The sequence below is a fragment of the Pelodiscus sinensis genome, chromosome 15 (assembly GCF_052426305.1).
Source record: "Pelodiscus sinensis isolate ZL-2025 chromosome 15, ASM5242630v1, whole genome shotgun sequence".
Taxonomy (NCBI): domain Eukaryota; kingdom Metazoa; phylum Chordata; order Testudines; family Trionychidae; genus Pelodiscus; species Pelodiscus sinensis.
In genome coordinates, this window is record NC_143066.1 from 27,046,276 (window position 1) to 27,299,599 (window position 253,324).

General features: G+C 43.5%; 1 long non-coding RNA gene across 1 annotated transcript; it reads right to left on the minus strand.

Moving 5' to 3' along the window:
- Positions 1-13,720: 13,720 nt before the first annotated feature.
- On the minus strand, positions 13,721-236,238 carry LOC112543752 (uncharacterized). Its single transcript, XR_003086973.3, has 4 exons — positions 236,005-236,238; positions 19,842-19,902; positions 16,788-17,056; positions 13,721-14,261 (listed from the first exon to the last, which is right to left on the minus strand). It is a non-coding gene; the product is annotated as an uncharacterized LOC112543752 (long non-coding RNA).
- Positions 236,239-253,324: the final 17,086 nt, after the last annotated feature.

The following is a 253,324-nucleotide window of genomic DNA, read 5'->3' on the forward strand; positions in this document are numbered from 1 at the left end:
GTCTACACCACTAGTTGAGCTCCTGTACTTTATTGTCCTTTCTTTCGGCCTCCCTACAGATTTGATCTAATGCCCGTGGAAGTCAAAAGGAATTTTTCCATTTTTCCAGTTGGCCGGACTGACTTGTCTGTCTCAGTGTCTGAGTTATTCATTTACATATGCTAAAATGCAGGGTTCTTTTTAACAGACTGCTAGACATGACTTGGCATGCTGAGGAGTCTGGGTGATGGGCAGCCTGCATAACTATAAATTTATTTTTTAAATCAAAGGAGCAAAGTGTCACATGAACTTCCACATAGCCTTGAGGACAGCAGGATAAATACTACATCTCGGCTCACTAACCAGCATGCTGAGACTATAACATCAGTTGGAGTCCTGAGGGTGGTTTGAGAATAGTGAGTAGCCCACAGAATTCTTCTGAAATGAAAAAAACAAAAACAAAACAACCTACTGCCCTTCCTCCCCCAAAACCCCATGTTTAAATTCTTTCGTTGTTGTTTTTAAGTTTCCAGCTTTGGCTTCATCTATAACTGGAGAACACACAAAACCTTATTAAAAAGTACTAAGCTGTATTATATGCAAATTAGAATTTCATTGTCTTTCATCTCATAAAGGCTAATAACGTTACAGATGACAACCTTCTTATCAAAAATAGTTTCTAATACAAATTGCCTTTGACTATATTTACAGTGTCACTTTTAATCAACCAAACTGTCAGGCTAATGCACTTTTACAAACTACGTTGTACAAAAAATACACAGAGTGAAGGGGAAAGTGAATGCAAGTGCTTTCAGCTTTAACTTGACTGCCCATTTCATGGCAATTGTTACCGATTTAGTAGCGTTAGCTTCCTATTTCCTTTGGAAAATGCTAAATATAAGCACACTGTATTTCAAAGGAAGTAATATCTACTCAGGGTCTAACATTTGTCTTTGTAATTTACCCTTTTGAGGAATTAATAAAGATAAGTTAACTATAACCATCTGAGTGCAAAAGCTTCAGAGGGTTAGGTGAGTTAGTCTGTAACTGGAAAAACAATGCATAGTCTAGCAGCATCTTAAAAACTAACAAAGCATATAGATGATATCCTTCCTAGTTGTTGTTCTGTCATTGTGTCACATATAGCTATGCTTAATGAAAAGGGCCTTTAGGAACCCTGCTAGACATTTTTGACTTCTACTTCATCCTTTTGTCACTGTTCCTACCTCCTTTCTGTAAAGGGAGCCCAGCATTGGATACACTATTCCAGATATAGCCTCACCCGTGCCAAATCACTTCCCTGGATCTGCTGACAATGTTCCTACTAATGCAGCCTAATATACCATTAGCCTTCTTGGCTACAAGGGCACACTGACTCATACCCAGCCTCTCATCCATTGTATTCCCCAGGTCCTTTTCTGCAAATACAGGTCCGGACATTTCCCTTTTTTAAAAAAAGGCTTATGAAGCAGTGAGAGTTTAAAAGGAGGGTATGTGGTATTGAGGCAGCTTACTCTGTTCTAAAATTTGATTTGTCAATTTCACATGTGTTCATTTTTTTTTATTGTATCACTTTGGTATATATGGTTGTGCCAATTTTTTTCCACATATTGATCTGAGGAAGTGGGTCTGGCCCATGAAAGCTCATCACCTAATAAACCATCTTCTTAGTCTTTAAAGTGCTACATAGTTCTGTCTTTTGTTTCATCTAGACAGGAATGGATTTGTCTTCCAGAAAGGTGCAGTGTGTTAACGAATGCCTCTTGAAATATTTTTAAAAGCACAAGCTGTCCAAATTATTTTCCCCAGGTGCTGATGCTGAACATCTGGGCAGAGAGTCAAGGAAATGTTGGATCTTGACAAAGCCATAATGAAGGGAATCTCAGTCCTTGCTGAAGGAGGAAGTGCTAATGCGAAAGGTCATTCCGAAATCCAAATTGTTCTCTAGCTGTGCAATCTGTAAATAAGTAGAGGCTTGGAATGCTTGTCTGTGGTATATCACTGCTACGGGACAAAATGTGTAACAGCAAGTGAAACATTATGATATTTTGAGGGCCAGTGTGAAGCTAAACTGATTTTCACCAGCTGACGATCTGGTGTTCCAGCCCTTTCTGTGGCCTCTTTACGCCAGTAGTGTTCAGTGCAAACAACTACTCTCTGTTCAATATTTTTTGCCCTGTTCTCAATCTACAGAGCCTATTGCTTTGAACTGAATGATGTGAACAGACAACACAGATACTTAAAGTGAAGCTTGTGACTAATTGCTTTGTTGGATTGGAGCCAGAGCGTTCAGCACTTTGTGGAACTGAGCCCAATATGAACTTAAAGATCCAAGAGGGGAATTTTGGCCTTTAATTAAATCAATGGAAAAACTCCTATTGATGTAAATAGAGCCAAGATTTCACCCTAGGTGTCTGAAGAGTGGATCTGATTTTCAGAAGCACACACTGAGAGCTGCAGTTACCTGGCACCTCTGAAAACTGCTTCTGTCAGGCCAGTTAGACATGACAACTGGATTGCACTGTTTAGGGCCACAATACCGTTGAGGGCGAAGAACATTATTATCTGTTTGCAAGTTATAATTGATGTAAAGCTAAATTGTTATTGGCTTAGGTTCTGTAAATTCCCCTTAGGGTTCCCCCTTCCTAATGAATGCATGGTGTGTACGGAAAACAAACATGCAGTGAGTGATGAACTTTTACTCACCTGAACCTGAGTGTATATGGCCCCCTGCAGTGCACATGGTCCAGAGAGGACATTGAGGAGACCTATGGACCAAGAAGCTGCACATGGCTTGTAACATCGTCAATCCAATGAAGAGAGAGAGAACATTCTAGAGTAGAGTCATTCTGTCGCTCTACTCTGCACTAGTTAGGCCTCAGCTGGAGTACTGTGTCCAGTTCTGGGCGCCACATTTCAAGAAAGATGTGGAGAAATTAGAAAGGGTACAGAGAAGAGCAACAAGAATGATTAAAGGTCTAGAGAACATGACCTATGAAACCAGGCTTCATGAACTGGGCTTGTTTAGTTTGGAAAAAAGAAGATTAAAGGGGGACATGTTAGCGGTTTTCAAATATCTAAAAGGGTGTCACAAGGAGGAAGGAGAAAATTTGTTCCTCTTGGTTTCTGAGGACAGGACAAGGAGTAATGGGCTTAAAGTGCAGCAGGGGAGGTTTAGATTGGACATTAGGAAAAAATTCCTGTCAGGGTGGTCAAATATTGGAATAAATTGCCAAGGGAGGTGATGGAATCTCCCTCTCTGGAGATATTTAAGAACAGGTTAGATAGACATCTGTCAGGGATGGTGTAGACGGAGCTTGGTCCTGCCTTGAGGGATGGACTCGATGACCTCTCGAGGTCCCTTCCAGTCCTATGATTCTATGATTCTATGAACCTGAAAGGTGATCACCACCCTCCCGAGCTTGCCCTCTTCTCGGATCGCCTGGCCAGTGAACCGGTTCTGGGGTCATCACGGAAAAATACCAACAGCATGAACCTCAGCATGAACTCCTGGGCTATGTCTACACTGCAGGTTTGTTGTGCAAGAACTTCTTGCACAAGAGTTCTTGCACAAAAGTTCTTGCACAAAAGCACGTCTACACTGCCATGTGCTTTTGCGCAAGAGCGTCCATAGCAGTGTGGATGCTCTCTTGTGCAATAAAGCTCTGAGGGCCATTTTAGCCATAGGGGTTTCTTGTGCAAGAAACCCTGTTCCCATCCACACTAGCCTTTTTGCACAAGAGCTCTTGTGCAAAAAGGCTTATTCCTCGTGGGGAGAGGAATAACTCTTGTGCAAAAAGCCTTCTCTTCTTATGATCTACTATAAACTTACTTGCGTAAGAACGGGTTTGTAGTATGGACGCGCTGCAAGTTTTTGCATAAGAACGGCCATTCTTGTGCAAGAAGCCTGCAGTGTAGACATAGCCTTGGTGCCTGGCACTCAGTGGCTATGTCTACACTCGCAGCTTCTTGTGCAAGTATGGCCATTCTTGAGCAAGAATCTGCAGAGCATCCACACTGCCCGTCCGCTCTTGCGCAAGGAAATTTACAGAATGGCATGGTAAGAAAGGGCTTCTTGCGCAAGAGCTATGCTCTTTTTTAACATGTTTAAGCCCTCTTGCATAGAGCTCTTGTGCAAGAGGGCAGTGTGGACGCTCGGCAGGGATTTCTTGCGCAAGAAAGCCCTATGGCTAAAAAGGCCATCAGAGCTTTCTTGAGCAAGAGAGCGTCCACACTGCCATGGGCGCTCTTGCACAAAAGCACAGCTCGCACATGGCAGTGTGGACATTTTCTTGTGCAAGACTTCTTGTACAAGAACCCTTGCGCAAGATATTCTTGCGCAAGAAGCTGCCAGTGTAGACATAGCCAGCCTGAATTTCATCAGACTGTAAGTGTGATTGAGGATAGTGAGAGTGAGTTTCCCCTTTCCCCTCCTTCCAGAGTTGGTTAAAGCAATTAAAGCCATTTGCACTCATTACCTCATGGTCCCAATCCTTGTTAGGCCAAGGTTAGTTGCAAGTAAACTCGAATCTCCCAGGGTTCCTTATTCCCTCCCACTCCCCCACTTGCAACAAATACCACTTGGATACAGATATTCCTTTTCATAATGGAAGTCATGGGAACCTAAAGCCTGTCAGGACACTTTGCAGCACTCCTGAAAATACAAAAACAAAGGCAGAAAAGACTCTGTGTTAACCATTTATCAGAGGCATCAATGTGGTTCTGGAAAGAGCCGTGGTTTATGATCATTTAATGTTTGTTTGAAATACTTTGGATTTTATCAAATATGAGTCTTTTTGCATGTGGGTGACTGAAACTGAGCATTAACCGCTAAAACAGTTTCAATGGGTGCTTGAACGCTACCAAGTAAGGCTGTGTCCAGATTCAGGGTTTTTTTTGAAAAAAGTAGCCTTTTTTGGGGAAAACTTCACCTGCGTCTAGACTGCAGCCGCGTTCTTTCGAAATTAAATCGAAAGAACGTGGCTTTTCTTTCAATGGCAGTAAACCTCATTGCACGAGGAAGAATGCCTTTTTTCGAAAGTGCTCTTTCGAAAAAAGGCGTTCTTGAAAGCAAACAGGGCTTTTTAGAAAGAGAGCATCCAGACTCACTCACTGCTTTTTTCGAAAAAGCGGCTTGCTTTTTCGAAAGTTCCGCGTGCAGTCTAGACGCTCTATTTCGAAAGAGGCTTTTTCGAAAGTATCTTTCGAAAAAGCCTCTTTCGAAAGAGGCTTGCAGTCTAGACATAGCCTAAAACTAAGGGCTGGGTGGTAGGCTAATAGGAAGGAATAACAATCCTGCAGCAAAACAATGGATCAGTGAAGTGTTAGCGAGATTGTTAAGTCATCTGAGGAATGAGATGTAGAAAGCACATTTCTCCCACCCCCTTTTAAAAATACATGCATAAAACATGAGTACATTATGTTGGCTTTGCAAACGTGATTTCCATCACATCAAATCTTATCACACTTACCCAGTGTAGAGACAACATCTGGGCTCTAAATCTTGAAATGAGGAAGTAAGAGTTATTGGGCACACAAAACAGTTCTAAGGCGTGATTTCATTTACTGCATTGCCATTATTTTTGGACTATTCCCCGTGACCACCATGCGATATTTCCCCCAAAACTGCCTTAATAAAACAGCAGCCTTGACTATTATATGCAGGGCTGCACCCAAGTAGAATGTGGTTCAGAGTACAGTATATCAATACTAGTTCTTTAATGTGAATATCGAGGCTGTTTTCCCAGTCATATTCAGTGGGAGAATCCTTGCTTGAAGAATATTTACCAACCTGACAAAATAATTAAGTGAAGGATCAGAGAAGGCTTTTACATATAAATGTAATTCAAACCATAATGGATTAAAATGGTGGCATTTAAGTGACAGCAGCTGGCTAAGTGCTGGAGAGTCATATGCCCAATAAAAATTTGCATGTGAATTTACTTTGAGTGAGGTAAACACTTTCTAGCAAGATGTATGCTCCCCTTTCCAAATGCCAAATCCCCACACCCTAGGGTATGCTCCTGGTAGAGCTGGCTGTGCTGTCACCTCTGGACTACCAGGTGACTCTGGGCCAGGGGAAAAGGTTGCCACCTGGAGACAAGTAGGAGATGAGAACTAAGTGAAAGACCTTGATGCCATTGAGTTCTTCCCTCAGCAGCAGTAATGTAGAGGACATCTGCAAATAAAAGCATCCTTTCCTTGAGGAGAGGAAGAAATTACCATGGTAGGCACACCAGCCACAGTAGGAGCTGCTGTAACCTGCCTCTAGCCTAAAAATGTGAGTCTTGCTGGCTGCTGCTTACTCAGCATCCTGATGTTGCCTACTTTCTAGTCTCAGCAAAGGTCTCTGTCCCCAAAGGAAGCAGTTGTCCTGCTCCAGGTGACACTCTCCTTTAATATCCTACTGCACATAGCAGATTGACCAACCCAAAAGGATGCCTGTTTCCAGCAGGCCAAGCCCTTCACCAGCCACTCCAAAAGCTAAACCAAAACAAAAGAAAAAAGAGAAGCACATCAGGTCCCCCTGTAGCCATTGGGTAAAGGAGAGTTCTTCAACAGTACTCAGATGAGGAAGAGAGTAGAAGCAAGATGGTTCCTCCATGCACATAGAAGACAGAATTAATGCTCCCTTGTAGACATTATTACATTGCATCAAGAGGAAGGAAGGTCTTGTGATAGCATTACAAGTTTACATCTCAAGTGATCTGAGTTTTAAATCCCAGTTTAGCCACACATTTCCATTAGGCAAATCCTTGGGTTAATCCTTGGTGTGATGGTTTGGGATGCCAGCTGAGCCTGCCTTCACAGTCAGCCTGGGTCCTCTTTTGCTGAGTCTTCTGAGACAGGCTCTAAAGCCTCCTTCAGCAAAACACACAGACAGGGCCACAGCCAGTTGCTAAGACAGACACTGAGATCTGCTCTGGGAGGACTCAGTTTAAGGGACTTACTCCAGCACGCAGATGTTCAACCCCTCCCCTTGGGGTACCAACCCAAAGTTGTATGAAATTCACCTCCTTCCCCAATGTGCAGAAACGTATGCATAGGCTCTCACCTATCCCCTGCAGTTAGAAACTAAATAAAGTGAGTTATATTATAAATTATAAGTCTATTAACTATGAAAAGGTGTATTTTAATGTTCAAAAAGGTTAAAAAACAGAAGAAAGCAGATTGTCATGAAAATAACACAAAGCATACAATCTAAGCTAGATTCACTGAAAAACTGCTTTAAAATAATAATAATAGTTATTGTTTCTGTCTGACTCTTTCACGGGACAGATATCCTTTTACTCTTTTTACACTTTTCCATTGTTGTCCCTGAAGTGTCAGCTGTGGAGTGTCCCAAAGCAACAGATATGAAATACTCATACACCAGTAAATATTCCTGTCTTCAAATACAAAAATGATACAGGTATACGGATGGGAGAATTATATTCATTAAATCATAACCTTTCCAGTGATCCATCACGAGAGCCATCTTGCATAAAGTATATCTCAGGTATGTCATATTAATATCATTCATATTTTCATAAAGCATATGGAATGACATATCACATCTGGTGTCTCAGTACCCCAGCTATAAAAGAGAATAATATTTATTTTTTCTGCTTTTGGTCTATCTTATCTAGTTAGATTGTGAGCACTTGCAGACAGAGACTGTTTTACTATGCATCTGTTTCATGTCTTTTACAATTGGGCTCCAAATTTGGTAGGACCCTGAAGGTATTACACTAATAAAGTCCTACATCTTTTATGAAGTACATAATTTTTAATAAATATTAAAAACAATAGTGCTCTTAATTAAAAAAAATAATAACACGAGAAAACACATGCACTCTCTTGTATCAGAGTAACAATAATTTTAAAGTGTCACTCCCCATTGTGAACTGAAGAACCAAGTACTTATATAACTATGTCTCAGCCATTTCCTCCCTCCCATGCTTAATTTTCAATCTCTATTATCTAATTGTATTTTGCAAAAATGTACATACAGATATTAAATACTGGCTTAATTCAGAATACAAAAACATTCTTCCCACAATGGGTTTAAACTGTATGGCTACATCTACACTGGCATGATTTTCCGAAAATGCTTTTAACGGAAAAGTTTTCCGTTAAAAGTATTTTTGGAAAAGCACGTCTAGATTGGCAGGATGCTTTTCCGCAAAAGCACTTTTTGCGGAAAAGCATCCGTGGCCAATCTAGATGCGGTTTTCAGCAAAAAAGCCCCGATCGCCATTTCGGAAAAAGACTTTTGCCTGAACGGGAGCAGCATAGTATTTCCGCAAGAACACTGACGATCTTACGTGAGATCGTCAGTGTTCTTGCGGAAATTCAAGTGGCCAGTGTAGACAGCTGGCAAAATCAGATGATTTTGTGGAAAAACTTGCCAGTCTAGACACAGCCTATATGTGTGTATATATATTAGGGTATGGCTACACTAGCCACCCTAGTTCGAACTAGGGTGGCTAATGTAGTCATTCGAACTTGCAGATGAAGCCCGGGATTTAAATTAACACTCTTAATTAGAACTACCGTTACCCGTCATTGCTGGAGGAGTAATGGTAGTTTGAATTAAGAGTGTTAATTTGAACGACCTAGCCCGTGCTACGTGTAGACGCGGGCAGGTAGTTTGAGCTACTGGGCATTTAAAAATGGCAGCATCTGGGAACATGCAAATGAAGCCTGGGATATTTAAATCCTGGGCTTCATTTGCAAGTTCGAATGACTACATTAGCCACCCTAGTTCGAACTAGGGTGGCTAGTGTAGCCATACCCTTAATTATTCACTCAAGGTAACAATGTATTGTACTTCTGTTTCTTCTAACAGCACTCATTTTTAACTTTTTACCTTTGGGGTGCCTGCTTTTCTTGCTGAGCAAAAAATATTCAGGAGAACAAAACAATTCAAAAACATTATTAAAAGATAAACACTGCATTACTTTAAGAGTTAGGTAGCAAATAATTTTATTTTAAACAAAAAAAGCTAAGAATGTCAGAGAAAAAAGGACAAAAGAATTAAGTTAATAAATCTAACTAATATCCCTTTTTTGAAGGAGAGATATATTGTGGCACTAATTTTCTCAAATCCCAAGAGTGGTCTCTTTTTTTCCCTTCTTTTCCTTTCAAAATGCAATTTTCATTCTTTTGATAAATTAGAAGGATTTTAATTTCCTTTTTCATTACTGCTTGAATTATAAACACAGGCCTAAGAAGGGCTTCAGAGGATTAAGTGTTAACAGAAAGGCACACAAATCATACATGTTAATTCTAAACAGTTTGTTGAAACTCAGAGTCAGAAGGACAGTTGACACTGTTATTGAAAACAGTCAGCAAGAGCAAAATGTTAAACTGTCCCATCACCATTCTACTTAGATAACTGAAGGCTACAAATACAAATATATTTGTTATATATTTATATATATAGGTTACTTGCTTCTTTCCTTCCCAATACTGCTTGTTGTTGTGCTTTCCCTGAGCTCTGCATGTATAAATTATATAACTCAAGAGCCAATGTCTGGAATATCAGTATCAGAATATTGCCAGTCAAACGATGAACGGCTTCTGTTCATTATTACTGCAGTCAGAGGTCTGCTGGTGTGGCAATTAGATGTTGAGCTTTAAATCTGGCATGAGCCCTTCAGAATATAGGCCGGAGGGGTGGAGCGGTGGTTTTGCAGAATTATAGCTACTTTTACATGATGAACCTTGATCCTGCACCCACTCAAGTCAATGTCAAAGCTCCAATTGACTTCAGTGCTACGCTGCTAGGATTTATCTGAGAACCTGTAGGCACGTACAGGTATCAGATATTAGCATGCATTTTTGTTGCAAATCCATGGCTCCACAGCAATGTAAATAGCTTGTTTGGGTGGGGGGGGGGGGAAGCAGGTGGTTTGATTAAGGTGAAAAAAGAAAATAATCCTCTCCCTGCAAAATGACAGCAGCACTGCTCAAGGCAGGTTACTCCAGCCTACAACCCACATAAGGAAATGTATCTTCTGTGCAGTTATCCAGATCTTGCCTTCCTCATACTTATTCCATTGTCTAGCACATCCAGCCTCTAAGGGAAAGGTGTTACACCATAATGAGTGCATGAAAACAGCACTTTTTTCAGGCCCTTGAAACTCAAATTACTTCTTGGATGAGACTTATCCAGTATGTAAAAAGGAAACATTTAAAATGAACAAAATATTTAAAATTATAAGAATGGCCATATTGGGTAAGATCAATGGTCCTAGCCCATCTAGTCCAATTTCCTGTTTTCCAGCAGCGTCCAGCGTCAAATGCTTTAGGCCGAATGAACAGAACGGGAGAATTTATTGAATGATCCACATCCTGTTGTCCAGTCCCAGTTTCTGTCAGTCAGAGGTTTAGGGACATCTAGAGCAGTGTTTCTCAAGTAGTGGTACGAGTACTGTTAGGGGTACTCATGAGAATTCTGGGGGGTACATCAATACAACTGAAATTTGGAGAAAACTGAATTTTTGTGTTAAGTTTTACAGCACTTTATTATTTTTGTACTTTTTACACCCAAAAATTTCATCGCCCGCCCAGCTACAATTATGTTGTTTAAATGGTAGAAAAAAATTGTGTGTCTGAAAACTGTAGGTACTTATAATTTTTTTTGAAAGGGGTACTTATATATTTTTTAAAGGGATACTTTATTTAAAAAGGTTAATAAACACTAATCTAGAGCATAGGGTTATATCCCTGACCATCTTGGTTAATAGCCAGTGATGGGCTAATCCTCCATGAACTCATCTAATTCTTTTTTGAACCCAGTTATACTTTTGGCTTTCACAACATCCCCTGCAACAAATTCCATAGATTGACTGTTGTGTGAAGAAATACTTCTTTATACTTGTGTCAACCCTGATGCTTATTAGTTTCATTGGGTACCCCCTAAAAAAAGAGTGCTAAAAGAGGAAGCTTACCCAGGGATCATGGCAGTCCTGTTGAAATCAGTGGTACTTACTCTCAAAGCAAGGTATTACACAGACTGAGGAAGGGCCTGTGATATCTATGTGCAGGCATCACCAATGTCATAGGAGGTAGAATGTTGCCGAATAAATCACAAAAGGAAAAATTATGTAGCACTTTAAAGACTAACAAGATGGTTTAATAGGTGATGAGCTTTCATGGGCCAGACCCACTTCTTCAGATCATATTCTGGAAGAGAACTGGCATGACCATATATACCAAAGGAATACAATGAAAAAAATGAACACATTATTAAACTGAAAAATCAGATTTAGTACAGAAAGTGGGGTGAGGGGGAGGGAGGGAGGGAACAGCTATTTGAGTCAATAAATGGCTAATCAGGGATGATAAGTGGGTCATGTCAATTCTCTTCCAGAATATGATCTGAGGAAGTGGGTCTGTCCCACGAAAGCTCATCATCTATTAAACCATCTTGTTAGTCTTTAAAGTGCTACATAGTTTTTCCTTTTGTTTTAGCAAGATCAGACTAACACAGCTACCTCTCTATTGCTGAATACATCAAGGAGCTCCTGGTACTGATTTACCTTAAGTCTCTTAGTTCCAGTTCTTAGTAGTTGACTCATGGGCCCAATCAGGCAGATATAAAAATGCACTAAGCTGAGTATATCACTACAAAGCTCTGCCATATTATTCAGCAAAGCCAAGGAAGCTGACAGGACCATGTCCCTTCAAGGGTGCAGCATGCCAGGCCACCTCCAAGGGCAGGCAGGGAGACACGTGGTGGCCCGGGCCTTGTCACTTCCTCATCCCCATTGGAGAGGACGGAGGGAACCATTCCAGCACTTCACAAAGCACAAGGACTGCAATGGTGGCTGCTTGCTGCTTAGGATACGGTTACCAGTGCAGCAGCCACTTCATTGAATCCCACCAGACGGTTGCCCCAGGATCCAGCGATTCAAAAGGGCCACAAGCTCCCATGCTTCATTGCTGCTACTGCATCAGTGGTGGCAGCCAGAGCCTTGGGGCCCTTTAAATTGCCGCCAGAGTGCTGCCGGTGGCCCTGAAGGGCTGGCATGGAGAGGCTATCCCCACACCTCATCCCCTCCGCCCAAGGCCCCAACCCTTACAGGAGCACAGAGCCACCTCCTCCTCCTTGCCCAGGTGCCTGGCAATTTTGTTGGTCCTATTGCATCCCACACATGAGTTTCACTAGCAACCTCAAGGTGCAAAAATAGGGAGTAGATGTTCATAATCTGGTCATTCTCCCCTCCCCCAATGTGCTTGTATATTACCCATTTGTAAAACAGTGACAACAATGCTAGTCTCAGAGACTCACATCACCTCCCTCCTCCCGCCAGGTAATTCCACTGATGTCTGGAAAGCACATTTAGATCCTTGGATGAAAGAACAATTAAAAAAAAAAAACTCTATGGACTATTCTGAGAACAGAAATGGATTTGGGCAGTTCTGAGCTTTATTCTTTTAGCAAAAACAAGAAAGAGGACAACCCCAGTGCCCATTAATACCCAAGCTCTTCTGTCAAAGAACAAGCATACCAAGTATTATTCTGCACATCGTATGCAGCACTACCCTTAGTATTGACGCAACAGCTTTGAGTCTGTCAAAGAAAGCATCTGTTTCATCATAGCCATAACTATTATTTACATTATGGCGATGTTGAGACTTGGGGCCCCAGTTTGTGAGAGGTGCTATACAAATGTGGAAAGACCCTCCATAAACCGAAGAGCTTTCATGCTAAATAGAAAAACCGTGTGAGAAGAAACAGAGGCACAGAAAGTGATGTGATTTGCCTAAAATCACATAGCAATTCGGTGATAGAACTAGGAACAGAATTCAGGTCTCTTTTGGCCCAGTCTAGTGCCTTATTCACCGGCCCATTAGATCTCTGACCTAAACTTGCTCTTATAAGGGGCCCACTGTAGCTCAGGGGTGGGCAATAATTTTTGAGGGGGGACCATTTCAAACATTTTTGAAGTGGTTGCGGGCCACCCTGGAAGGAACAGGGCCTCGGATGGAAGGGGTGGAGCCTCAGATGGAAGGGGTGGAGCCTTTAAATAGCAGGAGTTGAAAGGACTTGTGCCTTCCCCACAACTCCCAGGCATTGCATTAGCTGGAGACGGGAGTTGCGAGACTTTTCACTTCCTGCTATTTAAAGGGCTCGCTGCTCCTGGCCTCACTGGTAGCATGTTGCCTGGGAGCCGGGGACACGCGAGCCCTTTCAACTGTTTCTATTTAAAGGGCTTACACCTTTCCCGGGGCTTTTGCCTGCCAGCCACACGGAAGGTGCAAGTCCTTTAAATAGAAGCAGTTGAAAGGGCTTGCACTGCTCCAGCTCCCAGGTAACATGTTAGGGGACAGGGCCTGGAACAGCCACGTGGACCGGATTAAAGCCTTAGGGTACGTCTAGACTACCGCGTTTTGTCGACGGAAGTTTTGTCGACAGATACTGTCGTCAAAACTTCCGTCAACAAAGAGCGTCCAGACACATTGAGTTCTGTCGACAAAGCAAGCTGCTTTGTCGACAGAACTCCGTAGTCTGGACGCAATGTTACAGGCAATAACACCTTCTGTCGACAGAAGGTGTTATGCCTCGTAAAATGAGGTATACCAGCGTCGACAAAACTGCTGAGTTCTGTCGACGTTATGTCGACAGAACTCAGCGGTAGTGTAGACGCTGGTATAGTTTTGTCGACAAAAGTCCACTTTTGTCGACAAAACTAGGTAGTCTAGACACACCCTTAGGCGGGCTGGATCTGGCCCCCTGCTGTAACTCCTTTGAAATCAATGGCAAAACTCTTCTGGATTCCAGTGAGCACACAAAGTTTAGTCCTGCAAAGTAAATTCTTTATTGCATATAAGCACACCTATAGCACTGAAATTGCAGTGTATGCTATAGTCTCCTAAGTCCACGTCAACTATTGGGACTTCAGTAGCCCACAGACCCACAATGCCTGGGGACAGAGAGCAGTTTCAGGTTAGTGCACATCACAGAATGTTCCGGATTGTCCTCATGTTCTGTGTAGTAGTCAGACAGCAGGCCTTCTGACACCCATTCATAGCACAGTAGATCACTTCTTTTTTGTATGACCTCAAGCATGGTGCCGTACAGATTTGCCACAACACCAGGTAAACAACCATTGTCTGCCTTAATGGTATGCCAGTGTCTTCGGCCTTCTGAACACCCAGAGAACGGTGATAAAATGCTGTTTGCTGGGTTTTTTTTTAAAACACAATGGATTTTCTATCATTCTCTGTTCAAATACTGAAATCAAGCCAGTCATGTCCAGGTTTGCAAGTCTCCTCCCCTTTTCATAAACCTGTCAGAGAAAAGTGTGCACCAAACATTAGTGGCCATGACTGAAAGAATCATAGTTACACCATTATTTCAATGTCCATCAGCCAATCACATGATTGCCCCACTTGGGCCTTTTAATTTATGGAAATCTCGTTAGTAATGACTCAATGTGTAATGTACATATGAGAAAGTTGAAGCCTCAACTTATAAAAAAAATATTCTCAGTGCCATTCTCTTCATGCTTCATTAATAAAGAACAAAATGCCTCTAGACTTTCTATAACATATGCACTGAGTGATTTCAAACCAGCCTGAAATTCCTCTCAAATGAGGGTTATAATGTACTTCAGCAATAAAAATGCATTTTTTATTGCTTAGCTTGTAAAGTTGTTACCATGTTTCACTAGCACAAAATTATTTGTCATTTTTGCAAAGCATAGCTTGTTACTTTGATGGTTTTTAGGAATTTTCTGTTTTAATTTTCTAGTCATGTATAAATGTATTCCACTCTAGGATTATGAGCTTGGAGAATTAAAGCTGGGGAAGAGGAGTCTTACATTTGCTATATGAAAGCAATTTTTTTTACCCAGTTAAAAGGAAATTAGAGATGTGGAGAGGAAAAATGACCTACTGTTCTGAGACACATTAAATTTGGATGCATTGTCCTTTCATATGCAATACCTCTATTACTAATGCTTATCTTGGTCAGATCACAAGACTGGTGAATGGACCTGGAGAAAAGGGATCTTCAGGTGATAAAATGTTTCTCAACATTTGCTTACCATCATGATTTAGGTCTGCACGATTTCCTTCCAAATCAACGGTGCTTTCAGCTCCCTCCTGTGATGAATGTACATGACTCTCACGTTTGCATTCTTCATGAGTCCTACTGTCCCAGGAAGTCTTTAAGGGTATGTCTACACTACCCTCCTAGTTCGAACTAGGAGGGTAATGTAGGCATACCGCACTTGCAAATGAAGCCCGGGATTTGAATTTCCCGGGCTTCATTTGCATAAGCAGGGAGCTGCCATTTTTAAAACCCCGCTGGTTTGAACCCCGTGCAGCGCGGCTCGAACTAGGTAGTTTGGAATAGGACTCCTAGTCATGAGAGCTGCAGTTTGCAGCCACTGCATCACATGGGCTTACAAAGTAGAAGCAAAAGAGCAAGAGGTCCAGTCTGTTGCCTACAACCAAAATGTCCAGCTGCACCATGCAGATCTGTGTAGGACAGAGGTTCTTTCATGGTAAAAGATCTGCTTCGATGTTCTACACTGCATCTTCTCTAAAGTCTGCCCTTCACTTTTTTCATTACAGCAGATGTAACAGTGAGTCTCTTCCCCCCTCTCCTGGCTCCTCTAGCTCTTCAGCACTGACAGATCAGAAGGTGAAAAAACGGTTCTCAGAATGACATGTTTCATGAGCAAATGCGATCCGCCCGCACTGACAGGGCGCAATTAAATGCATGGAGGAGAACGACACAGCAGGTGCCACGAACAAAGCATGAGGAGAGGACAGTGTGCAGGGAACATGAATCCAAGACCCAGGATGAGATTTTGAGGCTTGTGGGGCAGCAAATTGAGCTGCTGAGGCACCAGGTAGAGGCACAGAGTCCCCCTGCACCATACGCGGAACCATCTGCCCTCCTCACCAGGTTCCATTGCCTCCCTTCTCAGGAGTCCTAGAATGAGGAGGGCAGGGGAAAGAGGGGGTCAAGAGCAACCTTGCACTCATGTCCCAGGGATGTCTCGTGGAACAGAAGGCTGCCATTCCCACCGTTGTGGTTGCTGAATAGGGGGATCTTAGGAAAAGCCCCTTGTACCCTCCACCCCTCCGTGCTCACACCCCAACCTCCTTTTCTGTCTCTGCTCCCTGCATTTCCTAAATAAAAACACATGATTTCTGAACAAGAGGATCTTTATTGTTGTGTCATACATGGAGGGAGGGGGCCTACAAGCCAGTACATTTAATGCAGGGATCACTTTGTTAAGAGCAACATACATGGCTGTCATATTACTGTCTGGTCATTCACAAAGCCTCTCTGATTTGCAGTGCCTCATCTATTGCCCCACCACAGATAGGGAACCCCATCATGGCAAAGTTACCCACCATGTCCTGCATGTTTCCCGGAGTCGCCATCCTTCCTAGCAGCAGGGTATTGATTGCCCTGGCTACTTGGGTCACAGCAGGTCCCAATATAGATTTACTCATTCCAAATTGATTCCCAGCTGACTGGTAATTGTCTGGTATTGCAAGCTTCTGCAGAGCTATTGCCACTCTCTTCTGAACTGACAGAGCAGGTCTCATTCTAGTATTGCAGTGTTTCAGGGTGAGGGAAAGCAACTTAAATCTGAGCTAAATTCATGGCTTATCTATGCTGGGAAGCTAATTTGGATAGCTGTGAATTTGAAGTGGAACTCCTGATTAATGGCCTGTATGGTTGCTCTTATTCTGGAGTAAGATTCTTTTTTTTTTTTAAATTAGCTTAATCCCTTCCATGAAAGAAGCCTTACGCATGCAAAGGTTTTGCTCACTGTCCCATAGTTACATACCTATGAGGTCCCACCAGTCTGTGCTTGTCTCACAGGACCAGAATCAGCATTCCATTGCATCAACCAGACCGACTGCTGCAAGCATATGCCAATTGCTTCACACAGTAGTTTCATGCACGTCTGTGTATGTGGCCTCCTCACATTCTTCCTCACTCTGGCAGTTCCTGGCTAGGCTCTGGACTTAACACAGCGTAATGCATGAGGTGTTAGCAATACTTGTCCCAGCAGGTTGAAGCAGAATGAGTTTCATGCTTGTCTTGCTATGGCATCTGCACAGATAACCAGGGGAAAAAAGACATGAAAAAATTATTTTCTATTGCTTTCAAGTGGGGGGAAAGGGGAGCAGATAAGTGCATTACGGGATACTGACAACATGCACCCAGAACCACCCGCTGGAATGTTTTTGTCCCATCAGGCATTGAAAGCCTAATCCAGATGCAAAGGAACAGCAGGAACTGTGGGACAGCTACCCACAGTGCATTGCTGTCCGAGTCACAGACACCCATCGTAATGGGGATGCACTCCATCGACCTCATGCATGCAATGAGGACATTCACCTTTGACTTTACAAAATCAGATGCTAAAAATCAACCTTAATACATTCGACCTAATCTCATAGTATAGACATACCCTGATATGTGAATTTTAAAAATAACCTATAGGCCCCAGTTCAGCAAGCATTTAAGAACATGCTTCACTTTCATGAAATCAGGAGCCATTCGGATTGTGTCCATACTTAAAGTTCAGCATGAGCTGGGATAGAAAAAATGTCCATCTACCGTTTTTCAATGAAAAATTAGATTTTTAAGTAAACAAAATTTTCATGGAAATTTGTATGCTCTTCTTGACAATTTTTTATTTTTCACCAATTTTTTTGAAATTTTGACAGTTTTAGGCACAATTTTTAGGATTTTGGAAGTTTGGGGGTTTCAAAATTCTCATTTTTTCAAGTAAAAGTCTGACTTCTACAGAACGCCCTCCCCCCTGCAAAAAAATGTCTTATCATATCTAATGAGAGCATTGAATATCTCCTATTACTGTCTGTGGAATTACACCACAGAAATCTTAACTACCAGGATTTATCAGCACCCATAATTTATATAGAAGAAGAAAGTGAACATTTGATATTAGTCCATTTGTACATTTTTTTTGTATATTGTTAGGTATTTATTGCTGGATCATGACCAGAACTTGCTATCTGATATTCATTGAATTTGATAAGTAAATGTGAGTTAACTTAAATTTTTTATGGTAGGATATTTTGCTGTATTCAGCCAATGAAACAAAGACTTCCTGGAGCGAGAATGTTATTAAAATGCTAATAGAGCTTATTCTAAAAAAGATGTTTGCTCAGACCTCAGCCGAGAATGTATCCATTTTGCAAAGTTTTAATGTGTATATTTTTTAACTTAAAAGGTTTCTCCTTTTCAGAGGATCTAAAGAATCCTTTGAAATGGGCCAATATCATTTGATATGCCCCATGCAAATTAAAACAGAGAACTGTTATACAGTTAGAAAGGATAATGAACTTAATTAAATATGTTACAATAGAGATGCAATTGTAAGTATGGGCTATGTATGCGTAATGAGATAAGACATTGAACCTTGAGAAAGATGCCAGAAATGATACAGGCATTGAACTGTTAGTAAGAAAATAATAGACCTTGTGCCATGCAAGGTTTTTAATAGATTTTAACCTAAAGGTCTTTTCTAAGTAATTAAGGGCTAGTCTACACAGGAAGTTATTTCTGATTAACTATTCCCAATCCACTCTGGAAGGGAGTAAGCTCATTCAGAGGGGAAAAAAAGACTCTTACTCCAGAATAAGAGCATCCATACAGGCCATTAATGAGGAGTTCCACTCCAAATTCACACCCATCCAAATTAGCTTCCCAGCATAGATAAGCCATGAATTTAGCTCAGAGTTAGACTTTCCTACACAGTATTTTCTGAACATCTACTGAAATGATTTCAGCTTCCCCAACAATCACAGATCTGGAGGGTTGCTGAGGAATTATCTCAACCCCCATGTACTATCATGGCAGAAAATGACTAATATGCTTATGTTAAAAAGCGTAAGTACAAAACATACTATTTGTTCATAACTGCTTAATTAGTGACATTCAACTCAATTTCTATACTCTGGGTTCAAATCTTAGCACCTGCTAAGGCAATGGAAAGCAACTGGATATCTATCTGCCGTGGGGGAAGGAAGAGCTGCTAGGGTAGAGAAGGAAGAGCTCTATGACAGGTGAAATACACATGCTGGGTGTCATTGCTGGCTGCAGCCAGCATATCATACAGTATTGGGGTATGTCTAGACTACATGGCTCTGTCGCCAGAGCCATGTAGATTAGTTTACTAGACATACCCAAATGAAGCGGCAATTTAAATAATCGCCGCTTCATTTAAATTTAAATGGCTGCCGCGCTGAGCCGATCAGCTGTTTGTCGGCTCAGCACGCTAGTCCGGACACTCTGTGGTCAACATCAAAGGCATCTGTCAACCGCCCCGGTAAACCTCATCCCACGAGGCAAAACGGAGCGGTCGACAAATGCCTTTGATGTCGACCACGGAGCGTCCTGAATAGTGTGCTGAGCCAACAAACAGCTGATCAGCTCAGCGCGGCAGCCATTTGAATTTAAATGAAGCGGCGATTATTTAAATCGCTGCTTCATTTGGGTATGTCTAGTAAACTAATCTACATGGCTCTGGCAACAGAGCCATGTAGTCTAGACATACCCTTGGAATGTTGATGCTGCTAGAGATCAGGGGTGCAGAAATGTGGTTCAAGTTGTCACTCTTCCACCCCGCATTAGCTGCAGAGTATAAACAAGGAAATGCAGCTCATAATTTCAAAGCAGCTGAGATATGACCCCCTGAGGCCCCAATGTTTGCATTCTACATAAATATATTGGATATAAAGATTAGCATCACTTTCAAGAAACCAATGCAGACCTTTAAGAGTCATTTCAAGAAGAGTCAAAAAAAAGAAATCCCATTTATAGGACTCAGTTCTATGCCTGGCAAAATCAAAAGCAAAACTCCACTAACCTCTGTGGTGCAGCATGGGAACCTAAACTCACCACTCCATGAAGGAGAACTGAAGATTTGTCTGTCAAAGGAAGATGAGAATCAAGAGAGCTGTATTAATAGAGGTCAACTTTGATGGACAATTGTAACCTCACAGAATCTTGATTAAGCAAATAGGCACCGTTGTTTGGCGCTGAAATCACTGTTTAAACATCCCTCAGTTACTGTATTTGTATGTCATAGGGTAGAAAAAAAGGCACATGTTGAAAGAAACTAAAGTATCCCTGTGGAGGTCCCTCCCATTCTGCATGCTGAGTAAACCCAGTGACAAGGTGATCTGGGTTGAATCTGAAGGGGCACTGGCAGAACACGATTCAAAACCTTGTATTCAGAAACAAATTCTTCACACATGGCCATATTCTGGCATCCTAAAGGTACATCTACACTGCAACACTATTTCAAAGTGACTAGTGCTATTCTGAAATAACTTAGACTATGTCTAGACTGCAGGCTTCTTTCAGAAGAACCTTTTTTCAGAAGAGATCTTCCGAAAAAACTTCTTCCAAAAGAGAGCATCCACACTGCCAAAGTGTATTGAAAAAACTATCTGCTTTTTTGAATAATAGCATCCACACTGAATGGATGCTCTCTCACATTTAAGCTGTGATTACTATGGATGGAGTGGCCACCAGGGCACTTGTGCTTTTACCTCTTTCCTCTTCTTTAGAAAGAACTCCCTCTTCCCCGTCCACACATGCCTTTTTCCGAAAGAGCTGTTTCGGAAAAAGGCTACTTCCTCGTAGAAAGAGGATTACCAATGCCAGAAAATCCCCTCTGTACTTTCAATTTACTTTCAGAAGAACGTGATTGCTGTGTGGATGTAACTCAGGTTTTCTTGAAAAAACAGCCGTTTTTCCGACAAAACTCTGTAGTGTAGACCTATCCTTGGTCTGCGTCTACACAGCAGGCAGTTATTTCAAAATAGTATCAAAATATTGTCAAGCTGGAGGACTTCTTACTCTGACTCCTGTAACCCTCATTGTATGAGGAATAAGGGAAGTTTGAGGAAGAATGCTCCACTTCAAAATAAGTGCTGTGTAGACACTCCCTATTTTAAAATAAGCTATTTCAAAATAAGATATGCAATTGACATAGCTCAATTTGCATAGCTTATTTCAGGTTAAGTCCTGCTGTGTAGACGCACCCTTACAGTCCCATTCAACCTGAGTAAAAGGATCAGAATTTAGCCCATAGTAGTATGTATACACCATGACTAAGATTTTCCAAGACTTAAGTTCCAAATCCCACCAGAATCTAGTGGATGTTTTTCCCCTAATTCCTTTAGGCTGGTTTGAAAATCCCACCCTGCATCTTGGAACACACATCATAATTTTGCATTCATCTAGCTATTTTCATGTGTTTCACATAGAATTTAATCTTGCGAATCTTTGCATGGGGCTCAAAAGTTACTTGCATTCTAACACGGCTGAGTGAAATTCATCTTTGCTAATGGACCAGTAAAGATTCAATACAGGAGTAAAGTAGTGAAATTATCTAGCACATGGCGGTTGTGCTCTCCTGAAATACAATCAGTCTGGATTCTGCTCACTAATGAATAAAGGAATTACTTGTAGAAAAGCCTACTGCACCATGGATGCTTAAATCAAAAACATGTAAGCGGGTCGTGGATTTATTCTGCATCTCATGAAAGCACTAATCTTAACCATATTGTTGGATTCTAACAAAGTTCTTTTCAGAAAAAGCAAATTGTCCAAAATCAGCAAGCTCTGAATGTAACAAATCACAGATATGCCAAAGCTTGACGAAGGAAGAAACAGTTTACTTCATTTATTTTGGAAAAAAAAAAAGATGTGGAGATCTAGAATGTGTCTGCCTGAAAAATTACCTGAGAGCAAACTGGGCTGTGACCCTGCTACGCACTGTTTGCACCTTGCTGACCCATATTAACTGGACTAGCTCAATGCACAAAATTGAACTGTTAATGCTCATCAGAAGGGTCCACAGGGATAGTAAGATTGCAACAGGCTAATGAGGGGTAGATTCATACCTTAGCTTGCCACAGTCTATTTGTTCAGATAGGTAAACACAAAGCCAGAAATTTTCAAACTGTGGAGTGTATCTCACTGAGGGCAGGGAGGCAGAAGAATATTCTGGGGATAGCAGCAATGCCAGGTAGTTCAGGCTAGCCCTGAGTCATCTCCACCACCTGACTCACCTCAGCAGGCCACCCATTGTGTGGGTCAGTGTTGATATCGATTGTAGTCATACCAATTTATACTCCCAGCAGCCTTCCTGCACAGTCCTGGCCCCCTCCCCAGAGACGGTTGCATGTGCCTTCCCCCACCTTGAATGCAAGGGGAGAACGGTAGATATTGTGCCTATTTTTATCTGTCTTGGGGGACACAACCAAAAATTATAACTCAAAAGAGTGGCTTACCTCAAAAAGTTTGAAAATCCCTGCATTAAGTGACAGATGAACTAATTTAAGCTTCCTCCCGCACAACGTTGTAACTAGATATTTTTGCACCCAGGGCAAAATATTAATTATGCATCCCCTCTGCTTAGTTTAGCACATATCGTGCTCTTTACTTTTGCAGCTTATTATTTTTACTTACTGCATCTTTGTGCCCCTAATTATGATGTTCCTGGAGTGAGTGCCCTTCTTGTTCCACCCTTGTTATGGCCCTGCTCCCTCATTTCAAACCATTTCTAGAATCAACCCCTAATCACATATTTTGAATGTTCTGAATGTCATTAATTCTCTTTCCTTTACAATTTTTTCCACTGAAAATTATACCAAAAAAAAAAAAAAATTAGCTATTGTGGTGTCAGGTCAGATTTCACAGATGTATTCAAATCAAAACCTACACATAGAGCAGTACAGTCAGTCCCCTCCCCAAGAAGTCTCTGAAGTTTAGAATGTCACCTCCACAATATCCATATAAACTAATTGTGACAGGTCAGGACCTCTGGGATGTAACCTGAGGTGCTTAGATACCACTAAGCCCTCCTTCTCTGACAGCCTGGACCCCCTGTTACCTGGTTTTACTAAGCCAGGTTCTCCAGCCTCTTCTAACAAAACCCACAGGTAAGTGCACATATTACCTCTGGAAAGACTCATTTTAGGATTTACTCCAGCACCCCAATGTTCATCCCCCTCCTTGGGGTACACACCCAAAATTAAATGAAGTTTGCCTCCTTCCTCAAAGTGAAGGAAGGTATGCACCACTTCTTACTCCATCCAGTCAGAATTTGCATAAACAGGGCTGTAAAGAAGAAAAGTTAATTACTGAGAGGTTGAAGGTAGTTTATAAGTGGTTATAAGTGGTAACCGAGGGTATGTCTAGAATAATGTCTCCATCGACGGAGCCATGTAGATGAGTTTACTAGACATAGGAAAATGAAGCAGCGATTTAAATAATTGCCATTTCATTTACATCAAAATGGCCACCGTGCTGTTTGATGGCACAGTGGGTCAATCTGGACACGCCGCGGTCAACAAAGGAAGTCTTTGTCGACTGCTCTAGTAAACCTGATTTCATGAGGCATACTGGAGCAGTCGACAAAGGCTTCCCTTGTCGACCACGGTGCGTCCAGATTACCCTGCTGTGCCACCAAACAGCTGATCGGCACAGCGCGGTGGCCATTTTGATGTAAATGAAATGGCAATTATTTAAATCGCCGCTTCATTTTCCTATGTCTAGTAAACTCATCTACATGGCTCCGTCGATGGAGCCATGTAGTCTAGACATACCCCAACAACAGAACAAAGAAAGTCACTGCAGTAAATAAAGAAAACATGCTTATTATCCTTAGTACATTACAGAAATGGGCCACAGCTAATATTTCTCACCCTAAATATTGTTCTAGGAATATTCTTTGATAAGCCAAAATAATTGTTCCATCCTGGGAGAGCTGCTCTTCCCTCCCCCAGTTCAGTCTTTTGTTCTCAAGTTTTTTCAAGTATCCATTTGGGGTATGGAGGCAGAGGTGAAAGCCAGCTGAAGGCAATCATTGCTTTCTTCCCCGCCTTCTATAGGATTTCTATAAGGCAAGAAATCTTTGATTCCCGAACCCCCTCATGCAAAAATACAGAATTCAAGATGGGTTCCAGCATTAGGTGACAAAGTCATGTGTTTGTGTAGAGCCCCTGTATAGCCATTCTTCACAGGCTGTCCCACATGCTCACAGGAAGACTAAACTCTTTTACAGTTGTCTTTTGCTAATGGGCCATCAGTGCTGGCTTTTTCATCATAGTCCCTGAAGCAATGGGTGTAACCCAAAGCAGCAAATGTATCATACAGATACACAGGTCAATATTCTTAACTTCCTCTACAAAAATTATACATGCATACAACCAGGATGATCCAGCGGGGTCAACAGCCTCACCAGGCTCCCAGGCAAGGCGGAGGACAGGAGGGAGGGCTGCTCTGTACCCCAGAAGGGGTGGAGCTGGGGATAGGCTGCCTTCAGTGCTGCCTGGAGCGTGCCCCATGGCCCTCCAGCAGTGATTTAAAGGAACTGTAATGGTACTGTAGTTCTGAATACAGGGCGACTCTGAGAATTAAAAAAAAAAATCATTCAGGACATGACAAGTCAGATTAAAAACCAAATCACCATAACATTCATCTATGTTCATCATGTTACTCGGAGTTAATGATGAAACCTCAGATGAGAAGATTGCCTGGCACTTTGCCCAGTGTGGTTTATAGCATTTTTTGCAAATACTCTGTATGGGGGGGTGCATTGGCAAGCTTACAAACTATTTAAAGGGATATTACTAGATCCTATAAACTACACCTTTCAGGTAATGAAATCCATTTATAGTCACTCTGGGTTATTGGAAGATGAGTACTTTGAATGTAGGGGACAGGATTAGACTCAGGTCCCTTCCAGTCCTGCTCTTCTTTGATGGTATAACAATATAAGGACGTACCTGCTATAGGGAAATGTACAACTTGGAAAAATAGCAAATGTGCAAAATGTAATGACCTAGAATTATTTTTAATCTACTAATTCCAGCCATCCTAATGTTCTAACAATCTCGACTGTTAAAATTCCACAGTATTGTGTTGACCGTAACCAGGTCCACTGACAGGCAGAAGCATGGGGGGCAGTTGCCCCAGGGCCCAACGATTCAAAAGGACCTATAGATCCCAGCCTCCACCACCATTACCAGAAGCAGCAGTGAGTGGAACCATAGGTCCTTTAAATTGCCACCAGAGCACTGCACAGCACACTCTTGGTGGAGCTGAGGACCAGCTGCTTCCAGCCTCTCCCCTTCTATCCAATGCCTTGCCCCTTCTAGGAGCATGGAGCCACCTCCACCCCATACCTTGCATAGGGTCCTGGCAAGTATATTGGCCTCCTTGACCATTTGTTATTGTACTGGCATTAATTATTCTAATGGCTGTAAGTGCATGCCCATATCAGGGACATGATTTTTATTTTCTTTCATATTATCTGTTTAATAATAATGAATAATAATAAGCAAGACACTAAATAACAGTTGCACCCTATTAAATAGAAGAGTGGTGATAGAAAACCTGGCATTTCTTTCAGTTTGGTAAACTATTTAAGAAAAGAGTCAATAATTGTGTTCCCTAATATATCAGCACTGTCCGTCCTGTATGCACAGCAAATGAGAAGATGCCTTTCCTTATCCTTTCTAGGCTTTTTGAAATATGGAGAATTGTAGAAATGAACTGCTGCTGCTTAAAGAAAATGTGAAAAACTATTTGGATCAATTAGCATGGTGGTTGTGAGTTAAATATGCAGAAGAGAACGCGTAGTCAATGGCAGTTATAGCTGACGTAAATAACAAAAGGTTAAAGATTTGCAATCTTTTTGAACACTGACGGGTGGATTATTGAGTCACATAACAGATGGCACAGGAAAAGAGAAAACCTGTACCTGCTAAAACAGGACATGATCAATGCAGAGCTGACAACAGAAAAATAAGAGAGGGCTTTTCAAATATAATGTACCCTATTAATTGCATAAAAGACTAGAGCTGGGTGAAATTTTTCAACCAAAAAATTTTAAATGGTCAATATTCACTGAAGTATTCCTTGAAAGCACAACAATTTTGCTGAATTATTTTGGTTATAAATAAATAAAATTCTGAAAATGAAATATTTTTTTACATTTAATTTTTAAAATGATCAAAGTCTAAAGGAAACATTTAGTTCCAGGTCAAACAAAACTTTCAAGTTCAATTGAAATAATGTCTGTTTATCACTTTACTATTTTCCAAATGTTTTGAGTAGTTTCATTTTTTTTGTTTGACTTACCTCAAGTGATTTTTTTCTGACTTGCTAGAGAACCCAAAAATCCATAATTCACCTAGCTCAAAGGGAACCCAGTTAATTCAAATATTTTCTGATGGCAGCAAAGCCTGTTTTGTGCCTAAAAGATCTTGGGGGTGGGATACAGACCCTTTCAGGGGATGCTAAAGTTATAAGTAGTATAAACCTACTATCTCATTACTGGGTCTGGTGATAACCCACAGGTCAGCCTCCAGATGGCAGAGGATTGATAACCTCCAGAGAACAGGAATGGGATGTATAACCTGATGTCCCACAGGATCAGGGCCAGGAAGGAGAAAAAAGCTGTGTGAGTGGTGCAATAAGATGGAGTTGGCTATGGAGGGTAGACCAGAGAGCAGGGCACTGGGATGTTAAACCTGAGAGCCAGACAGAGTGGCACACTTTTGCTGGCAGTGAGATCTTGTGGTGACTGCAGCAGAACGAGAAAGAACCACAGAACGTAGATGGGTCAGAAGGGTTCCAACAAGACTTTTATTTCCCTGGTAGTGGACTGCTCCCAGGGGCTGAGTTGGGGTTGTGTGGAATGAGACAAGGTGGGTGAGCTAATAGCTCTTATTGGATTGATGTCTGTTGGTGAGAGAGACAAACCTTTGAGCTGCCACAGAACTGCTCTTCACATGCTGGCTACCACCGATCAGGACAGGACAAGCGTAGCACAGAATTCACTGAGCCGATTGCATTATATTGGACTGTGGTCATACATCCCATACCCGAGTAGTAGTCAAAAGGCCACCATTACTTCCCTCTGATTATGTTTGGTGGGTGAAATGAATCCAAGATCAGAGGGCTCTTCCAAAGCATTCCCAGGTCTTGCAGCAGCAGGATGTAAGGTGTGGCAGGGGTGGGGGTGAAGGGAGGAGGCCCAGGCGTGCTCTGAAGCTGCGTCCTACATAACAGGATTCTGTGCTGGCCTCTGGTAAGGTGGTACAGAGGCAGGGACCACAGGCTCTGTGGTTATGGAGCTCCACTGCGAGAGCATGTCTACACTGCAGAGTTTTTCTGGAAAACGGCTGTTTTTCCAGAAAAACAATACTTATGTCCACACTGCTACTGAGTTCTTTCAACAGAAAGTTGAAAGAACAGTGGGTTTTTTTGGGTGGTGGTTAAACCTCATTCTTCAAGGAAGAAGCTTTTTTTGGAAAAAGGAATTTGTGGACACAGAAGAGAGTGTTTCTTTGAAAGAAGAGGCCTCCAGGAAAAAGCACAGGTCCCCTGGTGGCCACTCCATCCACAGTAATCACAACTGAAATGCGAGAAAACATCCAAGCAATGTGGACACTATCTTTCGAAAAAGCACGTCACTTTTTCCTTACACTTTTGCTATGCACAAATCTCTTCCAGAAAAGCTTCTTCTGAAAGAAGCCTGCAGTCTACACGTAGCCCCACAGTGCTTTTTGTCAATTCTGCAAAGGATTTATCCCATACTTGCCTCTCATGCTTCCCTCTTTTGCCCACAGCATCATCACCCCTTTGCTGGGAGATTGGCCTGATACTCAGAGAAGTGGGTTGGCAGAAGCCTACAGGCTGTTGGGTCCCAGTTCTCTCTCTCTTGGCTTTACTGTGAACCCAAACTAGGAAGAAGACTGCCTAAAAATCAGCAGCCTTCAAATGCATATTTCTTCACTGGTTTCAACACTGTGAGTAGCATGGAATAAATATGGTCATTATTCCAGCCCATACACTAGCCCTGGTGGGTCTCAACCGTCATCATATTCCCCACCTTCCCACACTTATTTTGGATAACTGATTTTCATCTACTGAAAAAGAATTGCAGCTTCAGGATGTGTAGCATGGGAAGGATTTCTCCTTTACACCTTCTTTCATTGCGGACGCTATCTGGTCCACAGTTTCAGCAGATTCAACAATACTGAGCACATCTATTCTATCCAGCAGAGGTTCTTATGCTGCCTCATTTTCAGCAGATTTGAGCACCTTCCAGTAGTAACACCAAGCACTATGATTAATGTTTTTCAGGTGTGGTTCATTCTCTCTCTTTCTCTGCCGAGGGGCAGAACTATGCATGAATAAAGGAAGGATTTGTTAACTGATCAATGCTGATAACCTCTGTATGTGTGATAGGTATTGCAAAGTATTATAATTCTTATCTCATAAAATGAGAGAAAGGTTCAGTGGGTTGCTCTAATCCCCACAACAGATCAATGATGTTGCTGAGATGAGGAATCTCCGATGCCAGAGCATAGAAATGGCACAATAGGTCAGAACAATGGTCTCTCCAACTCAGTAAGCTGTTTTTGGACAGTGACCAATGCCAGGTGCTTCAGAGGGAATGACCAGAACAGGCAATCCTGGAGTGATACCTCCCATCATCCATTCCTGGCTTCTAGAAATCAGTGGCTTAATCGAAACTACCTCTGGTAAGTTCTGTGTAGCATAAGTGTGTTCAGTATTTTGACTAGAGGAACTAAAAATCTACAGAAGAGAAGAGTGAGGGGGTATTTGATAGCAGCCTTTAACCGTCTGAAGATGGGGTCCCAAAGGGATTGGGGAGAGGCTGTTCTGTGTAGTGACAGATGATAGAACAAGGAGCAATGGTCTCAAGTTGCAGTGGGGGAGGTTTAGGTTGGATATTAGGAAAATCTATTTTAATAGGAGGGTGGTGAAGCACTGGAATGGGTTACCTAGGGAGGTGGTGGAGTGTCTATCCCTAAAGGTTTTTAAGTCCCGGCTTAACAAAGCTCTGGCTGGGATGATTTAGTTGGGATTGATCCTGCTTTGGGTAGGGGCTCAAACTTGATGACCTGTTGCGGTCTCTTCCAACCCTATGATTCTATGATTTAATGAAAACAAAGCCCAGTGATTTCAACAGAATGAATCTTGAAGGGTATGTCTACACTACCCTCCTAGTTCGCACTAGCGGGGTAATGTAGGCATACCGCACTTGCAAATGAAGCCCGGGATTTGAATTTCCCGGGCTTCATTTGCATAAGCGGGGCTCCGCCATTTTTAAATCCCCGCTCGTTCGAACCCTGTGCCGCGCGGCTACACGCGGCACGAACTAGGTAGTTCGAACTAGGCTTCCTAGTTCGAACTACCGTTACTCCTCGTGGAATGAGGAAATTCAAATCCCGGGCTTCATTTGCAAGTGCGGTATGCCTACATTACCCCGCTAGTTCGAACTAGCGGGGTAGTGTAGACATACCCGAACATACCCAGGCGACTCACTACACTGCCACACCTCCTACTGAATGGCACAACAATGTTCCTAGATGGGACAATGGGTAATCTCATAGGCTATAACAGGATCGAGTGGGAGTAACATGTTTCAGCAGACCAAACCAGCTGAGATTAATTTTTAAAAACTGGCTTCTACACAAACCCAGCAATGGAAACTATTGCAAAGAAAGTTTAAATTATTAATGTTTTTTAACATGCTCACCGATATCAGTGGCTGATGTAGGAAATTGCAACACCCACTAGTCACTAGCAACTAGGTTATGCTCACAAAGAGTAAAGGCTGTGTAGTAAGTTCCAATTTCTGGACTGCAGTGTTTACAAAGTTTATAATATGTTGATAAGTGTATGACTCTAATGAACCAAATGTTGAAAATCCAAGATAGCAGCTGATGCTTACATTTGGCCTTGACCATTTCCTTGTTTATCATGTTTAGAATTCCCCAGATAAGAGATGATGTGAAAAATCCAGTGAACACAAGAAAATCATGGACATACAATATATTATTGCCTTAGCAGAGTTCCATCTGACTGGATACTCCCTGGGTATTGTCTTTGGTGCCCACCTTCCTGAGGTCCGTGTGCTTTGAGGGCATCGCTACTTCTAGGGGCCCAGGTAGAGCTGAGCTCCCAGGCTCCATCACTTCACCAATGTTCACACTGAAGCCTCTTGTCTTGAGTCTGAGGAGAATCCAGGTACTGCCCCCAGGCTTGGGATCTCTAGGCACACAATTGGCATGCAGATATTCTCTCTAGCTACCTTCTTGAGACATGTCTCCTAACAGACCCCACCCCTGGCAGAAATATTGACCCATCAGATCCCTTGTAGCTTAAGCAGGAGGCATAAGGGATCTGTCGAAAAAGGCTTTCTTTCTCGACAGATCCCCCTCTAGACTGCCTCTTTTTGCTGACAAAGTGCTGAGTTGGCAAAACGCGGTGTCCATTTTTATGCATATTAGGCACGGGTTATTTAAATCCCTGCCTCATTTGCAATGTCGACCTGCCTAATCTGCATCCCTCAGCTGACAAAGGGATGCAGTCTAGACATACCCTCTGGGTGTATAGCTTACCTTTTCAGGGGCAAGTGACAATGAAAGTGAACAGACAGACTTAGCACAGAATTCTAAACACAATTTACTCAGCGACAAGAAAGATTCCAAGATCTCGTTACAATAATAAAATACACATTTGTACACTTTTTCCTGCGTCAGTTTCCTTCTCCCCCTCCCCCCCCCCCCCGGCAGGCTCCCTTAATGTGAACACGCTGCCTTGACTTAGAGCCCAAGGAAGCACTTTGAATGACTCTGGGGAGTAGTTATTTCAAAATAGCAGCAGTGGAGCATCACACTAATGCTATTTTGAAGTAACTATTTCGAAATAGGTATTATTCCTCATGGCAAGCAGGAGTTATTATTTCAAAATAACCAGCCCATTATTTCGAAAGAACGGGCTTGGTAGTTTGGATGCACCACTTGTTATTTTGAATTAAGAAGAGTTATTTTGAAACAACTCCCTAGTGTAGATCAGGGCCTAGTGAACTCTTTGATCTTGTCAGAATCCTCTAAGGTATCAAGGATCCTTCTCCTGAAGTCCACTGGCTTCCTTTCAGTATGGTGGCACCTTGGCTGGTTATGCAGTTAAACAGGACCAGAGCTGGTCCTAACCAATTGGTGATCCCAGGCGACCATCCCCCCACCCCAAAAAAAACACCCGGGGGAAAAAAAACAGGGAGGGAGTGACCATAGAAACCTGAGGATTAGGGAGGTCAGGCCGAAATGCGGTCACGGCCTGCCCCAAGACTTGCTCTGTCAGTGGCCCCTTGAAAATGGTGGTCCCAGGTAATCGCCTGGCTTGCCCACATCTGACACCAGCTCTGAACAGGACACCCCCTCTACAAAAGCACGGCCACCTCTTCTACATAAAACTTCCTGTCTGGGTCCTTGGCAGAGGCTGTGCTGCTTAGTCCTTCTCCCATCGTGTTCATCTGGGTGTTTTATAATTCTCTGTTGTTTCATCATATTTATCTGATACTGAAATAAGCCATGTGGCCCGGAATTGCCCAAATCAACCCGACTGCTGTAAAATGATCCTGCACTTGTCAAAGTCATATAGTTGCTTAGTCAACTATCTCACCCTGTTCCCGCTCAGCCAGTGCTCTAGTGTTAGCTGGTTCCTGGCTATGCTCAGTAGCAAGGGTGTACAGTTGCTTCCTACTGCACCACGCCATGAACTCCCTTCCATCACAAGTTGGCCTTGTCACAACTCTTCAGCAGCCTCGCACAGATGTTTGGGAGCCCTAGGCATGGTCTGAAGGTAGAACCACATCATCATCCGTCTGCATTATACTCAACTGGTATTTCATTATCATTATTATTTATTTGTATTGCATTAGCACCTATAAACTCTAGTCAGGAATTGTGACTCCACTGTGTTAGGCACTGTACATACTTGTTATAATGAAAAAAAGTCTCCCTAACTCATTTTACTTACCGTGTCAGTAACCTGTTCCAAGCACAGTTTATAATCATGTATATTACTTTGTCCCCCATGTTACAGCATTAAGCCTTGCATCCTCTTCTCAATTCCTCCCGGGTACGTCTACACTACAGCGCTAATTCGAACTAACTTAGTTCGAATTAGTTAATTCGATCTAAGCTAATTCGAACTAACGCATCTAGAACTAAAAACTAGTTCGAATTAGCGTTTTGCTAATTCGAACTAGCGCGTCCACACTGATTGGATGCAGGGGCGCATTTAAGGACAGCTGAAACTGGTTCTGGCAGGGCATCAGGGCAGTAGTTGCGTTGTGTGGCTGCTGTCTGAGGCTATCTGAGGCTCGTGCTTAAAGGGACCCCACTGGACAGCCGGTTCTCAGCTTTTCCTGCTTGCTTGCCAACCTCGCCGAGGGACAGCAAAGCGTTGGTCTCTGTGCCCGTCTGTGTCGGTGCTTCCCTTCGGGGACGCCGCCGCAAGTGGCAACATGGAGCCAGAGCTTGCCCTGCACCTTCTGGTGCACTTTCTGGATTTGCTGCTGCAAGCCTGCCAGCAATGGCTCGAGGCTGCCTGGCACCACCTGGTGCACGTCAGCCCCCTGCCTCTCCGCCTGTCTGCCCTGGGGGCCGTGGAGGAGCCGCGGCAGCGCCCCGGCACCGGTGTGCCCCGCCGCATCTGGCGTCTGGACACCAGTAGCGACTGGTGGGACCGCATCATCCTGGAGCGCTGGGAAGACCGACAGTGGACCCAGAACTTCAGGATGAGGAGGGACACCTTCCTGGAGCTCTGCGAGTGGCTCGCCCCTGCTCTGCGCAGAAGGGACACTCGCATGAGGCCCACCATCCCCCTCCAGAAGCGTGTGGCCATCGCCCTCTGGAAGCTCTCCACGCCGGACAGCTACCGATCCGTCGGGAACCAGTTCGGCGTGGGGAGATCCACCGTCGGAGCGGTGCTCATGCAGGTATGGCATTCGTCGGCCACTGCGCCGGGGGGGGGAGGGAGGCTGCAGGGAGGGGATGGGCCGCCCCAGGGACAAAGGGGGGGCGGGAGGAGGCGAAAGCGCCCCGCGCCGGAGGGGTCGGTCTGTCCCGGCCGTACTACACACCGCCAGGGGGGTTGCTTCCGGGAGTGGGGCGCGGGGCACTACCAGGACACGAATGCTCCCAGCCACCCGGGCGCCCCACTGATTGGCGCTTTGCTGTGTCTCTCTCCGCAGGTGGTCAAGGCCATCAACCGGGTGCTGCTCCGCAGGGTGGTCCGCCTCGCCGAACCGGACGCCGTCATCCGGGGATTCGGCGCCCTCGGCTTCCCCAACTGCGGGGGGGCCATCGACGGGACGCACATCCCCATCCGTGCCCCGGAACACCAAGCGTCCCGGTACGTCAACCGCAAGGGGTACTTCTCCATCCTCCTGCAGGCCGTGTGTGACCACCGGGAACAGTTCACAGACATTAATGTGGGCTGGTCTGGCAAAGCACATGACGCCCGGGTGTACCGCAACTCCTCCGTGTGCCAGCGGCTGCAGGACGGGACCTTCTTCCCCGACCGCCACATCATGGTCGGGGACGTGGACATGCCCGTGTGCCTGGTGGGGGATGCCGCCTACCCACTGCAGCCGTGGCTCATGAAGCCCTACATGGGGCACCTCAATCCCTCCCGCCAGGCCTTCAATGCCAGGCTGACCAGGGCCCGCATCATGGTGGAGGGGACTTCGGGCGACTGAAAGCCCGCTTTCGATGCCTCCTCACCCGTCTGGACCTGGCCAAGCACAACATCCCTCCCGTGGTGGCAGCATGTTGTGTGCTCCACAATTTATGTGAGAGAAAGGGGGAGGCTTTCCTGACAGCCTGGATGGCTGAGGCTGGACACTACGGTCAGCCCCGCACCGCCGCCATCCGGGAAGCCCAGCGGGGGGCCATCCGGATCCGGGAAGCCCTGCGGGAGAGCTTCCTGGTGAAAAAGGAGGACTGACCTCTCCCTGCATACCCCACTGGGGCCTTCTTCCACCCTACCCCCTTCCCCTTTCCCCTCCCTACCTACTGTCAAATAAAGACACCTGTTTTTCAAACAAAAACGTCTTTTTATTTTACATAACTGGGGAGGGGGGAGGGAGGGAGGAAGGAGGTGGGAGAGGGGAGGGGGAAACCTGGGACGAGGGAGCTGGAAGAGGAGGGAAGGGAGGGAAGGGAGGAAGGGAAAGGAAAGCTCAGGTGTGGGGGTCCGGCTGCCTCTCCTGTCTCGCAACACTGCGGGTCCGGGGGCGTTGGTGGGGAATGGTTGTGGAGGGTGGGGCAGGAGGGACGGGGGGTGTGGAGGAAGCAGGAGCGGGAGCAGGAGGGGAAGCAGGGGTGGTTCCTTGCTCTCCTGCTTGCCCGGGCGCGGGCGGCTGCTGCAGGCGGGGTGGTGCGCCCTGCAGTCCCAGGTGCTGTGGCTGTGGTGAAACAAGAACAGCGGTCAATTACCCCAGGGGCCCAGGTGTGTGAAACCCAGCTCCCCTCTGCAAGGCCAGGGCCCCTGCAGGATCCCCGGCTGCTGCTCCGTGGTGGGCAAGGCCCAGGCGCACAGTCCCGGGGCTCCCTCTCACCCCAGCCCCCTGTACACATAAGGGGAGCATGATGGTACTTACAGGTGGATGCCTCCCTGGCCTCTGACGACACAGGTGAGCGGCTCTGTGGGGTGACTCGGGGGTCCCGGGTCCTGGGCAGGCTGCTGGCAGGCTCCTGGCTCTCGGAGCCCTCCTCCTCCTCCTCCTCCTCCTCCTCCGTCTCTTGGAGCGGTCCCTCTGCCCCGGGGTCTATCACGTCCCGGGGGGCAGGGACGGCATGAGCCCCCAGGAGGCGGTCCAGAGCCTGAAAGTGGGGGCACGCCTCCGGGTCGGCCCCTGGCAGGCAGGCCCGGGAGTAGGACTGCCGCAGGTCCTTTATTTTCCAGCGCACCTGCTCCCAGCTGCGCTGGTGGCCCCTGGAGGCCAGGCTGGCAGACATGCGGCCATAGACTGCCGTGTTCCTGTGGCTAGTGTGGAGATCGTGGACATTGGAGGCTTCCCCCCAAACCTCGATGAGGTCCACGATCTCCGCACTAGACCACGCGGGCGCCCGCCTCTTGCGGCCCCAGGCAGGGTCCTGGGAGCCGCCAGGCTGGTCCCGGGAAGAGGGGGAGGGCTGGGTGTCATCGGGTGGCTGGCTCATGGGTGTCAGCTGCTGGGTGTGCTGGCACGGGTACTGGCAGCCTTGCAACTGGCACAAACTGTGTAGCCAGCCCGTGGCCCTTTAAGGGCTCCAGGGCCGGGAGGGGGGCAGTAGAGTTTGCCTGGTGTTGGCCAGAGTGGCCAACAGGGCAAGCTGGGAAGGGCTAGCCTCCCACTAGTTCGAATTACCTAGTTCGAACTACCTAGTTCGTGCCCCGTGTAGCCACGCTGCACGGGATTCGAACAAGCGGGGTTTTAAAAATGGCGGCGCCCTGATTATGCAAATGAAGCCCGGGAAATTCAAATCCCGGGCTTCATTTGCAAGTGCGGTATGCCTACATTACCCGCTAGTTCGAACTAGCGGGGTAGTGTAGACATACCCAAAAAGAGTTTTGGGAGGAACATTAGTCATCATGTTTAAGGATAGAAACAACTTCTGACTAGTGCATCTTAGAAAGGAACTACTTTGGAGCAAGTTAGCCCATAATTCCCTACTGCATGATTTAATGTACCTCCTCTGAAACATTGTGTACAGGCCATTGTTAGTGATAGGTTAGACCAGAATAACTGGGTCACTAATCTGTACCACAGGGAAAGTCCTTTCTTTTGTTGTCTGTCTTGTTCCTTAGTACTGCATACATTTTGTATTCCCTACAATGTCTGCAGCTGGATAGCAATCTATATATAGGTGAACAAGATGTGTGAAAAGGTTTATATTCAACTGCTGTGACATTATAATTATCTCCAATATAATAGGGGAACAGCTGCCTCAAATATTCTTTTACCTGGAAAGTGAGTGTTTTGATCAGTGTAGTTAGACATTACAGTCTGCTTCTCGGATAAACTCCCAATACAGCTTATGATTCTGCTGGCAGATAACATCTAATTTTGTGAATGACAGACAGGTGGGGTTTGTGACTTGGTTTATTGACAACAAAACTCAATGCACAAAAAATACTTGTGTGACCTCCCAGGAAATACAGAAGATACCAAAAAACAGTGTCTTCTTTCACTTTAAGGCTCTTATATATTTTTAATTATTTTAAGTTGTCCATATTAGTCCCTGGTAATCCTAAAGCTTTGAATTGATGTTATTTCTTTAAATGAATCCTCAGAAAAGAACAATCGCTTTACAAGTAATTGAAGCCAATGGAAATGTAGTCCAGATTTTGGAGCTGAGTATGTTAGCAGGAGATTTGTATGCCATTGTCGACTTCATCTCTTTCTTTCCCCCTTCTCCTCCCCAAACAATCATCTAATTGGATTTTCATGTCCAAATCCTGTTCTCTTAATCAAAAGGCAAACAAAATCAATCTTTTGAGTTCCCAGAATCTGAGCAAAGCATTTAGTCCTAAAGCACTGAAAGACTTATTCTGAAAAGCTGTGTCAGACCCAGCTTACTAAATTGGTTAACCCTTATCACTGAAAGACAGAGTAATCAGCATCCAGATCTGCTACAATAACGTTTCCTTTTGTTCCATCCAGAAAGGATTTATTTTTCCAAGCCTCTGCAAATCAGTACAATCGGCGCAAATGGCAAGAGGTTTTTTTTTAACCGATTGCTATCAACACTGATGTTCCTAGTGCTTGAAGACGTGTTGCAAGCTGGAGAAACAAATGGGTTAAACATGTGTTTATGGGACTGCTGACTATTCTTTCCTGTGACCTAGTTTCAAGGAAATTTTAAGCCAGTCTTTGACCTTTGTACCCTTACTCTTTCTACCACTGCAACACTTCCCATCATATAACATGAAAGTACAAGGTGCAGACCAATGTTCCCTGTAATCTTCTCCATCCATGTGTGGATTTTTGCCATCCACATGTGGAATACATGTTTATGTGCACTGAGGCATATGTGAATGTGCACCACCACTAGAAATACAAAACCTAGCTGTGGCCACTGCGCTCATCAGCTGGGCAGCACTTGAATCTTTCCTGAGTAGCTGCACAAGTGCACAGCTTACAGGGACCACTGGTGCAGATGGGGCTCTTTTACATCACATTGGTTGCACAAAAGGACCATGATATCAGTTTTAATAGACATCTGGCAATTGCCCCCCAAATCAGGTGGAACACAACCAACATTCTGTATGCAATCAGCAGAGCACCTCTCTACTTCTGCTATTCCCAGCTGCCAAAGAGCTTCTTGTGGTCATAGTCAGATGTAACTTAGGGCAGCTTGAGGAACTGTCCTAATGTACACCAGGAGTTCAGGAGCTAAGACACCCCTCCCAGCCACAAAGATGCCACTTTGCCTCCCCACATCTTTGATCCTGACCTAAATGTTACTAGGATAAATCAGGCTTAAATCTGCATTAGTAGAATTAATAGAATAATGTGATAAGGGCAGAAGTGAAGTGAAGAACACTACAAAAACGGTGATATTAGAAGCTATAAATACCCACAGTGTAACAGTGAATATTTAAATTAGCTTAACTGACACACCCAGTGTAGTCAAATAAGTGAAACAGCACCCACATGAGAAATATATTTTATTATTGGTTGACATAACACTGCAAAGCTTCCCAGTGTAACCCAAAGCTGTTTGGCACAGGTATTTAATGGTGATTTATTGGAAAAATTCACAGCCTTCAATGACACACAAATTCACAATTTTCTCTGTATATAATGATGGTTTCCTGTTGTGTTGGTACATTGGCCTACAATGTTAATTCTGGTTGGCTTGCAAGCTGTGTGTGTTTGTTTGTACTATTGGTGCCCTTCTTTTTCCCTCATTGTGATTCTTCACTGCTTAAAGTAAACATTATTTTACAGACAAATTATTTTTAAATGGCTGCCTTTGAGTCTCAAGCCTCCTATGTTATAAACAAATGAAGTGCCAATATATTGCATAAATGGAAACTATTATGAAAGACAATGACAGTTTTGAGCACACAATGAATTTAAATCATGGCACAATTGTCCAACTATTAAGATGTCTATTAGCACATCTGTCCTTGGTCTTAACAGTGAAAAAGTTAACCACAGTCCAAGTGGAATCATAGAAATGTAGAACTGGAAGTGATCCATCAATCTAGTGTAATACCCTGCTGAGAAGCAGGACTAAGTATTATCTAGGCCATCCCTGACAGGTGTTTATCTAACCAGTTCTTAAAAAACCTCCAAACACTGCTCTACACCATTATCCAAATCATTTAGGAAAATATTGAATGGAATTAGACCCAGGACAGATCGCTGAGGGCATGTCTACACTTGCACGCTCTTGCGAGAGAGGGATGCAAATGAAGGTATTCGAAATTGCAAAAGATGATGGGATTTAAATATCTCGTGCTTCATTTCCATATTCGCATTATGGCGCTATTTCAAAATAGCGCTATTTTGAAATAACATACGCTGTTAAGATGCAGTTATTTCGAGAGAAAACCTTTCTCTCAAAATAACTGGTAAATCTTATTGTATGAGGAATAAGTGTTATTTCGAGAGAAGGGTTTTCTCTCAAAATAACTGCGTCTTAGCGTCTTTTATTTCAAAATAGCGCTATTTCGAAATAACACCGTAATGCGAATATGCAAATGAAGCACCAGATAGTTAAATCCCGGCTTCATTTGCAATTTCAAATGCCTTCATTTGCAGGGCTCGCCGAACCGCGGCGAGCCCCGCTCGCCAGCCGCGCTGTCCAGCAATCTGCGCATGCACAGATCGTTCTGCGTATGCGCAGATCGCCCAAACCTGGCTCTTCCGGGTTGCAATCTACTCGCCATGGGTGGGTAGTTTGCCTTATTTGTCGAGCCCCGTTCATTTGCATCCCTCTCTTGAAAGTGTAAACATACACTGAGAGATCCTGATATACCCTTCCAGATTGACTGAGAATCATTGAAAGCAGAGCTGCTAACGGAGGAGGGAAGTGGCAAAAGGGGCAGCTGCCCCATGGCTCAGTGATTCAAAAGGGCCCAGGGCTCACAGCAGTCGCAGTGGTCAGAACCCCAGCTGTCACAGGCTGAGCAGAACTGAAGGACTCCCTGGGAGAGGCTAGCCCTTAGCCTTGCCCTTCTACCTGAGGCCCCTCCCCTTTGCGGGGCCCAGAGACAGTCCCCCCCACCTTCCTCAGGGACCTGGAAATTCTGTTGGCAGCCCTGACTGATAGACACACCTACTATAAGATGGGTATACATAAGCTATATGTCCTTGGTTGTTTATGAAAAGTTCAGTTGAGAGAGCATCAAAAGCCTTGCTAAGCTAGCCATGTAGTGTCTTGAATATATCATGAGGAACTCTCATCGAGATGATTAGGGGAGCGTGTTCTAGCAGGTACCATGTATAAATGTTGACTCTCCATCACTGTATGCTTTTAAGAACGGATTATACAAACACCTGCAGGAATGGTCTAGTTATTACATCATCCTGACTTGAATGCAGGGCACTGGACTAGAGGACTTCTCCAGGTCCCTTCCAGCCCGATACTTCTATGGTTCTATGGCTGACATGTCAAATGACAGCAAAAGTCTTTTTCTCTCCACTGTTCTCCCCCATCCTTTCACCCCAAATATTATGGCTGAATTAGGTTAGATCTTTTGGTCATTCACAATCTGCAATATTTCCAGGCTTGGATACTTTGGAGAAGATTTTCAGCTGTGGCCAATTGAATGCAGCAGTGTGTGAGGTCTGTCAGGGAGTCAGTTACAAATCCCTGATTTTGTAACTCCATCTGATGCAGGCGAGGGCAGCCCAGAGGCTACTCTAAGTTGTGCCGAGTTGCCTCTGGTCCTCCACGGGTTATTCACTGGCTGAAGTGCATCACACTTTGGACACTGTCCCACGCTGCCCACTGCACTAGAGCAGTGATTTTCAGAGTACAGGTCACAACCCATTACTGGGTCAGGGAAAGACAGGCACTAGGTCGCCTTGCTGTGGGGCAGTCTTTCTTAAACTGTAGGGCAGTTGGAGGTGTGCCGCAGAGAACAACAGAGTTCAAAATGGCCACCTTTAAAGGGAAGGCAACCTTTTATTTTTTTTTCTCAGTAACTCCCCTCCCCCCCTTTTTTTTGCTCAACAAAAAAATCTTTGGTGTTCCTCATAAAAAAAAATTATTGTTTGGTGTTCCTTGGTCTTAAAAAGTTTAAGAAACACTGCTGTAGGGTGACAAGGTGAGCAGCCGGGGTGCTAAGGCCAGGATCCTGCCTGTCCTGGCACTGCGGACTGCATTGTGCCTTGGAAGTGTCCAGCAGCAGGTCCAGCTCCTAGCTGGAGGTTAGTAGCTGACTCTCACAAGATAAAAAAGTCAAACAAGCCCAAAAATGAAGCCAATCACATTTCAAAAGAAGCCCAAAATGAGCTGTGTCCATTTTTGCTTGGCATTGCCTGGCGACAAACCAGGACCAGCCAATAGCCTATGGAGCTGGTCCTGCTGCTGGCCACTTCCAGGATGCAGTGTTCTACACTGTGCCAGGACAGGCAAGAAGCCTGCCTTACCATCCCACTGCATCACTGACTGGGAGCCGCCAGAGGTAAGCCTGTGCCATGACAATCCCCTGTGCCAGCCCTGAGGCCCCAACCCAGAAACCCCTCCTGTACCCCAAATACCTTATCCCCATCCCATAGCTTTACCCCTAGATAGAGCCTGCACCCCCTGCACCTTACCCCCAGGCTCCAGTCCAGAGTCTCCTCCCACATACTGAACCCCTCTGCTCCACCCCACTCTGCAATCTGAACCCTTCATCTCTGGCCTCACCCCAGAGCCTCCACTTCCAGGCAAAGCATTCACCCTCTCCCCTTTCCCCTCCCTCACCCCATTCCCCTCATCCACACAGCTCCACGAAGGAGCCTGCATTCTAGTAAAAAAGATATAATTCTACTGGGTCATGGGCATCAACAATTTTCTTCACCTGGGCTATGTCTAGACTGCAGGCTTCTTTCGAAAGAGGCTCTTTCGAAAGCATCTTTCGAAAGAGCCTCTTTCGAAAGATCGCGTCTAGACTGCAGGCGGATCTTTCGAAAGAGCAAGCTGCTTTTTCGAAAGAGAGCACCCAGCGAGTCTGGATGCTCTCTTTCGAGGAAGCCCTATTTACATTGTAGAATGCCTTCTTTCGAAAGAGGAACTTTTGAAAGAAGGCGTTCTTCCTCGTGAAACGAGGTTTACCGCCATCGAAAGAAAAGCCGCGTTCTTTCGAAATAATTTCGAAAGAACGCGGCTTGAGTCTGGACGCAGGGGAAGTTTTTTCGGGAAAAGGCTACTTTTCCCGATAAAATCCCTGAGTCTGGACACAGCCCTGGGTTGCAAGAAAAAAAAAGTTTGAAAACCACTGAGCTAGAGCACAGCCGCTCCCTGAGTTACGAACAAGTTACCGACCAACACTTGGTCCGTAACTCTAAGTGTTCATAACTCAGATCCCATAGAGTTGCATAGTGACTGCACTGTTTGTAACCATGGATCACCGTTTGTAACTCGGATCTGCATTTACGACCAGTTTGGTCATAAGTGCAGATGGTTGTAAGTGGAGGTGGTCGTAACTCGGGGAGCAGCTGTACTTGCAGGTGGTTTTCATTCCCTTTGTGCTGCCCAAGTGGTGCTCATGCAGCAGAACCATGCAGAGTATCTGCCTCTCCATATGACATTGCTTTCCAGGTGAGCTATTTAAAGCAAAGTTATAAAGCATTGAACAGAGAAAAGGTTTCACTACAGCTCTACATGTTGCTTGGTACAAGATATCACAGATGACACTAGACATTTTAAAAAAGTTTTAGACTATATGAACATAAAAAAGATTTCAAGACATAGTGGTTAGGCACCAGGGACTAGCATAAAAACCAATGCTTTGATTCTATTTACTGTTTTGGAAATAAGAGTTATTGGGCTATCCCCATCTCTGAGCATTGCTTAATCCAAATAGTAGATTGAATTGATATGGAATTTACCCCAATTACCCTTTTCTTGAAATATACTTGACATGTGTTTCACCTTTTTAATTGTAAAACTGATAGGCACTTTGTGATGCCTTTGTGCTCAGCCAAGTCTTTGAATACTCAAACTGTTTAGCATATTCAAACCATGCTGAAATATGTCCTGAAAATGGTAAAGTATCAGTTTGTAACCATATTAAAGATCATTTCCTCTCAAAAGCACATGAGGCTGAGTTTGCTGAGTTTTCAATGTACCAGGATACATGTGTAGCATTTGGGGGTGAAAGCAACTTAAGTTTCTTACAGGTACTGTCATGTTGCACCCCTTTTGGAGGTGAGGAAGAGGGGCTCATGGTAGGGGTATAGGGGTGTGTGATACAACAATAACTATATGAGATTTAAATGTGGGGTGGAATGGGGAGGCTCTGGGCAGGAGGGAGGATTTTTTTGGGGGGGGTAGCTGTGGTCAGGGCAGAAGCTTAGGGTGAGGAGGTGCTCAGGGCAAGGGGCGAGGGGGGTACAGAAATTAGGGTTGGGAGATGTGGGTGGTTCAGGAGTCAAGGCAGGGAGCTGGGGGTGTGTGAGGGATGCAGGAGTCAGGTCTGGGGGTGCAGGAGACAGGACAAGGAGTGTAGGTGGCTCAGAACAGGGGAGGCAAGGTGTGTACAGGAGTCAGAGCTAGGAGTATGGAGGGTGCAGGAATCATAATTGGGGGGGCATGAAGAGGTGCTCACAGCAGGGGGATGGGAGTATGGGGGTATAGAAATCAGTGTTGGGGCCATGAGGAGGAGCTCAGGGCAGGGGGCTTGGGGTGTGTAGAAGGGTACGTCTACATTACAACGTTAATTCGAACTAACTTAGTTCGAATTAGCTAATTCGAACTAAGCTAATTCGAACTAACGGATCTAGACTAAAAAACTAGTTCGAATTAGCGTTTTGCTAATTCGAACTAGCATGTCCACATTAAGTGGCCCCTGAACCGGGCTTAAGGATGTCCGGAAGCAGTGCCGGCAGGGCATCAGAAGAGGACTTAGAGCGTGGAGATGCTGTCTCAGGCTAGCCGAGGGCTGTGCTTAAAGGGTCCGGACCCCCACCCCGGACAGACAGTTCTCAGGGTGCCCCACTTGCAAAGCAGTCCTGGCTTGGAGTGTCCAGAGTACCCACACTGGGCACATCACAGCACTCGGCCATCAGACCGGCTGCACTTGCCGCAGGCTGCCATCTGGGGAGAGGGGGCAATTGGGGGGCTGCAGGAGAGCTTCCACCCCAAAAGCCCGCAGAGCCAGCCCAGTCCTCCCCATCAGGGGCGTGTACCCCATTCCTCCCTCACCTCCTTCCACTTACCCTTCCCTAGCCCCTTTTCTTGATGTACAAAATAAAGAACAATCGTGTTCAAAAATGGAATCTGTCTTTATTGAACGAAACTGGGGGAGACTGGGAAAAGGAGGTGGGAGAGGGGAAGAGAGAGGCTGGGAGAGGGGAGGGCAACTAAAATGATCAGGGGTTGGGAACAGGTCCCATATGAAGAGAGGCTAAAGAGACTGGGACTTCTCAGCTTAGAAAAGAGGAGACGGAGGGGGGACAGGATAGAGGTCTCTAAAAGCATGAGTTGGGTGGAGAGGGTGCATACAGAAAAGTTCTTCATTAGTTCCCATAAAGAAGGACTAGAGGACACCAAAGGAAAGGAATGGGTAACAGGCTTCAAACTAGTAACAGAAAGTTGTTCTTCACAAAGCACAGAGTCAACCTGTGGAACTCCTTGCTGCAGGAGGCTGTGAAGGCTACAACTAGAACAGAGTTTAAAGGGAAGTGAGATCAAGTCATGGAGGTTGGGTCCATGGAGTGCTATTAACCAGGGGGTAGGAGTGGTGTCCCTGCCCAAGGTTTGTGGAAGGCTGGAGAGGGATGGCACGAGACAAATGGCTTGGTCACTGTCTTCGGTCCATCCCCTCCAGGGTCCCTAGTGTTGGCCGCTGTCGGCAGACAGGCTACTGGGCTAGATGGACCTTTGGTCTGACCCAGTACGGCCATTGTAAGCTCAGGGCTCAGGGTCGGGGGTCTTAGTGAACCACCTTGATTTTCATGCACTCCTGCTCCTGGGTGGCCAGGCTGGCAGCTCTCCTGCCCTAGCCGGCCACATTCCTGTGCCTAGTGCGGAGATCGTGGACGAGGTCCACGATGTCCGCACTAGCCCAGGCGGGCGCCCACCTCTTGCGGTCCCGGGCAAGCTCCCGGGAGCCGCCAGCCTGGTCTCAGGAAGAGGGGGAGGGCTGGGGGGCATCGGGTGGGTGGCTCGATCCGTGCCAGGTGCAGGGTCTGCTGGCTGGGTGCTGGCAGGCTTGCACCTGGCACCGTAGCCAGCCCGTGCCCCTTAAAGGAGTCCGGGGCCGGGAGGGGGGCATACGAGTTTCCCTGGTGTTGGCCAGAGTGGCCACCAGGGAAACCTGGGGAGGGCTAGCCTCCCACTAGTTTGAATTAAGGGTCTACACACCCCTTACTTCGAACTAGTAAGTTCGAACTAGGCTTAATCCTCGTGGAATGAGGATTACCTAATTCGAACTAAGCGCTCCGTTAGTTCGAATTAAATTCGAACTAACGGAGCGCTAGTGTAGCGCCTATGAAAGTTAGTTCGAACTAACGTCCATTAGTTCGAACTAACTTTGTAGTGTAGACATACCCGAAGGGAGTGTAGGGGGGCAAGGGTGCCATGTTAGAACGTGTGTGCAGGAGATGCAGCCACACATACTGGGTCCCTGTTGCTTTTCTTCTCCTTCCTCTATGAGGGAATGAGGGGAAAGTGCAGAACCAGCTGCATTCCTCCTGCTCCTGGCTGCCTAGCAGAGGGGCAGAGGAGGAATGCAGCAGGGTTTGCACTTTCCACTTGCTCCCTGTCAGAGGAAGGGGGAAGGAGAGCTGGTATGTGGGCCCTGCAGCCTCTCTCCCCCCCCCCCGCACTGCCCAAAATGGATGCAGAGAGGGAGGAGCTCAGGGCCTTCAGCTAGCTCCTTTCACCTGCCTGGCTGCATGCTACTTAGTGTGGCAGCCTTCAGGAAGCTTCAGGAGCCCAGCTGGGAGTGTGCTGGCCCTCCCACTGTATTTAAGTGCCCCAGTCAGCCAGCTTCTAGGCAGAGCACTGAACAGGGGCACAGCAGCTTACTTCTAGTAGCATCTCTTCTATAGTTTTTTTATATCAGTAGTGGGCAACTTGCAGCCTATGGGCTGTATGTGGCCTATAGGGTTCTATGGGAGACCAACAACAAGGTAGGCCCATTGCTCAGTGAAGAGGGAGAAACAATAACAGGAAACCTGGGAGAGGCAGAGATGCTTAATGACTTCTTTGTTTCAGTTTTTGTCAAGAAGCTGCATGGTGACGAGATGCCAGACAGAGTGAATGCTAATGGAAACGGGGTAGGGTTAGAAGTTAAAATAAAAAAAGAAGAAGTTAAAAATGACTTAGAAAAGTTAGTTGTCTGCAAGTCACCAGGGCCTGATGAAATGCATCCTAGAATACTCAAGGAGCTGATAGAGGAGGTATCTGAGCCCTTAGCAATCAACTTTGGAAAATCATGGAAGTTTGGAGAGATTCCAGAAGACGGAAAAGGGGCAAATCTAGTGCCCATCTATAAAAAGGGAAATAAGAACAACCCAGGAAACTGCAAACCAGTCAGTTTAACTTCTGTGCCAGGAAAGTTAATGGAGTAATGATGGAATTCATCAGCAAATATCAGAAGATAATAAGGTGATAGGTGACAGTTCAGTGGTTCTAGCTTTTAATAAATGGAAATACCAAAGGCTACATGGCCTAGTACAAGGGTCAATGTACCCTGAAGGGGATACTCTATGAACTACTGGCCCATTTTTTTTCTGCTATTGGTCCACCCACCTGAGCTCAGCCTGTTGCCTAGAAAATGAAGGAGGCTTTGCCCAGCCTGTGAATCCCTTCTGAGCTATCTGACCTTGTTCCAGAACTGGTATCAAGCCCAAACCTTAGACCAATGTGGAGTGAGAGCCTCAGTGGCACTGTGAGTTTTCCAGCCTGCATCCTTGTCGCCCCAGTGTTCAGTAGCTTTGCCCAACTTGGAACTCTGATGACTTTATCGGAGGGAGAAGGGCATGGACAACAGAAATGCCACCCCTGTAGTCCAGAGATTACTGCAGCTACCCTAGCAATAGCATGGAATCTCTGAAGACCACTCATCCTACGAATAAACTTGTTTTCTTAACTATTTTACAGAAATATCAGAGGTCCTTGCTTGTCCAATCCAGATGCCCTGAGACCCCCATTTTTCCAAGGAATTAGAAAGGGGACTGCCCACTGATACTGCCCCCCACAGCAGACACTGGCTACGTCTAGACTACAAGCCTCTTTCGAAAAAGAGCATCTAGACTACAACGAATACTTTCGAAAAAGCAAGCCGCTTTTTCAAGAGAGAGCACCCAGGCAGTCTGGATGCTCTCTTTTGAAAAAGCACAGTTTGCATTATATAGCGCCTTTTTTCAAAAGAGCACTTTCGAAAAAAGGCGTTCTTCCTCGTAAAACGAGGTTTTCCACGGTCAAAAAAACTGCCGCGTTCTTTTGATTTACTTTCGAAAGAACGCGGCAACAGTCTAGATGCAGGGGAAGTTTTTTCAAAAAAAGGCCACTTTTTTCGAAAAAAAACCCCCTGTAGTCTAGACACGCCTACTGTGACCAATCTGTAGGTCTCCACCAAAGAGCAGCCAAGATCTGCCTTAGATTGTCCTCCCAGTGGTTGCAGCTGCTGCTCCCCCATGAATCCTTTGTAGCCTTTACTCTCTGAATTTCTGGGTGCCTACTTCTAACTCTGGCTGAAGCTGCCTCTCTGCTTTCCTTGCTGCTGCTAAAACTGGGACTTGTTCAGGCAGTAAATTGTACCACCCTCCCCCCCCCCCCCAGTACAACCTAACGGGAGCCCATCACATGGCCCAGACACTGCTTCCTCTGTCCATTTGCAGCAGGTGTAACATGTGATCTAGAGCCCAGGTGCAACATGTGAGCCTTCTTTCCCTGCCATTTCCTGCAGTGCCACAGGGTGAGGGAAAGAGAAGAAACAGCCTCACAAGCTGAAAGCAAAGGGGATTCGGGGTGGGAAAGGAGATGAGGAATATGGAACACTGTCTCAGCTCATCTCCACTGAAATCTCCTTTCTCAGCCTCTAAAGTCCAGAAGGAATCTCCTTTGCTCCCATATTACTTACCTCCTCCAAGTCTACTCTCTCCGCTTTTTGACAAAACACTAGCATGTGAGCTACACACAGATATTGACTGGATTATAGACACTCCCCATCCGATCACATATCACACAACTATAAATTAGACAAAAGTTTATCCTTTCCCTTCCTGACTTTGCTAAGATTCAAGAGTACTAACAAGCCATACTCTCCAAACAGCTCCATCTCAGCAGCTTACATTCCTACATAGATATGTATACATGTTAAGTGTACTTTCCTGTATATTTATACATGTTAAGTGGGTTCACGTCCCACCAGCCCCGGGAGCTGACGGTCACCCACTGACAGCTGAAGGCCGATGCCAGGCCAAAGGGGAGCAGGATAAAGCACCCAAGGAATGGGGGTGGGTGGGTTGAGCTCTCTGGTGGCCTGACAGATAAGGTGCCATCCTCTGGAACAGGATAAAGCATCAGACAAAGGTCAGGTGATGGTCTGGGTCCTTCAGTGGCCTGACAGATAAGGTGCTACCCTCTGGAGCTGGGAGCTTGAGTCCTATCAGCCCTGGGGAGCTGCCAGTCACCCATTGTCAGCTGGCAAGAGCAGGAGCTGCCACCAGGTCAAAGGAGGGTAGGATAAAGCATCTGGAGAAGGTGGGGTGGTGGGCTCAGTGAAAAGCCAAATGAGCTATAGACTAGTGATATTCTATGGAGTGTCCATCTGAGCCTAATAAGCCAAAAGTTTCCCCGTTAACTTTTCCTTGCCTGACCCCAACACAAACTTGTTTCCAAACCCTAGTCTCTTGAAAATTCAGTAATTCACCAGGTAACTGTATAAATGTGTTCATATCCCCTTCCCCTCATGCCTTTTATGATATGTTTGCATCGAGCTATAGCTGACCCCACACATCTGTCTTTACTGACCTGTGCCAGTAGCTTTCAGTGTTGCTGAGTTTCCGCTGTCAGAATTTATGTAGGCATTTCTCTAAAAAAACATTTTGAAATCTGAATTTACATAATGGATGTGGTACAAAATGTGTCCTTTATAAATGAAAGATCAGGAGGTTTGTCACAAGCTTCGGCTATTGCACAACTTAAAAAGCTATAAAGCTGCTAAGAATATGATGAATGATGGAAGAAACACTCATTTCTTTACAGTTCAAGGGAGACTCCCCTTTGGGGAGCTTTTATAGACTTCCCAAAGCTATGCAATGGCTTCCCAGCAAAGATTACTTTGAAGTGTTTGCATTGGAATCATACTGTGTTACTTCATCTGGATATAGATCTTGTGACAATGGAACAAAAGCAGTAGCTAACACTAACACTAAATGTAAGTGCTGTATGTGGCTACCATAAGTCATAAGCTGCTCAGAAGTTATTTAATCCTGCTTGGATGCATGAGAAGAGAAATGCATTTTTAAATGCATAATCTACTTTTATTTTATAATATGAATTTATTAAGAACCACAGGCTGCAAAGGTCAATATAATGTTAGTTACGAGAAGAAATAATTTCCTGTAGATGGGAATGCGTTGGATTATATTTAACACAGCTACAGTATTTTAGCATGGACTGGTGAATGTGAGGTATGCATCCACTCCCAGGAAAATAAGATTCTGGTTCTCCTTGAAGCTCGGGTTAGACTTTACCCCTCTCTTACTGAATGCCTTCTGGAATTCCTGGGAACCCAGCCACTGTATCATGCCAATCTTAACACACACCTTTTTAAGGACTCACACAATACTTGGGAAATAACGTAAAGTGACCCGTCCTCATTCCCTGAGCCCCTGCCCCCCCCCCCCCAGGGCCAGTAGAGTGAATGATATATATTCACTGGTGTAAGTGACAACAGGACCTTACATTTTTGAACACTAATCTGAACCGATATAACTTCAGCCCTTTAACAACTCAGAAATGCTCTTTAACTAAGTCTCCCACTCCCTCCTTGCTTTCAGCCATGCTGCCCATTACACTTCAAACTCTTGCCCCATCCCTCTGTACCAAAACCCCTTTCCTGTGAACAAATCTCTTCCATGAAATCCTTCAGAAAGAATCTAAAAAGGGAACAAGAGTGTATTAAATTAAACTTCCCCCACTTTGTGGCTGGACTGTTGTGCTGCTGATTCAAACTGTACTGTCCATGTGATAGACGGTAAGCACCTCGGGCAGGACCTATCATTGCCTCTTTAATTGGTCTCAGCGGGGTATCTGTGTTAGGTTATAATTTTAAAAACAACGAGTAGTCCTGTGGCACCTTAGAGATTTTTGTCAGTCTCTAAGGTGCCACAGGACTACTTGTGTCTTTAATTGGTGTGCATTGCCAAACACAATGATGCATCTCAAGCCTATAAAGCAGCCATTAGTATTACAATTGTCATTGTAGTCCTGCAGCCCAAGAAACTGAGATCTCTTGCATTGTCTTTGTTGTGGGTACGATTGGAAGGCAAATTCCTTTAAGTAGTCTTCCCTGGGCCCCCTTTGGCCCAATGAGAACACTCTGATGTATAGTAATAAAACCCAAATTCAAGGGAAAATGGCTTATTGCGGGCACCTACTCACTTTACCCTACATGTACCAGCTGTGATGGGGTGCATTCTGACAAGTCTCCTTTCCCTTCCCAGTATGTTCACAGGATGGGTGGCTGCCCCATCAGTAGGGTCGTCCTGAATGGGCTGTACTGTACACTACTAGCCGCATGGCTTTTCACACATGGGTGAAGTCCTTCTGTGTAAAGGACTCCACTTTGTTAAAAAAAAAAAACAGGCATCCTTCATGCAGCATAAGCTCATCTGTATGGTGAGTCTGAGGCCACGCTGTGCAGAGGACTCCATTTGGAAACCAAAATGGAATCTTCCATGTGGCAAAAGTGCGAGAATGGTACCACTAACCCTGTGTGGCCCACAGTGTTCAGTCAGAGGGGAGCACTGGATTGGCTCTAAAGCTATGGTTCTCAACTGGTGGTCCATGGTGACTTTTTTGGTGGTCTACAGGAACATTGTTCAAAGTCAGATGGCGTGACTACCATAGAGAAATTTTGGGCCAGCGTGACCAGGAGTTACCCAAATCTGTCAACACACGCAGTCTCAAAGAGGAGGTGGCCCACAAAATTTTTTTGATTGGCCTGGTGGTCCATGGACTGAAATGAATTGAGAACCACTGCAAGGAGACCTGACTTTAATTCTGGACTTTGCCACAGACTTCCTGACTTACTTGGGGCAAGTCACTTGAATCTTGATGTGCCTCAGTTCATCTGTAAAATGAGAATAATAATGATTTTTCCCCTGCCATTTATATGTCTTGTCTAGTTGTATTGAACTCATTAGAGTAGGTATGATTATCTTTCATTATATGTGTGTACAGCACCTCGCACAATCAGTCCCTGATCTTCATTGAGACCTCTAGAAGGTACTGCAGAATAAATAAATAATAATAATCTCCAGCTTGTTTACTTGGAAATTAGAATAATATCACAATATTTTTGCCAATAGGGCTTAATAAGGAGAACTTTGTTTAGATTTTTCATTAAAATCTCCATTAAATGAACGTTTTGTTCCCTATTTTGATTTCACTAAAATTTTGCAAGGACTTCATCAACCCTAAAATTGATAAATTTCATCCAAAACCAGTGCTGTTATTACCCAGTCCTTTAATCTGCCTAAATATGTAAGCACAACAGAAACAAATTATCTTTATAATTTGTCATCAAAAGTTGCAAATAGATGATTTCACTGAGACATCAACTTGCTCCTTTTCTATTTGTCTTGTACAAATATATTTATGATCTGAAAAAACTGCATATTTCTAAATGCTTCTCATTAAAATGGAATGTCTGTGTGTATTCTTTCATTCATTCTTTGTTGCCTGTATAATTTATGGATCACAAAAGTTTCCAAACAATAGTATGAAGAATGTCCCTCTAGCCAGCGCTACAGACATTTTTGTGCACTTTTATCTATTGTCAGCCACAAAAGCTTTAAAGGTGAATGTCCACTGAAACTGTTCCATTTTTACCACTACCTAAATCTAAGGTGGGTTTTTTCAGATTTATACTCCTGTAAAATGGAGCAAACGTGAAGAGAAACAAAACCAATATTTCATTTCCTACATGTGCAAACACTAAGGAATATACTTTGAAATGTACCTTAGCACCAAGCATGGGTGAGGTTGCTCGTATAAAATAGGAATCAAGGCAAATGTTCAAGCTAAACATGAATAGAATTAAATCTAGTATTTCTGAGATCTAGCAACATTTGGTAATTGTTTTTAAAATTTTAAAATTGGAAGTCTCAGACTGTAGAATGAAAGCCTGATCCCATAAGATTTTCCAACTGGATTTACTGACCTAAGAGGCTTTAATAAGTTGAAAATAAAAGAAAAAAGATTCATGATTATGGTCTCGCTCGTGTCTCGTTTATAGTGATGTAACTTCAATTGAATGATTCCTAGGAGAGCAAAAGGCTGAGTGAGCAGAGAACAGGGAGATAAGCAGGGTCAGAACTGTTAGGACAGTGAAGATCAATACAAGAAACACATCTGAGAGGGAGGGTGATCAGAAGCCGATGGTACGATTCAAATCTGGGAGTGAGATGGTGAAAAATATGGCAAGGATTTTAGTAACAACTTTGTAGAAACTGGGAATGAGAGGTATTGTGATAACTGTTGGTGGAAATTGAAGCATATGCTTAGATGGTAAGCTCTTTGAAATGGGGACCATATTTTTGTTCTGTTTTTGTAGCACAATGGAGTCTTCATCCATGTATGGCTAATAAATAAATAAAATGACAATGCTTTACTCACTTCAATTAGTCTTTAATGTATAACTAAATTGTAAAAAACAAACAGAAAAACAAACCTGAATCCAATTCTAAAGCCCAATCCTGTGTGTACAATGCCTTTTCATCAGTGGGATAAAAAGATACTACTGCTTTCATATATTTTTCATATGTTTTCCAAGTCTTTTGTTTAACCCTTTCATCCACTACCTTTTGGTGTGATTAAAATAAACAAAGATTAATAATGGTAACATTCCTCATAATGAGGGAGACAAACCTAATTGCTATTGAAACTTCACAAAGAGAAAAAAGAAAGAGCTAAAACTTTTTAATCCTTTTAATCGATTGTGATTATTAGTAAAATCAATACTTAGAGCTGTTGTCTAGGTTACAGGATTTATTGTCCCTTTTCAGCACTCTTGCACATTACTTAACCATTGGATTGATTGTATGTGGGACAAATAATCTGCCACTTCATTTTAAGGCTCATTAAGCAAGCATAGCAGATAACTATTACTGCTTTTTGGCATAGGAAGATTTCAAAACTTATGCACTGTTAATGATTCTGGAATTAGCTAAGGCAAATAACTGGCATGCAAAGGTCAGAGTAAGCATTAATGGAATACTTATCTGCATAAAAGTAAATGAACTCAACTTCCTGAGCCTTGGACTAGGTACAGAGTACTATTAAAGTTGACACAGGGCCCCACACAATTAAACAACTGAAGTCCACTGGCTTAGGTGACATCCAAGGCTGCTCTAATGTGCAGTGTAACTAACTCACTCATGATGGCTGTGAAGGTGACTCATGGCTGAATGGGGAGAACTTAAAATTAAGAGAGGAAGACAATCATTGATGCCAGCTAGAAGTGTGCCTACCCTATGGTAAATGAATATCTCATGAAAGAACTGAGTTCTTGCCAAAGAAGACATACACATGTTTTCGGGAGGTTTTATGTCAGAACTAGAGTTGGAGGACTTGTTGGCACTGAGATATCACATAGAGTTCCCACAAAAGGAACTAACAAATGTATATGTAATGGCGCATACCTGAAGATCTCTCTGCTATCAATTGTGGGTTTTCTCTGGACCACAATGCCTTCTTTGTATTCTCTTACGGCTACGTCTAGACTGAAAGCCTCTTTCAAAAGAGGCTTTTTCGAAAGATACTTTCAAAAAAGCCTCTTTTGAAAAAGAGCGTCTAGACTACAACCAGTACTTTTGAAAAAGCACAGTTTGCATTACATAGCGCCTTTTTTAGAAAGAGCACTCCTGTAGTCTAGACACACCCTTAAAGTGTAACAACTAGTTTAGATTGTTAGCTCCTTGGTGCAGAGACATGCCTTTTTATTTGTCTGCAAAGCAGCATGCACTTTTTTGTGACCGCATGCAATAAATTATTTTTTGTGAAGGCAAAGAATGGAGGTGATTACAGGAGATGAAGTAAAAAGTTAATCCTGCTTTTTTATGAACTCTGAGTAATGGAAGAGACTAAAGAGAAATAAATGCATAATAAGAACACCCCTTTTCTCATTTCTGCTTGGATTTCTAATTGTGTTCTTTAAAGTGGGGGAAGGGGCGCAAAACATATCTTAAAAGTCCTCTGCTATTTGTATGCAGTTCTCTTTTAGGGAGCCTAGAAAATCAATGAAAATTGGGCACATAACCTATTTGTGCCTTTTAAAAATATCTCTCCTGCCCTAGAACCTACATTTTATGTTCAGTGGTGATCTACTCCCTTAAAACTATGAATAAGACCAAAATGACTACATTTAATGTTATTAATTTTATCTCAAAAATGTATTTACTGCTTATACTTAAACATCTTGCTTTTTAGTAAGTCCCCACAAGCTAGCAGTTTCTTAAAGCTCTCAAGTTTTGTAGCTAGCTTGGGTTTTACCTAGGCTGTTCTGCTGTGCATCCACTGTAGAGAAGGTTTCTAGGGCCTGGTACCAGGCAGGTTGGCTTAAGGAATGCCATCCAGCTATGCAAAATGCTCCCACCAGCTTTCTTTACTCCCACCAGAATGAGGAATACAGGACGCCAGTAGGGGCTGCCCTCAGTTTTCAATTTAGGGGTCTACACTAGACCCACTAAATCAAATGCTAGAAGATCAACCTCTGGATCTTCTCCATAGTGTAGATATGGCCTAGCAGAGCTAGAGAAAAGGCATATCATGAAACTTGGCAGAAGTCAATCTTGATCCACACTGTGTAGTCTGGCATTCACTCACAGGATGAGAACCAAAAAATAGGAGGAAAGACTTCACTAAGAGATGCAACTAGAAGCAGGAAAAAACTGCCATGAAGCAGCATGGACAGGCAACCTACTGCTGTGCGCTCCATATTCCAATGCTAAACAATGATTTAGGGTGGTTGAATAGGGCTCATTTGGTTGAGCAGAAGGTGAATGTACCTGTCTTCAGTCTTTTAGCTCCCTTGAAAATAAATATAGTCCATATGTCCAATTTCCCTGCTTGACTCAAGATTCAATTGTTGGCCACGATATGGGACACAGTAGTGGCTACGAAGTTAGAATAATAGAATTGGAAGGAACCACAAGAGGTCATCAAGTCCAGTCCCCTACATTCATTGCATAACCAAGCACCATCTAGACCAGGGCCACTCAACATGTGGCCCATGGGCTGCATGTGGCTTGTGGCCACTTTGTTTGCGGCCCGCAGTGCGGTTTGTGTTTACATGGGGCTCAACATACAGCCCGCAGGTGGGATCCTTTCAACATGGCCTCCACTGGGAACACGTTCCACAATGGCGAGTCAATATAATGGTCTTCTGTTGATATGAGTTTTAGTAGTTAAATTCCTGGACTGTCATTGCTCATTAAAAGTGATGTCATATGGGTGGAAATCGGATAAATATTGCATTTTATTAATATCAGCAGAACTGACTTAAATGGGACCTGAGTGTTGTATTGTCTTACCCTAATCTTTGTATTCATGCCTTTCAGTGTGAAAGAAGCTATTTGCATATACCTGCATATATATATGCAGGTATATGCAACCCACTTAAGTTACGGCCCTCAGCATGTGTTGTGGGTATCATTCTGGCCCCTAATGCTTCCAAAGTTGAGTAGCCCTGACCTAGACCATCTCTGAGAGGTGTATGTCTGACCCAGGGCTACTCAACTTTGGAAGCCTTGGGGGCACAATGAAACTCAGCACATGCCAAGGGCTGCAACTTAAGTGTGGTTGCATATACTTGCAAATATATATGAAAATACCTACTTTCATACTGACAGGCATGAATACAAATTAAGGTATGGCTACACAACACAGAGGCCCCATTTTGGTCAGTTCTGCTGATATTAATAAAATGCAATATTTACTTGATTTCCATCCATATGACAGCACTTTCAGTCAGCAATGACAGTCCAGGAATTTAACTACTAAAATGCATATCAACAGAAGACCATTATATTGTCTACTTTTTTGTTTTGGCTCCCACCCACAGGCTGCATGTTAAGTAGCTCTGGTTCTTACCTGATTTTAAAAATCTCCAATAATGAAGATTCCACAACCTTCTTAGGCAATTTATTCCAATGCTTAACTACCCTGACAATTAGAAAGATTTTCCTAATGTCTAACCTAAACCTTACTTGCTGCAATTTAAGCCCGTTGCTTCATGTCCTATCATCAGAGGTTAAGAAGAATAGAATTCTTTCTATCTCCCCTCATGGGTCATATTTTCTACATCTTTAATCATTTTTGTTGCTCTTCTCTGGAACTTCTCCAGTTTGTCCACATCTTTCCTGAAAAGTGGCACCCAGAACTAGACCCACTGCTCCAACTGAGGCCTAATCAGCACAGAGTAGAATGGAAGAATTACTTCTAGTGTCTTGCTTACAACATTCCTGCTAATACATCCTAGAATGATATTTGCTGTTTTTGCAACAGTGTCACACACTCATATTTAGATAGTGGTTCACTGTTACGCTTAGATCTCTTTCCACAATAATCCTTCCTAGACAGTCATTAACTTTGCATTCATTATTAACACGCAAATGTTAAAATGCTGTGGGATTCCTTCCTTTCATGAAAATACATATTTTCTACAACCTCCATTTCATTATTCTTTAAAAGGTAGAGTTGAGTCATAAAGTATCCTCTAATTATATTAATGTCCACTAGTCCTTTTGCTTAATTTTAATTGGGTGAGCTTTCAAATATCCATGCCAAAAATCTTTCATCTATCCTTTTATCTTTTTTAATGTCTATTGTACAGTTTATATGGACTCAAGGCTTTGTAAACCCTTCATAGTTCTATTTGCCTGATTTGCACTAATATCCTAGTTAGAGTGAAGGTTAAGCTTTTTAACACACCATTGTTCTCCAGCTTCACTCATTCCCATGGTAGGAATGAAGTCATCTCAGTCTTCACTGATGATAACCACATCTGGATTCTAAGTGAGAGGATTGCTTTGCTGTGATTACACACTTAAAAATCCCCCAATTGTTTTGTTGGCAACTTGACAAGGCACCATGCTTTGAAGTCAGAGCATACTTTTGGGCTATCATCTTTGTGCATTGGGTACGTGGTCCCTTCTATTTCAATGGAAGGCAAGCAATCTAAAAGCAGCACTTTGGGACTGGAAGCAAAGGGTTATCCCTCCTCCCCCTTGCATATCTTTCTATAATCTACCAGCCTTGATTAATCAGTTAATGTTTACAAAGTGCTCTGAAGATAAAAAGCACTAGATGTGCTAAGTACCTATTATTATATTGATTTTGTATTTGTTCAGAAATCTGCCTCATTTTCCTTAATCACACCAAGAAACTCATTCATCACAGCAGATCACTTCACTCTTCCTTTGTTTCAGACTAAACGAGGTGCACTAAGTGTTCCCTTTGAACATCTTCTCTACTTGCATGTCCCCGGATCTCATCCCACCTAATGTACCTTCTACATCCCATGGCTGCAAAAAGAGTGATGTACACTACCATCTGAATGTAATGAAACCCATTTTATGCTGCTTTAACTTTTAATTTCTAGAGCTTGGGATGCAATTTGGAGCAGCATTTCTCTTAACAACAGGGTATCATTATTAAGCAAATAACAGTTAATGACCATATCATATTGCTTCAAGCACTCCTAAACTCCACTGAAATATCATATAAGCCCATTATAAAATGAAAGCACCATGCTAGGTAAGGTGTTTTGATTATGCTGCCAAATATTATCCTTCACTTTGAGAAATCAAACTGCTGAAGTATTTCATTTGTAGTAAAATCCATTATTTTAGATACTTTTTTTATTAAGAGCAGTCAAAGGTAGCTTAATATCTTATGCACATGTTAAAACCTTCTGTTAACTCATCTCACAGTGCAGGCCAATTTAATTGATCAAGCGAACATCACAAATTTCCAGTGTTCCATCCATTCTTGGAGTTGTAGCATCATAAAGATTTGACTATTCAGTACCAGCTGAAATAGATTAGAATAAAAGGAAAGGATCTGCAATAATAAGAACTGGCTGATGAGTTTGTGTATCACTTCTATGGGAGTCTGAAGTCTGAGTGTGTATGCCATATGCTCTAATACTGTTAATGAAGATTCACATGGTGGAGGGGTAGAGATTTGTTTTTCGGCAGCAGGAGGATGATTTCTATCCCCTTGACACACCATGAAGTTCTGTGTTGCCATCTGGGACAGCACAGTGTCACCTGTGAAGTCCATAAATGGCCACAGATTTATCATAAATATTTGAAAATCCACAAGTATCTGGGAGAGGTTTTTGCGGAAAAAAACATAGTGTTGACGGGGCAAAAAACTCTTTTGCTCAAAATCCCGTGTACCTGATTTTTTGAAGAATAAGGGTTCTTGTGCAAAAGGGGTTTTTTTTGTGTGTGTATGTGCAAAATGGCCCCGTCTACACTGCATTTTTTGGTGCAAAAACCTCTTTTGCAAAAACGGATTGGAAGAGACTATGCAAATGAGAGCACAAGAAATGCTAATGAGTGCTTCATTTGCATTGCCTCTGCCAACAGATTCCTGGAGTGTAGACGTAGCCCTTTGGAGCAGAGTCCCTGAGAGGCTGACTTATCTATGTTACTGTATCTATGTCATTGTTTGGCTTTTCTTGGGTTCAGTAACAGCGCCGATGATTGACCTATTTGCATACCAAGCTGAAGGAGTTACACAGATATTAATAAAAGACAATACAAACATCTTCCCAAATTGTCACACTCGGTATCTCATTAAATGAGTTAAGCAAGGATTAGATGACATTCAAACTTAGGAACCTTTGAAGCATCTGCGCAGGGGAATTATAGTGCAACACGTTAGTGCACATTGCTATTCTCATCCCCACAGTTCAAACTATGGAGCTGTGCACTCACAGCCTAAATCTCTTATCAGGGAGGGGCAGCAAAAAGTCATATTTTCTTTTTTTTATCAGGCACAGAAGGGGACATGCAGTGGTTTTCTGTTCACGTGATGCAATAAAATGAATAGGAAAGATTTACACCCAACCAAAAAATTTCAGTCACTTAATTTTCATAAGAATGATGCAGTGGGCAATACCTGTGTGATCCAGAAATATAAGTGTTTAAAAATGTCTATAATTCCTTAAATCTGTTGGTCTCCCCTTTCTCCATAAACCCTCTCTGAAGAGAGGCAAAATTCTCTAGCGCTTCTTCAAAACTTCCTCCTAATTACTGAGAGTTACATTCATCCAATCAGAAAACAGAAGTAATGCTAACAACCTACATGACCAATCACTATAACCAATGCTGCTCAAAGGTCAATAAAAAAGTGCTGAATTACTTGCAGAAACTGAACCCAAACAGACCCTAGAGTGAAAAACAGAAAAAGCCGAAGTAATTCTTCAAATACATCCCAACAATGAATAAATTGGACGGAACTGTGACCCTCTTTTGGACATTCCATCAGCAGAAAGAGAAACTAAATTTATCAAGTAAATTAAGTGCTGTCTATTGTTTACTTTGCTTAGACAAGAACAAATAAATCACACATTGAGGGCCAGACCTTGCATTCATTTTTGTCTACAGAAAAACTCCCAGTGATGTAATTGGGTCTAGGTCAGGATTAGGCTCTGTGTTGTTAAGGCATTTTGTTTATGTATGATTTAATTGTTCCGCCTTGTTAAAATCTAATGTTATGATGGCATTTAAGTTAATAACTTGGGCAACCAAGAAGAAGTCTGTGACCCTTCACTTAGGAATCCGTGTTGGATCTCCTCTGGCACTAACCGCTCAGAGACCAGCCTAAACTGGATTTTCCCACCAAGAGGTCACAAGGGTTCTATTCTCCTCAGACTTTTCCCATCCTGGTGGTTATAAAAGGAGTGTGTTGCCTCAGCCTCAGTGCTGTCCACCAGAGTGGCAGAGGTGCATGTGTCCACCTGCTCTACCATCTGACAACAAGGGACAACACCAAACGTGCCTGCAGGGGCAGATGACCATTTTGCGGGGCCCAGGGCAGCAAAATTTTGCGGGGCCCCCCTTTGCCAAGGAACATGCATGGGGTTTCTTGAAGCACAGGGCCCGGGGCGGCCGCCCCGCTCGCCCTGCCCTATATCCGCCCCTGCGTTCCTGCAGTGGAGGAAGTAGAGGATTATCATCCTGACCAACACACTACCTGCTTGTACTATCACCAACCTGCGACTCTTCTTCACCCAGGACAGACTATTGTGGGACTCCTCAGTGGTCCTCCCCACAGGCCCTAAACCAGCCTGAGAGTAGAAGGCCCTGGCCACCTCCACCATCGCCACTACCAAATCCTCAGGAAAGAAAAGGCACTGTACTTAGGGATTCTCTTACCATTTTAATCATTGAGCCAAAGGGTTTGATTTAGTGGGTCTGGGCTTGAAGCCCCCTGTTGGTTGCTGTCACTATCACCAGTTTTGTTTTATGTTCTCATATCTTCATCGGGTTATCTTCCCCACTTCTCTCTCTTTCATAATCAATCCCTAAATAACGTCTTATCTTTTTTGTACCTAAACATCACCTCCTCCTTCTTTATTTCACCTACACTGGAGAGAGGAGAAAGCACTTGATTAATTCACAGATGATAGACCTGATGGGGGGCCAATTCTGTACTTCTGGCAAGGGCACTGTGTGGCATATGACCTGCGGGTATTGAGACAGGGAGAAAAGGAGCTGTGGAAAACAGAGCAGAGATGTTACTAGGGCAGACACTGTATGGGGTCTTGGAGCTACAGACATGTGTCAGATAGCTGAGTGGTGAAACACAATTTTAGAAACTCTTCTTGTAAAACTTGTCTGTTGTTAAAAACTGACCTTAGGTTACTCTCCCATCCAGCTCTCACACTATTTTGTTTTGTTTTTTAATTTAACCCTTTCTATATTTTCTTGCATATCCCTTAGCAATGAAGCTTAGAAGATCCCATATAGGTTTCCAGTGGTTGAGATATAGCTTTTGTATTTTGAGATATAGCTTTTGTTTGCAATCAGCATTTAACTGTAATATTTCCAAAGTTTGTAATATAAGTACACTTTTTAAATCACTTTCAATGTCATCCAGAGCATTTTAATGCTGGATGACCAGATACGAAGATGTAAAATAAGGTGTCCAGTAGAAGGAAGGGCAAAAGGCATGACATGGTTTACCTCATAATATTTTGAGCTAATGCTTTCTGAACTACATTCTGCTTTTGACGCACACATATCTCCAGTTAATATTAATGGGAGTTATGTGAACATCCAGAACAGCAATATACCCCTTAAATGGCTGGTAGAACAACCCTCATTGTCTGCTTCTCTAAATTGGCATAAGCAATTAACATCTTATTAATTTCTCATTAGAAACATTGCAGGATGGGGGAAAAAATCAGTTGCCTCAGTAGCAGCTGAGGTCAATAATGAAAATTAATTGGATGGTTTCATCTTTGTTGTTATTTGTACAAATAATAATAAACACCCACACAGTTTGACACACTTCAACATTTCTGGCAGCCTCTACACAAGAGATATGAGACGGTGAGGTAATATCTTCTATTGGCCCAGTGTCTATTGATGGGAGAGACAAGCTTTTGAGCTTACTCAGAGTTCTTCTTCAGGTCTGGAGGACAGCTCGGTGTAAGCATTAAAACTTCTGTCTCTCACCAGCAGAAACTGGTCCAATAAAAGATACTACCTCACCTACCATGTCTCTAATATCCTGGGACCAACACAGATACAACAACTCCACACAACAGAGGCATAGGCCTGTAAAAACAGGGAACATTGCTAGTTAAGAATGTGGTAAGTTGACAGATATATTTTGAAAGAAGCTTGCCTAGCACGTGCTGGTGATGTAGCATACTCAAATCACAGGCTTTACTTTTTGCTGTCAGAAAATCGCATGCTTAACTTTAAGCACTCAAGCTGTCTATATGAAGTCAATTGAAGTACAATATTCAGTCAGATTTTTGTTTAATTGACAGCATGAGCCATGTGACTAAAATGAATCCAATATTCTGTTGTTGGGTTGGATTTTTTTTCATATATTTTTATTCTTCCCTCATCACCATTGTATCTGAGCACATTCCAGCAGTGCTTTAAGTGAGATTAACATCTGACATGTGTGATTCATTGCCTTTCTCATCATCTCCCTTGGAAGTGGGTGTGAGGAGGGAGGACTTGAGGGAGTGTAGTGTAGTGTTTTGGTAGGGTTTTATTTTGTTTTGGGTTTTTCAGGTAGTTTTATCAGAAAATGCAGCTTCAAAATGTGCAACTTGCAATTGGAGCAGAATGTGGCTAGGTTTAAGATGGTCCTTAGTTTCTAGGGAGGAGTTAATTTCACTGCCTTAAACCAGCCTCTGAGATCTCCCCCAGTGCAAAGGGAAAAGCTTTAATCTTGTTAATTTGCAGAATATGTGGTGTCTAATTTGAGTTTCATTTTCTAACCTGGACATAAGAGTTACTAATTAAATGAGAGAAAAAAAACTCATGAACTGGTATTCTTGGGTTGAAGATAGGGGATTTGGGTTTGCTGTTCTGTTTCTTCACCAAATCTTGGAAAGTAACAAATTAAAAGAGATAAACCCAAAAGAAACTTAACTCTATATGTTGTTTTTAAGGCAAACTCTCATTTTCAATAATTTTAAAACCTAAGTCAACATTAAATTATTTGGACAGAGCAAGACAAAATGTTGAGGATGGAGAATCATGGATGGAAGGCTTGTTCAGGGCAGAGGTCAGGAATGGAGAGTCCAGGGACTTCTTCAGGGTACAGATTAGGAAGGAAAGATCATGGTTAGACATCAAGTTTGTGTGAGGGTCACAGGTAGAGAGCTAGGAAGGGAAGGTCCTGGGTAGAGGCTTGGGAATGGATTATGGATAGAGGGCTAGGAATGAAGGACCATGGGTAGATAGCTAGAAAATGGAGGATCATAGGTAGATGACTAGGAATGGAAGCTCATTGGTAGACAGCTGGAGAATGGAGGCTCACGGGAAGATAGCTGTAGTTTGAGAAAGAATTTTGTTATTAACAAATTAACCCTTGGTTGAACTTGTTCCCCACCCAATGCTGGGGCCTTTGGGATGAGCCCACAGGCTGGCAGAGCAATGGGTGGTTTGACAGGAGACCCATAAGGCACCAGCTTCAGCACAGGTGGGAGCTGATGGCCCAAGCACTGATGGTAGGAAGTCCCATTGAGCCTAAGGAGAGCTGTCAACTGTGGTTTGTACTCCAGCAGCAATCTCTAGGTAATCTTGATCCCAGACTGTCAGGGGCTACACCCCTGATGTGGGTTGCGGCCCCCTTCTACTGGCCCTGGTCTCAGTCCAGGCCATTCTCTCCAGGCATTTACAGTACCCCAAAGTCCCCAACAGTCTCGGCCCCTCTCTCAGGGCAAATATGGTACCTGCGGCCTAGCTCCGGCAAAAGCCTCTCCTGGCCGGCATGTTTGCCCTGGTTGCAGAAAGGGCTGGTAGGGGGACCCGGGCCCTCCCTCTCCACCGGGTCCCAGCCCAGGGCCCTGTAGGCAGGGGTTCTTGCTCCTGCCTGCTCGGTGGGGAATCCAGCCGATACACACCAAGAGGAGTTTGTAAGTCCTTGCCCTGGGCTGCTTCCTACCGCTCTGGCTTCAGCTGTCACAGGAACACCAGGGCTGCAGCCTGGGCCTTCCTACTCTCAGGCAGCCTCCCCCCTTGCTGTGCTCCCTCAGTCTTTATATACTGGCTCTGCTGGGAGCATGCCCAGCAGGGCCGGAAGGGCGGGGCCCTGTCAGCCAGCTGGGCCTGGGCTACTCCCAGCCCGGCAGTGCGGGGCCTGCTCGCCCCGTCACACAGACCATCAAGCACCTTGAAAAAACAGGGCAGAGACCTTGAATTGGAACCGATATCCTATAGAAAGCCAATCTAGAGAATGAAGGACATGTTTGACGTGCTCATAGTAATCCATGTATCCCAGATCTGGTAGCACTCCCCCGATGGGCATTCAGACAGCTAGGACAGGAATCCTAGAATCATAGAATACTAGGATTGGAAGGGACCTTGAGAGGTCATCGAGTCCAGTCCCCTGCCCTCATGGCAGGACCAAATACTGTCTAGACCATCCCTGATTGACAGTTATCTAACCTACTCTTAAATATGTCCACAGATGGAGCTTCCACAACTTCCCTGGGCAATTATTCCAGTGTTTGACTACCTTGACAGTTAGGAACTTTTTCCTAATGTCCAACCTAAATCTCCCTTGCTGCAGCTTAAGTCCATTGCTTTTTGTTCTATCTTCAGAGGAACAAAATGCTGACTCCCATATCCCCTTAGCTTGCTGGGCCTGGAAAAAGATTAGACACTATCTCTGGCTTTAAGCCTCCAGGGATACAATCCACTTGCAGATTTGTGTCTGTCATCCTTTCTGACTGTCAGGACGGACTCTGTGGTTCAAATGCCAGTGTCCTGAAGGAAGGATCATTTTTTCCAAGGCTATATCTACACTACAAAGAAAAGTCAGAAAAAGATACGCAAATCACAAATCACAATTTGCGTATCTTTTTTCGCTTTTCTTCCAAAAGAGGCTTTTCCAACATTTGGTCTGTCTACACAGGGCCAAATGTCAGAAAAAAAAACCTTGTTTGGAACATCCCTTCTTCCTCGTAGAACGAGGTTTACAGGGATGCTGAAAAAATGTGTCAGCTTTTCCGAATTTTTTTTTCGGAAATGCAGATGCATTCCTTGTACAGAGTAGAGCTTTCCCAGGATACCTATGGTATCCTGGAAAAACTCTGTAGTGTAGACATAGCCAAAATCTTGCCAGTAGCTCTTGCACATTCTCCAGAATCCTTCCAAAGGTTTGAGCCTTTGGTTTACCTCTGCAAGGGTGCATGTAAGTGTAAGAAGCTAGACATAAGGTTAGCAAAACTTTTCTTACTATTTAGATGTTAAAGCCTAAACAAAAGCAGGTCATGAAAGAAAAACATACACCCTACATTTAACATCCCTTTAGCCTGAGCTAGTGCAAATGGCCCAGGAGACTAGAGCAGCACCTACCCATTTATAACCCTCTTGTCTCATAGACTACTTAACCTGCTAATCAGCATCAACAGGGATCAATGGCATTGATCCACAGCAGATAATTCCATTGCCTAGGTAACTTTGCCCTGACAAATACATTCTTCCATGTAGGAGCCAACCTACTAGAGAAGGAGGTTCCACTTGAAGAGGAGAGTACTTAAATTTAATGGTCCTCTAATATTATCCTTGTGTTTCTACCCTTTGTAATACCAGTCCACCTTGGAGGTAAAAGACATCAGAGAAGTCAAACAAGGCTCATATTCAAAATGAAATCTTCAGTCTGACACAGATACACATAAAGTGTGCCCAGTATCAAAGAGCTGTACGTAGATTCCTTACATTGTCTCACCATGTCACTGAAAGACACACTGCAATTTTCTGTGCTTGTCTGAGTTAATTATGGGTGGATGACTTCAGAATCAGTATACTGTGTTGCTGTAGTTAAGATGAGAGGTGGCGAAGGCATGTTTATCCAAGAATGGGATAGAATCACCTTCCGCCACTTCTTTCACAATCTAACACAACTCAAATTTACAGGTTGGAAAACAGACTGATTATTATTAGGAAAATGCAGCTATACATTTTTAAAGGTGTATGAAATAAAAGTGTGCATTTGCAGCACTCTCCCACTTGTTTTTTCTCTTATTCTTTCTTTCTGCAACTCTTTTTTTCTCCTGCAGGAACAGCTGTTAACCTTAACACTACTGCTCTATAGACTCCCAAGAGGTTTGAACAAGTTATAAATTCACTTGCCAATGTCTATTATTTCATTATACAAATCATAAGATGCAGTCTTGTTATTTATAACCATGCTAAGTTTCATACACATGTTCTTCTAGCACCTTTTTTTTTTTTTACATTACTCAAATTCTTCCTAATTTATTTGGGGTCTCAGTGCAATTTCAATTCAAGAGAGAAAAAAGCTTAGTTATTGGGTTTGTAACAAATTTATAAGGGCTCAGGAGTTAGGAGGTGAACCCCCCCAGTAGAAATTTAAAGGACAGATTTCTCTATGCCTGGGGAGTGAATCCTCAAGATAGGAATTGCATGATGGAATGGTGGCCAGACCAGATCTCAGTGGCATTTGACCCTGTGTATCCAGTTGCAATGACTCTCAAATTTGATTTTGCCACTATCCTTCTAGCATGATCCGGTTGTAGCTTGGCAAGTAACCTGGGCCCCCTTCTTAGCAAAATTCTGGTTGATCCTGTGGTTCAAACATTGCTTGGGCTTGGCCCACTTTCCAGACTATTGTGGGACACAGATCCCATGGGCCCATAAAGCCAGGCATCTATCGTCAGTTTCAGAGCAGGGTTTCTGCTGGCACAACTATACAGTCTTAGAGATGGAAGTCCAGAAGGGATACAGGAAGTGACCTATTTTCCAGGAAGAAAAGGGGGGATAATTAAAGGGCCAGCCAGCTGCAAAAATGGAAAACATTAGGTAGAGGGTAAGGATGTTAAGGAATGGGTATTTTGCTAATTGTGTAGTCGATACAATTTGTATTGACTACACTATTAGTCGATAAGGAGAGGCTCGCTCCAGGACCACTGCACCTCTGCATTTTAATATAATAAGAGCCCAGTGGCTACATTTAAAATGCAGAGGCACAGTGGTCCCAGACTGGTGTGAGCCGGGACTGCTTGGTCATGGCTCATGCCGGTTCCAGCAGCCACTCTTGTGGCAGCCTGGGAAGACCACGGGCAGGGGCTGCTTTGCTTTGCTGCTGCTGGAGAAGCCTCCCATACTCCTCCCCTGCTGCCTCAGATAGAAGCAGGAGCAGGGGAAGGGGACAGATGGCAGTGTGGAGACGGTGCTGTGGGCCAGCTTCCCCTAGCACTAGCTCCTGTGCCCCCTGCCCCTTGATGCCTGTCATACAGAGGCAGCAAGGGGAGGGAGGAAGCAAGTGGTTGAGTACTCCACTCGACTACCTGTTAAGCTTACACTTATCGGGTAGTCGAGTACTTGCTTACATCCCTAGTAGAGGGAGAGGGGTGACATTTGACATTGCACATGTTAACTGAGCACTGTATCATTGCTCTTTTTGGACCCAAGAGGCTTATCAAACTTCAGAGCTCTGGGGATATTCCAGACACACATAGATATTGATGGAATCTAGTATTTTATTTGATGCAAGAGGAGCCAAGAATAAGACGCAGTTTCTTAGCATACACCCTCTTTCACCAACACCAGACTCAAATCTCTCAAGTTTTTCCCAGGGTCACAATGGCTACCGCTTGGCTTTCTTGGCATTTTTTTTTTGTTTTTGCCTCTGCCTCTCTCTTGTTTTCAATTTTTGCATGTTCTGCCTCCATACACCCATCCCTTCCCTCCCCCTACCCCCGATGTCAGCAAAAGCCCTTTGCCCATTCAGCCCAAACTCCTGGGCAGGTTGATAACTCCATTTTGTCATAGGTGGGAGTATCTAATGAACTCATCCTAACAGTAGGTTGCACTCCCATCCAGTCTCAGTAGGGTTTGAACTCCACCCATCACATTTCCACCCAGCTCAAATAGAGTCTTGAGCAGATCCTGTGTTTGCCAAATGCACACACTGAGCTAATTCACAACTTGCGGAGTGAGTTGTCAGAATTGATTTAATCAGGCTCAAGGGATTCAGGATTCCCTGAAAAGACAGTGAGGGAGACTGAGGCAGAATGTGTTGGAGAAGACACTCTGACACCTGGAGTGTCCCCAGAGTTTTGGGGGTATGGGATCAGCTTGGCCTACCTCTAACTATAGGGAAGATAGTCATTATATAGAGACCTGTTAAAATCCTCCCTCTCCGCACCTCCATGCTCTGCTTTGCTCCTGCTCTTAAGACTAAATAAATATGTGTTTGGAGAAAGCAGTTTTGGCTTGCTGCTGGTTACTACTGGTGAGAGCGCCTACAGAGAAGACTTGTAGGTGCTAAACTGCAGCTACATCTACACCGTGATCTGAGGGGTGACTCTCATAGACATATTTCTTCTAGCTTTTATCTGACTGGCACACTAACAATAGCCCCAGTAGCACAGACAGTGGCAGCAAACCTTCCTGAATCCCATGCAAACACATGGACCTAACTTAATACCTGCAAGCCCTCTGAAATCTACTGGATTACTTACATGCCTACAGTTAAGCACATGCATTAGCCTTTGCAGGCTTAGGACCAAAAGCTGCCCACAGCCCAAAGCAAAACCTCAAGGGAGGATGGTGGTCACTGTTAACTTGTGCCTTGGCACAGTTTAATCACTTGAGTTCCCAGGTGGATTGACTGGCGCTGAGAGAGGAACATTGGTCAACCTGTCCTTCGGAGTTGTCCTTTCATTATAACAAAAGTTTTCTCCCCAGCTGTCAAAACTACAGCAAGCAAGTTTATCATGTGATTATCAGTAGTGCAGAAAGTTTTGCAGAGTGACAGTCTGTGGGCTTGCAGTCATTTGACTACTCTTTGGCTCTGTAATTTCTAAGCACTCATTTCTGCATCTCGATATGACTCAGAAATCTGTGAAAGATTGGCAGCTACAGCAGACTTCAAATACCCACACGTACTGATCAGAAATATGTCTTTAGAAATTGCTTTATTATTATAATTTAATTTATCATTTTTAACTTTTAGAATTAATTAACACATTGTGGATAACAAGAACCATTTCAAACTTGCTTGTCTATCAGGATGTCTTATGAGCCAGGTAGAGAAATTAATACATTACAGTAATTTATTGCTTTATTTTATTTTAATAATAAGGACCTGATTTGGATCTGACTTGTACCAGCTTCACGTAAGAGAAGCTTCACTGAGGTGGCAGGAGGCTAAACCATGCTCAGCAGAAATGGAGACCATCTGGAGAGGAGATAACACACACCTGTCCCAGAGGAGAATTCAGGAATAGCAGATATCAACAATGAAGTCTTTTTAAGATAGGGCTGGGAACTGTGTGAGGGAAAGTCTGCTTGCCAAATGTGATGAGATGACATTTTGGCTGGATCCAACTGTTTAGAGGAACACGTTAGTATTTGCAGTACTACACTGATACATGATAGGAGCTGATCTCGTTTTTATGCACACCAAAGAAGATGTAATGATTGTCGTCACTGCTGCATTTTTAAGGCATAATGAGCCATACTGATTCAGGACATAGACCAGCTGAAGTCAAGAGAATTACATGGATTTGGCCCATTATATTTCAATTGCTAAGTGGAACAAGAGGCACTAAGTTTGCTGCAGATGGATTTAAAGACTGGTTCTGTCACTTGACATAAAAAGACTCATAGACTCATAGATTTTAAGGTCAGAAGGGACCATTATGATCATCTAGTCTGACTCCCTGCACAGTGCAGGCTACAGAATCTCACCCACCCCTCCTAGAATAATCCTCTCACCTATATCTCAGATATTGAAGCCTTCAAATACTTTGAAGATCCCAAGATGCAGAGAATCCTCCAGCTGTGATCTGTACCCCATGCTACAGAGGAAGGCGGAAAACCTCCAGGGCCTCTGCCAATCTACCCTGGAGGAAAATTCCTTCCCGACCCCAAATATGGCGATCAGCTAAACCCTGAGCATGTGGGCAAGACTCACCAGCCAGACACCCAGAAAGTTCTCTATAGCAACTCCTATCATCCCTCCATTGACCTATTTCCCACTGATAATGAATGGTCAATTAGTTTTACATAAAAAGACAACAAGTCTTCACTTGAGAACAGTGGTTGTTTTCACAAGAGTTCATCTCTATTTCTTTGACATCACAGACATCGTCTTCTTTTGCTGTATGCATCTGCATTTCTGACTGAGTCTTAGCAAGTCATGCACTTACTGTAATATTCCCATGGAAAATGAATTTAATTATGGAAGTGAGCAAAATCTCTCTCAAGAAGATGCATCCCACATGCTATTGTAAAAGAATTGTCTAGTGGAAGAAATACTGTAGAGTGCTGTGACCAACCGATATAGGGCACACCCTTCTTTGGACAGCAGAATTCAGCTGATATATTTCTTTCATCTGGTATTTAGTATCAGAGATAGGATAGCAATATATTTAGTCCTGTGTATATCTTTAAATATATAGCAAGGCTAAGAGAAAACAGTAATATTATGCAAGATTGTTAACATGTAGTTCTCTGAATTTTGGGTCGGTACATGCATTGATTTCAGGATTTCAGCAGGGCTACTCACAAATGTAAAGCTATATGTGTGTGTAAATATTTTCAGGGTAGAGACCACCATTTGACCAAGGAAGTTTGCATTATGCGTAGTTTTTGCACATTCAAGACAGCAATTAAATAAGCTTTGCATTTTTATTCCACAGAAACCAATGCACTGATCAATATTACTAGTGACTTTTACATACAGTGACACTCTTTTTACTGAAATACTTGTATTTCAAATATTTTATTTTAGAAAGAATTGTAATTTAAGTAATGTTAAGAACAGCCCACTACTTTTGATAGAAATGTGTATGATTTATTTCATTCTATTTAAACTTTGCAAGTAACTTTGTCATTTTTAATTACAAGACCCTCCTCTTTAAGAGACCAACTTTTCTAGAGCCTTTGTGAGATAGATTTGACTGAAATATACTCTAAATAAGACAACCCAAGCTTTCTATAAGGCTGGCAAAATGTTCCAGCTCATTATTTTTATTAGACCTGCTCAGAGGTGCCCCAAATCTGAAAAAAAACCCACTGATTTTTTGCCCTCTGATGCATCTGGCACTGGCCACCATTGTAGTACAGGATAGTGGGCTAGGTGGACAATTTGTCTGACCCAGCATGGCCCTACTTATGTTCTCATGTAACTTTATTCAGGCAAGTAGCCCCATATGTACTTAGAAATGTTCACTTCACTGGGACTACTCATGAGTGTGTTTGTAGAATACAGGCCAGTGATGTATTACTTAGGCCTGATCTATCCCTAAAATTTAGGTTGACCTAGCTACATCATTCAGCGCAGGGGTGTGAATTTTTCACCCCCTGAACAAACATGCAGTTAAGCTGACATAAACGCCATTGTAGACAGGGCTAGATCAGTGGAAGAATCCTTCCATCAGTCTAGCTACTGCCCTTCAGAGGGATGGATTTACTACAGAGATTAAGAAAAAATCACTTCTGGCACTGTAGTGTCTAGAATATGTAGGGCAGCTGCAGCTGTACCCTGTATCACTGCGAGCATGGACATACTCTTAGAGAAATAGGAAGTTCATTTTAAAAGGAGTTCAAACCGTTCAGAGAAGTTCCAGAATATGCAGGTGTCAAGCGTCTTCCCCAATCACCCGACATTGATGTCCATGAAGCAGCCCTTGTGTTCCACCAGGGCCTGCAGCACCATCAAAAATTACCCCTACCTGTTTATATAGTCCAAGGCATGGTGGTCAGAGCCTGGGATGAGAATATGAGTGTCTCTGTGACCCCCTCCCCAGCAGTTGGGGGAAGCCCATGGAAGCAAAGCCATTGACGATGGTGTCAGTGTTACCCAGAGTGACAATTCTCCACAGCAGGAGGTTGTTGATGGTGTTGTCTACCTGCAGGAACATAGTCCTAACTATTGATTTCCCCATGCCGGATTGGTTCCCAACAGAGCAGTGGCTATCTAGTGTGGCAAGCTTCCAGAGAACGATGGTGATGCACTTCTGAATGGGGATGGTGAGTCGCAGTTGGGTGTCCTGTCACTTGTGGGCCTGGGCAAGCCACTCATAGCTCCAGGAAGGTGGCCTTCTGCATGCAGAAATTCTGGAGCCACTCCTCGGCATCTCATTGCTGCTGGTCATCTCATTGCTGTTGGTCATTTCATTGCTGGAGGATGATGCAGTCCCACCAGTCAGAACTGGTCTCCTTCCATCAAAAGCGGCGTTTGACACTGTCCACTAGGTTTAGGGGCATTTGCAGCAGCAGAAATGCCAGGACCTGGGTGAGGGGGTCCTCTGGTTGGGGCTGGTACTTATGCTGCATGCAGGCAGAGTGGATGAACTGCACCATGAGGTGCAGAATGAAGCCTGTGAGCATGGCTTTGCAGCAGCTCCAACTCCATGTTGTGAGTACTGTGGTGTCCACAAGGGCAAGCAGAACCCACTGCATCCCTTTTGTGTCCCACAAGGGGGTAGGCAGTGGCGGAGCAGCACGTGAGTCATGGCCTGAAAGCAAGTGTCTCAGCTTGTCTGACCAAGCAGCCACAGGAAATGTCCACCTTCCTGGTGCCCTTCCTGAAGTGCTTCTGGGTGCTCTAAGTGCGAGGCAGGCTCCAATCAGTGTGGACACACTATCTTGAAATAATTCTGAGCTATTTCGATGCTGCCTGGTAGTGTGGAAGCGCTATTTCCATTTTGTTATTTGGGGGGTTATTATTTCATTTTTACTTATTTCCAAATTATTTCCTTTTGTAGACATACCCTGAGGTGCCAGAGGACTACTCATTGTTTTTAAAGTTGCAGACTCACACAGCTACTCCTCCAAGACTTTTTATCTTAATTTTCAGATACTTCAATACCAAATAAAATAGTAAAGTGGGGGGGAGAGAGAGCACGCATGTCTTCATATCTCAGCGAGATAAAGTCGTTCATTAAAATGGTACAAACCTTTAACATCCAGTTTGTTTTCCTCAGTGGTACAGAAATTTCTTGGTGTTGTGTGTTCTTGATGCCTGGTTAGCAACAACTATGGCTCTCAGGAGGGTCTAACTCTGTAGTCTAATATAAACTCTCTGTATGGAGTAATTCTTAAGAGGATTCCATTTTTGATAGCACAAACTATCAACATAAAAAGAACCAGAGATGCTTTGGGTTTATAAGTTGCAACGCATTTACTTTCAGAGAGGTGTTGTTAATGCATTTACTGTGCAGCCAGATATATGAACCCTTTCATCTGTAGTCATAATTCCAAACTACTTTTGTCCATAAGGTTTAACTACCATGTTTGAAGCAACACACTGTAATTTCTTTTTCTCCTCCCTCCCAGTCTGATAAACATAAATTTAGGCTTTTACACCTTACCTCCCAAGTGACTATAAAATGCCTTTGTTTTTGTCCTGCTGTGCTTCAAAAACAATGTGGCATGATTCAGTAGCCATGGGAAATAGTTCTTTATTTGGATGCAATTAAATGTAAAAGGTTTGTTCTGAGTTTTATCAAAAGCATCTATGAAATATGTATAAAGGCAGCAATCTTTGCCTACTCATTTATTCACTTGGAATAAACTATGCAGAATTGAACTCTCTTTTTTCCTACTCCTGATTAGGTGGAAAAAATAGTGAATTCTCAGGACATGTTATTTGCTGTATTAGTCTGTGTTTCTTTAATTTGTCCGCAGAGAAGAGGTCCTGGATTCTTAATGGTAAATCCTCTATAATAGTTAATTTAGCAAGAGGTCCTGGATTGCTAATGGTTCAATTGCCAGTACTTTCTGCTAATAAATTTGCAACTTTGTGGGATACAGATTAAAACCCATCAGTTTTGTCACTTGGCCAATCCAGATCCTATGAAGCCAATGGGAATTTTGCCATTGATTCAAGGGGAGTAGATTAGGGTCTAGCGTCTCTATTTGACCAACATGCTGTGAATCCATGCTGTGTTGGTAATCACAATCTAATCTAAGATGTGAACATCCCTAGGAGTACAGGCCACCATCAGTTTCCTGAAGCCATGCATGTGCGGAAAGAATAAGTTGCCTGCAAAACACATTTTTGATGTCTCAGTCAGCAAACCTGCCTTGGGGCTTCAACTTGGTTTTTCTCCATCAGAGAAATACAATTGCAATAGAATGACAGAAGGAAACAACAGGAATACACTGCTACTGGAAAGTGTTAAAAATGTACCCAAACTATCATAAAAAGAAAATGTATTCCATATTTCTGCAAGAAACTAAAAGCCGGATTTGCAAGAATGTTATTGTGAAGTTACTGTAGCCTGGGCACAATGTTCCGTCTAATTTTTGCCCACGCTCATGGACACTGCACACATGAATTATGTTTGCATGTACAAAAAGCAAGTTATACATTTCATTGATGAACCCCTTTTTCCTCATCATGTTCAAAATCCATTGCTGAGCCCCCATACATTAGCTATAATGGTTTATTTAGCAGGTCCTTTAAATTTATATTTTTTACAATAATATGTATTTCAGTGTCTGCACACAGTAAATATATGTTGCAATGAACATTTGTTGAGATCTTCCAAATGGCCATAAGGGATTTTTTTTTGGTTGTATCTGTTTATTTAATTTAAACTGATATTAAAAAGAAGTGAAACAAAAGACAAAATCTCACACACAATTAGTTACAATGTTCTCGGGTAATTTTTAGTGTCATTTCTCCTTTGGGAAAGCAGTAATGTATGTTCAACATTTCTTTTGTTCAAGATTCAAATAGACTTTGTGGGATGGTTTTTATTTTTTGATACAAAGCAAACAGCTCATCAGCGGCAGGGAGAGTTAATGGGCAGAAACCATGTTTTAGAGCAGGGCTACTCAACACATGGCCCGTGGGCCACATGCAGCCCGCAGCCTGTTTGTTTTGCAGCCTATGGTGCGGTTTGGGTTTACACCGGGCTCAACACGCAGCCCGTGGATGGATCCTTTGAATATGGCCTCCACTGGGAACATGCTCCACAATGGAGAGGTGTCTCCCAGGCAGAGTGAGCACTAAAAGACGCAAGCGGATGGGCTGGCTGGAACAGACGGGTACAGGGTATTGACGTTTCTAGCCCCCAGAGAGGAGGTGCCAGAATGCTGGGGCATTGCCGGAAATGCTGGATACTTACCCTAGTGGTCAGAGCCTGAGAGGTGCTGACTGGCTCACACTGGCCACGTTTGGGTCCAGCACCATGGCTTAAGGCTTAATCTTTGTATTCATGCTCACCAGTGTGAAATAAGCTATTTGCATATATTTGCATATATATTTGCATGCATATACAACAGCATTTAAGTTGCAGCCCTCTGCATGTGCTGTGAGTATCACTGTGATCCCCAGGGGCTTCCAAAGTTGAGTAGCCCTGATCTAGAGAGTGTCAAGCTGCTGTTGCTTGTAGAGATCATTGCTGGTGATCTCAGTGATAGTGAAACTTATCAACATGCAATAAACTAAATGTATATTCCTTCTGGAAATCGCATTTTTGGCTGTGTCGCATGGAGTCTGCCACATTAATATACACATCTGAAGCTTTTTCTGGATACTTTCTTATGATAGCAGATAAATGTTTGCTTCTCATTAAGCCTCACAAGGTTGGCACTTGAGATATCGGGCACCTGATTTCTTACAAAATGCAATTTCAGCCTCACTTTTTATAAGTCAAGAGGGTGCTCTTCTTCATAACTGTTCAAGGTGTTTTGTCCATTTTCTTCCCTTTCTTGCATTCAAGAAAATAGTCTCAATGGAAGTAGAGATAAGAATGCAGCAGGCAGCTTTGATTGAATCACAACGAACTATTTTCTGACTCTCCGAACAGATTATTTAATGAAATTGGAAGATGGCAGGAAGAGAACTCAGGAGCTAAGGAGACTGAGCCCTGCCTGGTCTACACTGGGGAGTTACTTTGAAATAACTCCCCTTATTTTGTAATAACATGCCGCACGTCCACACTATCAAGCCCGTTATTTTGAAATAATGGCTGGTTATTTCAGAATAATAACTCCTGCTGTCCATGAGGAATAACGCTTATGTTGAAAGTCATTCTGAAATAGCAATAGTGTGGATACTCCACTGCTGCTGTTTCAGAATAAGTACTCCCCAGTACTTCCTCGGGCTCTAAGCCGAGGTAGTGCGTCCACATTAAAGAAGCCTGCCTCAGACTAATTTCAAGGCTCCTTTGTAGTGTGGACATGCTATTTTGAAATGGTTATTTCCGGAGTTATTATTTCAAATCAAGCCGCTTGTTATTTCAAAATATTTTTCGAAATAATGGGTGTGCTATTTTGCCATCCAGGTACACCTTGTGGCATGAGAGTTAAGGGATGGCTCGAAATAGCACATTATTTTGAAATTTGGCACTGTGTAGATGTGTCACCTTTCAAAATTTGCTATTTCAAAATATATTAGAGATAAGATATGCAATTTGCATAGCACAAATTGTGTATCTTATTTCAAGTTTAGGGTGCTGTGTAGACGCACTCTTAGCCTTTATGTACATTTCACCAGTTTAGACATACTTACTATCTCTGTAGGAAGCTTCTGATATCTCTTTGAAAATACAAACTTGCACTTCTTAGGCTCTGTCTATGTGGTAACCCAGATGGGTGATTCCACTACAAATTACACCAGCAAAGGGTAATAAAAGGAGTCTATGTTGTAAAATACAGGCCGCAACCCTCAATCCGGGAGTTTAAAGCTAAAGAGCTTCAGCATCTGTGTGTATCCAATATCCCAAATGAAGAACTCTTTTGTATCCACTTACTTCTCTATAAGTGGCTCATAACATGACTTATAAGCCTTTACCTATAATCTTAGATTTTGGCTTACAGACATTAGGAGCTCAAGCCATATTTCAGATGCTAATGACATGCCAAGAACTAATGAGAAAGGGAGGTTTCCTTAGCAACTGTTGCTATAAGAAACCCTCTCGGGTTGTTTTTCCTGACTATTGTAATTTTATTTCCCACCACCACCACCTTTCCCCAGTGATTAATACAGGTGAATCAGATACAAAGTTTTGATATTAACTTAAAAATAAAAGGATCAGGAACATAGATGCATTAAAGCTGAATGCAAATCATTATCTCTGACTATCTGGGCATATCTCAGGTGCAAATAACATTATGCAAAGCAACCTTCATGAACCTAAGGATGATTTTAGAGAAATGGCATTAAAATAATGCTGAGAAGTACTAAGAAGGTTTTTTTCTGGTGATAACCCCTTGATAGGAACAAGCCTGGTTATAGTTATTTATTTATCTGTCACATTAAGATAATTAAACAGCTGGTTTATGAATCATTAAACTAGTGTGTGTTGGTTGATGATACTGTAGGTTTAGCTGAATTCATGCCTCGTCCATTTTTCATAATAATCTCATAATGAAGCATCAATTATCACAGATCTGAAAGGGTAGCATGGAAAATGTCATAGTCTTGGTAATGTCTCCAGTAATATTTTATTTTCTCTCTAATTACAGACAGAAAGCAAGCCCAACTAATATATCTGCAGGAGAGACTTGTAATTTATAGCTGGAGGTATAATAGATGATGGAACAAATCATTAATCAATAGACTTCCTGCAATAAGGCATTCCTTCCAATCCTAAGCAAAAACAATTGGTTTTTTTTTCAGGGGAAGGCATGATAATAAAATATCCTCTACCAATATTTAAGGCAAAGATTTCCTTTTACCTGTGTACCTGCTATGATGGAATATCACTGAAATAGGCTGTTTTCATGAATAATGTTTTAAGCATCTGCAAACCAGCAACCTGGGGGCAAAAATGCCAGTTTTTAAAGAACCCGTTTCAAAGAGGTGACACTCCTGGAAAAAAAAATGCTTGGCATGAAAAATATGCACAGCAAGATATTGCCCATTTTGGAATAGCTGTTTCCCATCATGAAGAATTATGCCAGACAGAAAAAAAATACCCAGTAGACTTGGGTGAAAGGTGGCCCTATGGAGCAGAAGGTCTGGCATCTCCTTCAAGGATTTATCGATGCCAGATGCTCCATCCCTGTTCTCCCCTCACCTCTTTAAAATATATACAAAACCTTTCCATTGCAGTAGATTATAATTTATTTTAACTGATGCAATTGATGGCTGGTGCTCTCTGCTAGCACTGCCGTCTGTTTCCCAGTGACTATTGCAGTATTTAAGTTTCCTTTGAAAAAACTTTTCTTAATGTTGTCTTGCTAACCATCTCCATTCTGAATGTGATTCGGTGCAGTGCTAAATCTGCAAAGAGAGAGAATTAGGCAATGGATCTAGGGCCAAAACAGAGCCCCTAGGACGGGGACAGAACATCATAAGCACAGCAGAATTGCCATGTTTCTGCTGGCTTCTCAGAAGGATTCCTCCTGATGGACTTTGGGGGTGCACCCGGGAGAGGATGAGGATACTGTATTCTTTCACCACATAGGACCCCCACTCAACTCCACTACTGCTGTGCAGTTCCCCAGCTCAGCACCTGCAAGATTTAAATAAATCTCTGGACAGAAAACTGCAGTTTCAGGAGAAGAATCAGGTCTTTACATGGAGTACTTATGTTCTTCAGAACATGTCTTTGTTGTGGTTAAGTTTCACTATCTATGTTGACTAAGGTAGGCTTTTTTCTGCATAAGTAGACAGTGTAACCCCTGAATTAAACCTGTCCATGGCACACGAGGCTTTACAAAATGACCAGGTCTTTGTTTGGTGTTTACACTAGTCTCTTTGAAGCAGACTTCTCAAGAGGTACCAGTCGATTAGAGATCCACTTTTTCAAGTGCCTGGAATTAAAGTCTGAGAGTTTGGAAAGGTCAGTCATGATTATCGACTGCTTCATAATAGCACTAAAAGCCTTTTCATAGCAAAAACACTTGATCACTGAAAAATATTGATTCAGACACCAGAAAATACCACTATGTAGGGCATGAAGAAAATTGCATAAAGCAAGGTAAGTTAAGAAACACAGAGGACAATTTATAAAAGTTAGTTACAATTGGTTATATAATAAAGGGATATCTAGGTGTTAAAAATTGCTTGCTGCACAAACATCTGCTACCTTCTGTCGGCTTTTTAAATATAAATATGTTTTCATTTTCCCCTCATGGGGTTTTTCCTCCTTATCTGTTCCTACTGAAAGAGTCTATTTCCTGACTTGTGGTATCTGTGGTTTTAGTGCCCAGACAGTACAGTTCTCTTGATACCCATCTCTAAACAAACCCCTAAACTTTTATATCACTCTCAGTGCTGGGCACATAATGGTAGAGATTCAAATAACATGCCAGCATTTTTGTTCGGTCATTTGCTACTGAGGCTATGTCTAGACTGCAGGCTTCTTTCAGAAGAAGCTTTTCTGAAAGAGATGTTCCAGAAACACTTCCAAAAGAGAGCATCCACACTGCAAAAGGCGACCTGCTTTTTTGAAAGATAGCGTCCACACTGAATAGACACTCTCTCGCATTTAAGTTGTGATTACTATGGACGGAGTGGCCTCCAGGGCACCTGTGCTTTTTCCTCTTTCCCGTTCTCCTCTTTTCTCCCTCCTCCCCATCCACACATGCCTTTTTCCGAAAGAAAAGGCATAGAATGAGGATTACCAATGTTAGAAAACCCCATCTGTTCTTTCGATTTTGTTTCAGAAGAATGCAATTGCAGTGTGGATGTAATTGAAGTTTTTTCAGAAAAACGTCCATTAAAAAAAAAACAAAACCTCTGTAGTGTAGACATACCCTGAGACAGGCTGTCGTGTTTCTGTTGTGAATTCAGAGTTCACTGTAAGCTGAGCACTTGGGCAGTCACCCTGGAGAGATTCAAATGCTTCCAACAGAGTGCTCACAGCACTCAGAGCTGGCAGCATCTGTTGTAGTGGTGCACATCTGCACATACCTCGGTGCACACACCAAAATGTATTTCTCACATGGATGGAAAAATTAGAGGGCACATTGGTTATGATGTGTATTTTCTTTACTTTAAATCTATGCAAATATTATTTAGATTGAATGGATGATATTCTGTGCAAGGCTATTGTTTCAAGTCAAAACCAAGAGGAAATTGAAGAGAATTTAGTGAATCCACAAATCTCAAATCACTACTGCCTTTCAGATTTTCATTTTGGCTGATGGAACTCAGTTCTCTGTTTCAAGAAGGGGGCCATTTAAATATGATTTTGGATGGCAGCATTGATAGACAATATGCCAAGCTATCCTCCAAGAAGCAAAATTTACCGTAATTATTGTTAACCTGAGATGAGGAAGTTGCTTAATCCAAAATTATGAGATTACAATCTCTAATGTTCCTAACATGTATTGAAGTAAAGATATGCATCTGAAACCCTTGATAGCTTGCAAGGAGCAATTTAAGAGATGCATTCTTTGACTCATGCCATGATCAAAGTGTGGATAATACTTATGCCTGTGTCACATTGCATTTTTCAAGGGGTTATCTTGCTGTATGAACAGAGAGTGAGTTCAAACATTTTGTAAAACAGACAAAGCTCCAGCTTGACAGTCTGGGAAAAAAGAAATGCTCTGTAGCATATATATTTTCCTACAATTGTTTATTCTAAGAGATAGATTATTCCTTACTCCAGAGGAAAGGAAAATATAGGAAGATCCACTGAAACAGGCTTGAAATCTACCAGGCTAAAAGTTTAAATGCCATTTTTGCCACCACTTAGTGATTGAGTAGAAGACACCTCAGTTACATGTGTCTGGAACTCTGTGGCTATCTCTACACTGGCATGATTTTCCGGATATGCTTTTAACGAAAAAGTTTTCCGTTAAAAGCATTTTCGGAAAAGCGCGTCTAGATTGGCAGGACACTTTTCCGGAAAAGCACTTTTTGCGGAATAGCGTCCGTGGCAAATCTAGACGCGCTTTTCTGCAAAAAAAGCCCCAATCGCCATTTTCGCGATCGGGGCTTTTTTGCGGAAAACAATACTATGCTGTCTACACTGACCCTTTTGCGCAGAAGTCTTTCAGAAAAAGACTTTTGCCTGAACGGGAGCAGCATAGTATTTCCGGAAAAGCGCTGATGATTTTACAGTAGATCGTCAGTGCTTTTCCAGAAATTCAAGCGGCCAGTGTAGACAGCTGACAAGTTTTTCCGGAAAAGCAGCTGATTTTCTGGAAAAACTTGCCAGTCTAGACACAGCCTGTAGGTGTAGAGTGGGCAAGGTGAAAGGAAAAAGAGAAGGTGTAGGTCTGGGGAGACATTTTATATAGCAGTATCTCTCGGAAAACCAAATTCCCATGAGTTCCCACTCAGTTCTGTCTCCTTCGTACCACAGCATAAAGACATTTTGGCGGTGTCCCTCTACAGAGAGTTGTGCTGCTAGCAAGGATGGGGTTGCATCAGCATAGAGCAGACTCTTACATAAATCTTCCAACTGTCTTCATCTCCTCCCCAGGCACTGTGATCTAATGAATTACCCTGGGAAGGATGCAGGCAGAAGGGAAGGGATATATTTTAGGGTGGATGTCACTGCAGATAACCAAGAGGAACAGCAAAGATTCAGTGGATGAAGATCATCATGTCAGGGTACAGAATGGATACCCAGGAGGAGCAGTGAGAGTGTACAGAGTAATGTTTCAGATGACCAGGGAAGAACTTCATGAGGACACTGGAATCCTGCAAGTGAATAGAAACGACCCAATTTTGAAAAATACAACTAGCACCTTGAATAGTTGTAGGCCAAGCCTCAACATGAGGCAACCATGGACCAATCTAGAGATATTGTGACAGACACTGCCCCTCATGCTTTATGAAATGGACTTATGGACACAAATGCACATTACTCCAAAGTGCTTTGGACAAATTGCTTCATGTAACCCATCAATCTTCATGTCGTAATCTGCTAGATCTGTTTATCTTATTTTGGTGTATGTATCTTTTTTGTGTGTAAAAATAGACATATGGAGTGTGGAATGCTTTATGGTTTTTAAATGTGTGAATGAAAGCCATCACGGGTGTCACCCGCAATGTCTTGATGACCAACTATTAAACATTCTCTTTTGTCCTTTAAGTCTTAGCAGTGGTTGGTCTAGGGAGGTCACATGTCCACCCCAAAGGGTCACGTGACTTTCCATGCAAAAAGGGACTCTTTAAAAACAATAGGAAAGTAGGAGTGTTTTGTTTTTTGGCTGTCTGGAGATTTCCCTGGTTTTGGAAGGTTTGGCTGAGAAAGAAACAGTTTTAGGGTGAGTTTGTAGTAAATTTGTAATAAAGTTTTAGTGTAAAAGTGCAAGATGCTGCACACAGGCGTTTGAGGAGTGATACTTGCCTCCATGACTAGCAACCCAAAAATATATAGGGCCTTGGAGAATTTGAGAACTCCATGTTGGCCCATTACAGCTTCCCAGGATAAGGTTTGATGGTTAGAAACAGCTTCTTAATTGAAAAGAAAAAGAAAAAGAAAAAGAAAAAGGGCTAAGCTAAAACGGATCTATTTTCCATTTTTTTTTTTTTTTGGACAAAGTTTTCCGTGAACCCATTAATACATATAAACACTTTTCTTAATCAAGAAGTCAGCTGGCAAATTAGCGTAAATGCAGGAATGGAAAGGCATTAAAGGCATATTGCTGCCCATATGCAGATCAATGCCTGAAGAATAGATTATCTAGCAGCTGTGTCGTTGATAAGTAATTCTGTAATTCTAGTGTTTCTTCGGCAGCTCCAGTGGTAAACAACACCAGGAAACCGTATTACAGCCTTTTTTGTACTGTCTAGGGGTATGTCTAGACTACACACTTCTTTCAAAAGAAGCTTTTTCGAAAGAATCTTTCAAAAAAGCTTCTTTCAAAAGAGATCGTCTAGACAGACACAACTTTTTTCGAAAAAGTGATCCAGTTTTTTGAAAGAGAGGACTCAGGCAATCTGGATGCTCTCTTTCGAAAAAGCCCTGTTTGCACTCAAGAACACCTTTTTTCAAAAGAGCTCTTTTGAAGAAAGGTGCTCTTCCTCGTAAAATCAGGTTTACAGCTGTCAAAAAAACTGCTGAGTTCTTTTGATTTAATTTTGAAAGAACATGACAGCAGTCTAGATGCAGGTGAAGTTTTTTCGAAAAAAGGCCCCTTTTTGGAAAAATCCCTGTAGTCTAGACATAGCCTAGGTTATGTTAAGACATTCAACATGAGGTTTACCTAGGTTCCCTGTGCACCTTGTATAACACTTTACCCCTCACTCAATTCTTTTTTAATGAAAGACACTATTAGTTTCAGAGGAATCAAAACAGGAGCTCTTCCATATTGTCCTTCGCTTGCTTCATGCACTGAGATACTTGCTTTTTCAACAGATGTATTGTGTACTGAGGACCTAATGCAATGACCTTCTATTCATTGGACCTTTTATTAAGGTTCAGAAATGAACTGAATGTATGTGGGGGAGGGGGTAATTTTCAGGACTATTCATTTGAAATTCACAAGTGATTTTCAGTGCAGCTGTTTTTATGGCCCATTTGTGCCTGCTTTTCACAAACATTAGTGAGCTAATCTGGAGATTCCTGAGGGGCCTAATCCTAATCAATGAAGAGCCCTTGCTTAGAAATTATGTGCATCCTTAGGCCTCTCCAGAATCAATGGAAGTTGGGTGGGGTGGTCAGCACCCCACCGGAGATGGTTGCCCCAAAAGACAATTTAACTCAAAGACAATTTAAAAATGTATAGTTTGTTTTATAACTTGCTGTGCGGTAACATATAGTGATACCACTTTTAAAAATGCTATTGCTTGGACTTGTTGCCAGTTCTATGGGTATTGCCCATTTTAAATAAAAGGACTCTTTATCAAATCATTCAAAATGGAATGAGGTGACTGCAATTAAACTGAGGAAGCTCTCTGGCCTCTGTTACAAAGAAGGCCAGGTTTGATGTTCACAACAGTTTCTTCAGTCTTTGTAATCTACTAGAAGACATACCCAGTGTTAGTCAGGACCAGCCAAAGGTGGTCCGGACAAGCCTGGGGTGGTGGGGGCCATGCAGCCTGCCCAGAACCTTTTCCCCAGGCCTGGCCAGGTGTGGCAGGGGGAGCGATGCCTTCCTGGTGGCTTATCCCCAGTCCTGGCCCGAGGGAGGGGAGCTGCTCAAGTCTCTCGCTGGCTTTTTCCCAGGGCTGGCCCAGGTCAGAGGTGGGCTTTGCAGCCTAGTCAGCAGCTGCTCCCTGGCTACAGTAGTTTGTGGGGGCTGCACACCATTGTGACCAGGAGATGGCCCAAGAGTAGCAGGCCATGCTGCAGCTGGCAACTGCTCCCCAGGACAAGCCGGAGTGGCAAGGGCTGTGCTACCAACTAAAGGCCCCGGGATTAGGGTGCTTACTTCCCCCCAACGTCATTCATAAATATAACAGTTCCCCCATGCTTGCTGCCTCCTTGTGGTCATTTGTGAGTGTAACTAACCCTGCTCTCACACTCCTCCCTTTCCATTTGATGACAAACAATTGCATTCCAGGCACATCCCATTGCCCTAGCATAACCAAACCCAGACCTTGCTTTAAGTTATGATAAGAGGAAGCTGCATACCAAATTTGGTGTTCCTAACTCATTCTATTTATGAAGAGTTCTTAAACAAACAGACTCACAGACAGACAGACATAAAATCTCTCTAAAATATATTGTAAATGTTGAGTCATCTCATTACTATGGCTTTTCATAGCAAACCAACATACATGATCCACAGAATGAACTGAGAAAAGCAGATTTGCCAAATGAACATGCAATTTTAAATTTGCATTACTTTTGCAAAATATACAGTGATTACAACATTCATTTTAGAATGAATTTTGGATCAAAATGTTCAAAATTCATAGTCCAAATTCCGCAGATCAAGAATTACTCACCAAACAAATTCATGATCATTTTGAATAAGGAATAAAGTTGAAAAGTTCACAAACAGACCCCTTTACCCCACCTCCCTACCACCTCCTGCCCCTCCCCCCCAAAAAAGGAAAATTCCTCCAATACATGCTTTGTTGTAAACGAAAATCAGCGCTGCTCAAGGAGAAGCCCCAGAAATTCCTGAAATATATAAAAAGTTGCAAATAGATAGACTGGTGAGTGCTATATGTCAGCAAGGATAAATTTTAAATTCCTGTGTAATTGTAAGAACTTGATCGTTCATTTGATTGTCCTCATGCAGTCGTGTGTGAAAAGCCAATGGAAGTTAAGTATTTTAAGATAGATACAGTCCATTGTTTCTGTAATCATGATAGCTGCATTTAGCCTTGCTATGCTTTATGCATGTTTTATTTTTTCAAGGGAAAATCCAATATATCAAATACTGAGACACTGAGTGAGATCCTGTTTTTCAGTTGTGTGTCAACAAAATGTATCCAAAATACTACACAAGTATAAGGGGGAGAGAAAGTCTATCTTCCTATTTGAATATTGCAACATCATTTTAGTCTGTCATCCAGATGCAAGCCAATCACACACATGCCTAAATGAGAGAACTCTTACTCTGAGTCAGCCTTTGAGCAGCTTCATGCTGCTTCAAGAAAAGACATGCTGAGAATAAGAGTGAAAACATGACCTCATTGAAAGCCAGAGCAAAACTCCCATTGACTTTATTGAGGCCAGGATTTTACCCACAGTCAAGCCCATCAACTGGGGGTGGAGGTGCATGTAAAAAGGGGGCAACTGCCCGGTGGCCTGGGGGTTCAAAAGAGCCCGAGGCTCCTGGCCTTTGCTACTGTGGCAACAGCAGCAGACGGATCACTGGGCCCTTTAAATTGCCACTAGAGTTCCAGTCAGCACACTCAGAGGGTATGTCTACACTACAATGTTAGTTTGAACTAACGGACGTTAGTTCGAACTAACATTCATAGCCGCTACACTAGCGCTCCGCTAGTTCGAATTTGAATCGAACTAGCGGAGCGCTTAGTTCGAACTAGGAAAACCTCATTTTACGAGGATTAAGCCTAGTTCGAACTTACTAGTTCGAATTAAGGGGTGTGTAGCCCCTTAATTCGAACTAGTTGGAGGCTAGCCCTCCCCAGGTTTCCCTGGTGGCCACTCTGGCCAACACCAGGGAAACTCGTCTGCCCCCCTCCCGGCCCCGGACTCCTTAAAGGGGCACGGGCTGGCTACGGTGCCCGTGCCAGGTGCAAGCCTGCCAGCACCCAGCCAGCAGACCCTGCACCTGGCACGGCACAGAGCCACCCACCCGATGTCCCCCAGCCCACCCCCTCTTCCCGGGACCAGGCTGGCGGCTCCCGGGAGCTTGCCCTGGACCGCAAGAGGCAGGCACCTTCCTGGGCTAGTGCGGACATCGCGGACCTCGTCCACGATCTCCGCACTAGGCACAGGAAAGTGGCCGTCTAGGGCAGGAGAGCTGCCAGCCTGGCCACCCAGGAGCAGGTGTGCATGAAAATCAAGGGGGTCCACTGAGACCCCCGACCCTGAGCCCTGAGCTTACAATGGCCGTCCTGGGTCAGACCAAAGGTCCATCTAGCCCAGTAGCCTGTCTGCCGACAGCGGCCAACCCTAGGGACCCTGGAGGGGATGGACCGAAGACAGTGACCAAGCCATTTGTCTCGTGCCATCCCTCTCCAGCCTTCCACAAACTTTGGGCAGGGACACCACTCCTACCCCCTGGCTAAGACTACTCCATGGACCCAACCTCCATGACTTGATCTCACTTCCCTTTCAACTCTGTTCTAGTTGTAGCCTTCACAGCCTCCTGCAGCAAGGAGTTCCACAGGTTAACTATTGGCTTTGTCAAGAAGAACAACTTTCTCTTACTAGTTTCAAGCCTGCTACCCATTCCTTTCCTTTGGTGTCCTCTAGTCCTTCTTTATGGGAACTCAGGAAGAACTTTTCTGTGTGCACCCTCTCCACCCAACCCCTGCTTTTAGAGACTTCTATCCTGTCCCCGCTCCATCTCCTCTTTTCTAAGCTGAACAGTCCCAGTCTCTGTAGCCTCTCTTCATCTGGGACCTGTTCCCAACCCCTGATCATGTTAGTTGCCCTCCCCTCTCCCAACCTTTCTCTTCCCCTCTCCCACCTCTTTTTCCCAGTCTCCCCCAGTTTTGTTCAATAAAGACAGAGTCAATGTTGGAAGAAACGTTATCTTTATTTTGTACATCAATAAGAAGGGGGGATAGGGAAGGGTAAGTGGAAGGAGGTGAGGGAGGAATGGGGTACGAGCCCCCGATGGGGAGGACTGGGCTGGCTCTGCGGGCTTCTGGGGGTGGAAGCTCTCCTGCAGCCCCCCGATTGTCCCCTCTCCCCAGATGGCAGCCTGCGGCAAGTGCAGCCGGGCTGATGGCCGAGTGGTGTGATGTGCCCAGTGTGGGTACTCCGGGCAATCCAAGCCAGGACTGCTTTGCAAGCGGGGCACCCCTTAGAACTGTCTGTCCGGGGTGGGGGTCCGGACCCTTTAAGCGCAGCCCTTGGCTAGCCTGAGACAGCATCTCCACGCTCTAAGTCCTCCTCTGATGCCCTGCCGGCACTGCTTCCGGCCATCCTTAAGCCCTGTTCAGGGTCCACTCAATGTGGACTTGCTAGTTCAAATTAGCAAAACGCTAATTCGAACTAGTTTTTAGTTCTTGACGCGTTAGTTCGAATTAGCTTAGTTCGAATTAAGTAATTCGAACTAAGTTAGTTCGAATTAACGTTGTAGTGTAGACGTACCCAGGGTGGCTCAGAAGGGTTGGCGGTGGGAGGCTAACCCGCCCCTTCTGCTCAAGACTCCACCCCTTCCTGAAGCATGGAGCTGCATGCCCCCACCTAGCCCAGGGGCCCAACAAGTCTTTTGGATGACCTACCCACAGTAAACACTAAAGCAACAATGGTGGCAGCATCTAAACAGGTTTTGTCCCACTGAAGAAGATGGGCGATCTCTGAACTTTTCCACAGGTAGATAGCTTAGGGACTGAGGGCTTCTGCAAAAGTCATGTTTACATGAGATAATAAATGTGATCTTTTAAAAGTAAAATAATATTTGAATGCTATTATTTGTCATGCATTGATTAGTAAAACATTAATCATCTAGAGCTTGCTTTTGAAAGTGAGCCATTCTGCTCTTGGTTTGCACACTGCTGCACTGAGAATGTTTTCTGCTAGGCTACGTCTACACTGGCCCCTTTTCCGGAAGGGGCATGTAAATTTCACTAGTCGTCGTAGGGAAATCCGCGGGGGATTTAAATATCCCCCGCGGCATTTAAATAAAAATGTCCACCGCTTTTTTCCGGCTTTTAAAAAAGCCGGAAAAGAGCGTCTACACTGGCCCCGATCCTCCGGAAAAAGTGCCCTTCAAAGTAGGAATAAGACCCTCCGGAAAAGGGCACTTTTTCCGGAGGATCGGGGCCAGTGTAGACGCTCTTTTCCGGCTTTTTTAAAAGCCGGAAAAAAGCGGCGGACATTTTTATTTAAATGCCGCGGGGGATATTTAAATCCCCCGCGGATTTCCCTACGACGACTAGTGAAATTTACATGCCCCTTCCGGAAAAGGGGCCAGTGTAGACGTAGCCCTAGAGTAGACAGGTGGTACTGTTCTTTATTGACAATTATTAATATAAGGGTCAAAATGGTTGAATGTTTCCTTTTCTTTTTCCTTTTCCTTTTCCTGTTGTGAAGGACAACTAATTAAAAATCATAGGCAAGTGCTTGCTTTTTGTATTTTATATATATTTTAAAAAATAGTGATTTACTGGCATTGTCCAGGACTATTTATGGACTGTTTATAAGATGAATCCATAGAATGCATACAATGTGAAGGCTTTTTTTGCATCTGATATGGAACACACATGATGCTTTTTCTAGGGATCATTTGTAGAATAATCATGATTAGGTTCTGTAACACAGACAGAAAGAATTTTCTGAAAAACGTGTGGTCCAATGTTAAGAGCTGTGAGCCTAAGACCCTAGTAGGTCAACTTGTGTATTGGGAGAAATGCTCTTTACCTGTCCCTTTATGAATCCACATACCTGAAAATAAGGGGAACAGAAGTATTTTTTTTAATCCATCAATACGTAAGGTCTAAAGAGCAGATTTTCAGTTGGTTTTCTAAGTTCTATGGACACTTTGGAAAATTTTCCCAGCACATTTTGAAAAGCAACTAGTGGTTTCGGATACCTTGTCCTTTGTGTAACCAATCTGAGATACTTTAAATGGGCTTGAGGAATAACAGTTAATTTGAGGGAAGGGTTTTGGATTGGACTACCGCGTCTACACGAGGCGAGTTAATTCGGGCAACGAGCATTTTAAATGGCAACTGGCTGCAAATATGCTAATCAAGCGTGCGATATTTAAATCCTGCGCTTCATTAGCAACTTCGGAATGCTTCATTTGCCTCCCTAGTTTGAACTAGGGGGCAAGTGTTGACATACCCAGAAAGAGCTGAGCACCCATCCTCTGAAAATCGGTCCTTTTAAGGTGTCTCAAAATGGGCATCTTAGTTGTTTTTGAAAATTTAGGCTCCTAACTTGCTAATGTGTTTTGAAATTCCCTTATGCACCAACATACGTCAAAAATATGGCCTTTAGGGCTCATGTTTGCATGGAACAAAGAAATTAGCTGTTGCATAAAAATCATTTTCCAAAAACAAAAGAAAAATCTGGGTACTCAAAGCAAAATTTATTCTCTGTATCTCAGATTGTACCTCCTTTAACCAAAATAAAACTTTCCTTCCTGCGGTCAACAAGGACACACCCAAAGAGCCAAAAAATAAATATAATTTTGCATCATGCTATGATAAGGAAGCAAACAAACAAACAAATTGTGATAATGAGTAAAAAGGACAATAATAAAGGAACATTACAACCTAGGTTTGTATTTAAAGGAGTTTTATATTTATTGCTTTACAAAAACTTTAATGACAAAGTGGAAAGTAACCAAGATGCCCGGTTAATTATAGATGATCTTGCAATCGAAAACACATTGAGATATTTTGCAGGCAGAATTGAAATAGTATTTTCTGTATGCTCACGACTTTTAGTGCAGACAGAAATGAGATTAATATCCCAATCCAGTGAATGAACATTAGATTAACTCATGATTATTTACTTAGAAAAACATGAAAAACCCATGCAGCCAAATACAAAGAAATCAATAAGGTGAAATTGATCAGATGGATAAACCTTTAATAGGAGCCATTTTAAAAGCATCCTGACTGGGATTATTATCACTCTAAATGGTGTGATAATTTATATTTTGGACAGCCTGAAGCAAGATTCAGGCTGATACCTTCATAAAATAAATTGTTAAAGGTGACAGAAACCAAACATCAGTATAATGTACAACATGATACTGATATTAAAGCAGTCACTAAAACAATTAATTATTTCCATGCCTCTGTAGTTTTTCAACTGACTTCTTTAAAAACGTGTTATTAGTGCCACCATGCTTAAGATTTATTTCCCATTATAAAGTCTAATTTTAGGGTTTCGTTTCAAGCTATTTAAAACTCAGCACATAAACTGTCACTCCAGAAAGCAGTTTTATTAAATTATAAAAATGACTTAAATTGTTCAATAATTTTCAGTTAGAAAGGCTTCAAAATCAACTTCATTTTCATTCAATTACTTTTTTTCCTCTTGCTAAACCTGGGATTTTATTTAATAAAAACATACACTTTTTAAAAATAAAAAGTCTCCTGCTGTTATTGAAGGAGATAAAACCCAGCGTTATTTATCTCATTTAAATGACTGTTATTCAGCTTTGGCTACTATGGGCCAGAGGCTACAGTCAACAAGCCAAATCCTGAAGTCCTTGCTCAGTTTTAAATCACTGTAGCACTTCAACTGACTTCAGTAGATCTGGTGCTTTTAGTTCTGAGGGCACTGGATGGGTCTAAGGCTTCATCCCCACTTTAGAGAGATTGGTGCTACGGATGTCAATCTCCCTGGGGTTGATTTAGCAAGTCTAGGAAAGACCTGCTAAATCAACCACTGACTGCACTCCTGTCAACTCTGGTACTCCACCGAATGAAGTAAGGGGAGTTGACAGGAGAGTTTCTCTCATCAATGCCCCTGCTGAAGAGATGCCGCAGTAACTTTAATTAAGGTATGCTGATCATTGCTACGCTATTCACATAGCTGGAGTTGCATACCCTAATTCAACATTGTTCCCTCCTGTAGACCTGGCCTAAGAATACTCAGGGGGAGTCTGACAGTCTAGGAGTCTAGGCTTGCCACAAGATATCCTCTCTCCTGCTCTTCTTGGAGGTATAGGGTCATTAATTACTTTCTCCCCAAACCAGGGATTCTCTGCTACAGGTCCTTGCTCACATAGAACATTAGCGCACACCCCATTCCCGCCTGAGTATTTCTGTGCATGAGGCATAAAGCAAAACCAAGCCCATCACTGGGAGTAACACATATGTCATTCTTACAACCAAGAGAGAACGAGATCCCCCCCTTCCCATTTAAGGTCCTCTGCGGGTGGAGAGAAACTAGTGGCACTAGAGTATTAAGATGATGAGCTTGGTTGTGGCTTCAGTAAGGGTTGTGAGTGTCCAACAGTTCAAGAACCAGCCACACATAAGCTTGTTTTCAGCCTCCCCTTCCCAGAGATGCTAACATACACTCATGGGCTACGTCTACACTGGCACCCTTTTCCGGAAATGCTTAAAACAGAACAGTTTTCCGTTATAAGTATTTCCGGAAAAAGAGCGTCTACATTGGCAGGATGCTTTTCCAGAAAAGCTCTTTTTGCGGAAAAGCGTCCGTGGCCAATGTAGACGCACTTTTCCGGAAAATAGCCCCGATTGTCATTTTCACTATCAGGGCTTTTTTCCGGAAAAGACTACTGGGCTGTCTACACTGGCCCTTTTCCGGAACAGTTTTCCGGAAAAAGGACTTTTGCCCGAGCGGGAGCAACATAATTTTTCCGGAAAAGCAGCTGATTTCTTACAGTAGATCGTCAATGCTTTTCCTGAAATTCAAGGGGCCAGTGTAGACAGCTCGCAGCTTATTCCGGAATAAGGGTGTGTCTAGACTCCATGCCTCCGTCGACGGAGGCATGTAGATTAGCCAGATCGGAAGAGGGAAATGAAGCCGCGATTAAAATAATCGCGGCTTCATTTAAATTTAAATGGCTGCCCCGATCTGCCGATCAGCTGTTTGTCGGCAGATCGGGAGAGTCTGGACGCGATGCCCCGACAAAGAAGCCTTTCTTCATCGACACAGGTAAGCCTCGTGAAACCAGGTTTACCTGTGTCGATGAAGAAAGGCTTCTTTGTCGGGGCATCGCGTCCAGACTCTCCCGATCTGCCGACAAACAGCTGATCGGCAGATCGGGGCAGCCATTTAAATTTAAATGAAGCCGCGATTATTTTAATCGCGGCTTCATTTCCCTCTTCCGATCTGGCTAATCTACATGCCTCCGTCGACGGAGGCATGGAGTCTAGACACACCCTAAGTGGCCCAGTGTAGATACAGCCATGTGGTTTGAAGCATCTTTTTCTGCAGGATGTCCTCCAGTGAATTAAGCTGCAGCACAGATCACTGAGATGAAAGGGACTAGAAAGGAATCCTGACAAAATTGGTTTTGCCATTTATTTGATCTTATTCATTATCTTTTGACAAAAATGAGCCTGTATCCTCTGTTGGGAAAGTTTTTATTTCCTGCATTGCGATTTCAGTATAAATAATAAATGAAGACACTAAAAAGTACAAACATCTTGCAGGCCTCATGTGATGAACTTGGCCCAAAGCCAGATTTTTCATTAGGTGGTAAGATTAGGTTTACATTTCAGAAGGAAAAAGCTTTCTATCCTATTGAAATGCCCTGCACGGTATTCAATGCCAGAGCCCCTAACACTAATGCATTGCTGTACTCCTGAGCATGTTCTGCTCTAATGTGGAGATCTCAAGAAGAGTTCTTATTAGTCACTTAGTACTGTACTTGCAGAATGTCTGATTCATTGCTTTCCAATGCCAGCATGGTCTGCAAGTCCCCAAAAGAGTTTAAAACTGCCAATATAGTATGAAATGACTAGGGATGTGCCAGTCCTGGATGCTTTGTACTTATCCCCACACAGGGCCATTCCTACGGAGCTGTGGGGTCTACGCAAGGCAGCAGCAGGAGTTGCCTCCACCAGGGATGGCCCTGTGTGGGGATAAGCACAAATGGCCTAGGACTGGCACAACCTTCCCATCTCAGGACCTGCCCCACCTCTACCCCACTCTAGCTCCACCCTTTCCCTCAAGTCTTACCCTTGCTCGCCTCTGCCCCACCCTCTTGCACCCTCTCTGAGTGAAGCAAACTGGGAGATTACCAGACAGGCTACTGGGCTAGATGGACTTTTGGTCTGACCCAGTACGGCCGTTCTTATGTTCTTACCAGGGACCCTGGCACAAGGCAGTAGCAGGGGTCGCTCCCTGCACCCCCTACACTCACTGCAGCAGTGGGAGTTAGACCAAACCTGCAGCCTGCTCCCCTACTGGCCTGCGGTGCTTCACGTCCCCGTGGTGGCGGGAATCATAGTGCTTTGGGGCTGGGGTGCACTGCATCCAGCAACTGCAGAGAAGCAGAGCGCAGCAGGCCAGGCGACGGTGGTGCGGTGGAGCAGAGAAGCTTCCAGGCCTTTCTGGATCACACCTCTCCAGTTGAGTGCAGGGGGTCACCCCAGCCGCTGTCCTGCCCCGAGACACGCAGGCAATCTCCTGCCCCACCCATAGGATAGTTAAGGCAGCATGGGGCTCCCCAAAGCATGGGGCCTGGGTGGCTACCCCAAAGTATCCGATAGATGGGAGAGACAGTTTTATTCCTGAATGAAAAGCCACCAGAAAATGTTGTTAGGGCAACAGACTAAACATTTTCAGGACAAATATTTTCTCCCTCGACCGAGCCATGAACATTCGAATAGGTATGGGGAGCTGTTCTCTTTGAGATGCCTCCCAAAGATAGCACCATTTGCTCTCTCTTGCCTATCGCCGTCACTTAATTACAGACTGACAGATTTATTGGAGCATAAGCTTTCGTGGGCAAAGACCCACTTCGTCAGATGCAATGCATCTGTTAGTCTATAAGGTGCCACCGGACTTCTCGTTGTTTATGCAAATTCAGACTAACATGGCTACCTCTCTGACACTTAATTACAATAATTTGCTGGGAGGTTTCAAGTAGCTGATGTGACAACTAGGGACAGGCAAAAAAAGGCTTGCCTGATGTGGCCCATGATTCAATTTTAGGAACAATAAAGGGATTGCTGCATCAGTATGTGGCAGGTGAAAAGGCTGACTCATTAAGGAAGGCCCAAAGAGAGGAAATCAAAGCTCCTGGTAAATGAATTTCAGCCCTTCCTAAGGGAGGAGAATTCTTTGATTTGAAGCTCCCTGACTCCCACATTCCACAATTGGCTAAGCTGTGTCCATCCCATGTGCCTGGTGGGAGTAATGCTTGGCTGCCACAAAGTGGGGGTGAATAGGCTTTTAGTTTGGAGCCCAACTTAAAATCACATGGGCCCAAACCTCTTAGCCCACTGGAACCAATGCTAAAATATAAAAACAAAACCTATAGCAGCACCACAGTCCCATCCTGTAACTGAAATTCTTCCCCCATAGCAGGCTGACCTGCAAGGGGAGGGATAGCTCAATGATTTGATGATTGGTCTGCTAAACCCAGGGTTGTGAGCTCAATCCTTGAGGGGGCAAATCTGTCAGGGATGGTACTTGGCCCTACCATGGGAGCAACAGACTCGACTCAATGACTTCTCAAGGTCCCTTCTAGCTCTATGAAATAGGTATAACATCTCAGATTGAAATGAAGTAAAGATATGAGAGGCCCAAAAAAGAATACTGAGAATCCAATTGCACCATTTAATTAAAAAAAAAAAACCACAACGGGGTAATTGTGACTAACAGACCATTAAAATGCTCTAAGGCACAGAACCCTTTTATACATTAATGGATTTAAAGGTTGAAAAGAATCAATAGCTCACCTCTGACCTCCTGTATATCACATGCCACAGAATTTTACCCAATTGTCCCTGTTCTGGGCCCAATAACTTGTGTTTGCCCATAGCTTTCAGAAAGGTGTGCAGGCTTCAGATGAAGACTTCAGGAGATGGAGACTCCACTGTTTCATTTGGGCCAGTGGTTCATCACTCTGATTTTTACAAACACAAGTCTTATTTCTAATTTGAACTTGTTTGGCTTTAACTTCCACTTATTGATTCTTCTCCTGACTTTCTGTCTCATTCCACTGCAGCATTTAGTTACAGGGCTACATTCAAATGGAAGCACTGCCCAGCTCATGTTTCTAGTAAGACCAATATAAACATGCTTATTAAACAAGAAATGCCTCATTTGCATTTGTTTGTCAAGACTCCCAAGTAAAGGGATAGCATGACAAGATTTTGAATACAGTCATACCTCTTTGTCCACATGAAAATATGGCAAATGTTCCTTTTAATCTATTCTTTAACATGAAATACACCCCAGTACTCTCCTGGGTGAAGTCAGCTAGTGGTATTACAACAATTGTCAACTCCCATCTTACGCAGTTTAAAAATGACCCGTGTACCAGGTCAAAAAGAAAGTGCACAGGATAGAGTCACTTTCACACGAAGCCTGTGGTCCTCCTAGCTGGAGCAAATGGTTCAGGGACTCAGTTGCTATTCCAGCTGATTAAAATAGGGGAGTGGGATTGGGTGAAAGCCCAGCACACTAGACCTAGATTTGAGGAAATTGAATGTTGGACAATTGAGATGCTAAAGGAACATTCAAAGATGCTTCAATCTTCATGGCTAAGGATATTGGGGAGATTCCCAAACCTGAGCCATTGTTTTTAGGTGACAAATCTGAGGAATTGTCCTAGAGTGAGGTGTCAGAGGAGGTTTTGGAACAAATTGATAAACTTAACAGTAACAAGTCACCAGGACCAGGTGGAGGAACTCAAATGTGAAATTGCAGAACTATTAACTGTTGTTTGTAACCAATCCTTTAAATCGGCTTCCATGATAGCTGATAGCTAAAGTAATGCCAATATTTGAAAAAGGCTGAAGAGGTGATCCTGGCAATTACAGACCAGTAAATCTAAATTCAGTACTGGACAAACTAGTTGAAACTGTAGTAAGGCATAACATTGTCAGCCACATAAATGAACATATATTGTTGGGGGAAAGTCAACATGGGTTCTGTAAAGCAAATCACGCCTTACTAATCTACTAGAATTCTTTGAGGGGATCAACAAACATGTGGACAAGGGGGATCCAGTGGATATAGCGTACTTGGATTTCAGAAAGCTTTTGACAAGGTCCCTCACCAAAAGCTCTTAAGTTGTCAAGGAATAAGAGGGAAGACGATTTTATGGATTGATAACCAGTTAAAAGATAGGAAACAAAGGGTAGGTATAAATGATAAGTTTTCAGAGTGGAGAGAGGGAAGTAGTGGGATCCCCCAAGGGTCTGTCCTGGGACCAATCTTATTCAACTTATTTATAAATGATCTAGAGAAAGGGGTAAACAGTGAGGTTGCAAAATTTGCAGATGACACCAAACTGCTCAAGATAGTTAAGACAAAAACAGAGTTATTAACTCCGGTCATCTGAAGAAGTGGGCTGTGCCCACGAAAGCTCATGATAACATCTACATGTTTTGTTAGTCTATAAAGTGCTACCAGACCATTTGTTGTTTTTTTCTGTAACAGACTAACTCGGCTACCCCCTGAAGCTCCAAAACAAAAACAGACTATGAAGAGCTTCAGAAAGATCCCACCAAACTAAGTGATTGGGCAACAAAATAGCAAATGAAATTTAATGTTGATAAATGTAAAGTATACACATTGGAAAAATAATTCCAAATATGTATCCAATATGATGGGGACTAATTTGCTACAACTACTTAAGAGATTGATCTTGGAGTCATTTTGAATAGTTCTCTGAAAACATCCACTCAGTGTGCAGCAGTAGTAAAAAAAAAAAAAAAAACAAAAACAAAAAACAAATAGAATGCTAGGAATCATTAAAGAAGGGATAGAGAATAAGACAGAGAATATCTTATTGCCTCTATATAAAACCATGGTACACGCACATCTTGAATATTGTATACAGATGTGGTCACCTCATCTCAAAAAAGATATATTGTCGTTGGAAAGGTTCAGAAAAAGGCAACAAAGTTATTAGGGGTTTGGAAAGGGTCCCATATGAAGAGAGATTAAAAAGACTTGGACTTTTCATTTTAGAAAATAGGAGACTAAGGGGGGATATGCTAGAGGTCTATAAGATCATGACTGGTGTGGAAAAAGTGAAAAAGGAAAAGGTATTTACATATTCCCACAATATAAGAACTAGGGCTCACCAAATGAAATTAATAGGCAGCAGGTTAAAAACAAGCAAAAGAAAGTTTTTCTTCACTCAGGGCAGAGTCAACTTATGGAACTCCTTGCCAGAGGATATGGTGAAGACTAGGACTTTAACAGGATTCAAAAAAGAGCTAGATAGATTCATGGAGGTTAGGTCCATCAATGGCTATTAACCAGGATGGGTAGGAATTGTGTCCCTAGCCTCTGTTTGTCTGGAAATGTGAGATGGGAGAGGAATCACAGAAGGATTACCTGTTGCGCTCCCTCCCTCTGGGGCATCTGGTTTTGGCCACTGTTGGCGGAGAGGATACTGGGCTAAATGGATCTTTGGCCTGACCCAGTATGGCTATCCTTATCTTCTCACAGGGTACGTCTAGACTACCGCGTTTTGTCGACGGAAGTTTTGTCGACAGATACTGTCGACAAAACTTCCGTCGACAATTTGCGTCCAGACACATGGAGTTCTGTTGACAAAGCAAGCCACTTTGTCGACAGAACTCCGTAGTCTGGACGCAACGTTACAGGCAATAACACCTTCTGTCAACAGAACTCTGTCGACAGAAGGTGTTTTGCCTCGTAAAATGAGGTATACCAGCGTCGACAAAACCACGTTATGTCGACAGAACTCCGCGGTAGTGTAGACGCTGGTATTGTTTTGTCGACAAAAGTCCACTTTTGTCGACAAAACTAGGTAGTCTAGACACACCCACAGTCTCCCTGCACTGTCTGCTATATAGAACCAGAAACTCAGAAATTTTCATAGCATAAAAAAGATGATTTCCTTTGTGGCCATGCACTAACTTCCTTACACAGAGACCAATTCCAATTTGTGCAACGATACCACCCACCATTGCCTGTCACCTTTGAAAACTCCCACTAACCTGCCTAGACTGCCATCCTTGCAGTGAAAAGATGCCTATTTCCCTCAAATGTGAATGAGCTTTTTTTTGCCTTTTTCTTCCCAACAACCTCTCTTCTGTTTCCAGGAGCTCTAGGTTTCAACTGCAAATAAAAAACTCAGAAAAAAAATTAAACACTTATTCAAACACCTCACATGAAATGTGCTCTTTGGCCCAAGGGTATTGCAAATCAATACATTGCATCTGTGCTGAATATCAAGCGTTCCCTGCAGGCTGTCGCAATGTAAAGTTGTAAGGCTGTTTTGTCACCATTTATTAGGTTGATTGTATATTTATTCCTCCAAGCAGGATTCTGCTTAATGTTCTGTGCTTTGAAGAAGGCCTGGCAGCTGGTGTAAATGAGTTATACACCCATTTGCCACCAAATCAAAGCTCTGCGCCAGATTTTAAAAAATCATTTTTTCTGTCAGACTGGATGGCTTCTTCCTGGCACTGTAAATAAAACTGATATTATTTCATCCAACTCCTATTTTCTCCTGATCAAAATATGATTATGTCTAATACAGGCCTGTCCAGTGCACTGAAGCTGTATGAGATATGAAAGCTTATTGATGTATTCAATTACTGGATCCTGCTCTATTGTCTGCTCACCAGAGAAGCTCAGTTATCAGTTCTTTAGAGCTGTGCATTTCTGCCTAACAAAGTCATAACTCCCGCAATTACCTGCCTGATGGATAGAAAACAGAAATATCTCATGAGTCCAATGCTGTTATCAGTTCTTCTCCATTCCTGAAATTGCTTCATATTAATGAGATTAGGGTGATGAGGAAGGTTACACAAGATTTAAGTTATTATGTTTTTTATATTATGCTTTGTATGCAGGCCCATTGTTCTGGATCTGCATAAAGATTTGTCTGGGATCAAGATTCTCCTGAAATAAGCATTAAAAGTGCAAATATACAAAGAAACCGAGGAGAACCTTTCTAGGGGCTTTAAAAGCTGCCTAACCAATATGTTTACCTTTCTATATTGTGCATTTCTAACACACGCACCAATGAAATAATTCTACAGGAATAGATCATGTGTATCCTGTTTTAGAATATACTTTAGAATTTTACTTAACCGTATTGAAACAGACATGCATTAAGTTCTTAAGTAAGCGATCTGAGCTTGAATCAAGCAGGTGTCTCAAGTATTTATAAATATCTGGACTATCAGTAACATTTTCTTTAACTCCCCAATAGCAATCCCAATGAGATAATGGTGCAGAGTAATGTGTTGTCATAGACAGAGCTATGCACGCCAATTGACAATGTGCTCAACTGTATTCCCTTCCCAGAAGTTCTTTCTAGGAGGGTGGGTTTTTGTTGTTGTTTTTAAGTGTCAGACTCCTATTTTTTCTTGCTCCCTGAAAAAGAATTGACATCCCCTCCAATAACTTCTGACATTGCACTTGGCTTCAATGAAACAGGTAGCAAGTGCTGCTTGGAGGACAAAGAGACAGCTGGGGTAACTGACCTTACCACTGAAAGGCAAGTGGTAGTAAATGTGAACTTTTTAAAGGTAATCTGACCAAGCCACATGATGATGGAGAGGCTGAATTAAGGATTGGTGCCATTTCTAGTGTATGTATTTTTAAAAAATTCAGGAAGGCTTGTGACCTAATGATTAGCTCCCCTTGATTGTTATTGCATAAACAAGTTTCAATTTCTAAATGGCCATTATTAGCATAGTAGAAACACTGCATTAAAAAAAAAAAAACCCACAAGAGGCATTTATTTTTTTGAAAGGCCTAAAATTCTTGTTAGGACTTAGACTGTTCATCATTGATGAGAACAAGCAAATATTTAACCAACCAAAAGATTAAATGTCCTCTTCCTAACTATTGAAAATAGGTGAACTCGGCTTGGTTCAGTGAATGGTATACAGTACTTTGAAGTTGAGATGCCTTAGGCCTGCTGGGAATGATGAGATCATTTAGCAAGTTTGTTGGTAAGTATCACACAGCAATTTTGTAACACACCCAGCAAGTTTGTTGCTGTGTATCACATAGGTAAAGTCTACACTGCCTTTTTTTTCCCTGCAGAAGATCTGCAAATTCCACACTCATTTGCAGATCCTTTTCGTGGAAGAGGTTTTGCCGATAAAAAGCCCCATGTAGATGGGACCATTTGTCGGAAAAAAAAAACCTTTCACAAGCTCCCTTATTCCTCAAAAAACGAGGTTTACGGAATCTTGCAAAAAAGTGTTTTTTGTCCCAACAAATGGCCCCATCTACACAGGGCTTTTTATTGTCAAAATCCTCTTCCACAAAAAAGGATCTGCAGAGGATATGCAAATGAGCACACAATTTTCATATCTTCTCCTGAAAAAAACAGCAGTGTAGACATAGCCATACAATTGGTGACATGTAATTAATCAAACTTGACTCTCGGGTGACAGAATTATGGGGCTCTGCAGAAGTCAGTGTGGGGCCCTATGTTTTCTCTCCCTATCCCGCCTCCCCCCGCAACTGCCTGCTTTGCTGGGTTTCTGATTGGCACTTTTCACCAGAAAGAATTCAAATGTCAGCGACATGCCGATGATTTTTTCTATATGTTTCTCTGTCTCCAGATCACTCTGGAGCAGTCTGACCACCATGATTATAGTAAATGATAGGAGTCATTTTGCTCAGAGATGGCACAATCTATTTTATAAAATGCACATGGCTAAAGTTGGATATATTACTGGGGAGTTTAAAATGGACAAACCAGTAATGGATACAATTCTGCATTTCTTGTGGACACTGAATTTGTTTCTATTAATGCAACACCACTACCAGTGCACAGTTTTAGTAACTTTTTGCTGACAAATCCAAACTAGAGCAGGAGGGCAGAATCAACTCATCACTTGTTGGGATGCTACAGAGCTGTGTAAACTGTCTGGGGTACAGGAGAAGCTGTCCGAGACACAGCTACATCTTCTGAAGAGTGTGCATAGTTGTATGTTTTATTGGCTGGGGAAAAGGGCCAGCTTTTGACAGGTGACCCCTATGCATTGTCCTGCTCAACCATATAGCACATCTTTCCTGGTGGTAACCTGCAGCTGTCTCAGCACCTTTGTGGAGTCCTTCTGTACCATGGGACCCGATTAAGTGGGATGAGGAAGCCTGATGAGTATAGTTCCATGTGAGTCATGCCCACAGAGAGCTGAAGGAAGAGGCACAGGAGACCAAAAAGCAGATGGGAGCCATGGGTTAAGTTCTATGGATCCATAGGATCCCCCAAATTGCCCACAGATTTTGGAGACCCTGCAGGGCCCAAGGACTAAGACTTTCAATTTCTCTTGTAGTATAAATGGGGATCCCCGCGCTTCCCAAGAGAAGAATATAGTTACAATTTTCTAAGAGGCACCTTACCTCATGTGGTTTTCCTCCTCAATTGTTCTTTCTTCCATTGTTTGACATGATGGAAGATATGGGCCCCAATCTTTGGATCTGGACATGTTGCTCTCAGTGCAGAGCCAGAAAGGGAAGCCTTGTTTAGCCCTCTGGTGCACTTTACAGTAGCCTTGAGGTTACATTAATTTGCACTGGCACTAACAGATCCATAGGGCTATAAAGTGGACCAGGACAGAGCACACTCTGGCCCTGCTCTGGTTCTATGTGCCACCAAGATAGGAGATACACAAGGGCTGGTTAGGCTCGTTTCATATCAGGAAATATCCCATGCCAAGGAGTCATCAGCTTCGCTACTAGGAGAGGATTCTAGGCCCTTTGTGTTGCCATAATGGCATAAATTATCTGGACAAACTAGAGAAATAGTCTGAGGTAAACAGGATGAAGTTTAATAAGGACAACTACAGTAAAACTCCAATAGTCCGGCATCCAATAGTCCAGCACTCCTGATAGTCCGGCATCAAAATGGCAAGAGCCTAGTGAGTGAGTTTCAGCAAAAAACGAGTCACAAGGTAATAGCGGCAGCAGCTGAACTGAGCAAAAAGGGTAAAAAAGGCCTAAAAAACCTAAAATATTACAGTATACTGTATACAGTATGTACAATAAAAAGGGTTCAGAACACTTTATATACAGTATATAATGTATACAGTATACATATATATATATATATAACCATCTTATAGTACCTCCTGATAGTCCAGCATATCTGATAATCCGGCATCACCTAGGTCCCATAGGTTCCGGATTATCGGAAGTCTACTGTACAAAGTACTCTACATAGGAAGGAACAATCAGTTTCTCACATACAGAATGGGAAGTGACTGTCTAGGAAGGATACTGCAGAAAGGGACCTAGGGGTTATAGTGGACCACAAGCTAAATATGAGTCAATAGTGTGACACTTGCAAAAAAAGCAAACATGATTCTGGGATGCATTAACAGGAGTGTTGTGAGAAGTCATTCGTCCGCTCTACTCTGCACTGATTAGGCCTCAATTGGAGTATTGTCTCCATTTCTGGGCACCAAATTTCAAAAAAGATGTGGAGAAAAACTGGAAAAGGTCCACAGAAAAGCAACAAAAATGATTAAAGGTCTAGAAAACATGAGCTATGAGGGAAGGCTGAAAGAATTGGGCTTGTTTAGTTTATGTAAGCCGGGGCTGAATTATGGCTTGCTATCAGCCAGCAAAAAGGAGAGAGCTGCCCTGGGGGTGGGGGTGCTCACTCAATTGTTTAGCTCTGCAAGATAATTAACTGTTAACTGTTGATATGTAAATACAGCTCATGCCAGGAGGGGGAAGGAATCCGAGGTGTGGCTATGTAAATCCAATTCAGCCAGGGCTGATGGAGGTTCAGTGTTGGAATGGAATGTGGTGTATTGTAACTAATTTGGGGCACTAGTGGGGGGTCCCAAATCATGCTACCCCTAAATGTGGGAACTGTAAAATATGACACCAGTGCTTGTGTAGACATACCCTAAGAGCTGAACTCACTGGTTTGGCTGGAAGCCAGACCAGTTGCAGCCAGTGGAGCGGCTGGTGGGAATGACTGGCAGGCGGCCAGTAGGAGTGGTGGCAGGTGGCCTGCGGATCGGCTGGTGGGAGCGATCAGCAGGGGGCCAGTAGGAGTGGTGGCAGGCGGCCAGTAGGAGCAGCACAAAAATGGCATAGCCTCGGGATCAAGGAGTAGAGTCATCAGGGTGATGTGTCAGGGTCTGCACTGCCTGGACAGAGCTGTAAGTGGGACGTTTGACGTGGGGTACGGCGAAAGTTTGGGTAAGTGAACGGAACCCTTACCTTGTTGGACTGGTGAGCCTGAGAGGCAAAAGACATTGCTCAATCCATTTGAGCTGGGACAGTTACTCGTGGGGGAGGGGGCTACCAACTCTGTTTGTGGTATTTTCCCAAGATAATGCCATGTGACTTCTCTCTCTCTTTCATTAAAAGTTTATTTTCGACACTCAGACTCTGTGCTTGCGAGTGGGGAAGCATGGCCTCTCAGAGGCGCCCAGGGGTGTGTGAATTTCCCAGGCTACTGGGTGGGTGCTTGAGCCGGTTCTGTGAGAGGTGGACCCCTAGATATTGAACCTGACCCTGGTTGCTACCTGGCCTACCCGGCGGAAGGGTTACATTTAGAAAAGAGAAGACGGAGAGGGGACATGATAGTGGCTTTCAAGTATCCAAAAGGGTGTTACAAAGAGGAGGGAGAAAAATTGTTCTCTTTGGCCTCTGAGGATAGGACAAGAAGCAATGGGCTTAAATTGCAGGAAGGGAGGTTTAGTTTGGGAATTAGAGAAAACTTGCTAACTCTCAGGGTGGGTAAACAGGGTGGGTAAACACTAGGAGGGTTGTGGGATCTCCATCACTGGAGATATTTAAGAGCAGGTTAGATAGACACCTGTCAGGGATGATCTAGAGTCTAGATTCTAGACCGTGCTTGGTCCGCTCATGAGGTCAGGGGACTGGACTCAATGACTCTCAAGGTCCCTTCCAGTTGCATGATTTTATGTTTCTATGAAATGCACTGTATCAGCACCAAGAATCTGGCTCCTAGACATGGCATTTCAGTAGTATTGCATTTATGCTGCAGAAGTATGCTCACATAAATTCATAAACAGGGAGATATGTTATCCTATTGTGTATTGTATTTGCCATATAAGGAAGTCAAACAACAAAGCAAGCACTTTAAGATCAGCATAGTTAAAGAATTGTCGTAAATCCCTGGATAACAACTTTGAAGCCTCTACGTCTGCTTTTTTAAATTTGATTAATTATTAATCTTCCTTGACCTATACTTATTTTCACTTCTCAAAAGAGGCTTTCCTTTTACTCAGAAGCCTGTAACATTACATTTAGGAATTGAGAATCAAAACTGTTCATCAGTATTTCTTTGGTAAGCACATACTATCATGTGAAGTGGAACTATTTGTGACATTTTCAGAAGCTAAGAATAATTATACATCATTAAAATTGTTGACTGAAATTCTGCCTTGCCATGACATTTCAATCTATGGAACAAATAAATGCAAATCTCTCCCTCTGGGGGAGAAAAACACTTCCAAGCCATTGACATATGACAGGTAAAATCTGGGCATCACTGAATTCAACAGCAAAACTCCCATTGACTGCAAGGGCATCATGATTTCACTCATAGACCTTTAACTTTCTCCCAATATCCAACTTCACGGTCCCTTTTTCAGATGTCATTTGGGGAAAGTGTTTTGAAGAGACTCTACTTACTCATTGACATAAGATTTAGATTTAGTGTCTATTGAGCAAAGAACATTTCAGGAGCAATAAAGCACTTGACATGGTCTGGCAAGACCTTCTTATTGATAAACTAGGGAAGTGCAAGCCAGATGGGACCACTATAAGGTGGGTGCATAACTGGCTGGATAATGATTCTCAGAGAGTAATTATTAATGGTTCACAGTCATGCCGGAAGGGCATAACAAGTGGGGTTCCACTGGGGTCTGTTTTGGGGCTGGTTCTGTTCAATATCTTCATCAAGTGTTTAAATTTTGGCATAGAGTGTATACGTATTAGGTTTGCAGATGATACCAAGCTGGGAGGGGTTGCAAATGCTCTGTAGGATAGAGTCATAGTTCAAAATGATCTGTACAAACTGGACAAATGGTCTGAGGTAAATAGTACTTCACTTAGGAATGAACAATAAGTTTCACACGTAGGGTACATCTAGACTACATGCCTCTGGCGACAGAGGCATGTAGATTAGGGTACCGGACATAGTAAAATGAAGCGGCGATTATTTAAATCGCCGCTTCATTTTACTATGTCCGGTACCCTAATCTACATGCCTCTGTCACCAGAGGCATGTAGTCTAGACGTACCCATAGAGAATGGGAAGCGACTGTCTAGGAAGGAGTACTACAGAAAGGGATCTAGTGGTCATAGTGGACCACAAGCTAAATATGGATCAACAGTGTGACACTTGCAAAAAAAGCAAACATGATTCTGGGATGCATTGACAGGAGTGTTGTGAGCAAGACACAAGAAGTAATTCTTTTGTTCTACTCTGCACTGATTAGGCCTCAGTTGAAGTATTGTGTCCAGTTCTGGGCACCACAATTCAAGAGAGAATGTGGAGAAATTGGAGACGGTCCAGAGAAGAGCAACAGAAATTATTAAAGGTCGAGAAAACAGGAGCTATTAAGGTAGACAGAAAGAATTGGGCTTGTTTATTTTAGAAAAAAGAAGACTGAGAAGGGACATAATAGCAGTTTTCAAGTATCTAAAAGGATATTACAAGAAGGAGGGAGAAATATTGTTCTCATTGGCCTCTGAGGATTGCACAAGAAGCAATGGGCTTAAATTGCATCAAGGGAAGTTTCTGTTGGGCATTAGGGAAAACTTCCTAACTGTCAGGGTGGGTAAACACTGGAATAAATTGCATAGGAGGGTTGTGGAATCTCCATCACTGGAGATATTTAAGAGCAGGTTAGACAGACACCTGTCAGGGATGATGTAGACAGTGCTTGGTCTTGCTGTGAGAGCAAGGGATTGGATTTGATGGCCTCTCGAGATCCCGTCCAGTTCTAGTGTTCTATGAGTCTATTATTCTATTAATACATTTTAAAAAGCTGGTTTAATGTAAAATCAGATTGAAGCGCAACATGAAGAAGGAGTAAATTATGGCAAATGGAAGATGAGAGAAATAGGCAAAGTTATAAGTCACACAAAGAATTCGAGCAAATAGAAAAATGTGTGTACCTAGGAGGGTTAGTATTGAAGAATGGAAGTGGTGAAGATCACACACACACACACACACACTAAAAAAGGCTACTACGGGGCATTTAGTAAACTCAGCTAGATCTGGAAGGCTAACAACATATATGGTCTATGACATCTGTCCTTCTGATACTGCTGTACAGGTTGTAATGCTGGAGCATGAGGAAAGCTGATGAATGAAAGATTTTTGACTGCAGAAATGAAGTGGCAGAGGGGAATGAGAGTTTCAAAATTTTCAGAAAATGAGAAATGAAGACATAAGGAAATCACTAGGGCAAAAAATAATGCTATTACAGAAGATTAAAAAAAAGATGACTATGATGGTTTGAACACATATCAAGAATGGACCCAGAAAGGATAAAATAGAAGATGTGTTACAGACTACGGGTGCATCTACACTGCACCCATAGCTTGAAATAAGCTATTCAATTTGAACTATACAAATTGCATAGCTTATTTTGAGTGTATTTTGAAATAGCTTATTTTGTAATTTGGCGCTGTATAGACAGCGCCAAATTTCTAAATAAACCACTATTCCAGAATGTCCATTATTCCTCGTTTAATGAGGTTTACAGGGACGTTGGAACAGTGTGCCCATTATTTCAAAAGATATTTCGAAATGACAGGCATGCTGTTAAGATGCGGAATAGCTATTTCGGGATACAGAAAATATCCCTAAATAGTGCCACAGTGTAGACATACCCACAGTGAATAATGAGAGGAAACAAAAAGGGTTAAAAATGAATGAAGCTGTAAAGCTGGTACATAACAGAAAATGGTGCGGACAGGTGACATTTGGCTCCATCATTGCATGAGCTGACAGACGAGAACCAAAGGATCAAACCTATTTTAGACAGATGGGGAGAAATGGTATGTGTTAAAAGGAAGCAGTCACTTTCCAGATTGGATTGTCAGGATATAGGAGAAAATTTGTTGTGAAAGAAGCCTAATTATAGGTATCTTCAGTTTTCTCTGCAAGTAGTTTTGACTCTGAAACTTCAGGGAAGGCCTTGAAAAGAAATTGGATATTTCATACGCTATGTGCTGCACAATAGCATGAGAAGACACTGTGCTTGTAAAACTAAACTGGGTGTTTATAAAGAAAGCTGTTTACAGAGATGGTAAACTCCAGCTGGCATAGAGGCTGACTTATGGGTTCCACCTCCAGCTCTTCCTCTCCCTCCAAGTTCCATGCTGATTACTATAGATAATATGTAATAAAGGGCTTGATTCAGTTCCCCAGATAAAACTTTCAACTGGGTTCAGATTTCAAAGGCTTAAAACTTGGCCCAATTTCAGTGGCCTTTTCTGGGGACAGCAAAAACCACATTTGATGCAAAGGGCAAACCCATTTCCATGGGCACATTAGAGCTTCTCTAAGAAATAGTTGCCAGAATTTAACACGGGCCAAATGTATTTTCTTTACCTTAGTTCTTTGAAATAGCAGAAGTGTTTTGGCCCAAAATTCTCAAAACATTTCAGCCTGAAGCAAATACCCAGCATGGAAACTTTCAGCCCAAATGCTTAAAAATTGACACAATTATAAGCAACAGAAAAAAAAAGTCTTGTAATGGAAAGTGTTGGTCAATCTTAATAATGGGCAATACCATCAGTCCTGCCTATTTACATTATTTTGTAAATATATATATGATTTACTGCAAGTTCTTTCCGTGTGTTGCTGACACATTATTTCTGAAAGACAGTCATGTAGGTAGCTGTATTTACCTCCTATCAGTAAGTAGGTGCTATCTGTCACCACTGCTCTAGATAAATGTTAGGGTGAGAAGAGCATATCTTTGAATAAAACATGTGAAAACGAAAGCTCTCACTTACTTTTGCATGTCATGTATTTGGGCTTGATCCAAAGTCCACTGAAGTTAAGAATCATATTCACTTCACTGAGGTTTAGTTAAAGCCATTATTCAGGTTAATATATGTGCAAAGTACACAGGAATTACATGGTTAGATTAAATACAGGTAAGAACACAGCCTCACGTTGCACATAGTGAATGGCGAGGGGAAGTTTGTAGTGTAAAATTTCTTTGCAATAACTATTCAGTGGAAGGCTCTCCATAAATAAATAATGTATTGACTTCAGGGTCGTGTCACAAATGACTTAGAGAGAAAAAGGGAGCCATATTCTGCAGTTAATTCATTCTCATTGAATAATTTGACCATCAGTGACCTATTTGTGCAGATACTGAGTGTGTTTTGAGTACATTTTGTTTGTGATTTCTTCTTCAGACTTCATAAAGCTAATGGCTATTAGAGTCTCAGCTTTCATTAATGACAATTTTCATGCTTGTTTTCCACAGGAAGTAGCTTTAAAAGCAGCAACCCATGTTAACCAGTTACTAAGGCTGAAAGGGACAATCATCTGAGCTCCACTCCTTCCACAGGAAGTTGTGGCGTAGTAAAATCTATATAAACACACTCTTTTTAGATCCAATGTGTTTGCCTGGGATACATTCCAGGGAACCATCTAGCAAGCCTCCCCAAAATTCTTAGACTGCCTTTGTGCCTTGTGGTGTAATGATGGTGGACAAACAGGTGGTTATGTCTGGAAGTGGGCAGTACAACATTCCACCAGACTGCTCTGCTCACAGGCTTGTATCATGCACATTCCTTTGGAATAGTGTCCAGCATGCTATGGAGACGGTGGCATGTTATTCTACCCCCAAAGCCATCATCTATATAATCCCCTGTAATTGTGCCACCCATTGTTTACCCTCTATGAAAACTGTTCTACTCAGAGCTGGCAATTCATACTTTACATCTGCAGCCCTTTCTGCAGATGTAAAGTCCAGCAATTCATTTCAAAGCATGGACATGAGTGGCTGTGTGTATCTGCCACACAAGTCTGGTGTGGAGGTGGAGTCATTGCTGGAGAGGTTCAGGAAAATCTGCCCTTTGATGGGGGCACAGTGTCGGGTGAATGGTTAAAACAATTTCAAGTCTGAACCTAAGGGTGTGTCTAGACTACATGCCTCCGTCGACGGAGGCATGTAGATTAGCCAGATCCGCAGAGGGAAATGAAGCCGTGATTAAAATAATCGCGGCTTCATTTAAATTTAAATGGCTGCCCCGCTCTGCCGATCAGCTGTTTGTCGGCAGATCGGGGCAGTCTGGACGCGACGCGCCGACAAAGAAGCCTTTCTTGATCGGCACAGGTATGCCTCGTGAAACCAGGTTTACCTGTGCCGATCAAGAAAGGCTTCTTTGTCGGCACGTCGCGTCCAGACTGCCCCGATCTGCCGACAAACAGCTGATCATTTAAATTTAAATGAAGCCGCGATAAATCGCGGCTTCATTTCCCTCTGCCGATCTGGCTAATCTACATGCCTCCGTCGACGGAGGCATGTAGTTTAGACGTACCCTAAGAGTCCACAGTATAGACGTGAGGCATTTTATTCTGTTCCCATTTACATTCGTTGTAGACTTGTGACTGAAGCAGGGGAGACAACAGCCTCCATGGGACCCTGGTGTGTGTGGGGCCTGGCTCTGCACTCTGGGAAGGGGCAGGACCTTGAGGGGACAGGGTGTGGCTGGGGGGTACTAGTCCTCAGCACCCCTTGGACCATAGCACCCTGCCTGCAAACCTCAGAGCCACCCAGAGTGCATGGTGTGGGGGTTTGGTGGCAATTTTAAGGGTCCAGGGCTCTAGCTGCTGCTGTCATCACAGTAGAAACAGCAACAGTCAGGAGCCCATAACCCCTTTGAATTACCGGGCCCCAGGAAATTATCCCTTTCCCTGCTCCCATCAGGCCTGGTCTGAAGCCGGGAGTGAAGTCTGTGATGCTGGAAATGTTTACTAGGGATCAGGGAAAATCTGAGACTTAGTTTCTTTTGTATTTGTTTCCAAATGGTTCCTTGACCTGATAAGATGGCAGACTTGCAGCTCATTTCTAAATTCAGTTGGCAGGAAGTGAGACTCATACACAAGCAATATGACTGTGCTCAGATTAGTAGGACAGTAGATTTGGGCCTTTATTACTTATTCCTTTGAAAAGGGGTAAATTAATAATGCTGTTAAGAGACGTGCAATCTAATTTAGCACTGCTGTTAGAGAGAAAAGCACAGGACTTGGAGCAGTAAATGCATAATGCAGTAGGGTAAACTAACAGCAACCCTGATCTGTTCTACAAGGGGAGATATTGCCTTGTAATTAAGTACCTTTTTCCAAAATCAAATGATTTTAGCAAATATGAATGGGATTAAGGAGACAGAAGCTCCTAACACACACGCAGTGTAAAGCGCAGAAATGGCTAAGTAATAAAACATGACAGGAATTGCATTTGAAAGGCAATTACTTTGCATCTGGGGCATTTTGGAGGCCTGAAGTCACAGGTACAGAGCCTTTAGCTGAGAAGTGGTTGAAGTGTGTTTTGCTATTATAAAATGGAAATTATGTTAAAAATATAATTTGAGTAAGCGCAAGGAGCTGATGTATTAGCTTCCTGACAAGTCTGCTAATGTATCTTTAGATGCAAATCCCTGGCGACTGAATTCCTAGCCCTTGCCAGCAAAGAGCAATAACTGTCCATGTAGCCATTTTTTTTTTTTTTTGTGATAGAGGCCTGCATTCACTAAAGGCTAGTGTGAAACCTTTATACTAGTTTTTTAATCCATGATCTAAGCAAAATCAGAACTGACAGCTCATGCTTATACCACCAAAAGCCTTGTCCTAGCTCAAACATTTAAAAAACACCATAAGAGAGGCTCAGATTAGATGTATACACCAAAATTAAAAAGAATAATAAGAGGACCAAAAAAAAAAAAATGCCGCCATGGTTAGAGGCTAATGGCTAGAGGTAAAAAGGCACCTTCTAAAACTGGAAGTCAAAGTCTACTGCAGAAAATAGAAAGGAGCATAAACTCACAGTCAACACTGGGGGCAGCAAGCACAGGGGGCAGCTACCCTGCAAAGTAACCACTGGAGGCAGCCACACCATCAATGGAGTGGCCAGCTTGGGACAAGGCTCACTATCTTGCCTACCATCAGCAGAGGTAAGAGGTCCGCCTGCTCCAAAACCCTCCCTCTTGCCATGGGCCCCAGCATCAGACCGGGGACAGGGGCAGAGGAAGTCCCACTGGCCTTACCACCATGGTTGCACGTGGCCTGGGAGCAACACCGGGATTGGGCAGCACAGCCCCAGTTACCCCCCACAGGACCCACTGGCAGCCCTCCCACCAGCACCACCAGGCTGCCCAACATGGCCAGAGCTGGCCCTGGCCCAAACGGTACCAGCAGCCTGTACCCTTTCCTTTCCTCATGCCCCCAGGCCTGGTCTGGGCCCAGGGAGTGCTGCATGGCCACAACCCTGGCCCTGGGTCCCCCTCCAGCCCTGGGCCTTCTCCTTCTGCTCCAGGCCCACCCACAGAGCACTAGTAGGAGGTCTGCGTGGCTTCCAATCTCCTGCCCCCAGGCTGGACCCTGGCAACACTTAGTAAATCTTCCAGTAGGATGTGTCCACAGTAGGAGGTCATTTCAAATGTACTAAGTTCAACTTCTGGGCATGCGATTTTACACATTTGAAGTTCCGTGTCATCACTACAGGTAAGAACCAAATGTAGTTGGAGTCAGGCTCTGTCAACGTGGACACCCTACCTCAGATTCAGAGCCCCAGGAAGCACCCTGAGGAGTTGTGAGAGGCCTCCTGGAGGCCAATTAGTTCAAATTCACAGGCCCACAGTATTCGCACTAACACCATTTCTGATTTACAAGTTCAGGAATAGTATTATTCCTCATTAAAAGCAGGACTACGGAGTTTGAATTCCAGGTCCCCTTATTCCAGAATAATAGCTTTAGTAGTGTGGACGCATTGCTTACAAAATCGACCTTTGGGGGCTTATTTCAGACTAAGGTCCTAGTGTACACCAGGCCATAGAGATTATAAAAAAGCTACACACGTTATTGAAATTGAAGTGCCTTAATAGTATATTAACCACAGACTGATTTAATCCTTCAGCTGAAAGCAGATACTCTCCGTTTTCTTGTTTCATTTTCCATCGTCAGAAACTTGCTCTCTACATTACTAACAGAAAGGGAGTTAGAAGGTAACAATATAATAAAGTATCTGTAGCTTCATACTTAGTTTAGGCTTGAGGTTTAACACCTTCAGAGAGTTTTCTTATGAATCCTAATTAATCCCCTCCATGCCATGCAGATAGCACTCACTGGCTGCGTCTAGACTGGCATGATTTTGTGCAAATAATTTTAAAGGAAAAGTTTTTCTGTTAAAAGTATTTGCGCAAGAGAGCGTCTATACTGGCATGTGCCTTTGCGCAAAAGATTTGCTTTTGCGCAAAAGCATCAGTGGCAGTGTAAACGCTTTCTTGCGCAAGAAATTAACTTGGCTGTCTACATTGGCCCTCTTGCGCAAGAATACTTGCGCAAGAGGGCTTATCCCTGAGCGGGAATGTTGGAATATTTGCTCAAGAACCACTGATTTTGTACAGTACAAAGTCAGTGTTCTTGCGCAAATACTCGCCGCCAGTGTAGACGCACCCACTACATCTAGACTGCATTCCTCTTTCAAAAGAGGAATGTAAATGAAGCAAATCGAAAGTGAAAATGAAGCACAAATGTAAATACCCCACGCTTCATTTGCATATTCACGTCCAAGCGCTTTTTTGAAAAAGGGTTTTTCGAAAGTGAAAGCAGTCTAGATAGGGTTCTTTCGAAAAAAAATCCCTTTTTTGAAAGAACCTATACTCCTGAAAAAATGAGTTTGGAAAAAGGTTTTTTTTTTTTTTTTTTTTTCCAAAAGAACCTCATCTAGACTGCTTTCAATTTTGAAAAACCCTTTTTCGAAAAAGTGCTCAGACAGGAATATGCAAATGAAGAGCAGGATATTTAAATCAACGCTTCATTTGCACTTCCGATTTGCTTCATTTACATTCCTCTTTCGAAAAAGAGGAATGTAGTTTAGAGGTGCTTGTGGGTCTGTGTCATGACCCTTTGGACTCCTCTGTTTTCCCAAAGCAATTGAAAAAGAGGGTCTGGATCACCATTGTGAATCTGAAGAACACAAGACTTTGGATTCACTGAATGCAGGCCTGATCCCACTATCGTAAATGGCAAGATTTTCTCTGATTTAGATTGTAGGTTCCTCAGAGCAGGGACCACTTATTTGTTGTATATCTGTATGTTGCCTATTACATTAGGGCCCTGTTCAATGACTGGTGTTGCTAGGTACGACAGTGGACTTTGAATCTGATTCCATATGAGGAAATTTCATGGGCATGCAAAAGGTTAAAATTATCAGATTGAGAGCAGTGGGAGGTCCCCACCAGCCCAACCACCATGTCTCTTCCCCCTTGGAGTACCACTGGGTCTGAGTGGTGCAGCCTTGTCCAACCCTCACAGAATCTACTAGCAGCTTCTCATTTTGTAACTGTCTGGATGTTAACCTGCACAAAAATAATCAATTCAAGGGAACTGGGCAGAGGATGAGTTTTGAAGAACTAGAAAGCTGCTTTTACAGTAACATGCAGTCATTTGGGGAAGCCCTCAACTGTGCTCAGAAATTGGAGCCTTGTGGATTAATTCGCTCATTACACAATACATGCAAATAAATTGCACATGAATGAAATAGGGGATTTTCAAAGGAATTAATGCACATCAAAATATACAGAAACTGAGTGATAAATAGAAAGGATGAATTTGTACATGAATTTAATTTACAATGTGGCTAGTTCAAACATAATTACACATGAATCACTGAAATATATTTTAAATATTCAGTAAGAAAAAAATAAGCATCCTTTCCTATGCAAATATTAGTTTTACAGCATACCCCTGAACGGATCCAGGTAAAGTTATTAATTTTGCTACAGTTCACCTCTTTGATGATCTAGCTATTAAATAAAACTCTATGCAGTTAGTGTTTCAGATGGTTGCTTTTCTCAGTTGGCATTATATTCTCTTGTAAACTCACAACTTACAATGCAAAGCTAACACAAGTTCAATTATCGTAATTAATGAGATCAATAACAATTTAACAATAATGTATATTTCCTCCTAGAATATTAAACTGCGCTTGCTGTATTTATGTGGCCTTAATCTGAAAGTGAAAAAGATCTACAGCTGAACACAGCAATATTAACATGCTGCAATTCAAGGCATCATGGCAAAGGATAAGGCAAAAGACCTTTCTTTTCTAGTACACAAACAAACGTTCTCTCCCTAGCCCATAACGTTTGGTATATTTCATGTCTGCCTTAATGGGACATTCTACAACATAAAAAGTTATCGGCCTGATTCTCAACGGCCTTGCACATCATGTTGCCGTTTATACCTGTACACGCAGGATTTGAAGTGATATAATTCTGTTTGGGTGTACAAGATAGAGGGAAATGAGGTCACATTTGTATTCTTTTAAAATCACCTTTACTGCATCATTAACACCTGATGGCTCAGATCCAGAGCTGGAATAGAGTGGCATTATTCCACTGAAGTCAATGAGACTAACCATGTGCATAAATGTTAGCACAGTGTGTGTTTTGTTGGCTCAGGGCCAGGTTTCTCAGTGCATTGTAGGATTAAGACACTAGAAATAGAGTATAAAAGGCCTAGTTCAATTCCCCGTGAATTCAAAGGGAGTCTGCCTATTGGCTTCAATGGGAAAATGGATCAGAATTTAAGACAGGCACAGTTAAAACATTGGAACCAACAAATCTTGAATGGAAGTCTGCTTGCTGTACTTAGGGTAACCAGACAGTGTGTGTGAAAATTGTGTAAAGTAATAGGTACCTATATAAGACAAAACTCCAAACATCAGGACTGTCCTCATGAAATCGGAACAACTGGTCCCCCTAGCTGTACTCACCTATGCAGTTACATTAAGATCTGTGAGAGACAATGCATGTGGGTAAAGTAATCAGGATTTCATCAAGGTAGCTGCTCCTAAATCTGACAGGAAGCTGTGCAGTCAGCCTACATGTGCTTTTGTATGAAACTCACATGTTATATTTTGGAGATTTTGTTTTTGCCAAGAGTTGCTGAACTGATATGAAATTCTGAATGAATCTGCGGTACTGGTGGTAATGCTGGAAATCAGCAGCAACATGCTCGGAGCAGACTAAGAATTCCAGGCCAGAGAAAACCCTGCAGAAATGCTTCAGCATCAACAAGCTCTTCTAAAACCCTACAGAACTGCTGCAAGAAAGTCTGACACTAACTGACCTTCATGGTAGCTGTTTTGCAGCCAGGGGCTGGCAGGTCACCTAATGGGCAAGGACATTGAAAGGTAAAAGGAGGAAAAAACCATCATTTCGGAAACATTGCCTACCATACCTCTGAGACATTCTGCTGTAAAGAAATGCAACAGAATATTGCTGGGCTTTATATAAAACTGGAGCTACATACTCAGTGTTTTAGGCCTTGTCTACATGACTGCAGGCTGTTTACCTACTGTACGCAATGTCAGCTACGTGAAAACATAGCTGAAGTTGACACACTTAGGTCTGTATCTTAGGGAAGTATATCGTCAGGTGACTGTCTCCGGTCAACTCCGTATCTTCTTCACATTCTGGTGGAGAACTGGAGTCGGTGAGAGAACTCTCACTAGTTGGTTTATCATGTCACAATAAATCGAACCCCAATGGATTGGCCACTGCCCATCAGTCCAGCCTGTAGTGATGATATGCCCTTTGTTCCCGAAGTTCACAGCTTAGGGTCTGTTTCCATATAATTTCACATTGCGTGACCTTGATGTTCCATCTATTACAGAGGCACAGATCCATGTATCAGTGATCTGGTGGGCTGTACTCCATTGCAGTTTTTCTCATTCCACAAAACCCCTCAGTATGTATATTGAAGCTCCATTCCCTAGTAATAATCAAATTTAAATTAAGGGTGTTTCTTAAGAAATCCTCCATGATCTCCAGTGAAAAGCATTAAGCATTCCCTCCCACAGAGTAAGCAGAACCCTGGGGCAAGTTCCTGCTCCTCTTACCACAACCCTGGCAAGCCTGTCAGATACTTCATGCCAAATGAGTCAGTACTAGAAAAGTATTACAAAACAGAAACTCTCCAAATCTACCTTGAAGTATATCTGTGATCCTATACCAGGAAGGGAGAATCACCTTTATTTGATTCTCCTCCTAACTGCACCGGGTTCATTTTTTAGCTTCAAAGGGAGCCTAAAGTCTGCTTGCATGGCCCTGATCCATCCTTCCATTCCATGTTGCTAGAGTTTATTGTGGATTTAAGGTTTTGTACTGCAAAACTCAGAGACTCTCTCAATCTAGTAACCCCATGACCATGGTGTGAGTGTACAGTTAAAGGTTTTGTTGAATATAGAGAGGCAAACCCTACAGACCTTTTTCAGTTGTGTCACAAAAATCCCTCCCTGGGACATCTGTGAGTATTTCACCTGAGTAGGAATTGCAAGATTTAGTCCAGAAGGCTTATTATACATAGCTGACTGGTTTAATTCAATTGAACACGGACTGAAGTGGAGGTGGGGGAGAGAGTACTAAAAAGGTTTTGCTCTGAATCTCCTATGCACATTGCTATGCTGCAGAAACTAGGGATACGATGTTCAGTTTCATGCTTAAACTTCAGCGCAATGGCAAAACGTACAGTTTACACAGTACAACAGTAGAGGTGCTTATTAGCTGGGTGTACCTGGAACTGCCCCAAAGAAGGGAATAACTTCCAAAGACCAGTGCCATTTGCAGATCGCTGCATGCACATTCTGAATCTTCCTGAACTTGCCTTCTTATTTAGACCAGCACTTGACTGATGAGGCCTGTTCAGTTCTTCTGTAAGCCATAAATGTTTGCTGAATTGGATCCTAATTCAGTTGCAAAGTTCTTATTTGGGAGAGTAGTTCTACCGACTTGACACACAACTATTCACATGTGTAATAATGCCAGCCATGTATTGAATCAGGGTGTTGCCTCTTTTGTTAGATTTTATTTTAAAAATATGCAGGAGGCTGAAATATGGCATAATTCTTCCCCATCTCCTGTGGTAGCTTCTCTATAGTTATGAGCCCAGTCAAGATACTAATTTGTTGGGTAAAGCAAGACACTTTGCTTTTGGTTCTACTCAGGTATTTCAGGTGCTGCATACAACTCTCATTCAGCGTATCTGCACGCAAGCGAAAGGTAGAGTACAATAAGCATACATATCCCTTTACAATGTACACTGTCCATATCTAATGTTCATCTCATGTAGCTTTGTGTGAAGAGGGTGGATTTGTGTATATCTAATTGGAACATGAATTTGTTTTGGCTGTGAGCTCTGAGAACCAAGTGTCCTGAGAGTTTGCTTTATTTGCTCTTCTTGGAAAAACCTATCTGGTGTGCCAAACACTTACTACTTAAATAAATCTATTTAAAAATCCACACACCCTAGAAACTTTTAGCTCCTTACTGTAAAATGTAGTTAGCCACTTAGTATTTTACAAAGAAACCTTGACCTTCCTGCATGTATTTTCCTGCAGGCTGAGGTAAAAAGGTATGAAATTTTATCAAAGCTCTTTACATGTGGTACATAGCTGGATCTTGTCATCAGATACAGAAAAAAACATACAACCTCCAGGTCCTTTTTTGATCCTTATACTAGTGGCACTTCGGATGCTGTATTGCTCTTTTCAGAGATTACCTAAGCCTTTCCCCCTGCCTCTTAGAATTATTCCACGTGATACAAAAAACCACAGAGAAGATGATTCATGCCTTTGTCTGATTGTTCACAAATGAACGAAGCTTCATAGGATATTTTTTAAGCTCCTTTGAAAAGGGGATAGCCCAACTCAAATTCGGTTGCACTGCCACATGGGGACTCTAGTCACATCTGCTATAATACATGCAAATGAGCATTATATATCCCAAACTGCAAAGGTAGTAAAAGTTGCAAACAGGAAAAGATAATTGCTTAGTTACTTCTATGACCTGACCCCATAATTGGTCATAATTGTTGAGTTACTTCTATGACCCATCTCCATTTCAGAGTTTCTCAATGCCATTTAAGAAAAAAAATGTCAAATTGAAGCTATGCTGCCTGTGCACTCAGACCTCCAGTCTGGCCACAAGTCCTAAAATTCTGGAGGCATCAGGATGATATGAGATATCCCCTACATGCCTAAAGAATGTGGGCCTCTGATCTGGCCATGCTACATTCAGTACAGGGCCTCCAGGACACAGGGAGCAAATGCCCATAATCCTTGGGCCACTTGGAAGCTAATTGTGCCCCAGTGCAGTTTAGAGCAGCAAATTAGAGATGCTGCAATTTCCATTTGGCTCCAATAGCCCCGAAGTATCCATTCCAGCAGCGGGGGTGCTGGAGACACAAGCTCTTTACGCTGGCTACACCATTACACCACTCTGGACAATGACACACACTTCTCAGCTAGCCTGGAAAGCCACAGCTTTGCATCTGCTTTTCACTGGTGTAACAGAGATGTCACAGTAGAAACCAGGATCTGGGCCTGAAAAAGACTCAAGGTTCTGCAGATCAGACCTCCTTAAACCCTTTGCTTTGGTTTCCCTTGCTTTTTTAGATCCCCAATTGCTACTGGTTCACCCTCACCATGGCACTTTGTCACCCCACAAAGGGTGTCCCAGACCACAAAGGAAAATTAGTGCTTTTTAACAGCATTGCTTCTATGACACTTTTTACTGGGGACCTTTCATAGCTCTTGGAGCAGGACATACTAATTAGTGTAGCTCATCCTGCTGCTTAGTGAGGCTCTGGAGAAGAGCGGTGTGAACCAGCAGCTAAAACACCACAGGCTATACTCTGTAGAGGGGAGACTTCACTGAATGGGGAGCAACCTTCCCTCTCTAGTCAGTCACAGTTCTTCCTATCTGCTCAGCAGGGGGGGCATAGGTGCCACTTAAATTACGGGAATAAATCTATATTATGACATCAGGTGTTTCATATTTTACTGTTTAATTCCCCTGAGTGATAAGGACACATTTGCAGAAAAAACAAACAAAGAAACAAAAAAAACCCACCCACCACCACCAAACAACAAAACCAACAGTGACGCGTGACCTTGGTGTAAGTCTTGGAAAGCAAGAGAGTGCTGTGGTTAGGGGACTGAGTTGGAAATCAGGACATCAGGATCCCAGCTCTGCCACAGAATTATTGCATGACCATGGACAGGTCATTTAATTTCTCTGAGCCTCAAGTCCTCCTATGCAAAATGAAGTTAATACTATTTCTCTGCCACACAAGAGGGCTATGAGGCTCAAGTAATTAAAGTATGTGAGGTACTCCATTTTTGCAACGATGGGAAGCGTACAAGTAAAGATCTGGGGACTCAAGAGTGTTCATCTGGCAGAAAATAAATTGGTGTTATAAGACTAATGGGACATTGATTTTAAAACAAAAGAATAGTTTTAAACACATTTTTGGCCACTACATACCTCTTCATCTTTAGCCAACATTTTCCATTTTCTCAAAGTGATTTTTGCAGTGATCACTTAGAACTTTTCCTTTCACGGGATCTACAGTGAGCCAGACAATTTCAAGACTAAATCATTTTCATTACAGCTTTATCATTTTCACTCATAAGAACAGCTATTTAATTCTGATCAGGATCTACCCCTCAGCTATGTGAATTTAAAATAAAGATTAGCCAAACAGTTCATAAAGCGTGCTTACTTCTAGAGAGAAGGGATTTGGGCTGCCCCTAAGGAGAGGTATGTGAGTACTTTCCCTACTAAGAATTCAGGTTAGGCACTTAGTATTGGAAACAAAACTGCCATTGGAATGAACTGTAGGATTTATCTCAGTGGGAATGTGAAGAATATAAATGATCAGATTAATTAATAAATATTGATTCCTACAATGTTCCCTATCTGGTCCCTTCCAAAATGCTCCCAACGATGAAGTGATATGCCTCCCACGCTGCTCTTTTTTTCACTCAATATTTCCCTTCTGTGCCACCATCCTTTTTATACATGCAACTTGAGAAGAATGCATCAAAGACACAACATTGTCAGGAATCTTAAATATATGTCTACTTATCCATATGGTGTGCAGATGTGGCACTCAGTTAATGTTGCCATGGACCACAGTGGCTCCACTTAGACACTTATTCAAAGCTAGCTGTGTATCTTTCTTTCATTTTTTCCCACATTCTAAAGTACACTCAATGACATTTTTATTTCGTGCACTGACTTTTTATTGAAGTGACAAGGTTAAAAACAAGAAGTCAGCACATCTTTCCATACCCCCACACACCCTCCAAATCAAACAAATAAGAATATAGGGCCTCTTAAATTACCTAGAACCAGCACTTCATTCTCTGGACTTTTAAAATTTGAATCAATGATATATCCCTTATCAGGTGCCTTTCTGAAAGGGGATATTTTGACTTTGTTTGATCTGACTTTGAAGTTGCTGGGATAAAGCTGAGTAATAGACATGTGCATGTAAGAATTTCCAAATATCTAGAAGGTTGGCTTCTGCTCTCATTTGCAGCTTCCCACTAATATAATTCCTTTACCTTCTGTGGAGTTACTTGCAGGGCACCACAGTGGTAAGTGAGAACATAATCAGACCTTATATGGATTTTCCTTTTTTTCCCTTCTTGTACACTTTAAATTGAGCGAACAGCGTCTGCACATATTCCTGGAGTGAAACCCTGACCTCCACGAAGTCATTCACTAGCAGCATTGCTATTGAATTTAATGGAGTCAAGACCTCATCCTTGAGATGCAGGGCCAGATTCTCTGCTATGACAAGTTTCTATTTAGTGTAACCAAGATGAACGCAGACAAGCTTCTTTATTCTCTGCCTGGCGGGCAGGTCCAAACCCAGCTCGGCTTAGAGAGAGCCAGTGGGTAGCTCTAATCTGTACCTGCTGTCACTGACACACGCATCAAGGATTCCTCACCAGAGTTGATTCTTCTAGTGAACAGTGCCAGCCAGCTGTCCCTCCTCCTCAGCCCTGAGACAGCCTCTCTGCACTGCAGAATGACCCAAAGGAGATGATGGAAAGCTGCAGAGCAGTCCCATGATGTTTGCTCAGCAACATTGCATGACTACATCAGCTTGCCTTTACTTTGAGAGCTTCACAGCTCTCAAACACTAAATAATAAACAAAGCAAAGTGCCACCAGAAAACATTTAAGCAACATTAATAATCACAGATCTAATGCTCTGAAATCCTTGGATGACTCTCCAAGCAACTTGATAAATAGGGTTGGACCTCCCTCATCCGGCACCCTGAGGAACTTGAGTGGTCCTGAACCAGGGAGTTTGCTGGACCAGGGGAGGTCAATGCTTCCCTGCTAGTCACTGACCCCACTCCCAGCTGCCGACCCCACAGGCTCTTCTTCCATCAGTCAGGACTCCCAACTGCTGGCCCCTGCCACTGCGGTTGTACATTTCAGCCTGGCCCAGACTCTTGGCTATAACTCCCCGACCACCACTGACTCCTCTGCAGCCAGCCCAACTGAGACTCTCCAAGGGTATGTCTGCACTAGCCCCCTAGTTCGAACTAGGGAAGCTAATGTAGGCATTCGAAGTTGCAAATGAAGCCTGGGATTTAAATATCCTGGGCTTTATTTGCATCTTCCCATCTGGTCACCATTTTGAAATTTCACTAGTCTGGACTAACTGCCCATGGCTACATGCGGCAGGGAGCCGGTAGTTCGAATTAAAGCCCCTAATTCGAACTATCGTTAAACCTCTTTGCAGGAGGAATAACAGGTAGTTCGAATTAGGGCTTTAATTCAAACTACTGGCTCCCTGCTGCATGTAGCAGCGGGCAGTTAGTCCGGACTAGGGAAATTTCAAAATGGCGACCAGACGGGAAGATGCAAATAAAGCCCAGGATATTTAAATCCCAGGCTTCGTTTGCCACTTCAAATGCCTACATTAGCCACCCTAGTTCAAACTAGGGGGCTAGTGTAGACATACCCTAACTGCTTCTGGCCCCTCTGCAGCCAACCCAGCTGCAGCTTCCCAGCTAATGCCAGCCCCTGCTGCAGCCAGTCCGACTGGGGCTTTCTGGCTGCCACCACCAGCCCCCTCTGTAGCCAGACCCCCTGCCACTGGACTCCCAACAGGCTCCCATTCCCAGCCAATGGGGCTCTTTGGTCCAACAACATCTGTGGTCCTGCTTTTTTACACACAAAGCGAGGCATGCTGAAGCTACGTGACCTCCCCCGCAAATGCAAAACACTGGAGTAGCCAGAAAGAGTCCAGAGAGCAGATTATCCTCTGCCACTGCTGCCAATCAGAAGTGATACCACTAAAAGCAGCAGAGTCACCTCAGCGTGTATCTAATGAAGAGTGAGAGGACACCCTGAGGCTTGAGTGTCATGTAGCCTAACCTCTACCCCTGGTGCATACATCTGATAAGAGATCATGAGTTACATTACTCAGTAGGGAGGAAAGGTCAGTTCTACCTTCCCTGAGTTACAGTGACTGTATTGCCCATGACAGGCAGGGCAATGTGGGCCCAGGGGCCAGTGACCAGGTCATGCTAACTGGTATTTGACCAAAAGCTGCTAGCTGATGTGTTTTAATGATTTCCTGTTTTCTTCTTTGGGTTCTGCCTTTTTTAGTGTGATGTTTCTTTCTATTGCATGACATGATACTTGTGCTTCAATATGCTTCCACATACTGTTTTTTGGAGTGGAAACAGGCATATATTGATTAACAGACTTTATGATGCCCATAGTATTGTTCATTATTTCCAGTAGCATCCTGTGGCCTCAGCCGATATAAGAACCCAGTGTGCTCAGCACCAGGCATTAATTTAGATCTCCCTAGTCTCAGTACAGCATCTAATCCTCAAAACTCCTACAGAAGATCCATGTAACTCATAGACTGTGGCTACATCTACACTGCAGGGTTCTTGCACAAGAACTGTTTTGCTCAAGACTTCTTGTGCAAAAGCACGTTCACACTGCCATGTGTTTTTGCACAAGAGATGTGCTTTTGCACAAGAGCGTCCATAGCAGTGTGGATGCTCTCTTGCACAAGACAGCTCTGATGGCCATTTTAGTGATAGGGATTTCTTGAGCAAGAAATTCCTGTTGCCTGTCCACACTGCCCTCTTGCGCAAAAGGGCTTATTCCTCATGGGGAGATGAATATCTCTTGCGTAAGAAGTCCTCTTTTCTGATGCTTTACTGTAAATTTACTTGTGCAAGAACGCATGTGCAGTGTAACTGCCCTGCAAGTTTTTGTGCAAGAACAACTGTTCTCGGGCAAAAGGCCTGCGGTGTAGATGTAGCCATATATGTTTAGTACAGCTGATAGAGAATTTTTTAAACAAGATGTTTTTCCCTCAGAAAATGCTGATTTGCAGAAATAAACTTTTCATGGGAAAAGGCCAGTTTTGATAAGTGTGCTCTTCAAAACATGCGTAAGTTTTGAGACTCCCCCCCCCCCCCTTTTGGAAATTTTGGAAAGAAAATATCCCAGTTTAAAAATAAATTTTAATTTAGAGATAGAAACTTGTCATTAGCTTTTTCCAATTTCACAATTAGACAGGGCTGAGAAAACCTAAGGATAGCAATTATCAGGGGGGAAAAATCCCTAAATGATCAAAATAAAACATTACACATCCACAAAAATGTTTGAGATTTTGTTTTGTTCTGATCCAGGACATTTTTTCAATACCTTAAACATTTTTGTGGGATGGGAAAACCATTTCTTAAGCAGCTCTGGTGCTCAGAATTCTAAGCCCCCTGACTGAATAATTTTCTCTAATCACTTGGTATGCACATATCCAGAAAAAAATAGCACATATGAGTACCTATGATCATGTCACATACACCACGATATAGTACAGAGGATGCTTTCCTGCATCTCTATCTGATCATATTTTACAAAAATTAGAAGTCAATGAAACATCATTTAAACTCAATCATATAAACAATGGCTATCTGCAGAGACAAACATACTCTCTAACTTGACTTACATGCTTACACTGTTTGTGATTTACAAACTCCAATTAACAACTAATGCTATAAGCAAGTAACATATTCTTAGATACACACACTAAGGCTGTGTCTACATTGGCATGATTTTGCGCAAAAGCACTTGCTTTTGCACAAAAACATGCTGCCTGTCTACACTGGCAGGGAATTCTTGTGCAAGAACACTGACATTCTAATGTAGGAAATCAGTGCTTCTTGCACAAGAACTATGATGCTCCCACTCAGGGATAAGCCCTCTTGTGCAACTGTTCTTGCACAAGTGGCCAGTGTAGACAGGCAACGTGAATTTCTTGCGCAAGAAAGCCCAATGGTTAAAATGGCCATCAGAATTTTCTTGCGCAAGAGAGCGTCTACACTGGCATGGATGCTTTTGCGCAAAAGCACATCTCTTGCGCACAGGCACATACCAGTGTAGACGCTTTCTTGCGCAAATACTTTAATGCAAAAACTCTTGCGTTAAAAGTATTTGCACAAAATCTTGCCAGTGTAGACATAGCCTTAGTGAGTGTTTGGCATGACTGCTAAACAAAGACCCTATAGTCTTCTTGGCAGATTTTGCCCTTTGTCCAGTGACAAGTTAAGTAAATTTGTCACAGGCTCCACCCAGGCCTATCAACTTCATCCAGGTCACCTTCTTTGGGTTCTGGCTCAGGGACCCCCAATCAGCAGGTCTGTACTATCTTATACTTTGCAGCCTTTTCCATTCCTCTAGCTCCCTCCTCTTCTCTGGTTTGCCAGCCACACAACTACCTCCTGACAGGGAGCAGCTGTAGGCCACTTGCTTTTATAATCCTAACCAGACCACCTTTCCCCCATCCCTCAGAACTAATTATAACAAGTACTTTATTTCAACCCCCTAGCTGCTCTCAGCTCCTGGGCTTTATACAGACCCCTCCTATCTGCACCCAGCTGAGCCTCATCTAATTAATACCTGCTCCTTACCTCCTCTTCCAGGTGCAGCCTATGCAGATAATTGACCTACCTAGCCACCTTCAGCCCTTGAAGTCTCGTGTGGGTGGGTACCCTACCACAGAACTCTTTAAAATAAACAACCCAAAAAACCTGGCACTGCCATGCTTCAGAAAGTTTACAAAGATCACAACATAAAGAGTCTGTCTGCTACTTTTCTGATAACCAAAGTAGTGAATCCTGGGCTTGAGTAATACTTTTATTCTCTGGAAACCACATTCATCAAATGATGTGCATTTGAGGATTATTCAGGCAAACAAAGAGCAAGTTATAGGAATCCACTTTCACAGAACTAAAAGCAATGAAAAGGTATCTGAAGATTAGGAGTTGGACAATCGCAAAGGACCAGACCCTAGCAATGTTTCATATATGAGAGAAATGCTGGGTGATTTAATGATAGAGCATCTGCTTCTTCAAAAGGAGGAGCAGACTCCAACCTGAAGCCCAGAACCTGTTGAGAGGAAGCAAGAGGAAAAAGAAGGAAGAATTTAAAAATACAAAAAAAATGGTAGTGGTAGAAATTGCTTTAATTTCAAATGGGCCCAGTGGCATGAAGGGTAAATTATGACTTCCCAAACCCGCCCTTTGCTCTCTAAGAGCAGTGTTTGCTTTAGGACAGTTTTGTCTTTGCAAATCAGCAGTTTACCTCTCACATCCTTGTACTTTAGTTCATTTCCAGTGCTCATCACTAGGGATGATTCCCCTCACAAGACAGACTTTACAAGTGACCAGTGCAAATTATTTCATTATATACCATTCAGCTGAGTTTTAAATGACCTTAACTTCCCAAATCACAAGCAGTGGCTTCTACCTTCAGAAGTGAAGGGTTTAATGAGTCAATCAAGCACCTAAGTCCAGAATCAGTGCATTGTAGATATTGTGTAATTGAACAGTCATGTAACCACATGAAATCTTAGTGGTTAAATGATTATTCAATAGTCCCCAGGTGTGGGGCTGGCAGCCAGTGAGGTCCTGATCCCACTCCTGGGCTATGTCTACACTGGCATAATCTTGTGCAAAAACTCTTTAGTGCAAGAGTTCTTGCGTTAAAGTAGTTGTGCAAGAGAATGTCTACACTGGCATGTGCTTTTGTGCAAGAGCATCCGTGCCAGTGTAGACATTCTCTTGCACAAGAAAGCTCTGATGGCCATTTTAACCATAGGGTTTTCTTGCTCAAGAAATTCATGTTGCCTGTCTGCACTGGCCTCGTGCGCTAGAACAGTAGCGCAAAAGGGCTTATTCCTGAGCGGGAGGATCAAAGTTCTTGTGCAAGAAGCCCTGATTTCATACAGTAGAACATGAGTTTACTTGCGCAAGAACACACAGCCAGCGTAGACAGGCAGCAAGTTTTTGTACAAGAGCGGCTGCTTTGGTGCAAGATTGCGCCAGCGCAGACACAGCCCTGGAGAATCCCCTGCTACTCCATGCTGCTGCTTCTTTATCAGAGGCAGCAGTATAGGGTGGCAGGTGGGAGCCACTCCATGAGGCGAGCCAGTGTAAAAACCAGCTCCCTGTGCAGACCAGGTGTGTGGTTAAGCCAGGAGCAAAGCATGGAATTTCCAGCAATATCCATGTCTTGGGAAGGACTAACTCTTGGAACAACAAATATCTGAGTAGAACAGGGAATGTTTAGACAGACACAATCAGGTTATTTTCTTTATTTTGGGGTTTGTCAGTCTCCTCTGTGTTGAGACCATATACTACCTCCCACGTACACTGTAACTTTTTAACTCAATCTCAGGAAAGTAATTTTCTGTGTCTTTAATCCTGCCTTTTTCAGTTGCTCTATAACACCTAAGTAATGCTTTACCAAGTGTGTCTTCTTTGCTTTGTTAATACAATCATCTTTTGCAGATTACAATCTGATTCATGGGTCCTAAATGTCAGGAGGCTATGTGTGTACATGCCTAAAACTGCCAAGACAGCTAATAGGAATTACAGTTTATTTCTGAAATTTCTCCTGAGTGAGCATTAAAGAGATTTAGGTACCTCACAGGAAGAAATTCCCAAGTGCATCTTCCTAGATTCTCAAAGAGGCTTCACATTTGAGGAGTGACAGTGTACCATCCAAGGTCAGGGAATCTGTGATCTTGGAGTTTTTATTAAGCATGAGCCTTTAGTGGGAGAGTAGTTTAAAGTCTCTTGGGGTACATCTACATAGCAGGGCTAAAGCTAAAATAAGCTACACACCCTGAGCTACGTCAATTGCGTAGCTTAAGTCAAAATAGCATAATTTGGCTTTTGGCACTGTCTACGCAGCAGGAAGTCCAAGAAAAGGAACTCTTCCTTTGACTTCCCTTACTCCTCTTGAAATGAGGGTAACAGGAGTTAGAGTAAGGAGTCCTCCAGATGAACATTATTTGACATTATGTTGAAATAAGTACTTGTAATGTAGACATGGACTATGTTATTTCAGAATAACGTCAGTTATTCCACAATAACACTGCTATGTAGACATACCCTTGCAGACCTCTAACCTCTGCACTCAGCATGCCAGAGTGTGGAACAACCTTGACAACAGGTCTCTTCCCACATCAGTGATCTCTCTTATCTGAACACCAAATGTATCAGAATGGAGTGCTTAGAAAACTAGAACAGGCCACTAAACAATCTAAAATGTTGTAACTTTTCTGGAGACCAGAGGATTAAAACAGCTATGAAGGGTCCTTCTATATAAACATATTTTTGAGGGCAGATTTTTCTTTTCTGTTAGGGTACATCTAGACTACATGGCTCCGTTGACAGAGCCATGTAGATTTGTTGACACAGCAAAGGGAAATGAAGTGGCGATTTAAATAATCGCCGCTTCATTTAAATTAAAATGGCTGCTGTGCTGTGCCAATCAGCTGTTTGGCGGCACAGCGCTATAGTCTGGATGCTCTGATGTCTAAATCAAAGGCATTTGTCGACCTCCCCAGTAAACCTCATCCCATGAGGCATAACAGGGAGGTCGACAAATGCCTTTGATGTCGTCCATGGAGCATCCCAGACTACAACGCTGTGTCGCCAAACAGCTGATTGGCACAGCGTGGCAGCCATTTTAATTTAAATGAAGCGGCAATTATTTAAATCGCTGCTTCATTTCCCTTTGCCTACAACCCTAATCTACATGGCTCCATCGATGGATCCATGTAGTCTAGATGTGCCCTTAGTTAAAACTAGAGTTGTAATAAGAATGAACATGTTTTGATCAAAAGTTGAATTGCTTATTTTCAAGAAGAGGTCTACTAAATTAGGATAATGTTTTGCCCTTTAAATTTACTTTCATGGCAGTCAGAATACCTTCTTAAATGCCCTCTGAATTAAACTATCTGGTCTTACAGTGTGTAGTTTTAAAAAGGCTGAAAACAAGCATGAAGGCAAAGTAAAACATGTCTTAGGATACGTCTGCACTGCACAGCTATTTTGGGATACCAGAGATATCCCAAAATAGCTACCCGACATCTACACAAGCCACCTGTTATTTCAAAATATTTTTCAAAATAACGGACGTGCTATTTCACCATCCCTGTAAACCTTGTTACACAAGGGATAAGGAAATAGTGTGTTATTTTGAAATTTGGCGCTGTGTTGAAGCGCCAAATGTCAAAATGAGCTATTTTGAAATAGATTTGAAATAAGATATGCAATTTGCATAGTGCAAATTGCGTATCTTTTTTTGAGTTTAGGGTGCTGTGTACACACACATTACAGAGCCTGATCCAAAGCCCACTGAGAATGCCAAAATCATGACAAACTGTAGGAAACACAGTAGGCAGCCCCCAAAACTGGTGGTTTATGCTATCATTGGAGCGAGTAATAAATAAGAGCCAAATAGCCTTAGGGTATCTCTACACTACCCTCCTAATTCGAAGAAGGAGGGTAATGTAGGCATACCGCACTTGGAAATGAAGCCCGGGATGTGAGTTTCCCGGGCTTCATTTGCATAAGCGGGGAGCCGCCATTTTTAAAATTCCGCTGGTTCGAACCCCGGGCAGCGCGGCTTCACGGGGCACGAACTAGGTAGTGCAAACTAGGCTTCCTAGTTCGAACTACCATTACTCCTCATTTCACGAGTATCGAATATTCAAAACACCATTGTGTCTCCAGTTCTATTTTTCCTCAAACTAATTCATCTATGGAAAACTTCCTCACTTATCCTTCCAAGTTTCCCCAGCACAATACTTCAGTCTATGAACAGCAGGAAGGGCTCCATGGTCCTCCATTTGAGAACTGCTTATCAAGTTCTGTCCCAAGTCCATAGCAATGGAGGTCACACATGCAGTGTATATGGTTCAGTTTTCCTACACTGACAGGAAGAGGTTTAGAAGAGAGTGAAACACACAGCCCTGTGCTACATGAATGGCTCTCCTCTGTATTTTGAAAAGGAAGGACTGTCACCGTGCCTGGTTTGGGTCATAGCTGAGACTAGTTTGTCCTGAATTTGGCAGGGAAACAGAATAGGCAGCCCCCCCAAATGGGTGGTTCGTTCTATCATTAGGTCACCAACACAGTAATAAAAGTGTGCTCCTCTAAAACTATTCTAGTTAACAAGAAGCCAAATAGCCATCACCACAATGCCCGGATCCCTGGAATTCAAGTAGTGAAGCACATGCAGGGAGGCCATGCCTATATCAGATGGTCACTCCTCATGCATACATTGTCTTGGTAAGCAATATATTCCCACCAGGGGCTCACACTGTAACAACATGACAGCCCGGACCAGATACTACAGAGAACTTTGTCCCTAGTCCATCCTCTGGAAGAAGTCTCTCAAGCCTAGCATGGAGGATGAGAGCTAAAGACAACGTTCACCTGACATGGCAACAAAGAGGCATCCATTTCCAGCAAGGACTCTCATAAGAAGAGTACTTCACCAGTCAGGTCTTTACCCCCTCTGCCTACTTCTTCAAAAGTCAGCACCAGTGATAAGCCCGTTACCTCTAGCTCCTCATTGTCATGCCAGTCCTCAGAGCTGAAAAAGGTCCTCTCAGAGTCAACATGGAAACTGCCTACAATGGCACCGAAGACCATTGCACTATGTCATACACCTCATGGTCCCTGGTACCAAAAACTACCCAGGCCAACATGACACCTCCTCCAGCACTGCCATTGGCACCAACCCAAAGGAAGGTAAATGTCTGTGAGCTAATGATATTAGAGGACACTTTCGGCACATGATAGCATAAATTATATTTCTGGATGCGCAGGAACCTAACCAAGTGAGTTATAAGATCAAGAACACATATTCCTGCGCATCCAGAAATATAATTTATGCTATCATGTGCCGAAAGTGTCCGTCTGCTAGGTACATTGGACAGATGTCTCAGACACTTCGCCAAAGGATCAATGCCCACAAAACAGATATTAGACAGGATCACAAAGAAAAACCAGTGTCTTGCCATTTCAACCAGAAAGGACATTGTCTCAATGACTTAATTACCTGCATCCTGCTTCAAAGACCTTTTCAGACCACACTTCAAAGAGAATCCTCTGAACTTTCATTCATGCTTAAATTCAACACTTTACGCTTAGGGTTAAACAAAGACATTAATTATCTTACCCATTACAAAGACAGCTTCCCCAATTATCACCTCTAATATCATTAGCTCACAGACATTTACCTTCCCCCGCCATCCCCCTTCTGTTCTGAAATTTGATTTGTCCTTTTCACATGTGTTCATTTTTTTAAATTGTATCCTTTGGTATATATGGTTGTGACAATTTTCTTCCACTATTTGATCTGAGGAAGTGGGTCTGGCCCACGAAAGCTTATCACCTAATAAACCATCTTGTTAGTCTTTAAAGTGCTACATAGTCCTTTTTTTTGTTCCCACTGAAGAGTTTGTTCTTCTTCATGGCCCATTAGCCATGGCTGACTGGTCTTCATGCAAATCTGACTGTGGTCTGTTCTAAACCAGCCTAGGACCAGTCAGGGCAGGTGCGGTTATCTACCGCATAAGTGGAATTTGTTGCCATCTCCAAACTAAGCACCACACTGTTGCGGAATGCCCAACATGAAAATATATTGGCTCACTGGAGGATATCCACACTCTAACCAGCGACGCTGTTTGCCAGCTGGAGAGTTTGGATGTCCAACTTTGACGAAGAATACAGCGTTGAACATGACATTCAAAAGAAGAAAATGCAAATCTGTCTTTTGAGTATAACCCATGAATCCCTGTTTGAGATACAAACTTATAGCAAAGATTCATAACTTCATACAAAATGATAATACACAAATATAAAGGGGATAACCATGTACAATAGATTAGAACTTTTTGGAGTGATACCTCACAAGGCTTACATTGCATAGGATTTATCACAGTTGTGCAGCAATGGTGATACAGCAGTGGTGATGCCTTAATGTGCACACAGTCATCTGTTTTTCTATACAGCATCACAAGGAAAAATATTAGGGGGTGGAGCCAGTGGGTCCAGTGCTATGCAAATGCTCCATTCCTTTTACCCCCTTTATTCATCCCAGTAGTGAATGGTGTGTGGGGGGAGGTAAGGCAGGAGTAGGGGAATGTTAGGGCCACAAAACCTACAGCAGGCCTTAGATTAAAATAGTGGCTTTTGAGTGACTCTGCTTATATGTAGCAGCTCAGAGAGGCAAAGATTCCTCTCTCTAGGGACCCTGCAGATCCAATATCCATCCCCACTCCCCAGGCTGAGCATTGGAATGACGATTTTGTCCATGGCATTGCAATAGGTTGCTCATAATCTTAATTTACATAACAGTGGTTACAGTAAGATGTTACCTGTGCAATTGTCTAACATTATACACCATGCTCTATGGAAAAAATGTGACTTTAAAAACGCAACTCTCTCTTTATTTATTCTTGAAAGGGGGAATTGTATTTGAAAACGATTTGGTATGCAGCACCTGATATCAAGAATCAGTCTGAGATGTGGATTTCATAATTCAGAACTGTTCCACATGGCTGCCCACTCAATACATATAATTCATTACTGGAATCCCATGCCTGCTTGCTCATTGTCATGTACCAGCAATGGATTGGATTTAATTTAAAATGGCATTTAAATGGCCACTGGCAGCATTTAAAATGAATCTTTATTTAAAAAATGGCAATGTAAAGTCCAATTAATAGTACATACGTCTGCTTAATTTAAAGACCCAATTCCTTTCTAACACCTGCTTTTCATTTAGCACTAGGTCGTACCTTTAAAAGTTGATGGAATATTGTAATGAAACTGAAATAATAGAATCCCAGGTGAATATTCTTCCCCCTGTGCACTAATATTAGATGAACTAATAGTCCCCATGACAAAATTAAGAGGGCACTTGTACCATTTTAATAAAAAATATTCATTGCTTTGCATTCATCATCTGCTTTATCTTCAACATTTTATTGCTATGTAATGTGGCTATTTGGTAGCCAAGTTAACTAAATCTGATGCATGTTTATTCCAGCCATCCATCCCTTTGAAGCTCAGAGCAAATAGCACATGCATTTATTGTGAATAAAAAGTGCAATAAAATTAATTTTCAGTAGAATGTTGAGAAATCTCTGATAGGTGGAAACTAATAAAGATGAAGGGAGTTGTGGGGAGGCAGGGGAAAACATATAGGTTATAATAAGACTTGTGTTTCCTTGTTTGTCTTCTGTATTCTGTCCAATTTTTAGGTCAATATTGATCTCTAAGTAGATCTACTCAGGACTTATATCTGAAGTGATGGTTCCTCTCCACCCTCATACTGTATGAAAATTGGCTTATAAACATAAATATGCATAATTCAGAGATGCTTTGGACAAAATACCTCATGTAACCTATCAATTTTAATGTTACAATCGGCTAGATCTGTACCTCCTATTTTGGTGCATGTATTGTTCTTGTATAAGAAGTTTGAAATATGAGACTGCTTACAGTTTTAAATTATGAGAGCCGTTACTGATGCCCCCTCATGGAAGCCTTAATGACTTGATGATCAACTTAATGACTTGTAAACAACTTTGTTTGTCCTGTAAGTCCAAAGGTAATTGCATTAGTAAGACGCGTGGCCATACCACCTGATATTGGAATTCCATTTTGACTCAGGTATTTTTCCATTGAAACAGAGGGGGCGGTGAAGAACCAAAGATTCCTACCCTGGTAGAAAAGACTATTGAGGGGAAGTTATCAGCCCTTAGACTTCAGCTGGCATGGCAACCTGCAAAGAGGGCTGAAGACCCAGGTCAGGGTAAAAGAGTCTCTGACTTGAAGATTATGCCTAGAACAAGAACAGCTTTTGGGTAAGAATCTTCTTGCAATAAGTTTTTTAGTGAATTAGAAACAGCTATGTGTTTTCTTTTCATTTTAACTTAGTAACTTTGATTTGTTTTCACTTGTAACCACTTAAATCCTACAGTTTGTACTTAATAAAAACACTTTTGTTTACTATCAGCCCAACTGCGAGTAATTGTTACCGGAGGAGAACAACTAGTGTACATATCTCTTTTTCGTTGATAAAAGGGGCAAATATCCTAATGAGCTTTCTTTCTATAAATCTTTTACACAGAGAAAGAGGGGTTTCTTTGGGATTTTGATCCCTTTCGAGGGTTGGTTTCCTGGGTGCTATGCCCTAGAAATGAATTCTCCCCAAGCTGAAGTGGTTCAGTGTCTGCATTGCTCTTCAGGGTGCCAGTAACCCCTTCTCTGTGCAATGTCTGAAGAAAAGCAGAGAATTTGGCCAAGCAGGACAGGATGGTGGAGAGCCCCAGTGAGCAAGAAGGCTGGTGTCAGTGGCATCATCAGCACATCAAGGAACAGACCCATCGGGACATCTGTGACCATACCCCATCACACCCGACTTCTCAAAAGCTTGTGGACTGGATTTTTCTAGAATGCCCTATTATCCTGGAAAGCCAGGGAGATCAAAGCCCCCCACCTTGCTTCATGTCCATTTAGGACCTATGTAGTTAAATGGACACTATCATTGTAGTCTCTGATTACCTCACAAACATCAACATATTTATCTTCATAACACCCTGCAACACAGGCAAGGATCATAATGCTCATTTTACAGATGGGGAACTGAGGCACAGAGACAAATTCTTAGCATTACCATAACTCCTAGGCAATGTTCCCTCTAATCTTTTCCATCCATGCATGGACTTTTTCATTCATGTGTAGAATAAATTTTGCTATGTGCACCAAGACATGTGAGAATGTGCACCACCAGGAGAAACACAACTCTAGTAATGGGAGCTCTGTTAATCAGCTGGGTGGCACTAAAATCTTTCCTGAGTGGCTGCACAAGTATATAACTTGGAAGGAACGCTGCTCCTAGGGAACCTAGTCATAGACTAGTGCCTCATTGTGCCAGGTGCTACACAAACAGAGAATACAGACAGTCCCTGCACCCTGGGGTTTACTATCAAAATATAAGATGAGGCAACAGGTGGATACACACAGATGAGGAAGTACAAGTAAACAATGAGACAATACTGATCAGCACTATAGTCAGTAGTTTTGATCAAGGTCTCCCAAGAACCTTAAATTATCAAAACCAAAGAAAATGAATGGGAATTAGACTTCCCAGGCATCTTCTGAAAATCTTAGTTACAATTGTAGAACTGACAGATTCTGGTTATTAGAAGGGGGAATGAGCCCATGACCTTAAGGGGTGACAGCCATGTGCCACCTGAGCTAAAAACCTACTGCCTCTTAGCTAAGGCTGCAGAGTTCTCCCTTGTCAGTCGTCTGCGTCCCAAGCTTCTGAGACCTCCCAGCAATTCATTCAGAAGAAGTGCCCACTTGTAAAGCCAACATACCTTGGTTATCAGCAGTAGAGATTGAACTTGTAACCTTAGGGGCTAAAGCCATGTGCCTCTACCACATGAGCTTAAATTCAACTGGCTCTTAGCTAAGATTGTAGAGCAGACTTCACTCTCCCTCTCCCAGTGGCCTCAGTGCTTCTGGGATACCTGCCAAAGGGGATATTGTGTATCTTCTTTTTTTAAAAATCTGCAATCTAATGACTTTTGCCTGGGAATTCAGAGGCTGAACTTCACCAGTTAGACAGTTTTACAAGCATGTCTTTTTTTCTGACCAGAAATGATTCCCCTCCCACTCCCCAAAGGCTTTCCAACTTGAAGACTATTTCATTTCTGACCTTTCACTGATGTGTTAATAGAATGGAAAGTGCTGAGACCAAGCAGCTCAGACCAGACCTGTGCTATATTAGGTCCACTCCTTTAAATATCTGCAAGCTGGTCAGATCACTTAGGTCAATTTACAACTGTCCAGTATTTTGCAACTGTGTTTATTTTACAACATTAGGCAGATGTTCAACTTACTGCAGTGTGTCAAATAAGAATGTGCCAGGTCTCATGGCTGGCATTTAGTGGTGAAACCCTGACCTCCTTCCTCACTTTTGTTGTGATACAAAGTGTAGTCCACGTGAACCTTCTCCATGGCTACACTGAGCCTTTACGCTCCGCATAATACCAACAGAGATGCCCTTCTGAAGCACACTTCCTCAATAGCTAGGTGAAGAGAATACTTTGCATTGGCTCGTTATGAAATGCCCAGATCCCCACTTTGCATCTAGCTAGCTCCTACCCTCTCTTCTTAGCTAGTTACAAGGAGAGGTATTGGGAGCACATCTGCTTCTTTCCCCACTGTGCTAGGTCCAAAGGATAAGGTAGATGAAAAGAGAGTCACCTGGTTAAATCACAGAATCACAGGACTGGACAGGATCGGCACTCATGGCAGGACAAAGTATTATCTAGACTGGAGCTGGAATCAGGACATGTGGTTTTAGTTTTTAGGAGGCTACAATAGTAGAACTATGTCTAGAAGAGGACTGGGCAATAAGTGGCCCACGGACCAGAAACATTTTGCCAGAGTTAGCTCCTAGAGGGCCACCAGAAGCTTTGTTTACCCGAGCCTCAACAGGTATGGCTGCTTGCAGCTCCCATTGGCCGCAGTTCACTGTTCCCAGCCAATTGAAGCTGTGGGAAGCACTGCAGTAGGCAACCATTTCCCATGCCTCCCACTGGCCAGGAATGACCCACTGTAGCCAATGGGAGTGGCTGTACCTAGGGATGCTGAGGTAAACAAAGATCCTGTGGCCCACTGGGGGCTATGTCTGGTGAACCACATCCAGCCTGTAGGCCGCTTATTGCTCAAGCCTGGTCTAGAAGTTCAAAGTGAGGCTCGCTATTTTATAAAGAGTGTTTCTGACTTCTGCTTCCACCAGGAATGAGTTACTATGAACCCCCACCCCTCCAAAAAAACCCTTTCATCCCTAGTATTTGGTGCTCTCCCAACATGCCCTCTGGGTTCTGCATACTTGAGCCATGCAGACATTGCAAGTTCCATAAGGGAAGTTTGTAATCTCCTTTCATCCCATAATGTATGCTGAAATGGCTTTGAGTAGCATAAATAATTCAACCAAACACCAAACCAAAACTAAGCAAAAGGCACAAATCCTCACCACGAACAAAATTTTAAATTAAGTTTGGAGTATCTAAGGTAAGCTATTTTGGATTATAACGAGTCAAGCAACACATATATTATGGAAATATTTAAGCAGTGAGATAACATTTTTAACTATCGTAGTTTCCAAATACCTTGTCCAATTTACTTCAAAATTGGAAGAAACAATTCTCCCCTGACATAAAATAATGACTGCAGTAATACTTGTGGAAGAATGTCTCAAAAATAAAATCCATTGGTATTCACTCAAATTAAAAACTTCAAGCATTTTGCCTGAGTTTTATGCCTCTTAGTGTTATATACACTGCACTCTTAAATTCTTTGTAAATAAATATAATAATGACATATGGTGCACACATAGGTAGAGCCAAACCAATATTTCATACAAATGAATTTCTGTGAGCACTAGTGTGAGAAGGGCAGGCAAATTCTTACCCATTTTGTGGAAGAGTTATGCTATTTATCTCTGGAATTCAATCAACTGCAGAATTCCTGAGAATCATTTTCTTTGCATGTGAACAGCTGTGCAAAAATCTTTACCCAAATCTCTTCTAGTGTTGTGCAGCATGGTTGACTATAGGACACTCAGTTCTATGGCAATTTAGAGACTGACAAAATATATCAGTTCATGAACTTTTGTGGGTAAAATCCACTTTATCAGATGAGTTGGAGTGTAAATTACAGAATTTGGAGTATATATGATAGAAAAAGAAATTATCTGTCAATTGTAGGACGAGTACCAACAAAGCTAATTAAGTCAGGGTGGATGAGTCTCAATACTATCAACTTAAGCTTGAATAAAAATCTTAACTGGTTAATGCACTACAAAGGCAATTTCCTCACTTTTGATATGCACATCTCCACATCAAATGCTATGAATGAGACACGAAAACTCATGACCTAATACATTAGTTAATCTCTAAGGGTATGTCTACACTACAACGTTAATTCGAACTAAGCTAATTCGAACTAACGGATCCAGACTAAAAAACTAGTTCGAATTAGCGTTTTGCTAATTCGAACTAGCATGTCCACATTAAGTGGACCCTGAACCGGGGTTAAGGATGGCCGGAAGCAGTGCCGGCAGGGCATCAGAGGAGGACTTAGAGCGTGGAGCTGCTGTCTCAGGCTAGCTGAGGGCTGTGCTTAAAGGGTCCCGACCCCCACCCCCACCCCGGACAGACAGTTCTCACGGTTCCCCACTTGCAAAGCAGTCCTGGCTTGGAGTGCCCTGAGTGCCCACACTGGGCACATCACAGCACTCAGCCATCACCCCGGCTGCACTTGCCACAGGCTGCCATCTGGGGGGAAGGGGGCAATTGGGGGGCTGCAGGAGAGCGTCCACCCCCAGAAGCCCGCAGAGCCAGCCCAGTCCTCCCCATCGGGGGCTCGTACCCCATTCCTCCCTCACCTCCTTCCACTTACCCTTCTCTAGCCCCCCTTCCTGATGTACAAAATAAAGATAACGTGTGTTCAAAAATAGAATCTTTCTTTATTGAACAAAACTGGGGGAGACTGGGAAAAAGAGGTGGGAGAGGGGAAGAGAGAGGCTGGGAGAGGGGAGGGCAACTACAATGATCAGGGGTTGGGAACAGGTCCCATATGAAGAGAGGCTAAAGAGACTGGGACTTTTCAGCTTAGAAAAGAGGAGATGGAGGGGGGACAGGATAGAGGTCTCTAAAAGCAGGAGTTGGGTGCAGAGGGTGCATACAGAAAAGTTCTTCATTAGTTCCCATAAAGAAGGACTAGAGGACACCAAAGGAAAGGAATGGGTAGCAGGCTTCAAACTAGTAACAGAAAGTTCTTCTTCACAAAGCAAAGAGTCAACTTGTGGAACTCCTTGCTGCAGGAGGCTGTGAAGGCTACAACTAGAACAGAGTTTAAAGGGAAGTGAGATCAAGTCATGGAGGTTGGGTTCATAGAGTTGTATTAGCCAGGGGGTAGGAGTGGTGTCCCTGCCCAAGGTTTGTGGAAAGCTGGAGAGGGATGGCACAAGACAAATGGCTTGGTCACTGTCTTCGGTCCATCCCCTCCATGGTCCCTAGGGTTGGCCACTGTCGGCAGACAGGCTACTGGGCTAGATGGACCTTTGGTCTGACCCAGGATGGCCATTGTAAGCTCGGGGCTCAGGGTCGGGGGGTCTCAGTGGACCCCCTTGATTCTCTTGCATACCTGCTCCTGGGTGGCCAGGCTGGCAGCTCTCCTGCCCTAGCCGGCCACTTTCCAGTGCCTAGTGCAGAGATCATGGACAAGGTCCATGATGTCCGCACTAGCCCAGGCGGGTGCCTGCCTCTTGCGGTCCCGGGCAAGCTCCCAGGAGCCGCCAGCCTGCTCCCGGGAAGAGGGGGAAGGCTGGGGGGCATCGGGTGGCTGGCTTGATCCGTGCCAGGTGCAGGGTCTGCTGGCTGGGTGCTGGCAGGCTTGCACCTGGCATGGGCACCGTAGCCAGCCTGTGCCCCTTTAAGGGGTCCGGGACCGGGAGGGGGGCATACGAGTTTCCCTGGTGTTGGCCAGAGTGGCCACCAGGGAAACCTGGGGAGGGCTAGCCTCCCACTAGTTCGAATTAAGGGGCTACACACCCCATAATTCGAACTAGCTAGTTCGAACTAGGCTTAATCCTCGTAAAATGAGGTTTTCCTAGTTCGAACTAAGCGCTCCGTTAGTTCAAATTAAATTCGAACTAACGGAGCGCTAGTGTAGCGCCTATGAAAGTTAGTTCGAACTAACATCCATTAGTTCGAACTAACTTTGTAGTGTAGACATACCCTAAGGTGCCACAGGACTGCTTGTAGGACACTCAGTCAAATTCAGCTTAGAGTGTAGATCTCTTCCTTGTGTTAGAGATGGTACAAGTACAGCAGCAACTTCAAGGCGTAGAAAAAGATAGAAAAATTCCAACTCTTAGAACAAGGTGGAACTACCTGATCTTCTACAATCAGACATTTTGGGCTGCAATTGAAAAAGGGAACAGGAAGGAACAACCGCTTTGGAGCCACAAGGCAACCAAATAGCAGAAACAAACTGGAATGATTCTGATATTTGGAAAAGCTATTTCTGAGACAAGGGAGCTTGGAAGCATTTTTTGTAGATTTATTTTCTATAAGGGCATGTCTACACTACAGAGAAGATCAAAACTGCCACTGTTGATCTTCCAGGGTTCAAATTAGTGGGTCTAGTGAAGACACTTTAATTTGAACTGAGAGGGGCACGTCAGTCAATGCCAGAGATCTGGCTTCCATGAGAACTAAGGGAAGTCAAAGGGAGAGTGTTCTTCTTTCAACTTCCTGCTGTGTGGACAGCACCAAAAATCAAGTTAAGGTACTTTGACTTCAGCTACGCAATTAACAAAGCTGAAATTGCCTATCTCAATTTAACCTTACCCTGTAGTGTAGACATACCCAAAGTGAAAGACTTTTTTAGCTAAGCAAGAAAATGTCAGAAATATATACCAAGAAAAAAAAGAAATACAAATTGGTCACCAAATAAAGAAATCTTGAAATCTTAATATCTATGCTCACTGTAAGTGTTGCACTCTTTTTTCTTTCAGACATGTTACTAATTCATTGTGATTGATTATTACTATAGTTTCATTTATTTCAAAATAGTTAGAAAAAGGGGAGGTATCAGTTTTTTTGCAAGAAATCATTTTGAAAGCAGCAAAGATATTAGAATGTATCTTTGTATTTGGACAGAAAGGTAACCAAGGTAGAATACAGTATAAATTATTCTCTCTACAGCCCAAAGTTTAAGGTAAAAATGTAGACCTCAATCTCACATAGCCTCTTATACACAGAAGCAGCTATATATGTGACAAGTATCAGAGGGGCATCTATATTAGTCTGCATGTGAAAACCAAAGAAGACTCCTGTCGCACCTTAAAGGCTAAATGATTTATTTGGGCATAGGCTTTTATGAACAAAAACCCACTTCATCAGATGCCTGCATGGCTGGGTGCCTCTAGCCCCATCTCTTCACCTGGGACTCTGCCTCTTCCAGGGGCCTCAGAACCAAGCCCTCCTCCACAAATTGCCCAGAGCCAGTGAAGTCTGTCACCAGTTCTGTTCTTAGCACACTTTTGAGCATTCTAAGGTAATAACTGATTTCTATTTTTGTGGAAATGTTTTTATTTTTTAAACTAATTAACACGCTTATTTCTAGAGTTTGTAAATGGTGTCCACAACAAATTGGATGTTCCAGTGGCATATGTGACCGACAAGAGGTAAGGAGCCACAACTGTAACACAGAGATGAAAAGGGTATTCCAGAGAAAGAAAAAGTGATATATTACGTTGATTATCTGGTGATTAAATGTTCAGGTCCTGGGGATGGTTTTAGAAAGTGTGAGAAAATTTTCTTCATATTAAAAATCTAACAGGGGCTTAAAGGGAAAACTGAGAGCAAAATTACATGGGTTAATTTGACAATTTGTAGGGGCTGCCACAGAAGCATTCCCTCATTACCAATTTTCTTTCTAGCTAGTGTTGCCTTTTAGAGTTTCACATCCAAAATGCTCATTCCTGCCAACAAATTTTAAAATCCCTTCATGTCTGAAATACGTAGCATTTGCTGACCCTTTTTAGATCAACCTTTAGGGCACGTCTAGACTTGCTTTCACAGTCAAAAGAAGATATGCAAATTTGGCATGAATTTGCATATCTTTTTCCGATCGCTTTTTCAAAAGAGGTTCTTTCAAAAAAGAAAGTAGTCTAGACACTGTTCTTTTGAGAGAAACCCCTTTCTCGAAAGAACCGTGTCTAGACTACTTTCTTTTTCTAAAAAAGATCTTTCAAAAAAGCAATCGGAAGAAGATATGCAAATTTGCACCAAATTTGCATATCTTCTTTCAAAAGTGAAAGTAAATCTAGACATGCCTTTATTCACAAACATAAGTTAGATAGAAAAAAAACCTACTCAATCCACTCAACAGACTGTAGGTATTTCCAAGAACTAGTACAAATAATAGCAAGAAGGTGCCTCCAAGAATTCTACAAAATGTTGATTTGTGTTGGAAAGGGTCTACAATATTCCTAAGTGACTGCTGGACGTACTGTCTTAAGAAGGTACATAGTATGGCTGTATAACCAGTCTTTCCACTATAGTAGAGTGGGATGGTGTGAACTCTATCAGACCTGAAGCTGATAAATTATACTAATGCAGTGTGATTTCAAGGTGTCTTCTCATTTGCAGCACGTGCAAATTTCTCAGATAAAATCCGATGTTTACTAATATACTACGATAAGAGTTAATAAGTTCAAATTATCTCTGATCATACTACATTAGTAAATGTCACATCAAATTAGTCATTTTAGAATCATCATGAGGCACAGAAAGCAACTAAAAATAACTTTTCTATCACAAATAAGCAATAACAAAACTGGAAATTTTGGGATACATATCAAGCTACTCCTCAAGTCTCTGAACTCAAGGGATAGACACACTTTCTCCAAAATCTGTTCATTTCACTGCTAATTTCTACCTGATGCACTCCACAGATTAATAGAATTGAGTTATAAAGTGTCTTGCGAAGGTCACACCATGTGTGTCAGACAAGACGTTGGTGAAATCTCTTCTGTAAAATTATTTGTGGAAAAATTCTGATCAACTTGTTTCACAGATTCTTAGAGCAGAAGATATTAGTGTGATCCTGGTTGTGTACACAAAAATATATTTATAATGCAGCATGTGAAAATTCGCTATGCTTTGCCTGTCAAAAGTCCTGGAAGAGCTGCAGCACAAAGAGGATCACTCTAAAACATCACCTAATCCGTGCAGGGCTTCTCCACTAGTGAGGTTTCCCTTATTTTTTTTTCTGACCAATTGTTTTAATTTTTAGCCCCTCTTGTAGCTGGCCAATATTCCAAGCCTTTTGTTGTTGTTTCCATTAGAAGGAGAAATCTACCATGTGAGTCAAATGCATTCTTGGTGTCATCTTGTTTATTTATAACAACAACAACAACAAAGTCCACAGAACTATTTCCTTGATCAAACATACAGTTTCCTAGCTCAGAAATCCCTCCAGTAAGTAGTGCCCAGTGTAATAGGAAGAGAACCTGAGACATAAGTTGTTATATCAGAAGCCTAGTATGAGACGGGAATATGCTCACAGAAGCTGGCAAAAACAGAGCTGATACTGTAGAAATACACATTCCACAGAGTACTCTTGCAAACACAGCCTGAATCAAATGGGACTTGATCATCCCCATATCAAGGATGGTATAAAAGCATTCCTGAAGGATAAAAGGCACACACTGACCCCTCCTAAAAGTTAAGGTCAGGAAAACAACGCATAATAGAGATGTTTTGAGTGAACCAATATGTACAAGATGATGTCAGGGGATAGTAACTATGTCAGAGGGGCATTATTACCTTTTTTGTATCAGGGTATAAAAATGTGTCTTTGTTTAGCTGAGAGAGGAATAGAAAATCCTGCTATTCACTGAGCTGCATCCATTATCATGAACATACTTGTCTTAGTATCCTGCCAGATTCTCTCACCGTGCTTTGTTGACAATAAACTTGAATAGGTCCCATTATCCCTTAACGGATCTTGTGGTCATTGGTTTATTTGAGGTCTGCTGTGCCGGCTGCCTGCGCAAGGCTGGGGTGACCCAGGGGGACTGCGTGCATGTGCACACACACACACACACACACACACACACACACACACATACACAGCGCCAAGTACCTTTCAACATCTCGCTACCCAGACCCTCTGATTCTTCTCAGAAGTCCCACTTCCATACACCTTCTTCTCATGGTTTTCTACATCCAACACAAAAAACTGCAGCAGATTTCCTAGCCCCTTGCATTTGCAACTGGGAAAAAATTCTCAATTTACATAATTTAGCTCAGGCCTTCCATGAAGCCTAATGCCTCAGGGAGTAGCCCCACTATTCCCAGAGCATTTTATGACATATAATCATACAACACTAGAACTGGAATGGCCCTCGAAAGGTCATCGAGTCCAATCCCCTGTCCTCACAGCAGGACCAAGCACTATCTAGATCATCCCTGACAGGTGTCTATCTAACCTGCTCTTAAATATCTCCAGTGATGGAGGTTCTACATCCTTTCTTTGGCAATTTATTCCAGTGTTTAACCACCCTGACAGGTAGGAAGTTTTTCCTAATGTCCAACCTAAACCTCCCTTGTTGCAGTTTAAGCCCATTGCTTCTTGTCCTATCCTCAGAGGCCAATGAGAACAAGTTTCCTCCCTCCTCCTTATAACATCCTTTTAGATACTTGAAAACTGCTATTATGTCCCCTTTCAGGCTTCCTTTTTCTAAACTAAACAAGCCCAGTTCTTTCAGCCTTCCTTCACAGTTCATGTTTTCTAGACCTTTAATCATTTTTGTTGCTCCTTGTGACGGACCGGGCCGTGTCTGGGCACAGCTGAGGGCGTCCGCTCAGGGCGAATTGCTCAAATCCGGGGCTCCTTACAGTCCCCCTGACTGGCGACCTCTCCAAACAGGCCACAAACCAGTCTCAGGCTATGTCTAGACTGCAGGCTTCTTTCGAAAGAGGCTCTTTCGAAAGCATCTTTCGAAAGAGCCTCTTTCGAAAGATCGCGTCTAGACTGCAGGCGGATCTTTCGAAAGAGAAATCCGCTTTTTCGAAAGAGAGCACCCAGCGAGTCTGGATGCTCTCTTTCGAAGACGCCTCTTTACATTGAAGAACGCCTTCTTTCGAAAGAGGAGCTTTTGAAAGAAGGCGTTCTTCCTCGTGAAATGAGGTTTACCGCCATCGAAAGAAAAGCCTTCTTTCGAAATAATTTCAAAAGAACGCGGCTTGAGTCTGGACGCAGGGGAAGTTTTTTCGGGAAGGCTACTTTTCCCGAAAAAAACCCTGAGTCTGGACACGGCCTCACAGAGCGCTTCAGCAGCCTGCCTGAAGCCTGCCGAGCAAAACCCCTCCGACACCCCAGCAATATCCGTGCCCCAGATGGCCCCGGGCCTATACACAGGTGGGGGGTCCTAGCACCCAATCCCACCTACCCCGAACAAGTTCTGTCCGGTTCCAAGAAACCAGCCACAGATCCCTGGTCAATTTACCCTCTGGACCTTACCACAAATCATGCTGGGCCAATCCTTTAGAATCTATATCTAAAGGTTTATTATTACAAGAAAGAAAAGCCTGAGAGTAAGGTTATTAAAGTACAGTACGTTACATGCTGCAGTTCTCGATGCAGGCTCCAGCAGAGATGTTGCAGCTGCTGGTTTAAAAGCACTTATTGCACATCCTACGATCAGGATGGGTTCACAGGTCTTCCGGGCTCTTCAATCCCTGCAGTGCTGCCTCTGGGATGAAGTGCTGAGCTGAGAACAAAATGGCATCGACCACATGGCCTCTTTATACCGCCTTCCTGGCCTCTTCTGGTCTCAGCCGGTCACCTGGTCCTCAGCCTCTCTCTGCTGGCAGCTCTTGAGTCTCCGCCCTCCTGCTATAGGTGTGTCTTTGGCCCATCAAGTGCCATTGTTCTACAGGGCTTCACTACAGGGCCTGTCCATAGCAATGCTTAACCACATTCCAAGAAATATTCAGCTTCCACACAGATTCCTATCTACACACACAGACATTATATACTCACATAAACAGTGTACACAGGATCAGCAAACAACAAGCTCCCATTCAGTACCCCACATGGCCCCCTTCTATATCATTGTTGGGGCCAGCACCCCCACCTATGGGTGCAGCAGCAATCTGGCTGCTTCCCTCCAATTCAGTAATGTGACACTCTTCTCTGGACCTTCTCCAATTTCTCCACATCTTTCTTGAATTGTGCCCAGAACTGGATACAATACTCCAACTGAGACCTAATCAGTGCAGAGTAGAGCGGAAGAATGACTTCTCATGTCTTATGTTCTTATGTCTTGCTCACAACATTCCTATTAATGCACCCTAGAATCATTTTTGCTTTTTTTGCAACACTGTCACACTGTTGACTCATGTTTAAATTGTCTATTATGACCCCAAGTTTCCTTTCAGCAGTACTCCTTCCTAGACAATTACTTCCCGTTCTGTATGTGTGAAACTGATTATTCCTTCCTAAGTAGGGTACTTTGCATTTGTCCTTATTAAATTTCATCCTTCTTACCTCAGACCATTTCTCTAGTTTGTCCAGATCATTTTGAATTTTGACCCTATCCTCCAAAGCACTTGCAACCCCTCCCAGCTTGGTATCATCTGCAAACTTAATAAGCATATTTTCTATGCCAATATCTAAATTGTTGATAAAGATATTGAATAGAACCGGTGCCAAAATAGACCCCCTGTGGAACCCCACTTGTTATGTCCTTCCAGCATGACTGTGAACCATTAATAACTACTCTCTGAGAATGGTTATCCAGCCAGTTATGCACCCACCTTAGAGTAGCTCCATCTAGGTTGCATTTCCTTAGTTCATTGATAAGAAAGTCATGTGAAACCGTGACAAATGTCTTACTAACGTCTAGCTATACCACATCCACCGCTTCTCCCTTATCCACAAGACTTGTTATCCTATCAAATCTATCAGATTGGTTTGACATGATTTGATCTTTACAAATCCATGCTGGCTGTAAACTATCACCTTATTTCTTCCAGGTGTTTGCAGATGAATTCCGTAATTATTTGCTCCATTATCTTCCCTGGCACAGAAGTTAAACTGACTGGTTTGTAGTTTCCTGGGTTGTTATTACTTTCCTTTTTCATAGATGGGCACTATATTTGCCTTTTTCCAATCTTCTGAAATCTCTCCCAACTTCTATGACTTTTCAAAGAAGATAGCTAAAGGCTCAGATACCTCCTCTATCAGCTCCTTGAGTATTCTAGGATGCATTTCATCAGACCTTGGTGACTTGCAGACATCTAACTTTTTGAAGTAATTTTAACTTGTTCTTTTTTTTTATTTTAAGTTCTAAACCTACCCCATTTCCACTAGCATTCTCTATGTTAGGCATCCTGTCACCAACCATCTTCTTAAAAAAAACACGAACAAAGAAGTCAGTAAGCACTTCTGCCATTTCCAAGTTTCCTGTCATTGTTTCTCCCTCCTCACTAAGCAATGGACCTACCCTGTCTTTGGACTTCCTCTTGCTCCTAATATACTTGTAGAACATCTTCTTGTTACCCTTTATGCTTCTAACAAGATTTAGCTCTTTTTGTGCCTTTGCCTTTCTAATCTTGCCCCTGAATACCTGTGTTGTTTGCTTATATTCATCCTTTGTAGTTGGACCTAGTTTCCACTTTTTATACGACTCCATTTTGATTTTTAGATCATGTAAGATCATCTGGTTGATCCAAGGTGGTCCCCTGCCATATTCTTTATCTTTCTTACCCAGTGGAATAATTTGCTTTTGGGCCCTTAATAATGTCCCTTTAAAAAACTGCCAACTCTCTTCAGTTTTTTTTCTCCTCCTAGTTTTGCTTCCCATGGGACCTTACCTATCAGTTCTCTGAGTTTACTAAAATCTGCCTTCCTGAAATCCACTGTCTCTATTTTGCTGTTCTCCCTTCTACCATTCCTTAGAATCACGATTTCATGGTCACTTTCTCCCAAGCTGCCTTCCACTTTCAAATTTTCAACCAGTTCTTCCCTATTTGTTAAAAACAAATCTAGAATAGCTTCCCTCCTAGTAGCTTTCTCAACCTTCTGAAATAAAAAAATGTCTCCAATGCAGTCCAAGAACTTGTTGGATAATCTGTGTCCTGCTGTGTTAATTTCCCAACATATGTCTGGATAGTTGAAGTCCCCCAGAAGTTGTTTTTAAAAAGCCTCATCGACCTCTTCTGCCTGGGCTTGATATGTAGGCTTGATTACACCTTCTGTTGAGGCTGAAAAGCACTTGGCATACCTACCAGCTTTAATGAAGTCTGATTGTCTTTGTCCCCAACACTCACCTTTTGCAGCCATTAATATCTTAGAGCATAACTTTAGTCATTCTGGCTACCTTGAGCTCACCACTAAAAAAAGTCTATTCAGGTTTGCCTGAAAGAAGGGCAGATGTCTCTTTTCAAAAAACAGCAGCCAAGTGCCACTGACTTCCGCACTTCAAAACTAATGTCTAGTATTAAGTCTGTTGAATCTCATCATTAGCAGCATCCCCATATCATTTCTGCTGTCCGAAAAGTCCTAGGATGCATTTACTGAAACAAAAGCAGACGACAGCAGATGACCTCTAGGAATCTCTTTTCACAGCTAGGTACGATGGATAGCCATAATCAAGGCGAGTTAAGGAAGTTGTGTCAAAAATACCAAATCTGTTGACGAGCCAGAAAAATGGAGATCCCACTGCTTTTATTTAGACTAATGAGCTGATTTATCTAGTTAACTTAATTTAATCCTCCAATTCAAAGATTATCTTTGGTAAAAGTCTGGTTTCACCTTCGCAATTTGTATTGTAGATAAGAAGGCAAAAGAGAGAAAGAATTGGCATTCACCTATGATTTGATCCAGCTCCTATTAGGATCCCTGAGATCTGGATCAGTGTCCTAGACCAAACATTAATAACTTCTATTATAAGAGAAAGAGTTCCATGGAAATTCCTCTATTGAAATGGTCCCTCTGTATTTTATGTGGCATGTGAATTTTTGAACAAAACTAGTTTCTTTCAAAAATGTATGGAAGATAAAAAGGCTCCAAAGGACAGTATAATACACTACGTCTACACTGCACCATTAACCTAGCTAATTCAGATGCTCAGTCTGAGCATCCAGGTTAGCTTAGCCACTGCAAAACCCTATTTGGCTTATTGTGTCCTTGTCATTTCTGCTCTTACCCATGCATGACTGGGGTACAGCCTATCCCTCTTTGTGTTGCGAGTCTCAAGGATTCTTTCCCACTCCGTTGTGCCAGTTGCGAGAGAACCTGTCTGTCCTTCAGGGGAGCTGTGGAAAGCCCTGGTGAACTACAAGCACTTGAGTGATTTTGCTTACATCCTCCCAGCAAACTTTCAAGCCTGAGTAAAAGCAGGGCTCAAGCTCTCTCGCACACAGTCCTCCAGTTAAGCTAGCCCAAAGCACTTCCAAAGTAAGCAGAGAGGTCTGGGGGTGGTGAAGCTAACCTAGGTAAGAGCCCAGACGTACTGTATAGTATAGACATGCTGTAATAGAAATAGAGAACCACATCTGGCCATGGAAGATACTTAACTACTCTCTTAGAAGGCAAAACGTGTTTATTACAGCAACCTTCAGTGTTAAAATATTAATCCTTCTGAGTGCATACACACTGGCAAACGCTTCAAAGGGTATTTTTTTCACAATGGTTTCTCCCGCCTCTGTTCATAACTTTTGTTTATTTTGTTGATGTTTCTTTTGAATCCAAGCCGCCTGTATGGAATTGTAACTCAGTTGTGGGTGTTTATACAAGGCAGTCTGTTCAGGGACAAAGCTTGATCTCCTGAGGAAGCACTGCTCCTAATCTCTCTGTCCTTCAGCAAATTCAGTTTAAAGCAAACCAATCTTCAGAATAAACCCACTACCATACAAGCTGTGCATGTGTTTTGATTCGAAAGGAGTGGCAATAATATACCAGTCTTTTATTATTTGTAATGATGCTTGGATTCTGGTATGCTAATGGGCTAGGAAGCTTTTGATTCCTTAGGCTAATGTCTACATCATTCTGCATTTTCTTCCTATCATCTCTCCCTTATCCTGAAAGATTCTGGAAACATTTTCTGTCATTCAGTTATGGAACTGTTCCCCCCTCCCCCTCCCCCAAAGCATGTTGCAATTTCAAAAGCTACCTGAGGAACATATAAATAAATCATAGGCACAGCCATTGAAAAGTTAATTACCTTGCTAAAGACAAAATAAAAATATGTTCTGCATGGGTGGGAGGGAATCATTGCTTGACAAATTATTAAAATCCTTGCTAAAATTAATTGTATCCAGGGTCTGGTCACCACAGCACTGTGTGCAAGTGATTAGGGATGTGGTCCTAGGAACTCTTTTCTGATCCCATCCTTGCAAATCTGCAGGGGAGACAGCCAGAGCTCCGATGCTTGTCCCCTGGGTGCATGGTGCAAGGAAGGTTACATACCACCCTGCAAGTTAGATACCCAGCCATTCTGCACTAGGTACTGGTTCTAGGCCAGATCAAAGAAGAGCAAACACTTTGCTCTTTTAAAGGATGAAGCAGTTGCTGTTCTTGTGTGCACTCCTCCAACTCCATCATGGACATGGCATGTTGCTGCTGTATCTACGAAATGTTTTAGAAACTTTGTGTGTCTGTCTGTCCATCCGTCTTCTGAGTCCTAAATGGTAAAAGCTAGCAGTACCACATTTGGTATGCAGCTTCCTCTTATCCTAACTTAAAGCAAGGTCAGGCTTTGGTTGTGCCAAGACTATGGGTTATGCCTGGATCCTGATTCTTTCCCATGAAATGGAAAGGGAGGGGTCTGATAGCAGGGACAGTTATGCTCTGGAATGACCACAGGGGGGCAGCATGCGCCGAAGACAGTTATATTGCAGAGTGACCACAGAAGGTTGGGATTGGTCCTGCCTAGGGCAGGGGGCTGGACTTGATGGCCTTCTGAGGTCTCTACCAGTTCTATGGTTCTATGATTCTATGAGGGTGGGCACACCTGTGGGGTTCTGCATGTTGCCAGCTACCATCCAAAAGTAAGTGGCCCCCCTTCTCCATAGCCAGAGGCCAAATCTTCAGCTCCAGTGCTGTACACCAGTGGGGAGCCCAGATAGGCAGTACAGCCCCCACTGCCCTGGCCACTCCTATGGAGCATCCACTGGCTGGACAAAACGGCCATCCACCCACTCCAAAAAACCTCAGGGGATAGCCACCGGCCAGCCAGCACAACCCCCACTGCCACAGCCATATCCAGGAAACAGCCAGTTCTGGCCAGCCTTGAAGCTGCCCCAAGCCCCTCCCCTCACATACACCTCCCAACCCTCTGCCTTAATTCCTACACTACCCTCACCCTGCCTTTAGTCTCCCCACACTTCCCAACCCCTTGCCTTGACTCCTGCAGCCCCCATCTCCAGTCCTGAGCTCCTCACCCCTCCCAACACACACCTCTCAAATCTTTGCCCTGATTCCTACACCCCCAACCCTCAGCCCTGAGAACCCACATGGAGTCAAGCAATGGTGGGTACATCTGCTAGTATCCTATATTGATATATAGCATATTGAACATGGCTACAAAAAGCGATGGAGAGAGCCAAGTGTAATTGGATGTTGTATATATATGTAGTAGGGAAGGACTGGTGCGGAGAAAGTAAATCAGGAAGTGTTATTGACTCCTTCTCAAAACACAAGAACTAGGGGTCGCCAACTGAAATTAATAGGCAGCAGGTTTAAAACAAACACAAGGAAGTATTTTTTTCACACAGGCAAAGCCAACCTGTAGAAGTCCTTGCCAGAGGGTGTTATGAAAGTCAAGATTATAACAAAAAGAACTAGATAAATTCATATAAAATAGGTCCATGTGAGGCTATTAGTTTTGCTGGGCAGAGAGGATGTACCTACCCTCTGTTTGCCAGGAATCTGGGCAACAGGGGATGGATCACTTGGTAATTACCAGCCCTGTTAATTCCCTCTGGGGAACCTGACATTGGCACTGTTGGATGACAGGATACTGGTCTGACCCAGTATAGCTGTTCTTATATTCTTAAGGACTATTATAGAACACATGTAGTCCCCTTACTATAGGGGCTCGTCTACACTGGCCCCTTTTCCGAAAGGGGCATGGTAATTTCAGAGATCGTAATAGGGAAATCCGCGGGGGATTTAAATATCCCCCGCGGCATTTAAATAAAAATGTCCGCCGCTTTTTTCCAGCTTTTAGAAAAGCCGGAAAAGAGCGTCTACACTGGCCCCGATCCTTCAAAGTAGGAATAAGATCTTCCGGAAAAGGGCGCTTTTTCCGGAGGATCGGGGCCAGTGTAGACGCTCTTTTCCGGCTTTTCTAAAAGCCGGAAAAAAGCGGCGGACATTTTTATTTAAATGCCGCGGGGGATATTTAAATCCCCCGCGGATTTCCCTATTACGATCTCTGAAATTACCATGCCCCTTTCGGAAAAGGGGCCAGTGTAGACGTAGCCTAGGAGTCTCTGACTTTTACTGGGAGGACCCTTTGTGCTGCAATCTAGCCCTAGAGACTATGACTCCCATAAGCCTTTGGGAAAAAGGAGGGGAAAACTCTTGCTCTCTTCCAGGCAAGGAGAGAGAGAATTGATGGGCTCCATTTTGGGGAGAGGAGACAGATTGCTGGTGTGGAGCCCTTTCCAGTCCAGGAGTTGCTGCTGGAAGCTAAAGCCTGTTACTGAGAGCCTGCTGGGGCTTCTATCTAGCAGGCTGCTGCAGGGGTTGTTGAGGATTGACCCTGGAAGGTAAAGACTTTGGCTGTGCCTGTGTCTGAGAAGGGCCTGCATAACCCTCCATAGAAGGTACTGTGTGTAACTGGTTGTTTGCAAAAGTGATGCCTGGACAGAGACAAGAAAACAGACAGACTCTGGGTCCAAAGAGAGGCAGAGTGATCTGCCCAATGAACCAGAGCTGCTGGATTGCCTTACCTGGACTGGTTGCTCAGCTTGGACTGTCACACACAGAACCTACAGAGTATTGTCTTCACTCCAGCTGCAGACCTTCAAACACGTCCACGCAAACATCTGGGACTCTGAATCCAGAGAAGTGCACACTCTGGGGTGGGATAAATGATGGCAGGGTAAATGCCATTTAGGCTATGTCTACACTGGGGTGTTATTTTGGGATACTTCCAATATCCCGAAATAGTGACAGTGTGCCCGTTATTTTGAAATGTAATCGAAATAACTGATGCACTATTCCAATGTCTTGGTAAACTTCGTTCAATGAGGATTAAGGGACTTATCGGAATAGCAGTCTGTTTCAAAATTTGGCACTGTGTAGACAGAGTCTATTTTGAAATGTGGCACTCTCGAAATAAGCTTGAAATAAGGTATGCAATCTGTGTAGCTCAAATTGCATACCTTATTTTGAGCTAGCACCATAGTATAGATTCACCCTTAGATAAGTTTCCCTTATTTTTGTGTACTTTGGCAATTGATTTTATTCACTTTTAATCTGTTAAACTCTGTTTCTTTAAGATGTTAAGTAAAGGTGTGTTAATTCTAATTTAATCAATTAGACGTATATTATTTGTAATTACTGTTTTGGCATTAGATCCAGATTATTACTGGAGTAATTTTAATCCTGGAGGCTCCCAGGACACACCATTAAGTGTGCACAGGGCGACCCAGATGGAGGCACTGCCTCTGTATATTCTTTTAGGAGCAAGGGACTGCAGCAAGGGGGTGTAGTTAGGGAATCCCCAACTATACAACATCCCCATTGGGGTACTCAGGATCGCCTTTTATGTTAAAAACATCAGGTGCCAAGGCACACAGGTGAGCATGGCCTGCTCCCAAGTAATCCGGGGAGGAAAGAGGGGGTTACATATGGCACCAATTTAATAGTACTTAATAGCACCCCATAAATCTGAAGACATCCCTGAGTGGTCAGGCCACAGAGGAACAGGAGAGTGGTAGAAGGAAAGTATATTAGCTATAGATTGAGCAAGTCTCTGTACCCAGAGTGAGCTAACAAGGGCTAATTCAGAACCAGAAGGAATCTTCTGGAATCAATCATGCAATTGAAGCACCTGAAAATAGTTGGAAGGTTTCCGGAGTCAACTGGGTGGGACTAACCAGAGAACCTGGGGATCAGTTAAGAACCAGTTGAGAGTGGTTAAAAAGAGCCCCTCTGCAGTTAGTTGGGAGCATGTGAGGAGTTTGGAGGAGGGAAGGTGCCTAAGGTCTGAGAGTGAAGCGGTGAGGTGGGTGAAAAGCTGACAACAGTGCGAAAAGGCAGAATGCTGTAGAGAACCAAGATGAACTTGTCCAGGTACCAGAGAGAAGGTCCTGGGAGGGATTGTTTGGGGAAGTGGCCCAGGGAAGAGGCAGCAAGACTGGGAATAGAGGAAGTCTGTTGCCACTGCTTTAGGGTCCCTGGGCTGGAACCCAGAGTCGCAGGTAGGCCCAGATTCCTGGGGTCCCTCTGAGGCAAATGCTATCTGCCAGAAGTGCAGGATCCATGGATCACCGTTGGAGCCTTGCCACGCTGAACATGATTGACAAGTGAGTGAGCTGTCATCCTGACTTCTGCTTCAAGAACCCACAAGCCAGTTTTGCTACTTATTATTCCTTTTTGTTTCAAATAGCCATTGAGAAACTCAAAACCAAAAATATTTCCCTTTTGGAAACAAATTCTGGGGACTCAATTCAGCTCTCTCCTGTGTTGTAAAGTAGAAGTTACTATTTAATCAGTTATCCAAGGAACATCATTGTAGGACCTTCGTGTATAATATGCTGGAGGAATACAAACCTACTACAAAAAATGAGGGTGCACCAATACAGTAAGCAGCAAAGTGAAGCCAGGAAATATATTTGGCAGATAAGAGGATGTGTATTGGTAATACTGTGTGAGTAGTATTCTAAATAAAGCCAGGTTTATGCTAATTTCAGGCACTGATCACTTGCAGGTTTCACCCAATATCCACTGAAGTCATGTCAAGTCTTTTCATGGACTTCAGCAGGCTTTGGATCAAGTCCCAAGTTATTTTCTACCATGTATCACACCAGTGCACCTCAGGTCAGGAAATAAGATCTCTGCAACTCCATCTAAATACTTTCCTGAAAGAGTAGCTACAACACTAAGTAAAACAAAGATTTTTGTTCATTACTCAGTTTATGGCCACAATGCAAGGAAAATACTGTTTGGGCCCTTGCCAGGCACAAAGTGAAGCAAAACTGGTCTTGGGACTGTGTTCCAGTGACAGCTGTGCCGGATTACCTTTCTTCCAAAAAAAGATATTTTAACATGGAAAATAAAGGAGAGATGTCTGATGTGAAATTGATTTAACAAGAAAAAATATTAATTCTAAAATAATCCAAATGTTTCTTAGAATGTTCTTTTCTGTAATGATTACAAACAACAAAAAAAAATGGAGTTTTGAATATATTGTTCAAGTATTTTGAATGGGATTTTCATAGCCAACAAAAATATGGGGATGGCCTATTCCTTTTAATTTCTCATGGGAAACAGTCCTACAAATCCTTGAAGTGACTTTGATAACATTAGCCTTTGGTGTTTTAGAAGTGGCATAACTCATTTTTTTCCTGAATGCCAGATAGGTCATGCTTCAAATCCAGGATTCATTTGTGACATAGAACACAAGATGCTTGGGTGCTTCCTTTTTCAAAGTAATTTTTTTTTTCTCCTCTGGCTCTGCACATATTAAATGCTTGCCCTGACCTTTCCTACAGATAATCTTGCCCACTGTTGACACCATACACTTCAGTGGCATAAGTGAGAACTGTGTCCTGGTGGACAGCTGGGAAAAGACTGAGGTTCAGTGAACTGCAGAAATTGTCCAGAAAGAACCATTCAAAGTCCTCTTCAGTTCACTGAGGTAATTCTTCAGAATGGTCACTGCTCTGCTGCTACCGGAGAATATGGAACTTCCTAAGCAGGGGAACTGACAGCTTTGCCAGGCCTTTGGGCAAGGTGTGTGTGGGGAGGGGGGGCTGGCTCTGCTCCTGGAAGAGGCAGGGGCCTCAGGTGGAAGGGGTGGGCCTGGGGCAGCCAGCCCTCTGAGCTGCACAGACTGACCCCCCCCCCCCCCCCACACGCACACACTTTAGAGCTGCTTGGAACACACTGCATGGGGCCCTGGTGGTGATTTAAAGGGCCCTGGGCAATTGGCCCCTTCCTTCCTTCCCCCTCCCTCCCCCGTTCTTAAGTAGTCCACATAAACTAAGCCTCTGGTGATCCAACTGAATGAGAATGGCTTGTTTTCATTATCTTCATGTGACGGGACACTATTCCAGACTCACCTGATGACTTTTCATTACAAGTTTAGTAACATGTTAATTTTCATTTCTCTAGAAACGATCTTCAGCAGCCCTCATGTTTCTAGGGAGTGTGACTTACTTCAGTAGGCCTTTCACGTTCTAGAACAACTCCTGTGCTCTAATGGAATCAAACAGTTTCTGCCCCCAGTTACACTGGTGCAACCCAGAACAGAATCCAAGCCTTTAGTTCTGTATTATAGAGGCTGATTATAGCTCTGAAAAGTGTCTCTATCAAGCCTGTAAGTCCACTAAACAGCTCCTTGGATAAAGCCAGGCCTTTTCCATTCCCCCTTCCAGCCTGAGCTCCTGATCTGTTTTCTTCCTCTCTCTAATAAGGCAAGTCACAGCTGAATGCAGAGGTAAGGTCACTCACCCCAGAGTCTCACTGCCACACACACCTGGACTTTGGGGAATGCAGTGAATAAAATAAAGTTGAAATGGCTGTTTAAACTATTAAGTTCCTTCCACCTAATTTCAGATCCCACCTCAAAATAAATAGTTTCTTGCAGACAAAATTTACACTTTGCTCAAGAAGCTTCATGCATTTAAATTAAATATGTGGCAAAATTTTCTAAGCTCTACTTTCCGTCTTTGCCTAGAACAATGAAACCCCCTCCACCAGCGCTAGCCAACCTAGCCTCTGGGATCACAGCCCTTTTATGGGACAGTGGGGAACCACTTAATTAGGGACAGCTGTCCCAGCCCTCTACTCAGACAATCCCTGTACTAAGGGCATGCAGCTGTGGTCTTTCCTGTGTGAAAGGAGAGAGTGTTAACCCCTTCCTTGCTGATGGCAGGAGTGGGAGTGCGGGAGGTACACAAACAGCAGCAATCAGAAAGTGAATGGGGTTGAGGTGTTTTAAGTACGTCTGCATATGAATATTATCTGCATTCCAGGTCACACGGATGGCATTTCCTCATGGCAAATGTTGTTATGACCTAGAGTAACCACACCCTTTTGAATGTCAGGCTGCAGACCTGGCCAGCTCCTCTGCATGTTTCACACTTGCAGTTTCTCTGAAATTTTGCATTTCCCAGACTGGCAATGACATAACCACCCTTGTTGTTCCTGACTGACTGTGGTTCCACTGGGGTTCCACCAGCCTCAAACGGCGCAGCAGGGTGAGGAATGGGCTCACAAAGTGCCAGCCTGCATCTCTTGGCAGTGGCACAGGAATATTTTTAAGAGTGGGGGATGCTGAAATCCAGCCCCCTTACCTCCGTCCACCACCTATCAGCGGGGGCCAGCAACAGAGTCCCCCAGCATGCAGAGCCCATAGCAGATCCCCCATCATAGAAGGTGGCAGCTGGGACCCTGGGTGCATGGCTGACAGCAGAGCAGTCCAACATGCAGGACTGGTACAGGGACCCCAGATGCTAGGGGTTCCTACACCTGTGCTCTTGGACCTAGTTCTCCCTTCATTTCTACCAACATAAATAAGGGATGATTTCACTGAACTCCATAATGTTACACTAATGCGAGTGGAAGACCTCATTCACTGAGTGCTATTCCTGGTGCTACTACTGATGCCAGCAGTAAGGGATCATATCTTAGATGGAGACTGGACTGCTTGTTCCTCACATCCCACGCAAGCTGGAGGGCTATGCTGGCGGTGGTGGCTATGCCACCTCTGAGGTGAATCAAGCATCATTGGTGCGTGTGCTTCCTCCAGCATCCCTGGAAGCAGCATGCCTGCCCTGGCCTGCTCAGACACATGCTCTCCCTCCAGCAGGGCTCAGCCACACACTGTCCCTCTACTTCCCCACCCTAGAGTGACTCTGTCCAAGAGCCCTAATTAAGACTTTTGACTTGACCCTATAGGAGGGGCTGGATTCTGCTCTCAACATCAGTGTAAATCCAGGACCACTCTATTGCCTCGAGTGCCATCATACCAGATTTACAGTGACAGCACAAGGAGCACCAAGGGGAGTTTTAGACAAGGAAATCACTGGTAAAAACATAGGGCCTGACTCTGAGCTTCTTTTTGCTGGGGTAAATCCAGAGTAACTCAGCAAGTCAAGCGAGCTAAGCGGGGATAAGTTAGAGCTGCTGAGGAATCAGGCCTTGTAGCTCAATTAAACCTAGCACATAACAGTGTAGATCTGAATTTGGACTCTTGCTAAATGCAAGTTTGCACTGCAGTCTCCTGCATGTAATTTGGCACACCAGGGCATGAGAGACCTAACTCTGACATGGTCTGGAGCCCCTCCCTTAAGGCTGAGAACAGCAAACTGGAATAGACATCCTTGAGGGCCATGGCCTTATTTCTACATCTGGATTTGTTAAGGAAGGAACTTATGCTCTGTAAATATATTTTTAAAACACCAGGCCTTGTAAACTCTCAAGAAATGAATACTTTCTTCAAGTTGCTGGGAAGAAATATGTCCCTTCATAAATGCAAACCAGCTGACCCCAGAAAATAAACAGAGTAACAAATGACAAAGCAGCTATGTACAGCAGGCAGTAACGGCCATTATATTAAGATACCCTGAGGCATATGAGGCCATTACAGCCATACAGCAGACATCTAAACATTGACCACATTCATATATTTAAGGGACTGGCAATGACTGTAAGTTTTTGTAATTTCTATTTTTAAATAATTGGCAAAAATATTCATAGAGATACTTATGGCTTTCTGGCCACACAAGTAGATAGGTAGGTAGATACTTTATTATATTCTGGGTCAGTTTAAAAGCACTCCTGATAAATACTCATCACATGCATTTGTGTGGTGTGCCTCCCATAAAGTGGGTTTGGCTTATTCAAAAAACAGTCATTGTTGGCTAACTTCATGCTATTAAGTCACATCATGTTTGCCCAAAACCCACGGATGAATCATAGAATCATAGAATCATAGGACTGGAAGGGACCTCGAGAGGTCATCGAGTCCAGCCCCCCGCCCTCAAGGCAGGACCAAGCTCCATCTACACCATCCCTGACAGATGTCTATCTAACCTGTTCTTAAATATCTCCAGAGAGGGAGATTCCACCACCTCCCTTGGCAATTTATTCCAATATTTGACCACCCTGACAGTTAGGAATTTTTTCCTAATGTCCAATCTAAACCTCCCCTGCTGCTCTTTAAGCCCATTACTCCTTGTCCTGTCCTCAGTAACCAAGAGGAAGAAATTTTCTCCTTCCTCCTTGTGACACCCTTTTAGATATTTGAAAACCGCTATCATGTCCCCCCTTAATCTTCTTTTTTCCAAACTAAACAAGCCCAGTTCATGAAGCCTGGCTTCATAGGTCATGTTCTCTAAACCTTTAATCATTCTTGTCGCTCTTCTCTGTACCCTTTCCAATTTCTCCACATCTTTCTTGAAATGTGGCGCCCAGAACTGGACACAGTACTCCAGCTGAGGCCTAACTAGTGCAGAGTAGAGCGGCAGAATGACTTCACGAGTTTTGCTTACAACACACCTGTTGATACAACCTAGAATCATATTTGCTTTTTTTGCAACAGCATCACACTGTTGACTCATATTCAACTTGTGGTCCACTATGACCCCTAGATCCCATTCCGCCATGCTCCTTCCTAGACAGTCGCTTCCCATCTTGAGGGAGACTTTGAGCAGAAAGAAGAAAAATAATGCATTGAATACCAACGAAGCCCTCTGATTCCAGTCTCACATACTCCATTTATCTTAATGGGATCACAGTGGTGTGAAATCAGTGTAGGGGAAAGCAAAAACCAGGGACTGTGTCTACCTTGGTGTGATCTTGCGCAAAAACTTGCTGCCTGTCTACACTTGCCATGAGTTCTTGCGCAAGTACAGTGACGTTGTAAGGTATGAAATCAGTGCTTCTTGTGCAAGAACTCTGATGCTCCCGCTCAGGAATAAGCCCTTTTGCACAACTGTTCTTGCACAAGAGGCGAGTGTAGACAGGCAACATGAATTTCTTGCGCAAGAAAGCCCTATGGTTAAAATGGCCGTCAGAGCTTTCTTGCGCAAGAGAGCGTCTACATTGGCATGGATGCTCTTGCGCAAAAGCACATCTCTTGCACAAACGCATATGCCAGTGCAGACGCTCTCTTCTGGAAGAGTTTTTGCACAAGAACTCTTCTGCAAAAGAGTTCTTGCGCAAGATCATGCCAGTGTATACGTAGCAGGGAGTTTTGATTTGGGAAGAAGGGGAGAGAAAACAGAGCACATGGATTAAGCCCTCCAAGAGCCCATTCATAAGTTTATTTTTATTTGAAAGCCTGTTCTTGAGAAATTTCTCGTTCCATTTGTAAACCCGAGTCCAGACATGTTAGTTCAGCCAAAAAGGAGACATGTTGGAGGTCTGAAGAGAACCTCTAATATTACTGAAGGTCAATCATGGTTAACCTTGTGTGTATCCCAATAACAATGAAATTGATTCTCCATTGAAAATACCACATTTCTCTTGAGGAACATGTAATCTATAACAAGAGCCTGACATTTATTGTTCCCAACACTTTCAGAGTCAATAGGATTGATAAGTGTGTCTTCTGGCGCAGTGTTCAAAATGTGTACGTAAATGTGTTCACACAAACAGCTCCACTTGCACATGCACCCGTGTATCCTGGTGCGAAACGCCCTCGTGCACTGGAATTCAGGTGCAAGCTGCTATGTTCTCAGCATCTAACAGGAAGCTACTTTATTGCTTAGAAACTAGAAATCTGTCATACATAGAATCATAGAATCATAGAATAATAGGACTGGAAGGGACCTCAAGAGGTCATTGAATCCAGCCCCCTGCCCTCAAGGCAGGACCAAGCACAACCAACCACAAAGACACAGAGACAGTAGATTGCTGCTACCTTTTGCAAACTGGCTGCTACCTTTTGCAAAGACCCAGGTGCCATGCTTCCCTACAGAGCCCTCTAGGTCTGCAAGCAGGACCAGGAAACCTCTTACAGACTCATAGTGAAAGCTTGTAATTTTAATACAGTTTTCAATACATTACAGAGGCAAAGCACCTACACGCACTATTGAAATAGTGGCCATTAATATAACTCTATGGATCCTTGGACCAGAACTGGCCTTCCCTGCAGTATTACATAGCTCAGGAGACAGCAAGTCCCATAGTATGACACAACTAATGGCAGCCCTTAGGAAACCCTAGAGAGAACACTTGGTGGAGGATTAATCAAAACATCAAGTACCTGCCATAGATTCTTCCACAAACTAGCTCAAAAAATAATGGGTCCCAGTTTGCACATACAATAAATTATTTAGCCTGTGCTACAATGGCCTTCTAGGGGAAGCTAAGATGTCATTTTAGGCCCAGTCCTGCAAACATGTATGCATAAGACTTCAACAGGACTACTCAACATGTGTAAAATGTAAGCACATGGATGTTGTGGGAAGATTTTAAATAAAACGTGGCATTACCTCACTCGGAAAAGTAAGCATGTTGTGAAAGCAGTTCCTGTTTCCTAATTAACTCTCTGGCACAGCTAAGCTGTATTGTACACATATTATTTAGCAGGGGTCTGATGATAAAAGGATGCTCTCGAACAATATTTTCTTCTCAGAATGATGTGCTTTCCAAAGAAAGATTTCACATCTCGTTTGTCCCACTCAATTCTACTATTAGGTCAATATAGAGGACCCAGTTTTCTTCTTCTAAGGACAGAATACTAAAGGAGGATTCCCCTCTCTCCTCATTTCCAGCTATAGGAACCAGAGGTGGTATTTCATGCATGATGTGGCACAGAGGGCTAATGAACTTGCTTTCTGCCTCTTGAGCTTTTCTGTACCTTCAAAGGCCTGCCCAGCTCACAAGTATAAATGAGCCTGGCCATTTCCCCGTAGTCCCATCTGGGAACATGCTCAAACCAATACACACCCTGACATAAAGATCAGTCTCTGCTAAAAAGAGGCTCTGGATTTCAATAGCTCTTCTGGCACAGACCCAGGCAGAAATGTGTTGGCCAGGCAGTGTGAGAAGCTTCCACCCTGTCCACATTATATTTGTCTCCAGTCTGAAGCTGGAAACTTTAAAGGAACCTATGGGAGTTAAGTGCTAGCCAAAAGGATGAATAATAAGTAGTAACAACACCCCCTTTCTATTGAGTGTTTTTTCCAAGAGGGCCCACTGATGCAGGTAGGAGAGGGAAAGGGACAGTTGTCCTGGGGCTTGGCAATTCAAAGGAGCCTGGAACTCATAGCTGTCGGTGCTGCTACTGAGGGCCGAGGGATCCACCCTTTCCCCCATCAAAGCCCTGCCCCTTTTGGGCACGGAGCTGTGCCCTCCTCCCCACGTCGTCCAGGGGCCTGTGAAAGATGTTAGCATCCCTGTCACCAGTAGATCTCAAAGTTCTTCACAGAGAAGTACAGTCCCTCTCTTTCATGAGCACAAAACTCACTTAATATGTGAGACCAGAAGATGGGGAAAGAAACCCATTCATGCTACCAGATTTTTTTTACAGTGTAATAGCCAGACTACCCATGCAATAAGTGATTTTGCAGTTGTGACACCCATTGACAAAACTTGGGGAATACCAAGTATTCACCCATACTCTGCTGGTATAACTAGTTCCATTGAGTCCATTGTTCAGCACATGAGGAGATGACCTCGTCTTTAAGCTAAATCTTTCCAACAGCGGAAGTGTGTGAGGCCATGAATTAAGGATGGCATGAATCCTTAGCCCAGTGTGTCCAAACTGGTGGTTGGTTTGTGCCTGTAATGCTATTTTGATTGGGCTTTTAAAATGTCATGGGAACTTTGTGCAGGAGAAAAGTCCCATCTGAGAGTCCAAGAAATAGAAGACCTAATTATCCATAGAACAGGATACTGACTTTAGCCAACTTTGACCTTAAGACTCAGGGGGAGCCAATGGCATTGCATGTCCAGAACCATTCAGAGACCATTTTTCTAAGACTGCTATGAAAAATGCCACTTGTTGCCAGTTGAAGTGATGAGAGATGGTGACACCTGTCCTCTGGGAACAGGAGTATTTCACAGGCACTTGTGAGTCTGTGTTGTGCAAACACCTATTAGTCATGCCATACATGGGCATATTAAAAAAATCACTGAGACCTGGCACCTTCTAAAGTTTAATACCACACTTCTACCTCTTCCCTCCAAAATATCAAGTAAAATTAGGGACTTACTGGTTGTCATTTATTCAATCAAGTAACTTTGACTTTTCTCAGCACAAAGGAAAACATACCTCAAATTGATAAACTTGCTCTTGTGCTGAGACCTTATCAGCCCAGTTTCAGCCTGGAGCAAATTTTTCTGGCTGGGTTTATAAACTTCTCAGTATAAGGGGGTTCATCATGGAAACGGCAATTTTGCCTGAACTATGACAGCACAAATGTGCAGCGATGAGACATCCAGTTCTCTACTAGACTAGTGAACATGCCCTCTGGCAGTGTGAAATGACCCATCTCCCCTGTGACAGCCAAACCTCTCAGCTTGGTGGAACTGCACAGTACAGTGCTGCTGCTGCTGCTGCTGCTGCTATGTTCTTATAGGGGAATAATTAATCCCAGTGACTGACATTGTTTCCCCTCCACCCCACTGTTATTGGCATCTTCCCTGACTTACATCATAGCCCACAAATTTTATCTCTCTCTTGCTGGAGCTCCCCACTCCCTTTCCTTTAGCATGATATTCATTATAATCTACTTGATTGTATGAGGGCCAAGGCTCCTGCAGTGTTTCCAGTTAATGTATTCTGTAACGGAGTGAATTGCTGAAGGGGAAAGGGGCGAGAATACAAACCTGTCCAAGTTTCATGAATTCTGCGTATCTGAAATGATTTCCAAATTCCTTAGTGTTTTGGAGGTTGTGCTCTGCAAACGGAAAGCATAAGGGTTTTGTTTGCTTTGTTTTATTTCCCAACATTTTATGAGTCTCATATATTTTGAGTCGTGGAGATTTGTGGCTATTTTGTCATCATTACCCCATGAGGAATTTGCTGTGGAAACAAAGGCAAAAAACAACAGACCTGCGAACATGGAGCTGCCATCATAAGACAGATGCTGCAATTTCTTATGGCGCACCCATTACCATGGAATCAGGTCATCTTCCCAAATTATAAACTGAAAACAATGTATACAACCAGATCTGTATCATTTTTGTTGGTGCCCAGAGCGGGTCCAAGCAGAGCTGTCCTGTCTATAGGACAGACTGAAGCAACCATACCAAGCCCTGTGCTTTGGAGGTACCTGTGATTCAGGGGGATACGGGGCTTAGGACAGCCTGGGGAGTTAGAGGCAGGTCTGGCACTGGAGGCAGTGACAATCTGGCCCCAGCCTGCTCTGCCCCACCCCACCAGCTGCTAGCAACCCTCAGGAGAAGAAAAGAAGCTGGAAAGAGGTGGGGGTGGGAGCAGGAAACAATGACAGGAAGAGGTGGAGTGGAGGCTTGGGAAAAGGGGTGTAATGGAGGCACAGAGCAGTCTGGGGGGAAGAGGCAGGGCAGAGCAGAGCAGGAATGTGGTGGACTAGGGCCAGGTCACTTGCGGCTACCAGTTCCAGGCCGCCTACAAGCCCTCGATGCTGCCCGAGATTCCAAATGCCCTTGAAGCATGGTGCTTCCCAAAGTGCAGGGCCCAGAGCAGTTGTCCTGATTCGTCCCATGGATATGACAGCTCTGAAAATAGAAAACCAAACATTGGTGGAGCCGAGCCCACGTTCCTGAATACAGGTGGCACACAGGTACCACGGGCCCATAGAGCTGGCTTGCCCGTGCCAGTGAGATACCAGAAGGGAAGAAGCAGTGACAAGTGTCAATGGGCTGGAATTCTGACTGCCTTTGGTGACTCCTGATACCCAAACCCACTACTTGCATAGGGACAATACAGAATCTAATCCAGTAACTCCAAAGGGACCTATTACCAGATAAAGTGCTACTCCTCTGTAACAATTGCAGGACCTGGTCCACAAGCAGTCATTATTGAAATTCTGCCCTACATTTATCTCCGGCATCTATGGGACTGTGTTCAGAGATGGATGCTTTCAAATAAAAACTTGGTTATCCCTCGAGTTACTCTAGATTTTCAGTGGAATAAATGAGATCAAAATCTGTCCCTGTGTGTCTGAAGCAGCCTCAACAGAAACCTACTTCTATGTTCTGTTATTTAGAAGGTGCACCTCCTGGGTGCTTCTACCAGTCACCTATGGGCCTTTCTGTGAGGGCTACTAAGAATCCCGAGGTCATGTTTCATTTGGAAAAAAGTGACAGAGTTTAGGATTTGCAGCAGTGATTTGGCCCACCTGCAAATATTATTACTAGTATCTGGGAGAAAACACTCATGGAAATATTGAGACTATCTTCCAGGAGATGAAGGTCTGAGTGAGTTTAAAACAGGGAGGGGCAACCTAGAATAATGAGTGGGCTGCATGAGTGGCCTTCCTTCATCTCTGTGGGCCACAAAACTGTCATAACCAAGACGGTTTCTCAGGATAGGGTAGTTTTGCTAACTGTGCTTGCATACCTAGAATTGGTGGGGTGTGTCAATCGAACCAGCGCTTTGATTGGATCCCAAGGGAGCACATGGCTCTCATAGTCAATGTTGTGTGCAATCAGCACACATCTTACTTCACGTGCCCTTGCTTTACATGTGTGTTACTTTTGTAATATTGGTAGGGAAAAAACTATGCGGACAAACACCAGCAGAAACTGGCAAACCTGTGCATGGGAAACCATAAACAAAATGTCTCGTGGGCAACATATAGAACCCCAATGGGTGGCATGTGGCCATAGGTTTAAAACAATTGTTCACATTCTCCCTTGCCATGGTGGAAAGAGTTCTGAGGTGGGAAAAAAAAATCTCAAATCAAAGATGTTTCCCAGCTATCGGGGGAAGACAGTTAGGCTCACAGGTAAGGTACATTATTTCCTTCTTGATTCATATGTAAATGAGAGTCAAGCACAGGAAATGTCATCACTATTAATGAGTAATACTTAATTATTGGTCAGCACAATCAATTATTAATTATTAGTTATTAGTTATTAATTATTTATTGCAATACTAAATGTTTTAATTGTAAATCAATCCACATGATGGAGGTGGATGAATTCAGGTAGGTCCCAATTCTGTTCTCAGTGAAAATCTGGAGTATTTTCCTTAAAGTCAGTGGAATTTCTATGGAACAGAAGAGCAGCACTCAGAGTGTGTCTTCACTACAGAGTGAATCAACAAGTAGAGACTGATCCAGCAGAGATCAATTTATCATGGCTAGTATAGACATGATAAATCGACTACCGAGTGCTCTCCTGTTGACTCTAGTACTCTACCAGAATTAAATGAATAAGCAATGTTGACGGGGAGAGCATCAGCTGTCAACTTATCATCGTGAATCATAGAATCATAGAATACTAGGACTGGAAGGGACTTCGAGAGGTCATCAAGTCCAGTCCCCTGCCCTCATGGAAGGACCAAATACTGTCTAGACCATCCTTGATAGACATTTATCTAACCTACTCTTAAATATCTCCAGAGATGGAGATTCCACAACCTCCCTGGGCAATTTATTCCAGTATTTGACTACCCTGACAGTTAGGAACTTTTTCCTAATGTCCAACCTAAACCTCCCTTGCTGCAGTTTAAACCCATTGCTTCTTGTTCTATCCTCAGAGGCCAAGATGAACAAGTTTTCTCCCTCCTCCTTATGACACCCTTTTAGATACTGAAAACTGCTATCATGTCCCCCCTCAATCTTTTCTTTTCTAAAGAGAAAAGAGTTTGTGCTATACTCTATCAGCCTTTCCAAAAGTAAACTGACTCCCCACATCCCTTTTGTATATATAGCACAGTGATTTTTGGATGGCTTTCATGATAGGTATCATTTTATGAAGTTCGCTTTCTGATTCTTGGCTACTTCCATTAAAGCTGCAGTTGTCACAAGCACATTTTAATGTATCAATTTATATTCTGAACAAAGATTCTAGAGTTATCTAATCCATAGAAATCCTACTGCACTTGATTGTTCACCATTTCCCTCATATAGGTTATCATTTCCATGATAAAAAATAATCCATGGTTTTCCCTTTTATTTTAGTTTTTGTTTCCTATAGTTTATTTTTGGAAATAGCAATTTGAAAAAATAACCCTGACAATTGATATTCTTTGGATTAATAGAATATTTAAATTAATAGAGCTACAGTACACAGAAGTGCTTACAAGCAAATTATACTTTCATGCAACTGTGCAAATTGTAGGAGAAAAGCAATTTCGCATTCACGCTTTTACTGTCCTTACTACTTGTTATAGATATTTTTGGTTCTTCACCATTAGCATTTGTTGCACATTATATATGGAAGTGGAATGTTCCTTTCTCCCTCAAGTGTATTAGCCTGTTAGCCAGATGTGCAATTTGGCATGATGAGTGATTGTTGTCTCTCTGAAGTCAAGCAAACTTTGACATCATAGGCTGGACCCTGCACTGCCTACTCAGCTAATCCCCCCTCCTCAAGTCCCACAGTATAGTACTGGACTTCCTTTAAAAAAAGAAATTAAGAAAAGCAGATAATTTAGAAATGATTTATGACAAAGAAATAAAATGTTTATTAGAGATTCTCAGGTAGGAAAATTTCCATTAATATGAAGTAGCCAAAAAGAAAGTCATCTGTTTCTTCTTATGACTAGTCAGCAATCTACTATGTATCCACAAAATACTCAGATGATGAGTTGGCCTTCTCATGTAAGTATTCACCAGAACAGATGTGTGTAGTTATGACTAGAGAAGTTTACAAGGAAAATTAAAATATAATCTGAAAACAGTGCTGAAGTTCAAAAGAGCTTATGAGAAAGTTGTGACATTCACTTTATTATTTATTGGCCATAAGTTTAACAAATCATTTTGTGTTCAGTCAGAAGATAAGACATCTTTTCCTATGGCCTCCATTACCCTTCAGTGAAGAATCTCCAAAGAGTCAGAGGTTCAGATTTGAAAATTCAGATGTTTCTACAATGCATCTGAACCCATCTGATTTGGAGAAGAACTGGTTAAAAAATCAAATTGTCAGTCGCAAAGGAAATTCCTAGATTTCAAAATTTTGATAGTGATGCCCCTGCGGTCACATGAGTCACATGACACATTAGTAGGTCAAGCAGGGGAGAGACCATGGGAGATGTAGCTCAGGAAAGGAGCTCTCCCTAAAACTCTTTTCCATTGCAAAGATTAGTGGTTCCATTGATAGACAATTCTCTACCAGCTGTCATATGGAGGACCTTTTGCAAGATCACAATTGATTCTGAGATCTCTAGTACTTCCTAGTTTAGGCTAAGCCCAATAGTGCAAGGAGCTCCATGTGAGCAAACTCTTTCTCTTGCACAGAACCCCACATTCATTGGGGATCTGCACATGCAGAGCTCATTGCAGGACCAGGGCCTAGACAGGGGTTTTGGAATTTACCCACGTAAGCCCTGGTTGAGAAAAGAACTGAAGCACGTGCCAAACTCTGAACATTTGAACAGCCCCACAGGAATGTGTGTTTAAGTGTTTTACTGAATCGGGGCCATAGATAACCTGAGGAAAGAGAAGCAAAAGAGGTCAACCAAATTTAGGTTGGGGAAGAAAGTAACTTTAACCATTAAAAAAAAAACCAAACAAACTGCACTCCTCTTAGAATAGTCTATTCTGAATTGGGGCAAACCAGTCAACTGATTATTTTTATTGAGCTCTCTGAAAAGCCTGGCCCTCCAGCCAGTCCATTACACACTTACACCTTCAGCACTTGCACCAGATTCTAATTCTAAGCTGACAGATTTGTATTTTTACACGATGTTCTACTAGTTCACTAGATTTTTACCACCGCCTTCCAAGCCAAGAAGCAGGAGAAGGGACTGGGGATCAACCCAGCTGTGTATTCAATGTTAGATAATGCTGGAGACATTTCAGATTGACAATTGGGGGAGGGATAGCTCAGTGGTTTGAGCTTTGGCTTGGTAAATCCAGACATTGTGAGTTCACTCCTTGCAGAGACCATTTGGGGCAAAAATTTGTTAGGGATGGTACTTGGTCCTGCTGAGAAGACAGGGAACTGGACTCAATGACCTTTCAAGGTCCCTTCCAGTTCTAGGAGATAGGCAATCTCCGTTAATTTAAAATACACTCCTCACCTAGTTCTGGAAACAGACCATCTGTGGGGAGGATCAACATTTTATACAGGAAGCTAGAGTCTAGCAAAAGATTCCTAATGCTAGATCCAGAACCAAAATTGCAATAAAAACTAAACTCCAACTTGTACACTGATTAATCACCCACAATCATCAAAGGTCCTTGGGACCATTTTCCAAAACCTGTTTGCTTAGGATTGCTATGCTCTTTCATATCCCACAGAGTACCTCCATTGTCACTGTTACGCCGTGTTAATAGCTTTGTCAATTGTAAAGTGAAATGGGTTTCACGAAGTTTCTCAATAACCAGGTAGAAGAAAGCTCCAACTGTCCTTCTGGAATCCTTTATCTATATGCCCTGCATAGACTGCCCAAACAGATGCTAGATATTCCGTCCAAATGCATGACAGTCTGTAGGAGGAAAGCAAATGCTTAATTATTTGTGATAACTAGCAATTGGCAATGGCGGAAATCTTGGCTTTCTGGCCTGAGCAACTGTTAGCGACTTTCCCTTTTTTAAAATATTTAGCCAGGTTTCATTGTGACTGCATGTACTGTATTAGAAGTAGGCTTATGCAATGATATTTTCATTATTATCCTCCAAGAAAATGAACAGCAGATTCTGGTATGTTATTCATCAAGTAAAACCCCCAGAGGGATAATTCGCCAGTATATTGGACACTGACTTCCATTTTTAAATGCTACACTTCTTTCTGGGGGGGAAATAACACTTCAGAGAAATAAAATATGTTGCATAGCTGTACCCTTGTTAGGATTTAGTACTCTACAGTTTTCCCACCAACATGACAGGCAGAGCCAAAACTGTAATGTGTGTCTTACATTCCCATACTCAGCGTAGCATCCAACTTGCTGCAGAAAGAGGGGCCAGGTTCATTTCTTGCAAGGAGAGGAGCGTACTCCGCTATTGAGGGAACAAGCGGAAGTTGAGGATACTCAGCACCAATGTTCCCTCTAATCTTTTCCATCCATGTGCAGATTTTTTCCATCCGGGGGCAGAATACATTTTTATGTGCAACGAGGCATGTGTGAATGTGCACTGCCACTTGAAACAAAAAGCCTAGCTGTGGGCCCTCTGCTCATCAGCTGGGTGGCATTTGAATCTCTCCTGAATGACAACGCTGGGAACGCTGCTCAGCCCCTCACTGAATCAGCTCTAAGAGTAGTTTGCATGGACACACAGGTGTGATTTCAGTAGCAGGGCCTATGTGAGTGTTGAATACTAGTAACACCTGGCCGTTTCCCTAGTGATTGACTCAGGGCTTTTCCACAGCCCATGGCAGCCTCACAACTGTCTGCCTGTGGGTTGAGGAGGTCAATTACTAGTTCCCAAATCCCATGTATATGTTCATGAAGTGCAACATTCACAAATTGGATCCGCACTGCTGACCTCCATTACAAATTCTTTGTTCCATGTGTGGAACACCCTTGATGTCAATGGGATTCCTGAACATGGGTGGTCGGTAAAGGTAGGGCTGGGGGAGGCAAGCTCCCAGCCCCACTCCAACCCCACCCCTTCCATTGAAACCCAGCCCCCCAGGGGAGCCAAGCATCTCCCCCCACCACCACCATGAGAAGGCAGGGTAGCATGCCGTGGACCCACCACCACCAGAGGGCAGGTGGGCATGCAAGCCCCAATCTCCCTGGTATAGAGAATGGGGAGGGTGGGTGAAGTGTGTCCCTAGTCTCCCCGGCCATAGAGCACATGGAAAGCAGGCGCTGGGGGCAGCAACACTCCACTCCCAGAATGCCTACAAAGGCAAATCATGAGCAAAACATGTAATATTGGGACTGTGTAATGTAAACTGGCAAAGCTCCATTGATGTCATCTGAGCTACTTTGATTTACACCAGCTATGGTTCTGGCCCAGAGGCAACAGCACAGATAAGAAGAAGTTTTGCATTTGGTTTTCACTTGCAGTGAAGGAGGTATTACTTGTCCTTTGCATGCTGGGTTTCACTGCAGATTTATTAATGTATGGATGAAATCATTAGCATGATTGAAAAAGTCCAATTCTCAAGCCAAGACTAAAATTAGCTAGACCAATTCACCTTGGTTCTTAGTTATTAGGTGAATGCAGAAAATGTTCATAAACATAAAAGGACCTTGACACTGAAATCTGAAAATTGCCATGATGATAAATTGGGGGTGGGGGGTTACCATGTAATTTCTCATTGTTGGCTTTTGTCCTTTTTCTTCCCAGGAATTATAATTGTTTTAAATTCCATTTTTGCTGAAACTTTTATGTGGCTCAGGAGCATATTTTGAAACACTTTCTTTGCCAAACATTTCAAACTTTGATCTTTAATTGAAAATGAGAGCAGTCCTTTTTATCATCATCCCCAGTGTGCTACCACTTGGTTCAGATGTTCACAAAGATATTCTAATTAAACATCCCAAAGGACTGTTTCCTAAGAAAAGTGACATTTACATGATAATGGTGTGTGTCTCAGGCAGAAACTCCAACAAGACACTGGAAAAGAGAGAAAAAGAGAAATCATTGCTACTGAGGGAAGCATTACATAATAAGGTAGTGATTAGAATCCTAGACTGTGTCTAGACTTCAGGATTTTTTCGAAAAAAGTAGACTTTTTTCGAAAGAAACTTCACCTGCGTCTAGACTACAGCCACATTCTTTCGAAATTAAATCGAAAGAACGCAACTTTTCTTTTGACGGCGGTACTCCTCATTTCACAAGGAAGAACGCCTTTTTTCGAAAGTGCTCTTTCAAAAAAAGGCATTCTTGAATGCAAACAGGGCTTTTTTGAAAAAGAGCATCCAGATTGCCTGGGTGCTCTCTTTCGAAAAAGCAGCTTGCGTTTTCGAAAGTACTGCTTGCAGTCGAGATGCTCTTTTTTGAAAGAGGCTTTTTCGAAAGTATCTTGCAGTCTAGATGTAGTCCTAGGGTCAGAATTCACTTACCAAGAGTATTGCTATCAAAACTCCTGTCATTGAACTGGAGAGCCATGCTTGACATGTATGTCAATTGCGTAGTTTATTTCAAAATAGCTTATTTCAAAATAGGGAGCATCTACACAGCACTTATTTCAAAATAGAGCACTCTTCCTCCGACTTCTATTATTCCTCTACAATGAGGGTTACAGGTGTCGGAGTAAGAAGTCCTCCAGCTTGACAGTATTTTGACACTATTACAAGAATGGCCTGCTGTGTAGATGCAGACTGAGTTATTTCAGAATAGCATTAGTGTTGCAATGTAGACGTACTCTATGTGAGAGAAAGTTGACCACATCAGTTGAGTAAGAACTGCAAGATTGGAAGCAAAGCAGAATCTAGTATGAGAAAAGAATGCAGTATCACGTCTGGCATAGATATCAGAGCACTCTCAGGCTACGTCTACACTGCATTACTCTTGCGCAAAAGCCTATGCAAATGAAGTGCAGATTAGCATATTGCCACGCTTCATTTGCATAATTAATTAGGGTCTGTTTTTGTGCAAGAGGCATTTGTGCAAAAAGGAGCTGTCTATACAGCTCCTTTTTGTGCAATACCCCCCTCTTGTGCCATAGCCATTCTTCCTGAAAAAATGAGGAACAGCTCTTGTGCAAGAGGGGGTTTCTGTGCAAAAACGACCCCTATTTAATTATGCAAATGAAGTGTGGCAATCTGCTAATCCACACTTCATATGCATAGGCTTTTGCGTAAGAGGGATGCAATGTAGACATAGCCTCAGATTTAACCTTGGTATGTGTTCTTCTAGTATTTAAACATCTTGAGCCAAATTCTGCTGAAATCAGCACATTGGCTTCAGTAAGGTTACCCCCAACATAACTGAAGGCAGAACATGGCTCATATTTTTCCTGCCTGCTAGCCTGTTTGATATGAGGTACATATTTAGGTGGAGACAATTTTATAGACTTTGCTTGGTTTTCCTATAAATATTTACGTTTTCTGGTATTAATAGTTCCTCATTTAAATGGAGCTTATCTCTGTTAAAATGTAGGTCACTCATTTTAGTGGCTTGTAAAACTGTGCAAGCATTTCCACTCACAAGATGAAACTGATAAGATGTTTTCTTGCTGGTTTTAAGAGAAAAGTAATAATAATAACAACAATTATTATTATTCATTAACATTAATAATTAATACTTAATCAAATAACTTGGAGATGTGGTATTCCTGATCTTTACTATGACAAAATCTGCTATTCTGCTCTAGGCAAATTAAAAAGTTTGCACTACCGAGAACGTGTCAGTGTCAAAGATCCAGATCCACCACTGCTGCAGATCTGCCAAGCTCAATTGATTTGATAGAACTATGCCAATTTATACCAGCCAAACACTCTGCCTTATTTGTGCGATGCAAATTAAGCTTTCCAGGTCAAGTTGTGAAATCACTGTTCACCTTAAAAGAAGCACAAACAGTCACCTTCACATAATTTTTCATCACACAACTATGAACGTCACACACAAAAGGGCAGCCCAGCAGTTTTTAACGTGGGAATTCTCCAAGCTAATAGAGAGAAAGGTTTCCAAAATATACCATACATTGCAATATTGATATGTTCCTGACTCAGTCACAGCTAACCCAGTTTTCACTGTAAAACCTTCTGATAATTATCCTCAGTGAGGGCTAGTTCTATGCCAACTATGAGATTTCGATATCAAGCCGTTTCAGCACAAGAGCTGCTCAAAAACATTGCAAATTTTTTCCATCTAATCTGTCTATCATGGGGAAAGTGTTCATTTTTTCCATATTTCACATTCTTAAAAGCAGCTGAACTAGTTTTCTTCAGGCTTTCCAAAAATATTCTCTTCTGGCCAGAGACTAAGCCTGGAAAAATTAAGGCTGGCAGATGAAAGTTTCAGAGCTTTCAGAAAGTTTTCAGTGAGTTATGAATGATGCTAACATGGAGTTGATGGGAAGACCACTATGCTGCATTAACTATATGGATTGCCCCCACACTCACATTATTATTAACCTGTCAGCTGTATTTAGTTGGGATCTTTATACCTACATCGTCTTGTTTCCTCCAGCAGTTGCCTTAATGTTGCAAAAGAGTTTTGGGAAGCAGTTGAAAAATGAGCACGGCGCTCTACAGTAGGTGGATGATTCATTGTTCAGACATTGCAGTCATGGCTTTCAGGTTTCTCACTCTTCTATGTATATACCTGATATTAGAGGTGAAATACCTTTCTAGTCTGGCATCCTTGGGACCTGATTGGTGCCAAACCAGAGAATTTGCCTGACCACAGGAGGTCAATTTTGTCTAGCAGCATTACCAACACTTCCACTACTTATTGTGCTCTTAGAAGAAGGGGAGGTCTAGGTTGGATATTAGGGAAAACTATTTCACTAGGAGGGTGGTGAAGTACTGGAATAGGTTAGCTAGGGAGGTGGTCAAATTTCCATCCCTAGAGGTTTTTAAGTCTCAGCTTGAAAAAACCCTGGCTGGGTTGATTTAGTTGGGATTGGTCCTGGATTTGCTGACCTCCTGCAGTATCTTCCAGCCCTATGATGCTATGATTCTAAGACATTTAGGGGTAAATTATAACTAAATAATAGCACAGAAGACTGAGAGCCAGGACTGGTGGCTGTAAACAAACTTTATGGGACATCCGGATAACTAAAATTATACCGGACCACATATGTTGCCAGACCAAAGAGTGCTGGACTAGAGAGGTTCAACCTGTACTATAGTCTTAATGGGGTTGCAAAGCATGTCTATTTGTAATCAACTAACCACTTTAAAAAGCCATAATCAAATTTACAGCTCATTAACCTAAAATGTAGTCTAGGTTTATAGTAAAAGCGGCGAGGAGTCCTGCGGCACCTTAGGGTATGTCTACACTACCACCCTAGTTCGAACTAGGGTGGTTAATGTAGGCAACCGGAGTTGCAAATGAAGCCCGGGATTTGAATTTCCCGGGCTTCATTTGCATGTTGCCGGGCGCCGCCATTTTTAAATGTCCGCTAGTGCGGACTCCGTGCCCGCGGCTACACACGGCATGAACTAGGTAGTTCGGATTAGGCTTCCTATTCCAAACTACCTGTACTCCTCGTGGAAAGAGGTGGAACGTGGAACGTCAGATGCATCTGACAAAGTGGGTCTTTGCCCATGAAAGCTTATGCTCCTACACTTCAGTTAGTCTATAAGGTGCCACCAGACTCCTCGCCGCTTTTGCAAATTCAGATTAACTCGGCTACCCCTCTGATACTAGGTTTACAGTGTCATTTATGCCCAAATTCTCTGCTCTGGGCAAAGTCTGAGTAGATGGACTTTGCACTGCAGTTCCATCACCAGTCATCCTGTGGTCAGAATTCCACACTCTCAAGCTCTAAGTGCTATCAGAGATGTTCCCCAGCCACTTACTGACTGACTGACTGGACTGAGCCATTGCCTGATGGAGTTCATCTTCTATGATGCCATTGGCAAGTGACTAAGCCAGTCCTCGATCAGCAAATCTATTCTCAGATCTCACCTAAACATTTGCCATGCACTCTTTTCAACCCCTCCACTTTTCTTGTAATGCTCCCTATGTTTACTCTTGAGGCACTTGAGAGCCTGTGCCATAGTTCGCCACCAAAACAATCTGTCCTGGGCCAGCATTTCCAAATCACTGGGAGATACGCCACATGCCTTCACACTGGCCTTTAAGAAATCTTTATACTGTTTATATTCAGGGCTCGACAAATCTGCTGATCTACTCGCCTGTAGTGAGTCGATTTCAGCCAGTTGCCCAGTTCACTGGCGGTGAGCGCATGTGCAGTATGGGTCTGGCACATGCGCGGTGCAGGTCTGGCAGATGCGTGGTGCGGGGCTGGCGAGCGGGTTTTCGCCATGGTCATCGAGCCTTGTTTATATTGACTGCCAATAGAAAGTTTTTCCACAAACAACCTGGCTATTGAAGACCATTTTCGGTATCTACCTGTCATTCATCCTCATAACATGACCAATCCAGCAAAACTCTTTGCTCATAAGCATTGTTTCCATGTCCATGGCACCACACAGCGTTAGGGACCTCTATAATTGGCATTTTGTCACACCAATTCTTATGGCCAGACTTCCTGAGACACCATATATGGAACCGATCAAATTTCAAAACACGGTGGCAATATATGGTCCATGACTCCAAACCATACAACAAGATAGTCAGGACACCTGACTGATAAACAGCTATCTTCGTATGAAGTTTAACACCATGGTAATTCCTTAAGTGTCCCCCAGATGTTCCCCAGCAATGAATACATCACAAGTAGCTCCCACAGCTGCTGAGATCTGCCAGCACTTGGGCTAGGGGCTCTGGAATCTTGTCAGTAAGTTGATTTAGTTGTGGAACCACAAGCCATGCACCTTCCAGAACCAGCCACAAACATTCTTCTCCATGCTGGAGCATAAGCACAAGCAACCAGGGGTCAATGTCTCTCTGCTGTGTGTCGGGATGCTGGCCCTCTTCACTAGCTCTTTTTCAACCTTCCTCACCCTGATTACACAACACAACTGTACCCAGTTCCAATTCCTTCAGTACACTCTCTGACCCAGAAAGATAATGCCCTTAGAAAACAATGTAGTCTAGTGTTAATTACATGCTGTCATGGACTCAAAGGTAATGCCCACATTTGGCCCATATGGTCCTTGGGGGGGGCAGGGAATCCCCTTCAGTGTGACAGCCCTTCTCAGGGGTCCACTGTCTCTCAGGAGTTAAGCCCATCCTCCTCTCTGAGCCTTCAGGACACAGGTCTCTTGCTACGGGCCCTTTCAGGGAGATCACTCACTCTGGACTCCCTGGGGCTCTTCTCCCAGAGGGAACAATGCAACCTTGTTCTCTAGACCAGAGTGACTCTAAGCCCACATACAACAGAAAGGCCTATTGAGCATATGAACACAGAATGGGAACTCTTATAGCCTGTAGGTCTGGCCTCCCTCATCTTAGCATGCCCAAGTCTCCCCTGCATCCAAGTGGGCTCTGCAGGTACGTCTAGACTACAGGCTTTTGTTGACAGAAGTTTTGTCAACAGATACTGTCAACAAAGTTTCTGTCGACAAAGAGTGTCTAGACTACATCCAGTTCTGTCAACAAAGCAAGCCGCTTTGTCGACATGACAGTGTAGACGCAAAGGACAGTGTAGATGCAATAACACCTTCTGTCGACAGAACTCTGTCAACAAAAGGCGTTATTCCTCGTGGAATGAGGTTTACAGACATTGACAAAACTGCTGAGTATGTCGACAGAACTCAGTGGCGGTGTAGACACAGGTATAGTTTTGTCGACAAAAGTCCATTTTTGTCAACAAAACCCTGTAGTCGAGACACACCCTGCCTTCTCTCCCTGTCCAGTGTCAAAGCCCCCTCCTTCCAGATGAGCTTCTGATATCCCTCCCCAGCAGCTTCTCCCCTAACTGTCTTCTGTCCAGGTAAACATAGTCACCTAGGCCTCTTTCCTCTCTGCCTTTCCTTTCATCTGTCCTTTGTTCCCCACTGGCTGGAACCATCTGATCAGGTCACTGGGGTCCTGTCTTTGCAGCCCATTGTCCTCGCACTGGCCAGAACTGGCTGTGCTGTCCAAGCTGGGTTTCCCTGTCACAAGGTCACCAGTCACTGGAGTCTCCATTCTCCTGACCACTGGCAGGGGTCCCCAGTTCTGTGCTGGTCCCTGTAGCAATAAACTCCCTCTCCACGTACCTCATTAAACAAGTAACAGCCATGGACATTGAGTCCCACTCACTCTGCATGCAACCCCTTGGAAAACCTAACAAATCCCCCCTTTCATCACAGCTGTGTTATTACTAATAAACACCACCATCTAATTTCTTAAAGAAACATGATTTAAATGCCAGTGCAAGCCAGTAGTTTACTGACTTTGTTGGCACAAAACATCCAGTGTTCCTAAGTAGATGTAAAAATGGGTTGAGAATTAACATTTGGAGATTTGTTTATGAAGAGCTCAGTATATCCACAAGTAGCTTGTTACACTTTTGTATCTTAGTTTTCGTTGACATGTAGAGACAGATTTTCTTTCAAATATGTGGCCTGACACACACATACACACATGCTGTTGGGTCACATTCTTTCCATGCTAGTCGTATACAGTGCTATGTATTAGATCATCATGGAAAAATCACATTTCCAAATGGGCAAATACACACACACACACACACACACATATATATATATATATATATATATATATATATATATATATATATATATATATATATATATATATATATATGCGTGTCTGTCTGTCTGTCTGTCTGTACGTCCCTTCATTCAAGAACTCCTCTGAAACAGTCAGAGCTACCAAGTAGGCAGCTTCTTCCTCCCCTAACTTAAAGCAAGGCCAGGGTTTGGTTGTGCCAGGACAACCGGAAGCCCCGGGAAAGGGGCAGTTTTCCATAACATGCAAAGGGAGGGGCTGTTGTTCAGAGGGACATGGTATGAGAGGGGTCACTGGGGGATGTAAGCCCACAGAGGGGACCTAGACTGCAGAATGTCCACTGGGGGCAGCAGTACCACCTAGGGAATCACCTGCAGGGCTGGCGCTCCGCCATCTTGCCTGCCAGCAGACTGGTCAGTAGACCTGTACCCTAAACCCTTTCCCCCCTTCCAGCCCTTGGTTGTAGCTCTGGAGTTGGGAGGGGGGAGAGAGAGGAGAACAGGCCCCTGAAGGCTGCAAGGGCTTGGAGGCGGACAGAACAGGCCCCTGGAAGCTGGGGAGAGTTGGGAGGGGGAGAGAAGAGAACAAGCTCCTGGAGGCTGTGAGGGCCTGGAGGGGAGAGAACAGGTCCCTGGTGGGTGGGGAAGACTGAGGGAAGAAAACAAGCCCCTAGCTGGCTGAAGGGGCAGAGGGAGAGAGAACAGGTCCCTGTTGGGTGGGGGTGGAGGTGGGTGGGGAGAGAACATGCCCCTGGTGAGAGGGGATACCTGGTGGGAGGGGGGGAGGAAGAACAGGCCACTGGTGGGCTGCATGGGCCAGGAGGGAGAAACCAGGCCCCTGGCAGGTGAAGGGACCTAGTGGGGAAGAGACCAGGTCCCTAAGAGGGGGGAGCGGTCTGGGGGGAAAGAACATGCCCCTAGTGGGCAGGAGGGTCTGGGGAAAGGAACATACCCCTGCCAGGTACAGAGTGTGTGGGGAAGAGAACAGGACCCTGTCAGTCTGGAGCAGAAGAACATGCACCTGGCGGACAGGAGGGGTGGGGGGAAAAACACACCCCTGGTGGGTAGGCAGGTGGGTCTGGGTGGGTAGAGATCACACCCCTGCTGGGTGAAGGGTCCGGGGTGGGGGAGAGAACACACTCCTGGCGGGCCTGAGCCTCTTGTCACCCCCAATCCTCACTCTTGCATCCCTACATCCCATCTCCTGTAACCCTCCCCCTCCCCACATCCCCAAGACCCTGCCCTGATGGACCCAGGCAATGCCAGGTAAGTCTGCTAGAAAGGAATATTTAAGATTGCACTATAAGCTACACATGATGCCATAATCACTCCTTTTCAGATGATAACATTAAGCACACAATTGCTTGTGTCAAATGTATTCTGTAGCTGCAGCCGCGACTCTAGTATGTACAGATGTGACCCACTGTGGAACAACTCTGCCATGTTGCTCTCATTTTTCAATGAACAAGCTAGAACAAGACAATCAGGAAGGGAAGAAACACACAGAAAAAGCAAAACTTCTAAGTGATTAAAGACTAGGAAACAACAGCAGCATATATCACCATGGTACACTGAGTCAAGGCCTTCATATAACTTAAGCTCCAACTAGTGGAGTCACAAAGAATACAGATTTTCATGGCCAGCCTTGCATGGCAATGGCAGTGGAGTTGGGTTGTAGGAGTACCAAATCAGGGGCCACTGACTCCACATATAATGAGCTCTAGTAATTGCCACACATCTTGCAAGTGGTGTAACTCATCAGCTGAAGTAGCAGCCATAGAGGGCTGAACTTGAGCCCTGGCTCTGGCACAGATAGGCTCCACCTTTTAACACACAAAGGGCACATCTACACTGCAGGGAAAAAGTCGAATTAAGATATGCAACTTCAGCAATGTCAATTGTGTAGCTGAAGTTGAAATAGTATAATTCGGCTTTTGGCGCTGTCTACACAGCAGGAAGTCGAAGGAAGAACACTCTTCCTCCAATGTCCCTTACTCCTTGTGAAATGACTGAGCGTTACAAGAGTCGGAGTAACAAGTCCTCCAGCTTGATATTATTACAAAATAAAGGTTTTCTGTGTAGATGTTTATCTATGGTATTTCAAAATAACCTCGGTTATTCCAAAATAACACTGCTGTGGAGACATACCCATAGGCTGCATCTAGACTGGCAAGTTTTTCTGCAAAAGCAGCTGCTTTTGTGGAAAAACTTGCCAGCTATCTACACTGGCCGCTTGATTTTGCGCACAAGCACTAACATTCTACTGTCCGAAACCAGTGCTTCTTGCACAAATGCTTTGACGTTCCCGTTCGGGCAAAAGCCCTTTTCCTGAAATGTTTTTGCACAAGAGGGCCAGTGTAGACAGCTAAAAACTGTTTTGTGTAAAAGAGCCCCGAAGGCGAAAATGGCGATCGGAGTTTTCTTGTGCAAAATCGCGTCTAGATTGGCACGAATGCTTTTCCGCAAAAAGTGCTTTTGTGGAAAAGTGTCTGTGCCAATCTAGATGCTCTTTTCCACAAATGCTTTTAATGGAAAAACTTTTCCGTTAAAAGCATTTGCAGAAAATCATGCCAGTCTAGACGTAGCCATAGAGTCCAAGTACTCAGGCTTTATTCAGGCAATGTGAATGTTGCCCATAGTGAATAATTACATAATGTCATAGAGGAGCAGGACAGAAGGGACTGCTAGATCATCTAGTCTGATCTCCTGTCTATTGTAGGCCATTAATTTTCATCCAAATAGTCATCGATGTTGCTTACATCAAAGTATTTGAATCCTCAGGAGAATAAGCTGTGTGCCTCAGATGCAGAATGGAAAAAAACCCAATGGATTAGCAATGACAGAGACCACTTTAATGGGAGGAAATTAGATAAGTGGGACAGGCCCAGATGATCCCAGCAGGTGAACTGTCCCCAGGGCTGCAGAGAAAACACTGAAGGTCCCAGCCAACGCTATCAGGGCAAAACTGTGTGGAAAAAAATTGTTTCACACTGTATATGGGCAAGTCATTGGAAAAACTGTAATAATATATTAATATAAGTATTCCCCATTCACAGAGCGGATCAGTTTCCAAAGTACTGTACATTCACAATGGCATATGGAAGAAATTAACTCACAATGACATATACTAGAACCGCGAAAGATGGTTCCAGTTAAAAGAATGCTGAGATAGAAGGCTATTAAAACATTGAGCTATTTTTTTCCTCAGTTCCTTTATACAGTAGTGTTATATCTGTATAGGTCCCACAGTATTAGAGAGACAAGCAAAGTGAGGTATTACCGTTTATTGGGCCAACTTCTGCTGGTGAGAGAGACAAACTTTCGAGCTTATGCAGAAGGAAACCTTCACAACATCTTCAAAGGATCAGCCTGGAAACTTAAATTAATAACTTTGTTAGACCCTAAAAATCATGGCTGCAATAGGAACACTCAGAGTATATCTAGATTACATGCCTCTGCTGACAGAGGCATGTAAAATAGGCTACCCGACATAGTCAATGAAGCTAGGATTTAAATATCCCCGACTTCATTAAAATAAAAATGACCATCGCGCTGTGCTGGCTCAGCCGATTGTCGGTACAGCGTGTGAGTCAAGACGTGGATTGGTCAACAAGGGAAGCCTTTGTTGACCGCTCCCTTATGTCTCGTGGAACGAGGTTTACAGGAGCTGTCGACAAAGGCTTCCCCTGTCGACCGATCCACGTCTTGACTTGCGAGCTGTGCCGATGATCGGCTGAGCCGGCACAGCACGGCGACCATATTTATTTTAATGAAGCCGGGGATATTTAAATCCCCACTCCATTGACTATGTCAGGTAGCCTATTTCACACGCCTCTGTTGGCAGAGACATGTAATCTAGGCATACCCTAGATTATGGCATATTACTACCATTTGTAACTAACACCCTCGCTCAGGATTCTGACCACACCCCAATGACTGGAGAGGAATAATGGGCCACTTCACTTTGAATGATCCCTTGAAACATGCATTAGATACCTATGGACAGTGAATAGTCAGTTCCACTTCCTATTTACCTTTCCAAGTACCTTTCCCAGGCTTGAAGAAGAGCTATGCAACTTGAAAGCTTGTCTTTTTCACCTACAGAGGTTGGTCCAATAACTGATGATATCCCACCCACAGGCTGCATCTACATTGGCATGATTTTGTGCAAATACTTTTAATGGAAGAGCTTTTCCGTTAAAAGTATTTGCGCAAGAGAGCGTCTATACTGGCATGTGCCTTTGCACAAAAGATTTTCTTTTGCGCAAGAGTATCCGTGCCAGTGTAGACGCTCTCTTGAGCAAGAAAGCTTGGATGGCCATTTTAGCCATCGGGCTTCCCTGCACAAGAAATTGATGTTACCTGTCTACACTGGCCTCTTGCACAAGAACACTTGCTCAAGAGGACTTATCCTTGAGCGGGAGCGTCAGAGTATTTGCGCAAGAAGCACTGATTTTGTACATTACAACATCAGTGTTCTTGCGCAAATACTCGCGGCCAGTGTAGACAGGCAGCAAGATTTTGTGCAAAAGCAACTGCTTTTGCGCAAAATCTTGCCAATGTAGACACAGCCATGTTGTCTCTGCTCATTCCTTTAGGAAGATTTGATGCAGCTAAGGACCTTCAATTTGATGCAGCTAAGGACCATAGATTAGTCTGATTTGTTTTTATGAGACTCCTTGCATTGTATAGCTAAGGTCTTCTTGCATGAATAAGGGCTTGCAGGACTGGGCTCCAGTTTCCTAAACATGGAATCCCAAAAATTAGAGGTTGTATATATTCAAGGCCTAGGTGTGAGTGTGTCTGTGGAATCTAATTCAAGACAGCATATTGCCTTAAACATTAAGATTCAGGCCCAAAGCAGGAGAAATAGGTTGTGTTAATCCTCTTCAACAAAGCCACACCGTCTTGCCCAAATAACTACATATGTAGGGTTTGTTTTGTTTTGTTTTGTTTTGTTTTGTTTTGTTTGGCACAATTTAATTTGGATTTCAAATAATGGTTTGTGCACTGAAGGTTGGTATTTGCTGGCACAATGCTACTCATTAGATTTTCAGTGTAGGCACAGTCCATGCAACAGGGTAGCCTGCCCCAGGCCTCTAGCTCTTAAAAGGCAAACCAACCCTTCTTACGAGCAGGCACACGTCAGCAGAGATTTCCCTACAAAAGCAGCAGGTCACTGAAAAGCATGAGAAAGACTCCGGCAGGAAAGACCCTGACACTAGAGGTATTTGGGGGTCTGGAGAGAAGATCTATGACTCAGCTCTGGGAAGGAAGGCTGGCAACTGCCTGCCCAAGGGTAGAGAGATATTGACTTGGGGATGGAGCCTGAAAGGCTAATGTGTGCCATGGCTAAATAAATTGACCCTTAAAAGAGGGGATGTTTTAATTACCTTTGGATTCTGATCTGTAGTTTTTTCTGTGTCCCAGAAAGGAAATTGAGGAAGAACCCTGCAGAGCACTCATAAGGGAGCACTCAGGTGGTAGTTGCCCTGTTACAGTGCACTTCACAGGATATTGTCCAAAGCTCAGCTCTCAATTGTAGTATGTAACTGAGGGCAGAAATTGCCACTCCTGTGAATTAACAGCTGCAATGAGATGCAAAATTAAGGGCTCACAATATTCTTGCTATATAATAAATTAAAACTTCTCTCCCTGTCACGTCTGCAAGCCAAGGTGAGGAAGCTTACTAAACAGATTTCTTTTGCCAACAAACTGAAATATCAAATCACAATTAGGAGACTACACTTAAGATTGCAACTGTAGCAAAGCCCTGGCACTCCTCACTGGTATGAAGCTGTGCCGCAAAATGTCATCCGATAGGATCAACTCGTGTGGAGCCTGGAGCTTTCCTAGGGAACTCTGCCAAGGAAACAGAGTATATCACAGCACTTGAGATGCCACGTGGCACCTCAGCTGGGATCCCACAAGAGCGACCCAGCGGTGTCACATAAAAATCCCTGAAGGCTGCTGAAAAGGGCTAGCGAGCACTAGTAAAGCAACAAGAAGGGGACTATGGGAAGCAAACAGGACATGTTCAGGGAACCACATATAATCTGAAAAGGACAATGGGCTTTATTCATCTCTTGCTTGCACAGGTTCCCGGTGAGGATCTGATCCAGTCCTACTGAAGTCAGTAAAAGCCTTTCCATTGCCTGTAGAAGGCTTTGGATCAGTCCCTAGATGCAGAAAATAAATCAGATCAGACTTATAAACTGTAGTAACTACATCTACTATGTTTAGAGGTAGCCGTGTTAGTCTGTAACTGCAAAAACAATGAGGAGCCCTGTGGACATTAGTTCGAATTAACTTTGATAGGCGCTACACAAGCGCTCTGCTAGTTCGAACTTAATTTGAACTAGCGGAGCGCTTAGTTCGAACTAGGTAAACCTCATTCTACGAGGACTAAGCCTAGCTCGAACTTACTAGTTCGAATTAAGGGGTGTGTAGCCCCTTAATTCGAACTAGTGGGAGGCTAGCCCTCCCCAGCTTTCCCTGGTGGCCACTCTGGCCAACACCAGGGAAACTCTATTGCCCCCCTCCCGGCCCCGGACCCCTTAAAGGGGCACGGGCTGGCTACGGTCACGCCACCCCCAGCCTCTCTCTGGGCAGGGCAGGAGGGTGGAGCAGCGGGATACCCAGGTGCCATGGCCAGGCATCGCCCTTCGCCTCCATGGCAACGAGCCGCCGCCACGTGCATGCCACTGGCTAATTGAGCCGCTTGTGGACTCGCAGCGAAAGGCAGCGGTGGAGGCGGCTCCAGCAGGTAAGGGCAGCAGTGGCAGATATACGGCAGGGCAAGCGGGGCTGGCACGGGGCCTCCTGAAGCACGAGGCCCGGGGCAGCCGCCCCACTCGTCCTGCCCTATATCCGCCACTGACCTAGAAAACATCTAAAAAACAAGTCGAAACACTGCTATGTGGATTATGATCTCTCTTTAATTTTCAGTTTCTTCCTCAAATAGGGTATGTCTACACTACCCCGCTAGTTCGAACTAGCGGGGTAATGTAGGCATACCGCACTTGCAAATGAAGCCCGGGATTTGAATTTCCCGGGCTTCATTTGCATAAGCGGGGAGCCGCCATTTTTAAATCCCCGCTGCTTCGAACCCCGTGCAGCGCGGCTACACGGGGCTCAAACTAGGTAGTTCGGACTAGGGTGCCTATTCCGAACTACCGGTATACCTCATTTCACGAGGAGTAACTGTAGTTCGGAATAGGAACCTAGTCCGAACTACCTAGTTCGAGCCCCGTGTAGCCGCGCTGCACGGGGTTCGAAGCAGCGGGGATTTAAAAATGGCGGCTCCCCGCTTATGCAAATGAAGCCCAGGAAATTCAAATCCCGGGCTTCATTTGCAAGTGCGGTATGCTTACATTACCCTCCTAGTTCGAACTAGGAGGGTAGTGTAGACATACCCATGGATACTCCTGCATCTCATGTTTATGAACAGCAAGTATGACTACCTAACTATGGGGAGGTGACAGGGACTGAGTGTGAAAAATCTGGACACTTTTTCGGAGAGGGTGAGGCTTAGTTGCATAAGTAAGACAAAGCCCCTAATATCAGGATAACTGGTCACCCCAACTGTGGAACAAACCTCAGAAAACTCAGAAAAAAGCAACTGGGTGACATATGAAATGAAAATAATTGTAACAAGTACAGCATGCCTGATATCAATTTGAATTATTATATGGGCTGACTTTTGAGTATCTGAACACTGATTATTGGAAAATCAGGGCAGACGTGTTTGTAGCAGTCTTTAATAGAAGTTTTAAATCATACTTCTAGAATTTGATATTTGCTAACAAGATTAAAGTAATCACATAAAATATAATTTTATTGTTGTAGAAAGAGCAGTATCTGATCATTCCAGGCAAGTTATAGTCAGTGACAAATTGGAACAGAGGATCTTTTCCTTAACTGCTAGAATATTCCAGGAAGCTGGAAATAAATGACATCACGGAACAACATGCATTAGGGAGAGATTGGGGTTGGGAGCATTGCTATTGAAATGCTGCCAATAAACCAGAGCAGTGAACACAGAGTGACTTGACTCATCTCTTTCAGCACCCTGCTAAATTACTTGGCCTGGGAACTGGGGAGGTAAATTTTGGCCTTTGGGAAACATTTTTCCATTTGACCCCCATAGCAGATCTCTATCGCATGTTTGTTCCATGCACATGCCTATCTCTCACTCTGGGTGGATTTTCGTGAATGGAAAGAATATAGAACAAGTAGTACAGATCTATGCTGCAGATAGAGGTTCCACAGAGCTGTTTAGAGAAATTTGGCTCTTCAGTTCTGTCCAGCCATAAAAATATCTTCTGAAGTTCAGCCCAATTTGTACCCTTTCTTATGATTTTACTTCTCTTTTAATCTGTTGTGCTAAAAGAATGAGAAGGGATGAGTTATTGGCCACTTTAGCTGATCACTGAACAATTTAAGTAAGCAACAGTGGCTAATGATATGTGATAAAGTTTGCGCATGAATATTCATAGCTTTATAGTACTGTGTGGAGAGTTATTTGCTTGTCACCAGTGTTCTCTGTAAGTTATGCACTTGTGCAGCCACTCAGGGGAGATTCAAATGCCACTGAGGTGATTAGCAGAGTGCCCACAGGTAGGTTTGTTGTTTCTACTAGTGGTGCACAGTCACCCATGCCTCAGTGCACATAAGAAATGCATTCTGCACATGGATGGAAAAGATTAGAGGGGCAATTGCTTGTCACTGTATTTTTGTAATTAAAATATATTTCAAATATAAAATACTGATTATTTCTCAGTTCTACTGTGCAGATACATGTCTGCATCTGCATGGAAAGTAGATGTGAGATGCCTTTAGTTTTCCATTACAAACTAAATTAAATAAGAGCCCTGCTTAGAAAAGGCTTATGGATGGCTGTAGGCTGTGTATAGTGCTAGTTATACAGAAAAATCACGCCACACTATTCTCCACTGTAACCCTCACAAAACTGATATCTCTCTGCTGGGACACATTCTTCAGGCAGATGCCAATCCACAAGTGGAATACTCGGGAAATACTTGGAATAGTCAGGTGTGCGGATACTACTAGTGACTCAATGGCTCATTGACTTTAGCAGCATTTCAGGAGGCTATATAAGGGAGATGATCTTCCAGGAACAAGTGTTGCTCATCTATTACACACACATGTGTTTTTTCCTGAAGCTGCAAGTGTAATGTTCCTTCTCCCATCTCATGTTATCCATAGAGTAAATAATAGGAGCAGATCCTTTGTGCCAGCATTGCACAGTAGCCAGAAAGCTGGAATACCCAGCTATTTTACCTGGCAATTCCCTGGTATGGTGGGATCATCAGGTGATGTAAAGCTGAAATACTTAGCTCTAGAGCTTCCCTCTCACAGCACCCAGCAAAAGAGGCACGGTTAAGAGAGTAAGACTCTCCCTTGGTTCCAATGATCCCCAGTTGCGCTAACGGCTCTTTGGGGACTACTACAGGCAGCCACAGCTTGAAGTACTGCTGATAATGTTCAAGACATATCCGGGAGACAAAGCAGTTCCTTGCCTCACTCCACCATTGAAGAATGGCTAAGGTGACCATCCATCCCGTTTTTACTGGGACAGTCCCATATTTAAAGTCTGTTCCCCGCATCCTGACTTTTTAAAAAAAATGGGCACATTGTCCCATATTTCCCCTCCAGCACTCAGGACTTCAGCCGTTGAAGTCCCAAGCACCAGCAGCTCCCCTCTCCTCCCCACCATGCAAGCTGTGGAGCTGAACTTCATTCCTGCAGTGGGGCAAGGTGGGCGGGGAGCCGCTGGCACTCAGAGCTTCAAATGCTGGAGCCCCGAGCACTGGTGGCTCCTCCCTCTCCCCACTGTGAGGCTGGCGCTGTGGGATCTGGTTCTCCTCTTCCCCTCACTGCAGGACTGAAGCACTGGGTGCCACCACCCCTTTTGCTGCAGGGCTGAAACCCTGAGTGCCACGTGGCCTCCCAGGCTAACGTCCCAAGCATTGGCAGCCCACCCACCAAGGTGCTCTGTGTTTTGTGTGGGGAAATATGGTCCCCACGCGAGAATGGCACAAAGTCACCCTGCCTGTGCTGGGCACACCCTGTTCCCTGCAGGGGACCAGAGTCATTGTCATCATTTTGTCTGCAGGATGTAAAACCTGCTTTCCCCTCTCCTCTCCCAGCCCTCCAGCAGGCCCTGTGTTTGGGAAAAGTTTAAAGTAGGAATGAGTCTTATCCACAACCCTGGCTCCATACAGCTTTGAATCTGGACACATTTTTGTCTTTATCCACACCTGACCTCTACTTCCTATACTAGGCTGAACCAAAGTCCAAGATACAAACATCTGGCACTATGGATCTGCATCTGAACGGCCAATCTCACAGCTATATCTGACTAGAAGATTTACTCAGCATGGATTGGATCCTAAACTTGGGTTTTGTTTTTTGTTTTTTGGAAAATAAAATGAAAATATACATGCTCGGGATGCAGGCTGCCCCTGGGAAGAGAGGACTACATCAGCCCTCTCTCACTGTAGCGCTTGGGGCCAGAAGAGAAGCGAAGCTCCTCTCCATGGCCCTTACCTTGCATTAAGTTATAATAAGAAGAAGCTGAATTTGGTGGTCCTAGCTCTTATAGTTTATAATGCGTTCTTGAAGAAACAGAGAAATTTAAATATATAGAAAATTGAAACAGAAGCCTTCATGTCCTATCATGCTAAAGGTGATATCAAAAGGATTTTGAACCCACTTTTGGATTTGTTTTCAACGGCATTTGGGCACTCACCTGGCTTTCTCATCTGCGATAGTCACTGCTATGATGCTGAATTTAATTTAGAAATCTTTAGCTATATCAGAATGTCCATAATTTCATATTATAACATTAAAGCAAAATATATAATATTGCCCCCCAACATGTATTAAGCATATTAAAGGAAAGATACCATCTGCATGTAATCCAGACTAGCCAATATTTTTAATCGCAATCACAGAATTTCAGCTACATGGTTTTATTTTTATTTTTAAAGAGAGCACAAAAATTGGCTGAAAATTTTCCTCTTATTTCAAATGGAAAATGCATAATTCTAAGAAGCTCTAAAATTTATCAAACTCCTTATTTATTATGTGCCTGGCTCATTCAATACATTCCCAGATTTGCACTGAAACTATATTTTTTGTTTCATACCGGAAAAAATACAATAAAAATTTGTATCTAGATTTATAAAGACTGACACGAAAGAAAAAATTTAAAAATATGCACCAATCTTAGTTTCGTAAGCAGCGGTGGATTTTCAGAGGCCATCAAGGTACATCTTCTGTACTGGAGAACTGCCTTTCCTGCTGCATAATAAGTAATTGCAGCAGGTAGATTAGCTGGTCAAAAAGCAGGTTATGTCTTGTCTGCCCCGAATTGCTATGCAGCAAAATTTGACTTAACAAGAAGCATTTATGTCTTCTTCCTTTCTCTGATGCCTAGCAAAAATCAGAAATATGTACATTTTGATGCATATTTTTATTTATTAATAAGCATCTCTGTAACTAGAGCGGGTTAATTTTTTTCCAGAATTTCTACAGACATGTTACAATTTTGACTGCCGTCTGACATGCCAAAAAGCAAGGGACACAAGGCAGTGTGCTTCTGATGGGGTCTTCTCTGCCCCCTGCTGAAGGGATCAATGTCTGAAACTCCCTGAAAGTTCACTCAGAGTGAGCAACCACTCAGGGTATGTCTACACTACCCCGCTAGTTCGAACTAGCGGGGTAATGTAGGCATACCGCAATTGCAAATGAAGCCCGGGATTTGAATTTCCCAGGCTTCATTTGCATAAGCCGGGCGCCACCATTTTTAAATCCCGGCTGGTTCGAACCCCGTGCCGCGCGGCTACACGCGGCACGAACAAGGTAGTTCGAACTAGGCTTCCTAGTTCGAACTACCGTTACTCCTCATTCCACGAGGAGTAATGGTAGTTCGAACTAGGAAGCCTAGTTCAAACTACCTAGTTCGTGCTGCGTGTAGCCGCGCGGCACGGGGTTCAAACCAGCCGGGATTTAAAAATGGCGGCGCCCGGCTTATGCAAATGAAGCCCGGGAAATTCAAATCCCGGGCTTCATTTGCAATTGCGGTATGCCTACATTACCCTCCTATTTCGAAATAGGAGGGTAGTGTAGACATACCCTCAGATAGTTCTCCAGGAGGAAATACTGGCAAATTAAGAACCACAGGCCAGTTAAGAAGCCTTGCCTATTTTTGTTCAGAGGACTGGGTGTGGTTGGGACAGAGGAGAAGCTCCTCAGGGCTAACCTAGAAGCCAGGCTTCAGTCTTGCCTTAAGTGCTTATATTTTGGAGAAGGTTTTTCTCTCTCTTTATTTAAAGGTGCTGACTGCAAATCCTGAGTCACCATGTTGTTACTTCATAGTTTAGAGACTGAGGCCAAGCAGTCAGCCAACTGTGGAGAATAAGATGAGGTACTCCTGCAGTACCTTATATGGCTCTGAAGGGGGCACTGCTGAGCAGTCCTGCCTCCCCCAGTGCTGTATCTGTGAAGCAAAAATATGAGGTGTAAATTCAAGATTCAATGGGATTATTAAGTCTTGTGGTAAATCTCCAGGGGGATGATGCATGTTGGAATCAATGATCCACCATTATGTGGAACTAAACAGATTATAGATGATTTTAAGGACCTTAGAAGAGAGCTGAAGAAGAGGAACATTCTCAAGAGTTTCTTATAGTCCCAAATGAGGAAATGGAAAAGGCAAAAACACTTCGGCTGTGTCTACATTGGCATCCCTTTCCAGAAAAGGGATGCTAATGAGACACATCGCAATTGCAAATCCGCGGGGGATTTAAATATCCCCCGCGGCATTTGCATTTACATGGCTGCCGCTTTTTTCCGGCTTGGGGATAAGCCGAAGAAAAGTGCCAGTCTAGACGTGATTCTCTGGAAAATAAGCCCTTTTCCGGAGGATTTCTTATTCCTACTTTCAAGTAGGAATCCTACTTTCAAGTAGGAATCAATGATCCACCATTTCCTACTTTCAAGTAGGAATAAGAGATCCTCTGGAAAAGGGCTTATTTTCCGGAGAATCACGTCTAGACTGGCGCTTTTCTCCGGCTTATCCCCAAGCCAGAAAAAAGCGGCAGCCATGTAAATGCAAATGCCGCGGGGGATATTTAAATCTCCTGTGGATTTGCAATTGCGATGTGTCTCATTAGCATCCCTTTTCCGGAAAGGGATGCCAATGTAGACACAGCCTTCAGGTGTGACTGGTGTGAAACTGAAGGTTTAGGTTTTCTGAAACACTGGGCCGTATTCCAGTAGGAGAGAGGGCTATAGGAATGAACGGCCTGTATCTCACTGATGGGATGGCCAATAGTCTCAGTTACAGACTAGCTGAAGCATCCAGGAGGGTGTTAAACATGCTGTGAAGGCAAATATGATATGAACTCAAGCTCACATTGTCATGAACAAATTGAACTAATGCCAGAAAGAATGTGACAAGGAGAGATTTTTTTCAGCTGTTAATGTACCAATGTAAGGCATCTGAGTAACAAGCAAGAGGAACTGGAAATTCTCATTGATAAGAAGAAATTTGTAATAACTGGCACTATTGAAACAACGTGGGACTATTTGCATATTTAGAATATTAAAATCACTGGTTGTCACCCGTTCAGGAAGGATAGAGTAGATACAAGTGTGCGGGGAGGGGAAGGGTACTCTGCATTAAAGACACCACTTTCTTTAAGAATTATTGATAACCCAAAAAAGCACAGTTTTGAATGTGTATGGTTTAATACACAAGTAACAAAGCCCACAGAGAGGTATTGGTAGTGATCTGTTAGCCTACCAGTGAGAGAGAGAGAAAATTCTAGATATAAAAGGGTTCTTTCATCTAGTGGAGAAAGGCATTACAATAACCAATGCCTGAAGCTAGACAAACTGAAATCTGAAATTTGACATACAGTTGGAAAAGCAAAGAGGATTAACCATTGGAACTATCTAGCAAGGTAAAGATGAATTCTTCATTTCTTAATGACTCAGATCAAAACTGGACGCCTTTTTGGAAGATCTGCTTGAGTCAAATGTATGTTCAACACAGGGGACATAAATTGACATTCCAAGTTTTGTGTGGTCTCACTAGATAATCTGGCCATAAATTCTATGGCTGTGTCTACAATGGCCCCTTTTCCGAAAGGGGCATGGTAATTTTCAACTTCGTAATAGGGAAATCCGCGGGGGATTTAAATATCCCCCGCGGGATTTAAATAAAGATGTCCGCCGCTGTTTTCCGGCTTGTAGAAAAGCCGGAAAAGAGCGTCTAGACTGGCCCGATCCTCCAGAATAAAGCCCTTTTCCAGAGGATCTCTTATTCCTACTTTGAAGTAGGAATAAGAGATCCTCCGGAAAAGGGCTTATTTTCCGGAGAATCACGTCTAGACTGGCACTTTTCTCCGGCTTATCCCCAAGTCGGAAAAAAGCGGCAGCCATGTTAATGCAAATGCCGCGGGGGATATTTAAATCCCCCGCGGATTTTGCTATTCCGAAGTCTATATTAGCATCCCTTTTCCGGAAAGGGTTGCCAATGTAGACACAGCCTATGAGTGGATTAAAAAAAACCCCTAAGGATAACATTTTTTTAAACATTCTTGTGAAATTTCTCATTCAGATATAAAGCCCTGTTTAAAAAAAAAAAAAACCCGCAGCCGCCATTATGCAAATGAAGCATGGGAAATTTAAATCCTGGCTTTACTTGCAATATCGAAGTGTCTAATTTACATCCCTTTTTCGAGAAAAGGGATGTAGTTTAGACAGCCTTTTACATATTTCTGACCAGCTGTATTGTGTGTGGGATAATTCTCAGCAAAAACATTTTCTGAAAATAGTCAAATATTTTGTCAATGAAATGTTCCTTGAAAATTTGTTTCCAATCCCTCCCACAGTAAATATTCTAGAAAATATTCTTCAAATAAGCAAGGAAATGAATAATCCTGATGTATGGTGCATTTATTTTTTGTTTACTTTATATCCAGAATGGAAATACTGGTACTACCGAGCCATCTGCCACTTCTGTAGCATGTAGCAATATCACATTAATAGGAAGTAGTTCTCATTACAGTACTTTTCTGTGGTGTCATATTGTTTGCATGCTTCCATTGTTACCTGCTACCTTAGTGTAACACCATTTACTTGAGAAAACATGGATATTAGGAAAGGCTTCACACAGCTGCTTTGTTGACCTTGGTAATAGTGCAAATTGAGAGCTTGATCCCAATATCAATAGGACTTCTTGTAGGTTACAGTTCTATTCAATATAGAGGTGGCAAAATGTGGACCTATAAAAGAAGGTGAAGATTTTGATAACCAATAAAACACAGCGAGGCTATGATGCGTTCAATCACTGAAGTGCTTGGCTCTATTTCAGGTGATCTGAAGTGATGTTGATATAATGCAGCACCACATGACATCCTTCTAGATGGCAAGGTCAAAGTTGTGTTTCCTGTAGAGCTGCCAAATGCATCGGCTTGTTTCAATGGGACAGTCAAGTTCTGGAAAACCAAGGATAAAGATGGTAATAGTTGCTATTAAAACACATACACTTTGCTGCTACCTACAGTCAAGCTGGGATTCTTTTGCTAACAAATACTTTCGAAGAACACATTTTCGGCCTGATTCTCCTCTCCGTTTTACCTAGATCACAATGAAATAGTGGAATTATTTCAGATTTATACTGGTCAAGTGAGAGGAGAACCAGGCCGTCCTCCTCTTGTTCAGAACTCCCCTCTCACAATCACAACTATGCAGGTTCACTCACACAAGCATTTACTCTCACACACTCTCAAACGTTTCTCTGTATACTCTTTGCATTGTGTTTCAAAATGTTTATTGATAAAACCGCTTATATGAAATAGATTTGACAGAAAAACGCAAACTACACACCATGCACATTGTTAGTGTTGTATACACACAACAGAGCCCTGTGTTATCACTATTCTAATTACTTTTATGAGAGACAGAGGGACAAATTATGTTCTTAGTGTAAATTTGGACAATCTGATTTCTTTTGTTAGAGTTACATCATGTTTCCACTGGTGCCTCCAAGAATAGAATTTATCCCAGATATTTTAGTCAATAAATCAGCACATTTATTGTAAACATAGAAAGAGTTGTTAGACTGCCTGCTATGGTCAGAGCAACCTCCCACCTTCTTCAATGACAAGCATGATCCTGCTTTCATTGCAGCTTACTTCTTTCACCTAGTCTGTCATTGCTGATTGACCAGAACACTATGTAGAACACATAGTCCTGGCTGGGTCAGCAGCAGCTGGAATCAAACATAAAACTTCTAGGGTGCATCTACACTGCACCATTACCTCGAAATATCTTATGTTGAAATTTGGCGCTGTCTACACAGTAGCAAATTTTGAAATAAAGTGCTATTCCAACAAGTCCCTTAATCCTCATGGAATGAGGGTTACAGGGACTCCAGAATAGTGCATCCACTATTTCAAAATATATTTAGAAATAATGGGTGTGTTTAAAGACACGGAATTGCTATTTCGGAATACTTCCAGTATCCCAAAATAGCGCTGCTGTCCGGACGTAGCCCTACTGCCTAAGCTAAAAGACCAACCTCATCAATCTTTACATGTGGCCCATAGGTTACAGCTGCTCCCAATTCTAATTTTCATTCTTACTTCTAGTTGTATAACTCCCATGTAAGTGAAAACTGGGACTTGACTAAATAATGGGTCCGTAACTCATTATATATGAGGTATATATGGGCTCCATATACTGATTTGCTCCTTCTGATCATCTGGTCCTATGTCTTACATAAAAAACACCTAAACAAACGAACCACTCAAGTTCTGTTTGCTGCTGTCTGTGTGGTCATAATGTTCAATGATCTGTGAATGGCCTCACAGCCACTGGGATTTGTGGTCATTTATGTTTGCAAAGTTTTACAGGTTTGTATTGGGAACATATTTGTTATTGGGGTGAGATCAAGGGTTCACAGGACTAAGGACAAGCTGCAGAAAGAGGCTCCACACTTCACAGCTTCACCACTCAATGCCCTTCCCCCAGGCCCACCAACGGGGCCAGGCGATTCCACGAAGCGTACAGGTAGTTCGGAATAGGAAGCCTAATCCGAACTACCTAGTCCGTGCCGTGTGTAGCCGCGGGCACGGAGTTCGAACTAGCCGGCATTTAAAAATGGCGGCGCCCGGCAACATGCAAATGAAGCCCGGGAAATTCAAATCCCGGGCTTCATTTGCAAGTTCGTATGACTACATTAACCACCCTAGTTCAAACTAGGGTGGTAGTGTAGACATACCCATAGAGAGTAAAGGTATCAGAATCCAGCCATAAGGGAACATTCACAAGTGAGACCAGAGAGTCCTTTCTCAGGGTTAGTTGGGCAATGGAAACAAAGACCATCAAGAAATAAGAACTATTGGTGACCAATAGTATCTGGCTAGGTCTAGACTGGCATGATTTTCTGCAAATGCTTTTAACAGAAAAGTTTTTCCGTTAAAAGCATTTGTGGAAAAGAGCGTCTAGATTGGCACGGATGCTTTTGCGCAAAAGCACTTTTTGCGGAAAAGCGTCCGTGCCAATCTAGATGCGGCTTTGTGCAAGAAAGTCCTGATCACCATTTTCGCGATCGGGGCTTTTTTGTGCAAAACGGTTCTCAGCTATCTACACTGGCCCTCTTGTGCAAAAGCATTTGTGCAAGAGGGCTTTTTCCCTGAACAGGAGAGTCACTGTATTTGTGGAAGCACACTGACAATCTTACATTAGATCGTCAGTGTTCTTGCGCAAATTCAAAGCGGCCAGTGTAGACAGCTGGCAAGTTTTTCCACAAAAGCAAGTGCTTTTGCGGAAAAACTTGCCAGTCTAGACACAGCCTCTATGTTTACAGGGACAAATGTCTGTTTTCAGGCAAAGATGAGCAATTCTGAGGGAAAGTCTACACTGGCACTTTAGACCGTTGTAACTTTCTGGCTCAGGAGTGGGAAAACATCAGTGTGAACCAGGCTACAGCACTGGGAGTCATGCTCAGTGCTGTTAGCTACTGTCTGGTGGAGCTCCTTCACATGGAGTGCTGGGAGACTTCTCTGTTAGTGTTCGTACCGTGACCACACTTTCAGTTTAACGCTTTCTTGCAGTTGCGATTTAAAGTTTTAAGTGTAGACAAAGCATTTGTGTACTGAATATTGTGAGCCTATGGAAATTAGGCCCTTTATGAGTGAAAACTTCAGGATTTGGTGTATGGTACTGTGACGGGGCGAACAGGCCCGGCACTGAAGGGCAGGGAGTAGCCCAGGCCCAGCTGACTGAGAAGTCCTTGCCCATCCAGCTCTTCTGGGCATGCTCCCAGCAGAGCCCGAGTATAAAAGCAGAGAGAGCCCTGCAGCGAGGGAGCGTCACTGGGGGAAGGAGTAGGTCAGGCTGCACCTGTGTTTCTGCAGCAGCTGGGACCCAAGTCGCCACCCGCAGCCGACCCTAGAGCTGAGCCAGCAGCCGCCACCCCCTGGGAGGCAGGAGCGCCCTCAGCCCCAGCGCCAGTTCGGTCCAGGAGGCCAGCAGACTAGGATGTGGTAGGGAGCAGCCCAGGGCAAAGGACCAATAGTGTGGCTTGGTGTGTATCAGCCGGATTCCCTGCCGAGTAGGCAGGAGTCATAGTCCCTGCCTAAAGGGCCCTGGGCTGGGACCCCATGGAGAGGGAGGGCCCAGGTCCCCCTACCACCCTTTTCCCTACCCTGGACAATCACCCCTGGCCAGGAAGGGCTTTTCTTGTGCCTGGGTTGCAGGTTCCGTATATACCCTGCTAGAGGGGCCTGAACTTTGTGACTGGGCCGCAGGTGCCATATATACCCTTTCAGAGGGACATGAACTTTGGGGCTATGCTTGGGGCTATCCCCTGTAACCTAACACTGGGGAAGGGTGTTTTTGGGTTGGGCCGCAGGGACCGTGTATACCTTAGGGGCAGGTCATAGAACCCGGAAAGGTGGCCACAACCCTGAGGGGGAGACATGCTCCTCGACAGGTACAATGAGACCTGACTCCACAGTGGAAGAACTTTTCCCAAGACCAAGAAACAACCTGTACTGTTTTACACCTCTAAGCATTTTTACTCCTCTTACCACTAGAAATTCCTGCAAACACTAACAGAAAGGAATTTTAATTTCTTCCAGTTACACATTGTTAGGAAGTTGGGACCAGGAGGCGGGAGGGAATCTGACCTTGAAACTTAGTCACACTAATAGTATTAAGGTACCAGAATGTGTACATTTCAGTTTATCATCATGACTCACCATGATAAGATTAGATATAATCATGTAACTTAATTTCCAAACATCTAGACATGACTATTTTTTGTTTGTAGCTCTGGCAGTGAAGCCTCAAGAGAATGATGAAAGTGGTGATTAAGGCTTTATTTACATTTTCTTTAGACATCAGTGACATTATATCATAGAAGATCATTTTAACCACCTCTCAAGTGCCCAATAGATAACATGCTGCTTACCCTAAAAACTTGAACACTGATTTATTTATTTAACGAAGTGTGTGGATATGAGAGGGGAGGGTTGGCGTTAGGGTTGGGTCTGATTCAATGACTGTTACAGTCAGTGGCAAGCCACTTATGGACTTCATTGGGCTTTGGATCAGGTTCTTTAAGTTTGGATAAGTACAGTACCTTCTCCAGTGTGAGCAGTCACTGGAGAAATGGAGCACTTGCAATTCCATCTTATAATCAGTATCCTTATTTCATGATTGGTTCTCACATTTACATTTTTAAAGCCAGTTTGCATAGGTAAAGGGAGTAAGCCAACAGACCTTAAAAACAGGAGTGTGTTCTTATCATATATATAGTAGCCCAATGTCTGTGACTCTGTAAACGTTGTAGCATTACGAGTTTCCTCTGGGGGCGCTGTTGCCTCCCGCCGTGGCGCTCAGCTGTCTTCTGTGGTGCTCAGCCGGGCCACCGCGGGGGAGCAAGTGGCGCAAGAGGCCGTTTGGGCCCCACGGTCCCCATGCAGCACAGGGAGAGACGGAGCAAGAGATCAGAGGCTCAGGAGAGAAGACTGACGTGGAGGAGAGACCTGAAAATCCCGTCTTATGACGGGCTAATTGGCTAGTATAATGATAACAACACTTGGACCTCTAGCACAGGAGTGGGCAAAACGGCCTCCATTGGCTGGATCCAGCCCACCAAGCGGGTTGATTCAGCCCACGGAGGCCCTGCTACTCCCCTCCCCCAGGCCAATTAGGACCTAGGGGCGGGGGAACTCGCAAAACTTCCTCACACCCTGTGAGGAGCACACAGCACTTCAAAGTGCTACGCACTCCACGCAGGGCGGGAGGAGATGTCACGCGCTGCCTTCCCCAAAGCCCTGATTGGCCTGGGAGAGAAAGGTGCATGCAAAGTTTCCTCCACCCTACCCCCACCCTGCGATGAGTGCACGGCACTTCAAAGTGCCATACGTTCGCGCAGGGTGGGGGCAGGGAGAAGGAAGCTTCGTGCAGCTTCCCCGCCCCCAGGTTCCGATTGGACTGGGGGCAGAGGGAGTGCACAAAGCCTCCTCCCAGCCTACAAGGAGTGTGTAGCACTTTGAAGATGCTTCCCCCGCCCCCAGGCCAATCAGGGTGTAGGGGCAGGGGAGCTGCACAAAGCTTCCTTCACCCTGCCCTGGCCCTGCAAGGAGCGCACTAGACCTAATTGGCCTGGGGGTGGGGGAGTGTGCAAAGCCTCTTCCCGCCCTGCTAGGAGCATAGGTGCCTAGCGGGAAGGGGGGACAAAGGGGCCCCCCCACCTCCAGACCAATCATGGTCTGTGGGTGGGGTATCCCAGAAGCATCCTGACCCCACCCCTTCTGGTTTAGGCCCTGGCCAAAAATCATTGCCCACACCTGCTCTAGCAGTAACTCACAAAGTATCACAATTCCCATTTTACTAAAGGATGCAACAACAACCGCTCAAAGTCATTTAGCATGTTAATAAGGGAGCCAGGAATACAGGCCAGCCCTTATTTCCCCCAGGCTAATGTGCTAACCATTAGGTCACACCACTTCTCACAGAATCACACTTTCCAGGGCCCAATCTCTGAGCTTTTAATACTAAGAGTCTGATTCTGATTTCACTTACACTCCTGCAAACCAGGAGGAACTCCACTGAATGCAAGGAATCACTGCAGTGCAAAACAGGCATGAGAGGAATGTTGAGTCCCTATAAACCAAGTCTGCCAAATTCCGACTGAACTTGCTCAGCTGCACAAGGACTGCAAATCCTGCCTCCAAGTGGAGAGAGAAAAACTAAAGGCTTAGAACAAACAAGGTCATTCAGCAGCAGTGTCAATCCTATCTTTATTTTAGTTAAAAAAAAAAACAAGCAAGAAATAAGAGATGGAAAGACCTGTTCAGTCACTCTATTCATTCTGCTGCCAAGGCAAGAAACCACCCTGCCGTACATTCCTTTGTCCAGTCTAAATTGAAATGATTAAAGTAATGGAGAGTCCACAAGTCACTGGACCTCAGGGTTCGGAAAAATATCCTGACCACCAGCTTAAGTGGCCTTTTGCTCACTTTCATGCCGTATCTTCTTGCTGTGCCTTCTCAGGCTGACCCAAGCAATTCCTCCTGCACTGTCAGTCCCCATTCTCCATTGTGGCCAAGCTAAGAACTGGGTGAAACCCACACACCTATCCCATCCAGTGGCATTGAGACCACTTAGGGAGAATTAAGACTCTGCTCTACAACCTATGCTGAGAGCCAGCTGGCTTTCAGCTCATGTGGTTTTGGCTCATGCACTAAGCTCTAGAGGTCCTATGTTCAATTTTACCTGCAGATAACCTGGGTCTGCTGGTGTTATATGGGCATGGGAGAGAAGGATATCAAAGGGATGTTAAGTCCTCTATTGTGACTCACACATCATGGGGTCAACTGCTTGCTGGTGTAAAATAGAAGAGACTCAGGGCTTTGCTGTTTTATGCCAGCTGCCTATAACTCAACATGGCATCTGGGAATCTCAGGGTATGGACATATGCCTTAACGGGAGCCAAGATGGTGGTGGCATGTGAACGATTGTAATGGTCCTACACCCTAGGGCAGTGGTCCCCAACCTTTCGTGTCTGCCAGGCACCCAGGGGCGGGGCCGCTCACATGCCGGGCATCCGGGGGCGGGGCCGCTCACGCACTGTACTTCTGGGGGTAGAGCCACGCATGCGCCACACTCCCGGGGGCGGGGGCCGCCCACGCACCCTGAGCCCAGGGCCGGCATCTTGCACGTGCCGTGTGCCCGGGGCAGGAGCCACTCATGTGCCATGCGCCCGGGGCCGGCACGGCACATGTGCCACACGCCAGCGGTAGGGGGCACCCATGTGCCACATGCCCGGGGCCGGCACCACGCATGTGCCACACGCCGGGGGCGGGGCCAGCCCAGATGTTTCGGCGGGCGCACATAAATGCCTTGGCGGGCGCCATGGCACCCACGGGCACCGCATTGGGGACCACTGCCCTAGGGAATCCTCTCATGAGGAAGAGGAATTCAGGGATCCTGGAACTAGAGGCATGTGGAGTGGGAGCTGGCAGCACCTTTCGCTTGAAGTGGTGTCCATCATGTACAGGGTTTAGTTTGGTTCAATGTCTTTCAGCACCCCCCGCTACAGGTTGGACCTCCCTGGTCCGACATCCTCAGGACCTGACTGGTCCCAAAGGAGGGAATTTGTTGGACTAGGGGAGGTCGGCAAACCTGCTGACAGATTCTGGACTCTCCAAGGTTGGTCAGTAGATTGCCAGGCTCCCTTACCCTGGGCCACCAGGCTCCTGGCTCTGTGGCCTGCCACAAGGGCTGCTGAGGCTCCACTATGCCAGGGCTGCTGGAGCTAAGTGGTCCCAGGGTTGTTGGGGCTCAGTGGCCCTGGGCTGCTGGATTTAGCAGCCCTGGGAACTCCAGACTCCGCTGCCCTGGGGCTGTCGGACTTTGCTGCTCCAGGAGTGCCAGGGCTCCACTTTTCTAGGCCTCTGAGACTCTGCTGCCCCAAGCCAGGGCTCTCTGGTCCAGCAACATCTGCCAGATCACTGTGCAGTTAACCTGGCTTTAAAGCTGCTTTGCATTCCAGGATAATCAAGCAGTGGCCTTAATGGACCAGATAGCCTGGCCTTTTGAGTTGCTATCAGTGAGTCAAGGGCAACTGATCATCATATTTCTCCCTAAGTCTTTTTTCCCCGCAGGGTGTATTTCTTTTTAATTTTCCCTCATAAATAAATCCCTGCTCAACTCAAAACCACATCCTTCCAATTTTCCCCACGGATTCTTTGTTTCATTTGGCCCACTCAATAGTCTTTCAACTGAAGCAAATGACCTCTTGCAATTGGTAAGAGCACCTTCCAATTACTTTCCTACGGTAAAGATGGTGCATTTGTTTCATTTAGCTTTAGTTAATAGTTCAGCTTAGATTCAAACAGCCATTAGCATAAAACCAACACCGCAATTTTATGGGAATCCTCATCTCATTAACCCATTTAAAGTGTAAATACAGCGCACACTCCAAATTCACTTAATTAATGGCTTCATAACATTAATAGTCTGTGGACTCAACTCCTCTGAAGAAATCATTTTGTGTCATGTACCCCTGGTTCTTACAGGCTTTGTATAGAAGTTAAGCCCTCACGGTTAATATCAATCTTTGATTTCTTGTCCATACTGGAGCATGGTATCTAGTGTGAGTAATTTTAAGTGTGCAATTTTAAGCCCTGTCATTCATGTTAAAATTCGACACTTTCCAAAAAGGACTCAACAAACATTTGAACTATCTCACCCATTACCAAGATAGTTTCCCCAATTATCACCTCTAATACCATTAACTCACAAACATCCCACTCTCCCTACCTCTAATATCATCAATTCACAGACACTTACCTTCCTTCCTCACCCCCCCCCCCCCCGCATCCCCCTCCTGTTCTGCAATGTGATTTGTCCTTTTCATATTTGTTCATTTTTTTTAATTGTATCCTTTGGTATATATGGTTGTGACTACTTTCTTCCACTATTTGATCTGGCTCTGGGAGACAGACCCATAGTCTCCTATAGACAACCACCTAACCTCAAGATGATTCTTACCAACCACCACAGGACATACCACACTAATACCAACCCTGGTACCTTCCCTTGCAACAAACCCCGTTGCCAGCTTTGTCCACATATTCATTCTGCTGATACCATTATTGGACCTAACCAAGTGAGTTATAAGATCAAGAACACATATTCCTGCGCATCCAGAAATATAATCTACGCTATCATGTGCCGAAAGTGTCCGTCTGCTATGTACATTGGACAAACATCTCAGACACTTCGCCAAAGGATTAATGCCCACAAAACAGATATTAGACAAGATCACAAAGAGAAAACAGTTTCTTGCCACTTTAACCAGAAAGGACACTCTCTAAATGACTTAGCCACCTGCATTCTGCTACAAAGACCTTTTACATCTGCACTTGAAAGGGAATCCTCTGAACTGTCATTCATGTTAAAATTCGACACTTACCAACAAGGACTTAACAAGTCTTTGAACTTTCTCACCCATTATCAAGACAGTTTCCCCAATTATCACCTGTAATACCATTAACTCACAAACATCCCACTCTCCCTACCTTTAATATCAGCAATTCACAGACACTTACCTTCCTTCCTCCCCCTTCCCACCCCCCCGCATCCTCCTTCTGTTCTGCAATGTGATTTGTCCTTTTCATATTTGTTCATTTTTTTAAATTGTATCCTTTGGTATATATGGTTGTGACTACTTTCTTCCACTATTTGATCTGAGGAAGTGGGTCTGGCCCACGAAAGCTCATCATCTAATAAACCATCTTGTTAGTCTTTAAAGTGCTACATTGTCCTGCATTTTGCTTCAACTACCCCAGACTAACACGGCTACATTTCTATCACTATTCTATTTGATCTGAGGAAGTGGGTCTGGCCCACGAAAGCTCATCATCTAATAAACCATCGTGTTAGTCTTTAAAGTGCTACATTGTCCTGCATTTTGCTTCAGCTACCCCAGACTAACACGGCTACATCTCTATCACCTTTGGTTTTTAATCTGTGCCTGGACCTTTTAATGTCACTATTTTGTTTCGGGGTAAAAGAACGCAGCCACTGCTACTGCAACAACAGCAGCAGCTGGCACCCAGAGCCCTTTAAATCATTGCTGGAGCCTGTGGCAGCACTGAAGGACTGGTAAGGGGGAGACTAGCCCCAGTGCTCCCTCTTCCACCCGAGGCACCAGCCCTTCTGAGATCATGGAGCCACTCCCACGCATAAATGATCCACGGGCTGGCAATTCTGTCAGACGCCCTGGAGGGTTGGGACCTCCCCAGTTCCATCCTCCAGCTTTGCTGAATCCGGTGCTTACCTCCACTAACTTCAGATGGGCCCTGTAGAGTCAGCTTCCTTCTGCTACCTCTGAAAACCCGTGCACAGAGTCGTTCGTGGACATTATGTGGTCACGCCCATGTGTCAGGTTCTTTAGGAGAATATGTCAGGAATCTGTGTTCCATTTCCTTTTGGTTAGTGTCTGCAGGTGCAAGAAATGCCTGCGTTCCCTTTTCAACCTTCATTAGTGCAGTGAGAGAAGAGAAACACGCCCTGTTCTGTGGCTACAGTCAGTTGATCGCCACTGTTATCATGTAAATCCTGAATATGCTAGATAGATATAGATAGATTATCTATCTATCTCTAGCATACGTGGTGGGCACATACATGCAATTTCTAGAACATGAGTGTGGAATCTCAGACTGGGGTCCGGATGCAGCCCCCTTCTTGCTTGGATGAGGCCCCCAAGGCTCAGCCCCCTCGCCCCCTAGCATTAAGTCATTTGTGCTGGCACTCCAGCCCCCGCTGCCCCACCTTGGGGCTGGAAGCACAAAATCTACTAGGCTGGGCTCTCCTAGGCTCTGGAGTGCAAGGGGAATGTGGGAAGTGTCCTCAGTTGAGGGCTATGTCTGTGAGGGTTTTTTTGTTTGTTTATTGCTTCTCACATCTGTGCAGCCCCTGACTGATTTTTCTGTGGGTCAGTGGTCCCCACTCCTGCTCTAGATGCTGCATACAAAAATAACAGTTGCAACAACATTGTCTATCAAGGAGCCTGCTTTCCTCCACACAGTGATTCCCCACCACCTTCGTCACATTTTCTCTTTTCCCTGCTTCCTCTCCTTGTCATGGGGAATGATAATATTTCCACTTCAAGGTCTGTTATTGAGAAAAGGCAATTGACGAGCCAGGAGACTTGTGTCTTGCTTTGAAAATGGTCAGCTTTGGATTCTTTCTGATTCCAGCTGCAATTTGTGCCAGTCAGGTGCCTTTCACTGAGCTTGGGCTCCCCCCCCTCCTCGCCCCTACACACAGTTGTTCAGGAGCAATCTGGAGGCCCTGCTGCAAGGACACAGGGAGGAGAAGAGAAGCATTATACAGCAATGGGGAAACGTGTCTGCAGCTGGCACAGAGGGACCTGCTCTTACAGCTTCTCTGTGCTCAGATCTCCAAGGCTGCAGTTTACAGACATGGCCTGATTGCTCAGGTGAGGTCAAATGTAGAGGACAGTATTCAGCAGCACCTCAGGATCCGGGCCTGTGGGTTTGATCTTGCCTCCATTGCAGCCAGTGGCAAGATTCCTATTGATTTCTATGGGTGCCTATAGGACCTGATCCTGCAAATACTTAGCACCTAGCAAAATATTTACAATGCTACTCTCTGCTGCCCTGTTGATATCCATGAGACTAGCAGAAAGCCTGATGCCCAGTGGTGTACTCAGGATACTAATTAGCACACCTCAAATTGGACTCAGCTCCATGCGAAAGACTACAGCAGTGCAGCTGCATTGCCAGAGCTCCTTCAATGGACATGCACTATGCCAACGAGAGAGAGGTCTCCCATGAGCATAATAAATCCACCTCCTTGAGAGGCACAACTATGTCAGTGCTTAGGTCTATGTAATTTATATTGTTCAGGGAGGTAACTTATACACCCCTCTGGGCGATGTAAATGACACCGAAGTAAGGGTATTTCTACACTAGCCCCCTAGTTAGAACTAGGGAGGCTAATGTAGGCATTCGAAGTTGCAAATGAAGCCTGGGATTTAAATATCCTGGGCTTTATTTGCACCTTCCCGTCCGGGTGCCATTTTTAAATCCCCCTAGTCCAAACTAACTGCCCGCAGCTACACGCAGCAGTCAAACGTTAACTCAAACTAAGTCCTTAGTTCGAGTTAAATGTTACATCTCATTCCACGAGAAACCGCACGACAAACCATAACCTCAGTTTTGTAAATATAAAAGTTTAAAAAACATTGATCCCATCCAAAAATATTTACAGGGTGTTTTCCCCTCCCTTACCACACTCCATTTCCGCCCCCTCCCCCCCCCGGACCCCCACGAGTTCAGCCACCTATAGTTTACACAGTGAAACTACTCTCTTGTGGCTGTCTTTATAATCATTGGTATGTACACGATAAATACGGGGCATGGGTTTGCACCCACTTCTTGACTTGGCTGGTTATTGTTCTTTCTCTAATTCTTATTTTCCTCATTGTGATTCTAGTCTTATTTGTGGCTGTAAAATGGTCTTTCTTGTTTACTGTCTACTGAGGCATCTGCTTATTTTATTCAGTGGTATTGTAATTCTGTTCTTACTATGCAAAGGCAGTAAAAACAACAGGGAAGAAGTTAGGAACGCATCCTTGAGATTCTTAGAGATATTTCACAGATATTAGCCAACATCTCCCCATTCCGCCTAAATTTGCCACAGCTTTTCTATGACACTTTATGTTTGGAAAATGCAAATGTTCTACCTGAATGAAAGCTTTTATAAACATAGATCCCAAATTCTGGCTTCACTCATCAAACCACAATAATTTCTTCCAAAGCACATTAAAAAGCAGGAAGCCTACGTTCTCCTGGCCCTTGGTCCCATAAGCAAAATACTCTTGCTAAAATTGTGGAGGGAGACCAAGTAATTATGTGTTTCCTCTCCCAACCCACGCTCACAGTAGTCCAAGGTATTCTAGCTATGCCCTGCTAGTGGAAGGAGTAGTCTATATGGGATGGCTGAAGGATGTGGATATATTGGGGGCACACTCTGTAAACATCTAGATAATATCCCTGGCTTTGAAACGCTAGGTCAGAGTGTTCCTCTGAAAGTTTCTGGGATGCATATAATGTGCAAACCTAGCTGGAATTAGATCAGTAGTAATTGCTGGGTATACCTATGGGACAAATCTAGTGAGGTTACATTGCATAAAATAGGGGGAGATGACACAGGACACAGCATCTGCCTCACCCATGTGGCAGAGATCTGTGCTGCCAGTGTGGATCTACTACCCGTGGTAGAAGCACATTGCAGGCATGAAGGGCCACTTCAACTCCAGAGAGAGTCTCAGAAGCATTCTGCAGCATGACTGGCAGAATTCCTCCCTCCCCCATACCATGCGTCTGCTCAGCACCCAACTCAGCAATGTGGGCTGGGTGCTTACAAGAGGTTTGGTCTATACAAGCTCCAAAATCCTGTTAGCCTTGGAGCAGGACTTGAATACTTGCTATTTGATATGGGGAACTCTCCTCCATTTTTCTTCTTTCTTACTGTGTATGACACATGAGTTAATTTATGTTCACTTGGAGCACTGCCCTGCCTTTGGAGATTCTTGTCATACTTCCTCTTGGGCCCCTAGTCATTCTCATAGCTGCCTACTAAAATGACAGTCATTGTTCCTAAAATAAATCACAGCATAATCAAATCTATAGCAATGTGAGTAAATATGTTCCATTTCTCACTAACCTCTGCTTTGAACCACACAAGAACAACTGTGATTTAAGGGACAATTTCGAGGCCCAAAATTTAACCCTAGTGAAAATGACATTTCAAACAAACAAACAAACAAACAAAAGTGACCAAGTGCAAGATTACCTTGGAACATCTCCCTTCAAGATATCAAGCATTCTGAATGCGTGTGTGATATGGAACATTCCCATGCTCTGAACAGACTCCTCACACTCATGAATACTTGCTCCAATCTTATGAGTGGAAGGGGACACTGAGAAATCCAAGAATGTTGTTCCGGGGTCCAAATTCTGATCCTGGTGAAGCCAGCTGGCAGAACATTAGTGGGATCAAGAGTCAGAATCTAATTTTTGACCTAGGTGTCGAGGGAAGATCGCTTCTGAAGCAATGTGCATCTGCATTACTGAAAACAAATGACACAATTTGTCATTATCACTGTAAATTATGCAAATGTAGCCATATTTACCATGATTGTATTTTCACATGGCAAGTATTGCAGAAAAGGACTCTACAGCACAATCTGTTTTGTCTTTTAAATCTGTCTTGTTTTGCAGAAACAAAATAAATGTTGCCTTGGCTCTGATTCTTCTATTACCATAGTTGTCTGAACAGCTTAATCCTAATTATATCTTTCCTGTTTACATTTTTAAAATAAACAGGGAAGAGGAAAATGAGGGGAAATGTTTGAGCAGAGTTACAAAAATTAATTCTCCATCTAGCCTATATGTATTCTAGAGAAGTGCCTGTACAGAAGAATCACATTTGTCCTCTCCACAAATCTTTGGGATATTATTACTGTCCCAGCACGGAGCAACTCCCTCTGGTCAACGCTCGCTCAGGCACCAGTGGACCTCATCATCGTGAGTGCATATATGCCATTTTTGGCAGCCGCCCTCCCTCCTTTCCCGTCACCAATGTTCTTATGTGCTCCCCGCAAGTCCGGAACCTCACACAATTAATTCTCAAGTCTCTTGGACAAAGTCAATAGTCTTAAATGTTTACTTGGCCCACTCGTAGAGGGTAGGGTAGACTGGTCCCACCCCCACTCCAGTCCCCAACTCAGGACCCTAAAAGCAGGGATACCGGTCCACTGCTCGGTTGGTGGGGACTCATCCCACAACACACCAACCTGAGGGCTCCAACGAGGCCTTACCCGTGGCCCGACGTCCGTTTTCCACCCGTCCTGGGTTACTTCCTACTCCCTTCATCACGTTGGTCCATGGTTATGCTGTCGGCTGCGTCTTACCCCGTGATCCCATCCGGTGCCATCAATTCTCCTGTCTCTGGGCCGGTCAAGAAGCCTTCACTTGTCATGAGGGAGTCACCGGTCCACTGCTCATCTCTCCACCCCATACAGTCCGCATCCTGCCAAGGCCGATGGTCCGCAGTCCCCACCTCCTGTCTGCCACCCCTTGGTACATGGCCTTTTTTAAATCAGTGCCATCCCTTCGGGACGCCGGCGTAGGCACTGTCCCGCTGGCTGGCAAGCCAGCCCCAAGCACTTTTGTGTATGCGCTGGTGGCAGCCATGGAAGAGCCCAGAGCGCCTCTGCTCTCAGCTTCCTAGTGCAGGGTTCGGGGAGCTCCACCATGAGGGGACCCGACACCTTGTCACAGTTACATTGACCTGCAGACTCAGACTCTACGGTGAGATTAGACCATCATGCATCTCGTCTGATCACCTGCATGTTGCAGGCCACGGAATCTGACCCGCCCACTCCTGTAGTGGATCCATAACCTCAAGTCAAGTTAGTGAAATCTTCAAGTCATGATTTAAAGATTTCAAGTTATGCTGATTCAGATCCAAAAGTTTTGTAACTTTGGCCTTTTGCATTGAACTTCCACACACCCCTCCCTCCTCCCAAAAAATCTAAAGACCTCCACATTTCCTATCAAGGAGTACAGATTTGTTCCCAGAAGGAAAGCCAACAGCCATGCCAGGCCCCTGGGCAGGGGAGGGGGTTGCTCTGTGCTCCTGGAAAGGATAGGGCCTCAGGCAGAAGGGGCGGGACTGGGGGCAGCCAGCCTTCAGTGCCACCAGGAGCATGTCATGCTGGCCATACACAATTTAAATTGCCCATTAGCAGCAGTGATGTCCAGGAGTCCTGGGCCCTTTAGAATCACCAAATCCTGGGGCAGTTGCCCTCTTTGCTCACTCCTGTTGGCAGGCCCGGTTCCTAGTTCTGAATGTATGAATATTCTATACTTATATGGCCCCCATTACCATAGCTATATCTGAGCGCCTCTTTATGTATTTAGTCTCACAGCATTCCCTAGTAGGCAGGCCACTCTTATTGTCCTCATTTTACAGATGGGATGCTGAGGCACAACTAAACTAAGTGGCAAAGTAGGGATTTGAACCCAGGGTTGCCAGAGATATGATCCAAACAAACAGTCACCATCATAATGTTGCTATTTATGCCCTGAGGCGCTGAAAACCACGAAACACACTCTACAGTTGATCTTAGAATCATAGAATACTAGGACTGGAAGCGACCTCGAGAGGTCATCGAGTCTAGTCTTCTGCCCCCATGGCAGGACCAAATACAGTCTAGACAATCCCTGATAGACATTTATCTAACCTACTCTTAAACACAGTGGAAAAGATGTCTCTCCTGTTTTGCTCTCAATATTGCAGGAGACCCAGTGGGGTTCAAGAAGTAAATTCCCTGTAAAATCTCACACCGGTGCTATATGCTGCTGGTGGTACATACTAGATTTTCTATTTGTTCGCAAAATGAACCATCATCTCAAACCCATGCAAAGAAGCCAAGTGAGTAAGTCAAACAGGCTTTACTCTGCCTATTTTGTTTAAAGAAGGGAGCGTGCTACACAACTCCAATGCCACTTTGCCATCTCCCCCTCGGCCTTTTTTTTTCCTTTCTCTACATAAACACAATATTTTTCTATTGCAGAGTAGACTGAAGAGCCTAAGTCAGTCAATGTGCCAAGCAAAAATAAGAATTATGCTGGAATGTGAGTGTGACTCTGAGTACATGAACATGGATTTAAAACCTGGGGATATTTACTCTAACATGAAAGTGATAAGTCTATGAGATGAGTTTGGAACAGACACAGTATTATGTGTTGACTCTTTTTGGAGCAAAGCAGTAATACCAGCTGCTCGCAAGAAAGTAAACACAGGTTGCCAATGTTATTACATCAGCTCTCTGTTTATACAATGGGGTTTCACAGTGGGAATGGGTTACCTGGGTTTTATTCAATATGTCAGCTTTGTATTGCTGCTCATTTTGGAAGTTGTAACAGGCGGACACATATTTACTATATCTCTTCCCTTCCTCAAATTCACAGAGAGCTCTTCTGCCTTATCTTTTATTGGCAAGTCTTTTTAGTCTTTCTGATAGTTTGAAGGAGCAAAGTGATTTTATATCTTTGCATTTGTGCAGCGTGGCAAAAAAAGAGTTTATCTTCAAAACCCATGGTCCCAAGTTGAATTCTTGTAAGAATTGTTCTTGTTCATGTGAGATTTCAGCTACATCCCAACTGGAACCAGAATGCAAGCCCCGTTTGATTTGGGGTCTGATTAGAACATATGTCACAGTAGTGGGATTGGATACAGAAATCCTGGTCTGACTGCTCAGGAAATTCAAAAGGAAAAGCAGATCTGGTTTTGGCATGGCTCTGCTCTGTAGTTGACACTTATCTCAGTAATTACCCTTGCTGTGCTTCATATTGCATGAAAATTAAAGAACAAGTTCAGATGCTGCAATGATGTAATTCAGAAGTCAAAGAAGTGATGCTGATTTTTATCAGCTGAGCATTCATGTGGGTGCAGAGAAAGTGGAGAAAATCTCTCCTGGAAAAATAAAAGGTTAAAGTAAAGAGAATTGTATGGATCACAACACTCTTTCCCCTTAGCTGGTGTAATGAGCTCTCCCTCCTCTTTCAGTCTGCTTTATTTACTAATGGGGACCTATTGGTCCCACACAGATATACCACATGTCAGGAATCCATTGCACCAGCTTTGTTTTTGGAAGGGTTCTTCTGACCAATAAAATCAACTAGTAAAACATACTGGGCCAGACCTTCAGCTGGTGTAAATCTGCAAACCTTCCTGAAAGTCAGTGGAACTCAATTGATTTACATTAGATGAGATTTTGGCCCAATGTTTGACAACAACAAAAAAGGGATTTTTAAAAGATACTCTTGGAGTTATAGGAGTGGAAGGGGCAGAGGCGTGTTTCACAAACACCCGAAGTGAAACCAGGCTCTCTGCAAAAATTTTAAGAGCTTCATAAAACGTCATCCTCTGCTGATGTCACTTGTTGTTGTCATTATTGCTACATAGACAGTCTAGCATCCATGGAAGGAATTGCACCATTTGTTTACATAATAGAAGAGAAAGGTGACTAATTCCAGATGGTGAATAAGTATTTTGAGCCAACACAGGCAAAGGAAAGAAAAGACATTGACCAGTCCAGAGCTGGAAATAAATAACAATCGGACATGGGAGCATTACATTTCCAGAGCTCAGAAGAGAAAGGTGTCTCTAAACATGTTTGTGTAGAAAGAAAGAAAAAATATTATTCTTAGAAAATGTTCATTAGAAGAGACAGTGTCAAAGATAAACAAGTCAGCCTCCTAGTGAAAGGTAATTTGTTCAATTTTAATTGTCCCATGTTCAGTTCAATTTTACATTTGCATTTAAATCTGTACCATGGGGACAGGGTAGGGTCCAGGTTTACGAGCCAGAATCCATTTGATACCCTGTCTCTCTCTGAAAGTCACGTTCTTAGCTTTACATTCTCTAGCAAAGGAAAGGGGCCTTAAAGTGAATTAGACACACAATTTATAGGGGGGGGGGGCAGGCAACAGAATAACCAGGCCCCTGGGAAAGATGTGGGCAGTCGGCTCCGCACTCATGGAAGAGGCGAGGCCTCAGTCAGAAGGAGTGGAGGTGGGAAACGCCTCCCCAGCCAAACCTTCAGCACTGCCCAGAATGCACCGCCTGAGGCTCCAGCAGCGAACTCAAGGGCCCGGGGCTCCAGCTACTGTCACAATAGCAACAGTGGTAGCTGGGAGGCCCAGGCCATTTTGAATTGCTGGGCCCCAGGGCAGCTGTCTCATTGGCCCCCACTGCCATCTGCGGGCCTCTGCATACATACAGTTAGAGCAACGTAAACTTCCTAGCCTGAGTGCAGTTACAACACTATAAAGGTTCTTATACCAGTATATCTTATTCCCCCTAATTTATACTAGAGAATACCATCTCACCCCTCCAGTGGAGCTGCAGCGTATCTGAACAGAAGAGATATTTTACCATTGCAGCTTATACCAGTTCCACAAATGAAATATTCTATACTGGCAAAAGGTGGGTGGGTTTGTTGCTTTAGGGGAGTTTTTCTGGTCAGTATTCAGATTCCAAGCCTGGAAGGGACCATTGTGATCATCTAGTCTTGCACAGGCTATAGAACTTCTTCTACTTCCCTCCACTGGGTCATGCTACACCTTCCTCTGCTAGATCGAAGAGCCCATTATGAAATACTTGCTCCCCATGTAGTGCTCCCCATGTAGGTGCTTATAGATTGTAATCAAATCACCTCTTAATCTTCTCTTTGTTACACTAAATAGACTGAGCTCCTTGAATCTGTCACTGTAAGGCATGGATAACTAGGATGACCATATTTCCTTATGCTGACTTTCCTGGCAAAATTACTCATATTCAAGGAAGTTCAATGGCAGTCAATCAGAACTCCACAGTAAAAATACTTAGCTTAACATCAACTTGACTGAGTCCCTGTTATACAGCAATTCCTCATTTAACATGTGCCCGCTTAACACGTTTTCATGATAGCACGATTTTTTTTTTAGGGAACATTTTTTGAATTACACGACCGTCCTCGGAATAACACGGTTTCCCCAGCTGGCCCATTGCCGGTGGCTGCACGGGGCTTCCCCCGCCTCTCTGCAAAGCGGCGGGGGGTTCGCTGCTCGCTGCACTGTTCCCTGCTGACTCCCCCTCACCGGACGCCTTGCCCCCCTCCTCCAACCCCGCTTGCAGGCCGGCGTCTGGGTTTCCCCAGCCAGCCCGTCGCCGGTGTCTGTGCGGGGCTTCCCCCACCTCCCTGCAAAGCGGCAGAGGGTTCACCGCTCTCCACACTGTTCCCCACCGAACCCCCTCGCTAGACGCAGTGTGGGTCCTGGCAGACCCGTCACAGGGGCATACTCCCAACCCACCCCCCCCCCCTCCCCTCCCCTTCCCTTCCCTTCCCTTTCCTTCCCTTCCCTTCCCTTCTCTTCCCTAGGGCCAAACACCTCCCCTCCCTGCTATAACCCAGTCCCCTTTCTCCCCCAACCTTATGTCCTGGACCCAACAGACACCACCGCTTGAAACGCAACCCCCACCTTTTCCATTATTTTCAATGGAAAAATTGACCCCGCATAACACGTTTTCACTTAAAACGGTCATTTTCTGAAACATATCTATAGTGTTAAATGAAGAATTACTGTAGTCTGTAGATGGATTCTTTTTGTTTACCTACACACACATACACCCCGACCCAGCCATCCCCATCTGGTGCTCTCCACCCTCTGGCTGGGCTCCCAGGATGGCACCCTTGGTACCTGGTGCCGTATCTTCCTGAGGTAATCTGTGGGAGAAAGGGAGCATACAAAGACCCACACCCCTCCTCCCAAGATTTCTGTCAGGATTCACACCAGAATATAGCCAGCAGCAGCCTTTTGGCACTGTGTAGGAGGAAAGGGATGGGAGCTGCTTCTAGCTACAGGAAGAGAAGAATTGGGGAAGAGATGACCTGGCCCATGTCTTTGCAGAGCTCATCTCTTCTCCCACAGGCAGTTGGAAGCACAATATCACAATATCAAAAGGCAGCTAACACCTCCAGGCTGCTGCTGGCCACCGACATAACTGAGCTGTCTCCTGTCCACTGGATACAGCATAGGCAGGAAAGAGGTAATACAGACAATGAATATAGGCTCAGGCAATTTTTATACATAGATACCTAACCTAATATTTTCATTTCTAAAATATGTTAAATGCTGCATTGGGCATAATGCAGACAATTTTGGGGGGTGTTTTTTTAATTCTAAGAGCATTTTAGCCACAGTTGCACTATACTCTCAAATGAACTCACAGAGGAAAATGATAAAAGACAAAAACCACCCTATCACCTCTCAGTGAATACTTTCCACAAAGTGATCACTCTGTATATGACCAATCAGTCCTCCTGCTCAAAGGAAATCTGGACAACACTTTCCAAAGACCAGCCCGGAGCTTAAATTCATTACTCTGCTAGACTCTAAAAACTATCAACTGAATAGCAACATGGGATTTATGGCTTATTACAACAATCTGTAACCCACTAACAACCATCCCTCCTCCCAGATGCTTTCTCCCACCACGTTTCCCCCTTATGACTGGTGGGATGTAGGGTGATGACCAGATGTTCTGATTTTATAGGGAAAGTCGTGATATTTGGGGCTTTATCTTATATCAGCACCTATTACCTCCACCCCGCTCCTGATTTTTCACCTTTGCTGCCTTGTTGCCCTCAAAGAATGTCACCCTGGATAATTACTTGAAATATGCATTAACTACTTATGCTAAACAATCTCTTCCACCTTGCATTTAGCAGGGAGAGACATTCTTGAGTTAGTTTTCCAGACCTGAAGAAGAACTCTGTGCAAGGTCGAAAAGTCGAAAAGTCTGTCTTTCTTACCAGCAGAAATTATTATCTCACAACACTTTGCCTTTTTAAATCTAAGAGCATTTTAGCGACAGCGTGTTTCACCAATTGATCTTAATTGGTTAAGGGAGTGAATGAATTTGCTGTCTGCATTATGCACTACAACGTCTCAGATTCCCAGCCCGTAGGTCATCTTTGGCCAGAGCACTTGTGCAATCTGGCCCAGGAGTGCTAGTGGGCTGGGCGGGGGGAGCTGTGCATTACCATTTTCCAATCCTTGTCCATTCCCACCATTGCTCTGCCCTCTTCCCCCTGCCCCCATGGTACCCTGTTCCCTAATGACTTGGTTTTGGGGATCACTGAGGGGGCCTGACCCATCCGAACAGTGGCAAGCACACACTCACACATGCTCCCTGTGGTTCTTGTTGCCGCAGGGAAGTGGAGAGCCCTCAGTGGGCACATTCCCTTCCCTACAGCTTGTGCTACCATGGGAATGCAGGAAAGCCTAACCACTGCTTCCACACCATGCGAGGCTCCAACCCCGCCCTCCCCCCAGTAATTCCCAAGGCCAGGATGGTGGTGGGAAAGGGCAGGGCTTGGGGAATGGTAATGGACAGCCCCCCTCCCTCCAACCAAACACGACTCTAGTGACAAATTGCGCAATTGCTCCAGCTGGGGATGGCCCATGGGCCAGAAATTTGAGACCCCTGGTGTAAATATTCCATCAGTTCTCTGAATAATACTTTATGGCATAGACCCGATGATCATACCTGAAGATACTCCCATTCATTCTTACTTACATCCTCTAATTTATTATCTGTTTTCAACCAACCTCCAGCATTTCTGTCCCAAGCCTAGTGAGAAGTCTGCTTCATCGTCAGCCAGACAGTTGCTGATAACATCATTGTTATGTCATGGTACAGCCATTGACTGGAAAGTCTAAAAGAGACTACATCAAAAACAACCCAAAGCAAACTTTTCTTTGCTACATTAGGTCTTGATTAAGGTAGAGGTAAGGACCTATTACAAGTCACCACTGAATTCGGGTAGCTTATTGCTGCATAATCTTTGAGTATCCTAACTGTGGTCTCTATATATAACCACAAAAGGATGGTATCTGCTACTCATTATACTGTCTGTTTATACCAAGTGAAAAACTTTGACATGAAAGTGGGGGGGAAAGAGCCACAATTTGTTCTTGGTTTCAATGGGTAAAACTTCCATCGAACATAGTAGGAATTAAAACCATGTACATAAAGTAAAATAAAAAAATTGCCTTAAAATATTATAGCACCAATGTGAAAACTGTTCAATTTCAAAGCCAAATCACGTCCAAAATAATGATATCACATTTTAAAAAATCCAACAGAATCCTGATATCCAGACCTACATTTTACACACCACTCAGTCATAAGAATACAGGTCTGAGATACTCTGGGAAAGAATACAATATATAACCATATATGGGATGGACTGTATGAGTTATAGTCCCATTTGAGAGTTAAATCAAAGTTCATAGTATAAAATGTGGAATATGTCCACAGTCTCTATTGGCATGTTACATAGAGACTGGATTTATTGGAGTATGTAGAAGAACTGTGTTAATACAATCTAAAGTATCAATGTTGGGAGTATCAAAAAACAAGTAAATCTGATAGCATTACTAGGGAGTCTTTGCCTTGGTAGTCTAATCACCTAATTCTTGTGAAACTCTGGTATATGCTGTGATTCTAGTGTCACATAACAAGACCTGTACAGTTAAAGTAATACAGTCCCATTATGTGGCTCAGCGATGGACAACCACGAATTGTGAGTGACATGAGTGGCCCTTCTTCACCTCAGCTACTGGGGTTCTACCTGTGGCCTCACAGGTCCCCTGGATGCCTCCCTCCCTCACACACCTCTCACTTACCTTCTTCTCCCCTTCCCTCCCAGCACTTTCACATCATTTCACCTAGAGGGGAGGTGGAGGAGCGAGGATAGACCACGAATCAGACAATTCGTGGCTCCTCTGAAAGTGCTGAGAGGGAACAGGAGGAGTAATAAATGCAGGGCTCCGGTGCCCCAGTTCGTGAGAGGCACATAGAAGAGGCAGGTAGCCAGAGGGTTCTAAGCCATAGGTTGAGCCCTAGTGGTGCGGATGCAGCTACCAGTATGGACGTGGGAATAGGGGAAGGGGACTAGGTGATATCAACATAATGCATCTTTATTCCAGAATAACTGCATCTGTAATACGGCTCGTCCTGGTATAACTATTGCATTAAAAAAATCACACCCTGGCTGAAATAGTCACACCAATACAAATCTGCGGGTAGATCTGCCACGTTCCCTGCTGCTTTTATTTTCCTTTGCAAAAATATAGTGAAAACACTGACTTGAGTCTTTTTTTTCATTACACTGAAATTATGAAAAGAAGCCATTTTCTTGCAATAAGTTCCTAGAGATCCCATGACATGAGCAGTCAAGCATGGCAGAAGTGCATAATAAATCAGTCCAAACTCTAGCTGTGTCTAAAGGGTTTACAGAAAGCTCTATATCCTTTTCACACTCCAAAGTCTGAATTATAATTAATTTTAGGAATCAACCAACCTACCCTTACTTTCAAAATGTCAAGCTGAGGAGTGCATTATATGAGATTACAATTACAATTCATCAGAAGTACAGGCACGCACTCGCTCACATCTTTCCACTTAAATCCTTTGGCCAAAAAATATTACAGCACTGACAGATACTAAATGATGGTTTCAAATAATACTCATTGGTGATAAATGCTACAGTTTGCAGCCTAGTGCTAACACAGAGCATTTCAGCAGCAAATAGGCATCATTTGACAACTCCTGTGTTAACTCTTCTAACAACTCGCCTGCTGCTTGCCTTGACGTCTTTCTTTCTCTGAGTCTCTTGCTCTCTTGGAAAGAACTCCAGGGATGCAAGAGCCTACTCTGTTACACTATAAAAATATTATAAACATTCATTATATATTAAACAAGATTCTTCCTTGGGGCCACACTCCTATTTTCTCTGTCTTCGTAAAGATAAAATGAGTCAGCCAGTAATTGCAGCTCTCTTAGACCCTGTCAACGTAATGCCCCACTGATGACAATGGGTCTCTATCCATGCAAATCTGCTTGCAGGACAGGTGACTTAGCTTACATTGGTCCCAATTGTTATGACATTATAACACTGCCAGACTGGAACTCACCATGCATTGGTGTATTTTGTTGTTGTTTAGTTTAAAAGGCTTATGCTTTCAGTCATCAAGAGCAAAGTGAGGGGTCTTGTTTGAAGTTGCTCTTGAGCCCTTTATAATAGCCTGTTGATTCTCATATGCAAAATAAAGTAAAATAAAATATTTTTAACCAACTTGCTATTACATTTTGACAAGAAGGAAGGAAAGTTCAGTGGTTAGAGCACTCTTAGCCTGGGACATGGGAGATCTGAACTGAATTCCCTTCCCACCACAGACTTCCTGTGTTATCTTGGGCAAGTTACCTAGGTTCTTTGTGTCTCAGTTCCTCATCTGTAAAATGGCGATAAAGCCCCACGCAATTTCTCTGGGGTATTGAATACTGTGTACAGATGTTGTCGCCTGAACTCCATTCTGAGTATCCTATTAACATAAGAACATAAGAACAATCATACAGGGTCCATCTAGCTCAGTATCCTGTCTGCCGACAGTGGCCAATGCTAGAGGCCCCAGAGGGAGTGAACAGAACAGGGAATCATCAAGTGATCCATCTCCTGTCACTCATTCCCAGCCTCTGACAGAGGCTAGGGACACCATTCCTACCCATCCTGGCTAATTGCCATTAATGGACCTCACCTCCATGAATTTATCTAGATCATCTATTGTCTGACAATTTTATTCTTTACCATAGTTTCAACTAATTTGCTCGATACTGATGTTAGACTTAACAGTCTGTAATTGCCAGGATCACCTCTAGAGCCCTTTTTAAATATTGGCATCACATTAGCTATCTTCCAGTCATTAGGTATGGAAGCTGATTTAAAGGATAGGTTACAAACCACAGTTAATCATTCTGCAATTTCACATTTGAAAACTCTTTCAGAACTTTTCAGAACTCTTGGGTGAATGCCATCTGGAGCCAGTGACTTGTTATTGTTAAGTTTATCAGTTTGTTCTAAAACCTCCTCTAATGACACCTCAATCTGGGACAATTCCTCAGATTTGTCACTTAAAAAATGTCTCAGGTTTGAGAATCTTCCTAACATCCTCAGCCATGAAAACCAGAGCAAAGAATTCATTTAATTTCTCCACAATGACCTTATCATCTTTGAGTGCTTGTGATGGGGTGAAGCAACCCCATCCCTGTTTAGCGCCGTAAGCCGTGGGCGCCGGGGAAGAAACCGCTGCTGCAGCCAGGGGCGACGGGGTGAAGCAACCCCGTCCCTTTTTAGCGCCGCAAGCCGCGGGCACCGGGGAAGAAACCGCCGCTGTGGCCAGGGGCGACGGGGTGAAGCAACCCCGTTCCGAGCTGGCGCCGCAAGCCGCGGGCACCGAAGGAACCGCCACTGCGGCCAGGGCTGCCTTGGTGCAGCAGGGGGCCGGTGACCGGACACGTCATCAGTACGCGCCCGGAGGGGCCGCTGACGTCACCGGCGCGCCCGGGGGAAAGGAGGAGGGGCACCCGGAAGTGAGGGGAGAAAAGAGCGCCGGCCAGAGAGCAGAGAATAAAAGGGCCGGACTAGAGGAAGGAAGAGGGAGGCAACAAGGAGGGACAGGTACGGAGGCGGGAGACCGACGAGAGGTCACAAACCGGTAGCTGACCGGCGGAGTGGAAGCGACCCAGGGCGGGCCGTGGAACCCGAGAGCAGGTGTGTTTGGGGGTCATCACCCCAGGGAAGGAGTCACTTCCCTGACGTTAGGGCCCTGGGTCGGGGTCCGGAGAGAGGGTGGGCCCGGACCCTCCACTCTGCCCCGGTGGGCTCTAAGTGCTGGACAAGCCACTCGGTGGGGCGCGTAGCATGATAGTGCTCATTTGGCATCTCAATTGTCCAGGGGTTGTTTGGCTGTGGAGTTGTTTTTCCCACCATAGAGATGTTACATTTTATTACATTATGGTCACTTTTTCCAAGCAGTCCAGTTATATTTACCCCTTGGACCAGATCACTTAGGACTAAATCAAGAATTGCCTCTCCCCTTGTGGGTTCCAGAACCAGTTGCTACAAGAAGCAGTCATTTAAGGTATCAAGAAATTTTATTTCTGCATCCCATCCTCAGGTAACATGTACCCGTCAATATGCGGATAGTTGAAATCCCCCACTATTATTGAGTTTTTTATTTTGATAGCCTCTATAATCTCTCTTAGCATTTTATAGTCACTATCACTAACTTGGTCAGGTAATCGATAATATATCCCTACTGCTATATACTTATTAAAGCATGTATTAATATTACTATTAGTATTACTATTATATAATCCTATTATATTTATTGTATATATATTCCTCCATATTTTAATTTTGTTTTTTCTTTTTAATCATGGATTATTGGTTGACAGTACCTCTATATCCATGACCATATTTTCACCTGTATTTTTATATATATTTTAAATTCTATATTTTTGTACTGGACATGACTACAGACTATGTAACCGGGAAAGGACAGGAAATCATGCCTGTGCATATGGTGCAACATCCACTCTTTCTCCTGGTGTTATTCCCAGCTCAGGTGAACATGCATGTGCCAGCTCTGTTCAAGCTAGTGTGCTAAGTGCAGCCACACCGTGGCTCGAGCTGACTACAATCCTATCCAAGGTCTTAAGTCTGTGCTTGGGCAGCTCACCCAGCTCAACAACTCTGCTGCCAGGGCCACATCTCCATTTTTAGAGCCCTCATTCAAGCAGAGCTAGCATGTGTATACCTCTCCCAAGCTTAGAATTACACCTACTAGCTGCAGTGTAGACATTTTCTTGGAGGCTGGCCAGCTCTGCCTGCAGGTAAGGAAAGGGCAGGGACCATGATTCCTATCAGTGGTGAATGGAAGTAAAACAGGACAGAGAGTTCTCACCTCACCATCCAAAAAAGAGGGACCCCTATTTACCAAGCCAGTGGAAGAGGGGGAGCACTGTTCTTCCCACTCTTCCTTATTTTAACTCCATCTCTGCCACTAAGCTGGCCTTTAGCCCATGATGTCTCTACACTCGAGGAGGGTGAGCAGAAAGGCACATTCTGTGCTATTGGGACATGTGGCTTTAGGGGTAGAGCTACCCAGACAGACTCAGAAACAGAGCACTAGGGAGCTTACGCTCAAAAAAAAGCAGCAGCCAAGACAAGCTCTTGCAAGGAAAGCTCTCTAAGTGCTGAGTGATCACTGAACACCATACTCTCTACCCTGAGAATTAACACAGAGTTTGAGCCTTTAGAGGGCACAGCAGCTAGAACTGTCATTTTACTATACTGTGGGAGAGAGGGGGAACAAGAATAACTGCTCCTTAATTTTAATTTGAAGTTCAAATAAAAGAGCCTGTTCCTCTTCCATTCATCTTTACTGTGAGCTATTTTTATTCAGGACACTGGAATAATTGTGAATGTTCTAATGGCCTCAAATATTTCCAATAATAAGGCCTCTTTTTAATCACTTTGCACTACACACACCTGGAAAAGGAACTAAGCAAACAAGAGAAATGTATAATACTCATCAACCAAGAATCAAATTCTTCTCTCATCAATTATAAGAGACACCATTGTTTCTCACAGTTCCTCCTAATAGAATTGATCACAGTTGACCATTCAGCTATTTCAGCTGCGCGTCTCCCTCCAGGTGCTGGGGCACGTGCGCTGAGCGGCCGGCTTTGAGCTACGCAAATTGCATATCTTATTTCAACACTATTTCGAGATAGCTTATTTCATCATTTGGCACTGTCTACATCGGGGTGGCCAACCCGTTCCAGATGAAGAGCCACAACAGTTTGGAAAAAAGAAGATTAAGGGGGCACATGATAGCGGTTGTCAAATATCTAAAAGGGTGTCACAAGGAGGAAGGAGAAAATTTGTTCCTCTTGGTTTCTGAGGACAGGACAAGGAGTAATGGGCTTAAAGTGCAGCAGGGGAGGTTTAGATTGGACATTAGGAAAAAATTCCTAACTGTCAGGGTGGTCAAATATTGGAATAAATTGCCAAGGGAGGTGGTGGAATCTCCCTCTCTGGAGATATTTAAGAACAGGTTAGATAGACATCTGTCAGGGATGGTGTAGGTGGAGCTTGGTCCTGCCTTGAGGGCGGGGGGCTCGACTCGATGACCTCTCGAGGTCCCTTCCAGTCCTATGATTCTATGATTCTATGAACAGCACTGGAGACAGCATGAAGAGCCAGGGCAAAGTTCTGAGGAAAAAAACCCAACAAAAACAAAAACGCCGCGCTGGGGGAAAATAGGTGCTGGTACACCGTCCCACGACTGCTTTTTTTTTTAACAACTTTTCCCCTGCTCTTCGTGGCCCTGCCTTTTTTTGGGGGGGGGGGAGCTCAACAACTTTGCCCCGGCTCTTCACGCTGTCTCCACTGCTATTGTGGCTCACAAAAAAAAGCACTGGGAAGGGGTGAGAGGTGCAATCTCTGGGAGAGAATTTGGGTGCAGGAGGAAGTAGGGAAGAGGATGCTGGCTCAGGGAGGGGGCTCCAGGCTGGAGAGTGTTGGGGTCAGGTGGAGGGTTGGGGTGCTGAGCAAGCCGCAGGCTTGTGGCTGTGAGAGTGCAGGAGTTTGGGCTGGAGTGCATGAGGGGCTCAGAGCAGGGAGTATGATGGGCTCAGGACACAGATTTGCAGTGTGTGGATGGTGCAGGCATGTTGTGGCAGAAGATGGGGGATGTGGGGGTGCTTGGAGAGGCTCAGGACAGGGGGTTCCAGTGTATGGTAGGCTTAGGTTTGAGGTCTGGCGGGTGCAGGAGTGTTATAATGCTGCGGCCAGATGGGGGCTTGGCCCCAATTGGGGGCTTGTTGGCCAGGCTTCATTTTTAAATAAAATATTATGTCACACACAACATGTTTCAGCATTGTCTTTATTTATGAGAGGGGCAGGGAACCTGTTTTGAGTCCGGGGTCACTGACCCACAGAAAAGTCAGTCAGGGCCACACAAGAATCCAAAGATCCAAAAAAACAACCCCTCCTAACCCCCCCAAGCCTCATTAATGTGGCCCCAACTGTGCTGGTGGGGGCAGCAGACAGGGTACTGGGGCAGGGTACTCGTGGGGGGGAGGGGACAGAGACGTCGGGGCCAGTACCTGGGGACCCCAGGTCTCAGGAAGTGGGCAGGCTGCTCTTCCCCTCCCCTAAACAGCTGGTGTGCTTCCTGAAATGCCCGGTCTGTCGCTCCACCAGGGACTTCCTTCCCTCCTGCTGCCTGCCTGTGCAGGGTGTGTGTGTGTAGGAGTCCCAGGACTGCATGCCAGCTCCAACTTCTCAGGAAGTGCGTGCTCTTCCTCTGTTCCCCACGACAGCTGTGTACTTCCTGAGAATTTGGAGTTGGCATGCTGTTCCAGGATTCCTACTCCCTCCCGCAATCCTCTGTCTCTCTGTGTAGTCAGGCAGCAGGGGGAAAAGTCCCCAGTGGTGTGACAAACCTGGCATTTCAGGAAGCACGCCAGCTGTTTAGGGGAGGGGAAGAGCAGCCTGCTTTAACCCAGTCCCCTCCCCTTCCCTAACGCCAGAAACACACACACACACACACACACACACACACACACACACACACACTCCTACCCAATTCCCCTCTCCTCTCCTTCCCCAAAGCCAGGCACATTGCCCCCAACCCCTCCCCCCTTCTTACCTAATTCTCAGGTCCCGGAGCCGCTGCCGCTGCTACAGCTGCGCATCTCCCTCCAGGCGCTGGGACACGTGCGCTGAGCGGCTGGCTTTGAGCATGAGCTGGCTGGGACGCCGTACGCAACACAATCCCCCTTCTCTTCCCCTTCCCTTCCCCAGAGCCAGGCACTTCCCCTCCCTGCTGTAACCCAATCTCCCTCCCCCCCAACCTTATGCTTGGTCCCGCAGCCAGAGCTGCTGCACCGCATCTGGGACACCATGTGCACCGCCCCTCGCCCATCTCCCTGCCATCCTCCCAAGCATCTCTCCCCCACAACCTTATGCCCAGGTCCTGAAGCCACTAACGAAGCCACTTCCTGCACTCAGCGGCTGGCTGCGAGCACATGCAGGCTGGGACGCTATGTGCGACCTGGCCTGCACGTGTAGGATATGACGTAGTATGCTGGGGGCTGTGAGTGGAACAGCGTGGGCCATGAGCACACATGTGGCTCACAGCAGCCCGGCTATGAGAGCAGCTGACCTGAGCTGTTCTGGGTTCTGTCCCGGTTCCGTCAGGAGCCGCAATTTTTATGCGGCTCGTGAGCCTCTGGTTGGTCTACCTTGGAATACATACTGCCAGATTTCAAAATAAAGTGCTATTCTGAAACGTCCCTTGTGCCTCATCGAATGAGGTTTACAGGGACATCGGAATAGCGAGCCTGAAATAATGGGCTTGCTGTGAAGATGTGAGATAGCGATTTCAGGATACTCCGGTATCCCAAAATAGCACTGCAGTGCAGACATACCCTAAGGCTACGTCTACACTGGCCCCTTTTCCGGAAGGGGCATGTAAATTTCATGAGTCGTAGTAGGGAAATGCGCAGGGGATTTAAATATCCCCCGCGGCATTTAAATAAAAATGTCCGCCGCTTTTTTCCGGCTTTTAAAAAAGCCGGAAAAGAGCGTCTACACTGGCCCCGATCCTCCGGAAAAAGCGCCCTTTTCCGGAGGCTCTTATTCCTACTTTGAAGTACTTTTTTAAAAGCCGGAAAAAAGCGGCGGACATTTTTATTTAAATGCCGCGGGGGATATTTAAATCCCCCGCGCATTTCCCTACTACGACTCATGAAATTTACATGCCCCTTCCGGAAAAGGGGCCAGTGTAGACGAGCCCTAAGTGATTGCCTAATGGCTAACATACATAATTAGTAGCCAGGAACCCTGGATTCTATGCTCATTTGTGCCACTGAGTTCTTATATCACCTTGGTCAAGTAATGTAATTTTCCTGGCTACATTTAGACTGCAATCCTCTTTTTCCGAAAAAACCCTGTAGTCTAGACACACCCTCTTTGACTATCCCTGTTAAAAAATAGGAATAAAAATATTTACCATTTGTGAGGCATTTATTTCACTTCATTCATGAATGTCTCCATAACTTTTTGAGACCCTCTGTGCAGAAATGCAAAGCATTGTTTGTTTTTTAATACTTCACACATAGCTCACAAGCACAGGAGAGTCGAAAGTTTATAGAAGACATTATAAACTGGAGTGGCAGCAAAATGTTCTCAGCATCCGGTTCGAAAGACAATGCTATCTGATAATGAGTTTCATGGTAACTGATTCTATCTGGGGAGCTCTGCCCTTATAGGAACGTACCTACTATACCATAGACAGGATAAAATGTGTCTCTCTAGTCAGGGGCTTGGGATAATATCACTTACATGCAATGTTTTCTTTCTTTTTTTTAATTTCTATGAATGAAATAGATGGGTTTTTTCCTCCTTCTTTCCAGCAACAGAGAGAGGATGTGAATCAGGAAGGGAATTGGCAGCATCATGAAGTGAAGTCCAAGAAGGGAAGAAACTGTCAGGGTCTAGTCTCTTCAGTAGAACAGCCCCTCAGAATGCAGGGAGCCTATATAAAGGGTAGCAGAAGGTGTAGTGACTAGGAAAGTTCCTCCCTCCACTCAAAGTATAGTGAAGGACTGAGCACCACATGGAGTCAAAAGCTACCTTTTCATCACCCTTGGGGACACTGTTATGAGAGGCAGCCCTCACAGGCCTGAGCAGCCTCCATGCAGCGCTCCATTCCCACTTCAGGAACAGGAGCATGGGCCCACCTCACGTGAGGGAAAGCTGAGGTGTGGAGGGAATGAAGAGCTGGTTAGCCTCTGATTTCAAGGAGGCAGCAGGTAGGGGCCTGTGACCAAGAAGAAAGGGTGAGCAATGGGAGGCTGTGATCTGGTGGGGATGGGAGGACCAAGAGAGAAAAATGGAGGGAAGCTGTCTGTTCTTTACCCAGAAACCATGGTGAGAGTTAAAGCAGAGCTGCTTTTCTGTGGTGGGACCTTGTGTGAATTAGGGATTAGACCCTGAAGCAGACTCCTTCAGGCAGTGTAGCATCTTTGGCCCCTGCATGAGGCTCACTCTGGCATCACAAGGAGAGGGGGCTTGTCTCTGGGGGTATGTCTACACTACCCCGCTAGTTCGAACTAGCGGGGTAATGTATGCATACCGCACTTGCTAATGAAGCCCGGGATTTGAATTTCCCGGGCTTCATTAGCATAAGCGGGGAGCCGCCATTTTTAAATCCCCGCTGCTTCGAACCCCGTGTAGCGCGGCTACACGGGGCTCGAACTAGGTAGTTCGGACTAGGGTCCTATTCCGAACTACCGGTACTCCTCGTGAAACGAGGTGTACCGGTAGTTCGGAATAGGCACCCTAGTCCGAACTACCTAGTTCGAGCCCCGTGTAGCCGCGCTACACGGGGTTCGAAGCAGCGGGGATTTAAAAATGGCGGCTCCCCGCTTATGCTAATGAAGCCCGGGAAATTCAAATCCCGGGCTTCATTAGCAAGTGCGGTATGCATACATTACCCTCCTAGTTCGAACTAGGAGGGTAGTGTAGACATACCCTGGAAGTAAGATGGCTAAGCTGCTCCCAGGGAAGGAATCTGTCAACAAAGTGTGTGTGTGTGGGGAGGGGGGGGAGAGTTCATGGTGGAGGGGGCATCCTGGCAGGCTAACATAAGCACAAGGTCACAGTTGTGTGTTGGGAGGGGAGCTAGCAGAGCAGGGTCCCCATGTAGCTACATATTCGGTACATGTGGAAAGCCAGATGTCAGAGGGTGCTCCTGGGCCAGGCATATATCTGTACATGACATGGCATGGCTGAAATGAGCAGGAGCTTGGCATGCCATGCAAGAAATGCTGGCAGGTCTGAAGAGCCTCAGGACCCTGCTTCAGTGCTCCACAGGAAGGCTGCACTGTCTAGGACTAGAGGGAGCTGGTACAAAGCAGGCCTCGTGCAGAGAGAAAGGGGCAGGAGCACTCTTGTTGAAAGGCTAGTTGTGCCCAAATTCCTACAAATGATCATCCCGGAGAAGGCTCTGATGGGATAGAAAAACATTGTGTCTTCAGGATGCTTCGTTACTCAGATCTGAAATATCCTGAGCCGTCACTTCTGTCTACATGTAAAGCTGACAGGCCCTGGTCATTGGCAGGAAGGATTGAACCTGCGACCTTAGGAACTAAAACCATGAGCCTCTAAGCATGAGCGAAAAGCCAACTGCTGTCAGCTAAGGCTAGAGAGCAGGCTTCCCTTTCCCTTTGCTCAGTGGTCTCAGTGCCTCTAGGTTGCGTGGAGTTTAGCTGACCTGAAAAAGCTTTATTGAGAATCTGCAAGCAACATAATAGGGTAATGCAGCGGGTGAGAAGGCAAATTTAGAAGGGCTTTTCCTTGTACAAAACTAACCGGCAATATTCATCTAATTGGAATTGTCTCAAGGATGTTTAAAAGTCTTAAGGAAACATCTCCTAGCACACGGGGCTGAATTTTCCCTTATCTATCTTCACTGGAGTTAAAGTCAATAGACGCCAGTCCAGGATGAATAAATCCCACTGAGCAGAACAGATCAAATTGCTGAACAGCAGTGCTATCCCATGACATCCTTTCCACGGTTTTATGATAACCGGCAACAGAGAGACACAATAACTATCGCACTAGGTGCTACTGCTGCAAAACTTATCTGTCTCCTGCCTTTGCCAGGCTCATCAACCAAGCAGCCAGGAAGGCTGATTTCCATTGCCAGCCTCAAAGAAGAAAAGGTGCTGACGGTGATTAGCTGACATCAGCTGGAAGCATCAGTGCTGAATGATCATGGCACTCACAAGCTGGAGAGTTTTGCTGCTGTGCCAATGTGTGTAAACATCTAATAAAAAATGCGATTTGGAACCTGGAAGCAATGAAATCTCTACTATTGTTGTTGAATGTCATTTTGGAAGGAAGGGCAGCGGACCATAGAAAGACAAATTTTGGTGCCATTTATGTTGTACACGAGCTGGAAATGAAAGCCAGCTAATATCAGTGCAAATATGAGTAACCTTGTAAAGGTAATGGCTATAAAGTGATCTATTCAGTCTACTAATAAAATTGCATGTGTATTTGCTTACCTGGCAGCATCTGTTTTTTCGTCCGGTTGTATTAATTTTAGTGTTCAAATTTCATACACAATGAGCGTTGTTCTCTGATGTTATTTTGAGGATCTTCTTTTTGAAATGTGGCTCCACATTTGTCATTTTTAATTGTCTTGTGATACATATCTTGACAGTTAGTGTACACAGTGTGCAGCAGCAGTCAAAAAAAGCTAATGGGATGTTAGAAATCTTTAGCCTCCAAATCCACGGATATGCACTTCATATCTGTGGGTATCCGCATCTGCGGATATGGATGCGGATATCCATGGTTCATTTTTGTGTATAAGGAGGCAGATGTGGATACAAATTTTATATCCATGTAGAGCTCTAAGGAAAGGGCATGGGTGGAGCATAGAAGAGGCTGGGAGAAGGGGAGAGGGAAGATACTTCTCCCCCAACAAGACTATCCATATCGGAGGACAAATGCCGATGTGGATCACCTTTGGAGGTATGCCAGCCTGCCACCTTTGAAGCACCAAAAGCAAAGCTCCCTAAGACATGGGGGCCACCATTGCCCAAACAATAGCCTCACCCATGCTCTGCCCTGAGGCTCTGTTCACACTTGGCCTCTGTCTCCAATACCCTGTCCTTGCTCTGCCTTTTCCCCTGAGGCCCCCACCAGCTACTTGCTCCTCTTCATGACAGAGAGGAATGAGCAGCGGACATTGAGGGTGGGAGATTTGGGGATAGATGAAGAGAGGAGCTCTAGTGATAATGCAGCCCATTATCCAGAATACGAAGAAGTTCTTTTGAATACACATCTACTTTGACTTATGAGAGGGATGAAAATTAGACCATGTAATTCCAAAGGTTAACACATTTGAAGGGTCACTGGATAAACCACAAAAGATCATCAGCTTTTAAAAAGAGCTGCATCCAAGATAAATTTAAATTAAACAGTTGCAACTCATTATCTAGTAGTTCTTACCTGAGAAAAGTTAGTTCAGTGTCAAACAGAAATGTTAGAGGATAATACTTCGAGTTGTAGTTTTAAAGGAGGGTGTGCAAAGTAAAGATGTTATCACTATTTTATCTGTTTTGATACACTAAATTGAACATGCTTCACACAATCCACCTTTAATTATCAATTTGGTCTGGTGTTTTATTGAACTCATGGAAGTGCTGGAAAACATATGTTTTACTTTTACTAGAGAGAGAAATACATAGTATTTCATGTATTTTTTATAGAGAGAGAATTACATGGTATATAAAAAAAGAAAATGTCAAATTCCAGGGCAGAGAAATGTAGACTTGAAGAATGAAAAAGGGTAAAAGTTTTCAGAATTGCCTACATGAGTTCAAAGCCTTAGTCCCATTTACAGAAGTGACTTAAGTTATGTCTACACAGAAATAATAATAATAAAAGATTCACAGGGGTGATTCTCAGGGCCCAGGTCAACTCAGATCAAGAATCATAGAATACTAGGACTGGAAGGGACCTCGAGAGGTCATCGAGTCCAGTCCCCTGCCCTCATGGCAGGACCAAATACTGTCTAGACCATCCCTGACAGACATTTATCTAACCTGCTCTTAAATATCTCCAGAAATGGGGATTCCACCACCTCCCTGGGCAATTTATTCCAGTGTTTGACTGGATCAACTCAGGCTTTCTCCGCTGGGCTCAACAGAGCAACATTGATGTTCTGGCTCAGTCTGGAACTCTGAAACCTGGTAGGTGGGGAGGGCCTGAGAGGCTGGTCTCCAACTCACGTGTCTACATTGCTCTTTTTAACCCAATAGCACAAGCCAGAGTCAGTTGACTGGGCTTTAGATTTGCCACCATTGGGTTTTGGTTCTTTGGCAGGGGGAGGGCATTGTTTTTCTGTGTAAATGTACTCTTATGCACTGAGGCTTGCTTCTCATAGGTGATTAACTAGGTGCCTAACTACATTTGAGGCTGTGGGCCTTAGGAGCCCAAGCCTTGCTGAATGCAGGAGAGTGGCAGACTCGCCAGACCCCTGAGCAAGGTGGGTGGGGGAGCTAAATGTTCCCAGAAAGAAGGGGAGGCAGTGAGACAGCCAGCCCTCAATGCCGCCTTGAGTGAGCCTCCCTGTCCCCCTCCCCCTCCACTCCAGCCGACTTTGACAGCTGCCCCAAGTCCACTGTATGGCACTCCAGCAGTGATTTCATGGTTCTGGGGCTCTGATTGCTGCTCCTCCTGTGGTAGCATTGACTGGGAGCTCCAGGCCTTTTTGAATAGGGATATCTGGGGCAACTGCCCCCTTTGGCCCTTCTTGCCTCCCATTGGCAGGTCTGGGTGAACATCTTTTTCTGACAAAATTATGAGTAAAACTAGATGACAAGAAGTCCTTATTTTCTGATTCTGAGGATGCCAAAAAAGTCTGACATCAATAGAAATCACCTGTAGCTCACGGTTCAGCGGATCAAGCTGTTAATTCTTATGTAGATTTTCAGTTGACAGAGAATTAAAATCTAGATTTTAAATCATTTATGAACATAAGGCCAGCCATCCTGGGTCACACCACCAATCTATCTAGCCCCAAATCCTATCTTCTGACGATGACCCATGTCTGGTGCCCAGAGAGAATGAACAGGACAGGCAATCATCAAGTGATCCATCTCCTGTCCTCCTGTCACCTAATCTCAATCCTGACAAACAGAGGCTAGGGACATGATCCCTACTTATCCTGGATAATAGCCATTGATGGATCTATGAATGTATCTGTTCTTTTTTAACACCTGTTAAAGTCTTGGCCTTCATAACATACTCTGGCAGCCTGACTATGTCTTGAATGAAGAATTGTGTGTTATGCGAAGACTTGCTCATTCCTCTCCTCCTCACTTCACCTCAGAGCTTCAGTTTAACACCTGATTGCAGTACAGATAATGAGGGAGAGGAGAGGAGGAAGCACATACGTTTTATGTTACACAGAGTTGGTAAAGATCTATGAGAAAACAGTTTTGCAGAAAATTTGTTGTTTCTATTTCATAGGATTCAAAATGGAATACTCCCACCCCCCATTTTTCCATAAAACACATGGAAAACATTTGAATTATTTAAATATCAGAAGTTTGAATATTGTTTTTCTCCCTTTGATCTTCTTGTCTCTTCCCTTCCTCTCCCTTTTTTTACCACGGACTGCAAAACAATGAATCATGTTTAAGGTTGTTGGGCTTTGTCACTTTTCTTCCATCGCCCACCACCATACTGCAGCTTTTCAAATCTCCAACATTGCAAAAGTAATAATGAAACTGCAATACTGCTACCTTCTAACTTTTCCAACATGGAGGAGGATTTGAAAAGTTACCAAGTGGAAAGAAGAAAGGAAATCAAACTATAGACACAATTCATTTTATTGTAGGTAATGGTGAAATGAGAGGGAAAAAAGGAAAGATTAAATTACCATTATTGCTTATGGTTAACATGATTCCCATTATCTACTATGAGAGAGCCTGTACCTCTGTCTGTATGTGTCCGTCCATTTGTCTGTGAGTGTGTTTGTTCAAGAACTCCTAAACAGTAAGAGCTAAGATCACCAAATTTGGTATGTAGCTTCCTCTTATCCTAACTTAAAACAAGATGAGAGTTTGGTTGTGCCAGGACAATGGTATATGCCTAGAATGACTCATAGACTCATAGACTTTAAGGTCAGAAGGGACCATTGTGATCATCTAGTCTGACCCCCTGCACAATGCAGGCCACAGAATCTCACCCACCCACTGCTAGAATAATCCTTTCACCTATATCTCAGATACTGAAGTCCTTGAAACGATGGTTCAAAGACCCCAAGATGCAGAGAATCCTCCCGCTAGTGACCCGTGCCCCATGCTACAGAGGAAGGCGAAAAACCTCCAGGGCCTCTGCCAATCTACCATGGAGGAAAATTCCTTCCCAACCCCAAATATGGCGATCAGCTGAACCCTGAGCATGTGGGCAAGACTCATGAGCCAGACACCAAGAAAAAAATTCTCCATAGCAACTCCTATCTTCCCACCATTGGCCTATTTACCACTGATAGTGGAAGGTCAATTAATTGCTAAGATCATGTTACTTCATCAAACCATCTCCTTCATAAACCCATCTAGCTTTATCTTGAAGCCAGATAGGTCTTTTGCAGCCACTACTTCCCTTGGAAGGCTGTTCCAGAACTTCACTCCTCTGATGATTAGAAACCTTCGCTTAATTTCGAGTCTAAACTTCCTAATAGCCAGCTTATATCCATTTTTTCTTGTGTTCACATTGGTATTGAGCTTAAATAATTCCTCTCTCTCCCTGGCATTTATCCCTCTAATATATTTAAAGAGATAAATCATATCTCCCCTCAGCCTTCTTTTGGTTAAGGTAAACAAGCCAAGTTCCTTGAGTCTCCTTTCATAAAACAGGTTTTCCATTCCTCGGATCATACTAGTGGCCCTTCTTTGTACCTGTTCCAGTTTGAATTCATCCTTCTTAAACTTGGGAGACCAGAACTGCACACAGTATTCCAAATGAGGTCTCACCAATGCCTTGTATAACGGCACTAACATCTCCTTATCCCTACTGGAAATACCTCACCTAATGCATCCCAAGACCATATTATAGCCTTTTTCACAGCCATGTCACAATGGTGGCTCATAGTCTGCCTGTGATCACCCAGGACTCCGAGGTCCTTCTCCTCTTCCGTTACTTCCAACTGATATGTCCCCAGCTTATAACTAAAATTCTTGTTATTAATCCCTAAATTCGTAACCTTATACTTCTCACTATTAAATTTCATCCTATTACTATTACTCCAATTTACAAAATCATCCAGATCTTCCTGTATGATATCCCAATCCTTTTCTGAATTGGCAATAGCTCCCAACTTTGTGTCATCTGCAAACTTTATTAGCACACTCCCACTTTTAGTGCCGAGGTCAGTAATAAAAAGATTAAATAATAATGGTCCCAGAAATGATCCCTGAGGAACTCCGCTAGTAACCTCTCTCCAGCCTCACAATTCAGAATGACTCACTGTAGTCTCCCCTTTAACCAGTTCCTTATCCACCTCTCAATTTTCATATTGATCCCCATCTTTTCCAATTTAACCAATAATTCCCATATGGTATCAAATGCCTTACTGAAATTGAGGTAGATTAGATCCACTGCATTTCCTTTATCTAAAAAATCTGTTACTTTCTCAAAGAAGGAGATCAGGTTGGTTTGGCACGATCTACCTTTTGTAAAACCATGTTGTAATTTGTCCCAACAGCCATTAGCCTCAATGTCCCTAACTACTTTCTCCTTCAAAAATTTTTCCAAGACGTTGCATACTACAGATGTCAAACTAACAGGCCTGTAGTTACCCAGGTCACTTTTTTCCCCTTCCTTAAAAATAGGAACTATATTAGCAATTCTCCAGTCAAATGGTACAACCCCTGAGTTTAGAGATTCATTAAATATTTTTGCTAATGGACTTGCAATTTCATGTGCCAGATCCTTTACTATTCTTGGATGAAGATTATCTGGGCCCCCTGATTTATTCCCATTAAGATGTTCGAGTTTGGCTTCTACCTCGGATTTAGCAATATCTACCTCCATATCCTTATTCCCATTTGTTATGTTACCATTATCCCTAAGCTCTTCATTAGCCTCATTAAATACTGAAGCAAAGTGTTTGTTTAGATATTGGGCCATGTCTAGATTATCTTTAACCTCCACTCCATCCTCAGTGATTAATGGTCCCACTTCCTCTTTTTTTTTTTCTTCCTATTTATATGGCTATAAAACCTTTTATTATTGATTTTAATTCCCTTTGCAAGATCCAACTCAACATGACTTTTAGCCTTTCTCACTTTGTCTCTACATGCTCGAACCTCAATAAGGTAGCTTTCTTTGCTGATCCCTCCCATCTTCCACTCCTTATATGCTTCCTGCTTTTTTTTAATCACCTCCCTGAGATTCTTGCTCATCCAACTTGGTCTAAAACCTACCTATACATTTTTTCCTCTTTCTTGGAACACAGGCTTCTGATAACTTCTGCAACTTTAACTCCTCCACTTTTAGATCCATAAATTCTTTAGTCCAATCAACTTCCCTAACTAATTTCCTTAATGTATTAAAATTAGCCCTTTTGAAATAAAAAAACGAGTCTCAGATTTATTTTTGTTTATCATTCCATTTAGTTTGAACTGAATTATCTCATGATCACTCTAGCCAAGGTTGTCCCCTACAACCATTTCTTCTATGAGGTCCTCGCTACTCACCAAAACCAAATCTAAAATGTCTTCCCCCCTTGTTGGTTCAACAACTACTTGATGAAAGAATTCATGAACTATCACATCTAGGAAAATCTGAGCCCTATTATTATTACCAGTATTTGTTCTCCAGTCTCTATCTGGAAAGTTGAAATCTCCCATGATTGCACAGTTTCCATTAGTATTTACTTCTTTAAAACCATTAAAGAGGTCTCTATCCATATCCAAATTAGATCCTAGTGTCTATAGCACACCCCAACCACTATCCCAGGGGAGGATCTAATAGTTTTCTTCCCCAATGTGATTTTTGCCCCAACAGACTCTGTCTTCTCCATTCCTTCACTTTTTAATTCTTTGCAGTCTACCTCATCATTGATATACAATGCTACTCCACCACCTTTACCTTTATTTCTGACTTTCCTAAACAGCACATACTCTTCAATACCTGTACTCCAGTCATGCTTAGTATTCCACCATGTTTCTGTTATTCCTATAACATCTGGTTTCACTTCCTGGACCAGTAGCTCTAGTTCCTCCATTTTGCTACCTAGGTTCCTCGCATTGGTGTACAAACATCTTAATTTTTGTTGTTTCACCTCACTCACATTCTTTACCCCATTTGGCATGGACATTGTACCTCCAATATGACCTATTAGACTAGTATTCACTCTGCCCTTCCTTATGTACATTCTCCTACCCCCGGCTATATCCTTTCTTACTTCGTTTTCCTCCCTCTCAATGCTAAAATCCGGCGTAGAGATTACCTGGACATCTCCCAACCGTCTCCCCCAAATTCCTAGTTTAAAGCTCTCTTAATCAGTTGTGCCAGCCTCCATCCTAGAAGTGTGTTTCCTTCCCTACTTAGGTGAAGTCCATCCCGAGAGAACAGTCCTCTGTCCGTGAATGCCTCCCAGTGGCCATACATCCCAAAGCCCTCCTTATAGCACCACTGCCTGAGCCGCCTATTGAGCATCATCATCCTATCACACCTTTGTTGCCCTTCTCTAGGAACAGGCAGAATCCCACTGAAAATCACCTGAGCCTCAATTTCCTTAAGCGTCTTCCCCAACCTGGCATAGTCTCCCTTGATTCGTTCCAGCGAGAATCTAGCCATATCACTTGTTCCTACCTGAAGGATGATCAATGGATTTTTTCCCCTCTCCCTTTAGGATCCTCTTCAACCTTAGTTCCACATCCCGTATCTTAGCACCTGGCAGACAGCACACCCTTCTGTTCTCTGGATCAGCTCTAGTTACAGTCCTGTCTATTCTTCTCAATAAGGAGTCCCCAATCACATAGACCTGCCTTTTCCTGGTGACAGTGTGATTCTCTGGTCTATCCCTTGTTTCCTCTGGCTGCAAGTCCTTTCCATTCCTGTCTTCCCTTGGAATCTTCTTCAACCCATCCTGTATCCTCCTGGTGCTCATTATTGGTGTTGTCTCCGGAATGAGATTGTTTCTCATAAAATGGAAAGGGGAGGTCTGTAGAATTACCATAGGGGGGGACAGCAAGGAACCAGAGATGGGAGCCAGTCAGCTATAACCCCATTGGGCCAGCTGAGAACAAAGGTGGAGAAAGGGATCGCTATCTACTACGTATTTCAGAGAGTTTGTCTGCATATGTGTCTGTCTGTCCCCTAGCCAGCAGACATGCACTCCTCCCCCAGAGTGGCCATTACAGGTGCTTCTCACCTGGTCCCAAGCTGCTGCAATGAGAGAGGGCTGGGGTAGTCCTCTCTCCCCGGGACAGCCTGCATCCCAAACCCCTCATCCTCTAGCCCCATTCCAGAGCAATGATTCAAATGAAGAAAAACAAAACCTATTTGAGTTAAGGACCAGAACAACTCTGGGTAGATCTTTTAGCTAATGATGAAGGAAGCAGCTGCTTTTATGTATTTGATTACTGCACAACAGTCACAACCAGTCTGTTTCAGTCTAAAAGTGCCAGGCACTGTAACAGCAATGTATCATTACACAGACCATGAACCGTTCAGACTGTTGACAAGTTGTGACAACTGCACCAAACCTTTTGAGTTAGTGTAAATATAACTAGCTGGCTACCCCTGTGAGTTTGAACTGTTGACACAGAGGTGTTATCAAAACTGCAACAAAGGTCAGTCCCTGTATAATGAAAGCTGTGCTTCTAGAACAAGATAGGATAGCAGGGCACACATACACTGTGTTCATTAATATAAATAGAAACTATATGCTAAGATTCTGAAATGTGGTTTGGACCCCACTAGGGTTGAAAAATCAAAGTCTTTATTTTTTACACAATGAAATATTCCAGAAATATTTTGTTTCAACCTTATTAAAACATTTGTGTTTCAACTGTCTTGTTTTGACATTTTCATGCAATGCAGTATTAAAGATGATCAAATGGAAATGAAGTGTTTTGAAATGAATTTCCGGCAATTTTTTTGATGAAATCCCAGTTCCTGTGAAATATTTCTATGTAGTCAAGTCAGCATTGTCTAACAGAAAACTGTTAAGAAGTCTTCAACCAGCTCTAAAGATGAGTAATGGGCTCAAAATGTGGCTCATTAATTTTAATTATATTTGCTGCATCCATAATATCCAATGTTTCCTGTAAGCTGAGCACTTTGGTAGCCACCCAGGAGAAATTCAAATGCCACCCATCTGATTAGCAGAGTGCTCACAGCACCCAGAGACAGCAGCATGAATTTGTATGTGCATGCCTTGGTGCACATAGCAAAATTTATTCTGCAGCAGGATGGAAAAAATTAGAGTGAATACTGTAAACTGGCCATTATAATTTGCTTGTGTTGAAAAAAAGTGTAGTACACAATTTTCTTAGGGACTGTTTTCCAGCTTGCTCATATTTTCCTTACACACTCTTACTGGTGTTGTGATGGGGTTTCCAGCCCACAAGCTGTAGAAATCTAGACTCACATCTACCCACAGAGCCCACCAATGTAGTGCCTCTGTCCTCAATGACAGTGTGTTGAGTTTTGTATAAATTAGGAAATCTGTGGGACTGGAGAAAGATCAGTTTCAGAAGGAACCAAATTTGGTTTAATACATGGAGATCTGGAATGCAAGCTGGTGGCCATGTGGCCAGTTCTGCCTGCCTCATCACTTATTGCTAACAAAACAGAGGCAATTGTGGTGTCTCAAAAATTAAACAACTTTTAAATGAAATCTAAATAAACTATCATGTGCAGGCCTTCAGCCTGTAAGCAGAGCCATTGGATAGACAGCCTAGGTAAGCAGGAATACGCCAAAGAATTCCATCTTCTTTGCCTTTTTAATCCCTCTTCCTTTCTTGCACCCCACATGGGCCCTAGGTAGAGCTGACTGAAAAATATTTGGCAGTCACATCTAACATTTCACAATTTGTTTTTGTGTGGAATTGGAGCAAGGAGTCAAAACTTTCCTCAATCTGAAATGACAAACATTTTTGTATTCCAAACAGCAAAACGTTTCACGTCACTAACACCGAAATGTTATCCTATTATATACAATATTACACAAAAAATTAATTGAAATGATAAAGTCAAAAAGAAACATTTTTTACCACAGGCGTCAGCTTCCTCCGGGCTCCGGCAATGTTCAGCCACCCCACTGAACCTCTGGCCAGCCCTGCCCCCACCTACCTCTTTCCCAAGTCCCAACCCTGCCCCATCTCTTCTTGCCCCTGCTTCGCACCATTCCCTGCCCTCAAACTACCCTTCTCCCAAGCCTCCATCCCTTCCCAGCTTCTTCCTGCCCCCACTCCACTCCCACCTCACCTCTTCTCACCCACTTCCCTCCCCTCTCCTGAGAATTCCGTGTCCCTGCACCTCCTTCTCCCCTCCAGGGCCTCCTGCATACTACTGAACAGTTGATCACAGTGGGTGGGAAGCACGGGGAGGAGATGATTGGCAGGCTGCTGGCTGGCAGAAGGTGCTGGAGGGGATCAGAGGTGGACTGAAGCACCGACCAAGTCAGCACCTATGTGTTTTACTTCATCCTGACAAAATGTTTCCGCACTATCAAAGTGAAGTGTTTCAACATTATTTTAAGAAATGACAAAGTTAAAACAATTGTTTAAATTGTCCTGCCAAAAATTTCATTTCAAACAACCCGTTTCCATAAAATATTTTGATTTTGACAAAGCTGCATTTCTCAAGGGAAAATTTTCAGGTTAAAAAAAAAAACCTAAACAGCTCTCATGTTAGATGGCTGAACGAGAACACAGTGGGGATGGAACTGTGGCAATGTGGAGAGCATGTTGCGCTCATTCAAAGGCAGAGAGGAGTTATCTGTCTGAAGAACAAAGCCTGAGGGTTCCCATGAGAAATTCTGGGGAAGTCATTCAGAATTCTTCCCAAGAACTCCAGCAACTGTATAGCCTTAGCTTCCACCTATCTTCAAACCTTCCCGGATATGGTAGTCTAGCCCTAAAACAAAGTGCCTTTGAGTACTTGAAAAAATATATATAAAATAAACCACGTTACAAAAATTGTGCAGAGGCAGTCACTTTATATGGTCCAACTATACCATTAGGGTTCTGACCGCATAACTCATGTGCATTAGCCACTTTGAAGTAATACACTTGTCTTGCTTCCAAGAGGCATTCTCATATTATGCATTGGTAATAATTGCTATGTTAACTGTTTCCAAGGCTTCATAACTTCATACTGCAATAACTCTTTTCAGAGTTATTGTGATGGATGATGGGTCAGTGGGTCAAATTCTCTCTGGGTGGAGCACTTTTTCTGTGGAGGATGTATTGTTTTCATTTTTATGAATTTTCTATAGGCATCTATTGGAAATCACATACACAAAGAATTCGTGTAAAGAGGTACTGAAACAAAGCATATGGTGTGTGGTACATGGGGTGCAAAGCAAAACTCCAATGATTACTAAGGATCCAGTCCCACAAGATGCAGGGGAAACTCTCTGCCCTCAGTCCAGCAAAGCTCTTCAGCACTTGATTACTTTTAAGCAGGAGTTGTTCCACTGAAACTAACGGGACCATTCACCTATATAACTGCTTGCTGGATCAGGGCTATCATATCTTATTAACAAAGAAGGCAGTTTTAGGATAAACCCTGTATCAAGAATGGAAACTATGTGCAAAAGTAAGCTAACAACACTTCCTGCTGCTCTCTGGCTCCAGCCTCTCACTGCCTGGCTGTTCTGGGCTCTTTTGTTTCCACCCCAGCAGGAAGTGTGGTATCTCTGCCTTCTGTAGCAAAAGGGCCAGTTCCCAACACCTTGCAAGATCACGTCCTCAGCATATAAGGATCCCATCTAATTGCAGTTGACATTAATCAACCAAGTGCAAGTAATGCAGCATTTAGATTGTTCTTCCATCCATATGGCAACCATTATAATTGCAGTGAGCATGGCTACCACCCCCCACTATCTCCCCTTTAAGGGGCCCTTTTAAGAACTCACAAAGTTTCCAGTCATATTCTCTGCCCCGAATGCATTAATTCAGTCTTTATCAGACTGGCACCAGAGTTGTCAAAACCAGATCTCAAGAGTCCTAAACATAAAGTCCTTTATCAGTTCTAGCTCCAAACAGTTTCCTGGGCTTCCCTAGCTTACTGGCATCCCTACCTCCACAGTCCTAGCTGCTTCTCTCAACCACACACACATCCCTCCCTCCCTCCCTCCAGGTTCTTGTTACCTTTTCATACTGGAATCCCTGACTCCTCTGAGGTGGGTCTCATCTTGTAATCAGGATATGGCTTAGAGACACAGGCTGTCTAGACCAAACCTCTTCAGTGGCCCTAGTTCGGGATAACCCTGCCTGACCCAGTCCACCATACCTCATCAGTTTCATCTAGGACCCTTCTCAAATTCTCCTGTTTAAGCTTCCATATCAACTTTACCTGCAGTCAAAACAACTCATACAAACTTACAAAAAATGGAAGTCAGAATCACCAAGATTAATACACGAGCCTCCCATTTGCCTCTATTTTCACATTGCCCTACATGCATTATTAACTCCTCCAGCTATACCAACATCTGGATTATAGACTCATGGACAGGGAAACTGTTTTTACTTGTGCTCTGCAGCTCCATAAACATCTATGGCGTTATACAAAAAATAACAGGTGCTCTGAGAAGTCATATTCCTGCCTCCATATTTAAACACTAGAGATTATGTTAGGGACAGAATTTCAGCTTCAACTTCTCCATGAGCCGAGGAACAATACTCTGGCTGTGTTGAACTTTTGACTCAATCTCTGAGCAAAGGGAGAGCATTGACACAGAATAACAGAGCCATTATGAGCGATAATGTTGCATCTCAGCATTAGCTGCTGCAATCACAACATTTACAATTGTTCCTAAAACACAGTCCATTTCAAGATGTTGACAGCAATCGACACACGTTGACACATCTCAGAGTGAATGTGAAACTAACAAGTCTCCGTTGTATATTCCCTACAACATAGCTTTGGAAGGTACAAAAATGACACTCCTCTGGGAACATGTCAAACAATTCAGACTGGTGAATTCAGTTACATAGAACAAGTAGTGGCCTTTTAAGGTTTGTAAGTAACATAAATGGAACATTGGAAAGGTGGGACTGAAAGTGTCCCACTTGCAGGTGCATGAAATTACTCACATTAGTAAGTCTTTTGTCCTGAATGGGTGAAATGATACTCATGAACTGGACTCTGAGGACTTGTCTCCACTTTCCGGGAGATTGATCTCTGATGGCACGCTCATTGACCCCAGTACTCCCTCGGGTCATGAGGAATAAGGAAAGTCAACTTGAGAGTTTCTCCTATCGACCTCCTGCAGTGGGGACACTGCAGAAATTCAACATAAGGTACGTCGACTCCAGCTACAGTATTCACGTAGCTTAAGATGACTTTCTCCCCTAGAGTAGACCTGCCATGAGGCAAATCAGGATATACTATTTTCCTCATTAGAAACTTTTCGAAGAGAAATAAGGAAATAGAATCATTGAATGGAGAAGAAAAAAAGAGAAATTTCTGGAAAGACAGCGCATACGTAACACGGCACATCTAATACTACAATATTACTTCAGCCTATTAACAAAAATAATCAACATTCATTAACAGATAATGCACAAAACTGGAATTTAAAGAAACTACTGTTTTTTTCCTACCACAGTATTGGAGGCTCCTATGATGGCTGCATATAGTCCGAGCCAGGCTTCCCTAATGTAGATGTGCTATTTCTATTTAAAGCCCCAGGAGGCACTGGGAAGGAATAACATAGAATGGCCCTGGTAAGAGGCTATTTTGAAATAGCAGCAGTGCAGTGTCTACACACAACTTATTTCCAAATAGCTGTTTTGGAATAGGCATTATTCTTCATAGAATGAGGTTTACAGATTTCAGAATAAGCCACCTGTTATTTCGAAATTATTTCAAAATAAAGAAATGGCTGAGTAGACACTCACATAATTATTTTGGAATAACGGCCATTATTCTGAAATAACTTTGTTGTATAGACATACCCTAAGAGCCCAGTAAACAGGGGAAGTGTTGATAATGCTGCTAGACAATATTGATCTCTCTTGGTTCAGCAAACTCTCTAGTTTGGCACCAGTCAGAAAACAAGGGTGCCAGACTACAGAGGTTTAACCTGTACAATATCCCAGACTTCAGATATTCTACTTGAAGTAATTGTGAATATGCCAAAAACTGGGAGACTATACTTTTTTTTTTGTCAAAAATAATGTGGGACTTGGAAAAAAAAATTCTGGCAAATGATCCTCAATTACTATTGGCGGTTGCATACTTTGTTTTTGATATTTTGCCTCTTTTTCTATGTAGTCCAGAAACAAAACTCCAATTTTTAAAAATTCTTTAAAAACTTTTCACAAATGTTTTCCACAAATAATTGTTGTTCCCCAGATAGTTCACAATGCAAACTTGTAATAATTCAATATTTGCATTATTGTGCATTTCATATTGTTTTGGCTCTTTAGTATATGATTTGAAATCCACATCAGTTTTGTTTATGTGCATAATCCAAGTGGTATTGTTTCTGTCCCCTAACTGGATTATTTATTTAACTAACCCACAATAATATAAATTTTATTATTTTGAATCAATATGAATTTGAAATGATGTCTTTGAGTATAGAATTCAGTTTGCAATTTGTACTGCGGTTAGCTGTATGATTCAAGACACATTTTTATGTCTTGTTTTTGCCAAAGGAAATCAATGGGATTACTCTTGCGCTCAAAGTTAAGCACATTTTTAAGTATTTTGATAGACTGGCTGCTCAATTAATATATGAACACAAAACTAGTTTTTCATGTGCATTCACCTAAGTTAAGCTTGTTTTCTAGAATCGTGTGTGGAATGCAAACATATGGGTACAAAATCTATCCAAACAAAATTCATAGGAAAATTAAAATGCATATTGAAAGAAATTGTCTTGTCGCACTTAACTCAGATCTGTCAAATCAATTTCCTTTACTTTGCATTGGTAATTATATCATGTATAGATACCAGTTTTCTATAAGGCAGTGCCTGTGCAAAGGAGGTTTCTCTCATTTAGTTTTAGTCATACCATGTTCTTGAATCATGTTTATTCTAAATAGTGTTGAGTCTGTGATGCAATACTTAGATTTTCTGCATGGCATATGTTCTTTGAAAAGAAAGAAGGAAAGAGGACAGACAGGAAAAGGTTTAGACTGCTGCAGCCTCGGGTTTGCAGTGCGTGGTAATTACACTGAAGAATGCATGACTCACTTTGCTGCACTACCATGTGTTGCTAAAGTAGAGGGTTAGCATACTAAAAAAATGGTGAAAGATATAATATGGGTTTTTTCAACATGGCCCATCACTGGCATTTGTGGTGGTTCAAAGGTCTTTTTTTAGCACTTCACTCTAAGGGAAAGTGTGGGGGTTTTGTTTTTGTAATTTTTTTAAGCCAGAGTAACCTACCAAATCAAAATATACTGTTCTGAAATTACAGCATACAACTAAACAGTCTCCTCTAAAAACAGTATTTTGGATTATTTGGTTAAAAACCCAGTTTCATAAGAATTGTTTGTGAATCTGTACGCAATATTCTTAAACAGAAATAAGCTCATATTAACAGTGTTGTACACGAAAACAGAAATGTGACACAGGAAGTAAAGCTATTATCCTTGTATTATGAGATGGGCAAGATGAGAAAATGTTTTCATTGCAACATCTTACAAATGCCAATTGTCAAGATGACTTACATAAAAGACACACAGCTGCTGCACAGAGGACAAACACATTGGAGGATGTACAATTTCAGATAACACTTTAATTAACCTATTAGGGACAAATCCTTCTCTTGGTTGCACTGCTGTAAATCTGGAACTATGCAGAATAATGTAATTACTGTGAATTTATTATAGTGTTAACTGAGAATAGAATTTGGGTCTTAATGTATTGCTGATCTGCTGTGTTATAGTGGTTTATAAATGGGAAGAGTGTAAACAAGGTATTAAAGCAAAGTTTGCCTCTGACTTCTGTAGTTCTGATCAAGTGACTTAACCTCTTTGTGTATCAGTTTCCCCACACATAAAATACGTATAGAAATACCTACTTTCCTGGGCATATGTCTACCCTATAGGATAAGGTCAAATTAAGATATGCAGTTTCAGCTACGTTAATTGCATAGCTGAAGCACCTTAACTCGACTTTTGGCACTGTCTACTCTGCAGGAAGTCAAAGGGAGAACACTCTTCCTTCAACTTCCCTTACTCCTTGTGGAAGCAGGACTACTGGTATCGACCGGAGTGCCCCTCTTAGTTTGAATTAGCTGTCTTCACTAGACCCACTAATTCAAACCCTGGAAGATCAACAGCGGCAACTTTGATCTTCTCTGTAGTGTAGACATCCTCTGAGAAGCGTGGTGTGAGAATTAATAGTGTTACACACATTTTCAGATTCATGAAAGAAAGACACTAAGGCAATAAAAGTGGCAATAAAAGAGAGGTTTACAGATCACTGCATTAAGGGTGAACATGAACATAGTGCTTAAAATGTTATTGTGATTCCTGGTTATGAAACTTACTGTTCAGTTCACAGCTCCACCAAACAAGCCTGGTGAATTTCTAACAGTGGTAGAAACATGTTTTCATCTTCATATGCTAACCAACCATTACTTTGTATCTGAAGTTTATTCTGTTTGAAGGCTAGCATGATGCTTGCAAACAGACAGTTATTTTAACTCTTTTCTGCATGCAGTACAGCTGCTGTGCTTCTGATTTCCAGACAAAAGCAGAATAGTCAATTATTTACTGGTCTGGCTATTGTCCCAATTTGTACATGAAACATATGGACTAAGCATAGAGTAACCCTGCTCTCTGTATATGTACACACACATTTATGTGTAGATAAGCAGATATATGATTAAATATGCACTTTTAAAATGTTCAAGGGCATTTTAAGGGTCAGCCTATTATTTATATTAATTTGTTTGGTTTTATAAACACTAGGGCAAGGCTGTGAAACCCTTCTCTACATTGAAGAACAGGTACTCACACAAGTGTCCCACTGGCTTCACTGATTTGAGTAAGGGTTTCTCAGTCTGGGTATGTCTACACTACAATGTTAGTTCGAACTAACGGACGTTAGTTCGAACTAACATTCATAGCCGCTACACTAGCGCTCCGCTAATTCGAATTTGAATCGAACTAGCGGAGCACTTAGTTCGAACTAGGAAAACGTCACTTTACGAGGATTAAGCCTAGTTCGAACTTACTAGTTAGAATTAAGGGGTGTGTAGCCCCTTAATTTGAACTAGTGGGAGGCTAGCCCTCCCCAGCTTTCCCTGGTGGCCACTCTGGCCAACACCAGGGAAACTCTATGCCCCCCTCCCGGCCCCGGACAACTTAAAGGGGCACGGGCTGGCTACGGTGCCCGTGCCAGGTGCAAGCCTGCCAGCACCCAGCCAGCAGACCCTGCACCTGGCACGGCACAGAGCCACCCACCCGATGTCCCCCAGCCCACCCCCTCTTCCCGGGACCAGGCTGGCGGCTCCCGGGAGCTTGCCCGGGACCGCAAGAGGCGGGCACCTTCCTGGGCTAGTGCGGACATCGTGGACCTTGTCCACGATCTCCGCACTAGGCACAGGAAATTGGCTGTCTAGGGCAGGAGAGCTGCCAGCCTGGCCACCCAGGAGCAGGTGTGCATGAAAATCAAGGGGGTCCACTGAAACCCCCGACCCTGAGCCCTGAGCTTACAATGGCCGTCCTGGGTCAGACCAAAGGTCCACCTAGCCCAGTAGCCTGTCTGCTGGCCAACCCTAGGGACCCTGGAGGGGATGGACCGAAGACAGTGACCAAGCCATTTGTCTCGTGCCATCCCTCTCCAGCCTTCCACAAACTTTGGGCAGGGACACCACTCCTACCCCCTGGCTAAGACTACTCCATGGACCCAACCTCCATGACTTGATCTCACGTCCCTTTAAACTCTGTTCTAGTTGTAGCCTTCACAGCCTCCTGCAGCAAGGAGTTCCACAGGTTAACTATTTGCTTTGTCAACAACAACAACTTTCTCTTACTAGTTTCAAGCCTGCTACCCAGTCCTTTCCTTTGGTGTCCTCTAGTCCTTCTTTAGGGGAATTCATGAAGAACTTTTCTGAATGCACCCTCTCCACCCAACCCCTGCTTTTAGAGACCTCTATCCTGTCCCCGCTCCATCTCCTCTTTTCTAAGCTGAACAGTCCCAGTCTCTGTAGCCTCTCTTCATCTGGGACCTGTTCCCAACCCCTGATCATGTTAGTTGCCCTCCCCACTCCCAGCCTTTCTCTTCCCCTCTCCCACCTCCTTTTCCCCGTCTCCTCCAGTTTTGTTCAATAAAGACAGAGTCAATGTTGGAAGAAACGTTATCTTTATTTTGTACATCAATAAGAAGGGGGGCTAGGGAAGGGTAAGTGGAAGGAGGTGAGGGAGGAATGGGGTACGCGCCCCCGATGGGGAGGACTGGGCTGGCTCTGCAGGCTTCTGGGGGTGGAAGCTCTCCTGCAGCCCCCCAATTGCTCCCTCTCCCCAGATGGCAGCCTGCAGCAAGTGCAGCCGGTCTGATGGCTGAGTGCTGTGATGTGCCCAGTGTGGGCACTCAGGGCACTCCAAGCCAGGACTGCTTTGCAAGCAGGGCACCCCTGAGAACTGTCTGTCCGGGGTGTGGGTCAGGTCCCTTTAAGCACAGCCCTCGGCTAGCCTGAGGCAGCAGCTCCACGCTCTAAGTCCTCATCTGATGCCCTGCCGGCCCTGCTTCCGGCCATCCTTAACCCCGGTTCAGGGTCCACTTAATGTGGACATGCTAGTTCGAATTAGCAAAACGCTAATTCGAACTAGTTTTTTAGTCTGGCTCCATTAGTTCGAATTAGCTTAGTTCGAATTAACTAATTCGAACTAAGTTAGTTCGAATTAACGTTGTTGTGTAGACATACCCTCTGGCTCTAAAAAGGGCACTGTCCGTATACTCTAGGAACATTGGATATAACTTCAAAGAACACATATCAGGAAAATACTGATTTAAAGGAACTGCACAAATACCAGGCAATATAGCCTCACTTACTGTAACTTATTCTCTCAACTCTCCTTCATAGGCAACAGAATGTATTTATGTTACAGACAGATAAACTGAAGCACAGAAAAATGTAAGTGACATGGGCACACAAGCATGGCAAAGCTGGACTTAAACCTATGAATGCCAATTTGCTAGCCCCAGATTTTGACTGCTGGCACACTTTTCTTCCCCATATTTTTGCAGCTAGTCAGTAGTACAGACCTTCCAGACATACAACATATTCCTAGCCTATTGCAATATTTATATTCTGATTTATCTTCAGTGTTAATGGCAGATTATTGCTGAATAAATATGGGTTGCATATGATCATGCTGGAAAGTTGTTTCTCTCCACATCAGGGACTTGAAAGAAGATTAAGTAAACATGGAGTCAATGGAGTTACAGTGGTTAGAGCATTATAGCAGTCAGAATATCTACCTGCCCCTTCAGCGCCAGGGTCTGAAGAGAAAAGAAGCAGATAAAATAATTTTCCAGAGATCAAGCTATTACAGTAATTAGAATGAAAAACATTGCCACCCTTCCTGCTTTTCTAAGCCTGTGTCCTTTCTCCTCTCTTACTCCTTCTTCCTTCTGTTTCACAGCCCGTCTGCTTACCAGGTTCCAGTCAGGGAAGGACTAAATTATGGTACTAACAGTCATGTGATAACAACTCACGCCAACTTCTCACTGTTGCTATTAATGAGCAGAGGACAAAGTGCTTCTGCACATGAGCATGATCTCAATAAATTTCACATTGGGAAAGAAGCTACAAGGGAATGCAACATGCCTGCATTTTCCCCTCTGCTGTAGCCATTTGCACTTCATAGTCTTAAAATTCTCTCACCCCCTTACAGCTGTTTTACAGTGTTCACCTCCAGGAATAAACCAAAATATTTGGTCATGTACAGAGGGTTTTTGGCTTTTTTTCTTACAGTTCTTTAAGATAAAACGGTTCTGGGTGTGGCAGGACCCAGAAGATCTATGGTCCGCTACATTCCCATTTTGTCACAGGTTCACAATATAAAAGCAAATGGTAAATAGTGTAAATTCTGTAACATTTGTGCTGATACCATAATGCAGGGGTGGGGAAAGACCCATCTCTGGAAGGACCCCAACTCCATATTTTCTTGTGCTACTGCAGGTATTGGGTGATCCTTCTATTTTAAGGAATCACAAGCAATTGGAGAAAATAGATTAGGAAATACAAAGTCAGTGTTTGCTGTGGACCATGTGTATTTATGCAAATGATATTCAAAGCTGGCATCTCACATTCTTTGTTCTTCCTGTGTATCATTAATTCATCATGTCTTTTATTTTCATTATTTCTTTATCAAACATTTTGTACTTTTAATTTATTTCTCTCCCTATCCCTTTGTTCCTTCTTTGATATTGATCATTTTAATGCTTCTTTCCAAATGCTTTCTTTATAACTTGCCCAGTTTTAATTTGGGGTCTTTCAAGCATTTTAGGATTTGCTACTTCTTTCCTCCATGTGTTATTATTTATTTATTATGGTAGCAATCAAGGCTCCATTGACTTAATACACACTGTGTAATTGCACTGCCATATTCTTTATCAAAATATGCTTATGGATAGGAATGTGGCTAACTCGAATTTTGCTTTATGCAAAATGTGTCATGTAACCTGAATATGTATATTCTATTTGTGTGTGTGCATCATTCCTGTATTAGAACTTAGAAGTATGAAATAAAAATCAATCTATATATCTAGATATGCTCATGAAGACCATTAGTAGTGTGCAAGGAAATTAATGGCCCAGTGCTCATGACAAAGATCTGTGAATAGTCTTGTTTTTTCTGTAAGCTAGGACTATGGTTGGTCATGCCAAGACATGAGACCAGTCATCTGATACTATAACCCATTTTGGATATGTTACTTTTCCATAGGAGTGTGAAACTCAAAGGATTCCCACCTTAGACAAAAATCTATTTAAAGGCAGTAAACTGAACAATACGAGCAGTTTCCAGATATTAAAAAACCCCTGCTTACCAGCCAAATAACTGATGGAAACATCTGAGATTGAATAGATTCTAAGACAGAACAGACCCAAACTGAAAGGCTTCCCAGCATGTGAGAAAAGCTTATTAGAACTACTGTTAAGGTAAGAAATTGCATACAACAAGTTTTTTAGAGTATTAAGCTTATCTGATGTATTTTCCTTTATTTTGCTTAGTAACTTACTTTGAGCCATGTAGATATGTCTTCACAGCAGCATTATTTCAAAATAATTGACATTATTCCTAAGTAATGAAGAGCGCGTCTACACTGCAAGCCTTTATTTTGAAATAATGTCAAGCCAGAGGACTTCTTACGTCAAGTCATGGTAACCTTCATTTCACAAGGAGTAAGGGAAATTGAAGGAAGAGTGTTTTTCTTTCGACTTTCTGTTGTGTAGACAGTGCCAAAAGCTGAAATAAGCTATTTCGACGTCAGCTACACAATTGACATTGCTGAAGTTACGTAGCTTATTCCAACTTAACTCTTCTGTGTAGACATACCAAACACTATCACTTGCAACTTCTTAAATCCTACTTTTTATACTTAATAAAATCTCTTTTGTTTATTATTAAACCCAGTATAAATAATTATTGGGGGGGATCAACTACCCAGCTCTCTTTTTTATTGATAAAGTAGGTGAACAATTTATGAGCTCACTCTGTATAAACTTGGGTGGCTTTATTTTGGGTTTTGGTCCTATTGGGTCTGTGTACCTGAGTGCTGGGTCAAAATCTTTTGACTGAGCCTTCCCAGAGCTGAACTGCTCACAGTGTCTGCATTGCTCTGTGGATTGTGACCCCAACTCTGTGCCTTTATTGGGGCAGACCTGAGGTTCTGGCTCAGCAGGACAAGATGGTGAGGCATGCCAGAGGGCAGGTAGGTGGGTTCAGTGGTATGATCAACCCTTCCAATGACAGACTCAAGGGGATCTCTGTGATCAAACCCATCACACACACCTATTACAAAACAGACTATTTTTAAAATTCTGCTTCATTTTCTACAGTACTTGCTTTATTCACAAGAGTGTTTTTTATGATTGTTGGAATGTTATACTCTTCCTTATGGGTTCAAGTAAATATATTATTATTATTATTATTATTATTATTATTTATTTACACAGCCTATTGTGCCCAGGAAATTCATTAGTAGCAGAAAAATCAGTGCCAGTCCTGTATTGTATTGATGCTTATTGCAACCATGCCCAACACATCACAGCTCAGAACAGGGTTTCACCATGGGAGGCAGCTAATTTTACTCATTTTCAAACACATGAGCTGAGCGAGTCTGTGCCTGTTCTACATGATTTCCAGTGAAAAAGGAGAGAAAGCAGAAGAGACAGCCAGATACACAGCATTCATTCAAACAATAATAGAAAAAACTTTACAAGGCAAGAATTCAATTCATCTTAGTAACAAGAAAGTCTGTATTTCTCCTGATGGCACCTCAAATGGACAATACTTGACTCCTGTGGGCTTGGCCTTCTTATACAAAGGCAACAACATCTTGTTAGGAAATGAAAAAAAGAAAGGAATCAAGAGTGACTGGTCACTGCATTACACAGAAAAAGTTGTGCCCTGCTTCTAAGCCCCCGACTCATAATATATCAGTAAAATGAGTGAATTGTTAGTGATTGCAGACTTGGTGTGAGGAAAAAAAAATCATGCTTCTTTTTTTTTTTTGGTCAAAGGTCACCCACCACACAGTTTATTTACCCTGAAGCATTCATTACACATGGAGGACCCAGAACAAAGCACAGTTGATGTTATCTTCTTTGGTTTCATAATATCCATGGCAACCCTTTTTTAAAAAGTTACTTAGATCATCAAAGACCTGGGGAGGGGAACAGGCATGCACTTGAAATCATTTTCATTTTGCATTTCTAATATTCATGTTTATGGCCCACCCCAATGTTAAATCTTCACACATTTCTTGGCAACTCTTCGATATTTTTATTTCCTGATAGAAAATGTAAAGGAGCAACTGTTTTCACTATGGACCAAAGAACTCATTGTAAGGTATATAGAGTGGTTGCATATATTATTATTATAGCAAGTGCCAAGTAGCCTAATTTTAGACCAAGGTTCATTGTGCTAGGCATTGTACAAACATGTGGTGAATGACCATCCCTGCCACAAAAAGCTAGAAGTCTAAAGAAATAGGGGACACCAAAAAAAAATTATTATGTAATGATCATTTTATAAATGGAGTACCGAGCTGCAGAGAGATTACATGACTTGACCATGGTCCCACACAAAGTCTGTGACAGAACTAGAAAGTAAACCAGATCTTCTAAATTTTAATCTTGTGATTTAACCATTAAGCCGCCCTTCCTTCATTACAACAGTCCTTTTGCAATGAAAACCACATACAGCGTCTCCTTGTAACAAAGCATACAAGTGTAACAGGGAAAGTAGGCAAGAATGTTACACAGAAAGGCTCACGTAGAACATTATAACAGCTCAATGCCACAATTGGGACTTGGAATGTGATGACTCCCCCTGAAAAAAACCCATAATACAAAGCTGGGTACATTGACAATAAAATGAATACGTTTTCTAAAACTCACTTCCCATTCACAGTAGGGCTGTGAAAGAGTAACCATGTACACGGTTAATCAATAACATTCACAGTTACACATAGTTTCCTAGTACATGCAGGGAGTTGGCTTAAAAGCTGGCTCAGGTGTGCACTTTCTCCTGGGGAGCCGAATGCCGCCTTGTGTGTAATCGTGTAACCTCTGACATTTTCAGCGGTTACTCAGTTACTTAATTCAATGCATTTTAACATCCCTAATTCACAGTGAGCCTAAGATTTGGGCCTTGAATTTACTTCCATTAAAATCCAGTGGCAACACTCCCACGGAATCAATGAGAGCAGGGCCAGGCAGGCCACTAATAGACACATCTTAACACAGGCCATAATGGTTTAATTCAGAAATCAAAGGAGAGCTCTTTTTTACAAAACTATCTTGCAGGCATGGGTTAGAATTTGTGACATTAAGAATGTGTCCTTATGTTGAATTAGAATGTATAGACACTCATACACTTTCTGGGTTACAGTGCTATGAGGATCTACCCACTAGAACAACAGAAAGAAGAGGCTGAAGCAAAGGGTGGGAGCAAGTGCATCAGAAAGGAAACTCACACCAAGTTAATTATATTATACAGGTTTGTTTGTTTTTTTCTTGTCATTATTTGCTGTGAGGGGGTTGGAGAGAGAGTGTTGCAAACTGTTGCACTGTGTTAAAAACAGTGTTTTGGTTGGCATCCTTTCTTTAGTGTAATGGAGGAGGGAAGTATTTTTTAGTTCAAACATTGTAAGTACGTGGCTTCAAAATCCCTTTTTTCCAGATGGGCCTTGTGGACCAATGGTGGCCAACCAGCAGCCTGCAGACCTCATGTGGCTTGTCAAAGTAATCTGACTGAAGGCCACAAGACATTTTGCTGACATTGATTGTCCACAGGCACCACTCCCATAGCTAACCATTGGCTGTGGTTCTCTGTTCCCAGCCAATGGTAGCTGTTCAGGCAGCACCTGCAGGAAAAGAGGCCACAGGGACTGTTGCTTCCCACAGTTCCCATTGGCTGGGAAAGGCAAACCACGGCCACTAGGAGATGCATGGTGGAGTAGTGGTGGGGGGCAGTGCCTGGGGCTGGTCAACATCTGCAAAATGTCTTGTGGCTCACAATCCTGGATGGGCTGCATGTGGCTTGTGGGCCACAAATTGCCCACCATTTGTGAGGAGTCAATGGAATTTGCCTGCCTAGGGAGCTGATCAGAAAACAAAAATACTGAAATATAAAAAATGTTTTGTCAGCATTTTGTTCTAATTAAAATTTCCCACCCAGTTCTATTAGTCAGTAACAATACCTCTCCAACAGGAATGGTTCTGTATGGACCCAATTCAGCAAAACAGTTAACCACATGTTCATCTTTAAGCATGTGAGTAGAACATCTGAAGTCAAAATGAAGCACAACTTCACTATTTTCCTTAATCAGTATCAATATATTCACTCTAAGGTCCCAGTCTTTCAAACTTGGGTAAACATAAGCAGTCTCATTTAATTTATTGAAACTACTATTCTGGTTAAAATTATCTGAATACATTTTTGCATGATTGGGGATAAAGATAAAAGGGTCATAGGACTGTGCCTCTCATTTTTATATTCTAGGCTATAGCACTCTGGATATGACATTGTGGGTTTCGTTGAATGTAACAAAATATTTGTTGGCTTTTTTAGAAGCCAACAGATTGATTGAAAATTCAAGTCAATAAAATGAAAACTCAAAATCAGAAGTCAAAACATCCATAATAAACCAAAACTGCACTGCAAAAAAGGGGGGGAAAGCTTGCAGAATTTTAGAGATTATTCAATGAACAAAAAAACAACCCTTCACTGAGTAAGGTGCGGGTATATGTGTGCGTATCTATATATTCTGATTTAACAAAAGGGCATATTCTGTTCAGGTATAAATTAACGTAACTCCATTGACATCAATCAATCTGCAAAAAAAGATTTTGTGTGTAATTTACTGAGCTACATTTTGTTATTTATATACCTACACACATAAACTAGTGCTTGAGTTTGAAGGAAGTCCACAAGGAATGCAATAGATATGATTTCACACCTTCTTATGGGAATTCATTTTAATATAGCAGGATGTAACTCTGATCATTCAAATTGTATACGCTATTATGTCAGGCATGTCAAGATAATTTGTTTTGACTACGTTTAAAATAATATCTTTTTAGATAACACATTTTCCTAACAATCTTCTGTGTGACATCCTATTACTTAAAACGTGAAGTTTTCAGACCTACTGATTTATAGTAATACATACGATTACGGCTACACTAGAATGAAATGTGGATACCTGCATACCTGCATAGTCCAAATTGCTTTAGAAACAACAATAGCAGTTCTTGTTCTTGTACAGCCAGCTAATTCTTTGTTCTGCTCAAGTCAAGAATGAAACAGTTCGGGCCAGATCCTTAGCTGGTGTAATTAGACCATTGAAATCACTGCCAATTTACTGTAGCTGGGGATCTAACCTGCTCTGCAATTGTCACAGCAGTTCCGTAATTAACAAACCGCCATAAGGGTTCTGCTTCATTGACCCAGTCAAGCAAGTGGGTTTTCTGAGTCCCATTTTCCACCAGTTTCTTAATTTGCACATAGAGTTTAGGCTGTACAAAATATTTGCACACATATGTACCAGAAAGGGTACACCTGAAATGAGATCTCCACAGCATGGACATTTTGGCCCCCTGAAATCAATCAAAGTCAGTGATGTGTTCCCATGATAGGCTAACCTTTGCCTGCTATTGTGACATTGAGACAGGACAGCCCCGCTTGGCTTATAACAATGAAAGCCTATCGTATGTCACTCCTTTCATTACTATTTAGCTCAGGCTCCCAGCTCAATGCACCTGCAATCAACCTTAGCAAAGCCATTAGGGGAAAGGGATGACTAGCCAGGCAGTGTATTTGATTTTTCTGGGAGATTTGGACGTGATGGCAGAAAATATAAAGCATCTTATAAGGTACTATGCTGAAAGGCAATACAAGTGAAGCAATGGGTATGCTTGCTTTCCTATAAACTATACAAGATGGCAAACTTTTGGAGCTGATCTTCTACGAATAAGACAGCAATCAGGATTACTATAAGGATGCGTATGTGGGATTTTGTTTTTGAAAACCAGGAGACTGATGGTTCAGCCTTAAAAATGTTCAGGTTCTGATGTAGCAACCCAATATGTAATGCTTGTTACCTGCTGTTGTGTTGATAAGAATAGACACAGGAATATATTTTCACAATAATATATATAATATAGAGGACCTACCCACATAAGCCACACCATCAGGAGCTCATCCATCTGCACATCCACTAATGTGATACATACCAGAAAGTGCCAGCAATGCTTCTCTGCCATGTACCTTGGCCAAACCAGACAGTGTCTGTGCCAAAGGATAAATGGGGACAAATCAGACATCAAGGCTATGTCTAGACTGCAGGCTTCTTTTGAAAGAGAAATCCGCTTTTTCGAAAGAGAGCACCCAGCGAGTCTGGATGCTCTCTTTCGAAGACGGCCTCTTTACATTGAAGAACGCCTTCTTTCGAAAGAGGAACTTTCGAAAGAAGGCGTTCTTCCTCGTGAAATGAGGTTTACCGCCGTCGAAAGAAAAGCCGCGTTCTTTTGAAATAATTTCGAAAGAACGCGGCTTGAGTCTGGACGCAGGGGAAGTTTTTTCGGGAAAAGGCTACTTTTCCCGAAAAAACCCCTGAGTCTGGACACGGCCCAAGATAATTAATGTACATGAATCTGTAGGAGAACAT